The sequence below is a fragment of the Gigantopelta aegis genome, chromosome 4, assembly GCF_016097555.1.
Source record: "Gigantopelta aegis isolate Gae_Host chromosome 4, Gae_host_genome, whole genome shotgun sequence".
NCBI classification, from domain to species: Eukaryota; Metazoa; Mollusca; class Gastropoda; order Neomphalida; family Peltospiridae; genus Gigantopelta; species Gigantopelta aegis.
This window is the reverse complement of record NC_054702.1, coordinates 30,087,670-30,376,027: the sequence shown is the minus strand read 5'-3', so window position 1 is coordinate 30,376,027 and position 288,358 is coordinate 30,087,670. Positions and strand designations below refer to the sequence as shown.

Below are 288,358 nucleotides of genomic sequence, written 5' to 3'. Positions count from 1 at the left end.
AAAATCCAGTTCAGTCTTCTACAAACATAAACAAAATACTGAATATAAATAGACTGATATTCTAAACAAGAAAATGTATTTAATATGTAATTTTACTCATTTAAAAGGCGGTATTAGTCAGAAACATATTATGATGGCATCAAACTATGGACAGTCTCTTTAATATTACGAGGCAGTGAAGTACAGTGAAACCCATCTGAATTGGACACCCACTGGACCAAGTAAAAAGTCAGATTTCAAAGTGCATCCCGTACTGATTTAAAAAAGGACAGAAAAATGTCCAGTTTTAAAGGGTTTCACTGAATAATGAAACGAAAGAAACTGTTTGGCTGCACTAGTGAGCTATTAATGTTGAAGAATGACAATCTTACTGTAAAAAGTGGATATATTGCCTTGAGATTATCACAGTTATCTTCTTTGAGCAGGACAGCCAAATAACAAATCACTCTTTGCTGAAGATATAAAATGAACATATAATAATTTAAAAATAGAAGTTAACACCATCTAGATATTAATTATTATAAAAGCTAAAAAATAAATATGGCATTTTTTCTAGCTTATATAAAAATTAAATACATATACATACTCATTCTTTTGGGTTTATAACCATATGGATGGAAAGAAATAAGGGAACACATAAATTGTAACAACAGATATTGACTGTAACCAAAACATTAAGTCCCACATTACATCTCAGTATTTTATACAGGCATAACTACTAGACTACTACTACTAATAACTACCCTAGTATTAAATTAAATTCTGTCTCAAATACCATCAATTCCCTTGCCTTTTTTCCATTAATATAGTTACACACATGTAGGCAGGGTTTCTGCCAGAGGGTATAAAATAGCATCATACCAGAATTTTTTGGCAGATTTTATTTTTTAAAGTTAACTTTTTGACAAAATTAATTACTCTTATCATTACTGTATGATTTTCTTAACCCTTTTTCTTTCTGTGGGAGGCCTCCCATACCTCCTGTTGACTGTGGTTGCATTCAATTCCACAGTGCCATACCCAAAAATTTCTTTCTGGTAAAAAGACTGGTAAGTCATTGTGTTTATTATGGGAGTGGGGAGGGGATGTGTGCACATAGGACAAATGTGAATAATATGATGGACATAATATGATGCATTTTATATTGCAACAATATTTATGAATATCAAAGCTTATGAAACGTGGTTGCAAATTATTTTATTTTCGAAAAAAGAGTAAATAAAATATCACAATGTTTATGCTTAAAGTTTCCATTAAGTGCATTGAAGCACACTGACATCTTTTAATGTAGAAAAGGACTGTAAGAAGTAACCATTGACAAACAATGACATACCGGCCACTGTCATGTGTAAAGGGAGGAATGCTTATTTCATGGCACTTCAGATCATTTTAAATTAAATATGTTTACTCCGATTCTTGGTCTTGAGAATGAAAGAGGAAACACACTGACACCACACAGGTTATTTCTACCAAAAAGCAGCAAGAGATCTTTTATCTGTACCTTTTCATACACTGAATAGCACCTATCAGTGCCTCAACTGCTATGAGACATTGGTTGGGATGGGAGTGGGGCGGGGGGGGGGGGGGGGGGGGGGGATAGAATAGATGTCCATATAGGACAAATATGATGGATTTTATACTGTAACAATATTTATTAACTTGTTTATTTCCATAGGAATAAAACTACTCACCATAGTAATGGCTTCATTAATAATAACATCCTTCACATGTAAAATATCTATAAACTCTGCATCACAGTGGCCGAACAGGTATTCGGTTTTCACCTGGATACCCAAAGAAGGCAGGACTAGAAAACTTTCTGAAAGTCAAACAGAATTTGCATATAATGGTAAACATAGACAAATCTTTTACCCCAATATATGACACTGAAATTGCTATGTCAAAACACTGTTTTCGAAATCAGAACCTTTCTGGTTAGTTGCTATGGTAAAAAAACTGGCAGCCCAAAAACATTTTTAAAAAGAAAACAAATAATTTAATCTGTCCTTTTTACTTAAGAGTAGAGGAGAAGTCTATCAAATACTTCATATTCAGAATAAACCATTTACCTTTAAAATGTGTATCATTTTTTGTGTCATGTTGATAACTTTAGAACAAAAATATGTGCATCCATCAAAGAATTAACATTTATTTATATGCATTATAGCACCCACCTCCCACACAAAAAACTGATTTGTATTAATACAGAATAAAAAGATGTCCAGACCACAGATCTAAGCGGAGGAGCAAGGAAAGGTTGACATATCATCACATTTTAATGTATGGCTATTTGTTGTCTAACATATGGCTATTTTAAAATTTCAACATATTTTTGTCAAAATTTGGTTGAAAGAAAGGGAGGAAACTCCTATTGCTATAAAGGCTACTCCTAAAAATGAAAGATAAGAGAGGAATTATGTGACCACATGACCCTGGACACAAAAAAGAAGATTCTAGCCAACAATTGGCTGTTGGGATGTTCAGAACAATTCACTGGAAAGGGGAAATACATGTAAAAAAAACCCCAGGTTAGAGTGGTTATGTTGTAGTAAGAAAATTTATGTTCATATTTTATATTACATATACATGTATATTAAAACCAGTAAGGCATAAAAATATCTGTTGTAGATAAGTGTATGTTCATAAAATATGTTGCACCTATACAAAACACATTAATTTTGATCTTACCTCGTTTCACTTTGTTATATAATCTGTAAATCAGCATAAAAGCAAGAAATCCAGAAATTGACCACAAAATTTTCATTTCCTGAAATAAATATTTTTGCAACATAAATAATAATAAAAAAACCTCTTTATTATTTGTTATTCCAGAATTTATCAAATTGGGGATACGGATGAGGTGCTGGCATCCAAACTTAATGAAAACTTCTTTTTGAAAATTTTAATTCATAATCATTATTGTCCACTGCAATGTTTTGTCTATAGATTCTTGGTTTAAAAAAGTGTATCTTATGTGAAGGGAGACTCTGAGAGTACTGCTAAAGCAATATGTGTCCCCTACTGGGTCCAAAAAAAAAAAATTCTTATCTCCAAGGGCCAAGATGCAAATTGCTAAGGAACTCAAACCTTATTTGTAACAGTACATGATAAAGCTATACACAAAATTTCAGTCCAATATCTTGAGGCACTGCAAAAACATGTATGTAAAGTTGGTTTTCGAGTCTCCTAAGTACAATTACAAGGGACATAACTCTGTGAAAAATGGGTATATCACCATGAAAGTCTAACTTGATTGGTAACTGCATACACAATTTTAGCTCAATATCTGGAGGTATTGCAAAAAAAATAAAAAAATAAAAATCTGAAAAACTACATATGTGACAGATGGACAGACAGACAGACAGTTAGACAGAAAGACAAACATTGCCAGTCTTCATATGGTATTCATCTAACTTGCTTTTAAATGCAGTTTGACAAGTGAGGCAAAAAACACAGACAGAAGGTTGGAGATGAACCCCATAATCACCTCTGGTTGGGCCGGTAGAGGACCAATAATAATATAAAATTCTGAAATGCCTTTTGAAATAAAAAAAATTGATAATTACAAGTAGGCTGATTTAGAAAAAACCACATTGGTTTGAAGTTACTTGATATTTTAAATACTAAGTGATAACTAATGTGCAAGTGGTATACTGCCATTGCCAGTCTTCATATGGTACATATATATATATATATATATACATATCAATTTCACAGGTTAAATTGTTACTTAACACATATATTCCAAACTACTCTGCACAATAACTCTGAAATGAACTCTGTTAAATCTTTCTGTTATACTCCGTCATCACTATGAATAAAAATCAAGATGAGCTGAAGATCAATCACATGGAGTAAATTTATTTTATAATTTTTGTATTACTGATTAATCAATTTGCCACTCTTCTAAACAAATTAGGAATAACAGAAATTAGGAATAACAGGAGTGATCACTGCCTTTTCTGGCAAAGACTGATACTTGATCAAAATCTCATCTAATACAAAATGTATATATTTCATATCATTATCAAAGAAGTTTGTTTTGTTTAACGACACCACTAGAGCACACTGATTTATTAATCATCGGCTATTGGATGTCAAACATCTGGTAATTCTGACAAATAGTCTTAGAGAAGAAACATGCTACATTTTTCCATTAGTAGCAAGGGATCTTTTATATGCAACATCCCACCAGACAGAATATCACGTTACATGGCCTTTGATATACCATTTGTGGTGCACTAGCTGGAACATGAAATAGCCCAATGGGCCCACAGACAGGGATCGATCCCACACCAACAGCACATCAGGAGAGTGCTTTACCACTGGGCTACGTCCCACCCTATCATTATCAAAATGCAACAACATATTGTACTCATCAAACTTACTTTTAAATGTAGTTTGACAAGTGAGGCGAAAAACACAGACAGTACAAACATGACAATGAGTCGTCCCACTTGGACTGTTCTGTGGTGTATGATAAATTCACTGCCCATGTTGCCGTAATTCTTGTGAACAAAATCATGTCGTGGCATTTCTGTTAAAAAAAAGGAATAAATATTAAATCCAAATCTAGCAATGTTAAAAATTAAAAAAAATATTACCCCAGTGGGAACTTACAAAGGGAGAAATAAAAATGCATAGGTGTTATTTAGAATATTACTGGACAATTTTGCGCTTTCAAGTCAATGATCTCATAATGATTTGGCAAACAAGGGAAGGGGCCTATCTTCGGACCCACATAATGCGTGGATAAATCCCTGTGGCTAACTGATTTTTCCAGGAGTTTTAAGCACTTTCCAGGGTGAACAATTTTTTAAAAAGTCAGTCCATGGTTTTTGAAAATTGTAGGCGAGTGGAAAATCGCACACCTCAATATGTTAAGGCGAGTGTAAAAACCACTCTCCAAAATAAATAAAACAGGCAGCATAGCTCCGATTGGATTTTGACTGGTACGTCTACAAAACAATCTAATTAAAATTAGCTCCACATAATTAACACCTGTGAACCTTACTTGCAGAATCATGCCAGTGATTTAAAAATAATCTGAAAACATTCCAAATTATCCTGAGGGTATACGATATGTTTCGTGTGAATTACGAATGCCGTAAAACATGTTTTATTTTATAAAATAAATAATTTGTAATGTAAAACTGAAGATAGATTTAGTTTTTTTTTCTTTTTATAAATAAATAAATAATTTTTAATGTAAAACTGAAGACTGATAACCCACCACGTACGTATTGGTATGTTTCGCTGTACTGCGGCAACTAAAGTAGACTCGCCCGATATTTTTAGAATTTGTATGCTCCCAAATAACGTTATAAAAGGCGAAGTGTGATTGGTCAATATTTAAATTATAAATTTACAGTCGAAATGTTACCTGGACATTGGGGACTATGCAGTGTTGTTAGCAATCCGATTAAAATTAGTTCTACTGGTCTAAATAAGGCATTCGTAATTCACATGAAACATATCGTATACCCTCAGGATAATTCGGAATGTTTTCAAATTATTTTCAAATCACTGGCATGATTCTGCAAGTAAGGTTTTGATTGGTGGACATGAGCTCCAACTGGCTGGTGTTAGATCCACATGTAATAGTGGAGCTAATTTTAATTAGATTGGTCTACAAAATTGTCTATTAAACCAGTATTTCCCGATTTGTTCAACAAAGAGAAATACCAGTTTAACAACTGCATGGAAGCCACTGCCATGTTTTAAATTTTTATTGTTTTAATAAAAGGATCTTCCTATCGGCTAAATGAGCTATGAAAACTCTTGATTTTTGTAAACAGTGGAAATATATATACCCATCTATTTTACGTGCACCGTTTGTTGAGTGTAATGTGCGCTGTTTTTCACACTCGTCAGATTGAAATTACGTGCACTGTACGAGCACGATCGCACCTTAAAAAGCAAGGTCTGAAAAGTAATTTCCAGGATTTTCCACAATGCACGCAAACCCTGTTCATGAAATATGTTATATATTTATTATGTATGATGCCAAAATGAAACAAAAAGTAACTGTCATTAACATTATCTAGCACTTCCCTGCAATGAACATTGTTTATTTACCATGATGTGTTACAATCTATTTATTTTTGAACAAATTATTATTATTTTCGATTTGCACAGAATAGTGCATTTGTGTTATTTCCAAAACACTTCTACTTTTCTTTTCTTTTTTTTATCAAATGAAACTGAAATTATTTTTTAAAAACCCATAAAAACCCCACACACACTTTTTCATGGAAGGTGGGAAGATGTGACATGTGGTTAAGTTTACTGTGGTACAATTTTTCTCTGGTACGAAATGACTTTTTTACAATTGAATGATACAAAATAACCAGGCAGTATTATTGAGTATACTGTATAGTTCGAAATGACTATGATTCATATGACAGGCGATATTTTCACCATATTATCTTTACCTATTAAAAGATACCGACAGATTTCCCAATTTTATCTAGAGTTAACGTCCTTGAAATTCAGACCATCTCGGCGAATTTCGGATTTATTCGTAATCAATGACGATTTGACATAGCCGATGTGTCCCGAGTAGTGACGCAACATATGCCCTTCACCAGAGGGCGCTCAAGTATCAAAATGTCTGCGCTCGTTGTTTGTAGCCGGCTTCGATTCTTACCCATCGCAAAACGTGTTTCTTCATTTTTACGAAGTGCAAACTTTAGACAATACAATAGTCAGCACACACAACTACATCAGAAGAATTTTGTGAAAAATGTATCACAAATAAGGTTTGTTTTGATAAAGTTACCTACACGTGGGAACGTGTTCTGTTAGGAAGTACTGGCATTTTCAATTTGTTACGCTACTTAACACTGTTTTTCCGCGGAAATGCTTGGTGTCACTCTAATAAAAATCGTCTGCACGCACGTTACAAGGTCTTTTCTTTGACAGTGACGTTATGAAAAACAAATTGCCTTTTCAAGACAGTCTTGCAACAATTTTTGTCTTGGTGCCCTTTTGTCTTGCCTTAGTCAAGTTAGTGTCCTAATTTTTGTTAAACCAAAGGCAACACATGATCATGGGGTCACATGCCATCATCATGCTATGGAATGCCAGACAACTCGGACCCGTGGACAACTCGGCCCAGACAACTCGGCCCACGTCGAGACAGCTCGGCCCATAGTTCTGAGACAACTCGGCCCACCTCAAGACAACTCGGCCCGGAGTCCAGAGACGACTCGGGACATGCACAATATTGTATATTGTTGAAAAATATTGTTGAACAAGTGTTGTTTTTTAAATTAAAGTATTCTCACAGAAATAAAAGAGTGTGTTTTTTGTTAGTTTTGAATTAGTCTCACCTTAACATAAACGTCCCGAAACGAAGTGTCATGTCGGATTGATAAATTGCTGATCCATTTATCTTTGAAGATAGTTTCCGCTGTTCGAATAATTTGTTTTTGTTCTACAATCAGTGACCTAAACATTGGAGATGATCCCAGAAAAAACATGCAAACGTTATTTATCGTTGTAACAACACTCGCGGATATAGCCTCCTGACTTCCTGCTTTTAAGAAGTAATTCCAATTGGTGAGCATGATGCCATTTTCAAATAATGTATATAACCGTCCGAATTATTGGACTTATCACTTTCTAATATCACTTTCCAACAAAATGCCGACATATCCGTGTTCCTTTTGTTCCAATGAAGTTCGACCCAGACAACATGCATTACGCTGCGACGTTTGTTCACGATGGCAACACCGCACCTGTAATTCTGTCGTAATTTTACTGCTTTGGCATATGAATACTGTATTGATTGAGAAATACTAGGATAAACTGTTCAATTCTGCTACTTGAAAATCTGATTTCGACATATAGCCGCTTTCCACAAGTATCAATGAACCCGTATCAATAACTCGGGGCCGAGTCGTCTTGGACAGCTCGGCCCTGAGGCCGAGTTGTCTGGGCCGAGTTGTCCATGGGTCCGAGTTGTCTGGTCCCCATGCTATGATTCAATCATTGATTGATTGCAGCAGCTATACCCCATCCCCACAAATTTAAAGCCAAATTCCTCCACCCTGAATGCTATATAATATAGTATATAAATGAGAATTAAAATATAATATAGGCATGTTACTTAAATATGTACCTAGTTAGTAGATTTTTTACAGATCGATTTCTTTACATTTGAGAGAGAGGAAAGAACATCAGCAGGGCACAATATTTCATGAGAACCATTGTTCTGTTTGCGTGTCAGTTAACCTTTAGACTACTGGATTAATTTTTAACAAAAACCATGTTGAGTGGGTACAAGTTTATAATTTTTACTCACATATATTCACTTAAATGTTTCATAAATACATGAAATAAAGTTCATATATGAATCGGTAAGTATTATTTTCGTGTCTTTTTTTTGTAATTTTTATTATTTTAGATCGGCTAATGGTGATTAAAATTAGGCAAACAATCGAAAAAGTTGCGTTTATTTACGGGCATTTGTGGCCAGCTGTCCAGTATTTATGTCCATTATTCCCGATAACAGTGGTTTTCTGACCAGAATTGTTTTTAAAACCCGAACTACGATTCATATTGCAATATTTGGTAATTTTCGTTGTTGGTAAAACGATCATATATATTATCAAATTAGCTGTTACAATCAGCTATCGATCCCTGAAAATTACCGCGACGTGCCGCCATTGTTGTCAAGCGAAAATACTTGCCGAAAACCACTTTTTGAACTCAAAATTTCAAGGTATTTTCAATTGAAAAAATAAAAACAAAAAACACTATTTTGAAAAAAAATTCTTTTTTCTTTAATTATATTTCCGTTTCCGGTGAGTGTCGTGTGCAAAACGGCGGGAAATATGAATTGTGGAATGCACTGTATACAGTGTACAGTATATCGACTGACGTGACGTCGGGCGAGATATCTCGCCTGCAGTAGTCAGAAGGTTAAGAAACTTTCAAATCACAAGAACTGCCAATCGGTTACGTTGTGAACAACTACATTCTAAAATTAAAAAGTACCACATATCAGTAATAAAACTCGAAAATCAGTTTGTTTTTAAATACATTTAAGCCACCAATATAGCACAGAACCGTAGTTCAAGTGTTTTAGGATTAGGTAGGCCTAACTCATTGGTTACGAAAACTATATTCACGTAACCGAACAATCGGTTACCTAAGTAAAACTTATGTGATCTGATTTCCGGTTACTTAAGATTTAGAAATATTGCCCCTGAATAAGCACTTGTCCGTTTGTCCTGACAAGTGAAAATTTGCTCGGATAAGCAAAATGTACCTTGGTGGACAAATAAAAATGTTCAATGCAGTTTCATTTTGAGCAATTGAGAACATTGTCCTTGCACTTGAATAAAATAAATAATTTACTTGGACAAATGAAATAATAGGTGGACAAGTAGATTTCTAGATGTATTTATTTATTTCAATCACTGCAAGTCCATTAGTTTTATTAAAGGAGGGCGCATGTGTCTGAATATTAGGCTAATCCATCCGAGTCCCATAAAACTGGTTTCTGTACCCACAAAATTAGATTCAGGAACATACAAAAACAACATCCAAGACTAATAAGTAACATTGTCACATTTATTAATATTGATTATGATAGGTTAAAAAAATATTTACATATATTATAAGATCTTCTTTTTAAAATGTTGAACAAGTTAAAAATCCAAAGAGAATATTATTTTTTTTTTTTTACAACACTGGCACATTGTTCCGATTTAAAAAAGCCCTAATAACCTCAGTATCTCCTGCCACCTTGGAATAAATGTGCTTTATGGTAATTAAAGCATACCAATATAAAAATAACAAATCATAGTCACTTCGTACTCTAATCATTTCATACCATGCTGCCTAGTAATTTCGTACCCTAGTCATTTCGTACCTTGGTCAATGGAAAAGGAGCAAAAGTGCATGATGCAGGTGGATCAGTCCAGTCAAAATAGCATCCCGACGGGTTGAATTTTACGCTATTCCGCAAATAGTAAATTTTGAAATGGAATAGTAAAACAATTCTCCAATATTCCATCATGAAAGTGAAAATAAAGCACGGAATACTGAAAATTGCCTGCGACTATTCCGCTTTCGCTTTTTTCTTCAGCTACATTTTTCTGCAGAACAAATCCTCGCGCTACTAAGACCTTTCTCATGCACTTACTGGTACAAAATAAATGTATTTTTGATCGAGACTAATGTTTGGAGTGAATTCGTTTGTAATTCCAGCTAGTACGCAGTAATGCATAGACTGGTATATAAACAATTGTTCATTACACAATGTTGTACAGGGCGACATAGCAGTCGGGGAAAACTAGTGGTACATTAATAATTGAAGGGATAGTACATTTTTAGACTGAATAGTGTTTTTTGAAATTCACTGTTCCTTTGGGATAGTGGTAAATTTCAACCCCTGCCTGATGACACCCCTCTGCGTAACCAATAAATCATATTCCCAGCTTGTAGTGGTCATCCTTTCCACCCAGTTATGATCTATGTCTAACATGTAGCTCTAGGCATATCCAGGGTGAATCTCCATGGCTGCTGCCAAAACAGAAAAAAGCTTCCACCAACCTGGGGGAAATTTGAGGGTCATCATAGGCCAGCAGTGAACACATACCTTTGCATATTATCACAAGTGACCTATCAAGATCTATATCTGGCCCAAACCCCATCTGTTGATGGCATTTGCCAGGGAAAAAGTGAGCATCACAGCCCACCCTGGCTTTTATCCCTTCCTGTGCCTTTACCAGCCCCGAGAACATAGTAATTTATTATTTCTGGAGAATCACCAGTGTTCATTTAGTAGGACTGAATTTAATGAAGACCATGCAACAAAATTGCTGCAGTGCCCAAGTCATAAATTACACACACGTCTCACAACCAAACTTGATGGTGAACAATAAACAGCTCTCCTGAAATTATGCATTATTTTATATGCTTCTAATTCATCATATTCGAACACACGACTCCTGAATGTTTTTTTATTATGAAAACATGAAATTGTTCACAAATCTTCTTTTTTTGAATAGGTGCTTTGTTGAAGTTTGCCTTGTTGCCCTTCCTTCTGGTGATAATGCCCTCAAAAATGTAGTACATCAGTCTTTAAGCCAACAGAGTTGTCCTTTGACTTGTGTGATTTGAGTCCTGATTTAGATTTCTTTCTTTATTTTGACAAAGACTGCCATGTTTACTTGCTGATGTATTTAGGGCAGGTCTAGGTAGAATTAAGCGAAGTGAAATTTTATTTCCATAAAAAATTATTTAAAAAAAGTCTTGTCATAAAAGGACTTGGTCTATATTAATTATTTGTCATTACCATAAGATCTCGCTTGCGTTTGCTATTAATAACAAATATCTGTTGATAATGACATTGTAAGAGAATTAATTTTTTTATGAAGGCAGTTAGATGCTGCCGAAACATTGAGTTGAAAGTGCCATCAAAATAATGGAAAGTATTAACTTAGTTTCAGATGTGTTACAAGCAGTTCATCCATACCTGTTCCAGAGACTTCCAAGGTTGACCAGTTGTCCTTTGGATTGGAAGCCAACCTGCGAAGATTTGGACGTGTGTCAAGAAATCAGCTCAAGAATCTACTTCAAGAAATTGACAGACAAGGTCAAAAATTTAATTTATTCTTTTGCTCATACATTTTGTACAATACAGCACTTTGTGACAAAGATAATTGTATTAAATAGATATCTGGTTAGAGCCATTCACACTTATCAATATTTTAATGAGTGTATAAAGTGAAAAAACACCCCACGCTGGTTGAGGAATTTGTTTGGTTTATATGCTCATGAAAATGTGAACAGCTCTTAATTCTTTATCTCTTTTTTAAAAATTATTTATTACACAAACAGAATTTGACCATTTTCAATTAGATTGAATTTCCAGTGATGTGTATCAATGTACTAATATTCAGAAAGTATCCATCAATGTTTGAATTTTTTTTTTTTTTTTTTTTTAGGAGTACCATCAGAGCACAATATCCTCCTGGTTCTGAGGTGTTTTGGAGGTTATTTGTATGATGAACATCCCGATGTAAAAGTCCAGCTAGCTGAGGAGTTCTGGAACAAACTGCAGAATCAAGGTTTGTTAATTAATATTATATTAGGACATAGTTCACTTTCCATACTTCTTACTCGTGAATGTTTGAAGTTAAAAGTTTATGTTTAATGACACTACTAGAGCACATTGATTAATTAATCACTGGCTGTTTGATGTAAAAATTATGGTAATTCGGACATCAGAGGAATCCCACTACATTTTCCTAATGCACAGAAAGGGATCGTTTATATGTACTTTACCACAGACAGGAAAACACATACCACAGCCTTTGATATACCAGTCGTGGTGCACTGGTTGGAATGATTGTTTGGAGTTGATCCAGAATTATTCCTCATTGCCAGATTAAGTGTTTTTGTTCTGTTTGTGTGTGTGTGTTTCTGTTATTCTGGTGAAGAAGAAATTACCGCGACGTGCCGCCATTGTTGTCAAGCGAAAATACTTGCCGAAAACCACTTTTTGAACTCAAAATTTCAAGGTATTTTCAATTGAAAAAATAAAAACAAAAAACACTATTTTGAAAAAAAATTCTTTTTTCTTTAATTATATTTCCGTTTCCGGTGAGTGTCGTGTGCAAAACGGCGGGAAATATGAATTGTGGAATGCACTGTATACAGTGTACAGTATATCGACTGACGTGACGTCGGGCGAGATATCTCGCCTGCAGTAGTCAGAAGGTTAAGAAACTTTCAAATCACAAGAACTGCCAATCGGTTACGTTGTGAACAACTACATTCTAAAATTAAAAAGTACCACATATCAGTAATAAAACTCGAAAATCAGTTTGTTTTTAAATACATTTAAGCCACCAATATAGCACAGAACCGTAGTTCAAGTGTTTTAGGATTAGGTAGGCCTAACTCATTGGTTACGAAAACTATATTCACGTAACCGAACAATCGGTTACCTAAGTAAAACTTATGTGATCTGATTTCCGGTTACTTAAGATTTAGAAATATTGCCCCTGAATAAGCACTTGTCCGTTTGTCCTGACAAGTGAAAATTTGCTCGGATAAGCAAAATGTACCTTGGTGGACAAATAAAAATGTTCAATGCAGTTTCATTTTGAGCAATTGAGAACATTGTCCTTGCACTTGAATAAAATAAATAATTTACTTGGACAAATGAAATAATAGGTGGACAAGTAGATTTCTAGATGTATTTATTTATTTCAATCACTGCAAGTCCATTAGTTTTATTAAAGGAGGGCGCATGTGTCTGAATATTAGGCTAATCCATCCGAGTCCCATAAAACTGGTTTCTGTACCCACAAAATTAGATTCAGGAACATACAAAAACAACATCCAAGACTAATAAGTAACATTGTCACATTTATTAATATTGATTATGATAGGTTAAAAAAATATTTACATATATTATAAGATCTTCTTTTTAAAATGTTGAACAAGTTAAAAATCCAAAGAGAATATTATTTTTTTTTTTTTTTACAACACTGGCACATTGTTCCGATTTAAAAAAGCCCTAATAACCTCAGTATCTCCTGCCACCTTGGAATAAATGTGCTTTATGGTAATTAAAGCATACCAATATAAAAATAACAAATCATAGTCACTTCGTACTCTAATCATTTCATACCATGCTGCCTAGTAATTTCGTACCCTAGTCATTTCGTACCTTGGTCAATGGAAAAGGAGCAAAAGTGCATGATGCAGGTGGATCAGTCCAGTCAAAATAGCATCCCGACGGGTTGAATTTTACGCTATTCCGCAAATAGTAAATTTTGAAATGGAATAGTAAAACAATTCTCCAATATTCCATCATGAAAGTGAAAATAAAGCACGGAATACTGAAAATTGCCTGCGACTATTCCGCTTTCGCTTTTTCTTCAGCTACATTTTTCTGCAGAACAAATCCTCGCGCTACTAAGACCTTTCTCATGCACTTACTGGTACAAAATAAATGTATTTTTGATCGAGACTAATGTTTGGAGTGAATTCGTTTGTAATTCCAGCTAGTACGCAGTAATGCATAGACTGGTATATAAACAATTGTTCATTACACAATGTTGTACAGGGCGACATAGCAGTCGGGGAAAACTAGTGGTACATTAATAATTGAAGGGATAGTACATTTTTAGACTGAATAGTGTTTTTTGAAATTCACTGTTCCTTTGGGATAGTGGTAAATTTCAACCCCTGCCTGATGACACCCCTCTGCGTAACCAATAAATCATATTCCCAGCTTGTAGTGGTCATCCTTTCCACCCAGTTATGATCTATGTCTAACATGTAGCTCTAGGCATATCCAGGGTGAATCTCCATGGCTGCTGCCAAAACAGAAAAAAGCTTCCACCAACCTGGGGGAAATTTGAGGGTTTTTTCACTTTATACACTCATTAAAATATTGATAAGAAGAAATTGGTGCACCTGTTTTTTCTTTCACAATTCACAAGGTGGTTTTGGAAAAGTTTTGTAACTTGTATGCAGCTGATGTGGTGCTATTAAAAATGAAAATAGCAGATAAAAATAAACTGTAGCTGGCTGTACTGTTGCTATGAATTGATGTGGCATAATCAGATTGCATTGTAAAATAGCCGATATGTATTTTTTTTTTAAACGTTCATTCTTTGATTGTAAAAATAGTAACATTCATTCAAGAAGCATTTTTGCTTTGTATAGGCAGGATTTAGCTCAGTTGGTTGAGCGCTCACCTTAAGTGCTTGCGTCGCAGGATCGAATCACCTCAGTGGATCGATTCAATTGGATTGATTGAGGTTTTTCTTGTTCCAACCAGTGCAGCATATCTGGTCAAAGGTCATGGTACAGGGGTAGCATTACAGGTTTTTTCCCAGATTCCATTTTTTTGCCAGTGGACTCATTTGCTCCTGAATTGGCTCATTTCCATGAGTCCATTCTGAAAATCCAGGAGTCAATATTTTTTTCTTGGAAATAACAGCTTAAGAACACATTTTCATAGCTTCAGTCAAGATGGACAACATCCACGTCTTGTACGAGTTCGTTATTTATTTTTTTAATGATGTTAAAAATTGCGTTTTGGATCGTTCGAAGCGAATAACTTTGGCAGCCATGATTGTTTCTAAGTCTGATGTCGGACAAGTCCAATTTCCAAGTAGGGGTGCGATACTTGTTACTCTCTTGGTTATCGTATTGATATTATGTTATTATAGTTCAGTTATTTGTTTTGTTTGTATGGGGAAATCTGTTCGCTTATAGAAAGATTCAAACACGTCGGTAAACTGTATAGCTACACTCGGTTCTGTTTCGACAGAAGTTACGAGGATTTCCGATTGCCCAATATCAGTGTGGCAAATCTGCGTTATAATGACGTCATTTTGTAGACTAATTTTGATAGTGGCCGCAATTATTAAGTTGTGACATTTCATCTTTCCACTACACGTTGACTTAACATGGCCCCAGTATTAGTAACGTAGCCCATTGATTGTGATGTGCATTGGCAACATGAGGATTTCCAATGGTTTTTTGGCCTGAGAGAATATACCGTAATCAACCGAGGCATCCTGTATACAAAATATAGACTCGTCTTGCCATTCCCACAATTCTACCAGACGATTAGGAGACAAAAGTGATTTCCACTCATTTTTTTTTTATGAGTGACAGATTGACTTAGCTAACTGATTCCATATGTCCAGATCACTTAGGACGTGGTGATGATGAAATAATGGAATAAACATGCGTTTGGAATGCGTCTTTGAAAATAAACTGGGATGGTTTTATTATCACTTTTTATCTGTGGGAAAGTGCATATAAAAGATCCCTTGCTGCTAAAATGTACCAAGTTTCTTTTGATGACTACGAGTCATAATTGTCAAATGTTTGACATCCAATAGACATTGATTATATAATCAATGTTTTTTAGTGGTGTCGTTAAATGAAACAAAGTAAAAAAAATTGCTTTGTAATTCTACACCCAACGGATATTTATTAAACATGCAATGACATCCTCCTTTCAAATATTTGTAACAGCTGTGGTTGGATAGCTTCTATTTTGATATGTAATTTGTTACTAACCCCTTTACTGTTTATTGTTAATATGTTTGTTTACATATATTTACAGTGACCTTCAGTACACAAGACTACAATGCATTGCTGGCAGTATACCTTCAAAATGGCCACAAGTTTTCTCCAGAAGAATTCCTGGCTAAAATGGAGGCCAGTGGTGTCAAACCCAATCGAGTAACTATCAGTCTTATTGATATTTTTGGGAGGAGGGACGTAGCCAGTGGTAAAGCGTGCAGTCGATCTGGGATCGATCCCCATCGGTGGGCCCATTGAGCTATTTCTCATTCCAACCAGTGTACCACGGCTGGTATATCAAAGGCAGTGGTATGTACTACCCTGTCTGTGGGATGGTGCATATAAAAGATCCCTTGCTGCTAATCGAAAAAGAGTTAGCCCATGAAGTGGCAACAGTGGATTTCCTCTCTCAATATCTGTGTGGTCCTTAACCATTTGTCTGACGCCATATAACCGTAAATAAAATGTGTTGAGTGCATCGTTAAATAAAACATTTCTTTCTTTCTTTTATTGATATTTTTCTGCTGAACGTGTGTAAAGCAGTAAATAGATAACAAAAGTAAATAGTAAGAAAATTATTATAGAATGTGTCATGTTAACCCATTTGGCCCTGAACCACTGGACTAAACTCTTAATATAATGAATAGTACTTTGAAAAATGTACAGCTGAAAGGGTTAACAATTTAACACTCAATTGCTGATCCAACTGCTAGAAATACTTTCATATTAATTTGTCATACAAACATTTGCGAAAGTGTACTCAGCCTTTTCGACATTACAATACACTTAAGTGATATTTCAAACAGTATTCATGTATTATCATACCTGTTTTCTTTTAAGGTCACATTCCAGAGGCTAATAGCCAGATACTGTGAGCAAGGCGATATTGAAGGAGCAAAGTGAGTGGGGATAATATATATCTTGTGTAAATGCTAATTTCACATACTGAGAAACAAACACCTCTGTCAGTTAATTATTTCTTTAATTATTGTTGTGTAGTTGTTGACAGTAAAACTTCAACCATTAACGGATTGTAATACGTGGATACATTGGATTGTATAATATATGATATACCGTATGCTTATCATCACTTATCAGTATCCAGTGATTTACTATGTAATAAATGGAATACCATGTTTATTTATACTTATTTTTGTGCTTGTATCCAAATAAGGTTCAAACACAATGTTCTGGGCTGACTGTACAGGACAGTGGGTTAGTGAGAAAGAAGTTGGTGTAGTGGCTTTAAGTTGTTAAACTTGCTCTGGGCGGGAGCTGGAACCAGAATGTGAAGCCAATACCTATGAGACTTAATCACTGCATCGATGAGGCTGGTTAAAATATCATCTTATTTCTATTCCTAGACATTGGCTTTATAGGTTTTGAGGTGTATTCTTGTTTCGTTAAGGGAGTGATGTAGCTCTCATATCAGGTGTGATGTGTTGTAGAATTGATCCCAGTCAGTGAACTTTTCTCCATTCCAGTTAGTGTCCAGGGCCCATATTTTCAAAGCAATCTTAGCCTATGAAATCGTAAAACGATCGTAAACTTTGACGTCACTATGGCATGTGCTGTAGTGGCATCACAACCTACGATGGTTTTACGATTTCATAGCACTAAGATGGCTTCGAAAATATGGGCCCTGTGATTGGTATGTTAAAGGCCATTTTGTGTACTATCTTATCTGTCAGAAAGTACACATAAAAAGATCCTTTGCTAGGGTTTCCGCCCAAGGTATGAAGGGTAAAATTACATACCCTAAAATCTAGGAAATTAATGAATACATTTTAAATTTTTATTAGATAGTTTATAGTAAGAGAACTGCTATTTAAAAATTGTCAGACTGTGTTCATTTTCAAAAGATTTCATACACATAACCACCTGGTCTGTTTTTTACCCTCAAATTATTTTCTGCTAGAACAAATATTCCTTTCCTTTTTTTGTTGAATACTTAATCTGACCTCTCACTAAGTGAATCTATCTCATTTCCCTCCAGCCAGTGCACTACGACTGGTACATCAAAGGCTGTGGCATGTGCTATCCTGTCTATGGGATGGTGCATGTAAAAGATCGCTTTTAGCTAATTGAAAAGAGTAGCCCATGGAGTGGCAACAGCGGGTTTCCTCCCTCGATATCTGTGTGGTCCGTAACCATATGTCTGACGCCATATAACCGCAAATAAAATGTGTTGAGTGCGTCGTTAAATAAAACATTTCCTTCATTTCCTTCCTATCTCATTCCCATTCTTTTCTGTATGAATACACAATAGTGTGTTATATTTTTTAAAGTAAATACATCAGTGATTTTTCTTTGCATTCCAGTAAGATTCTGAGCCACATGAAATCCCTCGACCTGCCAATCAATGACCAGGTTTTCAACTCATTCATCACTGGACATTTCAGAGCAGGGTCAGTATTTTGGGAATCGGAACAGACATGTTCATTGAATAATAAATATTTTAAACAACAAATCTTTTAAAAAGGTAACCAGTAACTTATGCTCAAAATATAAAATTATTTAACTTCATAACTTTTAAACATATTGTTGCTATGATAACAAACATTTAATTTGAAAAATGCAACAACACTTGGTTGTGTTTTTGATGGGGTTTTTTACAAAATAGAGGTGAGACATAGCCCAGTGGTAAAGCGCTCACTTGATGCACGGTTGGTTTGGGATCGATCCCCATCGGTGGGCCTATTGGGCTATTTCTCGCTCCAGCCAATGCACCACAACTGGTACATCAAAGGCCATGGTATGTGTTATCCTGTCTATGAGATGGTGCATATAAAAGATCCCTTGCTGCTAATCGAAAGAGTAGCCCATGAAGTGACGACAACAGGTTTCCTCCCTCAATATCTGTGTGGTCCTTAACCATATGTCAAGCAATATAGCCGTAAATAAAATGTGCTGAATGCGTTCATAAATAAAACATTTCCTTCCTTCCTTTTATAAATTATGTCACATTCAACTGATGTTCTAAATTTGTATTAAGATTAATGTTTATAAGATATTTTACTGAGTCTTTTAGCTGTGAATATTTAAAAGCAAAACCCTTTACCTAAATGTAAGTTCAAATTTTTTGTTACCTTCACATTTGGTTACATATAATACAAATATTTATTTATATTTTCAGAGATCCTGCAAGTGCAAATGAAATTTTAAACATAATGGCGTAAGTATTATTAGTGATTTCCCTAGAAATTTGGCAAGGCATGGTAGACCAAACACTTTTGGGGCATTTTCACCAGTTTCGGGGCACTTGTTTTTCATTCAAAATACACAAAAATTAATTGAAATAAACATTAATGTAATTTATGTGCTTGCGTTAATAAATGAATGGCAAAAGATATAAAATACATATTTTATTAATTAATAATACCTTTTTTGGTGTTTTATAAAGGCAATTTTAGAATTAATTACTGAAAAAGGCTTGTTCAATCTCAGGGCAGCATGGTGCTGATTAAGGCAATATGGTGCTAGACTATTGAGGCATGGTGCTGCACCATGCTAAAACAAGCTAGGGAAAACACTAATTATTATTCCACAACCACTGATTACCTTAAAATTTAGATAATGGTTACAATAATAGTAATTTCACTCCAGTCAATGCTAGATAATTGCAGTGTGTGTTAACATGCTACAGGGCCCCTGTGATACTAATAACATTTTAATGAGTCTTGAAATTTTGTTGATGGTGTATAAACCTTGATTATGGTATTGTAGACATATAACAAAATGTATTAACTGTTATTTGTCATTTTCAGACAAGCTGGTCTTGAGCCGACAGGGGACACGTATGGAGCACTAATGTGTGGATATGCTGAAATGGGCGACGTTGAAGGCATTCAGAAGGTAAGGAAGCTGAACTCAAGACTAACAACTCAAGTCTTTGAAAATTGCAAGAGCGATCGTTTCATTTGCATGTCACTCACACAAATCTAATTTTGCATAACCTATTTTTTGTTTGTGTATTAAATTAAGAACATCATGTTTATGAACATATAACAGGTTACCCAAGAAGGAAATGGACTACCGGAATTTCTTTTTATGTAACTGATTAATGGGTTGTGCAAATGTTCAATTATCAGAGGCCTAGAACTCCTTGATACAGGTGAAATGTACTTAATTACATTGAATCCAGATTCTTTTTTTATTTTTGTCCCATACTAGTAGCAGTGTTGGGCGTGTTTTCTGTTTATAGCATATAATTTTTATTCAGAATCAGTACTTTAAAAAAAAAAAAAATTCTTGTAACCCAATTAAAAAGGAGGGGAAACAATCTTAATGATGATTTTTTCTTCTTAATATTTAAAGTGTTGAGATGATGATTATTATTATTATATTTGTTCTTGAAAGAAGCAAGGATAAATGAGAGCAACTGTTGGAACTGTTCTTCTTGTTCTGTTTGTATAGTATTTGAATCCACTGTCCACATTTTGATAACATATATTGTCTTTTGATCAGGTTGTAGTGCAAGCAGAAACAGAAAGTGTGCAGTTACGACCAAGCCATTTCCTCGATGCACTCATGGCTCTGGTTGAGTCAGGCCATGAAAAGCATGCTGATATGGTAAGAAGACTATAATTGCCATCTTTGTTTCTTAGTCAGAGTTCGACAAATCTGCTAGCCAGACATCTGGGGCTGGTGCTTTTTAACACAGGGCTAGTGACAAATGCACTAAGACTTAGTACAATTTGCTTTGTACAATTTTACCTTTAACTATAGCATTATTTTGATTAGTGTGAGATCAGTTAACAGGCATTAAAATTTGCTGCATTTATGTGGTTTACCACGTTTTATGGGCTGCCAGGACCATTCCTGCAATTTGAGTAAATCCAAGATCTCAAAATGCTACTATAGGGGTGTATGGTCTGGGCTACTACAAACCGCCCTAGTTAGTTTTTCTTTCAATTTGATTGCACCAGACAAAGCAAAGCGGTAGTCTCGTGTTTTATTGTGACCTTCCTTGCCTATACACAGCTAACCTCTCTTGTGGCTCTGGGCTGTTCCCATGTCTATTATTTTTTGATCAGTTTGTGGAGTGCTTGCCTGAGGTGCTTGGGTCGTAGGATCTAACCCCCTTAATGGACCAATTTTTTGATTATTTTTTCCCCCATGTCACAACAGGTGCTATATGAATTAGGATTAAAGTATAGTATTTAAATCAATTGATTGCAGGTTAAACCCTGTATATTGAGTTTTAATGCAGTTGTGTGTGTTTGTTCTTTCTTGAAATTGACAAGTATATTTTTGTTGAATTAAAATTATCCCATCTTCCTGTACTGAAAGTTTATATTTGTTTGACATTTTATTGTTTTTCTTAGATACTGATGATACTAAGCAAAAAGATGGGTTTTAACCAGGATGCTATTGTCTACACAAATCAGCTCCTGGCTAAAGGCTATGACGATGTTGCTTACAAGTTGTTTCTCACTATGCCAAAACCTGTACAGCTGAATTCACAGGAAGTCTCAGCAGGTCGATTTCTTCTTCGAGCTCTCGCAAAGCATCAACGGGTATGTCTTAAAATATATAGAGAATATGAGATGATCTTCTAATAAATCTAGAAATTTATGTTGTCTTAATATATAAATATTAGGAATGAATAAATGGATATTTACCAACACCCCAGCACGAAAATAATATATAGATTTGGAAGACAACCAACTAAAAAAATTTATTTGTCCTTAATATAGAGAATTAGAAGAAAACTACCAAATCTTTTATATGTTCTTCATACATTTTTTGGTTAAAGTAACTCAATTTCTGAGATACCTAACTTTTCTGTTTCACATACATTTGGGTAGCCATTGTGTTATATATTTAACAAGTATTTTATGGTATATTCAACAAGTATTTTATGATATATTTAACAATTATTTTAATGTTTGTAGCCTGTGGACAAGGTGGCCGACATAGTGCGAGATATGAAAGAGATGCAACTTAACTGTGATGATCTCAGTGCAGTCGCCCAACTGGCATTTAGCATACAAAATACAGGTAATGTATTCACACACTCAGATGTTTATGGATGAAAATTACATCTTTGCATTTAATGTGTGATCTATCATTTATCCTTGCCTCTAGATCTGTTTCTCTCTGTCTCCCTCTCATGTTCCCCCCCCCCGTGTGTGTCTCTCTCTCTCTCTCTCTCTCTCTCTCTCTCTCTCTCTCTCTCTCTCCTTTCCCCTACTGTCATGCAGACATCATTTTTTAAAGTAGTATCGGTGTATATGTCTTATTTGTGAAAAAAAAGAGTTATATATATTTTGTTTTCCCTTCAGATTATGCCATGCAGATTTTAGACAAAATGAAGTCTGAGGTAAGAACTTTAAAAATCTATTCAGATAGGCAGAAATCAGTACCTTGTGTGTTATCTCTTACTCGTATTTTTATTATTGGATGTTGCATTATGGTTTTGGAGCAGGGCGTAACCCAGTAGTAAAGCTTGATGCGAGGTTGGTTTGGGATCGATCCCCAATGGTGGGCCCATTGGGCTATTTCTTGTTCCAGCCAACTGGTATATCATAGGCAAAGGTATGTGCTATCCTGTCAGTGGGATGGTGCATATAAAAGATCCTGTGCTACTAATGGGAAAATATAGCAGGTTTCCTCTTTAAGACTGCATGAATATTACCAAATGTTTGACATCCAATAGCCGATGATTACTAAACCATTGTGCTCTAGTGGTGTCGTTCAACAAAAATAAAAATGATCTGCATTGGAAAAGGGGTCCTGATTAAAGGAAAGAACTGTTTGTTTAGTTCCATGCCATCACATTTAATCAGTGTCATTTGAGTCTCAGATGTAGTTCTATATGTTTAGAGAAGAAACCATTTATTTCTGGTGTATTTTTATTAACTGTTTTGATTGCTGCTATAATTGTTACTCTTCACAGGGTGTTCCAGTTAAAACTCACTATTTCTGGCCGGCCATCTGCCAGTATCGGGATCAGAAGAACACTGACAGTAAGATTTTCTTTTCAACATTACCTGTCCTCAACAAGTGCACCCCCCAACGCAAGTGGTCTGGTCCAAACAGCCAATAGGATGGCCTAAAATTCTTCACTGTATGCTCCCTGTAGTTCCGGTCATGTGACTTCAACTTTCTTCTTTTTCTCTTCGCTGTCGGGTCCAGATGCCTTTTCTTTGGCTGTTTTTTCCAGTTTTAACTGATCCATTTTCCTGTGTACAAACTGATTTTTAACAAATGTGTTTGACACTGAAATTTTCGGTTTTCGGTTTTCCATATGTTTAAGTAATATACTGCTAAAAACAAAAAAATAGTAGCCAAGTTATTTTTGTTTTGAAATGTGTTTGAAGGAACTTTAGGAAGGAACTGTAGTTTCTCTAAACTGTTTTTATTCTGATGTTATGTTTATTTGATTATCAGGAATGTGGGAGCTACGCGTTTTTAGTGCACTTTTCCATTTTGTCTATAAAAAAAACCCACCCCAAAACATGATGTTCAATACTGTTGACTACACAAGGTTCATTTGCATGTTTTCACGGTTTTAACTTTATGATGTGTGCCTTACATTATAAGTTATAACCAGTTTAGATTTGTTAGCATTGAATGCAATTTTTAGCCCCTGGACACCGGCCGCAGTAAGCTGTTTTGTTCTCCTTTCACATCCCTGGATTATACTTGCTTTACACAAAATTTGTTTGTTAGCCTTTTTTCATAAGCTTGCTCAGAAAATATACTTGTACATCTAAATGCCCCTCCTCCCCTCCCCTCCCCTCCCCCCCCCAAAAAAAAACCCAGTGTAAAGGTGCCATATTTTTACCTGCCCTTTTTGTCTATTACTGTGCCTTGATTCGTTTTGTACTGCCACACCATTTATTTTTGTTCATTCTCAAATAAATAAAACCAAATTTATAAATATATAAACAGATTTTAAAAAAATTAAAATTAAAAAAACAAATATTAGCTGACAATAAAAAAACACATGTTGTGCGACCTACCTAAATATGTTACGTCTCGGACAATGAAACCTTAAATAACACCAGTATTTGTGAATATATAGAGGATAATAAACGAGTTAACAGTTATTATCAAATTTGTCGCTAAAGCTTGTGAGCACTGAAAATTATTTCACTGGGGAAATAAATTTGATAATAACTGGTACTGGGTTTGTTATTCTATTTATTACCTGACCTATTTTTTCTCTAAAAGCCTTTATTTTCAACACGTACATGTATAGAAACCATATAAACCACTTTACGCACTGTTCTGAGTATTGTTATAACTTTTTAATTTAATCACCTTCATAGATAATTTTCATAAACAAAAGTTCTCTCTATTCTGGTACAAAATCTGTAATGAATTGCATTAAAATAACATTTTGTTATAAATTTAACACCAAAAACAGACAGCCATAAACACAAACTCTTTAAATTACATGACACCATTGTGTGTGTGTGCCAAATTGCGATGATGTCATATTTAGTACTGACAAGGTCATTGGTTTGTAAGCGTCAAATCATCCAGTAGTATTGTTCGTTTATTTTTCCCATTATGAGTGCCTGCTGGGGTAATAAATAGCTATATTCACACATTCGTGTATACACACTTGAAAACAATTAGCATTAGTATGTATCATCCATGTTCAAAATTGGTATATTGAGCCTGAGTGGGTTAATTATCATAATATAGGTTTGTCAACACTTCATTCCTCAGTCAATTTGTTTTCTTTCTCCTATTTCATGTTTCTCTCTCTGAAACACTGACTCGTTCCAACCTGTGCACCACAATTGGTATATCAGATGCTGTGGTGTGTGCTATCCTTAATATAGATTTGATGAAAATAGCAAGCATAGTAAAATAATTGTATTTTGCAGAATTAATAGAGACTGTGACGAAGTTGAAACAGCTGGTTGATATTCCGGAAGATATGGTGTTCACTCTTCATCAGTTCGTCATACCAGCTCTTGTTTCCTTGAAGCATGATCCACAAGAGTTCTTTTCAAAGTTGGAGGTAATGTATAACATGCACAAAGTGTAGCATAATGTTAAAATTTGTTTATGCCAATATGATTTTTTGTCAAACAGTGAATTTAGAGTTTAATGAAAGTTTATTTTGCAATTGAAATGGGTGTTTTTTTGTACTGTAGATAAGTTGTTGCAGTTATATTTTTTCCTCCTCAGTTTAGTTATGAAGCATAGTGACAGACATTTAATGTTTGGATAAGTCAGTAAGTCCTAAGACAATATTTTTAAGTTAAAATATATTTATCTTTTAAAATGTCTGTATAAAAATTATTTCTCTATATCTTATTTGAATTTTCAGTTGACCTGTGTTTAGTAGCTGAATGACCGTGAACTTAACATGTCTCAATTGGCAGGTGGATGCATCATTACAGCTGTGCTTTAATCAAATTAAAGCGGGTGGGATAAGCCCAGTGGTAAACCGTGCACTTGATGTTTTCATTGGGCTATTTCTCATTCTAGCCAGTGCACCACGACTGGTGTATCAAAGGCCTTGGTATGTGCACTAGCGGTGTCAATAAACATTGGGCTATTTCTCATTCTAGCCAGTGCACCATGACTGGTGTATCAAAGGCCTTGGTATGTGCACTAGCGGTGTCAATAAACATTGGGCTATTTCTCATTCTAGCCAGTGCACCACGACTGGTGTATCAAAGGCCTTGATATGTGCACTAGCGGTGTCAATAAACATTGGGCTATTTCTCATTCTAGCCAGTGCACCACGACTGGTGTATCAAAGGCCTTGGTATGTGCACTAGCGGTGTCAATAAACATTGGGCTATTTCTCATTCTAGCCAGTGCACCACGACTGGTGTATCAAAGGCCTTGATATGTGCACTAGCGGTGTCAATAAACATTGGGCTATTTCTCATTCTAGCCAGTGCACCACGACTGGTGTATCAAAGGCCTTGATATGTGCACTAGCGGTGTCAATAAACATTGGGCTATTTCTCATTCTAGCCAGTGCACCACGACTGGTGGCCTTGGTATGCACTAGGCAATAAACATTGGTATTTCTCATTCTAGCCAGTGCACCACGCGGTGTATCAATAACTAGCATAAACATGGGCTATTTCTCATTCTAGCCAGTGCACCACGACTGGTGTATCAAAGGCCTTGGTATGTGCACTAGCGGTGTCAATAAACATTGGGCTATTTCTCATTCTAGCCAGTGCACCACGACTGGTGTATCAAAGGCCTTGGTATGTGCACTAGCGGTGTCAATAAACATTGGGCTATTTCTCATTCTAGCCAGTGCACCACGACTGGTGTATCAAAGGCCTTGATATGTGCACTAGCGGTGTTAATAAACATTGGGCTATTTCTCATTCTAGCCAGTGCACCACGACTGGTGTATCAAAGGCCTTGATATGTGCACTAGCGGTGTCAATAAACATTGGGCTATTTCTCATTCTAGCCAGTGCACCACGACTGGTGTATCAAAGGCCTTGGTATGTGCACTAGCGGTGTCAATAAACATTGGGCTATTTCTCATTCTAGCCAGTGCACCACGACTGGTGTATCAAAGGCCTTGATATGTGCACTAGCGGTGTTAATAAACATTGGGCTATTTCTCATTCTAGCCAGTGCACCACGACTGGTGTATCAAAGGCCTTGATATGTGCACTAGCGGTGTCAATAAACATTGGGCTATTTCTCATTCTAGCCAGTGCACCATGACTGGTGTATCAAAGGCCTTGGTATGTGCACTAGCGGTGTCAATAAACATTGGGCTATTTCTCATTCTAGCCAGTGCACCACGACTGGTGTATCAAAGGCCTTGGTATGTGCACTAGCGGTGTCAATAAACATTGGGCTATTTCTCATTCTAGCCAGTGCACCACGACTGGTGTATCAAAGGCCTTGGTATGTGCACTAGCGGTGTCAATAAACAAAACAAACTTTTACAGCTGTGTTTTAATCAAATCAACTCAAAAAACAAGGTCAAGATACAGTTCTCTCCACTAGTATTTGGTTTTGTTTATTGTTTTGTAGGCTGCTGGATACAGTGCGGAAGAGGTGAACTTTTCACACTTCATTTATCTTCTTTCAAAGCAAAAACCTGAAGAGGCACTGCAGTTTGGTTTGTTCCATTTTCCATTGTAATTTTATTAGTCCCCTATCAATCCAACCGGAGGGGATTATGTTTCATCTCCATCTGTCTGGACGTCCCACATAAAATGGATTAAGTTTAGGGTTAAAGTTAAGAAAATCATACAGTAATGATAAGAGTAATTAATTTTGTCAAAAAGTTAACTTTAAAAAAACAATCTGCAAAAATATTTGTGTATGGCGCCATATCAGTTTTACCCTCGAACAGAAACTCTGTCTGTATTTACTGGTGTGCATGACGGCATATAAGTCTAGTGTTTTCATTAACCATATAGTCAAATGTTAATTAAGAAACGAGACTATAGCTGAAAATAGGCCATGCTTTGTATCCTGGGCAGCCATATTGGTTGTGTTGTGTCACTTGGATGAAAATTCAAAGTATTGTTGCATGTTTACGTTAACCGATAAATTAAAACATTTATTTCATTTATGGATTCATAAATTACAATAATGTACGTATTGCAGCTTTTATGTAAATTTATTTAAGTTGATATACAAGGTTGACAGGCAAATATGTTAACAGGTGATACAAAAACATGTTGATCGAGGCTGGCAAAAGTGTGCCTTAAGTGCATTAATTTAGTTTTATTCAGTCAAATTGTTATTTATCAGTTTTGTACATATATTCACAATTAAGATACATTGTTTTGACAATTGTTTTATTAATTAAATTAACATTGTTTACACTTGTTTCAAGATGTAATGTAATTAATATGTGCAGACTTATATACCGCACAGACTTATGTAACATGGGTGTGTATTAACTTTAATTTGGCTTCTTTCCATTTTGTGTGGTTGATCTACCTAATTAATAAAAGAAGACTGTCAGGAAGTAACAGTCTCAAATATCATATTATAGTATGCATATCATCAAGTTGGCTTCAGTTCTTAGCTGAATGGTAAAAACAACATGTTCATGCATTTTTAAACAGTTTTGAGAAATTTATAAATGATCAGGGGAGGTAGCTGCCACTTAAAATCTAGACTAAGTAGTACTGTGGACAAAAATTGACGTATATTATTAAGATGTTGACAGTATGGGTTTTGAAAATTATTCCATATAATGTTAAACTGTTATAATGTTTCAGGAGAGGACAAACCCATGTTTGTTGTATTTGCTGCACTGAAAAGTGAGATTTCAAACTTGATGAGAAATGGAAAGCTGGACTGGCGTCTGGGTTTCAAGGTGAGGATACATCTTTAAAAACTTTGTAAAACATTTTCACAAGAATACCAAGAGTACTAATTTTTGCTAATCTCCACCCTCTTCAAAATTGTCAGTTTTGTAATGGATATTTTTGTTAACTTCATGTGCGAACGGTCTAGGATTGATCCTCGTCAGTGGGTCCATTAGGCTATATCTTGTTCCAGCCAGTGCACCACGACTAGTATATCAAAGGTTGTGGTATGTGACTATCTGCTATACTGTCTGTGGAAAAGTGCATTACAAAAGATATATTACCGGCCTCGGTGGCGTCGTGGTAGGCCATCGGTCTACAGGCTGGTAGGTACTGGGTTCGGATCCCAGTCGAGGCATGGGATTTTTAATCCAGATACCGACTCCAAACCCAGAGTGAGTGCTCCGCAAGGCTCAATGGGTAGGTGTAAACCACTTGCACCGACCAGTGATCCATAACTGGTTCAACAAAGGCCATGGTTTGTGCTATCCTGCCTGTGGCCAAAAGCTGATGATTAATTAATCAATGTGTTCTAGTGGTGTCGTTAAACAAAGCAAACTTTTAATGACCAGTTTTAACAAATTGCTATATATTCTTGGTGTATGTATATTTCTTTTGTGTTCAGCTTGTAACTCTTTGTGAGGGTAAACTCGACAAGTCGATTGCGTTCTCTGACGTGTCAGGAGACATACTGTGGCAGTTTCTCAGACAGAACGAGACTAACCCTGACTGGACTGAGGTGGAAGAAGTCCTCGATACAATGCTCACAAATGTAAGTACCATATTCACTCTGTCAAATCATGTAACCAAAAATTAAGCTCAGTATGTTTTCATCTTCCATCTCTTCTTCGTGTGTGTATTCTTCCCATTGTCTCATTAATGACTGGTTCCAGGTCATCTAAATTGTCGTCTTTTGTTTACCCTCACTGTGAGGTGATAGGAGTGACTGAACTCTTTGTGTACTCAGTGTTTTGTTGTTTGCGATTGGTATTTGACTTGGTTCCAATAACAGAGTAACGATAAAAGGGTTAAGCAGATTTTCATTTCTCAGAGGCCTGACCTCTTGTTCACATGGGTGTTTATCAGACAGTTCAGTTATGAACAATATGTTGTATCAATCATACAACTGGCTCATTTATTTCATTTCAACTTATTTTCGTGCTTATATCCAATTAAGATTCAAGCACGATGTCCTGAGCACACACCTCAGTTATCTGGGCTCTCTGTCCAGGACAATGGGTTAGTTGTTAGTGGTTGGTTAGAGAAAAGAGGGTGTAGTGGTCTTGCACCTATGCATTGAGTTGTTAAAACTTGCTCTGGGTGGGAGCCGGTACCAGGCTGCAAACCCTGTATCTACCAGTCTTATGTCAGATGACTTAACCACGACACCACAGAGGCTGGTTACAACTAGTTAAAACAATCTTGAGGGTAGAGGATTTGTGGGAATTTTTTCTAGTCCGTAAATGTTGCTTTTGTGCTACAGTAATTTTTTATGATTTTTTTTTACAGGGTCTTTTCATCCGACGAAATGATATTCTGGCAAGATTTTTGAAAAATGCTCCTGCCCATGTCGTTGAGGTGTGTTATTTATAATATAGATTACAAATTACTGAATATTCAGTCAGTTAATTGCTTTTTTTTTTTTTAAAGAGTTATTTCTCAACTGAATGCAAAGTATTTGCTAAATAAATATAAGTGTTACTGGTAAATATCATGAATTCAACATAACCGAGTTAATAATGATCAAACGAAGCACACGTGTAATAACAAGTGTAATGATGTAATTTTGGGAAGCAACGTCATAACATGACGTTGCTTCTCCAGTCCTAGCTCAGACTGCATTTGAAATATGACGTCATTTCGTTGTCTCCTAACATTTTGAGTTGGGTCTTGTTATTCATAAAGAAAACAAAAATAATAATATGGATAGTAAACAAATTATTACACTTGAGTGTGAGTCATACTGATTTTACAAAACTCGTGTCAGGATTCATGTATTATCCTTGCTCTCACTCGGACAATATAAAAATCCTTACACTCGTTTTTGTAAAATCAGTATGACACACAAGCTTGTATAATAATTTCTATATTACTTGCCATAATGCTATGTAATATAAAGCATATTTGTGTCTTTCATAATCTCATATTTAAACCTACTAACCCTAGTTTTACAGCAATATAAAATATTTTTCGGCTGTTACAGCATTTTTACTGTTAACATAAACATTACTTACATTGTTTTTATTAAATAATGAACTTTGGGAAATTTGATGTGTTTTTAGTCTTCCTGGTGTTTATAGTTGCTAAATGTACATTTTATATCAAACAGAAAAAGGACATACATCTGAAACTGAAATCAGTGGCTTTAATGACAAATAGTCTGTGTTAAAGTAGAATAGAAAATATTAAAATGCCAAAATCCCGATAATTTGTTTTACTGCTTTGTTATGTAACAGCAGAATTCTAATGCTATCATTATTAGTGGTATAAAACTTTTGATGATGATTTAAATCTGTTAACTACATTAATTTTAGAAATTTGAATCCATCACAAAAGACTTCAAGGGTACAAGAACACAAACCCTGTCAGACAAGTCTATCGATGAACTTCGATCAGTCCTGGATGGAGACACTGAAAATGTAGCTGCAAAGAAATGGCTGTTAATAAAAGCTTGTTCTGTTGGGGTGAGACTTTAGGATTATCTTTTTACTTATTTTTTTACTCCTTTTTGGGGGGCAAAACTAGTTGTACTTTTGTAAGAATATATGCTAAAACATTAATCTTGTCTCTTATCTTTTACTAGTGCAAAACACACAATTTTTCCAAATATTTGTAATTAAAATTGTAATATACAGTAGAATCTCGTTGGGTCAAACTTGGAAAGGTCAAATACACCGCAACACTCGAACCAAAAATAAAGTCCCTAGTTACACTTACACGTTACTGACCGAATGGTTAAGGTGAACTACCCAATGAGTCGGAACACTTTCTCAAGCACCGACAGGATTCAACTGTATGTATATAATCTCTAAATAATAAGATTTTATTTGTAGAATGTTTCTGAAGCTGAGAAACTTCAAGCTGAACTTGACCAGCAAGGATTTGTTTACCCAGCCCTTGTCACACGACAACTAGCATTTCTCTACTCAACCTTCAGCAAAGATTTTGAGAAGGCAATGATATATTTTAACCAGTTGTAAGTGAACGTTTTTTTAAACCATGGATAGAATGTGATGTTATACTAGGCTGTATCTTGGTGGTAAATCAGTTAGTTATGCTGTGATAGATCGTAGGTTTGAACACCCTCACTTCACCTGTCGGGATTCGTCCGCCATCTCTACCAGTGTCCAAGATTCATATATCTTGAGAGTACATGTAAACGATCCTTTGCTGCTGTTTGATGGTAGTAGCCTTTGTTGTAATAACAGAGCATCACTCAATATGCAGACATTGTTAAACTTACCATTTGATTCCTTCCTGTCTAGACAAAATGTTCAGCAAAGCCATGTGGAGTATATACACATAACAGTCCATAAAAAGCAAAAAATAATTATTGCATTATAATCGACTTGATTTCTCGTTCCAGCCAGTGCACCACGACTGGTATATCAAAGGCTGTGGTATGTACTATCCTGTCTGTGGGATTGTGCATATAAAAGATCCCTTGCTGCTAATCGAAAAGAGTAGCCCATGAAGTGGCGACAGCGGGTTTCCTCTCAATATCTGTGGTCTTTAACCATATGTCTGACGCCATATAACCGTAAATAAAAATGTGTTGAGTGCGTCGTTAAATAAAATATTTCTTTCTGAAATGGCCCATATGTTAGGAACCATCTAGATGTAGTGTAAAACTATTGTAAGTTCTCTAACAAATATTCCTTTCCTCTCTACGTATGTTACAGATGTTACTGTTTCCTTTATAAGATGATTGACAAGTATTAAAGCATTTAAAGGTACATGATCCCCTCTTCATCACTGTACATTATTTTTGCTGAAAGCCTAATTCTTTGTGATTTTACATTGCAATGAAAAGGACTTGCAAGAACGATGCAGTGTTACTAAATAGAAAACTTGAGGTAGCTTCATGAATTAGGCTGCAGGTTATTGTATTGCTTCTGCGGTGTGCATATTTTTTTCATCCAGTGTGTTACTAAAAGTGTATGACATTGAGCAGATCAATCCATGCATGTTTTTGACACTTCAGTGTAATTTTAAGTAACTTTAAAATTTCTGAAATTTCTTTTTTTAGATTATCTGAGCATCCAACATTCAACAACTATTCCAGAGTTGTTCTCAGCATTTCTGGTCTTCTGCTGGAACAAGGAAAAGCAGAAGGTAAATTAAATAATATTATATAATTGAATTTTCATTACATTCGTTACAGTTTAATGTCATTCCATTTATCCAGCCACTGCAATGTGAATTGATTCATTTCTCAACGAATATAAAAATAATAACCTGATGATGTCACTTTATATTGGTAATTTGTCTTATTGAGTGTTATTGTTTAAGAACCAAAAACAAATAATTCTAAATAAAATATGTTCTTTTACTGTTATTGTTGGTAAATATGTTTCAAATTGAATTATAAATATTGTCTGTTATTTCTTTTACGTTCATCTGGGTAATGAAAAAAACAAATCATCTGAAAACTTATCGATGAACAGCTTTGCCAATTCATACTTTTTGGGGGTTTTCATACCCCGATGAATGTAAAAGAAATGACAGACAATCCTTAAATCAAAATAAAAATAAATATTTAAAAATATAAAAATTAATATCTTTAAACAACTTGAAATAAAAATTTCTGTTGTAATCACTATGCATGTCTATGTATTCGTCCAGTTAATATTGTGTTAAAATCAGATTATTTTATTTGGAATAAAATTTACAAGTGAGTGCCCTCTGTAATAATTTACTTTTAAATAAAAAAATTAATAATATCCTAAGAGTTACATTCTGTTCAGCTTTTGTTATTACTTTTGAAATAAATTTTACAAAAGTTATTGTTAAAAATGGCTATAGAAAATAATAACTCATTAACTATGCTTAATTTTCTAATTATTTTTTTGACAAAATACATAGGGCAAATTCATTTTCGGATCGTGTGTTATAAATGGCTTATTAATTTTCAGAGGCAATTTCCATGTTGAAAGAGCATGGTGACAAGATCTTGATGGTCGAAAGCTCTGATGACGTTACTTCCACCTTTATATTCAAGCAGCACTGCGGCCTGCTTGTGAAGGCAGCCATTAAGCATGACGTGGATTCAGCGTACCAAGTGATGGAGGCACTGTTCGAACATGGCTACTCGAAGAAAGACTCGTGGGAAGTGAATGATGCATTTGTGGAAGGACTTATTGAACTGTCAGTACCGACACTTCTAAAAATGTTCATTAGTTTATTATTAGTCCCCTACCAATCCAAACGGAGGGGACTATAGGTAAAATTTCCGTCCTTCTGTCTGTCTGTCCGTCAGTCAGTCCCACTTACAGTTTTTGGGTGGGGTTTTTTTTGCAATGCCTGAAGTTCATGTCAATTAATTAATTTTTCACAGAGTTATGGCCCTTGAACATAGGCGATACATAAAAAAAATAAAATTGATTTCATTATCTGGTTAGTTTTTGTCTAGCTTTCACGAAGTAAAAAGGCGAGATATATAGGCAGATTGTTCATCATCGTCTGAATTCCCGACTTGTGGTGGTGTCAGAAAACATACTTGTAGATATACCCCAACTCAATCACCAGAATCCCATCATAAAAGGTTACTGGATGCACCTCATTGCAAATGAGGTGCGCCAAAAGTGGAGTTGGTGCCCCAAAAGGGGGGTAGTGCTATATTGGCTGTTCTCATAAAGAATGTTACACCCCTGCACCACATTGAGGAAAAGCACATGCAGAGGTGGGTGGTGGTGTTGGAGCATGTACTGGGAGGTAAACCTAGAACGCATCGGTCTTAAACTCAATGGCTTAACTAAGGGACCACTGTGGCTGTTTGTTTTTCTCATTCTTGTTTACATAAAGTGTTTATAATGCATCTACTATGGTTTCCATAATCCTATTAAAGTAGGCCTTCATCTATGTTTAAATTTGTCGCAAGGTGATAAAAGAAACTTTTTGTTTTTACATATGCCTTAAATTTACATTGTTGTATATGAATATTCAATTTTTTTTTTTTTTTATCAGGTGGTAGAGTGTCAGGGCTTCTAGAATTTTTGTAAAATCCACTAGCCATGGGATCGGTGATTTTTTAAAATTTACTAGCCATGATTAAAAATTCACTGGCCCTACTTTACTTCATGTTAATACAATTTTACCAAATAATTAGTAATAATCAGATATGTCACCTAAAGAGGGCGATAGAGCTTAAAAACACTAACATTGGAGGATTGGGTTGGGGGCAGGATATTCATATTTACAAAATAGACTTAACTGCAAGATTTGATCAAAAAAAATCACTAGCCATCGGGCATGGCGGTGGTAGTTATTTACTAGCCCAACATTGAATATCACTAGCCATGAGAGGTGTGGCTACCATAATCTAGAAGTCCTGCGTGTTTACCAGAGGCGATGCGATGGGTTATATCAGTACCCTGGTACTCAAGTTTTTGTCTGCCCCAATCAATGTCCCATGATCAAAAATGTGTTTTAAAAAATCTCTTTCCCTTCTTTTTATTAGGGGTGATCCTGATGTTGTGTTAGCAAATATGACAAAAACATTTCTGAAGGACCGAAAAGTGCCCAATATACATGCTGTGTTTTGTATGCTGATCCAAAAAGAAGATCCAGAAAAGCTTCAGAAAGGTAACACTTATACCTAATAGTTAAAAATAACTCCAATATAAGACACATACTGGGGGGTTTTGTAACCTAAAAGCCAATAACGTTTGTTTTCTATATTTGGAAATATGGATTTTTCTTTTCTTTTTTTCTCTCTGTCTAGCTGTTTAAATTTTCTTTTATTATATATTTATTCTGTTATTAATTTTGTGCTTCAAATCTGACTGTTTCATTTAAGTTGTAATTTTATTGAATGCACTTTATATTTATGTATGTGTTGTGAGATAATGATTTCAGGGCCCCAACCCTGACATTATCAATATATAAATATCTGGGGCAATAAATATAAACTCCTACCCCCCCCCCCCAAAAAAAAAAAAAAAAAAAAAAAAAAAAAAACACTTATACTTATTAATGCTTGTATAATATGTTTAAGTACACTTTTTTAAACCTACTTGTTGATACAGAAAGATTTAACTCTGATGTAGAGCTTTTACCATCACAGCCATTCACCCTGCCAAGGCAAAAGGCAGTTAGTGAAAAATTAGTGCAAAATTAGTTAGTGTACGAATTGTAGTATTTTAAAATAAACATCAAGATAATATAGCCAGACACCAGAAAATCTTAACACTGAGAAATAAAATAAATTAGCTGCTTAATAAAGTGTTTACCGGATTGATAAGAGGTACAAAAAGTGATTTTTGTTAAGATTCATTAATTCACCATTTCCTACCTTTTGCCTTAGCATGGCAGTATTGTCTTGTGAAGATTGAGAATTAACCATACAGATGAAGCTGGAAGAATCATGGGTGGGAATTCCCCTCGGATCAGCTGTTTTCCTCTCGTGGAACATTGCGTTTCCTCGCATTTTAATCGTCCTTTCCTCCAAAATGTGTCGGATGGCACCTAGGATTTCAAGAATTTCCGGGACCCCTCTAGATTTTCTCTTTTTTACAGTTCACTAATTCCCACCCCTGAAGAATATATTGTCCTATAAGTACCTGGCAGTAATTCATGAGCATGAATAAATGAATTAATAATGCATTTATAACAACATCCCATTATGGACATGAATGAATGATCAGTGATGCCTTCATGGACAGGAATGAACGAATGATTAACGACATCTGCATGAACGAATGAATGAATAATGATTGATTAATAACATCCCATCATGGGCATGAATGAATGAATAGATGAATAATAAATGTTTAGTGGCATCCTCATGAATGAATAATGAATATTTAACAACATATCATGGGCATTAATGAATGAATGTTTAATGACATTCTCATGAATGAATAATGAATATTTAACATCATCTCATCATGGGCATTAATGGATGAATAATGAATGTCTAATGACTTCCCATCATGGGCATGAATGAATGAATAAATGAATAATGAATGTTTAATAACATCCCAGCACTAAAAAAAAAATGAATCGGCTATTGGGTGGCCTGACAAATATCCTGGATAGCTGAGATACATGTGCATATTCAAGATGACCTACTTAATTCTTAATTATATATAAGCACAAATATAACTTACACTGAATTAATATTTTGAACAGTGGTTGACATGGTGACAGAAATACATGGAGAGATGAATGTCCTTCATGATTTGATGGCAGCTTTTGTCGACTGCGGAGATCTCAAGAAAGCTAGGAAAATTCTGGAGGTATAAACTTACTTTTGCTTCACAATAACTTTGTAAACCATCCCAAATAATTATACCAGTTAATTAATAGATTTAGATAGTGCTTAAAATTATGAAAAGTGAAAAATAGAAATTCATTTAAGTTTAGAATTGCAGTGCTCACCAAAAATAAAATGAAAACTACTGTGCAGCAGTTGTAATTTGTAATGATGAAGTTAGAATGATCATCATTAAGTATTGTTAAATTGGCTATTACTGTTTTAGGGTTAATTATTTTCTTGAAGGGAATGTATAATTGTAGTACCTGCATTCCAGTATTTTATCGTATCATGTATTCATTGTATCTTCTCCTTTTTTCAGACTCCAGGTTTGAGAGCTAGAATGCCAAGATTAGTGTTTGCTTGTAACCGCTTCATTAGAGAAAAAAAGGTAACTTGGGTTTATCCTGTTAATAAGATGTATTATGATTTTAACCCTAGTAAACCTTAATGAAAAATATTGAATTAATATAAGAAATTATTGTAAAAAACCCAAAATGCTACAATCATACAATGTAGGATGTACTTGTGGTCATTTTGGACCCACTTATATTGTATAATGTACAAAATACCAAAATAGAGACAAGTTACATTGGGCATTAATTGTAAGCAGAATTAGCCATCTTGTTGATTAAAATATAGTTTTGTCAATTAAAATCCAATAATAATTTTTCCTGCACCAGCAGAATTTCTTTTAAATTTGGCATGAGCTGAGTGAGATGATATTTATTGGTGTCATTTGTAATGCATTAGTATAGTAACGTAATAAGTAATGCAATGCACGTACGTATGTATGTATATACATAAACATGCGCGTGTGCATGCGCGCGCACACACACAAATACCACATAAACACACACACACAGACACAACATGAATCCATATGGGACTAACTGGAATCATGTGACACTGACAGTTTCTGTGTTTTTGTTTTCTAGCTCACAGCACTGGAAAATTTGGTTAACATTACAAGAGATTTGTTTGACGTTGACAGGGATGAAATGCTCTTCCATCTTATGAGAGGCTATGGTATGGAATCTGTTTTTATTTTCTGTGTTTACTATCTATATATGTTTAAAATATTATGTACTATCCAGTGGCTTTGTGAGGGTTGTTTATAAATTAAGAAGTGACAAAATAGTGGACGAACTTGCCGTAATTACTGTTTCATGCCTGGATGGTTTGCTCCATGTTTTCCCTTGTTCATATATTGTCTAAATAAAATGTTATTTTGTGGCACCTCCAATTTGATAATTCTATAAAAACGGTCCTTGACAGACAAATGTATCAATTGCATACTTATTTTAACTTGCTTCCACTAGACATTATTTTAGATTGTGTTTTTTCACACCCTTCATTTTAAATCTCAAAAGTTTGTGCTGCTTTGCTGAATGGAATATTAATAAAAAGTGATCATTTTTCAGTTTTCAATGGTGACGTGGACAAAATGCTGGCTGTTCTGGATCAGTTTGAAGAAGAGAATGTCCAACCCAGTAACCGCACCCTGCTGTATTTGGCCAGAGAATGCAAGAAAGCTGGGAAAGTGTTGCCAGATCATTTACAGAAACAAGCTGAATCACTGCTACAGGTATTTGTATGGCTTTTTGTCTCACTTTTACAAAGTGAAAATGCGAGAAAACTGGTATATCAAAGGCCGTGGTATGTGCTATCCTGTCTGTGGGATGGCACATATAAAAGATCCCTTGCTACTAATAGAAAATTGTAGCGAGTTTCCTCTCTAAGACTATATGTCAGAATTACCAAATGTTTGACATCCAATAGCCGATGATTAATAAATCTATGTGCTCTATTAAAACAAACTTTTTGTTGTCCTGGATACACCTTACTAGCTAAATGGGCTGTCTTTATAGGTAATACTAAACCAAATACTGGGTCAAAGTTCGAGGTGCACCTAACTTTTGATAGAGCAGTTAATACTACAAGTCCTGCCATTGGTGATAAACGTATGTGTTGTGGTAAAATCTTAGTTCATCTGGCCACTAAATTCCTGTAATTTAATTTAACTAGTGTCAATGTACTAACTACCATTCTACTTAAAACGTGCAGGGTCCTATTAAAATAGCATGACAATTTTTGTGCGAACTAGGATAGTCGTTGACACTACCCGTTATTTCTGAAATGAGCTGTTTAACCCCCAATTTTTTCTGATTCACTTTAAGGGGGAGGGGTGATAGTGTTTATATCTGTGGTGCATATGTTGATCGATTCGCTGCAGATAGGAATTTTAGCCACATATGTTACTATTGTCTATGTGATTTGATTTGGTGGTGTACACCCTATAGGATGTTCATAATAATTTTTATTCACCTGGTAATTGTATGCTTATATATACTACTTTAGAATAAAACACATTTATATTAAAATTTACATTATTTCCTTATCATGCAGCATGTTGATTCTCCTTTTATCTTTTTTTATTTCAGCAACAAGTGCAGTTCAAACCACAACCCAGGCAACAGCAAACTGAGAATGTCGGTCGTCCTGTAAGCATTTTATTTTAATACTTTAAAAAAGCTTATTATAAGGATTGTTTAGTTTTTTTGTCAACAAGGCGAACAACTAAATTCTAGTATATTGGGTGTATTGGATTGAATTGCTTTGACTTTTGAATCGCTGTATTACCTTCAAGTTTTTGAATTTCAAATTATGGAAAATATTTAATATTTGAAAATAATGTATAAGAAGCATAATCATATGAAAAGAGTTTAAAGGTATCTAAAAATTCTGTAGCATGTTCCTCTAAATATATTATTCATATATTAACTAATGTTACTAGTTAACTCAATATTCTTGCAAAATAGTAATTATTGATAGATATTATGAAGTTTACAATTCAGTTTATTCTGGGGCGGAACGTAGCGTGGTCGGTCTAGTATCGATCCCCAGTGTTGGGCCCATTGAGTTATTTCTCGTTCCAGCCAGTGCACCACAACTGGTATATCAAAGGCTGTGGTATGTGCTATCCTGTCTGTGAGATGGTGCATATAAAATATCCCTTGCTATAAATGAAAATTTTTAGCCGGTTTCCTCTGACTGTTAAAATTACCATATGTTTGACATCCAGTATCCTATCATTAATAAATCATTGTGCTCTAGTGGTGGTGTTAAACAATACAAACAAACAAACTTCTTGTTATTCTGAGCTTTGGGTCATTTATGTAACTTGTTCTATTATATGATGAAATATTAATTAGGATATTTAATGGTATTGCTATAAAAAAAAATGTTTTTAAATTATTCTGATTTTCTTTTTTTTTAGAGAGTAGAAATTCACCTAAACTCTGTTGACAATGAAGCTCTGCAGTTTATAATTAATAATGACTTTGAGCATTTTGAATCATTACGGAAAAGGTAGGTTGCCATTTAATTTTACTGAAAAAATTCAGGGTGTAGCTGTATTAGATTATTTCATGTTTTTGATTTTTAAACTATTCCATTAATCAACAGTTATTTGGAGGGTATCCCTATCTGTTTTATGGAAATAATATCATCAATTTGGTAGGTGATAGTCACCTGTCAAAAAAAAAAGATAGGACTTTGAGAAGAAATACTTAGCAATTGGTGATCGTAATTTGGTGATCGTAATTGTAAAATACCGTATCATGTTATATTTTCATAACTTGACCTAACCTCACCATTACTGCATTTCAACATATTGCAATGGTTAGGTCACAACATCTCAATAAGTCGATCAAATCGCTTTAATTTTCTATTGTAATATTTCCACTAGATATTTGGCAAGGCATGATAGACTAAACACTTTTGGGGCATAACACCATTTTCAGGGGACCTTTTTTACATTAAAGACAAAAAATTAATTGAAATAAAAATAAATGTAATTAATGTGCTAGCTTTAATAAATGAATGGCAAAATATATTACAGGGATATTTTATTACTTAATAATACATTAAGAATTAACTATTGAAAAAGGCTTGTTTAATCTGAGGGCAGCTTGGCACTGATTAAGGCGAGATGGTGCTAAACTACTGAGGCATTGTGCCGTACCATGCTAAAACAAGCTAGAGAAAACACTATTGTAGCAGTTGTTCCTAGTTGGTGGGCCCATTGGGCTCATTCTTGTTCCAGCCAGTGCACCACGACTGGTATATCAAAGGCTGTAGTATGTGCTGTCCTGTCTGTGGGATGGTGCATATAAAAGATCCCTTGCTACTTATGAAAAAATGTAGCGGATTTCCTCTCTAAGACTATATGTCAAAATTACCAAATGTTTGACATTCAATAGCTGATGATTAATACATCAATGTGCTCTAGTGGTGCCGTTAAACAAAACAAACTTTTAACTATTGAGAATAGTGTTGTTATAATAAGAACTTCTTTGTTGTTTTTCCAGAGTTGAACAAAGTGAAAATCCAGTAAAATTAGTCAACATTGTGAAGGCCTTATTGATGCAGAAAAAATTTACTGGTTTGTATATCATTTGAATGTTTGTGTGAGAGTCATGCTAAATATGTATTTTGAATTTTAACCACTCGAAATATGTCTATATGTTAAGTTAACAAAATTATTTTTGCCAATGCTTCATTACTCAATTTCATTGTAAATTCACAATACAATTGGGTCACTTTTGTGATTCAAAAATATTTTTTCTTTTCCCTAAGGGTTAATTCAAGCTAAAGTTATCCACCAAAATATGTTTATTTGTATTCTCTAAACATATGTTATTCAGAAAATATTTTTCCTATAATTCAACTTGAAAATACCCCCCCCCCCCAAAAAAAAAAAAAAGGTTTTAAAAGTAAACAAATAGGAGTAAAGGTTATACTGTAAAAGGGTGACAAAATAAAACTTAAAAAATGATATAATAATTTTTTTTGACATTCACAAAAATTGATGGATTGTTTTTTGATAATTTCAGATCTGCGAGGCTTGTTTCGATATTTAGGTCAAAAGGGTGATCTTGAAAGTCTGTTGCTGATGAAGAACGAGGGTTTGATCACAGGAAGGCTGAAGCTAGCTCTTCACCCACACATTGTTCAGGCCTACATTGAAAGGTTGTTATTAACACTTACATACGATAAAGGAAAACCATTAAAGGAACTGTACTGAGTTTGTTACCATTATTAACATGTTGACAACTAACTGAAACATTGTAACAACTGAAATTGCATGTTAAATACATTTTTCTGCATATTGCTGCCTGTATAGTAAATGTGCTTCTAATCATTTTATAGTTGGTACTAGAAAACTTATTTATATTTTGTAATATATATTTTTTTGGTACATATGAAATTATTGGAAGACCAAATCCAGTTTGTGCTACTTAAAAGATTAGGATGACCAGAGACATTGGATATACAGACTCTTGATATTGTAAACAAGAAATTATATTTAGTTTGTTTTTGTTGGCAATTTCTTACATCGGCCAACTCTTTAAAAGCACAAACTCATTGATATCCAGAGTTGGCAGACTAGTGGTAGAGCATTTACTCGAGAGGGCTGGGATGTAGCTCGGTGGTAGAGCACTCACTTGAGGTGGAAAAGGTCACAAGATCGAGTATCCTTTGCGTTCTCGTTCCAGCCAGTGCTCCACAACTGGTGTAACAAAGGCTGTGGTATGTACTATTCTGTCTGTGGGAAGGTGGATATAAAATATCCCTTGCTGCTAATCGAAAAGAGTAGCTCATGAAGTGGTGACAGCGGGTTTCCTCTCTATATATCTGTGTGGTTCTTAAACATATATCTGACGCAATATAAACATAAATAAAATGTGTTTTGTGCGTCATTAAATAAAACATTTCCTTCCTTTATTGCAGCCAGTGATTATTTTTTATTTTAGTGTTTATGTTTTCTTTGTCATGTTGCAGAGATCAAATTCCAGAATGCATGCAGTATCTGAGGGACAATGTAGATGACATGGACACCCATATTACCAGTTTTAATGTCAGAGATCTTGCTGCCAAGTCACCGGAACATCTCAGTGAAGGTATTATCAGGCAGTTTCATTGGCGTCTCACAAGTTGTTAGATAACAAACTAAAGGTGGAATGTAGCCCATGTATCTGTAACATACTGACGTGTGTGTGTTCTTAACACAAGAATACAATAACAACAGAGTCAGGACTTGTAACAGTCCAACTGCCCATGACTCACAGCTTCAGGACCTAGCTTAACTTGAGAGGGGTTATATGGTAGTGTTGGTATAATGCTCTTACTGGAAGTAGCTAGTAGGCATTTTTCTATTAGCACATTTTAAAGAGCTCTGAACTCTCATACTAAGGGTTTGTGGTTTGAATATCTGAGTGGAGATTGATTTATCTTAAATAGATAATTAACCTTCTGACTGCTGCAGGTGAGATATCAGTCGACGTATTGTATACTACATACAGTGCATTCCCCAATTAATATTTCCCGCCATTTTGCACACAGCTCTCACCGGAAATGGGAATATAATAAAAGAAAAAAGATTTATTTTCAAAATGGTGGCTTTTATTTTGATTTTTTTTCAATTTAAAATACCTTGAAATTTTGAGTTCAAAAAGTGGTTTTCGGCAAGTATTTTCATTTGAAAACAGTCATTTTCAGGGATCGATAGTTGATTAACAGCTAATTTGATAATAAATTTGATCGTTTTACCAACAATGAAAATCACTAAATATTGCAATATGAATTGTAGTACTGGTTTAAAAAAATAATTCTGGTAAAAAACCCACTGTTATCGGGAATAATGGACATAAATACTAGACAGCTGGCCACAAATGCCCGTAAGTAAATGCTACTTTTTCTATTTTTTGCCTAATTTTAATCACCATTAACAGATCTAAAAATCATAAAAATTACAAAAGTCCACGAAAATAATACCGATTCATATATGAACTTTATTTCATGTATTTATAAAACATTTAAGTGAATATATGTGAGTAAAAATTATAAACTTGTACCCACTCAATTGGTTTTTGTTAAAAATTAATCCAGTAGTCTAAAGGTTAATGTCTTTAGTAATTTGTCATCTACATAAATTCTATCCATCATGTTTTACAGTTGAAGAAATGGCAGTTAAACTGGCTGACAATAAGAACGAGTTACGACCATTAGGAGCAGTTTGGTCATCTTACTACTTGACAGATTCCAAAAAGGCAGATGAACTTTTAGAGGTTTGTGTGTGTTGTTCGATATTTGACCGGCCTCGGTGGAGTCGTGGTTAGGCCATCGGTCTACAGGCTGGTAGGTACTAGGTTCGGATCCCAGTCGAGGCAGGGGATTTTTAATCCAGATACCAACTCCAAACCCTGATTGAGTGCTCCGCAAGGCTCAATGGGTAGGTGTAAACCACTTGAACCAACCAGTGATCCATAACTGGTTCAACAAAGGCCCTGGTTTGTGCTATCCTGTCTGTGGGAAACGCAAATAAAAGATCCCTTGCTGCCTGTCGTAAAAGAGTAGCCTATGTGGCGACAGCGGGTTTCCTCTAAAAAACAGTGTCAGAATGACCATATGTTTGACGTCCAATAGCCAATGATAAGATAAAAAAATCAATGCTCTAGTGGTGTCGTTAAATAAAACAAACTTTACTTTTTACTTTTGTTCGGTATTTGATGCTATTGCTGTTGAGGCAGTAATTTCCTATGCTAGAGGAGGGGTCATCAAATGCTTATTCCAGTCCATCACAAAAACCAGTAAAATAATGCAGTTCTTTTAACGGTTAGAAAAATAATAAAGAAAAATTAAGTATATTTCTTTTGGTCTCACCCTTATGAAAGCCTATAAATAGAGAATAATACATGAGTGGCCATTAGATACTATTTGTCTCACGAGTTGTTTTAAAATTTATCTGAGCGAAAGCGAGTTTGATACGTTTTAAACAACGAGTTGTGAGATAAATGATATCTTAACGGACATGAATGTATTATTCTGTTTCTTGCATATCCTAAAAAAACTGCTTTTAAGCACATTTTAACATCTTTATCAACTAAAAGATATTTACAACCCTTTGCATTCATGGCTGACTTGTGTGTCACAGACACATGATTGTCAGGATAACTATATGTTAGTGTAATCACTTTCCACTGTGCTGTTTTTTGTTGGACATATGGCATTGGTGACCTGGTCATCACCTAGGAGCAGCCAGTCAAATGTCTTGAAATTGTTTACACATGTACGTGTGTAAACAACTGTTATCAAAAATAATGCATGGTGTTCTCACCAACAGGTGTGTAAGAAAATATATTATATATATATGTCGATATAGTGTATAGTCATTTAAGGAGCCAAGTCATAGCATTAAATTTTTTATTATTATTTTTTTTTTTTAAAGATACATTTTATGATAACCACACCTACCATGCCAGAGAAATACTTTGCTATATCTATGGAAGTCAGTTATTGTTACTATTTTAAAGTTAAAAACACTACATAACCCAAATTATTTCATTTTGCTCCGATTATATTTTGTCAGTATTTTAATATTTTAATATTAATAAAATGTATATTAAATGAAGGTTATATGTTTTGGTGATTATGTTGTTCGTTTTTTTTTTTACATGTTTACAAGTTACAAATGATTACTTTTTCAGAAATATCCTGGATTACTGAAACACTTGAATTCAGTGTTTGTTGCTGCTGTGGCCAGCAGTCTAGGCAGAGTGAGTGTTTCCTTTTCTGTTTCAAAACAAGATTAGATTCTATTCAATAACATTTCTGTATTCTGTTTATACGGTTGTAGTATTTCACCCTGACAGTAGTCAGTTTAGCCAGTTGCTGATTATTATTAAAACTCACTCACATTTGGTATTAAGTCTATTTTCCTCATCATTTCACTCCGGACAAACATTAACTTAATACAATAGGATGCTGGTTTAATATCCTATAAACGACAGGGGCTTATTTCACTAAACATCGTAAGTGTACATCTGCTACTAGCAGTTATACTGGTCATGTGTTTACAAGTGTTTGGCATCTATTTCACGCAGAAAATTACATCATTACGGAAGCTGGAGTATTTTAAGGACAACAGAAAATGAAATATGTGTTCTTCAAACTATATTTATTGAACTATAATAGTAATAAAATTTCGGTTTAGTTGTAGATTTATGTTTACGTGTAAAACTAGGCTTACGATGTTTTGTGAAATTGGGTCCAGGAAGTTTTCACAAAGATGTTATTAATGTCCTTATCAAACGTGCTCTCAGTTTGTGTTTTGTGTCTGGTGTTTAATTACCTCTTACTACAAAAAGCATCAGACATGATAAATGTCAACAAGTTAACTTATAGTGAAAAATTATCAATTTGACAGTATAATATTCACACACAGACAGTTAGAAACAGACTATATTACACCTGGTCATAATTGTCAGTAATATTATAATAATTGATTTCAAAATTTCAAGTGTTTTTTTGTCTATGAAAGCCATGTTTTTGCTATGTTTATTATGTATTTAGTAACAGGTCATCATGATACTAATTCAGTTTTTAGGCTTTTATTCCAGGAATTTTATGAATCGTATAGGAAGCAAAAACATGGTCAGGTGTAATGTTGATTGGGATTTTAGGATTTCATCTGTCCAACCGAAGAGGACTATAAGTTTCATCTCTGTTTGTCTGTCTGTCCCGCATAGAGTTTTCCAGATGGGTTTTTTTTCACATATATTAAGATGAAATTTTGTGAATAGCTTTATCATGTACTGTTAAAGATTAAATGTGACTTCCATGGCAATTTACCCATTTTTCACACAGTTATGGCCATTCAACTTGGGAGATAAGAAAATTAGTTTCCCCGGACTTGTTTTTTGCAATACTACAAGATATTGAGCTGAAAATATGTATGTAGCTTTGTCAAGTTCTGTTACAGATCAAGTACGACTTTCATTGCGATTTACCCATTTGTGACGAGTTGTGTCCCTTGAACTTAGGCGATACAAAAAAATTGTTGTGCCCGGTTGGGGTCATGTATTCTTTAGCATTACTCTTAGATTGCTTCTTCTTGATTCCAGGCAGATTTGTTGACGTCTTTACTAAACATGCACAGACAACACGGCTTGAAGAAACTCCCATTTGTGTACAGTCATCTCATTGGTGTACAATGTAAGTATTCAAACATTTACTTAAAGAATGAAAGGAATGTATTGTTTAAATGATACTTCAGTTACTAATAGTTCTTAATCTGTGCTTCAGAGACCAGTGTACAGGACTACCTAAGGTAGGTGGGGGTAGGTTAAATACCAAAAAGTACTGGTTTTAGTTGTAAAAAAGCCCTTTTTGTCTTGCTAGAAAAGTCCCTACATAGTGAGACCTGATTCAGTTTTAGTGCCTACCTCCCCTTCCCATTATAACCCCTTCTAGTTATCTTAGGTTAAGTACAGCCATAGTGTGTGTCTACTACATCAAAGTCTTAGCATATCATTGTAGATCAACATAAATCTAGTAGAATATAATGGACAAACAAAGGCCATAATTTAAAAAGTGATGCACTTTGGAAGAGAAACGTACCAAGCCACTTGTTGGCTGTTGGCATTAAAAAGATAGAGAAGCTCTGGGTTATAATCGAGACCACAAGCTGTTGTGTTACTCAAAACATGTTCACGTATGGTAAAGCTCTAGTAATATGTTGTTATGTTTTGTAGGTGCAAATGAGGACACTGAAGCGGTACAGGAAAGTCTGAAACAGCTTCGGGCCGATGGGCTGGATGTTTCCAATCTGAAGCGAAAGGCCATCGTTATGATGGAAGAACTTTTCACCAAGAACAACATACCAGTGACGTGGGACGTAAGTACAGCTGGTAAAATGTGATAAACCAGGCTTTTTATCATTCAAAACTAAAGAGAATATGGCATGAATCTGAAGTCGGTCTGTCAGTCAGTGCTGAATGTGTGTGTGTGTGTGTGTGTGTATATACACATTTAATTAGAAAATGTATCGGATTATGTAGAATTAAGTAAGTTTGTTTTGTTTAATGACAACACTAGAGCACATTCATTTATTAATCATCGGCTGTTGGATGTCAAACATTTGGTAATTTAGACATATAGTCTTAGAGGGGAACCCTCTACATTTTTTCATTAGTAGCAACAGATCTTTTATATGCACTATCACATAGACAGGATAGGACATACCACAGCCTTTGATATACCAGTCATGGTGCACTGGCTGGAATAAGAAATAGCCCAATGGATCCACCAACGCTTTACCACTGGGCTACATCCTGCCCCATGTAAAATGAAGCATAGTGTTTGACATATAACTGTATTGATTAGTTGTACCCAAATATATAATAGTCATTGAACAATTTTTGTAAATGTTTATATGTGCCAAATTTAATATATCATTTACCCTTTTACTAATAACTTAATGGGGAGTTTTTATTTTTATACACTCATCTCTGATGGGTTGTATGACATTGTCTGTCTTTCTGTCCATCTGTAAACTTTTTGTTTGCATTTTTTTTATCAATTCATTTAGGATCATCAAACCTTGCATGCAGGTACAACTTAGGATAGGGGTGTGTCTCAATCCATAACTAGGTCACCATGACCTACTTTTCATCAAACTCCTTATAGGCAAATCATGTACCTCATCGATAATATTGCTTTAATTGTGGTCTTTTTAAATGGTTGTTAAAATTATTATCTTAAAAAACAGGAGGTAAATAAAAACATTAATAGTAATATTTTACAAGGAATGCTTGCTTTTGTGTATTTAAAAAATTTTTTTTAATGAATAAATAGTTTTGATAATGTTGGTTGTTGTTTGTTAATCAGGTCACCCCTCCAAAGAGAGAGTCCTCATCCAGTTCCGATTCCAGTTCGTCAGATGATGAAAAGAAGCAATGAAAGTCGCTGAACGACTCCACAATTAACACTGTCAATTGTGTTCTATACTGTATCATGTCTGGACTTTACAAAAGGAAATGATATGGAAAACAGTGATGAAAAAATGGAGACAAGGAATTAATATGTTTTTTCCATTGTGCCTGAATGTTATGTTAAGTGTTAGTATGACAAGCAAAATTACTCAAGAACAATGGACATACAGGTTTTGCCTTTTGATGTCTACATTGTTTATATTTACAGATGAGGGAATACTGTAAAACACGAAATTAATATGAACAGAAAATAATGCGAGAGCAAAACCTAACCAGAAATGTGTGTATTAATTAATGCAAGATCTGTCATTTATTCATTCATTTCAAGTTATTTTTCATGCTTTTATCCAATTAAGGGTCAGCTATGCTGTTCTGGGCACACACACCTCAGCTATCTGGGCTGTCCGTCCAGGACAGTGTATTAGTGGTTTGTTGTTAGTGTGAAAGAAGTCTTGTGTAGTGGTTTTACACCTATCCATTGAGTTGTTAAAACTTGCTCTGGGTGGGAGAGAGTACTGGGCTGCGAACCTGGTACCTAGGAGCCTTATGTCCGAAGACTTAACCACGACACCACCGAGGACTGTTAACATGGTTTTTAGTTTTTAGCAAAATACTTACTGTCATATGGTTTCCAGTATGTTTGTGATATAACAGCTAAAAAAACACCTTTCATTTTAAAAGTCAAAACTGAAACAAGGTTGATTAGTAGATGCTAGAGTTACACAAGCAGAGTTTGAGATGAATGCAGTTCGTTCCATCTGGATGCAACAGATATCTTCAACAAATGGATCGGTGCCTGATGGTGATGTTAAAACCATGCTTAACCAACTGGTATCGGATCTTCGAGTGGTGAACCATTTGAAGAACAACAGTAGTAAAGATATTCCTCTTGACATGAGTATTAGTTTCCTAAAATCCATTCATGCCCAGTGAATAGTGGTCTGTTTGGAAACCTTCATTGAAGACAAAGACTGTGAAACGAGTTTGGTTGAAAGGCAGTGTTTTGAACTAACATTACAACTTGTTCTTTACAGAGTTGTACTTTGCAAAGCTGACATAGGCCGTTATTGACCAACTGACTGTTTAATAAGGTGAAATAGAACTTAACTGTTCATTGGGCTATATACAGGTTTTTATTTTACTTCTGGCCTGGTGCTTATAAAACTTTTAGAGTCTTGACTCGAGATACTAATGTCATGACAAGGTCATACAAATTGTATGCGTATTACGTCATTAGAGATCGAGTCTGGACCCTAAACATTTTATAAGCACGGGGCCCAGCTTATTGTTAAAAACATAAATGCATCGGTTTACCTTCTCGCATTTTTCATATTAATTTTTCTCGAGCATTAATTTCATATTTTACAGTAGTTGAATGCGAGTAGATTATGGATGGGAGAATTTGAAACCACCATTTATTGTATAGTTTTATTTCAGTGTAGTATAAATTATATTCAATTTAATTGTGATGTAACTACACGTCGAAAAGTGCACAGACTTTATATATGTTTATAGATGTGTGGAAAACAGTATCTTGTGATATTTATTACTGACTGAAGTGAGTGAAGAGTGAGTTTATGTAGTGCTAAAATCATGATAAAGTTTGAAGTCTTTTTATTAGTCCCCTACCGGTCCAACCGGAGGGGACTATAGGTTTCATCTCCGTTCTGTCCATCTGTCCCACATGAAAGTTATCTGGATGTTTTTTTTCGCAATGCCTCAAAATACCAAGCTGAAATTTTATGTATAATTTTTTCCCAATGTATTGTTACAGTCAGTGTTGACTTTCAGAGCAATTTACCCATTTTTCATAGTTACGTCCCTTGAATTTGGGAGATAGGAAAATTTGTGAGGCCCAGTAGGGGACATGTATTGCTTTAGCATTGTTCTCAGAATTGTTTATTTACATTTCTTTTCTTTTTTTGTGTTTTGTTTTTTTACTTTGTAAATTAATATAGCAGTATAGCAACATAGAATAATAGTAATTCAGTTTTTATGTGATTAGAGCAAAGCTGTCACATACATAATTAATTTACACTACTGTACACCTATGTAATCAGTTATATTTCAAGACACGTTTCCTGTACCTGTAACTTACCTGGTTGTAGCATTTCAGATGAGTGGTTTCACTTGTAGTTAGTATGCATCTGCATGTTCAAAATATTTATGCCTTATCTTGCTAAACAATAAAATTAAACAATTTTATGTTCTCTGCATTGTTTCATGTAAATACATGACATTCAATATATTCTCAATAATAAATCATTATTGTGTGCCATTCTGACCAGTCACTGTTAATAGTTAACTGGCATATTTTTATTGTGCAAGCTTAGAGACAAACCAACTGCTAACCACTATCCTTGAACAGTCACTGTTAATAGTTAACTGGCATATTTTTATTGTGCAAGCTTAGAGACAAACCAACTGCTAACCACTATCCTTGAACAGTCACTGTTAATAGTTAACTGGCATATTTTTATTGTGCAAGCTTAGAGACAAACCAACTGCTAACCACTATCCTTGAACAGTCACTGTTAATAGTTAACTGGCATATTTTTATTGTGTAAGCTTAGAGACAAACCAACTGCTAACCACTATCCTTGAACAGGGCCCGAGCTTATAAAACTTTTATAGAGTCCAGACGCAATCTCTAATGATGTCTCACACACATAAAATGTATATGGTGTTGTCATGACATTATTACTGTTTTATACTCTTTTATACTCTAATATATTAGTCTCGAGTCTAGACTCTAAAAGATGTATAAGCATCAGGCCAGTTATTGAATATTGAATTTCAGCTTGTCGCACCACAATAATCTGATTCCACAGTTATCAAATTGGGTGATTTAACATGGAATTACACATAAAGCATGTGAAAGTTAAAATGCCACTAAACGTTCATCGCAAGATGTTTTAGTAAGGGGTAAAAATCTTTTTTGACACTACCAGGTAAATTAAAATGAATCTTCAAACATTTTATATATCTCTGTGTTGATGTCTGGATTGATGTCGGTTACACGTTTTAAACTAATGGAGGAAATTGTGTTAATTCAGTTACGATTTCTTTTGTATGTGCTCATCATCATATAATAAAAATTAACAGTTTGTATTATTGTTTTGTTTTGTTTTGTATTGTTTTGTATTGAGCCGTTATTTCAGGAGTGGTTCGATTGAAAACATATTTTAGTGCACAACGAACAAAAGGACCAAGTGCCAGTTTACTAACTTACGAGGACCTCTCCTAGTATGGAAGGAAGGAAATGTTTTATTTAACGACGCACTCAACACATTTTAATTATGATTATATGGCGTCGGACATATGGTTGTACTGAGAGAGGAAACCCGCTGTTGCCACTTCATGGGCTACTCTTTTTGATTAGCAACAAGGTATCTTTTATATGCACTATCCCACAGACAGGATTAAACATACCACGACCTTTGATATACCAGTTGTGGTGCACTGGCTGGAGCGAGAAATGGCCCAACCACTGGCTGGAGCGAGAAATGGCCCAATGGGCCCACCGATGGGGATCGATCCCCATCAAGTGACTGCTTTACCACTGGGCTATGTCTTGCCCCCTAGTATGGAGTGCAATGTTATTTGAGCAAAATGAAAACTATGCAGGTTTCCAGATGCAGAGATTAAGCTGTGACTCAGTAGTAGTATTCCAGTCATTGTAATGTAGTAGGAGGAAATCTATTGTTTTGCCATTAGCGGCAAGTGATGTTTAAAAGCACTACTGGCCTCGGTGGTTAAGTCATCGTACATGAGGCTGATAGGTACAGGCTCCCACCTAGAGCAAGTTTTAACAACTCGAAGGGTAGGTGTAAGACCACTATGCCCTCCTCTCTCATTGACTACTAACAATTAACAACTAACCCACTGTCATGGACAGATAGCTGAGGTGTGTGCTCGGATCAGCGTGCTTGAACTTTAATTGGATATAAGCATGAAAATAAGATATAAGCATGAAAATAAGTTAAAAGAAAGATTCACAACATTATCACTCCCTAAATGAATAAACTAAAGTAGAATTAGCAATAGGTTGTCCTATGCAGAGATTAAGCTGCCAGTTATATATTTTGTTACAATGCCAAAATTTATTCTATATCGTAAACTGATGGCAGTGTGTTCTGTATTGTGATTGATTAATTACATTCTTTTTCTGGGATCAAATGAAAATGACACTCGGAAAGTTAATGACATCATTAGAAAGCGATGTCATTATCAACTGGAACAGGCGAAGTTGACAATTCAACAGTCTACAGTTAGATTGTAGCCAGGTATATTTTTTAAGAAATACCAAATATAGTTAGTTCCGTAGAGTTTTTAGATTTTGCAGGTGTTGTGTCTATTTGTTCTGTAATCAAGACTGTACAACCAAAACGCCTCTTGGCCTACAACAGATGGATCCCAGGGCTTCTAGATTATGGTAGCCCCACTCCCATGGCTAGTGATATTCAGTGTTGGGCTAGTAAACAACTACTATTGCCATGCCCAATGGCTAGTGAAAAATAGGTCAAATCTTGCAGTTAAGTCTATTTTGTAAATATGAATATCCAGCTCCCACCCCAACTCATCAATGTTAGTGTTTTAAAGTAAAGTACGGCTAGTGAATTTTTAATTGTGGCTAGTCAATATTTGTAATCACTGATCCCATGGCTAGTGGATTTTATACAAATTCTAGAAGCCCTGGATCCCATTTCTACTTTGGTTTAGTAATGCATATAAATACAAAGGAACAAATATGCATAAAGGGCAAAAGCAATTATAAAAATATTTCCCTAATGCTGTTGATTGATCCCCAAATTCAGACAAAAACTCAGGAACATTATAATGTTTATTGGTCTTTCTATATTACATGGTATTAGATGTATTATCAGATGTACGTAATTATTAAGTCTGTTACATTAATGTTTTGCGATGTACAGAACAGCAGCTGCATTATAAAAAAATAATGAACCAATATTATTACACTTTATAATATTACACTTGATTACATGTTAATTTAACACAAGTATGAGCATTTTCTCCGTGGGGAATTTGCATGTTATGATTAGCTGCCAAATTCAACCAAATAATTAGATCACCATTATCACAGAAAATACAAATTATGAAACAAGAATATACATTCAATCATTACTATCAAAAACTCCAGTTATCGTGAGCCCAGAATATTCATGTATTCCAAAAATGTTCAAAACACTTGGACATCAAAAGTGTATTGAGCTTTTTGATAACTCATAGATTATACAAATGTTCACGTAATGGACAATGTTCACGTAATGGACAATGTTCACGTAATGGACAATCGGTTACCTGGAAAAATCATGTGAATGTACTTCTGATTACCTTACAAATATGTATGTAAATCTCATACACACAGACACACAAAAGGATACCGTACATATTCCTGTAATTTTTAAGTGCTAAACTGAAACAGTCAAGTACTCGGAGCAAGCCACTTTCCAAGCAGTTAATAAGCAGTCTGGTAATAATGCATAATAAAATAATTTCAGAAGCTAAGCTACTGACTAAGGTCTAGTGAAACATGTATTAGTAATATGCATGTTTGCAAATCATTGTTAATACTTTCATAAATAATATACAATGGCATCTCATGCACAATGTTTATATGTTGAATAAATATTTCGTTTGTATAGAATTTTCAATACCTCCATTGGATATATTTGTAGTCATTCCTTTATACATATGTACAGAACCAGCAAGGTAAAGGGAATATCCTTAGTTTTCAGCCATAGCAAGACTTCCATTTGTTCCCCTCATCACATTAAACACGCATCCTACTTTGTTTTCTTCTTTTTTAAAACACTATTTTTCCATATCACATTTTATATATTGATAAGCATTATAAGGATAAATACATTTGGAATGACCATTGGCAAAATTATTTCAAATTTGGTTTGACTGTTTGAAGAAATTATAAATTTGTACTTTATTATAAATTATAGATTTGTAGGCCTACATACATTATTTTAAACAAAAATCGATATTGAAATAATGAAAAACATTAGTGTCCAGAATGCATTGGTTATAAATAAAGATATTTATATTCTAAGCAAGAAAATTTAAGTAATTGTAATTTTAATAATGTAAAAGTATTTTATTTGCCGAAAACCTTTAAAAATTGTTCTAAACTCAGGATAGTCCCTTTAATATTACAAATATTCCATAATTTAGTCTACAGTAAACAAGTACAAGAGACAAACTTAACAGAAAGACAAAGCTGTACAAATTAAGTACATAAAATTATATATTACTCTATTGTAAAAAGGTTAATTTTTACATAATATAAATAACACGTAGATCACAGAAGTAAAACAACAATATGAACAGATACATGTTGCTGTCTCTATGAGAGGCACCAAGGAAAGGAATTATAAACAACAGATTAATCAGCAGTTATTATGCAGCATTCATTTGGTGATCGTGAACTCACAGGTTCCAAACTGTGAACAAGTGGAGAGCATTCAGGCAAATTATAGACAATCTGCACTGTCACTCCAATCTCACACACCCCAACTCATAACTGCATGAATAATTTCTATTTGTTCCGCCATTTTTTCACGAGTTGTGAAGATTGAGACAAAAAATCCTACCCAAATTCACACGTTTTGTTACTTTGCCAAACGAACGTTCTTCAGAATTTGTGAATTGGAAAATACGACATTCACGACTTCTAATGAATGCAGCATTACAATTATTAAAAGCAAAGGAATATTTCAAGGGCAGACAAACAGAACTGGTTATGTCCCTTTTTGCAAAAATTAGGGTAGGCCTAGTCCTTTTTAAAATGTCAGAACTTAATAATGTGAAAAATATGACTGAACATAACTAGTTCTGGTTGTTAACCCATGGCTTGATTTGTAACACCAAACACATTTAAAAATAAAGCTATTAGGTGTCGAACATAATATGGTCTAAAGAATAAGAGGTGTTTTTATTTACACTTTCCAATATACTGGACCATATGTCATGTCATGTCATAGGGTTTTACGTGCACATTCAGAGCAAGCTGTAAACTGGACCATATATATTGTGCCCTATTAAATACCAAGGCCCTGTTACATGAAACAATCTTAGCCCTCATCTTAAGTGCATAACTACAGTATTAACTTAAGGTGATCTTAGCACTAAGATTGCTTAGTGAATAAGGCCCTGGACCCATCTTAGCACTATGAAATTGTAAAACTGTCGTAAGTCATAGTGACGTCATAGCTAACAATTTTACCATTCCATAGCGCTAAAATGGCTTCAAATATATGGGCCCATGTTGAGATAGGGATCGGAGTATTGAGAGAGACCAATTCTTAACTGATCTCAGGCCAGTGTTACTTGTCTAAGATGACTTTGACAGTTGGTCAAGTATTAGAGATGAAATCTGCCGATAAGTTACTTTTTTTTTTATTAATAGCAAGAGTTCTTTCAAATGCACTTTCACACAGACATGATATTACATACCATGACCCTATTTTATACCATAGTTGAGCTAACTAGCACAACACCATGTGAATGGATTCAAAAAGGAGCTCATCAGATTAAATTATTTGCATAAGACAATAAATAATTTTCACAACTATTCATATACTAAGTATTTACATATAATTTCAAAGTCAATCTTAATGGGTTTTTAAAAGATTTTGATCTGAATGCCAAGGGTTAACAATGTAAAATGATCCTAATACACAAGAAAAAGCTAAATATTCAAGTTATTAAAGAATTCAGCTATATACAAGAGAATTTGTATACAGTGAAACCCCCCTAAACCGGACACCCTCGGACCAAGTAAAATGTCTGGTATTATCAGGTATCTGGTTTAGAGAGGTTAAGTTCTGTACTGGATTTAAAAAAACTGTAGTTTATTAACAGGTTATTAAACAATGCATTTGAACGCTCCCGATGAGACCAATATCCACATACATTATTTTAGGAAATGTACTTCTAATTTATATCAAAGCATACTCACTGGTGGTTTGAAAATATCTTTGTAAAAAGATAATTCTAAAAATTGTGACCACTGTTGGGTTTTGTAAAAAAAAAACATATCCACATATTCAAAAAGGTACATTTCCACTCAATCCACAATGTTTCTTCAACATGAAACCAAGATGTATTACTTCCTTGTAAGTGTGGTTTTAAGATATCACAATAATTTATGCACATATTGGAACAAGTATCTTCAAGGAATTCAATCATCTTTCAGATTTTTATTTTGTACCATACTGTTAATGTCACTTTAAATTTAGTTATATAACAACTTGATGAATATTCATTCTGTACCATCCACTTATAACTACTTACCCTTTAACAGTATACAACTTTTTTTTTCACTTTAATTTATGTTAGCATACTATTACAAGTTCAAACATATATTAAGGTTAATTACATTCTAAAAAATTATGAATATTAAAGGCACAAATTGTACTGTTAATCAGGGCCGGTTTATCCTAATTGCACATGTAGCATGTGATAAGGACCTCATGCTTTAAGGGCAACCATGGTGATGCGTACATTTATTTTCCACAGGTATTTTTTCCCCTCTCCCCGAGATGTTTGCAAAATATATATATCCTGGGAAAGAGTACCCACTGTTATTTGTGCTACAGGCCCCGCGGATCCTTGGTTTAAACAATATTTATTAGTAAATCAAATTTGGGATTGGCCAACAGGCAAGTGCCTATATTAAGACCTCTCCCTACATTTAACAAATATACATGTGATACATCAAGATGGCTAGAACACTATTACAATAAAGATAACACGGATAGTTGGGGGAATAGAAGAGAGGAATGTGTAGAAAAAACAAAGAATAAATAGCAAACAGTTAGAATGGTTAAATGGTTAATTGATCTCGAAACGCTTACTATTAATAAGAAAATTCTCAACAGATTTAAATATAGAGATATTATCTTGGACACTTAAATTTGAATCTCCAAATAGCAAAGTATGACACTTGAGATTATAATAGTTCAGTAAATGGGTATTGCGAGCTGCAGCATATATTGGGCAAAGACAAAAATCTGGATCCTTAAACCAGCTCTGCTGTCAATGAAATGAACTCTTATTTCACTGGACCAAAAATCTGGGGATCTTTATAAGGTCTTGAAAAGTAGATGATTACTATGAAAATTAGGGGTTGCCATGAACCTTTTTTTGTTTCATAGAACATGGACACAAACAGTTTTTGGATTGTGCTAAAATAAAGAATACAGTGAAGATATGGAGGACTTTCATCTTTGAACAGTTGCTTGATACACAACACAATTACTGTTTCCTCTGTTGTAACCACTTGGTACAAATGTTGCGAACTGCCGACTGCCCCGTCCTCTGTGCTGCACCAGCAATTCGCTGGACATCTTCCACTCTCTCGCCTTTCACTGCCAGCAGATACGCTGATCGCAGTTTGCCACAAAGAATGAAGGCATTGATCTTAAAAAGAAAGGTGAAAAAAAGAACAGATTTTGATTAAATCCTTTAAGGATGTGATATGCATTTAAAAATCAAAGTTGAAATGATCTTTAAAAAGAAGAAAACTTTATACTGTACTTTACAAGGATTGAAGGCATTTATTTTAAAAACAAAGGGGGAAAAAAAGAACAGACCTTGATTAAAGTCCTTTAGGGATGTATACACATTTAACAATTATAACTGATATGATCTTTAAAAAGAAGAAAACTTTATCCTATACTTAAATGTAATTTTTCAGCATTTAAGATCAAATCAAGTAAACTTTGTGAAATGAATTTTATTTAAAAAATAAAGCAGAAATGAGATAAAAAGTTAAAAAATCACATCTATAAAGTTTGGATAACTAAAGGTAATGTTTTATGCATGAATAATGCTGTACCTTGTTTGAATCCTTCTTCAATAGCTTTATAAGATGTTCTGCTTCTTTAACCTAGAATTTAAAATATAACATTAATAGATTTGCCTGCATTTTAAGAAACTGATTTGAATTTCCATAAGGTCTCAAATAACATTTTTTATTTCTCTGTATGTATATTTAGTTTTCTTACATCCTCTAATATAACAATTTACTAATAATAACACAATTATAATTATGTAACTACTTTCATTAAGTGTTTCATAGCAATTTATTTTTACAAGTAAAATACACAATGGGAATTTTTTGCAATCAAGATCTTAGCTAAGTACTGCATGACTAGTACTGCATGACTATCAAAAGTCATGTTTTGTATGGTCCTGTAAATATATTTTCAAAAACCTGTCACAGGATTTAACTCATTTGAGTTTCTTGGATTGTAGGATCAAACCTCCTCAGCAGACTTACTTATTTTTTTCCTATCCTAACCAATGCCGTATGACTGATGTATCAAAAGCTATGGTCTATGGGAAAGTGCATATAAAAGATAACTTATTGCATTTTTCGCATTTTTCGTATTTGACAGCTTTTGGATTCCTTTGTATCTTGAACAAATGTCAAAACACAACCATGTTTCCATCATAAAGCCATAATTTGAAATAAAGTGGGGGTTTTTTTAACGACACCACTAGAGCAGATCGATTTATTAATCATTGGCTACTGGATGTCAAACATTTGGTAATTTTGACATTTAGAGGAAACCCACTACATTTTTCCATTAGTAGCAAGGATCTTTAATATGCACCATCCCACAAACTGGATAGCACATACCACAGCCTTTTATATACAAGTCGTGGTGCATTGGTTGGATAATTAAAAATATATACTGAGATGTCATTAAAAATATATTCCTTTCATTTAAAACAAGACTAAATCTCACCTCGCTGTCTTTGTCGACAATGGCTAACAAGGAGGATCCAATGATCTCATCGTTCATGTCCTCGGTTCCAACACTCGTCTTGGAAACACAGTTCAACAGTTGTTTGATGAGTTCATAGCGCTGATGTTTTGCCATCTCACGTGCAGTGTGGTTGAAGATCGACGCCACACTCAGGCGACACTCCTGAAATAATCGCATGAATAACAAATCTTACAGAAATGATCTGTACAATAAAGTGCTGTGAATTTTTTTTTTATCAAATTATCTTTTTTTGGGCCATAATATATGCATGCATACTCTGTAATTTCCATTTTTCATGATCCTTCGGAATCCAAATATTAAAAAATGAGTGGTTTATTTAACAATATTTCTGTCATATTTGTTGTAACAGCTTAGAACATTGTCACAGCATAAAATTATCTGCTAAAGATAGGTGACTGCTTAATTAGGGTTGCTAATTTAAAACATTTGGTTGTACTGCAAACAGCTTACAATATAAATATAAAGTAAGAATATCTATCAAATGTTTTCACAAATACTTTTATAATCCTACCACAATTAACTTACAGTATATTATGTAAGTACATCTATTGAATATTTTCACAAATACTTTTATAATCCTACCACAAATAGCTTACACTATATTATGTAAGTTTATCTATTGAATATTTTCACAAATACCTTTATAATCCTACCATAAATAGCTAACAGTATTTTACGTAAGGATATCTGTTGACTATTTTCACAAATACCTTTATAATCCTGTAGGACAAATCAAAGCTGACAGTGATGTCATTCCCACTGAGAAGAATCTACAAATAACATAACATAAACTGTTACAAATAACACACCTAACCTAAAATAACTAGTATACAAAAATGTAAAGTTTATTTTGTCTAACGACATCACTAGAGCACATTGATTTATTGGATGTCGAACATTTAGTAATTCTGAAAATAGTCTTCACAAGAAACTTGCAGCAAGTGATCTTTTTATCTGCACTTTTCCACACACAGAACAGCACATACCACAGCCTTTAATACACCAGTTGTGTGGGGCATTGGTTGGGAATACAAACTGAGAATTGGTCCATTGAGCATATATCTATGTATATATATTTTTTTTAAACAATATTTATTCAAATAAATGAAGTGGATTGGCAAACAGGCGATAAGCCTATTTATTACAAATATGGGCAGGGAGATGCAGGTGAATATATTTTCTGTCTTTCCCTAGGGAAAGATAGAAGCTATCTTTCCCCGCTGACGTCATGACGTTAGTTTGGTGACGTCATCGGTTTCCTCGACTGTCATCTCTCGTTGATGAGATTTTACAAAACATTTAGCTCCACCAGTGTTCAGTTTTTGTTGAAATTGTTAAAGCAATTTGTCCTTGTTAACAATTAAACAAGCTCTAAACTAATTTCTTTGTAGTTCATTCACTTCCCACTAGAAACATCAGTTCATTACGAATGTGACCTCTCTTGCTTACATTTGGTTTGTGTACCTAAAGATAGCTTTTGACGTCAGTACTTTTCATTCGTGACGTCATCAGTTTCCTCAGACTTTCACGTCTTGTATACTATATAGTTTGTGTCATGTAAGAAGTTTAAAGTTTAAGTTTCTAAACTATTTACACTATGGGTAATAAATACAATAACCCACTTGATACTCGGAATTATGGATTATCTGTCCCTCGTGAAATTAATGTTGTCAGTCACTCACTAAAGCTCATGACTGACATTAATTTCACTCGAGACAGATAATCCATAATTCCTAGTAACTTGTAAGTTATTGTTTATATAACTGCCTCTCTACTGATTACATTAGGCGATTCAACAAGATCCTTCCCTCCAACGAAATCAGGATTTATATTAGTGAGAAAAACACATCTAAAATTGTTATTATTATTATTAATCAAGCCTATGAACCAAACTAAAAACATAAAATACAAACAGCTTACCATACAGACTAAATCTGATTTGATTTTCGTGTTGCCGAACAAAGACGGCAAATCTGACATCTGCGATTCGGCTGTACAGCTAGCTGCAAGTGCAGTTGCCTCCCCTTCCATGTTTGCAAGGCACTGATCCAAAAAATTGGTGACTTCAATTTGTAAAGCTATGGAATGCATGTACCTGAAATTGAATACATGAAATGTTATTCATTATGCATATTATAGATCAATTCCAATTGTTCAGTGTTACATCACATGTTTCTGTTTCACATCATATTTGGTCTAAAATGTGAAATCGCCTTTACAAGAATGAAACTAACCAATGCACATGTTCGGTTTGATCGACAGCATTCGGTAATTGTAGATTATGGTGCTTACTAAATGACATAGAACTAGACTGCATTATTACTGCTTGTATTGCCAGATAAAATTTATGTACGTATTTTTTAATAAACTGATTTAATGAAACAATTATAGCACTGCGAAGAATGAAATTATATTTTTCTCAATTCTTTCACTGTACTAAACTCTACACCTGGAAAAAGGTTAATCGCTGCCGAGTAAATGCAAATGTTTTTGGTAAAATCATTTTGCACATAGAAATAGAACATTTTTGTTACTTCCAAAACACATGTTCTCTTGTCTTTTTTTATGTCAACCCAAAAAGAAATTACTGACAAAAAAATTAATAAATGACAAAACAAAAATCACACTTTTTGTTGATGCAGGTACTTAGTGAGCAGGACGTAGTCCAGTGGTAAAGGTCTAGGATCGATCTCCATCGATGGACCCATTAGTTTATGATACCATTGCTCATTCCAGCCAGTGCACCACGACTGGCATATCAATGGCTGTGGTATGTGCTACTGTGTCTGTGGGATGGTGCATATGAAAGATCCCTTGCTACTACTGAAAAAATGTTGTGGGTTTCCTCTCTAAGACTATATATCGAAATTGCCAATTGTTTAACATCAAATAGTCGATGATTACTAAATCAATATGCTCTAGTGGTGTCGTTAAACAAAACAAACTTTAACTTTAATTGAACTCACTTAGCGACTTCGTCTGGAGACAGCACCATCCTGACAGCAGACTCCACCGTGGACGTGTTACTCCAGTCAGGTCCCTTCTTCACCACGGGGCTGCTGGTGGGGTGTCGCACACTCCCCCACTTGGACGGGTCTAGGTACGACTGCATGTGTTGCTGAGCCGTGAACAGGAAGTGAATCCGTCCAGCAAGGTCTCGGTAGCTCTGGGCGCGGTGCTGGTAGAAGTGGGAGATGCACGTCATCGCAGCACGGATAAAATCCTAAATTTAAATTAAAATACATCAAATAAGTTAACACCGATGGGTCGAACTTGGAAGTGTCAAATACACTGCAACACTTGAACCAAGTCCCGAGTTACACTCACACGTTGTTACCGAATGGTTATGTTGAACTACTTTTTCGAGCACCTATGGGGTTCGAGCCAATGAGATTGAACTGTATTTCAATATTTAAACACCTTTGTTTAAGAAAACTAGGCTTATAATCCATCCAAAAAGTAATAATATATGATGCTTTGAGTAGAAAACTATAGATTTTAAAATTTTATTTTGAAGAAGAATGTGACAAGGAATAAACTGAGTGATGTAAAAATATAAGTAAATTAATAATCAAATTTAGATGAAATATATTTTTTTAAGAAGAGAAAAATATTAACTTTAAAAAAATCAAAAATAAAAGTAATTTGAAAACCTGATTTAAAATGTTTCAGAATGCAACTAACAGCATTTACAATTTCAAAACAGGTTTAATAAATCCAACATTCCATTAAAATTAATAATTATTTCTATTTCTATCTCATTATAATTGAAAATTCTCTGCAATGGGCCTGCTGATAGAGATTATCCTGACTACAAAATGAACACAGACTTACCTTCATAAAGAGTTGGACCTGGTAGAGGGAGTTAAAGAGGCGTTGTTTGACGAGATGTCGACACGCTGCCGTCAGGTAACTGTTCCACTTTTCTAGCGACGTGTCTAGCATCAGCATCTGATCCAACAGTTTACTCAGCTCACCCGACAATAACGCAGGCTCAAGAAGGCTTTCGATAAATACTTCCGTCAAGCATTTCTGTTTAATTACAAAAACACAAATTAAAATAATAAATACTAAGATAATGTCTTGTACAATTAAATACTGTATAACTAGAAATTTTCATGGTAAAAAATTTGCATAGTCTGAGGATCAAAAATTAAAGGTTTCTTATTTTCAACGTTTGGCAACTCTGAAATGAGAGTCTTTATGTTCATGGTTTAGTATATTGAATATTCTACTCTACATATAATCAACATTAAAGGTTTCACATCAGATTCCATTTGTATTACATCCCCGGTGCTAGTCAAACAACAGAGCACTCAGTTGCAACTGAGTAATATGGTATGCTATTAGTGAGACAAGTGATCGGTCTTTGATTTTATATAAACACAAGATTTGTGTGAGACATTTTCTAAGTCAGACAGTGTAGTGTTTAATCTGTGCTTGACACGCTTTATTTCATTCATACTCGTTTAGTAAGCTGGCTCAGTATACCAGTATGCATTTATATGATTTTACTGTATGGAATATAATCATTTGGTGTCATAAATATACTATTCCCTTAGTTTCTTGTCAGCAACTAAAATATTGCAATAAATTGTCAGTTTATTATGGTGATCACAATGAATACATTTCTTAGAATTTGTTGATATTTTCAAGGTTTTATATTTTCAAGGTTGCCCATTTACACTAGACCTACAAAAATAAAAATTCATAGAAATTTGTGGATATGCAGTAGACTACCATGATAATGGGTTTTTTTGTAGACAGAGCAGCACAAAAGACTTACACCGTTTGTGGAACACCAAATAAATTGAGTCTCCCAAACAGGATAACACATTTTTTACATTTTGCATCAAATATATTACTTAACAACTAAACAAAATGATAACATCTATTTTTATTTTACATTTCATATCACACAGATTATTTAATCATTAAATGAACCAATGCCCAGTTTTAAGTAGCTACCCTCTTTACTAATTCTGTTGTCCCAAACAGGATAAAAATCTTTTTAACATTTCATATCAAATAGATTATTTAACCACTAAATGAAACAATGCCTAGTTTTGAGTAGTTACCCTCTTTACTGATTCAGTTGTCAAACAAAGATGACTGATATAGACTGACTCACGTGATCTAAGATGTACTTGGCAGCTTTCATCCAGTATCCATTGCGCCGGAGAAAGCTGAGATGTTCTCTGAAGGTGCCGTATGACCGCAGATAAAAGAGACATTCCTGGAATGGTGTCGTGTCAATACTGATCTCTTCAAAGGTCTTCTGAATCAGTAAAAAACACAGGTTAACCCATGTGGCTAAAAATATTTGGTTCGTATCAAAGTGTTACATCCCACTAGAACACCAAGTGAGACGTAGACCCATATGGTTAAAAATATTTTGGTACATATCAAAGAGTTACGTCCCACTAAAACATCAAGAGAGACATAAAACCTATGTGGTTAAACATATTTTGGTACATATCAGTGTTATGTCCCACGAGAACATCAAGTAAGACATATAACCTGGACATCATACGATGACATCATCCACTGGCACACTACAGCCTTACTGGAATGTCAATCAAATGATATCTGTGATATGAATTAAAATCAATTATGGGTGATAAATAGGATATTAAACTCACTACCAGTTTGTAATTAAAAATATGATGAGATGTTGTTAAACAAATATTGCTTTCCTTTCTTTTTAAGATTTAATAACTCTCTATAATTTATGAATGAAATGTATAATAGCAAAGCCATGAAAAACATTAAAACTTACAGCTGTTGGGAAGTTCATGATATTTTTCAAAGATCCTTGATTTGACTGAAACATCTGTATCTGAAAGAATCAAAACATTAACTAATAACATTGTTCATTATTGACAAACGTCATCTATGTTAAAATGTATTTCATTACAATATAAGCATAAAAAAGCAGTATTAAAATATTATTGAAATCTTTAATAGTACACTGTTGTAAATGAACTTGCAATATCAATTCCATAACCTATAACATTGTTTCACAATTCAACATAGGGGCCTACTAACACAACTTTAACCATGTTTTTATTGTTCCTTACCAAACAAATGAAATTAAAAATAAATTAAGAGTTTGGGTGTGGCTTTTTTTTTAAATGTCAATAAATGTACTGAAACAAGCATTCTGAGAGTACTGCTAAAGCAATACATGTTTCATACCTAACCCAATGAATTTCTTATGTCCTAAGTTCAAGGGACATAACTCTATAAAAAATGGGTAAATCGTCATGAAATTTAAACCTGGGGCCTAATTCATAAAGGTCTCTAAGGCTCTGCTAGACAAAAAGCATCCTCTTTGCAAGTCTTTTAGCATTGCACTGCGAGATCGCAAAGTTGCGAGAGTTTAGTGAATTAGGCCCCTGATCCGTAATAGTACATGATAAAGCTATATACCAAAATTTCATCTGAATATCATAAAGAATTGCCAAAAAAAGTCTGGAAAACAAATGTTTGTATGTCCTAAGTTCAAGGGCCATAACTCTGTGAAAAGTTGATAAATTGCCATGAAAGTCAATCTTGGATAAATCTATATACAAAATTTCAGCTCAGTATCTTGAGGCATTGTGAAAAACCCATCAGGAAAACTATAATATGTGGGACAGACTAAAGGATGGAGATGAAACCTATAGTCATTGCCTTTTGGACTGGGTGGGGATTGATGCATGTAATATTTAGCACAATTATATGTCTTTACTATTCAAGTAAATAAACTTCTACTGGAAACGTGACTAAAAATACCTCTGTCATTCCTGAACTCGGCATGTGTTCAAGATAATCCACAATTTCTGACAACAGGTGGGAAGATGTGGACGACTGGTTGCGATCTTTAGGAACCTGATCAAATAAATTAATTAATACATTAATACTGTTTATGTACTATCATATAATTATCAGTAATTTAAAATGAATAACATTTTTGGAAACCATATACAGTAAAGAAATAATACATTAATTGTTTATGTATCAACTATCATTAAAAAATTTATATAGATGTCAAAGAGTTTGGGGAACCTGAATAAACAAATCAATTATTATTGTTGACACCTATAGGTAATAAAAAATTTTTTTTAACCTGAATAAGATTTCTGAAAACTTCAATGAAAACAATAAATGAATATATTAATGGCTGGATTAACTAAAATGTGTTTAAGTCTTAAATATGTACAAAATAAAATATACGTTTATCAAACCAGACAGTTACAAATAATATTTAAAACAACAGCATTCTGATGGTGTAGATCTTCTTATGCAATATTAAACAGTCTTAATGGAGTTGAAATTGATCAAATATATTGAGCTGTCAATTTAACATCATGTTAAAAAGAAAAGAAAAATTCAAAAACCTAAAAGTAACATATGTATAGGTATTGGAAAATATCTGTAATGAGTGGGCCAGTTATATCTTAATTTACCATTCAACTTGGGGGGGGGGGGGGAGAGAGGGGGAGGGGAGAGAGAAAATGTATAATCTCCAGAGTTGGGGGTGGGAGTAGAGTGTCTCCCATCTCCCCCACTACTTCTGAAGACCTGTAATTCGAGAGAATCTTATATATTTTCCAAAACCTATCTCTGGGACAGAATGAACTGTGGAATACATGAAAGTAGCTCATAATGAAACTAACCCTGAGACAGTGATTGAACTTCTCCCTGGCCCCGCTGTAGTCCCCGCAGTGGAAGCAGGCCATTCCCCAGGAGGCCCATACACCAGCTGGGTCTAATCCACACTTCGTCGATACGTCCATAGCCAGCGATAGCCGCTCATTCTCAATCAACTTGTCTCTTAAACGTCTAAATAGAAATTTTTTAGAAAATAAATAAACATAATTAAGACATGGCACAGATATGAATTACAGTTTCAGAAGTTGAATAGAAATAATTCCATAAATCGAAGTTTGTCTTTAAACTGAACATAACAATTACAAAATGTTAAAGGTTGAAAACAGATATATATATATATATATAAAAAAGAGTTATTTCGTTATTTATTTATCTATAAAAGATCAGCTGATACCTTTCTGGTTATATATATAAAAAGTTATTTAGTTATTTATTTATCTATAAAAGATCAGTTGATGCCTTTCTGGTTTGCTGTAGTAACACTGAAGACTGAAAACTATTATTGCCAAACATGAATCTGAATTAAATTTGAGAAATATATTTAATAATAAATTCACTTAAAATTAACAAGTTAGTTTTGTTGCATTTTATTTGGCTAAACAAAAACTGACTTTGGTTATACATTTGAAATTCTTTTTGCTAAATTCTTAACAATGTTTCTATCCAGGTAAGACATTTGTTAGGCCCATTCTTCTGTCTGAATTTCAGAGCCATAAATCAATTTAGGGTCGTTTTAGAGATTAGAATAAAAAAAATTCTGTTCCTTTCTCAAACCCCTCCAACACAAGCCAAACCATACATTAATTCTTTCATATAAAAGCATACTATAGATCCTGAAATTAATGCATCCCTAAATTAATGCGAGTGGCAGTGGGCAGACTAAAATGCGACATGAAATTAATGCTAATGGCCTCCCTGTGAAATGTTACTTTCCTAATTTATATACTTGACACTTGTTTTACATTATATCCATTAAAGGTTCAGGCATCTCTCCCTCGGGTCAGACCCCTGGCATGACACGCCTGTATACTTTTCGGTTAAATCCAAGTTACAGGTGTCTTCAATGAGATCAACTCACTAACATGTCTGTGTACACATTAAGTAACCTGTTTAGTCCCTAGTGTTTTTGGTGAGATTAACTTAAAGCATATTCTTGCAGCAATCATTTACCTAACGTGTATAGTTACCTAAATCTGGCTAAACATTAGCATACATGTACCATTACAACTGTATCTTCCTAAGATACGCAGACAAATTTGCAGTGTATTGAACAGTAAAAACAAAGAAATGGTCAACCTCAGGATTAGCGTGATAAAACCCATTGACGTGCAATGAATCATGTCGGCTTTTGCTGGACTATTGGACAATTATAAATCTTGCCTACAATGAATTGTGTTCCAGTTATTTTAAGTATGTATTAGAATTTTAATCTTTGTTTGCTTTAATAGTGTGTGGCACATAGCTTGCTCTACAAAACATAGAAATAAATGCATCATATTATTAATGCAAATAACACGAACTCACATTTTTGCTGGACTATTGGACAATTAGTAAGTCTTGCCTACGATGAATTGTGTTCCAGTTATTTTAAGTATGTATTAGAATTTTAATCTTTGTTTGCTTTAATAGCGTGTGGCACATAGCTTGCTCGACAAAACAGAAATAAATGCATCATATTATTAATGCAAATAACAAGAACTCACATTTTTGCGCATTAATATGATCGCATTAATTTTAGGATCTACAGTATATTAATTACTTCATATGAGACAACAAAGGCAGCAAACAAGTCCAAACAAGTTTGATAAATGAAGCATTTATTTGCAAACAATTTTGCCCGATTTTTATTATCTATCTTTTTGGTTTGCTGCTCACTTCATAATCCCTCATCCTATATCTTACACAAAGTTTCCAAACTTAGTACAACATTTTAACATTAAAAAAAAACCAGAACACTACCTGACTGTGTCAACTTTAGTCAGCTGTTGTATGGATGGCAGATCTCTGTAATTGGCAGAGACGAGAATCTTGAGCAGGTCGACGCGGATCTGGTACATGTCGCACATCCCGAGACCCTGGTTATCTCCACACTTGAGAAACTTCAACTTTGCTTGAAACAGCAGCTGCAGCATCATGCTGAAAGAAAATCAGTAAGCTGTAAATGTTTGTAGAAAAAAACAAATTAATTCTGAATACTACTAACTTCATGGATGGCTGAAAAATATTTATTTTAAAAAGACTAACCTGATAATGAGTACGTAGTGCTCTTCAGGGTCATGCTATCTTAAAGGTACTATGTCAAAGTTGCAATAATGGTGGTTCCCATCATAAAATATTTATTAATTTTTGCTTTGAAACATAAAGTTTATACCTTCAGCTATATGCCTATAAAAAATTACAACCAAATAATTTCATTTACTAGAAGAAAAAATTTGTTTTTAGAGGGAAATTTTGGGAGTGTGTCACACATATTAACTAGTGACGTCACTGTTTTATGTGACCGGCCTCGGTGGCGTCGTGGCAGGCCATCGGTCTACAGGCTGGTAGGTACTGGGTTCGGATCCCAGTCGAGGCATGGGATTTTTAATCCAGATACCGACTCCAAACCCTGAGTGAGTGCTCCGCAAGGCTCAATGGGTAGGTGTAAACCACTTGCAACGACCAGTGATCCATAACTGGTTCAACAAAAGCCATGGTTTGTGCTATCCTGCCTGTGGGAAGTGCAAATAAAAGATCCCTTGCTGCTAATCGGAAGAGTAGCCCATGTAGTGGCGACAGCGGGTTTCCTTTCAAAATCTGTGTGGTCCTTAACCATATGTCTGACGCCATATAACCGTAACTAAAATGTGTTGAGTGCGTCATTAAATAAAACACTTCTTTCTTTCACTGTTTTATGTGTACACATTCAACACACCTATGTTTACCCATAATTCTTTGCAGACAAAGAAACAAAGATGACGGCCATGCTATATATAGCCACAAATTATTCAGGAAACCCCTCATATTGCACAGTACCAGACATTTTATTAATTATTATTCTAGAGTTAATTATGGAAAGATTATATGTGGGATTGTTTAATTTGTAATTATATATTGCAAATCAATGAGAAAATAACGAAATGTTATTGTTTCAACTTTAACAAAAAACATTTAAAGATTAACCTGATAATAAGTGCGTAGTCCACTTCAGGGTTTGGCACTCCCGGAGACACGGGTTGTAGAAATTCGGACAGATAGTCACACATCTTCAGCATCTGCTGTCCACACTGCTGCTGGTCGCTATGGAGATGTAAGATTGACATGCACAGCGACACACTGGGAGCCTGGATAACAGAAGAGATTGTGTGATAATACAGTTTCCAAAAAACGTTCAAAATAAAATTTCAACATGATGTTGTATGTTTTTATACAGTAATAAGTTAAAAATGCTATAGAAAGATAAATATAGTATTTATTATTCATATTGTTAAAAATATCATGGTTCATATTAAACAGTTACGTCCCACTAGAAAGTCAAGTGGAATGTAACACTTCGACATTATACGATGAAGGGGTGAGACATAACCGAGTGGTAAAACACGCCTGCTCGATGCGGGGTCGGTCTGGGATCAATCCCTATCGGTGGGCCTATTGGATTATTTTTCGTTCCAGCCAGTGCACCACAATTGGTACATCGAAGGCTGTGGTATGTACTACCCTGTCTGTGGGATGGTGCATGTAAAAGATCCCTTGCTGCTAATCGAAAAAAGTAGCACATGAAGTGGTGACAGTGGGTTTCCTCTCTCAATATCTGTGTGGTCCTTAACCATATGTCCGATGCCATATAGCCATAAATAAAATGTGTTGAGTGCATCATTAAATAAAACATTTCCTTCCTTCATATGATGACATCTTTGACTGGCACACTACAACCGTACCGGAATGTCTACCAAACAAGATCAGTGATATAGCTCATGACAACTGAAAATTATTTCACTCGAGTCATAAACATGATACAAAATGGAAGCTTGTTTAATATCCTATAATTATATACGTTTGAGATAATGGGTTGAATATTTTAAGTAAACTCTTTTATTGATACTGGTAACACAACTATACTACAAACATGATAGTACATACTATGGTGTTTGTCACACCAGTTGTGGCTCATTGGCTGGATCGACAAATAGCCTAATAGGATCGACCATAGACCAATCACATATCAGACAAGCTCTGTACCACTGGGCTACATTCCACCCCTAGTACTAAATTGTGCGACTGAAAAACTCATCTGGTGGACAAACATAACATGCCATTCATTAAAATGTTTTAGAGTTAAAAGAAATTTTAGAAACTTTAACTAAATCCTAAATGACTTTGACCTCCTGGTGTGGGGTGGGGTGTGGAGGCACAAATGAAAGACTTAACTAGTGAAAACTCATACCAAATATGAAAGCCACACACACAACATCAAACTTTATGGATATAGTATAGGCCTACTTCAAATTTAGTAAAACATTATTAATTTATATGTCTGTCACTTTGCAGATATGAAACAAGGCAGATACATAGAGAATAACTAGTTACTGACAGGATATTGGCTTTATCCTGTGAAGGTAACAATGGGAAATTTCTCATTCAGCCTGAACAGAATAAAGCTGATATCCTAAGTCATTAACTAGTTATTATCTTTATCCTGCAGACCATAAAAATTAAGGGGAAAAGCTATTATTTCTGTTATTTCAACTACATTGTACGATGACCTGGAGGTCAAATGAGCGATTTTGTAATGTATCTATGCATGTGAGGTCACATGAGTGATGTCAAAAGTCATATTCTTCAACTATACGTTTATGACTTTGCTTTATCCGTCAATAGAAACATTGGTTGCAGGATAAAATAAAATAGTCTCGACATTACGTCAAACTTTTTACCTACAGTATATTTTAAATTTGGTAAAATTTCCTAATTAAATAGCTGTCTGCACTGCATTACCTGCTCATAATAGAACTCTTCTCTCAGTACCGTGTTGTGATTGATATCAGGTTTTAGTTGCCACATGCTGTCATCATGCGGCAAGTCCATACCCTGGTGGTCAAACGGTTCACCAGGGGAGCCCACTCTGGCCGGAGAGTGACCAAGATTACCCGGACTGGCACCAGTTAGACTTTCTTTTCTTCGCTGACTGTAAAACTCCCGTTCTCTGGATTTCAGGTCACTGAATGGAATAAAGGTTTAATATGAAATAATGCCAAAACATCTTTGTCTTCTTGTAAACACCTTTTGTCTTTAAAACGTCTTTAAATACTTACCATTAATGATATATTTATTTTAGGGTTTTAACAAGACTTGTTAAATTATGTAAACTTCTGAAGCCTGAAAGGGCCAATGTTTTTTTGTACATGCCATTATATAGTATTTTCTTATACAATTTTGTTGACTGCATGTATTGGCTAACATCCTCCTCCATTCCAACAAGGGGTGGGATTTAGCTCAGTTGGTCGAGTGCTCACCTGAGGTGCTTGTGTCGCATGACCGAACCACCTCAGTGAATCCATTCAACTGATTGGGTTTTTTCTCATTCCAAGGAGTGCGCCACAATTGGACAAAGGCCATGGTATGTGCTTTCTTGTCTGTGGGAAAGTGCATATAAAAGATGTAGCGGGTTTCCTCTGTTGACTACGTGTCAGAATTACCAAATGTTTGACATCAAATAGCTGATGATTATTTGATCAATGTGCTCTAGTGGTGTCGTTAAACAAAATAAACTTCTGTTCCAACAACAGTATTTAGAAACTTTAAAAACTGGAAAATACACATAACAGTGATATACAGTATATGATCATGCTTAACAAATGTAGTTTTTACATAAATAACAATTTTATATATTAGTTTTTAATTAACTGGGTTTCAAAAGAAATCAGACAGTAAAAAATAATTCAAAATGTAATTAGGTTTCTGGGTCAATGAAACATTTAAAAACAATTATGTTAAATGTTTATTTTAAACTAAACAATGTTAAATGTATTTCAAGCTCTTACAATGTAAAATGTATTTTCAAACTAAATTTTTTAAAATGTATTTCAAACTAAACTATGTTAAAATGTATTTCAAACTAAACAATGTTAAAATGTATTTCTAACTAAACTATATTAAAATGTATTTCAAACTAGACAATATTTAAATGTATTTTAAACTCACGTAGGTATATAGATCTGGGCGTAGCAGTCATCACACGTTCTGGACGACTCTCCTCCAATCGTAGTTCTCTTAGTGGAACACGCTGCACACACAACACGACCACATCGTCGACAGTGATGGCGCCGATTAAACTGAATGAATAAATTAATTAATTAATGTTTAACGACACCCCAACACAAAAATACACATCGGCTTTTGGGTATCATAAAAAGGAAATATGGAAATATTATTTATACAATTATAAGTGTACCAATTAAACTGAAACATTTTTTAAATAATATTAACTAAACACAGGACACAAAAGGCAATGATGCATATTGTAATAATTTTGTAAATACTTGTAAATCATTTGAAGATGCTTGCCAATGACTTAAATGGGGTAGGGAAGGGACGGTCATATTTTGTCATTTACACATTTTGAAATTACATGAACAGCTTATCCAATTTCAGCTTTGTATTTAGCATAAATATAGAGTTTTGTCATATTGTGTCAATTTCATAATGATTTAGATCACCAGACTAAAATATCCATCCATTGACCTGGTATATCTTACGGTTCAAGAGGTCTCTTTTTAGAATTCTACATCTGCCCTCGATCGTCATTAACCATGAAAACAATACAAGATCTCCTTACCATGCTAAACCTCTCTACACTGCACACCATGCAGACAGCTGTGGCCGAGTCAGGTACCCACTTCTCCTTGGGGGGAGGCTGGGCTGGCATCACAAATTTGCTGTAACCTGATGCTCCAAGTCTTGTGGGTGGAGATATCACCTTCTTGTTCAACCCTGGACTGCTGCCCAGTGGAGATCCCGGGATCATTTTCGGAGATACTGCAATAACATTTACACAATAATCAGCCATAGTGACGAATACAGTATTTAGGATTTTGTTTTTTCAGACAATGGTTTATAGGCTTATTGTAGATAACACCTGGATGAATTACAAATGTATGTCAGAGATAAAAATGTTTGTGTCAAAACAAAATACAAAAACCTCTACAGGATCTTGTAAGTGAAGTGTTAACATGAATTCGTTTTTATCAAAAAAAATACTTTTTGTTTAAATACACCACTAGATCACATTGATTAATTAATCATTGGCTATTGGATGTAAAAAATTTGATAATTTTGACATACACATGGTTTTAAAGGAAAAAGGCCCCATTTTTCAATTTGCTGCAAGGGATCTTTTATATCCACTTCCCACACCGTATAGGTTAGGATGGAAAAAGATACCAATCAGAGAATGGGCCCACCGAGGGATATCAAAGAAAAAGGTCAGGAACAATTTTTGGGTAGTGCTAAAATTCAGAATTATGGAAAAATCTTCTTACATTTTTTCGACATCATTACTCTTAAAACTGAATGTTTAGAAAACCTTCTTCAGACTATCAAAGACAAAACATTCTAAAAATTATAAGAGGAAAGAAAAGATTGTTTGTTTGTTTTGTTTAGAGTGCATTGATTTATTAATCATTGGCTATTGGATGTAAAACATTTGGTAATTTTGACATATTGTCTTACAGAGAAAGCCTGCTACATTTTTCCATTATTCATTCATTTCAACTTATTTTCGTGCTAATATCCAATTACGGTTCAAGCATGTTGTCCTGGGCACACACCTCAGCTATCTGGGATGTCTGTCCGGGCAGTGGGTTAGTTGTTAATTGTTAGTGGTTAGTGAGAGAGAAGAGAGTGTAGTGGCCTTACACCTACCCACTGAGTTGTTAAAACTTTCTCTGGGTGGGAGCCTGTACCAGGCTGTGAACCCAGTACCTACCATCCTTATGTCTGATGGCTTAACCACGACACCACCGAGGCCGGTCATTTCCATCAGTAGCAAGGGATCTTTTATATGCACCATCCCACAGACAGGACAGCACATACCAGAGCCTTTGATATACCAGTCATGGTGCACTGGCTGGGACGAGAAATAGCCCAATGGAGGAAAGAAAAGAGTAAAAAGCATACCTGTTCCATCCATGGCCTTTCTTCTGACTCGCACGGATTCCCCAATGAAACGAGTCGTTGAAGCGGTGAACTCTCCGTCATCCATCTTTAAGGAACTCACTGAACAGGAACTCTGACTTCTTTCTTTCTCTGAAGCAAGATAGGAAACATATGTACTGATGTCCAAAAGAAACTTTACAGGTTTGAAATTGTATTATCGAAAACTAACAAACGTATAGTTGGATATGAAAGTATCATGTACATGCAAAGTGTTTGTAAGCTGGTTTCTAATTTGGTTGTTTTCCATTCGCAACAAAATTTATCAAATTATACAAATTTTATGTATGTAAAGTTTCTTTTGGATGTCAGTATATAATACTCAATATTTTATTTTAAGGAAGGAAGGAAATGTTTTATTTAACAACAAACTCAACACATTTTATGTATGGTTATATGGCGTCGGACATATGGTTAAGGACCACACAGATATTGAAAGAAGAAACCCACTGTCGCCACTTCATGGGCTACTCTTTTCGATTAGCAGCAAGGGATCTTTTATATGCACCATTCCACAGACAGGATAGCACATACCACGGCCTTTGATATACCAGTCGTGGTGCACTGGCTTGAATGAGAAATAGCCCAATGGGCCCACCGACGGGGATTGATCCTAGACCGACTGCGCATCAGGCGAGCGTTTTACCACTGGGCTACATCCCACCCACTTTATTTTAAATACTTAATGTAATTTAAATGTAATGATAAAAAAACTATTACTAAATATTTCACACAATTGCTTAGAGGTCATTTCAAATTATCAACATTTTCATAAGAGGGGGTTATTACCAATATACCTGGATAAATAAAAAAATTCTTTACACAACCAATATTTTTATTATATTTTTGGGAGATACGGAGGGAGTAGAAAATGAAAAATGGGTTTGGAGGCTTGTGAAAATGTTGATTAATGTCAATGACCTCGAAGTGGCCCATTATTCTTTATGTGTATTTCTGTCTTTATTACAGACTGCTGCTTTAAAATTTACAATTGCTTTACATTTATGTCTCATTCAATCTACTTTTTATGATAATATTTTTATTATTCTTAGTGTTATGAATGGCAGAACTAATCTATTGTAGTCTACATCAATAAATGTACTGTAGTTTAATGACACAGACTGTGAAAATATAAACAAACACTGACCAGTTTCAATAACCTGCACTACGGTGACTTCCACAGCCTTGGTGGCGTATTCAATGAGAAGTTCATTAAACTGTTCAGTTGTGTACGTTAGTGATGGGGTCTGGTTCTGAGAAAAGTCGTGATTAATCTTGTGGAATACCTGGCCTGCTAAATCAACCTGAAATGAGATTAAATGGTTAGTAGGTAGGGATGAATTTTACAGCAACTTGATTGGTTGAACATAGCTTTTTCTTTTTTTCACTTTATATTTAAACTCTAAACAGTAACCTTTTTTGTATCTAGATATAATGCAAAAATTAAAATATATACCTATGTATAAATAAAAAAAATAAGTCATGGCAAATGAAAGTCAATAATACATAATTTGGCTTTTTTTAATAAATAAAAAAATACACTAGTCAAATACATCATTTTTATATACATGCATGAACAGATAGAAAAATGCATGCTTTTGACTAATGGCAGTGAAATTATAGAAAGTTCACCAGTCCGAAAGTTCCAAGGTTTGTGTTTTTTCAGCACTGGTTGGAATGGGGGAAAACAATCAGAGAATGGGTCCACTGTGGTGAATAGATCTTACATTTTTGTTAGGAAGTCACACAAAAAAGTATAGATGATGATAATAATGAGATAAATGGAAAAGCCATAATATTCTTCTTTTACAGTATTGTACCACTTGGTAGGGTCATGCTTCACACCTGTTGTCTGTGGAGCTATCTTCAGTATAACATGAGCCCAGGGTACATAGAACCTGCAGCGCCTTCCCAAAAATGGTTGAAACTCTGTGTATGTGGCAGTACACCTCCCCATTGAGCCTACGAGTGTACTCACTCAAGGTTGGAGCTGGTACTGGAATGATACATCCCACACTGCCTCAAGTGGGACATGAACCCAGTACCTACTGATGTCCTATGACAAGTCCACTAGATCACTGAGATCAGAGACCAATTCTTTCAAAACTAAACACATCTGTTACAGGGAATACACATACTGGGGGAGATGATGCTACACAAATAATTAATTTATTTATTTATTTAATTAAGGTTCAAGCATGCTGTCCTGGGTACACACCTCAGCTATCTGGGCTGTCTTTCCAGGACAGTGGGTTATATACTCTTCAAAAAAAGAAACGCAAAAGGGTACAAATGGGTTATAACTCCGATTTTATGTTTCCTACCGGTTCATGCTTTGTGAATATAAGGTCATTGCATGTCCCAAACACATTCCCACGGTTACATTCGATAAAACGCAGCTACTGTACAATAAAGTTCCAAAATGTGAATATTCGCAAAAACGCAGCCACGTGCAAACCATGTCACCACTGCACGTGCGTTGTCTGCACGTGCAACATGAACACCGACAGTATAAAAGTGCAGGGTGTTCGCTTGCCTGGCCTCTGTATCTGGCCGACAGTTGACAATCCAGGACATGCCACGTCTCAGTGAACCGCAGAGAAACAATGCCATCGGCCGACTAGACGCAGGCGAATCCAGAACGGCCGTTGCCAGGGCATTCCATGTGTCCCCAAACACCATCTCCAGACTGTGGGACCGTTACCAGCAACATGGATCAACACGTGACCTCCCTAGATCCGGTCGACCACGGGTCACTACCCCCGGGCAGGACCGCTACATCCGGGTACGCCACCTTCGGGAACGATTGACTACTGCCACTTCCACAGCCGCAGCAATACCAGGTTTGCGCAGGATATCCGACCAGACCGTACGGAACTGCCTACGTGAGGTAGGAATTCGTGCCAGACGTCCAGTTCGAGGTGTCATCTTAACACCACAACACCGTCGACTCCGACTTCAGTGGTGCCAGATTCATCGACAATGGCCTCAACTGCGATGGAGACAGGTGTGGTTCAGTGATGAGTCCCGATTTCTGCTCCGACATCATGATGGAAGATGTCGCATGTATAGGCGTCGTGGTGAACGTTATGCGGCAAACTGCGTGCAGGAAGTGGACAGATTCGGCGGGGGTAGTGTCATGGTGTGGGCAGCCATCTCACACACTGGCAGAACTGACCTGGTCCACGTTCAGGGCAACCTGAATGCACAGGGCTACATTGACCAGATCCTCCGGCCACACATCGTTCCAGTTATGGCCAACGCCAACACAGTGTTCCAACATGACAACGCCAGGCCTCACACAGCACGTCTCACAGCGGCTTTCCTACAGAACAACAACATTAATGTCCTTCCTATGCCATCGATATCACCGGATTTGAACCCAATTGAGCATCTATGGGACGAGTTGGACCGACGCCTCCGACAGCGACAACCACAGCCCCAGACCCTGCCCGAGCTGGCAGCAGCCTTGCAGGCCGAGTGGGCCACCATCCCCCGGGACGTCATCCGTACTCTGGTTGCTTCAATGGGCAGGCGGTGCCAGGCAGTTGTCAACACACGCGGAGGCCACACCCGGTATTGACTCCAGATGACCTTGACGGTGTGTCCTATCACTTATTCACAATGGACTAGAGTGAATTGTGAACAATCCTGCAACATTTGGTAATTATCGGACTCACCATTCAATAATTAAATCAATTCTCCAAATGTTACGACAATGTGGTTTTGCGTTTCTTCTTTTGAAGAGTATATGTTAGTTGTTAGTGGTTAATGAGAGAGAAGAGGGTGTAGTGGTCTTACACCTACCCATTGAGGCGTTAAAACTCGCTCTGGGTGGGAGCCGGTACCAAGCTGCGAACCCTGTACTTACCATCCTTATGTCTGATGGCTTAATCACGACACCCCCGAGGCCGGAACAAATAATTAATTAACCTTTAAATTTCATTGCCACACACTTCTGAATCTTACAGCGCACATAATGGAAATAAATTGCACAGTCAATTGTTAAATGATTATCAAAATAAAAAAGCCACAAAAATTAAATGTTGATGTCCTACTTTCATGTTCATCAAGAGCTGTTCAAGGATCAGATGTGGACAGGTGATGAGATAAGAGTATTCTCCCCTGATTGCACGTGGAAGACACAGTAGAGCCTGAAAATTAAAAATATATTAAATCAAAGATGCAGTAAACTGAACAAAGTGAGACCTGTCTAAACTGGATCACGGTGGAGACCTATTATTTATCTGATTGAGACAGGATCTGGTGTTTAGACCATTATATTTTAAAATTTAGAAAATTCAGGACCATGAAACTTGGCCAGTTTTGACAAGATTACAATATGTTCAGGGTCCAATTTAAACAGGTATCACTGTATGATGTAAACTTCAGAGCACATGTCATGTATGTATGTAGCTATAAACTACTAGTAATTACTGTAAACTAAAATGCAATAAAAATGTAATACAAAAGATAACTATTATACAAATATGAAAGTAAAATTTACAGCACATGACATACACATAATTATTTATCAATAAATTACTACTAAACAGAGCAGAACTAAAATGAAATTAAAATGTAATGAATAAACCCCGCACACACAATTATACAAAGATATTTAGAATTTCTGAGGATGGAAAATGCAACATGAATTTTGTTTCATTCAAATGTGAAGCTTTTAGACTATTTTGGGTGTAGTAAACTTTAGAGCATGACCAGCGGTCGAAATATTTTTTTTTACCTCTACATCATTTCATACATATAACACAAATTTATATTACAAAATAAGATGAAATTTGAGCTACAACAAACAATAGAATGACCCTATCTCGTGGTCCATTCCTTGACGGGGTGAGGTAGCTTGCATCAACTCCTGGTAGGGTCACCCAAGCTGGACAGATCAAATGGTAGAGACTAGACTAATAAGGACAGGACAAATAGAGGACGTGAGTCAAGAAAGACAACTGTCTAGGAGAAGCAAACTCCAAAATCAAAACTGGGCTGGAGAGGCTCAGAATCCTAGTAAGGAAACTTTCCAAGGAGAAGGAATAGAATGACCAGAAACACATTTGATATACTGAAACTGATATTCTAAACAACAAAACTGTATTCAAGATTTAGCTTTAGTTGTTAAAATTATTTATTATTTGAAAATATGTTACAATGGTTGCAAACTCAGGATAGTCCCTTTCATAATTTATTTTGAATATATGTTTCTTACTTTTGCTCCAATCAGTCGAAGTCTGTGTGCCTCTGTCACTTCGTCACTCAAGTCAGTTTTAAACGTGTTGAGTATGTAGCTGGCTATAAACTGAATGTCCTTAAAGTCTGTCAGTTTCCCAAGCAGACTTTCACACATAGACAGACACAAGGTAGAGCTGTGCCTCTTTAAGTTTTCCAAGACCTTAATTACATAAAATTATACAAGTTAACAAACTTTCATATCATAGATAAAAACAAGTATATTTGTCACTTAAAGTTTTCCACAACCAATTTTAACATTTTTTTTTTTACCTGAACTGTGTTTATCTTGCTTTTAAACACTGCAGTACTAGGTTATGTTCAGTCTTCTTCTGATGTTGTTAATAATACATTAATGAAACATTGACAAAATTCAGTGGCTGTTTTTATTCATATACAGATAGGAAGAACTGAGCCTGTTTTCCAAGATTTAAATAAATCAAATTTAAAAAAAATATATAAATATATATATATATATATATATATATATATATATATACATAGATACATAGATTTTAAACAAACATTTATCATAAATGTACAGTCTTGAATACTGTCAAATTTATCTCTAAGCACATTTGTATGTAATCTCAATAACCATTTATTGATGAATTATAATTGCAAAAATGGCAAACATAGTTAACACTAATAAAGAACCAATGACATGGAGAAAATATTTTAAACCAAGAAATACACTCCTTTATGTGATCAATTTGGAACAGACCCTAGAACCCACATTCCAGGGGCCTAATTCACTAAACATTCGCAACTTTGCGATCTCACAGTGCAATGCTAAATGGCTTGCAAAAAGGATGCTTTGTTGTCTAGCAGAGCCTAATAGAGCTTTGTGAATTAGGCCCCAGATCTGTATGCAGATAACCGAATTGGTGAAAAATCCATACCTCAAATGCCCTCGTAGTGTCAGGTGTCTTGGACTCTAGTAATGTCAAGATGTATTGTTCATCTATCTCCTGAAATAAACATTTAATAACCGTTACATTTTTTGATGTTCTAAAAACCTGTAAGATTAGTAGTAAAAAATATTTTATATGCACTTTTCCAGCACAGCACAGAAAAGACATACAATCATATAGCAGTCGTGCGGCACTGACTAGAATGGGAGGGAGAGGTAAATGAATCAGAAAATTAGTCCTGTCATGGTTGTATTATACCAAATAAATCCCATAGGTGACCATGTTAACATTTGTGCTTAAAAACACTATATGCAATATATCAACCAAACTATGACACATAAATATTAGTACTACAACCCCTACCTATTAACTGAAGAAAATGGTACCTTTCATGGCTAATTTTTGGTATAACCAGATGTTTTTACAACACCCCTAGTTTCGCACAAAATTTGAGTACTTTTTTTTTTATTATAGGTACCCCATACATGTTCCAAGCAAAAGGCTACTTGACACAGTGGTACTAGATGAAATAAAATTGCATACATTTTTAGCCCAGATGAAACTAATTTTTTTTTAACAACCAACACACTCATATATATAACTAATCACAGGACTTGTGGTGTTCACTTCTCTATCAAAATTTCGGTGCATCTCGAACTTTGACCCAGTCGGAAATTATTTGGTTTAGTGCTACCTGATAGGTTTTGATCTTACGACCAAACAAGATATCCAATTAAGGTTTAAGCATGCTGTTCTGAACTCAGCTATTTGGGCTGTCTGTCCAGGACAGTTGACCATACATTTTTCATTAAAATGTGATCCATGCCCATTGAACTGGATGTTAAACTGCATGTCTTGTGGCAGCAAAACTATGTTTTTCTTCAAATAAAGGGTCCAAGGAATAACCTATCATGTCCAAAATGATAATCCATATTATAAAGGTCACACATGTCAAGGTCAGATATGTAAAGGTAACCATGGCATAATAGAATAACCCATAATTATGGAAGGCCATTAAAAGTTGTTGGTAAATCTTGCTTGCTTAGGTATAAATATTCCACAACTGCAGAGTTGTAACCTTTAAAAATACAAAATATCAAATAGCCAAAAGTGTGACATCATAGATTATTCCCTTGGACCCTTCAAATATATATCATATAATTATATATAGGATTTGTGAAATAAACTGTTCATATCTTACCAACTCTATTTCTTCAGGCAACGAGTGCAGATTGGCCCATGTTTTGGCAATTTCAAAGTCCCCTGTTTTGATCAAGACTTCGAGAACTTCCTTTGGCGATGACCTTGTGACCCTAACAATGATCCTCCAGTCGGTGAATCGCTCCAGAATGGAGGTAAGCATCTTCATAGAGTTCATGTCTTCGGTGTTCATAAACTCAGACATGTTGGTGGAGAGCTTGAACTGCAAGGTTTTCACACTGTCTGTGATCTAATTGATAAAAATAACAATACCATTTGATGTAACATACTTTAATTGTAGGGTTTAAGCTGGTCATCAATAAAACATTGCTTAACAAGTTGGAGAATTTATTTTATATATTAATAGCAAAATGCATGTTATTTTAGCTATATAAAATGCAAACACCACCACCCACCCACCCACCCAACAAATAGTATGCAGTCATCAATTTAGCTTTTTGGTAAATTCCCAATATAAATACAAGGTTGATGAAAACTTTACACTATAGATTTAACAAGTTACATGGAAGTTCTGATAATAGTAGTATGAATAAAAATACATTATGAAGAACCATTTACAAAAGTTAGGAAATGCATGTACTGCATACAAATTATCTATTACTTACAAGAATCCAATAATATTCAACTTGGCCCTTAGCATGCCGTATACCCTAACTTCCAGTAGCAAATTAAACAACTTTGTATCATATTGTTTTTGTAACCACCACATATTATATAGTACAGTGAAACCTCTCAAAACTGGACCCTCTGTAAACTGGAATTCTCTCAAAACCAGACGTTTTTCATAGTCCCTTTTTAAATATCTGTGCAGAAGAGAACCTCTGTAAACAGGATACCTCTTAAATCCGGACATTTTACTTGGACCCGAACATGTCCGGTTTAGAGGAGTTTCTTTGTACATAGAAAACAGCTTGTATCTACCTGAGAATATATCCTTAGATAGTTTAGTTTTAACTCCAAGGTTTCTGTGAGGTTTCCACTGAGAGAATGTATCAGGCAAGCCTCTATCATGTCTATACCATGATCCTCTGGAATAAGATCACAGATGGCTAACACAGTTCTCGCTTGCGTATCATGACAGTAGAATTTCTTCAACATATCCGGCAGTTCGGCGCTGTCTGGGTTCAGCTTGGCTTCTCTGGTTGCCCAGCAACCCAAGACAAAATCATGAATGATCTGCCAGTCGTTTTTGTCATTCATTGTCATCTCGGGAATGCAGTGGAATAATTTGAGAACGGCCGCCCAGTTGTTCTGGGTGCAGGCGCGTTTGATTGTGTTAGCCATCACGTCCTGGAACTGAATGCTGTCGTGCAGGCTGAGCATGCACACTTTGACCGTGTCGTCAATCTCGTTGGTAACAAACTTAAGGATTGGTTCATCCCCAACCAACAGCTCGGGTTTGTCAACTGCGGCAAGAGGAACTATGTAGTTCAACAGATGGCGTTGCAGAATTGGAAAGTCTTCGGTTAGTCTCTGATACCTACAAAGTAATTGATCACAAACAACTATTAAAAACATCATAATTAAAAAAAAAAAATTATAAAAAAATTAAATGTTTGCTTTGATAACAGGAAGTTGAAAAGAGAATAAACTGCATTCTAAGAAGGATGGAAGTTAATACCTGTGTACACTTTTAAAACAAACAAAAATGTTGAGCAAAATATTCCTTATAATATGGACATTTTTAATGTATGTTTTAGACGTGGATAACACCCTCAAAAGTATGGTCTGTATACTCTTAAGGATGTTGATACTTGTGAATGGCCTCTTAACACATTGTTTAATAAATAAATGGTTATTATAGGTTATAGGACATTTACACTTACACGGATAAATGACAAGAATTGCATGGAATTAACTAGAAAACTCACATAAAATTTAACACCATGCCTAAAATAACTAGTTGCAATGAAAGAAAAAGCAGAAGAAAAGATTCAGAGCACAGTATAATTTAGACAAAAAAACAGGGCTAGCTCCGATACTCGCCAAATTCACCAATTGAGAATTTTGAAAGCAGTTGGCAAATTTTATTTTGATTTGGCTAAATTATTTTATGTAATAACTGACATTTTTTAGAAAATAACTGTTGATTGCTGCAATTTTTGAAGTTTAATGGCCAATTTGGTGAAATATTTTGCTCACCCAGAGCTAGCAGTGAAAATGGGACGATTTCATAGCTTGTGCTTCGACTAGGTACATACCAGTCATGAGAAACTGGTTGGGATGTAAAAGCAATCATGTCCACTGAAGACAATTAATTCTGTGACCCACTGAACCTCAGTCATGTGCTATACCACTGAGCTACACTCCGCCCCTTCAAAAATAACTGATGCCTGTATATGTCCACTTGTTCTCTCAAATCTAACATCTACCCAGGGCTCACGATGGAAATAATTTAGTTTTAACCAATTTTTACATACATACAGTATTTTCTTTAAAATTATTCAAAAGTGGCTAATTTAAAGACAAATTTATTAGCCAAATACTGAATGTTGTAGCCCACCTTTTTTTTTTTAACACAGAGAGAGACAAAGACATTTTTGTTTGTATTTTGGACATTACAAACATGGATGATGATGAGATGAATGGTGAAGTCGCAGTATTTCCATTTCTGTATGGGACTACTTGACAGGTCCGTGCTCCACAGAATGTTTTAGCCACTTTGTATTAAAATTAGCAATGGCTAATTTGACAATGGACAGGGTTAGCCCCGATACCTGTAACTGCGAATGTCCACCAGGCTGATGTCGGAGATGCTGGTACTGCGACTCTTAGCGCTCTCCGCCAGGAAGTGGTCGTCTTCGAGATGCTGGTCGATATCATCAAGTTCGTCGGCACACACCAGACTGACGAGCGTCGCCACCAGGGAAGAGTCGTTCTTCACGTAGTCCAAGGTCACAGGGGTCAGCTGGTATGCCGATTTCTCCACCACAAATCCCGATTCGCTGCTCTGGAGAAAACTGTCAGTGGAACATTCAAAGTTTTTCGGGAGTGAAGATATCCGTCTGTGAGTCTGTACTCCAGTGGATATCATACTCGTTTCAAACACGAAGCCAAACTCGGAGGAGTGAGGGTCGATTTTTACTGTAAATGGCAGCTCTCTCGCACCTGACATATCTGGGGAAAAAAGAAACATACTTTATTTAATTTTACCAAACAAGAACAACTGTTTTAACTCTTCAGAGAAAATACACTACATTTTTCTATTAACAGCAAGGGATTGTGAGCATAAAGCTTGTGACAATTGAAAGTTATTTTATTCAGGACATAAACATGATACAAAATGGAAACTCATTTAATATCCTCTAAATACCTAGGTTTTCTGGTGCCTCGTCAAAGTCCAGCAGCTGATAGAGGTCAGTGGCCTTGTCTGCCTGGAGCTGTTCGGCCACAAAGGTGAGCAGACCCTCGAGTTTGATCTGAATCTTGTTCTCTGTCTCACGACCGAAGTCTTCCCGGTACCAGTGAAGAACTGCTGGAATCATCACCTGATTGGAAAAAACAAACAACACTGTGTTTGTATTTGTGAATTTTCTTTTTATGTGATATTTCTGATAGAACTCTTTTAATGATTAAAATCAAACATCAGTTAATTTTTCTTGCTTTGAATATCACTGAGTGTATATCCTGTGATTTTGGTTGTGCATTTTATTGGGGTTGTTTTTTTTTGCATATAAAATTTCAATTTTTAATACTTACAGTTGTGATGATAAAATATTGTGTATACAAAATAAGTAGAAGTCATATTAGTAGGCAAATTTGTTGTGAAATTCCAAGAAATCTGTTGTGAAATTTGCAGTTGGTTTTATTTAAAAAAATATTGTTCTATCATTTTATACAGTGGCAAAGTAACCACTAAATATATGTTTCTCACTCTTTTAGCTTCCAGGCTGACTCCAACTGTATGCTGTAGGAAATCTTTTGTTGCTTTCCCCAGCTGAACATTCAGTAATTCTGGTGTTAGAACCTTAAACACAGAAAACAAACCTAAATCCAAACTTAAAGACATCGTGTTGGTATCTTGTACTTTTAATTAGATTGTTAAACATGAACATGTGAAACTGATACATAACTGGTTTCAAATTGGTGACTGAATGAATAACTGACTGTCTGGGTAGCTACTGGCCATTAGATGTATGAAAAATGAAATGAAATGGTTTATTTAACAACATACTCAACACATTTTATTTACGGTTATATGGCATTGGACATATGGTAAAGGACCACACAGATATTGAGGGAGGAAACCCGCTGTCACCACTTCATGGGCTACTCTTTTTGATTAGCAGCAAGGGATTTTTTATATGCACTGACAGGATAGCACATACCACAGCCGTTGATGTACCAGTCGTGGTGCACTGGCTGGATAAATGTATGAAAACCATTCTCCAAGAATGAAAATAAAAGTAGATCTTCTTCTGTGATTGTAACATTTTAAGTCTGTATTATCATTGGTCTTAAAATATTATTACATTCTTAAGTCCAGTATTATGGGACACCTTTCCATCACTCCTACTTTTAATGTGAAAAAACAAATGCTACATTTATTAATTAAAAGCAAATTTCAAATGCCAGTTACAGTTTAAGTTAATCAATGTTTTAATTATATGATCAGATACTATATTGTAGTACATGTATAATCATATGGTGTACAGTATTGGAGCATAATAACTATAACATCACATTCAAGACTTTCCTCTATTCATAATACTGTATATGTGATGTTAGCATATCCATAATGTTAGTTAATAGATTTTGGATTAACAATTTTAAATATTATGCATACAAATGTATAGTATTGGTAATTATTATACAGTGAAACTCCTCTAAACTGCACACCCTTGGAACTAAGTAAAATATCTGGTTTTAAGAGGTATCCGGTTTAGAGAGGTTCTCTTCTGTACAGATATTTAAAAGGGGGCCACAAAAAACGTCCGGTTCTGAAGGAATTCCGGGTTACAGAAGGTCTGGTTTTGAGGGGTTTCACTGAAAAATAGTAAATGCATAAAATGTTATTGTGGGCTCTGCCTGTGTTAATCTGTATCCAGTGACCGAATTCTAGACAAACCTGTAGGGCAGGAGATGACAGAGATCCATCAGCAAGGACAAACAACAGCTTTGGTTCAAAATACGAGGAAAACTTGCTCCAAGAGTCATTCAAATCCACAACTGAATAGAAAATAATTCATTTTTTTATTTTATGTTTTTTTATTAAACAATAATTCCATTCATTCCTAGTCATTTTAAAAATTATTTAAATTACTGGCAATTGTCTTTATTAAACACAATTATTTTTCTGCAAAATACAAAATTAGTTGGTGACGAAGAATAAGATACATGTATATATCTCAATAAAACCAGAAAAAAAGAAGATATATATTACTTTGTTTACAAAAACTGATAAAATAAATAAGTCAGTTAACTAAAACAGATGAATAATAGCTTCATTTAAAGAAAAGAAAGAAGTGTTTTGCAAATAAAATAAAATAAAATAAAAACAAGAAACCCATGATGCACCCATCTGGAGTTTGAGGGAGAAGCACATACATTATTGATAAATGATAAGGAAGACATAGCCTGGGCAAGGATTTGCTTGATGTGCAGTAATGTATAAAAAGTAGGTCATAGTGATCTAGTTATGGTATGCAACATACTAACATCTCAAGTTGTACTTGATGATCCTATATGAATTGATACGAAAGATAAGAGAAATGGAAAATATCCAAAAAGCAAATGAAAGCTTATTTTATTTCTAAGCAACTCACATGAGACAGACTGGTGAAGAATGTTTTTCCAACGAGTTGGTGGCAGCAAATCATGGTGATTTATAATAAATTTCAAATCAAACAAACTGTAAGTAAATATAAATATCATTGGAACTTACATGCATTAATCACTATATATCTATATACATTTTTTTAAATTAAACAATTTGTGTCAAAATGCAATAAACTTACTTTTCTCCTAAATATTTATAACCGAGACATAAAATTACTTTAATTAATAATATTTCTTATATTATATCCCTGCCATGTTTGTTTTTTCATTCTAATACATCTAGGATAAATAGTATTACAAATGTAGGAGTCATTTATAGTAAAATATTATTTAAAAAATGAAAACCATACATTGACATAATTTAAAAGTTGGATCCATTAAATACGGTAATAAAAATACAGAAAAGCAAACCACAAAAAACCCCACCCATGCCACTGATCTGTCCAACTAGGATAGTCTTGTCTTAAAAAGGTATGTATAAAAACAATTCAACTGACAATGAAACCACAAAACAATGTTTCTGAAATTATACTTCCTAATTAAACCCTTGATTTAGTTTATGTTACACAAACCTGACAACACCCAACTGTCCAACTCTGTAAGCAAATTGTTGGAGCTGTACGATGTTGTCAATTGCCGAGACAGGACACAATTCCTGAACATCTCTGGCTATCATCCTTCTGCTCCCATCAGACTCTGTTAAAACCTGAGAAGAAGAAGAAGAAGAAGAAGAAGAAAATGTTTAATTTAACGGCGCACTCAACACATTTTATTTAAGGTTGTATGGCATCAGACATATGGTTAAGGACCACACAGATATGGAGAGAGGAAACCCACTGTCGCCACTTAATAGGCTACTCTTTTCAATTAGCAGCAAGGTTTTTTTTATATGAACCATCCCACAGACAGGGTAGTACATACCACAGCCTTTGATATACCAGTCGTGGTGCGCTGGTTGGAACGAGAAATAGCCCAATGGGCCCACCGACGGGGATCGATCCAAGAAACCTGAGAAAGAAACAAATGTAAACCACAAATAATGATGAATATTTTTTTAACAGAACTTCATGGGTTAATTAAAGTCAGCAAGGGTGAGCTCCCATGAATAATATTTTAACCACAGATCAGGGATAAGAATGATACAAGATCTGGAAAACAAATGTTGCAGGGTCTTGAAAAGTGAAAGGTTACTGTGAGCTTTTAATCAAACAACAAAGTTAGAGTTTGTTTTGCCATTGGTAGGCCTATTGGGCTATTTCTCATTCCAGCCAGTGCACTACGACTGGTATACCAAAGGTCATGGTTTGTGCTATGCTGTCAGTGGAATGGTGTATATAAAAGATCCCTTGGAACAAATTTAGCTGTTTTCCTCTCTAAGATTATAGGTCAAAATTACCAAATGTTTGACTTCCAACAATCTATGATAAATAAATCAACGTGCTCTAATAGTGTTATTAAACGAAAAACAAACTTTCAACTTTAGTTTGTTTTGTTTAATGACACCACTAGAGCATAGCTCCTGGATGTCAAACATTTGGTAATTGTAACATGTAGTTGTCAGGGGAAACCTGCCTCATTTTTTCATTAGTAATCTTGGATCTTTTATATGCTCTTTCCCACAGACAGGACAGCACATTCCACAGCCTTTGATATATAAGTCATTGGACACTAGTTGGGATAGGGGAAAAACCCTATCAGAAAATGGGTCTGTCGAGGAGGTTCAATCCTATGACCCAAACTTCTCAGGTGAGTGCTCCGGTGTGGCACAGCCAGGTGAGTGCTCAGGTGTGGCACAGCCAGGTGAGTGCTCAGGTGTGGCACAGCCAGGTGAGTGCTCAGGTGTGGCACAGCCTGGTGAGTGCTCAGGTGTGGCACAGGCCTGACTTAAACAACAAAATTACAAAGAATAACGCTGAAGAACAGTTTTGTACAGCTTGTGTACAGTTTAGTAAACCCAAGCCCCTTATTACTAAATCTCTACAAACCTGGGATTGTTGTTTCAACCAGACAAGGTGAAGGTGTTGATGTATGGTCATAAGGTTCTGAAGGTTGGCCAGAAAGCACAAAGTGGCCTCCCTTGAATGCAGTAACGTCAAATCTGCAGTTTGGAGCTCTTTTGTCAAGGAGATGATTTCAGCATATTCAGGTAATTCAGTGGCCATTGTGGCGCATGTGATATCAAAAATTCCTTTGGCATTGGATTTTGCTGCAATGTCTGAAAATTCAGGAAACAAGAACATATTAAACCCACTTCAAAATTATGTGTTAAAATATTTTTACAAGGGGCTATACTAAATGTGTCCTTTTTTATCAGATGAACACCCTATATTACAGTGCCTCAATTTGGTTTCCCACTGCCGTCTAATCTAATTACAGCCCTAAATACTAATGTGGTAAGAAATTGATATTACATATTTAAATTAATATATAAATAAACAAAACTATAACACCAGTTTACAAATAAATACCTTTGTTTAAAGGTCCAGCAAAAAATGTTTTGTTTAATGACACCACTAGAGAACATTGACTTAATAATCATCAGCTACTGGATGTCAAACATTTGGTCATTTTGACATAGGTTTTTTTTTCAAGAGATTAAACCCGCAACATTTTTCCATTAGTAGCCAGGAATCTTTTATATGCACCATCCCAAAGGCAGGACAGCACATACTATGGCCTTTGATATATCAGTCATAGTGCACTGGCTGGAATGAAAAAAGGTCTAATACAAGCACATCAATTATACTAAAAGTATATTATAACATTTATGAAAATACTAAGAAGATATAGTCAATGCCAGGTATTTTCATTACTCTTAAACATTACTAAAAACATAAAATATAAAACAGACTAATCCTGGGACTTGTTCTGGGTTAGTTTCAACGTTGTTGTTTAATCTGGTCAAGTATTTGTAACAGATGATCTATAGTGAAAATAAAAACCATCTGTCAATGTGGTTTAAAAAAGCTAGTTTTGTATAAAACTGGTTATTCATAAAAATAAAGAAATATGAACTGGCAGCTAAATGTATAGAGTTACTTGAAACAGTACCTTTCATAAAGCTCAACAATCGAGTGAGAATCGTTTGAACAAGAACTTCCAGATTACTTCCTGTTACTGTAGTACATGGTCCCGAGTTATACACAACTTTGGTTCCAAAATGTTCATTCTCTGCAGACAAAAATAAAAACAAGAAAAGAAAAACTATATGGGTTGAAAAATTAAAACATTATAATAAAATGTTAATTTGAGTTCTGTTCATATATTTGAAAAAATACCCCCGTTATTGGGCAGTGTAAAATATTACATTTTTTTAAAGCCTTTAAATTTACAATTTACTTGTAACCTCTTACTTAAATTATTAATTTAGCAAATCGAATATATTTTGGTCATTCTGGTGTCTGTAGCAGTTCAAAATACAAAACACAAAAGGTATGTACCTAAGAAATTAGGGTCTGTACTTTTTAATGTTTTCCAGTTACTAGGTTAAAGAAGTATTTAGAGACACATTCCATGTGATCTTTTCTCAAACAGAATGAGGAATTTTGTCTATGGTTTCACTGGAATTGATTATGATCATATGAACAAATTTCATACCATTCTGTGGTCTAATAGATGGAAGATGTTTGCTTGGGATGCGAGGACAGCAGCTGTGGACGATGATGTGTGTCAAGTTTAAACTCAGATTCTGAGCTACAGCCTCCAACCTAAAAAAACAAAAACAAAAACACATTTAAAAGCAAAATACTACAAAAGAGAAAGTCTCAACATCAAAACTTAATGATGCGCTCAACACATTTTATTTACGGTTATATGGCGTCAAACATATGGTTAAGGACCACACAGATATTGAGATAGGAAACCTGCTGTCGCCACTTCATGGGCTACTCTTTTCAATTAGCAGCAAGGGATCTTTCATATGCACCATCCCACAGACAAGGTAGTACATACCACAGCCTTTTATATACCAGTAGTGGTGCACTGGCTGAAATGAGAAATAGCCTAATAGGCCCACCGATGGGGATCGATCCTAGACTGACCACGCATCGAGTGAGCGCTTTACCACTGGGCTACGTCCTGCCCCACTCAAGATACAAATTACACAGCACACAGAGCTAGCTTAGCTCTTGGTGAGTAAAACATTTCACAAAATTAGAGAAAACATTTAGAGAAAGTTATTTTCCAACATAATATCATTATTAATCAATACATAAAATCATTCTGTCAAATCAAGTTGTTTTCATTCAAAATTAGCAACTTGTGAATTTGCAAGTGGTAGAGCTAACCCTGTCACAAACTGCATAACATTCAACACAATATTTTTTGCATGAAAAGCCCCAACTATTTACAAGACCATATGAAAGGTGCAAACTAATTGTTACATAATAAATAACATACTGAATTGATCGAGACATTTAATAAACAGGTCTGCAACCTACTAACACATAACAATTCCTATACAATATACTTACCGGGCCGGGATAATTTTCTTGACAAACATTAAGCGACCTAGAATGGCAACTGGTCCCTCTTGTAACATCTTGAAGTAGTTTTGAGGAACAACAAATGTGTCTATTAGTAAAAGAAAAAGAGAAAGAAATAATAAAATGCTCCAATTAATTAGCTAAAAGTAAAACCTGTGAAAGATCATCAACTGACTCCCATCAATAGAAATGTTGGGAATTTACTGGTATACTGCAGTGTCTGGCTATGTGTTATGAGAAAATAAAAGACTCATTAAAAAAGATGAGTTTATCTCATGAAAAGGAATATTTTTTAACAACATTTGAGCACATTTTAAACTACAGCTATTTGATGGTCATTTTGATACTTGCCTAAGAGAGTGAAAAACTGTCACTGGCATACAGATAATTCTTACTGAAAAGCAGCAATGGATCTTTTATATGTACGTCCTCATAGACAATGCATATATCATGAGGCACTGACTGGGTCAGGAAAAAAAGTTCATCAAGGATGACAGATCTTGTGACCCATCACAGCTCAGACAACAGATCATGTGACCCATCACAGCTTGGACAACAGATCAAGTGACCCATCCCACCTCAGACAACAGGTCATGTGATCTATCTCAGCTCAGACAACATATCAAGTGACCTATTACAGCTCAGAAAACTGACTATGTGATCTATCACAGCTCAGAGAACAGATCATGTGACTTATCACAGCTCAAACAACAGATCAAGTGACCTATCACAGCTCATGTGACCTATCACAGTTCGGACAACAGATCAAGTAACCCATCACAGCTCGGACAACAGATGAAGTGACCCATCACAGCTCAGACAACAGATCAAGTGACCTATTATGGGCTCAGACAACTGACTATGTGATCTATCACAGCTCAGACAACAGATCCTGTGATCTATCACACTTTAGGCAAATGCTCTACCACTCAGCTACATTCCATCTCATGGTTGCCATTTCAGGCCATAGAAGGAATCATAATTAACACAATATCAGACCTCGACATAAAAACAATTGAAGGTAGTAATTAATTGTTCCTCTAACTTAGATTATGGGGAACCATAGTGATACTTTATACATTCACATGCTAAGGGGAGCTAAAAATTACTCTCATTGAACTAGTCTTAGGGCAGTGAAAGTGATAGCTCCCTTTAAACTGCAAGTTAGGACACATCATTCATGTGTGACATCTAAAATAAATTATAATTTGGGGATAACCCTACTGTGTTAACCACCGATATACGTCTGCAAATCGGAAAACACAGTAGGGTTATCCCTATTCTAATTAAACTGTTTGCTGGTTGATTTTAAATAGGAAATTGTCACATTTTTAGTAAGAATAAGCATATAAACGTCACCATTTGATGATGTCATTGGGCAGCCCATTAACAGACGATGGGTGGTCGGACAGTGAGTAGCTTGAACATAGATGTGTAATTTGACATATTTAATCAGCTCTCGTGATTAGATAACGACTAATAAAGAATAATATGTTCATTTCTGACATAAAAACTTCTCAGTATTTAACGACATCTGTGCGTAATATGAACGCTACAGAAATTGTCTTTATGACGTCATTACAAAACAACCTTGTTCTTTGATTAACCTATGACGTATTTCTGCCAGAAAATTTGCGACCGGTATATCAGTGATTTTACCTTCTGAAATTTTTAGCAGAGATCCAATCAGATTCATTCTTACAAATGTGTTGAATTAGAATTAACAATATTTACCGTAAACAAATGTTTACCTTTACTTCTGCATTCACATTCTGCCACCAGGAACGCCAGCAATTTAACATGATCATACAGACTCTGCAGGTAATTCTTGTCATTATGTTTATCTGAGGTCTGCCTGTAAAACACATAATAAAAACATGTATGACATCCACATTGAGGAAATATAGAAAACATAATAACAGACACTGTCTCAGCTGCCCAAAAACTAATATGGTAGTATTTTACTATAATAATTATATATACCGGTAACACAATAGCAGTCTTCAAATCACTGACCCCAGTTTTTAAAGTACAGTCAAACCTATGTTAAACAGTCACTAAAACAATCTTTTTGAAAGTACTGCTACTGGGCGTAACACATTTTTGTTATTTCCTAAGTTCAAAGGCCATAACCCCGTTGAAAATGGGTAAATAACCATGAAAGTTAAACTAGATCAATAAATGTACATTATAAAGCTATATTAAAAAATTCCATATCAGTATCTTGAGGCACTGACAATTGTTTTTTGTTTTTTTGTGTTTCTTAAGTTCAAGGGTCATTACTCTGTCAAATATGGGTAAAGTGCCATGACAGTCAAAGTTGATCTGTAACAGTAAATGATAAAGCTACACACAAAATTTCAGCTCAATATTGTAAGGCATTGGGAAAAAACATCCGGAAAACTTTATGTAGGACAGACAGATGGACAGACAGGACAGAGATAAAACCTATAGTCCCCTCCAGTTGGACCGGTAAGGGACTAATAATAAGATATTACACAAGCTTCCATTTATATCATGTTTATGTCCCGAGTGAAATAATGTTCAACTGTCATAAGCTTTACAATGAACATTATGTCAAGACGGACATAAACATGATACAAAATGATAGCGAGTTTAATATCATATTTATTACCCATAATTGATATTAATTTATATAATTCAACTCATTTGGTTGACTTTCCTGTAAAGTTGTAGTGCGCCAATCGATGACATCACTGTATGACGTCGAACTGTTACGTCCCACTTGGCATTCTAGTGGTTTAAACAATATTTATTCTCAATTATAATGTTGGCTGGGGATTGACCAACAATTTGAAAATGTAATTCAGGTTTATACAAGATGACAGACCAATGGTAAATTTCATGATTCCCATGATTCCCATGGGTAAGTTTACAAATCTGTTCTCAACTCCAGGTCTACCAAGGATATTTTTAACCATATGGGTAATAATAAGAAATATATCACCGATTCAAATCACTGACTAGCACAGCAAATCAACAAACACCCAAGGGACTCACTTTTTCAGCAGGTATACAATTCCACCAAGAGGAACCTGTGTCTCCATTGTACTGATGAGGTGTTTGACTGCGGTTGTCAGTACAAGCGGACCTTTCTTCTGGGTCATCATAGACAGTCTCTGGTTCTGAGTCGGGGACTTTGGGGACGGCAGTGGAGAGGTTCTCGGTGGTGAAGCTGGTGACACCGACAGAAGACTCCGACTGTCAACCTTTTCTAGTTGATCAACACTCATTAACGCCAGCTGGACTTTCTCCAGACACTCCTTCATGTCCTTCCATGCATGGTAGAATGATAGATTTTCATGGGAGGACAGTGGGCATGTGGCTTTGGTGAGGTGATACTCCAGACTGTGTTTTGGAACTGAACACAGTGTTCTGGTCTCGGAATTTGATGCCTTGAATCCACCATCCTCTTCCTGATCAGAATAAATCAAATTCTTTATCTGCTGCTTAAATTCCTTAAAACCTTTCAGTTTCACCTCAGACTTCGACCTCTTGTCTTGGTGACTGGATGCAACGCTCTCACGGCCATGACCACTGCCTGTTCCACCACTGGAAGACAAGTCTGATTTGGTCTTCATGACGTCAAACAGTTTGCTGCACAGGTCCCATGTCTGACACGACGTACAGACTAGATCCAGCAGAATGGCTTCGGTGCTGTCAGCATCCTTGAAGAGACGTCTGACATGGTCTGGAGCAGACGCCAGACCTTTAGGCACAGCTGGTTGAGGAATGTCCGGCAGTGAGAGCAGATCATCAGTGATATTTACAAGAGAGGCTGACGCCACCCCGACAGCAGCCACACTGCCCAGAGATTTGATGCTCAGCTGTCCTGGCAAGGCTTGTTTGTGAGGCAGCTCAAACCCACGACTCTCCAGGTTATGGAGTTTTAAAGCTGCCTTCTTGAAAGCTTCTGAAAATCCAACTTCCAGTGCTTCAACCTGACTTTGAAGTTTAAAGAGCTGGAAAGAAAGAGAAGGAATGTTTTGTTTAAGGACATCCAAGCACACCGATAGAGCTGAATCGGTCTAAAAAAAAAAAGGAGCATTTTCTAGATAATTGCTTAAAAAAAATAGCTAATGAATGTTAAACATTTAATTTCTAGACATCAGAGGAAACCCACAACATTAGCAGCAAGGGATTATTTGTTTGCAATTGCTAACAAAAAAGGACAGCACATACCACAACCTTTGATAAACCAACCATAGGAGACACTGGTTAGAATATGAAAAAACATATCAGAGAATGGGTACATCTAGGAGGTTTGATTCTGCGATAAAAGCAACTTAGGTGATCTCGGCCCTTTGATGCATCAAATGAGTCTTGTTTAGTGACAGTACCTTGGGTGAAACCTCATACAGGCTTCTAAGAATTGAAAATATGTCAGGCAGTATTTGACAAATGTTTGAGAAAGTCACTAGCCCTTGCAGAAGCTTTGTCTAGTGTCCTATGTATTATAGTAATACAGGTGAATATTTCCGCTAGTGAAGACCGAAAATTCACTAGCCGGGATTGAGAGCTAGTGGGTTTGTTGAACCCTACATAACCAATGTATAGAATACACACAAATAACAAATAAATTTACGTAACCCATTTTCTTTTTGAGTAACTCCATGTAAATGATAACTTCAACTTAACATGCAAACAAAAAACAGGTTACGCAAAATTCAGAAACATGCTATACAGCACTCCATGAATAGTCACCCTTCAACACAGTTTAGACAAAGTTCAACTGCATATATATATATTAATGAAAACCAAATCTAAATAGATTTAATCTACATCCTTATTGATCATTGAATTTACAGTTTTTGTCATTTACTTTAATGACTTGACTGGCTTGAGCATAGCCTCCCTTGGTAAGACTCATCACAAGCAGTGTGTCTGGGGAAGACAGCATTAATGGGATGATGCCCATGTCGTGAACAAACGGTGAAAGACATCGTGACTCGGAGCGACTCCTTATCTGTGAAGATCGCCGTGGCCTGGTATTGTCATCCGGTGATGGGCTGTGTTTCTCAGCATCTGATGATCTTTTGCCACTCTGTGACACTGAAAAGTAAAGTTTAAAAATATAAGTATGTATCATTACAATATTATGATTATTATTTGAAAATTTGCAATGCAGGGTGTGCGACTGAATATTAATACATGAACATTGATGTGTGAGCTATGCATCATTTTCTTTCTAAAATTCTTTTATATATAATTTGCTTCTTTCCTTAAGCTCGTTTGAGATGCTTGGGTCATAGAAGTTGGGTTTCCCCCCCCATCCCAACCAGTCCCCTAAATTGGTATATAAAAAACCATGGTATGTGCTATCCTGCCTGTTGGAAAGTGCATATAAAAGATTGCTTGCTATTAATGGAAAAATTTTGCAGGATTTCTCTAAGACTATATGTTAAAATTATCAAATACTTGACATCCAATAGCTGATGATTAATTAATCAATGTGCTCTAGTGGTGTCTTTAAACAATTTAACACATTATAAACTTACATACCATATTAAAATATACCATTATGTAATAATGTAGCCACTTGTATTGTATATTTAGAAAGGGCCTCATAATTAAGCAAACATGTATCTGATGTTTTTGTTCTTGTGCAATAAAAAATATTTGCAATCAAAAATCTGCAAGCTTTACAGTGTAAACATCAAAACCTATATAATGATGAAAAGGATGGTTGGAGAAACTTAAAATTGATAGCTTAAGAAGCTCAAAGTAATATCCTTTTAGTGTATAATACAATAATGCTCACTGCAAAGAAATGTATTTGTGTTGATTTATTAAGTGTTGAAGCAAAACTGACAAAGATGTGTATATTTACATATTTCATTTGGTGTCAATGGGATAATAATATTGAAATATACAGATTCACAAATCTATGAAAGATTATCTTTGAATCTTAGGCAACTGTCTACTGAAATCCAAGGTAACTAAAATCAATAAAGGATTGTATCAAACCTGAGCATTTATCACTGACACTCCCCTTCATTTTGTTGCTGTGGTAACTGTCTAACAAGCTAGAATTTGAGATGTCATCGTTGGACACAAAAATAGGTTTCTGAAGAACAATGCCTGATTGTCTTGGCAACTGTTCGTGTGACACCAACTGAAACCTCCACTGTGCTTCATGAATGTACTGAGTAAGTCTTGTCAGTCGTGTTTGCAAAGCATCTTGGGATATGCTCGATTTAACCAGCTGCATCAGTGACTGCTCCACCGCTGCATCTGCGTCTGCCTCGCTTGGTTTCTGCACCACCTCACTTTTCTGTCCTCCCATTAACTGGTATCGCACAGCACCCAAATCCACCAGGGAATCTTTCAACATGGCCAGAATATCTCTAACAACATACTCATTGGCAAGAAAACCAAATTTGGAAATCAAGCCTTTCTCTCCAGTGACACCGCTTGAAATTTTTCTAGACCTCGGTAGTCTTAATAAATTGTTATTTTGATTATTCTGTCCATGTATATCATCATGGAAAAACACTTGATCTTGCGACATGCTGACAGGTTTTATCACAGGCTGAGATACGACAGGTTTTTCGACAAATGGTTCATCATAATTAGCACCCACTGAAACATTCTGGTCGTCACCCTGAGAACTGGACGTAAAGAAATTATCATCACAGATGAGTGGCGAAACTTCCTCTTCTGAAATTACATCCTGGCTACTTCTCTTGCTCTCCGTTTGAGCTCCTTCTTCCCCGCTGTCGAGTTCGGTGATGACGGAACTATCCTGCATGTCTTCGTACATCACGAACAACAGAGAGAATAGGTTTTCCATCACCTCGACCCTGTACGTCAGAGGATGTAGCTTCTTGAGGTGCTCCTTGGTGTCTTTCAACCTTGCAGTCACATGCTCCTCATAGAGTTTCTGAAAACAGCTCTCATCGCCGATACTGCCAATATTGTCCTGCAAGAGCAAGTTGGTCACACCCTGACTTCCACTTTCTTCTCCTTCACTGCTGCTCATTGACATCTCTGAGTTGAAGAGTTTTGAAAGACGGTGAGTGCGTGGCAGATGTCTGCCACAGAATGGATTCATGAGTCTCAGGTTGGAGTATTCGAAACAGAACTTCAAGATGTCCATGATGTTCTTGATGCAGCAGTAGCCTCGATATATTGCAGTGTCTCTCTCCTGTTCGATGCTGATTTGCTGATGTTGATCACAAGGTTTTGTGGCTCCACCTACTTCCTGTTCTCTACCATCAATAATAAATCTGACATTTTTGGGTTTTTTCTCACCACCTGTAAATATATGTTAAAAATTTAAGAACAGTATATGATATCACATTTATGAGATGATTAAAGATACCTTGTTGGTGGTATTAAAGGAGTAGCCCATGTGGTGGTAGTGAGTATTCTCTCTACTTACCCAATTGCATGTCCTTGGTTTTGTGTTCAGCTTACATCACCAATTTAAAACTGTCACTCCAAAAATATTCCAGGTCACAAATTTTATTTTGTGTAACCTGTTATCATCTTGTAAATGAAGTTTGTTTTGTTTAACGACACCACTAGAGCACATTGATTTATTAATCATTGGCTGTTGAATGTCAAACATACGGTCATTTTTGACACAGTCATAGAGAGGAAACCCACTACATTTTTTTCATTAGTAGAAATGGATCTTTTATATGCACCATCTCAAAGACAGGATAGTACATACCATGGCCTTTAATATACCAGTCGTGGTGCACTGGCTGGCACTTTACAACTGGGGTATGCATAGCCCATCTTGTAAATGATGTCCTAACATTAATATGCAAATGAAAAATGAATGACATGCAAAATGTTTGGAAACCTGGGATATAAAATAATTAAATTCAAGAATGTTTTATTACTAATATTACTTTAAACATTTAGATGATAATATGTGGCCGAACAATAAACTGAGCTCACCATCTGTCTGTTTGGTGATTGAATTCTGCAGCAAATCGAGAACCTCACGTGGTTCCAGTGAAGCCAGAGAGGTAGACTGGTGCAGGACAAACAACACAGAATGGGTTTCCAGTCCATGAAGTAAATGTGTGGCTTGTTCATTCACAGGAGATGAAGCTTTTGACTCTAACAGAGGTCTGCAACAATAATATTTAAACCATGAAGTGTTATACTTGACTATATAACAAAGGTCTGCAGCAATAATTTAAACTTGACTATAACAAAGATCTGTAGCAATAATTTAAATTGACTATAACAAAGGTCTGCAGCAATAATTTAAACCATGAAGTGTTATACTTGACTATAACAAAGGTCTGCAGCAATAATTTAAACCATGAAGTGTTATACTTGACTATAACAAAGGTCTGCAGCAATAATTTAAACCATGAAGTGTGATAGGTCTGCAGCAATAATTTAAACCATGAAGTGTGATAGGTCTGCAGCAATAATTTAAACCATGAAGTGTTAGACTTGACTATAACAAAGTTCTGCAGCAATAATTTAAACCATGAAGTGTTATACTTGACTATAACAAAGGTCTGCAGCAATAATTTAAACCATGAAGTGTGATAGGTTTGCAGCAATAATTTAAACCATGAAGTGTGATAGGTCTGCAGCAATAATTTAAACCATGAAGTGTTATACTTGACTATAACAAAGGTCTGCAGCAACAATTTAAACCATGAAGTGTTATACTTCACTATAACAAAGGTCTGTAGCAACAATTTAAACCATGAACTGTTATACTTCACTATAACAAAGGTCTGCAGCAATAATTTAAACTATGAAGTGTTATACTTGACTATAACAAAGGCCTGCAATAATAATTTAAACCATAAAGTGTTATACTTAATAATTTAAACTATGAAGTGTTATGCTTGACTATAACAAAGGTCTGCAGCAACAATTTAAACCAAGACGTGTTATACTTAATAATTTAAACCATGAAGTGTGATAGGTCTGCAGCAATAATTTAAACCATGAAGTGTTATACTTGACTATAACAAAGGTCTGTAGCAACAATTTAAACTTGACTATAACAAAGGTCTGCAGCAACAATTTAAACCAAGAAGTGTTATACTTAATAATTTAAACCATGAAGTGTGATAGGTCTGCAGCAATAATTTAAACCATGAAGTGTTATACTTGACTATAACAAAGGTCTGCAGCAATAATTTAATTTATGAAGTGTTATACTTGACTATAACAAAGGTCTGCAGCAATAATTTAAACCATAAAGTGTTATACTTGACTATAACAAAGGTCTGCAGCAATAATTTAAACCATGAAGTGTTATACTTGACTATAACAAAGGTCTGCAGAAATAATTTAAACCATGCAGTGTTATACTTAATAATTTAAACTATGAAGTGTTATACTTGACTATAACAAAGGCCTACAATAATAATTTAAACCAAGAAGTGTTATACTTAATAATTTAAACCACGAAGTGTTATACTTAATAATTTAAACCACAAAGTGTTATACTTAATAATTTAAACCATGAAGTGTTATACTTGACTATAACAAAGGTCTGCAGCAATAATTTAAACCATGAAGTGTTATACTTGACTATAACAAAGGTAAGCAGCAACAATTTAAACCAAGAAGTGTTATACTTAATAATTTAAATCATGAAGTGTTATACTTAATAATTTAAACTATGAAGTGCTATACTTGACTATAACAAAGGTCTGCGACAATAATTTAAAAAAACTAAATTCTTGCTTTGTGTAAGCCTAAATACATAGAAATAATGTACATGAATTTAAGTGCTACAAAAAAATGTACTTGAGAAAATACCCTGTGTGTTACCATTAAAATGTTTAGTTTTAAAAACAAATGATTAATATTATCATTACTTTTTTCTCTTTTTTTTACACTTAGAAATGAAGCACAAACACATACGCCTGTAAGCAGTTTGATAAACTATAAAGATGTCAGACTAAGCAAATATTTTATTTCACAGGTCTATACCTTGCTTTGTCGAGGCACCACTGAATCAAATCAATCTGGTATGCTAACTTTCGACAACCAGCCGTCAGTGCTGGATGGTGAGAGACTGCCTGCAAATAACATACATATAATATTTGAAATTTCACCTTACAAAAAGGATGAATACATTCCATACATATTTACATACTAAAAAACAAGCTTACTAAATAATAAATATTTTACTTTTAAAAACTGGAAAAAAAGTACATGTTTTCAAGTACATTTCATTAGTCAATGAAAAAATTATTTGTGGCTCAGTGGTTGAAATAGGTACATTCAAAATATTTGACGAACAACATAACATTATAAAACTTTTAAAGTCTTTTTTCCTTCTGAAATGCTTCAAACACTTGTAATACCTATCAAATTATACCCCTCTTTGCCCCTCTATGCCCACTGATATATACATAATTTGGTACATCTATGACCTTTTTATCCCATAAAACATCAAGCAGTTTCCTGGCAACAGTGGACGTCTTGCAGTGTGACCAACCAAGAAGCAGAATGACAGCTTTCAAGGGATGTAACTCTACAGGAAGCAGTAGTTCATGGAGCTCTTCAAACCTCTCATGACGAATGAGACAAAGACTTGTGTCCTATAGGATAAAAAACATAATATGTAATCAATACTAAATCATTACAAATCTATCTGCAAGATAATTGTTTCAAAGGAAAGGAATATTTGTGTGATGACACCTCAGCACATTTTAAACTATTTGGTGTCGAAAATATGTGGGGGTTTTATTATTTGCTTGAGGCAGATGAAACTTTTTGCCATTATAGGGGATACTAAAAAACCCAGCAATGGATCTTTTTTAGTGATTTTTTATAGACAGGACAGACATACCATTGCCTTTGATGTACCATTCATGGAGCATTGGTTTGATAAAATTGAGGATTGATAAAATATTTTATTGCATTTAAAAAAAAAAGATGTTTTTTTTTTTTTGTTTCATCTTACTAAGACCTCTCCACAATACATTCAATGTTGGTGACAATACACACAATGGAAGACCAATCCTGTGACACATCGCACCTAAAACAGTCTTTGTCATGGGCAAAATTACGGAAAGCTGAAAAGCACTCTCCTGAAATAGTGCCAGATAACATTTATGTAATCACATAAAACAAATTCAATTTTTTTTTGCTGCAAGACAATCAATTAGCAGCTCTCCTAAAACCTTCCCAAGCAAGTGTGGAGGGTAGTGAGGGTGATCATTCGCCTTTTCTGGCGAAGACTGTCTTAGACTGTTAACACTTCAAATTCAGTTTACAAGCCAAAGAAACATTTGGTAAAATCCTTCTGTCATATATTCCTATATTGCAAAATTGTTTCAAACATATTAATTAATTTTTAAAAATAAAGCCCTTCCTTACCAATACCATCTCGAGAATGTGCTTCTTCAGCCTTACAGACATCTGAAGCATCTTCCTCCAGAAGACATCACGATCCAGATTCTGACACAGCACTAGCAGAAACTGTTGGTCATTTGTCAACCCACCAGCATCACCCTGACCAGTCCTGTCTTTGTTTGCTTCCACTTTACTTCCTGTCAGCTCAAGCTCCAGTTTGGTGAACTCATCAATCAAATAACTGTTCCTCCGGCCGACAAGAACAGACAGAATCTTGTCCTTGCCGAGATCAGTTCTGCCTGACCGTAACAGATCCAGCAGACGTGAGAACAACTGTCTGAGCTGAATGTAGTTCCAGTATGGCACAGGATCATACATTCCTAACAGCAGGTACACTTTATTACAGAACTGGTTTGACTTTGTCGCATCTGTAGCTGCCTTTGGGAAGTTGTCCAAGATGGCAGCAAGGCACTGAAGGTACAGGGACTGTAGGTTTTCATTGTCTTTTGACTCAGAGTCAAGTTGCATAAGAGAGGTGATCAGAGAATGGCCGAGGGTAGCATTGGTATCAAGGGTCTGCTTTAGGACTGCCAGAGCTACCTTTGATAGTGACTGTTCCGATGACTTGTGGTGCACCCCAGAAGAATGTTTCTGAACGAAGTTTTGAAACAGTTCCTAGAAAGAAAATGAGTGGTTGATCAAAAAGAAAATGTTTAATGTGCCTGTCTACATTGGTGCCTAAAACAATTACTAGTCCTCCAGAATATTGATTATTTCTGCTATGTAGCATGATATTTTACAACTGAATAGAGATATATAACATCAAATGTATGGAAAATAAAAGTGCACTATTACAGAGTTGTAGATCAGTTAGGCATCACTATGTTTTAGGTTAGCAGACTGGCCTTTTGTTCACTCCGAAAATGTATTACTGGTATTTAAAAAATAAAATACACTAGTTAACATAAACCGACAAATGCATTGTTATCCTTTTATCCACACTAACTTCTATTGTAGCCATGATCTAAGACAATATCAAGCAAAAAAAACTATTAATATTACAATTTATATATACTTTACAGGTGTGTGAGCAAGAAATTGTGTATGGGAGAGGTTTAGACTGAGGTGCATCAGTTTTTACGATGGGCCAGGTCACCCTTGAATTAAAAAAAGAACAAAAATTTAAAGCAGGTGGGAGAATTGACACCCAAACACTTCATCAGCACACACACCTGCTTTATTTTATTGTTTATCAAAAAAAAAAGAAAAAAAAAAAAAGAAAAAAAAGGGGGAGAGTGGAGTCATTTTGCTTTTTCCTCAATTTCTACCTTTATAACAGCAGCATCAGTTTTGCCACAAGCTTCATAAAGTAAGAGTCGAAAATCTACTTCAGCAAAGGCAGCATGTCTGTCCTGCAAGTAAAATGAAAATGAATAACGTTTAAAATTATCATGTTAACACAAGAGACAAAATTAAAAATTTTAATTAAATCTGTTAGGTGTAGTCATTCTAAATAATATGAATTATGATATAATATGCCAAAAATTATTTTTTAGTATCATTCACTATCATTAAGAAATTCACTAATTAAATTATTTAATTAATGCTGACTTTTATTTAAAGAATTATAGACAATTCTTTCTGACAACTTTAACATTATTTATTATCTTTAAAATAAATACCAAAACTTCAAAGATTAATTCATATTAATGCGATGTGTTATTTTACTAATTAAAAATAGAAAACATATAAACCTCAGAAATATTTTCATTTTGCAATCGATCACATTCCAACAGACATAACCATGACAGATGAGCAGGGGAGGCAACTGTTGATGATCCCACACTGTAAAACAATGACATGTATCAGTTGTGTTAATGTCAATCTAAATAACAGGTGATAGCAGTTAAAACTAAATAATCAAACACCACCCTATTCAATCATTATTTCTGTGACATTTCATTGTGTCACAAATAAAAAAAGAAAGAAAGAAATGTTTTACAACGCACTCAACACATTATATTTACGCTTATATGGTGTTGGACATATGGTTAAGGACCACACAGATATTGAGGGAGGAAACCCGCTGTCGCCACTTCATAGGCTACTCTTTCCGATTAGCAGCAAGGGATCTTTTATGTATGCACCATCTCATAGACAGGATAGGACATACCACAGCCTTTGATATACCAGTCGTGGTGCACTGGCTAGAGTGAGAAATAGCCCAATGGGCCCATTGACGGGGATTGATCCCAAACTGATTGCACATCAAGTGAGCCCTTTACCACTGGGACCAAATAACAGGTGATATCAGTTAAAACTAAATAATCAAACACCACCCTATTGAATTGTTATTTCTGTGACATTTCATTATGTCACAAATGGAATCTTGACTTACCAATTGTCAAACATTTTTAAAGTTTACATCAGAGGCAGAACTCAGCCTGTCCATTCCTGTCCTGGACAAACAAGCCGGCAAAAGTTGACACCTGCGCCCATGACAGGTGTGTGCTACAACAGCTTCTTTTGAATGTGCACATTAAAACCACATGTTAACAATTTCCAAGGAATACTACATGAATATGAAAACTGGCTAAACCAAAATTCATTTCAGTGTGAGTCCCGCCGAGGGTGTTTTAATTTTGTTATTTTACCAATTACTGCACTTGATTCCTCTACAGGTGACACGTTTGCATCCATGGGCAATCCCAGAACCAATAAGCGATTAAGACATGGTAAAATGGTGAAAATGATATTTTTGTATTCTAGTTAAGACATAATTTTGTCAGGACTTTAGTTTTTCTTTTATGATCTACACTTATTTACAGCATTAAAAAAAATACTTTGTAGCTCTTAGAACAGTTTATTACATGCATGTGTGATAGCTGGCATACTGCATGGTAGAAAGTATCAGGAATAAATCGAACCACGCATAGGCCAAATACCAGAATCAAAAACTCAATTGAAAATAAAATAAATGAATAGTCCCGTCCCTACTATAATCTGCAATTAGGCTGAAATACTTCCGAAGATAAAAAGTGTTTCATTCTGTAAATTTCTATCAATTTAGTAACAGACTATTATGCTTTCATTCCAATGACTTTCATGATAAATACGTCTTTCCAGCTATATTGGACCCTTGTTTATCTACACCATTTCATAACTGGGGCATGGCTACTGTCTTTTTCATGCAGACAGTAGGGTTCTGACTTTCTGTACGGTTTTCCACAACAAATATTGTAGCAATAGGCCTTAAATACAGTAAATTTAACAATATTACACTTGTACAAAGACATCAAATTAGTAAAATAGGAAATTCACCCTAAATATTAAATGAAATTTGTTTTGAGTTTAGTGATAACAAATATTTCACATTTCAATCACTAATACATACACTACAGGAAGAAACCCAACAGCACCTATCGTATGCATTTTACCAAATCACTTGGTGGTAGTTAAAAGCTTTTGAGATGTTTCGGCCCTGGTACATGTTTGGCCCCAGTCAATTTCGGCCCTGGTCACATCTCGATTTGTGTTTGATTAAATGAAACTATGTAATCAATGATTGTTTCGTTGTTTATTTTAGATATTGTTACTTTGTGTGCAATGATTTGTGCTATTAATTATCAATTGATTTTTGACAAAGTAGTGTGTGTGCTTGCGTGTGTTTAAGTGTAAAAAGACTGTACATGTGTAAGCATACAATTCATATTAGGGGGCCATTTTACTACATTAGAAATTAAAAAGAAATGTTTCTTTGGTAGGTATTAATTAACATGCTTATATCCCAATTATTATTTTACTTCCCATGACATTATATTTATCTTAACATTACTGACATTAAACATAACTTACTTAACCCACAATTAATAATTAATAATTAATTAAGATTAAGATTAAGATTAAATATTGTATATATGGGGCTGAAATGTCTGGGGCCGAACATGCAAATGGTCCGAAACGACCTGATACCATCAAAAGAGAGTAATTATAACCATCCAAATGCCTATCTAATTCTTGAATGACAGAGTACTCGGACTGTCAAAATCAAACGGTTCATTCCAGTCCATTCCTTCAGGCTTCAACTCAAATATGCAGGGCTCGAAATTAATAATTTGTCAACCACAGCATTTAAAAAACCCACAATGACTTGGGTGAAATGGCCCACTGGCATCAATTGTGATATCTTAGACATTGATCTACTACTATCCGGGTCAATAAACCTACCAATTGAAGAAAACAAGATAATTTTTAAAGCAGTACATAAATATATAGCTGAAAGAAAGAGATTCGAGTTGAACCAAATTATTATTCTGATTTTACTGCCCCATATAACTTTTTATACGGTTAGCTCCAACAATAGGATCATTAATATCATATTTTTTCTTGACTATCCTATTTCTATTCTATTTACTCTCTACCTTTTATTACTATATATTAAAAAATATTAATTATGTTCAATATTTTATGCCATTGGACATTGTTATTATGTTATATATATATGATTATGAATATTGTCTGATGTTGGGATGCGGTGAACTCATATGGAAACTAACTCGTATGAACGGAAAACTTGTATGGAAAACGACCTCGTATGTAAAAAATAACGGTGAACTCATATGGGGATGTATGGATATGCACATATACTTTTATATTTCTCTTAAATATGTATTTTCACACTTGTTTTGTATACATGCTTCTTATTTATGTCACCATCAGTCAACTATTTGCGTGTCAACCGTAGTTTGTGTGTCAACGACAGTCACCTATTTTCGTGTCACCCGTATGTTCAAAGTATGTTCAATCATGTTTAATTTATTCTGTAACAAGCATCCAATGAATAATAAATAGCAGGCTAGGGGATTTGTCGAACTCTGCATAAAAACTACACACAAGTTCTTGAAGTTGCTATATAGTATACAGTATTGGATATATCAGTTTGTAATTTCCATACGAGTTCACTGCATTTTCCCCCCATACAAGTAAGTCTTCCATCGAGTTCACTTGTGGTTTTCCATACGAGTTCACTGCATGTTCCCCCATACGAGTAAGTTTTCCATACGAGTTCACCGCAAGCCCTGATGTCCATCTTGTCATGTCATGTCATAGGGTTTTACGTGCACATTCAGAACAAGCTGTTGTAGCGCACACCTGTCGTGGGCACAAGAGCCGGCTCATCCGTCCATGACAGGAAAGGTGGGGGGAGGGGAGAGGAGAGACTGCCTGCACTGACAGGTGCAAGGGAGCACCAGCAGCCCGATCAAATCGGTAGCAGGTGGGTGGGGGTGGTGGTGGTGCTATGGAATTTGAATGGAGCAGTTAAATGCCAAAGAGAAAAGGGTGCGCAATTTTGATTGAGGGAATTTGGCGCAATTTTTAACGGTCGGTCGAAAGGTAAATGGCCGAGCTAATATAGGTTTTGATATTAGTGAATCGAGAGTAGCTCGTTAATGTCCATCTTGTCTAGGAGAGCACTTATATAGGCTATGCCTGTTGTGCAATCCTTTTGATTCTTTTTTTTATCAATAAAATATCTCAAAACAAAACAAATAATTGTGAGCCTGCCTATGGCAAACAATTCTTAAAAATTAAAATTGATTTTTGCAGCAAATAAAATTTATATGTTTGAAAGGTTATTTTGTTGCATGTAGCCTGGACATATTTTAGATGAACAAATGTTAAATACTGGAAGATAATGTACACCAGATATATTAATTTTGCTGTCGTTGAAGAGTTTTACCAATGGTAGTAATTTTTATCCAGCAGCACAAAACTGCCAGTGCCATCGGTGATGCTCTGCTTTCCAGACGGTTCGTCCACCGGACAATTTGTCCACCTCGAGTTCGTCCACTCGATTACTGCATTTTTTTCAAACATATTAATAGTTATTTCTTTGACATTGTAATCATTTCTTAACATTATTTTATGGTATACTATAACCAAAAAAGTAAAATAGAGTTAGAATTCAACATTAATATCCAGTTTTTATTAACTGACTGTATTCATTATCATGTGGACGATTCGTCCACTCGCTCAGTACATGATCTCACATGTCACGATGTGGAAGACTTTATTACCCCCCCCCCCCCCCCCGCTGTCATGTTCTCCTTCAATGGCGTAAATCACATGTTATCCCCATATGCCTAATAACCTCGAAATAAAATAAAAACTTGTTGTTTTTAATTCCAATTTAATGATGACGGTTTACCCCTATCCTCCAAAAAAAACAAAAATTTATTTAGCCCCCACGTACATGTAGTACACATTATTTAGTCCGTGGACGAAATGTACTGGGGAAATAAAAACTCAGTGGACGAATCGTCCGGAACTGATTTTTTGTAGTGGACGAATCGTCTCGAGTTCCTCAGTGGACGAATTTTCAGTGGACGAATTGTCCAGTGGACGAATCGACTGCATCCCGATGCTCCCGACCCACAGCACATTCTATCTCAGTGACAGTAAATGCTGTCGGTGTCATTGTTAAGTTTGTGCCCTGCAAATGCCAGACTGCCAGTTCCTCAGAAAGAATTCTGTATTTTACATGAGTTGACATGCATTGTTCAACACAATAATAATAATAATAATAATAAACAAACATGACTGCCATCACACAACAATAGTTTTATCTGTGCCTTTTACACATGTGACATAAAGGTTGTAAGTTTAACTTACCTTTGACAAAATGGATATGTAGCCACATTTTCCAAAATATTATAGATATCAAGACCAATGATGGAACCTTCTTTTTGTAGTTGCTCAACACAAGCGCGGGCTGATTCCCACTGACACAAAAGAAGGTTGTTGCTGAAGAACTTGAACAACAATTTAACCGATTCAGCATGCTCTTTTTCCTTATTATATGAAGAACTGCGTAAAACCATACTATTAGAATCCATGTTTCTATTTACATACAGTAAAACTAAAACTCATTCGAAGGAGTTGTTATAAATCAAATATTTGTGCATACATTTGTGTTGTAATATCTGTGTAAATTGATGGGCGCAGCCATTTTGAACGATCACATGACTAACTTTGGTCGGTGTTTTAAAAATACGGACGGAAATAGGGTGCGTCTAAACACCGAACTCAAGGGGAAAAGGTGGGCAGTAGATTATTTGTAAAGTATTCATGATCACTTTATTAGCAATAATTTTAACTCAACAATTAAAGCGTTATGGATGATCCGTCCATCAAAAATTCAAAAAGTGATGAACTGAGACAATTCGTCCAGTCAAAAATCAAAAATAACTTTTGCCAAAATTTTTAGACAATTCGACCACTAGATTTACCCCACACTAATGTAGGTCTACCGTACATTTTGTTTACGGTCGCGGTACGGGACAGTTACATATTATGTCATGTTACCTATGTACACCATATTTCTAAATGGATAACTTTGTTATATTGTTGACATTGTTTGCGTTGTATGTACACAATTCTTGAAGTTGTAACCTGAACTGAACTGCACGTGCATTTCGTGAAATGTGTTCGAAATGGTGCATTATTGAATATATTAGTTGTCTGAACAACCGGAAAAGCAACGGTTCCCGTACTGGCCTTACTGGATGGGTGACGTCCAAATATATGTATAGAATAGGCCTTCATGGTTCATTTCCCGCAGATACGTGTGTGTGATTCTTTTTGTTTTGTTTTTGTTTTTTGGAGAGGGGAGGAGGGTAAAAATTATTCTGCTCAAAGCGAATTGAAATATATACTCTGTCAAAAAAGAAACGCATAGGTGATAGGGAAAGAAAGAAAGAAATGTTTTATTTAACGATGCACTCAACACATTTCATTTACGGTTATATGGCGTCAGACATATGGTTAAGGACCACACAGATATTGAAGGAGGAAATCCCCTGTCGCCACTTCATGGGCTACTCTTTTCAATTGGCAGCAAGGGATCTTTTATATGCACCATCCCATAGACAGGATAGCACATACCAAGACTAAACCTGCCAAATCGAAACATTGCAATAGGCCGCCTTCAGTTAGGTGAATTGCAGTCAGCAGTCGCACGCCACACGAACGTCCATCAGAGCACCATTTCACGTCTCTGGGACAAGTACCAGCAGTTTCAATCAGCTGAAGACCGGCTCAAAAGTAGAAGACCTCGCATAACAACTGCAGCACAAGATCACTACATCCGGGTTCTGCACTTGCGTCAACGAACACTGCTGGACGCATACCTGGTTTGAGAAGGGTGTCTACACAAACCATTCGGAACCGACTTCGAGAAGCTGGTTTACGGGCTAGGAGACCGTATGTTGGCACCGTCCTGCGACGCTAACATCGACATTTACGTGTTCACTGGTGCACGAAAGTACAACCCTGTGGAACTTGGAAAACTGGCGGCGAGTTTGGTTCAGCGACGAGTCACGTTTCCTTCTACAGCGACGTGATGGACGACAACGTGTTTACAGACGCCGCAATGAACGTTTTGCCAACAACTGCGTCGCCCAAGTTGACAGATTCGGTGGAGGGAGTGTCATGATGTGGGGAGCCATCTCATACACCGGCAGAAGTGAACTTGTGTTCGTACGAGGCAACCTGACAGCTGTACGCTACCGGGATGAAATTCTTCGCCGTCACATGCTTCCCATTTTGGATCGACAGAGAGAACTCTTTCAGCAGGACAATGCCAGGCCGCATACGGCACGTGTAACAATGGATTTCCAACAAAATGAGAACATTAATGTGCTGCCATGGCCATCAAGATCGCCAGATCTCAACCCCATTGAACATCTATGGGACGAACTGGACCCGGAGCCTCAGACGCTTCCGCAACTATGACATGTACTGCAGGAAGAATGGGCTAGGATTCCACGTGCCCGGATTCAGAGACTTATTCAGTCTATGCCAAGGAGATGTCGCTGAGTGATTATTGCTGCTGCTGCTAGCCACACAAGGTACTGATTTCAGCGTCTCGTGTGACGCTGTCGTCAGTCCATAAAAAGAACATTGTCACATGTTCATGTCAAATTTGACTGATACGATCACAAATAACGAAATTATGCCACTTTGTATTAAAGAGATAATTTCATGAATATTTCGCCTATGCGTTTCTTTTTTGACAGAGTATATATTATTCTCCAGGGAAGCATGACACAAATCCGCCTAGAAACTTGTCTTGTCAGTCTAGTCCCATCCTTTCATACTTTCTAGCACACACCTGCATGGGTAACTCATATAAAATTGCTTGAAGTGCTTGCGTCTCAGGATCGAACTACTTGGAATGATCCATTCAACGGATTGGGATTTTTCTCGTTCCAACCAGTGCATCACAACAATGTAGCAGGTTTCCTCTGATGACTAAGAGTAGTAATTACCAAATGTTTGATTCCAATAGCCGATGATTAATTAATCAATGTGTCTTAGTGGTGTCGTTAAATAAAACACACACTTTTTTTTTCATTCATCACGTAGCCTTTTAAAAATGTATTTCTAATAGTCAGTTCTGTTAGTACACTTATATTTTCAATCTTATTGGGTTGATATAAATAAGAATTAATGTCTCAATATACACGACCTTGATATTATTCACAACATTTCGATTATTGAATTTTTATGTGGTGCGAGTGGAAATAAACTGCATTGTTTGACCATTCAAAGCATTTCTGTTTTATTATTTTTACCAGACGTATTTACATGGCCTTTTCAGGCACCCATACTGCATAGTCGACATCAACATTACTAACATTGGTACCAGGTTTTGTTTTATTATTACAAGATTTGTTTAATATTTGCTTCAGAAAACATTATTTGATTAAAATGGTCCCTCTTAAGAGCTGGGACCTGTGGCAGTTGTCCAGGCACTGTGACTGATGCTACTACTGAATTTATGAAATCTAATTAAATGCTCCCGATATGAAACGTGTCTGCCATTCTTCATGATGTCTTAGATATGTGAATCCTATTAGTACTTGCTTTTAGTACTTTAACACCAAAATCCATAGGTAAGATACCATAATGCAGGCACGGCGGCGCTAATAATTATGAATCCAAAATATTCTTAGTAAATCTTAAGGCAGAGATGATTTTTACTTGTAGAATGCAGGAAATTGCATTTCAGATCTAGTGTTCAAAATTTTACGGGGGAGCACAACCCGAACACCCTAGAAACTTTGCTTTTCGCCTTCAATTTGTCAGCCCCCGCCAAGGTCTACTCAGCCGCCCCCCACTGTCCAATTGCTTCCGCCGTGCCTGTTGTCGTACTGTGTTTTGATACTAGTATATCTTGATGAGCAGTCATGCCAATAAAAGTAAATAAGAATTCCACATTCAACCATCCTGTCCGCATTAACACACTCACACACCACAGGTTGGGACTCGAAACAAGTGTTTACATCAGGCATGCTTCACAGCTCCCTGTTCCAGTTAGAATGTTAAATTTGGACTATCTTCTTAAATTAAATTACAAGTTGCAAATAATTACCCCCTAAGTTTTATTATACCTTGAGTAAAGCTTTAAATATTCCTTTCAAGCCAAAACAAACTAGTACAGTAGGAATGGATTTAGGAAAGGGGTGATCAGACTCCATTTTATGTTGTGTTTAACTGCACCTTACCTTCATTGATGCATACGTCTCTTACTCATGTTTAGTACTGGTCAATATTCCAATTCCAATACTCAGGCACTTCGCAAAATGCTGGACCTACTGTATTTAGTCCAACTTTATGTATGCAGTGTTGAAAGGAAGGTTTGTCTGGCTACATTTAGTATTTGGCTAATAAAATGTGTTTAAATTAGCCATTTTCTAATACTTCTCCAAGAAATACTCTACACATGTCAAAATTGATCAAACAAAATTACTTCCAGTGTGAGCCCTGCTTGGGTTGGAAGTTCCCTTGTTATATCCTCTCAATAAAGTCAAAATCAATACAACGACCATCACCAACTTCATTATTATATTTTATTCAGTTTGTTAATAATGATTACCATACTGATTACTATTTTAAACAGAAAACCTGAGTCTTGCATGAAGGAGCACTTGATAAGTAAAGAAATCACACAACATGGTCTACATCACAATCCTTGTTTTCACTTTCAGGTTAGTAGTATCCATGTGCATTCTTCTGTAAAACAACTAAATCACAGTCTTTGGTCTGTAGTCCGGTATGTCCTCTTCTGGTATTGTTCTGCGTACTTGATACTTTGCACTTCTTTCTGTTTTATGCATTTCGTACAAGAGTTTCTGTTCAATTTTCTCAACTGCTGCTAACGTCAATACCAGTGTCTCATGTTTCAACATGCTGTAAACATTTAACCCTGTAATGAAAATGACACTTTATTTAACATTGTTTACTGAAAGAAGAAAAGAAAGAAATTTTTATTTAACAATACACTCAACACATTCTTTATTCAGGGTTATATGGCATCAGATATATGGATAAAGAAAACATAGATAATGAGTAGTGATATGCGGTTAACTTTGGAATCAATTCGGTTTCGGTTATAGAAGAAAAACCAGAAACCATAACCGTGGAGATAAAAAAAAAAAATTGTCAGTTTTTTTTTTTAATATACCCACAAGTCTGGAACATACAACTTTTGTTTTACCAGAGTACTGGATGGAACAAGAAATAGCCTAAAGGGCTCACCAATAGGGACCGATTCTAGACTGCTCTGACATCAATCTAGTGCTTTGCCATTAGGCTACACCTTAGGGACAGGACCCTGCACCCTGTTGGTGACTTTTTAAAATGGTGCATCAAAATTAAGAAAAAATAGACAAATCAATAGCTTGTAAGTAGAAACTTGACACTGCAATAAATTATACATTAGGAATTGATAAATGGAACATAATTTTACATAGATAGTATTCCTTTTTGATATAAAAGGTACAGAGTTAAAAAATGTATTAAAAAATTATATATATATATTTAATAAATGTTAGAAAAAATATTTTAAGTATTATATATATCCTATGGATAAACAACTATTTTTGTGGAGATATATTTGTCAATCATACTTGTCTTAGGTAAGGAATAATATGCATGGTAACATTAATTAACTTTCAGTAACTAATAATCATAGTTGAAATCCAACATGATTTTACAGCAGACCTGTCAACCTTTAGTCAAGAGAAAGCAGGAGGTGTGTGTTGAAAAAGCAGGAGATTTTTTAAATTCACACAATTTAACCCAAAATCGCAAGATTTAAAAAAAACATTATTACAATAAGTTATATGAATACTTTATAATGTCATATATACTTCTTAACCTTAGATTTACAGATCCTGACCACTGTTTGTACAAGTAGTAGGTGTTTTGTGTGTAATAAAAATACACCGTATCAAGTATTTCTCACCATATACTGGCATTAAGTTGAACTCGGGACACTTGCTCAGTGCTAAAGAAATGTTCCTTGGCATAAAATCGGTGCTGCAAACACAAAGCAAAACAAGAATGTATAGTGTTTAAGATAAATTATGTTACTCTATCATTATCTCAATACAAATACAGAATTGTGCTGGTTTAAACAATTTTTTATTAGCGTAAAGAATAACATTTATCTTACAAGTTCTTTTAAAAGGAGTTAGAGCAATCAGTTTCAGGTTAATTTATATGTCACAGAGCATTCAATTTCAATTCGGTGGCGTCGTGCTTAGGCCATCGGTCTACAGGCTGGTAGGTACTGGGTTCGGATCCCAGTCGAGGTATGGGATTTTTAATCCAGATACTGACTCCAAACACTGAGTGAGTGCTCCGCAAGGCTCAATGGGTAGATGTAAACAACTTGCACTGACCAGTGATCCATAACTGGTTCAACAAAGGCCATGGTTTGTGCTATCCTGCTTGTGGGAGCACAAATAAAAGATACATTGCTGCCTGTCGTAAAAGAGTAGCCTATGTGGCAACAGCTGGTTTCTAAAAAAAAACAGTGTCAGAATAACCATATGTTTGACGTCCAATAGCCGATGATAATAAAAAAAAATCAATGTGCTCTAGTGGCATCGTTAAATAAAACAAACTTTACTTTACTTTATTGCATTGGATGGTATGGCTGTGACAACCAGATCATCAATGGGGAGCAACCAATCACAAGTCTCAAAAGTGATCTCCAATGTATGTTGGAGATGAAAATTATTTACAATGGGTGATCTCTTGTAATACTGGTCAACAGCATTACATTTTTTCAAATGCATTTGTAGATGGTCCACAATAACAAGATGTACATATATATTTTTAAGACCAAAAAACAAAATCATTCACAATCTTGGTAGCATTAATGTATCTATATCAACTCATCAGCACAAACTAAAACGCTAGATATTGTTCATGGCCGTAGCTAGGGGTGGGGGCAAAGAGGGTAGTTGCTCCCCCAAAAACAAATGGGGAAAAAAAATAGAAACTTGAAGAAAATTATCTTCTTAACTGTTTAAGGAGTTTTAGACTATTAACTACTCAGCTGCTCCCCCCCCCCCCCCCCCCAAATAAAAAATCCTAGCTACGGCCCTGTTGTTAATACAGATATGTACGATTTAAGGTGAATGAAGTGATTCTAAATGAAAACAAACTACTGACTGCTGCTGCACAGAATTTCCTATATGTTTCCTACTAATATTAGTATGTACATGAAGCATCAGCTTAACTGGGCTAGCACCTACATACTGCTAAAAATGGCTAATAACTTACGGTTTAAGTTCACAGGATGAATAAAATGTAACATATGATAACAGAAATTTCTTAACAAAAGAAAGAAAAAGCTACCTATGATTTGTTAGAATATTAATATCATTACCATTAGATGAAAATGTAAGAATGGAGGAAACATCAACTTACTCATCAACAAACAGAACTGAATAGCCCCAAAATCGGGTGTCTATCAAATCTGTAATGTACTGAAAAACAAAAGTTAAAGAGTTAGCTGTAGCACCTAACCACATAAAGAAAATATTGTTAATTGCATTTAGAATATGCAGTTGGTCTCAACAGAAGCTGCAAAGTTTAACATACTGTATAGATTTATTCTTATGTCGGACCATTAACTACCAAAATTTTTGTCCAGACTAACATCTGATAATTAAAAGTAATTATAGCATGTTATTCCAAAATGAAGAGAGAATAATATTAATCTGTTTTACTGATATTGTTTTGTTACACATGTATAAAAATAAATGGTACAGTACAACTGAAAATTCTATTGCTATCCACACTGAATACATGTTTAGTTCAAGTACATTTCGTTGTACTAACATTTAATAATTAAATATTAGAGATAAAAATGACATTGAACAAAAAATCCTGAACCTTTCAAGGGTTATTGTCAGGTGGAGTTTTTTTTATCAAAGAACAAAGACCGAAAGAAGTTTACAGGCGGCACTAAAATCTGGAAATCCTGACAAGTCCAGGGGCCCATTTCACAAAACATCGTAAGTTTACGTCTGCGACTAGCAGTTACACCAGCCAGACGTTTACACGTGTTTGGCATCTATTTCACGCAGAAAATTACATCATTACAGAAGATGGAACATTTTAAAGACAAAAGAAATTAAAGTATGTGTATTTAAAACTATATTTTACTATTAGCAGTAATAAGAATTGTGGTTTAGTTGTAAATTTATGTTTATGTGTAAAACTAGGCTTACGATGTTTTGTGAAATTGAGCCCAGGTGTCTTTAAAATTCCTGAATGTGTGTGGAGTTATTTTTAATTCTGTGTTTCCGAATTACATGATAAATACTTACTTGTGAATCATCTGATGGAATATCAAAAGAATCAACAATGTGCAGATTATTCTGAAGAGAGAAGAAACAACATAATAATGAAGTATGAAGCAGTATGAATATTCAAGACATACACATTTACCAGCCCTTGTAAATTTTGACAGAAATCTGCAGTGCTGCAGTAAAAAGCTTTTATATAATTGATCTACGACAGCATTTTTATCACTATGGTGTACTTTGTTATTAAAAATACTAATTTGCCATCACAAGATGATTTGAAAATAGAAAAAAAAATATTTGTTTAACAATACCTCAGCAATTTGCTGTAAATTTCAAACTGTCTATATGGTGTCAAACATGAGACTTTGGGTTTTGAAAAAACCCATCAAAAGGCCAAGAAGGCAACTATTGTACTTCTCTAACTAACTGTTATACAGTAGGTCAAACTAGGGGTGTGGTGTTTCTCTCTCCTCAGATTTAATTAACAGGTGTGCAGGGTCATGGTCATGGCTCTCTAAAACAAAAGTCTGCAACATATGGATACACGGACACTTGGTCTAGACAATGAAAGAAAACCTGTTGCTGTCACATGTTACCCCTACCAATAAGCTACAAGAGATGTTGTATATGCATTCTCCCATAAACAGAATAGCACATACCACAGCCTTTGATGTACCAGGTATTACACATTAATTGGACGAATTTTTTTTACAAAACTTGAAATGTTTTGTTTTTAATTTTCAAATTAGCTTTTTAGAAATTGAAATAAATTAGCATTTTCATCTTTAATTCACATTTGGTGAAAACAGCTTAAATCCTAAGTATATACTTTTCTACATTATTAAAAAGTTATAAAATTATTCATTAAAAAGAGTGTACACTGGTTCTATGAATCATAATGATGCAAGAAATGGCATTTCTCTAAATAACATCATACCTGAGCATATTTAACAGACAGAGCCACTCTCAGTCCCATCACTCGCAATGGAGTTGGAAGCATATAGAAAAAACTCTGTGGACCTCTGGGTCCATGTGCAATACCACCTGCAAAACAAGAACATACAATTTATTTACATCTTTAATTGTACTGTATAGATAGAGTATAAGTTCTGCATTGATCTAAAGACGAATGGAGAAATAATTAATAAAAAAAAACCCATATTAAAACAAAATGTATTTTTTTCCTCAATATGTGAATTTTAAATTTTACTGTTGCAATAAATATCTGCATTTTAAAAATGCCTGTTCAGATACAATCCCAACAATTGCCCCTGGCAATCAGCAGTGCCCGGAAGTGTTTAATTCTCCATGACTCTTATTCAGTTGTGACTACATTTGATCTTTTTTCCACAGCATGTTTTTTGCCGTAGATATATTCTTAATTGCAGGGGTTGCAGATGAGTAAAGTTTGTTTTATTTAACGACGCCGCTAGAGCACATTGATTTTTTATCTTATCATCGGCTATTGGACGTCAAACATATGGTCATTCTGACACTGTTTTTAGAGGAAACCCGCTGTCGCCACATATGCTACTCTTTTTATGACAGGCAGCAAGGGATCTTTTATTTGCGCTTCCCACAGGCAGGATAGCACAAACCATTGCCTTTGTTGAACCAGTTATGGATCACTGGTCGGTGCAAGTGGTTTACACCTACCCATTGAGCCTTGCGGAGCACTCACTCAGGGTTTGGAGTCGGTATCTGGATTAAAAATCCCATGCCTCGACTGGGATCCGAACCCAGTACCTACCAGCCTGTAGACCGATGGCCTGCCACGCCGCCACCGAGGCCGGTAGGGTTGCAGATGAAGTAATTTTGTGATCTACATTGTTTTTACAAATTAAATTTAATGCTCCCAGCCCCTTATTTTTAAAATAATATTTATAGCATGTTGAACAAGCTTCCATTTCGTATTATCTTTAGGTCCCAATAGCCTGCGTACTCTGCCATTTGAGAGCTAGACAGACTTTTGTACGGTTATGATTGCTCTCTGTCGTCAGAGATCACTCTATAGCGAAAACATGGAATGGCTGACTGTCACATGGTAGACAATAAGCAAAATATCTGTTATCGATGAACTTGAAAATTATTCATGTAAAGGTATTTGGCGTCAATCTAAGAATTGTCATTGTATTAGAGCGGGAATCTTTGTCCACCTGCTATAGAGTGATCTCCGACGGCAGAGCGCGATCATACCGTCCAAATGTCTGTCCAGCTCTCGAACGGCAGAGTACTCGTGCTAATGTCCCGTTTGAAATAATTTTCAATTGTTATGAGCTTTAGCGACATAAACATGATACGAAATAGTAGCAAGTTTAATATCCTATTTATTACCCATAATCGATATTTCAGTTTATATCATTGAATTCATTTGATTCATGTTCCTGTAAGGTCGTATGACGTCGGAGTGTAATGTCCCACTTGACGTTCTAGTGGGCAATATCATTTTGCTATGAACAAATATATTTTTAACCATATGGGTAATAATCTGGTATTTTAGTGCTATATGTTATTACCTCCTCGCCATATTGGAGATCGTATACTGCCATGTCGAGCTTTGTTCATGCCTTTCTGAGGCCATGGTTTCCTTCCACCGCCTCTCACTTCAGCTCTTGATTTGGTTTTAGCATAAGACTATAAATAAACAACAGGACTGCAGCTGACCTCAGGTAATATGACTTAACATTTCTCTCATTAATTATAATAGTCAACACAGGCAGAGATAACTATTAAGTTCTAGTTGAAACTGTGCCGAACTCAACAACACGATTTACAGAATGTCACAACTTGGACTGGTGACTGTTTCCGATTAGTTAATAAATGGTGTTATGTGTTTTTGAAAGAATAATAACAACTACTATTTAATTTATAATCAATGAGTGAAATAAAGATCTGATCTGTTTTTCATAATATGGTTCAGTTATCAAATGAACAATAAAGGAACAGTGATGACTTAAGAAATTTTTCTGGTAACAAATCAGTTTTCTACTGTACATAGCAAAATTCTCAAAGCCAAGGAAGAATACAGTAGAATGGGGGGTGGAGGGTGGGGGTGGAGTATAGGTAAAGTTTCATTAATCCAGAACCTATAGATCAAGAAATGGAGATAAATGCAAAAGTTTAATGTTGAACTAAACGCAAAAGTTGACACCATCTTGGCTGTCAGAAAAGGAAAATATATATCTTGCATTTTTACTTTGTAAAGGCGAGACAAAAATTGTGACAAACATAAACAACTTACAATTCTTTTAAAATTTCTCTGCCACAAAATATTGCTGTGCAACATGTCTATCCTGAAAAGAAGAGAATAATAAAAATTAAAAACCCCTATGGAAATCATTGCAACACTAGATATAACCAGTGCTTAGCACGGGAAAGTTTAGATAGGGTGTGGTGGTCTTATAATGGGCTTTCCCCCTAAAATAAGACTGCCATTCCTCATGTGCAACCCTCCCACAATAGAGTCTGTGCCCCTCTAACCCCTCCCCCTAGATATTTTGCCTACCCATTCCTAATATCGTTCTTACAAGCCAGGACCCATATTCACAAAAAAGTGTAAATTTACGTCTACGACTAGCACTTATGTCTGCCGTAGATTTACGTTTATGTGCAAGAAGCACCTTATTCTCAAAGATGGTCGTAAATGTAAACGTAACTTAGTTGGATGTAAATCTACGATTTAACACTCTCACTGGAGTAATTAATAAAAACACATTAGAAACGATGGCTACCGGGTAAATAACAAATGCGCAAAACGCAATTTTGTTTGTCGTCTGCTAACAATAACATTGCGAACAGTGAACCATGGCATTTTGGTATTGGTGGGGATCCGCGTTTTGGTACGAACTTGAGGACATTTCTTAAAAAGGAAAAGATAACTCAGGAGAAATTGGCCACGTCGAAAACATCCGTTCGATCACGAACAAAAATATGTTCAATCCGTGGGCGTTCGCCATAGCAAACTGCTTCATTTATTGGAAATGCTGCTAGTTTCCGTAAATAATAGTAAATAACGGCGATCGTGCTTGATTTATTATATGTACACAACTTACGTGCAGCGTTAGTTGCAACCTGAGGCACTCTTATATTTACGTCCAACTTTACACGTAACTTACGTTTTCGTTGTTTCGTGAATAGCTCTTCAGTCGTAGATTTACGTTTACGTGTAAAACTAGGCTTACGATATTTTGTGAATATGGGTCCTGCTCTGCCCTGAACAAACAATTCAGACACCTAAAAATTGAGACAGATACATGTGTAGTTATAACTGAACCTCAGTCTGAAGTTTTGTTTTTTTTCCAAATTAATAAAAGAAATGGACATGTGCAAATGATCCAACAATTCCTTCTAAAAGATATTTATATAAAACGAATTCATGACAATAATTTGCTTAATTAGCACATCCTTTATGTATAAATTATATACAGCATGAACACTAACCTGGGGTAAGTTCCAAATATTTCTGGATGTAGGTCAACAATTCCCAGTTTTCCATCTTCAATTGTATCAAGAGATTCAAGCCATGCCTGTTTGGGGGGTGTATGCAAGGGAGGATATTCAAGTCTTCGTGATGTCATAATGGGAAGTGATTGTTGTGCTATAAAAATAAATGTAATTATGTATATTTCATGTCAGGAAAAATAATCTCAATAATTCCAGTTTGACTTGAGTCTTGGAAACAACAAAAATTTTCTATTTTAATGTGCAATTTGTAAAACCATTGGTAAAGATATAAATATAAAAGCCCCCATAGTAAAACTGATGTCTGCTAATGGAATTTGAAATTACATTTTCTTGATTAGCTTTGTCCTAATAAAGTCTATAGTTGATTATTCTTTTGTTGATCTATATCTTTGAGATGAATAGCCATTTAAATATATACTGATGGAAAGAAATAAGGGAACACATCAAATTGTAGACCATATTTAATTCACTAGCGTAGTAATGTCTGTATTTCATACCAAGTTGTAATGTAGGACTGAATGTCTGTAGTGTTGAATGAGCTGACTGTATGTTCCCAGTCAACTTCTGATAATATCAATTGATTTTTGATGCAATCATTATTTCTTGTTGCTATCTGTGTGATCCTTTATTTCTTTCCATCAGTGTATATGTAGATGGAAAACCCCCACCCCAAAACAACAGTACCAGTTAGGAACACGATACACCTATCAAGAGTTTGTTGGAGAAACACACAATCTGTCGAATGTGTTAAGATGAATTGATAAGATATGGTCTAGACAAGGATTTCTTTTAATGTGCAATAATGTATGAAAAGTAAGTTGTGGTGACCGATTTATATTTGTATGCAAGGTTTGATGATCCTATATGAATTGATAAGGAAGATATGGCCCGGACAAGGATTTCCTTTCATGTACAGTAAAGTATGAAAAGTAGGTCGCAGAACACTGCCAATCCAAGTTGTACTTGCATACAATTATTAAATTTCAGACTCTGGTTCATATTATGTTAGGGCTGGCTCATCTTTTCATTTCTCTTTGTTACCTGTCAACATCTTTTACTAGAATGATATCATAATGTTCTAACACATTCCAATTTGTTTTACAATTTAAAAATATTTTGACAGTTCTGCCAATTACCTCCAATGCTGTCTGTCCATCAGAAGAATTGTGATTATCTTACTGTTTCTTTTTTTGTCTGTTCCCACTCTCGAACCCCAGTGAAGCTGCCTACTTTTAATAAGCATGATAAACACCCTGGATGCAAAACAAGCTATAAATTTACAAGCCTTAAGTAATGTTTAAGCTGGATGTCAAATATTAATTGCTCTTTTGGGAAATTTTATCACAAAATCTGTAGCCAAATTAAAGTTTAGTACAACATTTAGCTAAACAGAATTATTATTTTTTATTTGCTATACACATGTATACAAACAAGTTTTTGAATTAGCTTTTTTGGCATATTGGTAATGACACATATTTGTCAAATTCAAAATTAAAATTGGCGAGTTGGTGAACAACAACTTAAACACTACTTAAAGCTGATGGTCCAATCAATGGAAAAAAGCTAGATATTTGTGTTCATATTCCCAAGTGGAAGTGTATTTTAATTGTAATGATAATGTGCCAATATAAACCTCACCTGCATGAAAACTGGGAATCTCGGAAACATTTTGACCTGAGTACGATGTTCTTGATATATGACACTGAAAAAATACCATGTTAAAAAAATTAATACTTTTCACATTCTACAGTGGTATACTACCTCACTGGGTAAAAACTTTGAAAATGTTTCTTCAATTGATTATTGACTGCAGTTCCTGTATATTGTTTTTATTGCATTCACTGTAGGAATTTATGGAGGAAACATTTTTTAATTTAAATAAGAATTAAATACCCAAATCATTGAATAACATTCAAATTTGTTGGAGTGTCCTTAAGCCATTAGTTCAGTTTCATGTGATGCACGAAAATAAAACATATATTACTATTATTTTACTTGAAATCTATATTTCGTAAATAGTAAAAAAAATAATCACAAGATTTTTTTCAAACACAGGGAAGTGCTTTAATATTCAAACAAAACAATTTCAACAGCAATTATGCATTGGAATTTTCCCAGCGTTTTTAAAACGGAAACATCATACACCCAGTTTATTAATATGTTAAAGAAATGCAAAGTCAGGCCCTAATCTTTCCGGCGAAATGAATGTTTTCTTTGCTGAAATTCGGCTTAAGTCACCAAGTTATTATTAGTAGACTAGTGAGAAGTCGAAGTCCCTGTAATCCAATTCAAAAACGAAATCACACATCAAACGTCAAGATGCCAATTTGTTTATAGTGTCATAGCTCACTTGTCGCTGTATGTCGGTGTGTGTTTTTACTTGGTGCCACTGTACATCGACACATGTTGCACTGTTTGCTGTCACCAGTCAAGCATTGTTAATCCTCAGTGTGCCAGTATATACTAATTATTACTTTCATTTTAACATAACACATTATCAACTACTTAATATCATGTTTTTAATGAAACATACATTTGTTTTGTTTAAATTTTGTTACCGGAAGTACTATTTTATATAAAAATATTACAATTAGAATCAATTGTATAATTCAGAATTTTTCATAACACAAAATATGGCGACATATTATGAAATGTATTGATATTCACTTCGCATATTTTATTAAACTTCTCCTCTTACTTCTGGGAAGAGAGAAGTCACTTTGAATTCTAGATTAGGCCTGAAAGTGATGTCATTGGAATACTGACATCATTCAAATTCAAAATTAATTAGGTTATTACACTGCTTTGCCACATTAAAATATGAACTGGTCTATTACCTTGACATCTGTCAAATTGTTACAAATTACATGTCAGTATGCTGTCGACCGTAATTCACAATAACCTTTAATTTTGTGAATGGATTGTGAAAATAAAGGATAAATAATCAACTTTTAAGGTCAGTAAAACTTTCTTTATTACTGTTGTCGGGACGAGAAGTAATAATGACGTATACGCTTAGCCGGACGGACAGTGAAGATAGTAGGATATAAGTCTCCTAAAACATGGGTTTGACGTTTCTCACTCAACAACACTGATGTCAAACCGTTTAACCGGTTGCATGTGGCCGTGTTTATAAGTAGACAAAAAACTTTTTGATGACATTATGTGTTAACCGTGATACTATACCTTTGGTGAAAAAAAATGATATAATTACCTTTTGATGAAAACAAGTACATAATCTTTTCATTGCTTCTCTGGAACCGAATATCGTACGTGAGGCCATCATTCTGGCAAAGTGTTAAGGGACGTAACTCTAAAATAAATTCTGTCACGCGCACACTGACAGTGTCCGTTTTTTCTACATCTTCAGCGCGCGCAGACACACACACACTACCCCACCAAACGTTAATACAGGGTTCGAACAAATAAAGAAGTGTTTTATTTAACGACGCACTCAACACATTTTATTTACGGTTATATGGCGTCAGACATATGGTTAAGGACCACACAGATTTTTTTAGAGGAAACCTGCTGTCGCCACATAGGCTACTCTTTTACGACAGGCAGCAAGGGATCTTTTATTTGCGCTTCCCACAGGCAGGATAGCACAAACCATGGCCTTTGTTGAACCAGTTATGGATCACTGGTCGGTGCAAGTGGTTTACACCTACCCATTGAGCCTTGCGGAGTACTCACTCGGGGTTTGGAGTCGGTATCTGGATTAAAAATTCCATGCCTCGACTGGGATCCGAACCCAGTACCTACGAGCCTGTAGACTGATGGCCTGCCACGACGCCACCGAGGCCGGTGTGGGGTTCGAAGAAATTGGCTGAAATGTCTGCCGGACATTCGGTTCAGCAAGCTACAAATTCTGCCGGCCTGAATCAAAACCTGCCTGAACAAACGTGATTATATAATAATAATAATAATAATAATAATAATAATAATAATAATAATAATATATATAATAATAATAATAATATATATATATATATATATATATATATATATATATATATATATATATATATATATACACACACATACATACTGAAACAATGAAAACGCAAAAACAACTTTTCATTGCAAATAACTACAAATTATAATGAATTGATGGATAATGTAATATGACATTAATGACTGGTATTCATGAGATACATTCACATGGAAACATGGCCAGTTATCATCAGTAATCGAGTTGCATTCGTAATCGAAAAGTTCAACACCCCCCCCCCCCCCCCCCCCCATATCAAGGTCAGTATCTGGTGTGTCCACCATTGGCCCGTGAGCATGCGTGAGTCGACGGATGACTATCATCGGATGGATAGGCCTTCCATGACGTCTTATCGTGTTGCTTGCTGTCATCGTCGCAGTTCTGAACCGGTCACGGAGGTGGTGTCGTTGAATCTGCCGATCTTGGCGTGGGGTCGTAACGGGACGTTGACCAGGTCGAGGTCGATCACGGACACTCCCGGTCTGTTGATGACGTTCAACAAGTCGTCCAATAGTTGGTTTTGCGAAGTCCCCCTTGAACCATGCCCAACGATCGCTCCCTTTGTTCTTCTCCGAGTCGTGGCATTCTTAATGTGACGAGGAATATGACACCGTTACGTGACTTTTATGTGTCCACATACTGGCATTTCACGTGCATTGCATGCAGCATGATTGAGCATGTAGTGAACGCATTTTACACCATTTTATGTGTTTCTGCTATTGTATATGTAACGAGAACAAAACCAGGATTAAAACCCAGACAAAAGTACCAATCAATGGCTGACTCTCTCATAAATTGTTATTTTAAGTCCATTAAATATATTTTTCATTAATCACAACAAAATATTGAAAAATATCTGTTTTGCGTTTTCATTGTGTCAGTATATATATATATATATATATATATATATATATATATATATATATATATATATATAAAGAAAAGAAAAAGAAGAAAAAATAAAATAAAATAAAAGTTCAACTTTTATCCAACAATAAAAGTAGCCTACAATTATATAACTAGCTGTTTTGTATAAAAAGGTGACATGAATAAAGTCACATTTAATAGTTATGTAGGAAATGTTTTATTTAACGACGCACTCAACCCATTTTATTTACGGTTATATGGCGTCGGACATATGGTTAAGGACCACACAGATATTGAGAGAGGAAACCCGCTATCGCCACTTCATGGGCTACTCCCTTTCGATTAGCAGCAAGGAATGTTTTGTATGCACCATCCCACAGGCAGGATAACACATATCACGGCTTTTGATATACCAGTCGTGGTGCACTGGCTGGAGCGAGAAATGGGCCAACCGACGGGGATCGACCCCAGACCGACCGCGCATCGAGCGAGCGCTTTACCACTGGGCTACGTCCCGCCTTAATAGTTATGTAGCCACCCTTCTAAGTGAAGGGAAACACATTGTCGTCACAATGTCATGAAGGTTAATCCTAGTTCTATCAAATATTAATTAAAAGGCTAAACCTGCAAGAGATCGTTTACATGCATTTTTTCCATAGAAAGTCGACATAGGCGTCGGAAGCATCTGGGTAGGGTGGTGGTGTTGGATGATCATACGCAAGCCCCTAAAATTACAAAAATAATGCATTGGCCCCCAGAAAATAAAATAAAAGAAACATACGAGGGGTGTCCCAAAAATTTCCGGCCTAACTATAAGAGGTGTCACAATGATTCCAAAATTTTAAGTGAAGTAGAACCACATCTGAAGTGATGAATGGTCGATGTTTACGTAATTCTCGATTTTGTTTAACCCCAAAAAAGCTATTGAAGAAAAACCTCGTTGTTTTGACGGTCAAAACAAACATGATAAAAAAAAAATTGTGTTATTTTACCGAAACAGGTTGCATTTATATACTTTGAAAGTGTCATGATAAAGGTTGTACACCCTAGGAGCTAAATTAAGCAAATACGTTTTGGAAAGCCATTTTATAATTGTTCATCCAAGACATTTCTTATAGTTTAGGCACATCTTCGTCTGCTCCCCCGGGTTTAAGCCAAGATTTCGTTTACTTCAAAAAATTATATTTTAATTTGTACCCCTAAACTATTGTAATTATATCTATATTTTCAGTAATGGGGAAATACAAAAAGAGGCCAGTAAGTTAGACCTTTACCAATCACGAAAGAGGAAAGTTGTTTCCAGTCTTGACACATAGGAGATCCAGTTCTGACAAAAGGCTGTGTAATCGTCGTACCTCAGACTTTACAAATTGCACAAATAAATGTGTTTCATCAGTGCATTTAAGAAAGCATCTTCCATATCAACACCCATTGATGTAAATCCTATATCCAACAAGGGATTTCCAATACCACCACAGCAGAGATCATCACAAAAGAAAGGAGAAAAGCGATTTAAGAAGAGGTCATTCACATCTCAGAGTGTAAATAATGATAATCATACATTTTAAGTGTTAGATGAACCGTCCCTTGATGTATACTGATGATATAACAGAAACAATATCACTCTTCAGAAACAGTGTTCAAAATGGCCTTTTCTCCACCACCCCCAAACATTTCCTATGTATTATTTAAAGATATGCTAAAATGGCACTTTCACGGTAATTCGTCCCGTATGAGGTATTCTGACGCCAACAAGTACTTATTACGGACAGGCAAATTGTTTTTGGAGGTCAGTTTATCAGATTCATGAGAGGGTTTTCTCACCGGGATATATCCTGGACAACCTCAAGGAGTTCAACCTGCACGTGCCAACTACAAGTTGGATGAAGGAACGATACTTCCTTCATAATGACTTGGAATCAAGGACAATATGCTCATGTGTTCAGATGTTACATGCAATTAAATTATACACATAAACTAAGTTTCAACTATTCAAATGCGTTCTTATTTCTAAAAAAAACCCCAACTCACCCAAGTATTGTTCGAAACCTGTGAATGCTGGTATATAATTGGTTATGATTTGATTACATGTACAATTATACTGAAAGGCAGCCAGAATAGTCTATTTATCCTATAACTGCTCGTGTTACATCATTGACACTATGTGATACCACTGGCAGCAGTAATGAGTTAGGTTATCACACTCCATGTGAGAAACATCTCAGAGGCTTTGGATTGGATAAACACGCATTGTGATGCAGTATATTTTAATGTGACGTCACAATTGTAATTCCTATTTTTTCTCTGTTCAGCTTGGAAAATTAATTATTGTTTTTAGTAGAATGGAAACAGAAATGTAATGTAAATCCCCTCATTTATGAAATAAGTTTCTCAATTCATGAATGTTGACCATCTTACTTATATCACTCACGTTAGTTAATTTTCAAACGTCACCTAAGACTAAAGCCCATGTCTTAATTAACGAGGGTGAAATAAATACAATAATCAACCGTCACTCGTTGTGGAACCTTTATGTACACAATACATCATATTGTAATTAAATTGTGTCTAAACACATCTGAAAACACCCAGATGTAGGTTAAGGGTCAGTCAAGGTCACTTTGACCTATTCGAGATACACGGCATATATCCATATACTAGGATTGTTGTTTTAGGTGTCCGGGGGGGGGGGGGGGGGGTAATAACAAAACTACTAATACACTGCATTATAATGTCGATTTATTAAACAATATATAAAAACTAGATCATTCATTCCAATGAATCTGGAAACGCTGTGTCCTTGAAGACGACTTCTAGTTGAAAACACTCGTCCACAGTCAGTGCACTGGTGCCCGCCTAGTCTTCCGCAATGGACAACCACATGTCTGCGGACAGCAGACCTTCCAGAATATTGTTGGCCGCAGTCTTCACAAACTGTTCTAAAAAACTAAATTTGAAACATACGATTAGGTGTCCTAAACCCGGCGGGGCAGACGAAGATATGCCTAACTATAAGAAAATTCTTGGATGGAAAATTATAAAATGACTTTCCAAAACGTATTTGCATAATTTAGCTTTCAGGGTATACAAACTTTCATCATGACACTTTTTAAGTATATAAATATAACTCGTTTCCATAAAATAACACAAAAAACTTTGATCATGTTTGTTTTGACCGTCAAAACAACGAGATTTTTCTTCAACAGCTTTTTTGTGATTGAACAAAATCGAGAATTACGTAAACATATGGATAGAGTAATCATTCTAGAGCCGTATCGCAATACTATTTTAATCAGAAAGGCATCCACCATGTAGCTGTAAGACAAAATGTACTCACCGTCGTGTAGCGAAGCGAGCTTTGTCCGCCATTTTGGTAGTTGTATACGAAGTTCAAGCATGTCATACGGTTTAGGTTGGACCCCTTGCATAGAGCTGATTCCATACGGGGTAGGAAAAGTACTAAATATGATCCACGCTCTGGTCGCCCTTGTGAATTGTCCACTGACGAAAACGTTAATGCTGTCCTTGACACAGTCATGCAGGACAGGCGAATCACCATCACTGCATCAGACAGTTAGCCTGTATTCATAACATTAGTAAAACATGGGTGGAACGAATTCTGCATGAGCATCTACACATGAATAAAGTGTCTGCAAGGTGGGTGCCAGGATTGTTAACAGAAGACCAGAAACGGGCCACGATGCACATATCTCGTCAACCTCTAGAAGAATACAGCACTGACCCAGAAGCTTTTCTTGTGCATATTGTGACTCAGGATGAAACCTAGGTTCATCTTTTGACCCTGAAACAAAAAGTCAAAGCATGCAATGGAAACACCTTGAATTACCCGTTCCCAAAACGTTTAAGACAACCGCTTGCAGTGACAAAGTCATGGCATCCGTGTTTTGGGATTGCGAAGGTGTTATCATGATTGACTACACGGTCTACAGAAAGGTTCCACAATCATTGGTAGATATTATGCAAACGAGTTTCGCCAACTCCTAAAATTAAGAAAAAACGTCGTGGAAAACTGCAAACTAGGTGTCTGGTTGCTTCAGGACAATGCTCCAGCTCAGTCCTCGCTTGTTGCGGTTGGTACTACCAGTGACTGTGGCTTCCGAATTCTTCCACACCCTGCTTATTCTCCTGATCTCGCTCATCAGACATTTACTTGTTTTCTAGGCTCAAATCTGAGCTCAGAGGCAATAAATGTGAGACGGATGAAGAAAAGATAAGTGCTATAGAGGAGTTTTAGGGGTGCGAGACAAAGCCTGGTTTTTAAGGGGGGGGGGGGGGGCGGTCAACAATGCATGGACAATCATGGTATAATTCTTTTGACGTTGTGTAGCCACTTTGACAATGGTGGTTTATTTTGGATTGAGAAATAATATATACTTATTATCATCTCGCAAAAAACAGGTAGATTTGTTTCTCTAGTTCTAAGACTCATTTCTGACGTTATGCGTTAAGTATTACGTAACCACCAGCTCACTGGAATGGAACAAAATGGCTGCGCCCGTTATATCTAATAGCCGTCACATTTAACCGTTTTATTAAAGCCGCACACCCTAGTTCCATCCAGCGAAAATAAATTATAATTTGGTCAATCTACAAACCTGTAACACACTTAGATCACGTTTTTTATCAAATGGAGTGAAAAAGCAGGTTTTATATCGATGCCTACGTCACAACAAATTTCACAGACTTGGGGTGCGTTCTTTTGTATCCCCTCTCCAGATATCGTAGGACTTAGCAAAATTATTGGTTTTAAGGGTTTGTAACGTTTTGTATTGAGATACTTACTTGTCTGAACTTTATTGTTACTGAAAATGTTCACGAACTGTGAAGAAAAATCTCACAAGTGAACAACAACAAATGATGTTGATCGCGCGAACCGTGCACGAGAAAACAAACCGAACCAAAATGATAACGGTCACGTGGTATACCAACGTCTGTGACATTGAAATGGAAATATCCCGTCTAAAAATAGATTAGACCTTGTCTGCTCAACGGTTTTTTCTCAAACGTGCGCCAGTTTTTCAGAAATACGAAAAATGCATTTTGTGGTATTACAAACACCAGGATTACCAGGATTACCAAAAAACACTTCAGGTGAATGGAAATGTATATTCTAAATAATAAACGGTAAGTAAAGTGCAATTTTATTTGTGAAAAAATGGGTTTAATAGCGAAAAACAACGCCGTAATGGTTAACAACTAGCCGTAACTAGGGTGTGTCCCTTTAATTAAATATAGTAATATACTTTTTTTTTCCTTTTTTTTTTTAATGATTTTATTGCCCCCAGATCAGTTGGCAGTGTCAAGGTTGGGGAGCCTTGAATCACTGCCTTACAAAAATACATGTATATATTCATACCTTCTAGTTACATACATTTGAATTTGTTAAAAACAATACATAAATATGAATACAATAATGGTTTTGATCTGAGGGGGACAGGGGATAGAGAATGGACAGATGAAATGAATGGGGTAAAAAAGAGGAAAGATAAACAGAAACTAAAAAAGAGAGAAAGAAGCATGTATTATTTACTCGTATTGTAGATTAAGATTGGTTTTCTGGTTCTACTGAAGTTTTAGTATATCCAAGCAAGCCCAGATTTTCCTTTAGGTTAACAAAATGTGCAGTTATGAGATTGAAGAAAGTAGTATCAATTAATTCTCCGATTTTCAAGCAAAAAGATTAAACCATTTCTCCCAATGTTCATTAAATTTGTCATACTGGCAATTTTTAAAATAAATACATCTTTCTATTTGGAATTTAGTTTTCAGGATATTTTCAATGGCCTTTTTGTGCAAACTTTGTTTAAGTATTTTCATGTTGTAAATGTAATATTTTATATTGACAGTTATCCAGTTTACTACGTATCTTAGATCATCATCTGTCATTCCAAACATAACTACATTTTTGCTTAGTGGGATGCAAAGACCAGTTTTTTCAAAAATGCATTTTTTAACTGCTTCCTAAAGGTTTCTTACTTCAATGCAGTCGTAAAAAAGGTGTTGCAATGTCTCCGGTTCATTATTACAAAAAGAGCATTTGTTTGAATCAACATAATGTATCATATGATGAAAAGTATTAGTATCCAGAATTCTGTGTAACAGTCTGTATTGAAACCACCTTAAAGTTGTATCTTTTAAACAATAGAAAGGTAGAGCATAGTATTTTTCCCACGTACAACAGTCGTATGTCAATCCTTTGTTTGCATATTTTATCTGTGACTTTGGAGTTATGGTTTTTTTATTCAACATATTGTACAGATCTTTACATCCTGCATTTGTATTCAGTAGAATTTTCATTTTGAAAGGTAAAATTGGAATTTTAACAGATGTGAATGTTTTGTCATTAATATTGTTTAATGAACGTAGGAAAGATTTTACAGCATTTACTAATGATGCATAATTTAAAAAAATTGTTTTTATGTCATATTTTCTTCTAAACGTTTCAAATACAAAAATATTCCCTTCATTGTCGAGTATGTCGTTTATGAAAATTATTCCTTTTTTTATATATTCATTGTATAGAAACGGTTTGTAACTTTTTAAGATGTTGGTATTATACCAAATATTGAGTCCTTGTATATCTTCTGTCGTTTTTAGACTTTCTTTTTCTTGTAATAGTACCCAACTGAATAATACATCTTTCCAGAAACTGTTTTTGATCTTTTCTTTTTTAAATATAATGAAATAGTCCCCATATATAATTAGGTCCCTTGTACTTAAACCAGTAGTAGATTGAAATAGGTTGACCCATTTATTATTATTTAGAAAAAGTCTTCTTATCCATGATATTTTTAAGAATGTCATTACATGTTGTATATCTGGCATTTTTATACCCCCATATTTATAATCTTGAGTTAATAATTCTCGTTTTATTTTTTCTGGTTTATTTTGCCAAATAAATTGGAAAAATATTTTATTTAAATTATTTATACTAGTAATTGTTTTTGATGGATTTGGTAATGACATTAGTTGATACGTAATTTTTGGTATTAATAAAGTTTTAACAATTGTAACTCTTCCTAGGACAGTCAGTTTTCTAAATGACCACAGTTTTATCAAGTTCAGAATTTGTTTGATCTTAGAGCTATAATATCTTTTAAATTTATGGGAAAGTTAATACCAAGCAAAGTAAACTGGTTTTCACCCCATTCCAGTTTCCAACGTGTATGGTGATAGACATCTTTACAATATTTATTGCTACCTATCCAGATGGCTTTTGACTTAGAGTAATTTATTTTTAAACCGGAGATCTCAGAATAGTAATCAAGTAATGTCATTGTATTGTACAGAGACTCAGGAGATCCATCAAGAGTGAAAGTAGTATCATCGGCATATTGAGAAAGTATATATTCTTCACCATTAATAGTAATGCCTTTGATATTTTTTTTATTCCTAACCAGAATTGCGAGAATTTCAGCACAAATTAGAAACATATATGGCGACAGGGGGTCACCTTGTCTGCAACCTCTTTCTAATTTGAAAGTTTCTGATACATAACCATTTTGTAATACACTGGACATTGAATTTTTGTTAAATGTTTTAATCCAGCTCTTTATTGAACTTTTAAAATTAAATATATCTTATGCTTTTTCGATAAAGGACCAAGATACAGAATCAAAAGCTTTTTCGAAGTCCACAAGACCAGGTATATTGTATGTATCAGTGATTATACCTAGTTTTTGTACTTAGGACATTTCCTCAATAGTATAACTATAATTTATTGACCGAACTATAAAATACCCTGAGTCTGCCCAAATGTTTTTGAAAAACTCTGCTGTAAATCCGTCCGAGCCGGGACTTTTTTCATTCTTCATATTTTTAAGAACATTTAAAACTTCAGTGTATGTTATTTTTCCTTCTAGAGCTTGTGCCTCGTCATTTGTTAACCTGTTAAAATTATAAACTGATAGCTCTTCCACTATATTAGTGTGTAGTTGTTCCGATGACGCAGAATATAGTTTTTGATAAAAACACTTAGTTTCAGTTAGAATATCTTTTTGGTCTATTATTACTGTTCCATTACTTAATTCTAATCTTGATATTAGCTTGCTATGGTAATTTCTAGACTCCATGTTACAAAAATATTTAGTTGGTTTTTCCCCGTCTTCGATCCATTTTGCCCGTGCTCGGATATAATGTCCTTTGAGTTTTTCTTTTCTTAGCTCTGTTAATTCATGTTTTCTTTCTTCTAATACTTTAAAGTTAGTGTTATCGTTGTCTTCTAATTCTTTTATATCTTCAAATTTTTTAGTTTCTAACTCATTATTTTTCTTCTTTTGTGCATTATATATCGTTGAATATGCATACCAGTCCAAAAGCCTTTAAAGTATAAACCCACTCATCCGTCCGGGCGTAATGCAATTGTTTATGCAACATTGGGCGAGTAAAATCTTTGTATGTTCACATCTCATAATGTATCGCCACTCTGAACATAAAAATTACTGCATCAGCATCACTATAAAGATACTACGGTAGTATAAAGCAATGTTGAGGGTTGGCGCTTAATACAAGAACAAAAAGAAGACCTTTCCACATTTCAAATATTAACTACTTTACAACAAAACTGTATATTTTTGAAGTAGTAGTGGTGGTGAGGGTATAATTTTTCGTCCATTTTGTAAAAGTGGCAACACTATAATATATTATGCATAATATTAAAAAACCCACTTTATTATATTATTTAATTAAACATCAAAGGAATTAAGGTATTGTAGACTTTGAAAATACACTAATAATGTTGCTGCATTTACTGGAAATGCTCTTAGACATGTTATTACGGTCCCTTTAAACAAAACCTGCAGACCTTCAGCTTCCACACTCTTTTTAACACAGTCTACTATTCCTTTGTATTTTCCAGTTAAGTCAGCTTGCAGACGACTTTTCACAACATCCGAAGGCATGACGGCAAACCACGTCACAGTGCCGGCGACACCGCCTGCTACTACACTACTCATGATTCCTCTGGGGTCTGTCCAACGTTTCCTGAGCATCTCAGCGTTCAGGTATTCAAAGATCAAGCAGTAGGCCCCGTACGATAGTACATCTCGATATAGCATCGATACCGCACCTTTGTACCAGCCGCGAATTCCGTGTCTCTTGAAAATGTCCACTGCGCACCGCCAGGATCCACTATAGTACTTTACATTTCCGCTTGGATAGTGCCCATGTCTATGTTTAGTAAGTTTACCTGTGGAAGAAAGAAAGAAATGTTTTAGTTAACGACTCACTCAACACATTTTATTGACGGTAATATAGCGTCAGACATATGGTTAAGGACGACACAGATATTGAGAGAGGAAACCGGCTGTCGCCATTTCATGGGCTACTCTTTTATATGCACCATCCCACAGACAGGGTAGTACATACTACGACCTTTGATATACCAGTCGTGGTGCACTGGCTGGAACGAGAAATAGCCCAATGGGCCCACCAACGGGGATCGATCCCACACCGATCGCGCATCGAGCGAGCGCTGTACCACTGGGCTACGCCCCGCCTCCACCTGTGGAAGAAAGTCGTACACCACTTGAAGAAACAGTTTATTTGAATCAAATTATTAACTGAATTCTAAATTCTTTAATTTTCATTTCCATGCTTATATCCAATTAAGGTTCAAGCACACTCCTAAGCTTTCTGGACTGTCTGTGGTTTGTAGTTAGCAGGCCCGTACGCAGAAATTTATAGGGCATGCCCCCCCCCCCCCCCCCCCCCCCCCGAATTTTTTTAAAATCTAGAATGCAGGAGATGCATTTTCCTGCATTCTGGGAAATAAATTTGAAATCGTCGGACTATTTTTTTTTTTTTTTTACACATCCACTGACGGACCTCGGCAGACTATGGTTAGACTGGCGAGCTAAGTTTATGGGGGGGGGGGTGTCGACAAATAAATTGAAAAAAAAGAAACCCTCCCCCTTCACACGCGCCTGTCTAGTAAACAAAATGCTTCATTTTCTAACCCCTATTATCTGTTGCGGAGATTTCGTGTGGGATCTGAGATTGCAGAACGACCTTCACAAGGTCAACAGGACAGGCGACGGCGACTTGGGCGGCGCCCGCAACGCACCCAGAAAGAAAGACATCCATATACGAGACACGATCCTGCTTCTTCACCCACTGCAGCAGCTTCAGGCAGTTGCCATACACACCGAAGAAGACGGCGTTCACCACGCCGTAAGTCAACAACGGCGACGCCAGTCCACGGAAGTAACCTCGAACCTTGTAGAAGGAAATTAATGGGTTTTGTTAAATAATGAGCAGTGGTTGCAGCTAATCTTAATTTTGTAGGAGTACAACTCAGAGATGGTGGTGAGGTAATAGAATTGGTGTAGCAAGCTTTAATATTACTCCAACACTGTTAACACCTCAGAACATCGTTTAACCAGCGGTGGTAATGTTTCAAACATTTTGTTCCAACTGCCCCCCCCCCCCCCACCCCACCCGTCTCATATGCATATGATAAGACTATGTGACTATCTCATTATAACATCCGAGATTCAGTCTCTAAGAACGAAATAGCGAGGAAATGACCACAAGAGACACTTCAAAGACGCATGGTAATTATAAATGCAATATTAACTTTTAATTGCTCGAAATGCGCTCCCATCTTATTTCTGGGCTATAACTGGGTTCAGCTTGCTGCTTATGCAATATGTTACACGTGATACCCAACATCATCCTTGCAACAATGAGCTATAACTTACAAATCCGAAGGCATGGACATTTTTCATTGCATCCATTGTTCCTGAATAAGACATCTTCCCGGACTGTGTCTGTAGTTGGACCTGAAAGCAGTGATTGTCATACCACTACATAGTTCACAATGTTAAAGGGACATTTCTGAGTTTGCTGCATTGTAAAATGTTTCCGACTAATAAAATACTTCTACGATTAAACTTACATATTAAATATATGTTCTTGTTTAGAATATCAGTGTCTGTATATTCAATGTGTTTCTGGTCGTCTTAATATTTGTTAGAAGCCCAAACTGGATTTTGTCTTCAAATAATTTCTTACGTACGGAAATGGTTTATTTTAGGAAATAAAATGAAATTTACGCTATTACAAATATCAGAACGATCAGAAACACGTTTAATATACAGCCACTAATATGTTATGCAGATAAATATATTTGACATGTAATTACAATCGTTAAAAGGTCCTCTGTTAGTCGATAACATCTTTAAAATTGCAGCAAACTCAGGAATGTCCCTTTAAGCTCAGAATGTTATGTTGTCGTTCAGCCCGTGAGGTAGAGGGACCGTCTTGGGTCTGCTGCCATTGTAACATGCTATTAAATATATTTTTGTGTTTAGAATATCAGGATCAGTATAAACAAGGTGTTTGTTGTTGTCCTAATGTCTGTAGTAGCCCAAACAACATTTTACGTTCTAATAATTTCGTGAAACCACATGTTGTTATCGATTCTGTTTGTGTTGTTGTTTGTTTGGTTGTTGTTTTTGTTTTTGTTTTTTAAACTTTAAAACAAATATTTTTAAAGCAGAACTTAAATATGAAATTCATTGCTTACATGGCAATGATTACTATCTAAGGTTGGACGTAATTAATGCACCAGTTAAAATTCTGCCACAAGACCAAAATTCAAATAAAGCACATTGATTTATTAATCATCGGCTATTGGATGTCAATCATTTGATCATTTTGACCTATAGTCTTAGAGAGAAAACCCGCTACATTTTTCCATTAGTAGCAAGGAATCTTTTATATGCACCATTCCAAAGACAGATTAGCACATACCACGGCCTTTGATAAAACTCAAATAAATGTTACATAAAACTGATAGTGATTAACAATAGTGCAAGGACCGTCAGGAACATGGACATTTCCAAATTATGACAAGATCGGTGGAGAGTATAACACTTTAGTAACCAGTTAAAAAACCTGTTCCAAACATTCTGAATATTGTTGGTGCCCGTTTTAAACATTGCGCGCCGCCCTGAACACCGTAGGTGCCATTTGTCAGCGTTGAAACACCTCTGGACAAATCCTGCATCCACCTCAACCTCACAATTTCAAGTCAAATTATGAAACTACATCTATAATGCGTCATCAAGCTTTTTATTAAACAGCGCAAAAAACATCAAAGGAAACGTTTTATCATGTATATCGTAAAAATAAGGATTTCTAACGTTTACTGTACATATCATACTAGACCGACAGTGAGACAAGGTTTATGTTCACTAAACAATTATGTACAGAGGATCCGTCCCCCTTTACAATATCCAAGTGCCCCCTTTCTTTTTCTCTTGATTTTTTTTCCCAACTGAGATGTCCTTCTGGCGAGTTGGTCAATGTGCCCTCTTTCCGTTACAGAAAAATATTTCCTGGATCCGCCCGATATACTGGATAAAGAAAAATAAAAACCCACATTTGTATCATGCAAATCATACTGGACATGTGAGGATTATAAACTAATCAGGCAAGTAAACATTTTACAGACAGAAAGTACTCACTTTTATCGTGTCGAAGGGATATCCAAGAAAAATTCCTGCACTTCCTTAAAATAAAAAATTACATAATTGTATTTGTATATTTATATTTATTTTGAATAATATTGTAAAATAATTTAATTTGATCATTGTTGGCTAAATGTATTTCCTAAGCTAAATATACAAACTTAGATCACCGTAATTAGACAAACAATAACGGGGAGGGATGGGTGTGTCATTAAAACAATACCACAGAGCTTCTTTGGTTAGACAAAAAGGTGCGCGTGGCGGGATTCGGGGGTCAACTGCCCCACCCAAGCAAATCTTCGTTTTGTAAAATATATTGTCTCGACCCTCCTAGAAACATCGCTCACCCGCCGCCTGCACGTTATATGTACTTTCCTAAAAACAGGGCTATATAGGTATTATGTCCGTTGATGTACCAGTTATAAGACATTGACTGGGACGGGGAAAACCTGAGTCCATTGCGGGCGATCGATCCTGCGACCCATCCCACTTTAGACGAGCAGTCTATACCACATCCCGCACATATATTTTCAGATGCATCGTTCTCCCAGCTAGGTAGACACTATGCAAGACTCAGGCAGTGATGAAGTACTAGTATTTTACAGTAATCCCCGTAAGTGAAAAAGTAATATTATTATCAAGTAAAAAAAAAAAAAAAAAAGGAAAAAAAAAAAAAAAGTTTATTTAGTTTAATGACACCACAAGAGCACATTTATTTATTAATCATCGGCTATTGGATGTCACACATAATGTTATTTTGACAGTGTCATAGAGATGAAACCCGCTACATTTTTCCATTAGTAGCAAGGGATCTTTTATATGCACCATCCCATAGACAGGATAGCACATACCACAGCCTTTGATATACAAGTCGTGGTGCACTGGCTAGAGCGAGAAATAGCCCAATAGACCCACCGACGGGGATTGATCATAGACCGACCGCGCATCAAGTAAGTTAACAGACGAACGTACGGACGGACGGACGGACGCCATACCATAATCAATCTAATTAAAATTATCTCCACTATTACATGTGGATCTAACACCAGCCAGTTGGAGCTCATGTCCACCAATCAAAACCTTACTTGCAGAATCCTGCCAGTGATTTAAAAATAATTTGAAAACATTCCGAATTATCCTGAGGGTATACGACATGTTTCGTGTGAATTACGAATGCCTTAAAACATGTTTTATTTTATAAAATAAATAATTTGTAATGTAAAACTGAAGACTGATTTAGTTAGGGTTTTTTTTTAATAAATAAATAAATAATTTTTAATGTAAAATTGAAGACTGATAACCCACCCCGTACGTATTGGTATGGTTCGCTGTACTGCGGCCACTGAAATAGACTCGCCCGATATTTTTAGAATTTGTATGCTCCCAAATAACGTTATAAAAGGCGAAGTGTGATTGGTCAATATTTAAATTATTATTTACGGACGAAATGTTACCTGGACATTGGGGACTACGCAGTGTTGTTAGCAATCCGATTAAAATTGGTTCTACTGGTCTAAATAAGGCATTCGTAATTCACATGAAACATATCGTATACCCTCAGGATAATTCGGAATGTTTTCAAATTATTTTTAAATCACTGGCAGGATTCTGCAAGTAAGGTTTTGATTGGTGGACATGAGCTCCAACTGGCTGGTGTTAGATCCACATGTAATAGTGGAGATAATTTTAATTAGATTGTACCATAATACGACCCATCATAGATGGGTTAATAAAACCTCACCCCATTTCTCTCGCTTAAAGTTTAAACTAATACATAATTTTATATTTGCATGTCGAAATATTGAAGATTCACATGTGTATAATAATATACGATCTAGAATCAAACTGTTTGATTCAAACAAGATATCTTCTACTTCTTTGCCAAAGATGATTAAAGAAACTTGAAATTACCTCCCAAAGCTCCGGCTATGAAGTCGTGTAGTAGACTGCCTCCTAGTCTTTTCTTGCCAGTTTCATCATCCATTTCATTGCATTTTTTCGGACCTTACCAGTAAATAGAACGAAATGTTTTTATTTAACGACGCACTCAACACAGGCTATACAGCCTCAGACATATGGTTAAGGACCAAACAGATATATAGAGAGAAAACCCGCTGTCGTCACTTCATGGGATACTCTTTTCAATTAGCAGCAAGGGATCTTTTATATGCAACATCCCACAGACAGGGTAGTACATACCACGGTCTTTGATATACCAGTTGTGGTGCACTGGCTGGAACGAGAAATAGCCCAATGAGCCCACAGACGGGGATCGATCTTAGACCGACCGCGCATCGAGCGAACGCTTTACCACGGGGCTACGTCCTGTCCCTTTACCAGTAAATAGATGCATATAGACAATACAATCAGGGCCGTACCTTGATCAAAATCGGGGGGGGGGGGGGGCACTACTTTTTATAAACAAATGAAACACTATACAAATTAAACCCTGAGAGGTGTTATTTTATGGAGTAGAGAAGTGAGATTCTCAAGGGGGGGGGGGGGAGCAACTACCTACCCCCTGCCCACCTCCCCCGCAGAGGGTACGGCCCTGACAATACAATAACACAGTTCCATACGCCATACTGCCCTGAATTTACTGCTATTGTAGGCCTAACAATACAATACGAATATCAAGGTAAGTATACGTCTTGTTCGGGATCCCTGCCCAATTCTTTCCGGTGCAGGACGGATGTGTTAATCTGCCTGGTGGTCACTGTTTCATGAATATAAAATATGAAACTTTCAATTACAAAATATGTTTCGTCCAAAAGACTGGTGTCACATCTGTTTGTACACACGTGGCAGAAATGAGATGTTTTGTCATTGCTAACATTACCAACATCAACAACAACAAAATAATAGGCTTCCCCACCCACCAAAAAAAAAAAAAAAAAAAAAAAAAAAAAAAAAAAAAAAAAAAAAAAAAAAAAATAATAATAATAATTTAAAAAAAAAAACCCAAACAAGCGAAAAACAAACCCCACAAAAATCCCATCAATACCAACCCACGCATAAACAAGCCCAAATATACTCTTCAAAAAAAGTAGGGGGATTCTAATAAGAATTTACAATTGCCAAAATTGTAAGGTATGTTACTTGTGGGGAATGGTTATATGATAACAGTGAATTAATTGGGCAAACACTACAACCGGTAGTTCAGTATTACAGTAGGTTTTATGACCACCAAAGATCTTGAAGGACGATTGGGGTCAGAAGTGAAGTTTGAAAGGTGACGGTTTTTTTATCAGTAAATCGCAAATTCAAACAATAAAAATGACTAATAACAAAACAATAACAACTGTATGATCAACAGAATGAAAACAAGATTGACAGAAATAATGTTCCACAGTGATTAATCGACCTTCCTGGAAATTGTCAAAATCGACAATGACACCCCACGCACGTGTACGGGGCAACTGCGTGATGCACGTGCAAACTATGGAATGTGTTTCGGTGTGTTGATAAACAGACCTGAACGTTCTTTACTAGGATGCCTGTGTCAAAACGTATGTTCAGTCTAATAGTTGATATTAACATTAATTTATATTTCAGGTTCGCCTACTTTTTTTGAAGAGTATATAACCAACTTGTAGCAGAATGTAACTTTAATAAGGGCTATTCCACGAGTGATCACACGGGGAGACGATTTCACCCACCAAATAAAATTGTATTTAAACCATGTATTTGACAATCGCACTGGTAATAATAATTATGTTGCATCTTGCCTCGCACTCTCCGCCCTTCACACAGTGTGATAAATTCTGAATCTGCCCTAAATAAATCTTGACATACTAGTATTCATTCAATTGAATTTATTGCCCAGCACCAAATAATCTAGTGTCATAGTTATATAACATCAATAACAACAACAATAGGAGTCACCTGAACAACTGACTTAGTCAACAGCGATACGACACCGTTATGACGTATCACTTTATTTGTTTTAAAGGGACATTCCCGAGTTTGCTGCACTGTAAGATGTTTTCGACTAGTAAAATAGTTCTACGATTAAACTTACATATTAAATATATTTTCTTGTGTAGAATATCATGGAGTTAAACTCCCTTTAAACCGTTGGCCTACCGGTAATAAATTTAATATAGCTTATAATCCTTCCCACAGGAAACGCTTTTTTCATCCTATGGATTTCACTACAAGTTATTTATTTCGGACCCGATTGTTTTCTAAATTGCACACAAACATAGTATTGTTTTGTTATTTACAAAACACTTTTACTTTTCTTCTTACATCAAACCAAACTGAAATTATTTACACAAATAAAATAAAAACAAAAAACCCCAAACATTTGTGTTGGAGGATGTGACAAACTATAGGCGCCGGAAGCAAGGTGGTACATTACCCCCCCCCCCCCCCCCCACCACCACCACCACCCCCGGCCCGCCCGCTCGCGCACTGGTCCCAGCTGAAAATAATTAACTAGGCCCTAGTTCATCAAGATAAAAGTCTCGGGCACGATATTTATAGCATATTGCTGTTCCGTAAATATCAAAATGTTAAACAAACAAAACAAAAACAAACCTGTAGATGTTTACCTTGGTGAACTAACTACCCACCCTGACTACTTACTGTCATCTTACTGTTGCCTATCAAATTTTATACATGATCACATTTCCGCGCTTGTTCACCTCGGTTTAAAACAGCCTTAACAACAGCCTTCTGCTACCTGCCTCTCCTATCTTGAAAACATTATGGCTATCCGTTGACTTGTAACGTCCGTTGACCTGTTTCGGTGATACTATACTATAGGCCTACGTGACTTCTCACCTGTATGATATTAAAACTAAATGTACATCGAAGAACACAGCCACGTCACATACAGTAAACCGGTATAAACATCTTTCAGTTTACTCCTTATATAGCATATTCCACTGATACGTTTTGCTGTGTCCAAGTAAATTCATACACACGCTGGACAAAACATAATCCATGTTCAGCCAATGCATAGTATACCTCAGTGGTTGTAATGACGTCATCTAGGTGATGACGTCACCCATTCGGATATCCCTAATCTGAATAACAAAACCGTATTTCAATATCAAAATCATATCTCTGCATAAGGTAGAGTCGAAAGGATGTTAGGAAAAGTGATTGCTTCCACGATTCAATATTAGTGCTCGTCCTTAAGAGGATAGCCACTCTATAAGATATGTAACAGGATGTTTCATCTCACTCAGTATATCGCCCGTAGGATGACTGCCACCCACAAGACTGAAAACCCGAACTTACACAGGATAGAATATATACAGCTGTGATGGCATGCACCCATGGATCACTGTAAAAACAGTGATGATATCAGGTTTTCGCGAAATGTGAGCATATCCTGCCCAACCTGTGGCATCCGTCATGAGCACAGCCTACAGTCACTATACCAAGTCCATAGAACTTTAAAATGTAAGTCTGCAGGATTTTCACCAAAAGGATGAAAAGGCGTGTACAAGGTCAAAATAGGGTATTGCATCAGACATATATATTTTTTTTAGTCAGTAAACTAAACTCATTCCATGACCCAAATCTGAATGACAAAACAGTAACTATATTACAAATCGTATCTTAAACAAAAGCAGTCTAAGGGACGTTTTAACAAGGTTGTGACTGTTGCCACGAACGATAAAGGACTACCACTCCTCAGGACGATACATCATATTTCTGTCTCATACTAAAATTAGCTCCATTGGTCAATAACTAGTAGAGCTGATTTCAATCAAATTGGTCAGTAGCCTATATCATCAATAATACTACGTCATTAGCAATCGGAACAGGCCAAGTTGACGGTTCAAGGGTCTACAGTTAGATTGTAGCCAGGTATTTTTTTTCTTCAAGAAATACAGTTAGTTCCGTATAGAAACGAGTCAATTTACAATGGACATAACCATATGGATTTTTTTAGATTTACAGGTGTTAATTGTCTACTCGATGCCCGCAAATGTTTAAGTTTTAACCTCAGGCTAACAATTCATTTTCAATTCAATTTATTGCATAATACCAAACAAACGGGTGTCAACAAACAGATAATAAATAAATAAATAAATAAATAATAATAAACCCCACCATACAACATCAATAACAACAATTAAAAAATGACATTTGCGGGATCAAATAGACAATAACACCCGCAAATCTAAAAACTCCATATTAGTGGGGTCATATTTGGTTGCCCCGTGACGATTTTTCGGGGACCAAAGTTTGAGGGTGGCTTTAAAATATTTTGGACCTTTAGAACAAATTTATCCCCCATGTACCTCGCGAAAGTTCCGGCTAACTACACCTGGGGACCGGTGGCCTTATTGGAAATCGAAAATCGCCATATCTTATGAGTAAGAATCACGAATAAGGTGTCTATTGCTATTAAACAGAAAGAAAGAAAGAAAGAAAGAAATGTTTTAACGACGCACTCAACACATTTTATCTATTAAACAGAGGATAGCTATTCTTCTGGTGGGGTTATGTTTGCAATTTGAGGTCATCTTGACATTCAAATCCAAGATTGTCATTATTCACCATATTGATAATTAAAAAAACAGCGGAACTCTTAAAATATTTGGGCTAAATTATAGATGAAGTATCTACTTCCATAAAAAGCAGAATGTACAATATTTGATAGTCAAATTCAAGATGGCCGTTGTTCGCCTTATTTAAAATAAGAACATGTTGGAATTATTTTCGCGACTGTGTCCCCCGATAATAAAATCAAAATTACCCATATTTCATTTGCCAAACTCTTTTCAATGACAATTTCATGCACACACTTGGACATGTTCACCATGCTGTCAGCGAAACGTCAATGTTGTATGTATGTCTGATAAGACTATTGTCATGTTATCGATGGAACACGCACATGCGATACAGAAAATTTTAATTATTGGTGGTACCCACAAACTTCCATTCAAAGTTACAAAGAAAACAAACAAAACTGATATTACGTAACAACAGATTTACACCCCAACTGTGTGTCACTTCGATCAAATCCACATGACCCATGGGCGGATCCAAGGGGGGGGGGGGGGCCAGGAGGACGCGTCCCCCCAAAAATTGTTCAAGTGCCCTCAAAATGTCCAAGTGCCCTTTTTGTTTGTAGAATTTTTTTTTTTTTAAGTAAACAATAATTATATTGTAGATAAATGAAATCAAGATTTTCGTGTACATGCGCAAGCTTGCAGATATGTGTCTGTGTTATTGAGTCTCAATGGGGCCCCATTGAGGTTCTAACGCGAGTGACGCCAATTTACTTCATTATTGCTAGTATATTATGACGTAGAACTGTAGGAATTCATATTAATTGTAAATATCAAAACTTGTAGTAAGGTGCCCTTTTGACGAGTCAATGTGCCCTTCTTTTTTGGTCCCCCCCCCCTAAAAATATTTCCTGGATCCGCCCATGTGACCATGCAGGTTTACAGAATTACGTGACCTTACGGACCTCTGCTTGATTCTGATATGGGTTGGGCATGTAGAGATAAGACTATATATTATAAGGGAAATATTATTTTACCAAATCGGAAATAAGTACGCGCGTAATTAAATTCGCGGTGCTATCAACGTGTTCGCGAGTTTCGCGGTATATTTTATTCGCGAAGATATTTGCGTATACGGTAGTCTGTTTCACATAATTTTAGCTTTTTCTCTTTTTTTTTTCTTTTTTTTTATAACCTTTACATCTCGACTGAATGTAAACGTTGTAGCGAGACTGACGGATCGAGATTAACAGCGATAGTTATAGTAACGGGCGCTCGTTCAATTGCCCCCCCCCCCACCCCGTCCCCCCATGTTCACCATGCTACGGGCCTGAATACACAGATGTTTTAAGAGCATTAATTAATTTACTGGAGATAGGAAGTGACGATCCAAAGTGGCACAACTGAGCTCGACCTTCCATATACTCACGCTGCACTTCTCGAATGTAGACCTCTTATCATGACCTGATAGGACCAGAGTTACTGTCACATTCAGTCATGTTGTGCTTTAATGAATAGGATGGTCGCCTGTCTCATGGCCTGCATGTTCTGTATCAAGAAGAAAGGTCCAATATATGGAGGTCACTTTGTAACGAAATCATGACCCGTTATTATCATCACGCTATAGTACTGGTCATGACTGGATCTGATATTAACTGTCGTACCTCTAATGAAACCATGAATGCCCTTAACACCTTTGGCATAGGAACTAGCTCTGCCATTCCCTTCTCACATAACCATCTCCAAAGGAACACTTTTAAACAATCTAATTAAAATTAGCTCCACTATTACATGTGGATCTAACACCAGCCAGTTGGAGCTCATGTCCACCAATCAAAACCTTACTTGCAAAATCCTGCCAGTGATTTAAAACTAACAACACTGCGTAGTCCCCAATGTCCAGGTAACATTTCGTCTGTAAATAATAATTTAAATATTGACCAATCACACTTCGCCTTTTATAACGTTATTTGGGAGCATACAAATTCTAAAAATATCGGGCGAGTCTATTTTAGTGGCCGCAATACAGCGAACCATACCAATACGTACGAGATGGGTTATCAGTCTTCAATTTTACATTAAAATTCATTTATTTATTTATAAAAAATAAAAATAAATAAATCAGTCTTCAGTTTTACATTACAAATTATTTATTTTATGAAATAAAACATGTTTTAAGGCATTCGTAATTCACACGGAACATTTCGTATACCCTCAGGATAATTCAGAATGTTTTCAAATTATTTTTAAATCACTGGCAGGATTCTGCAAGTAAGGTTTTGATTGGTGGACATGAGCTCCAACTGGCTGGTGTTAGATCCACATGTAATAGTGGAGCTAATTTTAATTAGATTGACTTTTAAATGCCTCATCTGGCTGGATCAGTGGAAAATGTTTAAATGTTGTGCATTCACTTTACCTGCCTAGCACTGTGATGAACATCCAGTATCCAGACGGTAACAGATGTTGACAGTTCAGAATCAGTATCAGTTTCGTCAGATAGACTAGATTTCAGTTATAACCTATCGTACATTGCCTTTGTTCATTGAATTAACAATTCCAATGGACATAAACTTATTTCGAAATATATTGCGCATTCCATTGTTTAAAGGTCCACAACCATGGCACATTAATACACAGTATATAAAATAAATACATAAACATTACAGTATTAAAAATCAAAAATCAAAATACCATCCAGGCCCGTACGCATAAATTTATATGGGGTGGGGGTGGGGTGTGCGTAATCGACGGCCCAAAGGGCCGGAGTTGCTAGGGGGGTCCGGGGGCGTGACCCCCCGAACTTTTTTAAAAATCTAGAATGCAGGATAAGCATTTTCCTGCATTCTGGAAAGTAAATTTGTCACATCGTCGGACTATTTTTTTTTTACACATCCACGGATGGACCTTGGCAGACTATGGCAGACCCCCCCCCCCCACACACACACACACACTGCGTACGGGCCTGCCATCCCAGTTATTAATAAAGTGACTTTTTTTAAAACGCTTGGGGAAAACCCCCACTGCTCAGTCGATTTGACCCGCATCAGACCTGTGACGTAGCATCCGGCCTTCTGTTAATTAGGTCAACATGCCAACAGCAGAGAATGATTTTTCGAAAAACAGCTGATTCTTAACGGACGCTAGTTTGGTCTCATAACATTTGTACATCTACTCTAATGGTATCTCGATTGGTGAGGAAGTGGTATATAAGCACGTTAACCTAGTTACCTACATACCTGTGAGAAGGAGGACTTTTGAAAGTGGGATATTAACATTTGACTGTAATAAAAATATGTGTTCAGATCAGAACGCATTTAAAACAACAAGCAGAATAAATGACATTATTTTATTGATTAATATCACATAAAATAAGGATCTGAATTTATTGTTTATATACCACTAGAACACTCGTCTAAAACGAATAATAACCATATCCAGTTGGCCAGGCACTCTTTAAAATATACCTAGAGAAACAACAAAAAACGGAATACTTCATATTGTTTACTAAATTGTATTCACCGTAAGTCATCAGGCGCGTAGGAACCGGGGGATGCGTCCCCTTGATGACGAAAATGTATGTTTTGTTGTTGTTGTTTTTGTCCTATAAATAAAGATAAGTCTGGCTTGTGCCCCCTCAGCACCCCCATTATAGACTGGATCCATATCCAATAGAGATTGCAGAAATGATCTGCCTCATCATATATGCACCGTGTGTAGGCCTACACAGCATTCGGCAAACATTTGAGCGCTGGTACAGGCACTTGACAGAGATTGGTAGGGCCTATATAAAGATCAATTTGATATATTTTGCTATCTCCTCTTCATACTTATTACTTTTATTGCCATTTAACATGTATTTATTTGTGACACCTTCCTCCTACTACAAATAATAGGCTACTATTTGTAGTTGGGAGAGGAATTTGTGTTACAAATGTTAAATGGCAATAAAAGTATGAAGAGATGTCGAAATATTGTGGTAATATATCAAATTTATCAACATATATCAAACTTCGCTATATATACCAATCTATGTCAAGTGACTGAGCGCTGGTGGGACATTCAATAATAAAGTTTTACGCTCTAGCGGAGGGAGTGTAATGGGGATGAGTTACAAAACATCGTTTTGGGAGTGTGTGCGTGTGCGTGCGTGCGTCAAGAGTTGCGTAATCGTTTTGAAAACCAAGTTTTATTTTAGTCATACTTCATACGGATTAAGTAAAATGCAACCAGTCAATGGGGTCAAAATATGAAAGAAATGCACTAACCCCCCCAAAAAAAAAAAAACAACAAAAAAAAAAAACAACAACAACAACAAACAAACCCAACCCCAACCCCAAACAACCCCCCCCCCAAAAAAAAAAAAAAAAAGAGAAGAAAATTGCTGTCTAGCAAGACTAGAGTCCGTTCACAGGACTCGAGTACCCGTGCAAGGAATAGGATAGGATAAAATATTAACGTGCCTATATCCAATTAAGGTTCAAGAACCGTGCAAAGAAGAGCATTCTCATTTTTTTTTTTTTTTTTTTTTTACATCATTTTGCCTAATGCTTACAGCCGGTTACATTACAGGGCTATAACAATGTGTGCAATGCAATACAATGGCATGCTTTGGCATGCATCTTCAGCTCTGAAATACAGATGCATAATGCTATTTTACTTTATTCCTTAGTCTCGTTATCATCTAGTGTCGGGTACTCGAGAGTCCGGGTCAAGTTTCACATTTGAGTATTGTGTCCAATACTTTGGACTCGTGGAGGCCCTATCAGAAAGGGCCTAAATATGAGGTAAAAAAAGATGGCCGCCAATGTTAAAAAAATAGCTAAAATCTACTCATATCTGTTGAATTCAACAATTTCTCACCACTTTATCATCGTCATCTGAAAATGGTTCTTGGGCCATATTGTCACAGTTGTAATCTTAGCAATTTTCACAAGCTGTTGTGTATTCAAGTCCATGTTTTTTGCAGCTACCATGGGCGTCGATCGGTGGGGGACAGGGGGACGCGTCCCCTTCACTTTTCAACGCCGGGGGACAATCTATATAAGTGTCCCCCCCCCCCCCCCCCCCCCCACTTTTTCGTTTAGCAAACGCAACAACACCACCACCACCTACAAAAATAACAACAGCAACAACAAAAAACAAACAAAAATTAAGTTTAACCACTATGTAGCTTTATGATTTTCATTGACATTCCTTTATCACACACACACACACACACACACACACACACACACACACACGTCCCCCCCCCCCCCACACTTTTAAAGCCGGATTGACGCCCATGGCAGCTACATTTTACTTATCTGCATCCTGCGGGGCAGTTGCATCGGATCATTTTAAGCAGTGCATCTGGTGCAGGGCTATTGTCTTATCATGAGTGGAATACTTTTGTCCCCATGTACAGTCCATCCCCATTCAGTAAGATTCATGGTGTCGTTCTTGCCCATCCACTGCATGACTTGTAAATAGGTCCGCAGAGAGTAAATGTTTCTGGAGAGTGAAGGTTTGTGGCCGAGGTTGTTGGAGGCAGTCTTTTGGGTGTCACAAAGGTATTTGCTGTTGCCATTTTATTGCAAAGGAAACTGTAGCGTAATGACGTTAGAGACTCGGATTGGGTCCCATTAAACAAGGACAACATTGCTTTGCAGCCATGGATTCTACAGCAACTTGATCTGCCTTTGGTGATCTTTGAACAAGCACGCAAGACAGAATCGCCCTTGACGACCTTTTGGAAGACAGATTTCTTGCCGACCCCAAAGATTATTGAAGTACAAGCAAACAACAAAACAGAGCAAACATCATCACCAAGGAACTGTCCCAGAACCTTGGTTTCCCTTTGTCGGACCAAAAGTAAAAGGTCCTTGCAGTCGTTTGCTGCATTTGTTTAACAATGTCTCTACCTACAAGGAAAAGCTTTTAAGCATTTATCCTTTTGTTAATGCTTTTCAAGGTTGTCTCTTCCGAGAAGGGAGAATATTGTGTAAGCTTGGTGGCATGTTTTGCCAAGTCTGCCCTGTCCCTCTCCATTCATGAGGCAATTGCCTCCCTATGTCGTTTACTTGTTGTATACTCTGTATTATTGAAGTCCTGCGTGGCATAGTTGTAGGCCGAGGATATGAGAGCAGATATTCTCCGAATGGCTCTTTGGTGTTTAGTCATGCCACTTCCTCTGGTTAATCCACCTGTACTGTTCAGGGACCGCATCCGAGTCTGCTCAATGACCAAGTCCAGTACTGATTGGTGAGCCTTATGACATGGAATCCATTCCTACATTTGTGGAACACTACGTGATTTTCAGTTTCTAACGCCTCCATTTTCTGAAGGTAGAGATACGCAGAGATAATTGGCATGCATACCCAGTTAGCAGCAAATATGGGTAAGCACTCAGATATGGCGTGGATGTGCATTTGCAACGACCCTGTGCGACCAGCTTCGATGAGCTCTCGAAATCCCCAACATGTGCTGGTAGTTCAGCCACAGTTTGCTCATTGTTTGCATTATTGCATAATTCACACTTTTTAGAAGCCAGTGTTTTGTTAATCATTTTAAAGCATTTTGATTTCAATAGTTCTGCACCAGATGCACTGCTTAAAATGATCCACTGCAACTGCTCCGCATGATGCAACACACTGAAGATTTAATGTAGTTGCAAACACCATGGGCTTGAATGCACAACAGCTTCTGGACATTGCCAAGATTGTAACTGTGATAGTGTCACAGTATGGCCCAAGAGCCCTTTTCAGATGATGGTGAAATCGAAGACTAAGTGACTAACATTTAAATTAAGACAAAGCTACGTCATGGCGTTTTTTTGGTTTTTTTATGTCATGGCGTCAAATTGAACACTTCTGTCACCTTCAGAAATTGTACCTGTAGGTATATAATGAATATTATAGATAATCTGCACACTTAAAGTGGTGCGAAATTTTTGAATTCAACAGATATGAGTAGATTTTAGCTATTTTTTAACATTGGCGGCCATCTTTTTAGACCCTTTGTGTTGGTCCAATTTCGGCCAACTTTCAATGTTCTTCTCCAGACCTTATGCTACAGAAAACCACCATAAGACGTTTTCTTGCAATTTTGTTGGGGTTATGCAGCATTTTGATCCTACTGTAAACGACTGACATTTAAATTAAGACAAAGCTACGTCATGACGTCATTTTGACGTCATATGGAGCACTTCTGTCACCCTCAGGAATTATACCTTTAGTAAATTAATGAATATATGGATATGTAATCCTCACATTTAAAGTGGTGAGAAAGTATTGAATTCAACAGATATAGGTAGATTTTAGCCATTTTTTAACATTGGTGGCCATCTTTTTTGACGTCATATTTAGCCCCTTTCTGGTCGTCCGATTTCGGTCAAATTTTTTTATATGTTCTTCTTCAGACCTTATGCTACAGAAAACCACCATAAAACGTTTTCTTGAAATTTGTTTGGGGTTATGCAGCATATTGATCCTACTAAATTAAGTCTTGGCCATTTTGATACTTAACGAATTATTTATTTTAAAAAAAACAGGAAATCCAATAATGTTGAAAAATTATTCAAAAATGACAGTAACAGTTATTGAGCGTGTGTGCGTGTTTCATAAAATGTATAGGTTTTGCTTAGGCCTAACGTAATGACTGTTGAACGGCCACTTAGAAGTAAAACTGCGTTATATTTCATCATTTCATACATCCGACGTTACCGGAGAATCAGTAATCAGCTGAGATTTATTATTATTATATTTTAAATTATTATTATTTGGGCCCTAGTCTAAAATAAGTGGGTTGGCAGTAGAAAACGAATCGAGCCACACTGGTTTTCTTCAGGCAGACAAAAAAGAAAGAAAAAAAAAAAACAGGAAAAAAAAGAGAGAGAGTTTTAAACAAGACAAATTGTATTCTCCCATATTTTTCTGGTGTGCAGTTGCCACCTTGCACCCCCGCTATGCACGGCCCTACCTTGAATATGTTACTAGTTATGAACGGCATTTTACTATTAGTTGTCTTTAGTTATCTCGGTCACAGCTTGACTTACTTCGAGGACGATCAGGTTCTGGCTGAACTTTCAGGTGTTTAGTTTGTTCGCTATAGTTCAATAATAATCATGGATGTCAAACATTTGGTAATTCTGACATACATATAGCTATATTTTTCCATTAGTAGCAAGGGATCTTTATATGCACCATCCCACAGAGTAACCCAGGCTTCGATTATTAAGTATATTTACTAGCTAAAAAGCTCTTTTGGACAATAAATGATAATATGTTTCATGGGGACTTTCTGACAAAATACATGTTATTTAATACGTACTGGTTACACTTAATGGCTACCTTGTAAATTAGAAAGCAGGCAATGGGGACATCCGCTTTTTGACTACATTCTCAGGGAAATATTACAAGAAAATGCCAGAGATATAATTTACAATCTCAAACTGGCGTAGTTATTAGAATGAATTGTTTGCTAAGATGACACAAACAAAGATATTACTTGAACAGTTTTGTTTTACCGAGTTATTCAGTACTAAAGTTTGGGAACACCAATTTGCCCTGTTCCTGCAGAATGACTCGCATATTATAAAATATCCTTTATAATGGGAAAATTTAGCAGATTTTCTCAAAGAGTATATGTCAGAATTATCAAATATTCGACTGCCTTTAATCGATGATTGTCGTGCTGGGGTGTCGTTAAACATTAATTCATTCATTCATTCATTTAATCGATGATTAATAAATCTAGTGTCGTTATACAGTAGAAACTTTGTTTCAATTATTAATAAATAAAATGGTTGTTGGTTCGGTTAATTGGCTCTATATTAGCATTGAGCCAACTTTAATTTTGTTGATTAGCCTACCCTGGGTCACAATTCAAGTGGCAGGCGCGTAAGTAATGACTCAAATACTATTATACGATGAAATGTTATTTACAGTTCAATTTAATATATATCCCTGTCCCGAGTCAGACCCCCGATCCTATCGGAGGCCGGACTCGGGATAGGCGTGTTCGAAACCCTAGTGGTATATGGTCACGTTAAACCAGTTACTAAGTAAGTAATTTTATATAGTTTAGCCAATTAAAGAGTTTACCCAAATTGGTTAAATGTATGTCAAAAAATGTTATATTCAATATACATTTATAAAATAATTTATTATTAAATATGCATTTCCTATTTTTACATGGAAAAAGATCATTTGGCATGTAATGAAGTTAAAATACCCCCCCCCCCCCCCCCAAAAAAAAAAAAAAAAAAAAAAAAAAGAGTAATAATTAAAAAAAACCATTGTAATCTTATATACATGTACATGTATACAAAGAGTACGCATACGCAAAAACCTATTGCACCCAGCCATCCCTAAACATAAACCTTTGACCCAGTTCAGCCATACTGTTGACTGATTATGAGACGAATGTTTATTGTACCTACCGCGTTGACAGCACTGTTTAACCATGTTGGTCAAACTACATGATTTTTCATCGACGAATATCGCTAAATCCTCCGAATAAAATACTTTAGCCAAAATTATCAACGAATAAACTCCATGGGTTAAAGTGCATATACCAAAAGCATTTATAATGCGTCCCTGTAAAAATGCTCACCTTTGCCAATACCGGCTTCCATAAAATATACTCTTCAAAAAAAGAAACGCAAAAGGGTACAAATGGGTTATAACTCCGATTTTATGTTTCCTACCGGTTCATGCTTTGTGAATATAAGGTCATTGCATGTCCCAAACACATTCCCACGGTTACATTCGATAAAACGCAGCTACTGTACAATAAAGTTCCAAAATGTGAATATTCGCAAAAACGCAGCCACGTGCAAACCATGTCACCACTGCACGTGCGTTGTCTGCACGTGCAACATGAACACCGACAGTATAAAAGTGCAGGGTGTTCGCTTGCCTGGCCTCTGTATCTGGCCGACAGTTGACAATCCAGGACATGCCACGTCTCAGTGAACCGCAGAGAAACAATGCCATCGGCCGACTAGACGCAGGCGAATCCAGAACGGCCGTTGCCAGGGCATTCCATGTGTCCCCAAGCACCATCTCCAGACTGTGGGACCGTTACCAGCAACATGGATCAACACGTGACCTCCCTAGATCCGGTCGACCACGGGTCACTACCCCCGGGCAGGACCGCTACATCCGGGTACGCCACCTTCGGGAAAGATTGACTACTGCCACCTCCACAGCCGCAGCAATACCAGGTTGCGCAGGATATCCGACCAGACCGTACGGAACCGCCTACGTGAGGTAGGAATTCGTGCCAGACGTCCAGTTCGAGGTGTCATCTTAACACCACAACACCGTCGACTCCGACTGCAGTGGTGCCAGATTCATCGACAATGGCCTCAACTGCGATGGAGACAGGTGTGGTTCAGTGACGAGTCCCGATTTCTGCTCCGACGTCATGATGGAAGATGTCGCGTGTATAGGCGTCGTGGTGAACGTTATGCGGCAAACTGCGTGCAGGAAGTGGACAGATTCGGCGGGGGTAGTGTCATGGTGTGGGCAGCCATCTCACACACTGGCAGAACTGACCTGGTCCACGTGCAGGGCAACCTGAATGCACAGGGCTACATTGACCAGATCCTCCGGCCACACATCGTTCCAGTTATGGCCAACGCCAACGCAGTGTTCCAACATGACAACGCCAGGCCTCACACAGCACGTCTCACAACGGCTTTCCTACAGAACAACAACATTAATGTCCTTCCTTGGCCATCGATATCACCGGATTTGAACCCAATTGAGCATCTATGGGACGAGTTGGACCGACGCCTCCGACAGCGACAACCACAGCCCCAGACCCTGCCCGAGCTGGCAGCAGCCTTGCAGGCCGAGTGGGCCACCATCCCCCGGGACGTCATCCGTACTCTGGTTGCTTCAATGGGCAGGCGGTGCCAGGCAGTTGTCAACACACGCGGAGGCCACACCCGGTATTGACTCCAGATGACCTTGACCTTGGTGGTGTGTCCTATCACTTACTCACAATGGACTAGAGTGAATTGTGAACAATCCTGCAACATTTGGTAATTATCGGACTCACCATTCAATAATTAAATCAATTCTCCAAATGTTACGACAATGTGGTTTTGCGTTTCTTCTTTTGAAGAGTATATGTAACAATTTGCCGACCAATGAATATTGACGCAGACAAATCTGTTGGTTGGAAATTATCTCAAAGTAAATCCAGTTTGCATTGTGCGCGTGAACAAATGAAGATATTTTCAAGTAATTGATAATTTTCTGTGGAATTCCACCTCCCCCGTCCCTAAAAAACAAAGAAAGAACAAAAAGGTGTTTAAAGTGTCAAAGCTTGTTGACACGTGTACCGTAGTAAAGTACTCATATATGTACATATGGGGCGATTGATAAGTTCGTGGTCTAAGGCAGAAGTACATAACTGCACGTTTCACTGAATTTGAGTGCAGGTCAACTTGTTGAATAATTACACAGAATGTTTGAAGTTTCTAACTTGAGTTGTTTTTCTGTTACAGATAATAATTAAACATTGAGCATCGGTGGTTTTTGATAATATGGACATCAGCCATCGTGCGGTCATCCGCTACTTCGGTCTCACGGGCTTAACACCCAAGGAGATCCACGAAGACATGGTGATCACACTAGGGGAGGATACCCCTTTATACAGCATGGTGAAGAAGTGGGCTGCTGAATTCAAACATGGCAGGGAGAGTCTGGAAGACGACCCCCGTCCGGGAAGGCCAGTCACCGTCACCACACAGAAGACCATTGCCAAGATTCATGACATCATCATTGCAGACAGACGAGTAACGAAGCGTTACATTGCCACTGAGTTGGGTATCTCCCAGGAACGCATCCATGCAGTCATCCACAACGAACCTCAAATGTCCAAGGTGTCAGCACGTTGGGTCCCAAAGCTTCTTGGACCTGATCTGAAACGGACTCGGCTCAACATGTCAAGGGAAAATCAAGTTTTCTTCGGCGATTTGCGACTATGGATGAGACCTGGGTCCATCACTTCCAACCAGAGACGAAGCAGCAATCGAAGCAGTGGAAACACCCAGGCTCTCCGCCTCCCAAGAAAGCCAAGACTGTGATGTCCGCAGGCAAGGTGATGGCCTCCATTTTCTGGGATGCAGGAGTGTTGTTGGTGGACTACCTAGACAAGGGTCACACTATCACCGGGACCTACTATGCTGATCTTCTGAGACAGCTACGGGAGAAAATCAAGCGGATTCGGCGTGGAAAGCTGACGAGTGCTCTTCCACCAGGACAATGCTCCGGCACACACGTCCAGTAGCCATGGCTGCTATCCAGAAATGTGGATACAAACTTGACAAATACCCACCATATTCTCTTAATTTGGCTCCCTCTTCCCGAAAATAAAAAAGGAGCTCGGTGGTCATCATTTTGCCACAGATGATGATGTTATGAATGCTGTGGACCACTTTCTGAGGGCCCAAAATGGCGCCTTCTACACAGAAGGGATCCGTCTTCTACAAGACTGCTGGACTAAGTGTGTTAATGTAGGAGGGGACTATGTTAAAAAATGACTGTATTTGATTTTCTAAAACAGAATCCTACCTTTGGCCACGAACTTATCAATCACCCCTCGTATAGATCTGTGCCCACATAATTTTAATATCACTTCATTTTCAAAGGCAGCAGTTCCTCTAAAACAATTTTTGGATGTAGCAAGTAGGCCTACTATGCAGCAGTCTTTTAAGTTTAATGAGATATAATAAACATAAATACTGACATAATTAAATGTAAACATGATTTATTCAACATGCAAATAAGAGTAGCGTAGGTTATAGAGTGAAAGGACCAATTGTAAAATGCCACTAATGAAGACACACTCACCTACACATCAACCTTCAACCCCCCAGAAACCAACTTAGTAGCTGGAGTCATGGAATGCCGTTTGATCAGCCTCCCAATTCACTGAACACACTCGCAACATTGGTATTAAAGTGACAGACCCTATTTTCTAAACAGTGTAACTGCATATTTTCCACTATTACAGCCGTTTTTGACAATTGAAACCAGACAATACTTGGATTTTATTGCTTATATTATAAATGTCCGTACATTCGAAGTGTTTCTGATCATCCTGATGTTTCTAATACCATGAAATGCATTTTTTATATTTAAAAAAACCCCACGCACGTACCTCTAAGAAGTAACGTACATTTTAAAAGGTATTTCCGCGTTCATGGTCAGACTCTTGTGTTACTCCATTGTATCTTTATCCAAGGCGTAACAGGTTTGTAGATTATATATAAGATTAACCAAACCTATTGTCCATTTCCAAATGTTGAAACTAGGGTCTGCGACTTTAACAACATTCACAGAACATCAACTCGGACGATTTCCTTTTGATCATACCACATCATAAACTATACTAAATCTAATTGATATAGCAAATCTACTTTAAGCAGAGTTATCATGAACACTATTTACAGGTGGAGTAGTGTAATCAATTTCCATTTTCCCAATACAAATGAAGCATTCCTGATCTAACAGTTTTTTGGAAAAATATTTTCGAATACAGTCTTCAGCCTTTCGACCAACAAGAAGTTCGTCTGTGTAAAAATGGACGTGCTCTGATGTTAATGAGCAGTTATCCCCTCCCGATTTCATAACGCCATGTATGACGCATTCTTCATCTTGGTTACTGTGGTCAACAACTACCAAATCCATCAGTTTGGAATCCTCGTCAAAACAGCACTCGTGAGTATCAACGTGGCAGTCTTTGTGCGCTGGTCGACCCAGTAGTGTGTACTGATCACGAGAGGCAGAAATCAAAATGCCGCGAAAACAAGACCCGTCTGCCAAAAAGCACAACTGGGCAACGCCTTCCACAGAACCGAATGACATTGTAGAAGACCAATCATGTGTTGCCGAATCTTACGGACGCATAGTAGCTTTTATCTGGAATGATTAAAGAGAAAATAAACCTTTCACAAGAGTGGGAATAACCAGTAGGCCTAGTGCTGATGCAAAGACATTAATTTTGGCATCCTATGCAAATCTCGAGATAACCTCTAAGAACCTTTATTAATAATATGCTAGTATTGCTAGTGATAACCATGACTTGTTAGCTATATGGATCCCGCCAAATTTGTCTAAATACTAGTATACTATCAACGGTCATGACTTTTATTGCAGAAATGGGTTTGTTTTTGCATTTGTTTTGGGGTGTTTTTTGTTTTTGTGTTGTTTTGTTTTGTTTTGTGTGTGTGTGTGTGTGGGGGGGGGGGGGGTTGTGGGGTTTTTTTTTTTTTTTAGGAGGTGTGTTGTATTTAAAAATTCTGTTTCTGAATATGATATCCAACTATTCTTAAATAGCCTAACTTATGAACAGCCGTGCCTCCTAGTCTGGCTTATAAATTGATTAATTTCACGAATTTTCCCAAATTAAAACACTGGTTCTGCTGTTGCATAGGTCCTTGGACTTACTTAACAAGTATACATGTAACAGTGATATTTCAGGAAAGAGTTAATAGAACATGTACGCCTGGGATCGTATAGTATATAAATCAACAAACGAAAAAAAATTGTGCGATTTGTATGGGATGCCCCACTCGCCCATTTCTGTAGTTGCCTATGGACCTCTGAAAAGCTTTAATGTCTCCATTATCCATGTCTCGATCATCTTTTTTTTGGTGTAATTATATATTTTTTGTGTTGCAAACCGTAACCGTAACACCGCATTGATACCTACACATGAAGTCGATGTGTGACTGGGGGTTGGGTGGTGGGAGGGTAACGTTCCTGCACCCTATTATTTATCATTTGTCGCTGGTATATATATATATATATATATATATATATATATATTATAAAGAAAAAGTCAGAAGCCTCCTTTAAAAGTTATATATGATTTTATCCCTCTTTAATTCAAATTTTCGCCTGTTTAGTCTTCATCGGGGAAATCTGTCGACAAAACTAAAAATACGCACATAAAACCACTAGCAAAACAGAGTTAAAGCTGTAACTAAGATAATAAATAATATACTTAAGTCTATATAAGAAAAGGACCTACAAATAAGATAACGTAAGATAAAAGCTCAGCTAAAAATCTGCAGAACAAACTACTGGTCAAAAATTAAAAGTATGGTAACACTAAACCTACCATATGACTGAGGTAAAAAGAAGTGTGGGTAGGAAGAATAAAATAATAATTAAGGATAAATAAATGAATGAATGAATGAAACGAAGAACAAAATAACAAAATAATGAAAGAATAAATGCATGATTAGATAAATCAATAGCAAAAACAATCTGAATACATAAAAGGAATTTACCCGGATAATTTACAAGTAATAAAGATGATAAGTTACTTGAATATATGTGTAAAAAGTATTTAAAACCCCCAATATATATATATATATATATATATAAAAATAAAAACCTTACTAATATTAGGCTTGAATATAACGTAACTTTAGATAAAAATAATCACTAAGCTAGCTCAACTAATAATAATATATATTTATTACAATTTAATAAAATAATCTTAAAACATTAAAAGAAACTCACTTTAAAACTAAGCTAAAAGAAGTCAAACCATACTGCATGAAAACATGAATGGAATAAATGAAATAAACCTTATGCGAGGTAAACAACCACTCTTAAAAACAAGCCGTGAAGCTGAGAATGTAGGAGTGAGTAAAACTCAAGTAATAACTGCAGAGGAAACTGCTGGTCGGAGATTAAAGGTCTTGTAAAACTAACAAAGGTCATATAATAGTGATACAATGAAGGATGGTGGTGGATATGGTGGGTGGGTGAATACATAGTATGAGTGAATTAATTAACAAATATAAATGAATGAATGCGTGAATAAATCAGAACAAAATAAATGAAATAAATAAAATAAAGCTAATTAAATGAATGCAAGAGGTGATGGTGCGTGGTTGTAAAACTGCAATGATAATAAAAATCACTTTAAAACAGTTTATGCATGTATTCTGTTTCAGTCCAAATTACTTTTCGTAAGTGCGAGAGGAATTGAATTCTTTTCTGGAATTAAGTCCCTTGAAAATTGTTCCCATATTACACATCTCTTTTTTAAGTAGAAGTTTTTCATTGTCAACTAAGTCAATAGCGCAGATATGTAGAAACGTTAGATTAGGATCTTTCGGATGGGTAACAGTATTCACGTGTTGGGATACGGTACATTTTGTTGTTTTCTTGAGATTACAATCTGATTTATGGTTTGCGCCACCTTGCTTTTAGATTCTTTGTGGAGCCAATGTACCAGCTAGCATCAGGGTGGATAGTGCACCGTATGAGATGGATAACATTTGGTGTTTTGCAGGAAAGATGTTTCCTAACCTTCCATATTCTTTTATCCCAAGGAGCCTGCAGTGAAATAGTTCCCACAGAATGTGCACATGTGTCACATCTCTGCACAACATTTAAAAGACCCATTTTTTTGTAACGGGCCATGCTGAATAACACGTTTGGGAACAGTTGGTTTGTACATTTCGGCCAGGTTCCGTCGGCGTCTGTCTGCAGAAATGATAGTTTTTCTTGGGAATATTACTTTGTTCTTAGGATTTAGATAAAGTATGGACATGTTTTTTTCTGATGATTTCTGATTTGGGTGGAACTTTCGGATCGTATGTAGTAATCCATGCTATTTTTTTCTTTTTCTTTGTTCTTGATTTTGTAAGCATCTCTTTTCTGTTTGTGTTAGCACCTCTTTTTAACTCTGTAACAGCCTTGGAATAATCCCAACCGGCCATTACAAAATACTTGGCATATTCTTCAATCCTTTTCTCTAAAGTTTGCGTCTCACTGCATTACATGCGCAGACGTGTACCTACTCCCGCTATAAGTACTTTGAATACCGCAGGTGAACGAGTTTGTGGGAAGTAGATACGAATGGCAGCTTTTTGAATATACATCAATGATGATTTTGTCTTTCATTATTGTGAGTTTGGTATCCAGATAGTGTACCTCCCTACCATGAGTGACAGTCCATTTAATGCTGGGTGGATGTAGCCCTTGTAAGTGGTTTTCAAACATTCCAATGTGGTCTGAATCCAAAAGTATGGTAATACCGTCATCACGACATCTGCTTCAGTCGAAATATTACCAATGTTTGTGTTGTTCAAGTGGTAATAGTGAGGACAAAAGAGGCACGGGGGTACTGGAAACAAGTTTTTTGTCAATTTCACCCATGTAAATGTCAACATAATCACACGAGTGTGCTGGTCCCATAGCTGTTCCATGATTAGGTGAAGCATATAAGATGACTCCTTCACCATCCTGATACTGACACACATTAGATTTCAGTGACAATTCAAGAGCTTCCATTATGCATGGCGTCGGGGGTTTTCTCAATTATATGGTAGGTTTAGTGTTACCATACTTTTAATCTTTGACCAGTAGTTTGTTCTGCAGCTTTTTGGCTGAGCTTTTATCTTACGTTACCTTATTTGTAGGTCATTTCTTATATAGACTTAAGTTATTATTTATTATTTTAATTACAGCTTTAACTCTCGTTTTGCTAGTGGTTTTATGTGCGTATTTTTATTTTTGTAGACAGATTTCCCTGATGAAGCCTGAACAGGTGAAAATTTGAATTAAAGAAGGATATACGACTTTTAAAGGAGGCTTCTGACATTTTCTTTATAAAATATATTATCTCAAGCCCACTTGCTGCTTTAGAGGAGAGGTGCGAAGTGCCAGCAACACAGAAGGATTTTCTATTCGTATATATATATATATATATATATATATATATATATATATATATATATATATATATATATATACAGATACACATACGCACACGCACACACACACACACACACACACAACACGAAACAGAAAATAATATAAGCTTACCTAAATGAGTTCACACTAGTGCACGGGGCACGTTATGTCAATACTTTTCTTAATCACACATTCTACGTCCCTTCACGTGACAGGTTTATTTTTGTTGTTTTTTAGCCCTAAATATCGAGTACATAATTGGCCTCTGTTGTTTTTACCTTTTTGTCTTTTTTTATGGGGAGAGAGAAGAAAGGAAATTGATACATTAAATCTTCATGTAACTATGTATTATATTTATGTCTCTACTGTATTATGTATGTTGATATCATGTTAATAAAAACTGATTTTTAAAAAAAAAAAAAATATTTTTAATGGGGCGATTAAAAACTGATAAACATAGACCTAATCTGAAACGTTTTCTTTAATCTTATAATTTATACTTAGGAAGATTTTAAGGTATAAATTAATATTGTGCATAGAAGCTTGTATTAATTTTATAACAGTAATAATTAAATCCATTGCTTTAAAACAAATTCTAGCTATGTTTTAAAAATTATTATTTACAGATACTCATTTTTACTGCAAGTAAAATAAAAACAAAAGCAACAAGCATTCTGAGATTACTACTAAAGCAAAACTTGTCCCATGTAGCTCCTAAATTCAAGGCCATAACTGTGAAAAATGGATAAATCGCCATGAAAGTTATACTTGATCAGTAACAGAACATGATAAAGAAGAAGGAAATATTTTATTTAACGACACGTTCAACACATTTTATTTATGGTTATATATGCGTCAGACATATGGTTAAAGACCACACAGATATTGAGAGAGGAAACCCACTGTTACCACTTCATGGGCTACTCTCTTCGATTAGCAGCAAGGGATCTTTTATATGCACCATCCCATAGACAGGATAGTACATACCACGACCTTTGTTACACCAGTTGTGGAGCGCTGGCTGGAATGAGAAATAGCCCAATGTGTCCACCGACGGGGATCGATCCTAGACCGACCGCGCATCAAGCGAACGCACTACCACTGGGATACGTCCCGCCCCCAGAACATGATATTAAAAGCTATGCACAGAATTTCATTTCACTAAGTTGAGGCATGGTCCAACAATATCAGGAAAACAAATTTTCGTATCTCCTAAGTTCAAGGGCCAAAACTCTGATAAAAATGGGCAAATAGCCATGGAAGTCAAACTTCATCTGTAACTATATTATAAAACTATATACAAAATATCAGCTCAATATCTCAAGGCAATGTGTGTGTGTGTGTGTGTGTGGGGGGGGGGGGGGTACATCCGGAAAAACTAGTGGGACAGACAGAAGGACGGAGATGACTAATAAAATAGTCTACAAGGTATTAACTTTGGTGTGGAGTAATAACAGAATCTTATTTAAATAGAGTTATTTCCCATAACCATGTCGCAATATAATAAAAAGAACAATATTTAACAGACAAATGCATCTAAAAATTACCTTTATTTATGTTTAATAATACATATGATCAACAGAGAGAGTTTAATGTAAAATAAAAAATTGGTAATAATTGAATAAGAAGAAACTCACCTATAAAGACAACCAGCAGGTGCCGCGACTAACTTCTAGACTGGTTCCGAAATTAACAGAAAAATACGATCAGTTTACTTTGACGGCTTACGACCTTGATGTTTCTTTTTTATTTAATGTTTTGGATATTATAATACATTTAGGTATTGTTTTAAAACTATGAATTTGGTAAAATGATAGAAAAGTCTTTTGTCAACAAAGTTATATGTTACAATTTTATTTAGTTCAATATCATTGTACTTTGTAGCATGGTATTTTTTTTTTCGTACAAAACCTGAAATAGTAAAACTAAAAGTTAAAACTGTTTTTGATCGGTAGAACTTGGCCTTAGTTTCCGGCTTCCGAACGTTGCAGCATGCATGCTAATACTACCACTAACCCTAACCCTAAACCTGAAATATCTGAATGCTGAACTGTTGGGAAGTTTTTTTCCCTTAGTAAGTTAGTTTAACTTTAGGCCTACATTGTTTTAATGTTCCCCATTATTAATGTTTTTGAGGGCTGCTAGCAGTGTTTGGTGTATGATTTTTTGTAGGGGTGGTGGTGGGTGGGGGGGGGGGGGGTATACATTCAACTCTTTTTTTTTATTAAATTGAAGTCACTATGTTAGTTCCAGTGTCCTCTAATAGACTAAGTAGGTTCTAGTTCATAAAGATAAAATCATAAACGTTTTGGCCCATTATGATTATTTATTGTTATCATGATATTTATATATCACTGAAATGGTAGCAAAATTATTGAAGTGAAAGATAGAGACTGAGTTTGTGTACATAGTACTAGTGGGTGTAATTACAATGTATGAGTGAAGTAGTTGTGGATGATAGAGTGCCACCCTGAGTAGTGTATTTACACCTGTTTAGAACTTTTAAATAAATAATTGAATTTTACACTATAGTTATTTGAGAATTTGTTTATTATTGGCCATTCACAACCATTTGGAGCCTTTGGTTATCACAATATGTCCCCAACAAATTGGCATTTTTATCTGTGTCATCAGGTCATGGTCAAAGGGTTCAGTGTGCACATTCAGAGCAAGCTGTTGTAGTGCATGCTTGTCATGGGCGCAGGTGTCGACTTCTGCCAGCTCCTCCATCCAGGACAGGAAAGGTTGGGAGAAGAGGTCGCCTGCATTGGCATGTGCAATGGAGCACAAGCAGCCGGACCAGGGTCGGTAGCGGGTGATCGAAGTTTGGTTTTGGTGCTGTTGAATTTGCAAATGTCCCATAAGATTAGGTCCAAAAAGAAAAAGCCATTGTATAATTTCGTGAGGTAAATTTGATGCATAATTTGAAGTGGCTCATCAAAATTAAAATTGAGCTATTGGATTTATTTGACTGAGTTGGTCGAAAGTTGGAACCTTGCCTAATGGGGCCATCATGGTTGTTCTGCCATATGTCTGTGTGATTTCATATATATATATATTTATATTTATCTTTGTAACTAATGTTCGGAGGTTTTTTTTAGTATTGAGGAAATCCATTTATTTAACGTCGTATGGTTATTTTTATTATAATGTGTTTCACTTTTGCATTTGGGATGTTTTTACTAGTTTTCCTTGTAACAATAATTGGCAGATATATAATGCAGACATGCTTGTAAAACATTTTAAGGAGTAAATCTATTTAGTTTTGATATGTTTTCCTATACATCCCAAGAAATGCGAAGTAGGATTATGGGTTGTTTCTAATTAGAATATGTTCACTTGATTACAAATGCTCAGTTTTGTGAAATGAGAAATGGTATATTCTGAATAGATCTTAATGTGTGTGAATCCCTTCTTTAAAATACAAAATTTAATGTTACAGCTGAAAATTATATTGGTAATTCTTTTGATATTCAGTATACATGTATTTGATGTTTCAGGGCTAGCTCTGGGTGTGCAAAATATTTCGCCAAATTATGTCAAAAAATCCAAAACTCAGTTATTTTCCAGGAAATATCAATTAAAATAAAATTTGCCAATTGTTCCTAAAATTTGCAGTTGGTTAATTTGGCGAGTGGCAAAGCTAGCCCTGTGTTTGTTTTTCAAACTGTGAATACTATCAAGGCTGAACTGATTTTTTCTTTCTTTCAGATTTGATGGTTAATCCACTACTTTTAAGAATTATCTACCAGGTGCGTCGTAACTTTGTGTCAGCATTGTTCCCTACTACTGTTGGCGCATTGATCTACTTGGACTACACACACACTAAAAAGTACAAGGAACAGCTAAAACTTGAAAGAACCTAAGTTACATGTATGCACATTATTTATTTTAATTTTTTATAATTAATGCAAGAGTTTATCCAGGATATTTTAGGATGGTCTGATGGGATTGGGAAAATTAGCATGATTTAATCATAATTGGGATGTTTGTCTGTCTCTATGGGTTTTTTTTCGTATGCAGGTGAATAATATAATGCAAAACAGACATATTTACAAAAATATTTTCACATCAAATCGGTAATATAATTATCAGGATACAATGATGGCTCATGTATAAGAAAAGAACAGATTTGTGATAAATAGTGATTTCCCTAGAAATTTGGCAAGGCATGGTAGACCAAACACTTTTGGTGTATTTTCACCATTTTCGGGGCACTTTTATTTTATTAAAAATACACCAAAATTTATTGAAATAAACATTAATGTAATTTTGTGCTTGCTTTAATAAATGAATGGCAAAAGATATAAAAGGCATATTTTATTAATTAATAATACCTTTTGGGGTATTTTATAAGGGCAATTTTAGAATTAATTATTGAAAAAGGCTTGTTTAATCTCAGGGCAGCATGCCACTGATTAAGGCAAGATGGTGCTAGACTATTGAGGCATGGTGCCGCACCATGCTAAAACAAGCTAGGGAAAACGCTAATAAAATTCCCAGTGCTTAACTCGAAGACCAATGGAACAGTGCAGTATTATTTTTTTCTTAGGTGTTTTATCAATGACCCATGATAGGGCTTACAAGCCTCTGAGAAGTTTGTGCAACCCAAATATGGTATAAGCAGATTTTTTTCAGATAACCCATTTCATTTTGCATTTAGCCCGTTACAAATATATTGTTATGTGAACCGTGACAAATGATGGTGTAAAATATTTTTAATGTCTATTTTTTTGGGGGGTGGGGGGCGAGGCCTGGCTTACTATAGCTGTTAATAGAGTACTTTAATGTTTTACTCCCAGAATAGTGCATGTATTATGCGTGAAATTACTGTACAACACTTGCTTACCAGCTATTTTGTTGTAATTCTTCCACACTTTCATTGATCTACTTGGGTGTTTTTTTGGGGGTGGGGGGTGGTGGGACATAGCCCAGTGGTAAAATGCTCGCTTTATGCACGGTCGGTTTAGGATCGATCCCCGTCAGTGAGCCCATTGGGCTATTTCTTGCTCCAGCCAGTGAACCACGACTGGTACATCAAAGGCTGCGGTATGTGCTATCCTGTATGGGGTGGTGCATATAAAAGATCCCTTGCTGCTAATCGAAAAGAGTAGCTCATCAAGTGGCGACAGCGGGTTTTCTCCCTCAATATCTATGTGGTCCTTCACCATATATCCAAAGCCATATAACTGTAAATAAAATGTGTTGAGTGCGTGTTAAATAAACCATTTCCTTTCCTTTGATCTACTTTTAGTGGAAGGTCATATCAATATCATTAAGGTCGACGACAGTCACTTTTCGCGCCCTTGTTTTGGCTTTGTACACAATAAATATAGCATATCTTACTGTAATTTCACTTAAAATCCATATTTCGTAAATGGTAAAAATAAATTAATCACAAGATTTTTTTTCAGACACATTCGGGTGCATTAGTGATGTTCAAACAAAACATTTTCAATAGCAGTTTTGCATTCGACATTTTCCAGAATTCTTAAAACGGAAACGTCATGTACCCAGTTTATGGTTATTGTAAGGAGATGCATAGTGATGTCATTGGAATACTGACATCATTCAAATTCAAAATGAGATATATTATTACAGTGCTTCGCCACATTAAAATAAAACTGGTCTGCTAACCATGACCCCTGTCAAAATTCTATGACAAGGAGACGACACTGTTCACAGGTCGGGGTTAAATTGTAATTCAGGGCAAAATATTAAGTTTATGTTTTAAAAGATGACAGAAATAAAATGTACCTTTTGTCAAATATATCATATTGAAAAATTACTGTTGGATAGGTTTTATTTACTGTATACGAAGCCAAAACCAGGGTGCGAAAAGTGACTGTCACTGACCATAGTAATGGTCCTGGGCTCATATTTTCAAAGCAATCTTAGCGCTATGAAATTGTAAAACCATTGTAGAGTATGACGTCACTACAGCACACGTCATATGAGCCTATGATGGTCTTACTATTTTGTAGCGCTACGATAGTTTTTTAAATATAGGTCCTGTTTTGCTTTCAGTTGGAATATATAAGTTATAATTATTGTGTGTATATATTTTTTCTGCATTTATCAATTATTATTTTTTTTTTTATATAATATTATAATCCTATTCCTAGTATGATCTGACATTGAGTTCCTTGATATGAATCAGTATTTTGATGAATTTTTTTTTTTCAGAATCAGAATGGGCTTCAGCATGTTTCAGAAACGTTTCTTGCAGTACTATGCCTATCTCACCGTTCCCCTTGTTATAGTGTGGGTTGGCAGAAAAATCCAAGCACACAATGACGAACAGTATACATCATTTAGAAACAAAAGTAAAATGTTTGGTGGTCGTGAACTAGCACCAGGAGAAAAAGCCTGGTAAATAGCAACATTAAAATGTGTGGGTTAATAAGACTGTTAGACAAGTGTTTGTCATTTGTAGTTTAAATTGAAACAAAACAATGTTGGATTAAAATATCTGATATTTTACCATTTCTGTATAAAATGTTGCACCGTAAAAGTGTGTGCAATTAAACCAATATTTAATACCTTTTGTGGTCTTGTGTTTTTATCTTATTACTTAATAAGACTTAGTGAAGGTTATAATGAGTTATTAGGATCATATATAAAAATAGTTCAGACTTGTATTTATTACATAAAGTGCCTTTCATGTATTATACACAATCAGATTAATTAATATCTATTGCCTAAGAAATTGAATATCGTAATTTTGTAGGTCTTATTTATGAAGCAAGCAATCTATAGATTACAAGGTGTATGTTCACTGTAATATAATAAACAGAGATTATACAAACTTGTGTGTCAAACTAGTTTTACGAAAACAAAAGTGTTAGGATTCTTGTATTGCCAGAGCCAGAGCAAGGGTAATACATGAATCCTAAAACAAGTTTTGTAAAATCAGTACGACTCTTACACAAGTGTAATAACTTCTTTATTATCCATATTATTATTGTTACTTTTTTATTAAAAACAAGGAGACTATGAAATGACATCCTATTTTACGTGCAGTCTGAGCTAGGACTGGGTAAGCAATGGTTCCACAAATTGCGTCATTTCTCATGTGCTTCTTGTGGCTTTTATTAACTCAGTTGTTGAACCATGTAGATAATAAATTCAGTTATGGGTTACTCCTAGACCTTGTTCCAGTTCTTGCCTTCCATATTAACAAGCATTCTGACAGTACTGCTAAAGCAATACATGTCCCCTTAAATCTCCAAGTCCAAAGGGCCATAATTCGGTCCAAAATGGACAAATCTCCATGAAAGCCAAGCATAAGTAGAATGTTCACTGTGTATGTGGACATAGACACAGCTGAAATCTCACACAATGAAATAACAGGAATGTGTCCATTTGTCTGGTGCGGTCCAGTATGGCTGCAGATACATTTTTGCCGACAGGATCATGTTTGTCTGTGCCATGCTTGTACAAATATGTTTTGCATCCAGTTCCAAATGTGGAATGTTTATATGCAATGAAGTATATCTTATCTGTAGCGGTTAGGTACAGAAACTTGTCCAAAAACACAAGATACAAAACCTTACTGGTAACTGCATAGACACACAAAATGTGTCCCCATTAGCAAGAGTGGACAGGCAACTGGAGTCCGACTTATGACTACATATGGCTATTAACATTTTAGCCAAGTATCTTGAGACTTTGCAAAAAAACAGTTTAGAAAACTCTGTTCAACGACACCACTAGAGTACATTGATTAATCATCGGCTATTTGATGTCAGATTTGGTAATTCCGACTCATAGTAATCGGAGGAAACTGCTGCTTTTTTCCTAATGCTACAAGGGATCTTTTACATGCACTTTGCACAGACAGGAAAGCACATACCACAGCCTTTGACCAGTTGTGGTGCACTGGCTGGAACAAGAAAAACCCAATCAGTTGAGTGGTATGTAGTAATGTTGGTATAAAAAGAAAGAAAGAAATGTTTTATTTAACGACACACTCAACACATTTTATTTACGGTTATATGGCGTCAGAAATATGATTAAGGACCACACAGATTTTGAGAGGAAACCCGCGTCGCCACTATATGGGATACTCTTCCGATTAGCAGCAAGGGATCTTTTATTTGCGCTTGCCACAGGCAGGATAGCACAAACTATGGCCTTTGTTGAACCAGTTATGGATTACTGGTTGGTGCAAGTGGTTTACACCTACCCATTGAGCCTTGCGGAGCACTCACTCAGGGTTTGGAGTCTGTATCTGAATTAAAAATCCCATGCCTCGACTATGATCCGAACCCAGTACCTACCAGCCTGTAGACCAATGGCCTACCACGACGCCGGTAAATGTTGGTATAAAGTGCTACTGGCAGTAGCTAGTGGAAATGTCCCTATTAGCTCAGTTGGTAGAGGACTGGAGTCTCACACCGAGTCTGTGGTTCAAATCCCCTCGGTGAAGGTAGACGTTTGTTTAAAACTAAACAGAACACATTAATTCAATAAATAATTTTTTATTTCATAAACATCTTTTAACAACTGATTTACAGCATTTGTTGAAATCTAATAATAAAAATTTGACTTTGGGAATAAGCTGGGCTATTTCATAGATGCAGTTTCTAAGAATTATGCTTATTTGTACACTGTCTCTAATGTGATCCACAAAAATTACTACCTATGGGCCATCCATAATGTATATTCACAAAATCTGATTTGGTTTTCCCCCCCCCCCCCCCCATGTACACCTTTGGCACGTTCGATTATTACCCACGCGCCCCTATGTAAAGGTGTACATTGACACTGAAAAGTACATCGAAAACACTTTGGCGAATCCACTCTGTCAATGAACCCTTCACCACTGTACTCTATTTTTACATATACTAATGCTCGAATCCCTCCTCAGGGGCAGTGATATAGTCAAGAGGGCCATGCCCCCCATCAAACCTGTTTTTTGTAAAAAAAACTACCCATTACATGCATTAAATTTGATAAAATCATACATACATAGTGTGGGATTCCCCCCCCCCCAATCCTGGCTACGGGTAGGGCTTGGGGGTGTATATAATTTATGGATGGCCCCACGAATATTGGGCATCTCTCTTGTCATTGGTGTTCAGTACAGGCTACCTAAGTGTCAGTTCCTAGGGATTTTTGGAGCCCATGGGAAATGTTATTTTTTCAGTAATGATGGATTATGATTCACGATAATGGGTAATGGAATTTCAGGTCCATGATTCTGCTAATACACTATGGGAAATGATCATTTCCATGATATCTGAAGGTTTGTTGGCCTGGACAGACAGCCTTAGGGAATGCATTTTTTAATGCTATTGATTTACAAGTTATTTATTTATGAGCCAATTGTTTTCTAAACTGCACAAAAATAAGTTGGGGTTTTATTTTTGTTATTTCCAAAACACTTTTACTTTTCTACTTATGTTAAACCAAACTGAAATGATTTACAAAACCCCCCAACATATTTGTAGGAGGATGGGACGGACTATAGATAGCTGATCTGTGTGCCCTTTTAATGAATATTAGCATGAAAATCCAAGTTGGAAAAGAACATTCTACCCCCCCCCCCCCCCCCCCAAAAAGGACCACGGTAAATTCAATGAAGCTCAATGGCTGAATGTGAACCATTTTGATATGCATAAACCTTGTCCTAAACAATCATTAACCCCCTTCCTCATAACAATCTTCATGTACCATCCTTTATAGTGATGTTGTTAAGTCATCACTTGATTCATGTTAGAAAGCTATAAATGGGATAATAAGTTCACTGTATCAATAAGACATAAATGGTTATACATCACCATCATAGTTTAATTTGATTCAATAAATATATCACAACATATTAAATAAATAATAAACCAACACATAACTATATAGTGTAACAAATATATAATACAAAAACAATACTGAAACATCTCAACAACGTAACCATTATTAAATACTCGTACAAGTAAAAACCAAATTAGATATGAATGTTAGGAAATCAATGTCGTTGCCTTGTTCCATGTAATGTAAATTAAAGATGACTGATTAAACTGATTTTTAAAAATATTTTATAACGTTGAAACAGAATTAATTTTACAGTTGATCAGTTATTGGTATAAAACATTATACCTTAAGGACAATTTAAGAACAAAAAGCAACAAATTGAGCGACATGATTTTAATGTCTAACAATAACTTATAAAATTTGAAGCCTACAAAAAAGGTAGGTAGCATGATCTTGAATAAAAATAATTTTATTAGTTTTAATGTTATGTAAGACTACTCCACAATTGGATTGCAAGAGATTCAGAATTTAAAGTGAAAATGTATTTAATAAAATGTATATTACTAATACTTGAGTACTGGAATGTACTGACAAAAATTAAAGTAAAAAACACTTTTAAAAATCTACACTATACTGTCTAAACAGCACCACCTTGTGGTCTGAGGACAGAATAAAGTACAGTAGTTTGTAATCTTTACTGCACTTCAGCAAGTCTTTTTGTACAATATACATGTTAAACAGAATACATTTGTATATATTTAAAAACTAGACTTGATGAAGTGCAGTAAATTCCATGCCTTTGTGCCACCAAATACATGTATTTTTCTTTTTTTGAGCAACCGTTCTTTCACATGCACTTTCACACATACAAAGCAAAATACAATGATTTTGAGCACTAGTTGGAGCAACTAAAATCTTCATTCTTACCGTATCATTGAATAAATTTTGATAAAATCAAGTTAAAAATACTGTTGCTAGCCCAATTAAATTTGTTGATATCAGAAACTAATATATATATATACTTTTTAGTAAGAAATGTCCACCGTTTTACATTAGACTAATAAATCCAAATTTCTGAGTTCTGTATAGTAGTTAATTTTATAACTGAAAATAAGAGTAAACAATACACCAAGCTCATTTTACCAAAACCCTAAATTTAAAATTGCTCAGTTAGTGGTAACATACATATACCAAATTAAGAAGTCTTTATAAAACTAAATTAAACAGGTTTACAAAATAGATATTTCATTGATATTTATCTATTTTGATATGTTCTATTTCTGTATCTGATGTATAATTAAGTGTGACTACAATAGTGTTGCACAACACAAATTGGGTTAACAATAGTCTATAAATAAGCTAACAAAATGATTTCATTTTAAACATATGACAATGATGCCTGCTACTGTTATCTTAGCAAGTCACACATTCTATTCCATTCTGATTCATATTCTGGTGTCTAGAGTACAGTGGTGAAGGGTTTACTGGCACAGTTATCAACACATATTTTCATAATACGAAACAATTCCAATAATTCACGATTCATAAATTAATATTTCTTTGATTTTCCATTACATAGTAATAGTCATTTCAGATTTAAGCTGGTTGCCGATACCGTGTATATCTACACGAAATAACTAAAATTCAGAATTCCATTTTTTTTTAAAAAAAGACATGACTATTAATTTTTTTTTCAAGAAGCAATCCAATTGCAAGCTTTTTTGAAGATCCAAAAATTTGGCCCGCCCCACCCCCGCCCTTAAGATTAACCAACAGGGGTTTGTAGTGATCATTGTATATTGTATACAGAAATTGTTATAAACTCCTGTGCACTTTCATTCTATGTTTAAAATTCCACCAAAATTCAGAACCACACAATTCCTACATTGGAAGCTCTCCATCAACATTCATTTCTAGGAAGACTATAATGATTATCTAAAATTGAGGATTCCACCATTTTTACATCTGTATTTGGTTTTCAGATCTAGTCCATGGTACTCTAAAGCTTTTGTTTTGACCTCAAAAAGTCTGTCTTTGAGTTCTTGTCTCCTGGCAAGCTCCTTTGAATATAAATCATCTCCAAAGTGCTTGTAGTCCAATGGTAGGCAGTCGGAATACCTCGACTTGGTTCTCAAGTTTTCTTTTCCATTAATGTCAAATGAAACTCGTTTTTTAGGAGAATCCACGTCTCTCTCACCCCGAGACAAACAAGGCGGTGGTGAATCTGGAATGAAAAAATATAATATATAGTGATTAACTTTACCAAAAGTAGAAAAGTAGGCCCTATTGTGTGATTTTCTGGTACAGTATAAAAACAGTGTTCAGAATATTCTATTTAATCAAATTGATGAACATTATTGTTGAAAATGCTGAACAATAATTTTCATAAAAATGAATATTGGTATAAAAACAAAAACATCATGGCCAACTGCAGTCAGATGCTATTAAACAACAAGGTTCTAACAGATGATACTGATACAGTAAAGTTTTAACAAATAAAATGATTTATAGTTAAAATGATGTTCAACTCACCAGTCCCACCAAATAAAAGAACGGAATATTTGTTTAGCAGCTATTTTGAATGTACATTTGGTCAACAGAGAAAGAAACAACCAGTTGCCACACAAGGCTATTCCTAATAAAGCAGCATGGGATCTTATCAGCCTCTGATATATCCACCAAGGGTGATTGATCCTGTGACCCATCAAACCAAAGGCAAGCATTCTACCACTGAGCTACATCTCACCCCTCCACCAAACCAAGTGCCATCAAAGGTTCCATGCCAAAGATTACATGTCATAATTAAAAAAAATATATATTTTACAGACAAATAATGGATACATATACATGATCTAATCTGACTGAAGAAAACCAATGCTACTACTATTTCCAAGCTCTGTATTCCATCAATTTAAAAAGCTATATTCAAGCATAAACTAGATAGAGGGTAGATATACTGCAAAGTACCAGTTATGAGCGTGTCAATTGTCAGACAAAATATAATTATAAATGAATAAATATTTCTGTATTTGTATTGCTACATAAAATGTGTATTGAATAAATATGATTGTAAAGTTTGAAATGCTCTGAAATATATCAAAACAAATTCTTGCATAGATTATAATTGTAATTTCACCTCTACATACCAGAAAGTGAAAAATGCTTTGTAGGCCTAATAGCATTAAATTAGTCTTAACATCATCTGACTTAAAATTAACACCCCAAAGTAAAACAAACATGTCCTGAGACTGGTAACTTCATTTATTACAAAAACATGCTTCCACCAAACATGCAAAGGTACATGTATATACATGTATTTACATCTACATGTAAATTGCCACTTAATCACCATGGCAACCATGTTACACAGGAGTGGGTCCAACAATTTCCTGAATATAAAACTACACCTATTCAAAGATTATATATTAAAGTAAAAATCACATTTAATCACAGTACAAATTTAAAGTGAAGTTTCACTGGCCCAAAACTATTAAATATGTTTTATTCGATTCATGCTATCAATCTTCTTGTTTGTTAATCTAAAAATAAATACTACTTTGTATTTTTTAATGAATTGCCAGTTTTCGACAGTTCTGTTGCAAATAATAAATGTAGTGTAGTTCAATACAATTCAGATGCAATATTTATTATGGTGTGTTATGGTATTTCAATTATGGTGTAATAATTGGTATTTACAGTGGTTGTAACAAACTGGTATATGCATAGTGGTTGTATCTAGCTGGTTTTTGTATAGTGGCTGTAATAAATTGTTATTTACATGGTTATTATAATGAACTTGTATTTGCATAGTAGTTGTTTGTTAGTGTAATAAACTTGTATTTGTACAGTGGTTATAATGAACTTGCATTTGTTTAGTAACTGCAATAAAGTGATATTTGCATAGTGATTGTAATAAACTGGTATTTGTGTTTGTATTGTGTTCAAAACAAAGTGGCATTTGTGGTCTTAGAAACTGGTATTTGTATAGTGTTTATAATAGCTGTTTGGATATGTGTGTTACAAACTGGTATTTGTGTAGTGTTTATAATAGCTGTTAGGATATGTGTGTTACAAACTGGTATTTGTGTAATATCTGTAACAAACTATTTACATACTAAATTGAATATGTCTAATGTAAATAATATAATTTTTTTTTTTACAAAAGCACAATGACTCTAAAACCAGAAGAGTTTCTCTAAAGACAACATGTACCTGTATAAAAAAAACGTCTGTCAGAAATGGACAGTATGGAAAAGAAACACCAAAAACAAAAAGCTCACACCCGTGCCTTGAGTGCCAGAGATAATCTCCCCTAACTTCCTGCAGGGTAACAAATAAAGTAAAAACAAAACAAATACATAAACACAATCTAAAATAAAGTTGTCACAGAAAATTATACAGTATGCCTTACTGCAGACAAAAGGTTATAATTAATGAAACATTATTGTGGGTATAGGATTAATAATAGCATGGCAAATCCCAACTACAATTAATATAATTATAGGTGAGCTCACAGTGTGATCATAAACAACTATGTCTGGAAAAAGAAAAAAAGAAGACAAAACTTCAAAAATGTAACAAATAACAAACTATTGGAATCTGAAACCTAAATATAGACATACAAAAGAAGAAAGCCAAAACTTCCAGGTATTTTAAAACTTCATAAGATTATTACTGCAGACTAACATATAGACAAGTGTAATGATCCATTATTGAAATTCATGGTGAATGCATATAGAAATAAATGGCATATCAAACAATAAAAATTTCAAACTAAAAATATGGTTACATTTGTTATGAAAGAATGTTTAACAACATTCTGACATGATCAAAAACATTACCACAGCTATGTCAAACAAAAAAGGTATATGAAAAAAGATCACTTTTTATATTCATATTCTGAATTAAACAAATTGTTTGCACAAAATCTATTTTACAAATAAAGCGGTTACATTGAGAAAACTACAAACCACCAGTTCAAAGAAGCATCATCAAACTATATCTAGTATCATATGAGTTTGTGTGAAGTTATGAATGAAAGTCAGTTGTTCAATGGTTATTACAATGAAAATGTGAATATTTACAAATACTGTGACCAGATACACTATATATCATTCCATGACAAAACATGAAAAGCTTGTAAAGCAGATTATCAAAAAATAAGTTTCCTTAAAAAGATATGGGCATTACAAATGTTCCAAACACTTCAGCATACCAGATGGTTACATCATCAAAGGCACAGAAAACCTTCTAAAAACATCAATAAATTGTACACACTGACATGTACAAGTGTATATTGTACACACTACAAAAGTTAATATACATGTTTATATTGCACAAATATTAGAAAGAGAAGACAATCTACAGCACTAAGAAATGAAAGAAATGATTAAGCATGTTTGAGGAAAGCGAACAGCAATGTGAAAATCAGTCAAACCTCTACCAAGCAATCACTATTTTGTTTTTGGCCAAAAGTATACACCGACTAAGCACATTACATGAGTAGAGGGAATGAGCTGGAATTTTATTGCTGATCATAGGTTATAATTGTTTTGCACCTACTGATCAACTTTCAAATATACAGTAATAGTTTGTAAAGTTTGTTTTGTTTAACACCACCACCACCAGCACACATTGATTTAATTACACATTAATACTAATAGGCAGATATTATTCCTGTGTGGGTGGATGTAAAGGCATGAAAGAGTACGAGAGGAAAAATAATTTTGCCATATTTTTCCAACAAAAATGGTTTTGTTTGCCAAATTGTAAATGGTTTTGTTCCCGGTATCTATGACCAATGCATTACATTGAATTATGCAACCAAGTGATGGTAATTGATACATGTGCATGCTTTTTTAAAAAAGAAATCAAATTGAATTCAGAAGACACCAGCACCTTTCAGGCAAATACCTGCTCGTACCCAAAGTGAGTTATTAACAGCTCCTACGTACTAACCACTATAACCTCAATCTCAAACAGGCAGTGTGCCTGAACCTTACTTGGATGTAAGAATGAAGAGAAATTGAAATTACAACATGACTTAACTTGTCATATACTTCCGTTAGATGGTAACTGATCAACAGTTGTATAAAAACCATATAAAAAAGATAAAAAAAGTGGCATTTATTTATGTTACAAAATAGAAGTGTGAATTCAAACTGGCTATTTGTCCAAAATAAAAGTTTGAAGTTTTTCTTATTACTACCATAATAGCAGAAATATTTTGCTTCTTTGCATCTGTTCAACATGTGGCAAGCGGAAAAACCAGAAAACCGACAGACAGATGGATGGACACAAAACCTAGAGTCCCCTCTGGTTGGACCGGTAGGGGACTACTGAAAACTAATTTAGCATCCAGCTCTCCACATTTCAGCTGTTTCTTAGTAACTTAATTGTTTGTCTTTTAATGTGCAAATATTTATAACATCAATTTAAATTTAACACTAACTTTGTCAGCACATATCATGTACTTTCATAAAGGTCAACAAAACAATACTAGAATTCATAGTGTCTATTTTGGACTTTTGTTTATACCATATTTATTACAGAAACTGGTACCCATTAGTACCTTCTATTCACACTACTCATTTGAAAACAGTCATTTGAAATTATTCTGTTGTTAGAAAGTTGTAACTGGGAACCATCCTATCCAAATGCTTAATCATCATCCCACATTTCTCTGCAACCAGATAATGTCAATATATAAACATTATAGTTAATAGTTGCTTGTTAGAGGTTTGATTGTATTTTCGACTGCACTAAGGAAGATTCCAACAATATACACATATTTGGCTTAAAACATTTTGATTTTGGCCATATGAATTTTAGAACAATTAAAGCTATTTTGAAATGCAAAACCAGTCCTTACAGTTTGACGCAAGCTCCCACTCATGCAAAACAATTTCCACATGGGTGAAAAACTGCTCAGCTCATCACTTATTTTGCTAATTTATTTACACAAAATTACTGTGAATTTGACACAGAGCAATTGCTCTCCTACTTAACTTGAGGAGAGCAGTTTCTTGGTAACATTGATTATCATACAATAAACACTACATCACTTATAGTCATAAAATAGGCATTTGAAGAATACAGTGTGTAAACTGTGGTGCAATGTATTTGTCATTACATAGTTGGCACCGAACAACTTTTTTTTAGTCTTATGAGTATGTTGGTAGAATCTTCCCATCAAAGTGAAAGAGTTTAAGCGCAATCTAAGTGTTAAAACACAATCTAAGACTACAAGTAAGTATCAGACTAATAGTTACATGCAGATTAATGTGAATTATATCATCAAAGACAAATGTTTTAAAGACTACACAGTCACTAAATCCATATGAAACTACATATCAGAAAGGACATGAATTAAATGAACAAAAACATATCAGGAAACGGAGATAATTAATCTACATTACCTCAAAATTAAAACATCACTAAACAGGTCCAAAGTAAAAATGTCTACAAATGTTTAATTTCTTACCATATTGAAACAAAAAAACTGTCAGCTGTCAAAAGGTAATTTTATAAGGGTGTCACCAGTCACAAAAGTCAAATGTTAAGCAGATGCTATGAACATGAGGATGTCTCCAAATTTTTGCCCATAATGGGAAAGATTACAAGGGAAACATTCAATCCAGCTCAGGTGTTATTCACATAGCTTACTTACCCTAAAAGTTGGGCATACCCAGATACAAATGAAAATTGCTATCAAATCATATATTTATAGTTGTGGCCTGCAGAAAAAACATTTCAAAGATTATCCAGACCTTATTATTGGTTTACAGTTTTATCTTGTAGTACAAAAATGTGATAAAGGGAGCCAGATATACTAACTTGTTAAAACATCTTCAAATTAGTAAAGTCAAGTGGTCACTACATTGTACGTTTGTACTTAAAAAAAATAGTTATACACATTCAAAAGCACAACATAATGCAGAAATGTTATACAGTGGTTACACACAGCAAGCTATTAGCATGCAACTATTTGTCCCAAGATAAAGTATTCGAACTACAAGAAACAAATTGACAGACTAAGTGTCGATAGTTAATCACAGAATCTGCATGAAGTTTGAAACCAAAATCACATAACATTAAAACAAATTTACTTTAAAAACAAATATCAAATGACAAATATTTATGTAATTGATATAAAAATATTAGCCACTTTTCAGATTCTTAAAAAGTTCAGTATTAATATCATGAATATATTTAACATTCTTAAAAAGTTCAGTATTAATATCATGAATATATTTAACATTCTTAAAAAGTTAAATATTAGAAATATCCATATTTCATGTGCTTAGAAAGTTAAGTATTATTGTGATCCACATTTAATATATTACTAGGAAGTTTATTATTACCTTGAGACAGATAGTTCTATGGTTATATCAGCACTGGTTAAACATCAATTCTATTAGCAGGTTAATCAAACCACAGCTGTCTATCTATGTATTTGGTTTAGCCTTTGAAGCGGAGAGCGCTCATGCTGCAGAAGATTTAATGTTGGTGACTTAGGGCTAAAACCGGGAAAGACCTTGGTAGCTGAGCGCAGGATAGGGGAGACAAACTGTATACGCCCACTATCCACCTTCCTACCTAGCTGACTGGGCGATCTGGGGCTCTGTCGGTTCTCGTCATTCACAATCACATTGCGCTTCTTCACCTGCTGTAGCAGATCCGTTACCCTACAACATTTGCAATATGTATTAATATCAAGAGAAGAGAACTGTCATATACAACAAGTACATGAATCTGTCCACAATTTATGTGTACATTAATTTTCGGACATACAAAAATGATCCTCTTTTATATATCATATATACAGTGGACTATGTCCAAACCAGATTATTTCTGTGTAAACCGGCACAGTTTTAAAGTCCCATCCAGCTACCATTAATTTATTAGGAACAAATCTTTGCCTACACTAGATGCTATCTATTCTAGACTTCAGATGCAAATTCAAGGACAAAAGAACAGTTTATAATGTAATTAGCTTGGTCTACACTGGCACGTGATCTTACCTGTACTGTCTGGCTGTTGTCACCTTATAAACAATGACATCATTTCACAAGTAATTAAAACACCAAAGTGTTATGAAATAATCACGCTTAATAAACAATGAACCACACCTGTTGTAACGGGTTTAGGTGGCAAGATAAATCAGATTATTATTTGTATTTGTTTATACCTGCATTGTATTATACCAATTTGTTGTTTAGTACCTGCATAAATATGAATAATGCTTCTGTTTTACATTGTCTAAATGAATTTGCAATGGAAGAGCGTTAAAAAACCCTGTGAATTTTCATTAAAACTTCTATGTAAACAGAACAATTTTTAGCTTTCAAATTCAGGATTAGAAGACAGACAGTATCATAGATACTAAAACATAGTGACCATTTCTGGCAATTGTATTCGGACAATATTTTGGTAGAGAGAAAATGAATAGCCAACAGCAAGTTCAAACATTTGAATGGTTTCTTAAAAATGCAAATATCTTTCAGGTTTATACCAATAACTAAAACAAGCATTCTTAGACTTGCTTTGACAGTCAAATGTCTTAAAAGGTAAGCTAACTATTCTCCACAAATAGTAATGTTAACTAACAACCTGATCCGACTAAGCAGCCACCTGACCTTTTATACTCATATGGGTGGCTGCTCAACAGACGTGGCTGTTTATGTACAAACATGTTTTTAACAGCTAATAAAACAAAACAAATATTGTTCAGATTTACATGAAAAAATTAAGTATTTCCACACTACTACTGATTACCTTTTGTACTTCTCTTCCGCTGCTTTTTCAAGTAGAGCTACACTTCTCTCTCGACCTATAAAGAGGCAAGAAATATTTAATAAATAATTTCAACTTTTGGAAATATTTAGTGCTATGATAAAGAAAAGGTTGTCTGTTTAACATCTCATCATATTTTAAATTATGGCTATTTGGTTTAATATATGGTTATTTCAATATCAGAGGAAACTTGCTGTTACCCAAATACAACCTTTGGTATACAAGTCTAGAGATGATGGTCAGGTAAAATTATAATGGGAAGGAAGGAAATGTTTTATTTAACAACTTACTCAACATATTTTATTTACAGTTATATGGCGTCAGACATATGGTTAAGGACCACACAGATATAGAAAGGAAACCCGCTGTCGCCACTTCATAGTGTACTCTTTTCGATTAGCAGCAACAGATCTTTTACATGCACCATCCCACAGACAGGATAGTACATACCACTGCCTTTGTTACACCAGTTTTGGAGTACTGTCTGGCACGAGAAATAGCTCAATGGGGTCACCGACAGGGATCGATCCTAAACAGACCACACATCAAGTGAGTGCTTTACCACTGGGCTATGCCCCGCCGCAAAATTATAATGGAAGTTAAAAGGTTGTTTACCAAAGCAATACTTAGAAAGCTTGCATAACAGTTTAGAACATAAAAAACATGATGTACAGTTATTATAAATAAATCCAAAAGACAAGTATTGTTTGGAATTGAATGTCCCATCCCAAAGTTGCATCGATAAATTGTCATATCAATGCATGTTAAAATATTTTGTTAAAATTAATTTTATGAAAGAAATAATTTAGGAAAAACAATTAATGATTACTATAGATCTTTAAAAACAAACAATTTGAAAATGTTTTTTTTTTTTTTTTTTACATGATATGAGATGGAAATTAAAAGATGCAACTATAAACCAAGCTTCACTGATCCAGGCCTTATAGTGTTAATGAAATAGGAAACTAGACATTAATATAATGTTATCAAATAATACTGGAGTCACTATATTAATGTAAAGAACGGTTATGGACTAAGTTAAGGAAAAGATCTTGCTTCTTCAGTGAAGGAAGAAAAATAAATGAAAGAATTGTGAAGAAAGAACAAACTTTCTAATTCCTTTTCTCGGAGATCGAGCACTTTCTGGCGGACTCTGAATTCTTCTTCTAATTCATGTCGATACTTTAGGATGTTTTCTGATGTTGGATCACATGAGCTTCGCCGCTCCAATTTTAATCTCCTGTTCACGAGCAACGGGTCATTCAGAACTTGATCAATGCTTGGCCTTTTAACAACCTATAGAAAATAATGTTTTCACAATGTAGTGAAGCAACCCCTGCAATTGCCCACGGTAATCGGCAATGCCATAGAGTTTTTAATTCTTTACAGCACTGTTTTTTTGATGTGGACTATATTAAAACAAAAATTCCACTGCGTCACTTTGTAGTAGACATTTTCTTAATTACCAGAGTTTGTAGTCATCTTTTTTTTTTTTGCATATTGTAAAACTAAACAGGAGAGATCCATCCTGCCTTGTTTTGATATATAACTTTTATTTTTACTATCAAATACATTATTAACAACATTTATTCACAAATGAACTCTAGAAGATATTTCAATGCACAACTACGTAACTTACTTGCACCACAATGAGCTTGCGAATCATTTGGTCCAGTTCGTTGGAGTATTGCGAGGGAAGACGAGGAAACATACCAGATCGTATCTTTCGGTTTAATTCCATCTGGTTCGGGGCAACAAACGGAGGGTGGAGTGCACACAACTCATACAGCATGCATCCCATTGACCAGATATCACACTTCTCATTGTAGGACATGTTGTTTACCAATTCCTGAAAAACACAAATAACATGTCACAAAATATATATACCATATATTGATCTAAAAAAAGAAGAAGAAAATACATGTCACAATTTATATACACAACTGACAACAACAACCCGATTAACACAAACATATTCAGGCCTCGAATTTGGCAAACTGGAGGGCAAGACCATTCGATTTCGACTGATCATGTTCCAGTAGCAAGATACAAGATAATTTTCTGGGAACTGCAGCAATATGCAAGCAGTGATTATGGGTTTTCAATTATTAAATAAATGTCTCTACCTTTTGGTGAGTTTTAAACATTGAAGAGTTATTAATCTATGCAGAAAAGGCTTAGAAACATGTTCTAACAGCGTCTCTTTTTCTTTATACATTTACATTTCATCACAGTACTACAAGATTATGTTTAGTAACAAAATACCACTACTGAATATTATAAATGATTGAATCAATGAAATATTTGAACTACCAATGAAAGAAAAGTACTATAAGCCACCAGTGAAAATAAGAAACAAATGTTATCTTGGAAATACTATTTCACTATAAAATAATGTCACATTAAAACAACATCTTTGATGAGTTACGGTCGACAACAGTCACTTTTCGCACCTTTGTTGTGGCTTCGTACACAATAAATATAACAGATCTTACCATAATTTCATTTGAAATCCATATTTTGTAAAAGATACAATTTTTTAATAACAATATTTTGTTCAAACACATTCAGGTGCATTAGTAATGTTCTAACAGTATATCCAGTATATGGTTATTGTAAGGAGATGCAAAGTGACATCATTGGAATACTGACGTCATTCAATTTCTATAACAAGGAGACAACGCTGTTTACAGGTCGGTATTTTTTATTTTTCATAATTCTGGACAAAATATTAATTTTAAGTTCTAAAAGAAATAAAAAGTACCTTTTGTCAAATATATCATATCAAAAAATTACTGTTCGATATGATTTATTGTGTACGAAGCCAAAACAAGGGTCCATAAAGTGGCTGTCATCGATCATAATTTCTCAATGGTTTGGTACCGGCCTCGGTAGCGTCGTGGTAGGCCATCGGTCTACAGGCTGGTAGGTACTGGGTTCGGATCCCAGTTGAAGCTTGGGATTTTTAATCCAGATACCGACTCCAAACCCTGAGTGAGTGCTCCGCAAGGCTCAATGGGTAGGTGTAAACCACTTGCACCGACCAGTGATCCATAACTGGTTCAACAAAGGCCATGGTTTGTGCTATCCTGCCTGTGGGAAGCGCAAATAAAAGATCCCTTGCTGCTAATCGGAAAGAGTAGCCAATGTAGTGGCGACAGCCGGTTTCCTCTCAAAATCTGTGTGGTCCTTAACCATATGTCTGACGCCATATAACCGTAAATAAAATGTGTTGAGTGCGTCGTTAAATAAAATATTTCTTTCTTTCAATGGTTTGGCATATTTTTGCAGTAGTGATGCCACTTATCAACAAGAAGTCCATAGTATAAAAATGTTCAGTACACTGTGATGAATATTCATTGGTGCAACTATAGACAAAGTTTCACTGACTTTGGACTTATAATTTGTGAGAAATGTAATCTAAATGCAAAATTTTGACGCCATCGGTGCCACTGTCTCACCTTTTTAACCTCATAAAGGAGATATAAATGACCCCGTTGAACATTGACATAGTTGGATTGTAGTATGTCGTTTTGAGAATAATGGTAAAACATGAATGTTATACAATAAATATTTCATAGTCTTGTTTTTTTTGTTTTTTTGTCAAAGACATCTTCTATATATAAATTGATAAAGCAGAGAAAGTAAACTCACTGGGGACATGTAATACGGAGTTCCAACATAAGTGTTTGCAAAACTTGTATCATGGTGTAGAACTCGGGCTAGCCCGAAGTCACCAAGTTTAACATTTTGGTTAACATCCAAGAATATATTAGCAGGTTTCAGATCCCGATGCAACACAGCTCGTCCATTTTTTCTTCTGTGACAGTCTTGCAAAGCCAGAGTCATTTGAATTAGAATTTTCCATGCAAAATCTTCACCAACATGGGTTCTAAAATAACAAAATAAACACAATCAAGAACCAATTTTAATGTAAACTCTTATTTACAAATTTCAAATGCATTCAACAAAGTATAAATTTAAGCATAAATTGTTTCTAATTAATATCAAACAATATAATTACTAACAATACAGCCACATAAAAAAGGTTTTATTGTTAATGATACCCTAATGTACTCATTAAACATTTCTTAAAGGAATGCTAAAGCAAGGCTTTTGGACTGGTATGCATATTCAACGATACATAATGCACATTATTGCTTAATATCAACAAGTATAATCGTATAGTTAATTAATAAAACGGTTAAATGTGACGGCTATTATTTATAACGGGCACAGCCATTTTGTACCATCCCAGTGAATATGCCCTCTGGCGAGCTGGTGGTTACGTAATACCTAACATGTCATGTCAGGAATTAGTGTTCGAACTCAAGAAACAAAACATACCTGATTTTTGCGGATGCATCGCAATGTTCTGTAATAATATTCATCCCAGTAACACAGCAACGTGTATATGTGGTTTATTTTTCAATACAAAATAAACCACCATTGACAAAGTGTTGAAATAACTATTATATTTTGTATATAAATTAACCCACGTACTGAAATAATAGTCGGAGTGTTTTCTTGGTTAATTGGTCTTTTCTTTCCCCGGCCTGTACCTGTGGTTCTTGATTGGCAGGTGTATATTTAGACGATGCCTAGACACACTAAAAAGACGTGACTCTTTCATTAAGATCACAGGGTATTGCGTGATAACCTCAAATAGTAATGGACTTTACCAGCCGTTCTGCTTTATTACTGTAAGTAATTCTGTAAAACCCTTGATAAAGTAGACTTTCCCATCTAAAATCACAAAATTGACCAATTACGTAGTCCCAGAGAAAAGAAAATTATCACTTGGGTATTGTGAGTGTTCGTTTTTGCTCGAACGTATCCTACCAATAGGCCTAACAATATGCATTTTTTTCTTTGGATTTTTTAAAAGAAAAAAATACTATAACTCCATTTCGTTATATGCATCAGCAAATTGAAATATATTTAGTTAAATAGTTTATTATACTATCAAGTCATTTATGTTGTTTTACAAGTCAGGTTGATGAAAGCGAAGCGCCTTGTCGTAAATTAGAGCATTTGTTTACACTGTGCATGATAGAGTTGGACCTGAGCTGACGTCACTTCGCCCCAAGCTATACCACCGGACGTCACAAAAACGAAACAAAATGGCTGCCCCCAGTTAGCAGGAATAATCATGGGTTTTTTTTAATTAAAAAATTACGCGTTTTTCATTTGTTAAAGTGTCAGTATGTATTGGTGGTCCGGGTATGCATCTTTCCAATACATAAGGCTCTTGTTGGAGTTGAGTCTACCTTTAAATTCACACTGAATTACAAAAATCAAAAATGTACTTTTGCTGTCACCAAAATAAAATTTTATTAGAAGTTTAGCACAAGAAATACATACGAAGGGTCCACGGGAAGAACCTACATGTACGACGTCCACTTATGACATATTTGTTGATTATCAGCTCTAACTGATATTTAGAGTATGTACTTTTTAAATGCTAACTACTCCAGTAATATAACATGCTCATTTATACGGAAAAAGCATATTTAAAATGCATATAGTAGGAAACGCCACTCTAGCTAAGTATATTTCAGTAAGGTTACGTTAAAGTAGGTCACACAGGTGAACTTTCAACATGAAATAGTTATATAGCTCACTATCGCTAGAGTTAATTGTTGCAAATTTGGTCAATAAATAGAAAATAGTAAATAATGAAATGAACATAATGTGGAGTCATTGTGAGCCAGACGTCATATTATCAAAAACATAAAAATACAATGGAATAATATCTGATGTCCAACAGTCAATGTTATCAAGGTTGCGTATGTTACAGTCGCTGTAACACAATGTAATAAAAAATCTATAAATATGGTACACCATTAAGAATAGTTTGTGAAACACACTTGCTTAGGGGCCGTCCATAATTTTCAATATTTTCATGAGCGTACAAACCGTACACTTTTGACCCCCCCCCCCCCCCCCCCCCCCCAAAGTGTACATCCCCAAATGATCGACATTTTTCATTTTCAAAAAAAAGTGTACGCTGGCCCCGTAACCCCCCCACCCGTACGGTTTGTACGAACGTGAAAATGTAGAAAATTATGGACGGCCCCTTATGTATAAATGTTTCACGATTTCTTAACTAGAGAGTTGTAAACTTTAACATTCAATTATCTCAAAATACCAAGGGTGACATTGTAGGTTATTCCCGTGGACCCTTCATAACTAGAGAGTTGTAAACTTTTACTTTTGTAAGATGGTATCTAATACTGACAAATCAATGGTTTGTAAGCACTACAAACACACATAACCTTTTCCCCATCACAATAATTAAACAATGTCTTACCCTTGCTTTTTATTATTAGCAATCAGAGTGGCCAAGTCACCTCCCTCACAATACTCCATGATGATGTAGATCTTCGTTTTGCCACGGTCGATGATACGGTCATAGTAACGTACAATGTGCTGATGTCGCAACTCCCGCAACAGGTTTACCTCAGATACCAACATCTGTTTTTCGGCTTCTGTCATGAAACCATAGTCCATTTCTTTCCATACCAACACCTATGACACATTTAAGATGCAAGACATCAAACAATGTTCTTTTATTTGCCACAGTCAACTCTATTATCTGCAACATGGAACTGAGACACCACCATTTTGGTTTTGTGCATAATAAATATGAGATATATATACATGTTAACATTATTTCACTTCAGATCCATATTTGGCGAATGGTTACACAAATTAAATACAGCATTTTGTTCAAAGTAATATGGACTCATAACACAATATTCAACAAAGATTAATATATATATAGTGATCTAGTGTTATTTCAACATAAAAACTAAATAAATGCCATCAAATATACCTGTGCACCCAGTGTTTACCTTTCCATCTTTTTTTCTTCTGATCTTTTTACAGATTCCATAAGAACCAGTGCCAATAGTGTCTAGACTTTCAAAGTCATCAAGTGCTGTTGGCATTTTTGGCCTACATGCAAATCAAAAGAAAATAATTAATTTATATTATGTTATAATGACCAATTTTTTTTTAAAAGGCAACATAACATTTAATAAAAGTAGTAACATGTATATATATATGTGTATAGAGAGAGGCCTCTGAGAATTGAAAATCTGCGTGACCAATTTATCGGTTACGCAGAAATAAATCCAGGTAACCCATTTTCTTTTTTGTGTAACCCGTTATATTCAAGTAAACGTTGCTCCAAATTTTGAGCGCACAAAAAATAGGTTATGCCAAATTAGATTCGCGAGAACGCGGGTACGAAACAATCGTTCTCGCAATTTTCAGAGGCCTGAGAGAGCAATTTAATACATGTTGTAATGTAAACAAGTTTTACTGGTTAAACCTCTATCAAATGTAGAACCCACTTTCATAATAAATGACAAATACAAGAAATAAATTAACGAAATAAAGGATAGCAATATATTTGTTTAACAACACTGTAGCACTTTTTAAAAGAAAGACTAAATTTGACAATTAACAATAACACATACATGCATGTATAGAATGCTACACTAGTTTTCCTAGGTATAACTTTAAGAAACAAGTTAGCTTACCATGTTAGTATTTGACCAAATTTTGGAAGTTCACGAGTTTCGCAAAAATTATATCTAGTGAAAACAAGTGTGGTATTTTATTTATTACCCACCTTCAAAATAATGTAAAATCTGACGATTACTTCCAACATAACGACACATGTGAATGCACCGAGCTAGGACAAGGGAAGATGATATTGCTTACCAAAATGACATCACATATTTAGGAACCCTTATGATAAGCCATGCCTAACAAACAGCAGTAAGGGAACTTTTATGTGCAATTTCTCATAGACATACAGTGATGGGTATTATTAAAATATTTAATCCTCAATTTAATTATGTATTTCTGAGTATCGTCCTTTGAGGGAAACATATATCAGACTAATTACTGGTTATCTTGGGCATCTTCAAGCCCTATTAAACTGTTTATATCTAAGAACAGGATCAAAACATACAAAGTCTTGAAAATGGTCAATTTTGATAACCCAAAAGTTAGCATAAAACTAATCCACAGATCTTCAATTTAATAATTTTTTAGTTCAGTCATGACATTAAAGGAATGCTAAAGCAAGGCTTTTGGACTGGTGTGCATATTCAACGATAAATAATGCACATTATTACTTAATATCAACACGTATAATTGTATAGTTAATTAATAAAACGGTTAAATGTGACGGCTATTATATATAACGGGCACAGCCATTTTGTACCATCCCAGTGAATACGCCCTCTGGCGAGCTGGTGGTTACATAATACCTAACGTGCCATGTCAGGAATTAGTCTTCGAACTGAAGAAACAAAACATACCTGATTTTTGTGGATGCATCGCAATGTTCTGTAATAATATCTATCCCAGTAACACAGCAACGTGTATATGTGGTTTATTTTTCAATACAAAATAAACCACCATTGTCGAAGTTGAAATAATTGTATATTTTGTATATAAATTAACCCACATACTGAAATAATAGTCGGAGTGTTTTCTTGCTTAATTGGTCTTTTCTTTCCGTGGCCTGTACCTGTGGTTCTTGATTGGCAGGTGTATATTTAGACGGTCCCTAGACACTGTGTCTAGACATACTAAAAAGACGTGCCTCTTTTATTAAGATCACAGGGTATTGTGTGATAACCTCAAATCGTAATGGACTTTATCAGCTTTATTACTGTAAGTAATTCTGTAAAACCCTTGATTAAGTAGACTTTCCCATCTAAAATCACAAAACTGACCAATTACGTAGTCCCAGAGAAAAGAAAACTATCACTTAGGTATCGCGAGTGGTCGTTTTTGCTCGAATGTATCCTACCAATAGGCCTAATATGCATTTTTTCTTTGGATTTTTTAAAAGAAAAAAATACTATTAACTCCATTTCGTTATATGCATCAGCAAATTGAAATATATTTAGTTAAATAGTTTATTATATTATCAAGTCATTTATGTTGTTTTACAAGTCAGGTTGATGAAAGCGAAGCGTCTTGTCGTAAATTAGAGCGTTTGTTTACACTGTGCATAATAGAGAAGTTGGACCTGAGCTGACGTCACTTCGCCCCAAGCTAAACGAAACAAAAATGGCTGCCCCCAGTTAGCAGGAATAATCATGGGTTTTTTTTATTAATTCTAAAATTACGCTTTTTTCATTTGTTAAAGTGTCAGTATGTGTTGGTGGTGCGGGTATGCATCTTTCTAACACATAAGGCTCTTGTTGGAGTTGAGTCTACCTTTAAGGCCTGGTGCAAGTAAGAGGAATAATACTTGAAGCCAGTACTGGGGCACTGATAAAAATATGAGTGATGGAAATATATTATTTTTCTTGATATTATCTACGTCCCAAACATACAGACTAAACATGTCTCAAACTAGCAGATTTATCAGCATGAACATCTTCATAAACTGCACCAAATATCACTATTTTTGCGTGACACACTTATAATTCATAAAAGATTATTACTAATATTAGTGTTTTCCTTTATAAAGCAAAAGAATACAAATATTCATGATATAAATCACAGACCTAACTTGAACAAATTAATGTTTCATTACCATGACAACAGCTATAAAGGGATATTTTGACAGTATTTTCAGTTAAAATGGTCAAATGAAGCCAAAATTCACTAAATTGCTTATTTCTAAGATTTATGGATTGGTACTTGAGAATTGAGAAGATATAATAAAGAAAAAGGCTTTATTGGATAATACTGGTCATAGACTACAATTCCCCAACATTACTAACCATCATAGTACATAACACTTGCATCCTAAATTGCACTTGCTAAATGTGTCCCAACCATAACAGTACAGTTTCCAATCTGCATTATGCCTCCTGCATGCAATATTATGTGGCTATGTGTGTTCATTTTAATTTCTCAGCTTTCCTTAATGCATGTTACCATCTTTTTATTTCAGAGACTCAGCTTTCTCGAGATATTACTCGTAGAGCATGCCGAAATCTACATGTCCCAACCATAACGAAATATGTCCCAACCATAACGGATATATATTACTAATAAACATCAAGCTTGATGGCATGCGAATAACTTTTTTTTTTGCTAAAATAAAACATGTACCCCATCCAAAAATAGGTGATTTGTGCATGTTTAAAGAAATATTTTTTTGTGTCAAATGTCACACCTTATTTGCACCAGGCCGTAAGCATATGTTGGTGACTAGTATAAATGCTACAAAAAGAAACTTGACACCCAAACCGGCCTCAGTGGTGTTGTGGTTAAGCCATTGAATATAAAGCTGGTAGGTACTGGGTTCGCAGCCCAGTACCAGCTCCTACTAGAGCAAGTTTTAATGCCTCGATCAGTAGACCCACTAATCCAGTGTCCTGGACAGAGAGCCCAGATAGCTGAGGTGTGTGCCCAGGACAGCGTTCTAGGATATAAGCACAAAAATAAATTGAAATACAATGAACTCGACACCCCTATGGTTCAGAATTGAATATAGAAAAAGGTGTACGTTTTAGACACATTACTTGTTAAAGGGATTTCTCAAGTTTACAGTCATTTTAAGATGTTTTCAACTAACAGACTTTCTTAAGTTTAAAATAATATAAAATACATTTTCCTGTTTAGGATACCAGTTTCTGTAAGTTCAATGTGTTTGCAGCTACATATTATTATTTCATTTTACTTTGCAACACATATGTTTTCATACATATGAATTTATTAGGTAAAATATAGTTTGGTTTACTCAGAACATTATGATGACAACAAATACATTGTTTATACAGACACTGATATTCTAAACAGGAAAATATATAATTATTAACATGCAATTTTACTCACCAAAAAGAGTCTGTTAGTCGGAAAAAAACTAATTTTGTTATAAAAATTTCCATTTTCACTCCCGCACTTGGCAGGGCAGTGTCTCCCCCCACCCTGCCCCGAACAACTGTCTTGTATGTTTATAACAGTGGTTAATGGTTACATGTACTTGTTAGTATGAGTGAAAGAGAAGTCAGTGTAGTGGCACATCACTTCCCTACTGAGCTGTTAAAAACTATCTGGGGACTGTAGCCTGTACACAGTACTGGAGTGTAAACTCAGTAGGTACCTACTACCTACACAGGCCTCTTCATTAACTTTTCCATCTAGGAGCCAGATGGCACCAACTTGTATTTTTTATATAGATAATAATATTAATATGAAATGTTTTAAATAGTCGCCAAATGAAAAAAACTGTCGCATATGCAACCAAATTGGTTGCAATGTAGAGGGCTGCGCTACATGTACCAACCTTAAGACTGGTTGCTTGGCTTAACTAGCCACTACACCATCGAGACCAGTCTACCCATGTCCTCACATATACACAGGGTACGGCTTAGATACTTGAGGTAATAAAAACATCACTTTCACTGGGAATCTGATTTGTTTCGCCCCAATACAAATTTGCATTTGAGTCATTTTGCCATGGGTCTTTACACCCCATTATCCAGAATGTTTCGCCCCTGGTGTATTTCCCACTAGTGTTATACCCCCTCCCTCTCAAATATTGTTCCTACACAGATGGTGAATGACTTGATAGCATTGAAAACATGATTTTAAGTGATACAAAAAAAAAAAAACCCATCATTGCACATTATCATTCTGTTTAATATATATACATACATTTTTGCTAAATATTCACATAAGCAAGCATGGCCTAAGATTTTAAAAAAAATTTAGGTTCAGGTAATTTATGGTCTTTTTAAAATCCAGCTAACTTTTGAGATGAAACGGCAATTAAGTGTTAGCTTAGCCAAAATTTTAGCCACTTGCAAATTTTATTAGCCATTTTTTGTCAAAAGTAGCCAATGGCTACCTCCTGTTCATGACAGGCATACACTACAACAGCCACAGGTATCTCCAAACAATGACATCGGATATGTTATATACTCTTTATATATGTAACTATAGTATTAGTACTTGGGGTTTCTGTTTGGAGGTACCTATAACAACAGCTTGCTCTGAATGAGCACGTAAAACCCTCTGACTGACTTAATTGCTACCGACACTGTGAGCCTTGATGAGGGTGGGAGGGGCAAAACGACCCATTTGGAGGACGAAACAACTCACCTGGGGTGAATCTGGACATGGGCGAAGCGACCTGATACCCTTTCACTGGTGTGTGTATTAATAATTGTATACTAGGGAAGGACTTTCCTTTGGCACTGTTACTAACCCTAACTATTTATGACAAGTATTTATGTTCGTTATACGTGACAGTGCCAAAGGAAAGTCCTACTGTATACTAGCATTATAGTTAGTCTGAAGGGCTGTAGTAACAGTTCTTGGTTTTTGAAAATTATAGGAGAGTGGAAAACGCACACCTCAGTATGCTAAGGCGAGTGAAAAATCACTCTCCAAAATAAATAAAATATCCGATTGGATTTTGACTGGTATGCCTACAAAATTGTCTATTAAACCAGTATTTTCCGATTTGTTCAACAAAGACTTGAAAGAGAAATACCAGTTTAACGACTGCATGGAAGCTACTGCCATGTTTTTAATTTTTGTTTTAATAAAAGGACCTTCCTATCAGCTAAGTGAGCTATGAAAACTGTTAATTTTTGTAAACAGTGGAAATAAATATACCCATCTATTTTACGTGTGCCGTTTGTTGAGTGTAACGTGCGCCGTTTTTCAGACTCGTCAGATTGAAATTATGTGCGCTGTACGAGTGCGATTGTACCCGCGCACCTTAAAAAGCAAGGTCTGTAGTAAGTGTGGTTCTTTCTAAGAAAAGTATTGAGTTGGTTTAAACAATATTTATTTGCAAGTCAAATTTGGGATTGTCCAACAGGCAAGTGCCTATATTGAGGCCTCTCCCTACATATTAACAAATATAAATGTTATACATCAAGATGGCTAGAACAATATTACAATAAAGATAACACGGATAGTTGGGAGAATAGAAGAGAGGAGTGTGTAGAAGAAACAAAATAAATAGCAAACAGTTAGAATAGTTAAATGGTTAACTGGTCTCTAAACGCTCACTATTAATAAGAAAATTCTGAACAGATTTAAATATAGAGATTATCTTGGACACTTAATTTGAATTTCCCGCCCCGGAGTCGGTCACTGGCGAAGTCAGAGGCTGAATCCGGGGTGGGCGTGCCTGAACCCTAGTGGATAGGGGCACGTAAAATGAGTTGCCCGTTGCCCGTTTGAATTTCCAAATAGTGAAGTATGACACTTGACATTATAATAGTTCAGTAAATGGGTATTGCAAGCTGCAGCGTATGTTGGGCAAAAACATAAAAAAAATTCTGTGTCTTAACTGGATGGCCACAAATACAAGAAGGGGTATCTGCCACATGTCATACAAATTTGAGACCATTCAAATCACTGGTACCCAAACGGAGTAGGCTATGTAGAATCTGTTGCCATCTATCACCTTCATAGAAATAAGATGGAACAGCAAGGTCGTGTTTGTTCACTTGTATTTTAAACAATTTTAATGAAGAAGAATTTCTAATATCAGACAACAGATTGTTCCATAATTTTACTGCAGAAGGAAAGGAGTAGTTCGAAAACAATTTTGTTTGACAAAAATATATGTATAGGTTCTCCACATTACGCAAATGGTATTCATTATGTTCTGCAGCAGAGCGAGGTAGTTGTAAGGTTAACAAAGTTTGGTAACATGTTATTTGAAAGTTTATACATCATACAGAGTTTGTGACGTTGCCTCCTTTCTAGTAAAGGTATGAAACCGGTTTCTCTATATAACAATTGGGGAGATATTCCTCTAACAGCACCACAAATTGTACGGAGAGCATCTAATTGGAGTTTTTCAAGGGTGTTTGCCTAACAACTGTACACTGTACAGTTGTCCCAGATTATGTCTGCATAGTCAAATATGGGAAGAATAAATGATCTGTATATTTTTTCTAACACCTTTCTAGCTAATCTAAATTTGAATGAATGAAGACAATTTATCATTTTACTAGCCTTATCCACAATCTTTTTTATATGACAGTCCCATTCTCCAGATTTTTTAAACGTTAAACCCAAATGTTTATGAACCTCAACCTCAGATATCTGAACATTATCTAAGAATAAGCTAGGATTATCAGTGTTTACATTTTTACGACTGAAAGTCATTGTTTCAGTTTTATTAGGACTAAATTTTACTAAAAAAAATTTGGCCCATCTATTAATACACTCTAAATCTGTGTTTAAGATTTTACAACATGCATTAGGATTTTCAAGTTATATACAACGAAGTATCATCAGCAAACAGTTGTATATTTGAGGTGATATCACTTACAATATCATTTATATATATATATATCAAAAACAGAATAGGACCGAGGACGGAAACTTGAGGGACAGTCTTGATATGAGAAAACAGTTAACATGCCCCGCGCACTACATTATAGTACATTACATTTTCTTGGTATCTGATGAACCGCCTGATGTTTTATAGGACAGACCATATTCCTGAGTATGTTCAAATGGCTCATTATCTTCATTATTGTTCAAAACTGAGTCTGTTTTTATATTCTGACGAAACCCAAAGGCATATTCCATAGTTTTAAACGAATTTTATCCCCGTCTTTTGTTCTCTTTTTTTTCCAGTCTATTGAATAAACATTTGAGAAAAATAAACACATTTAACACACTAGTAATCTATGTAAATTTAAGCATATAGGTAGTAAAATAAAAATTGGCGACTTCTTCCGACCGAGTCGTGCCAAGTTTTAAAACATGTCACAACTTGTTTGAAGAACACGTTCCAACTCGTTTCCACGCCAGCTTATAACGTTTATATGTTCTGTATTTTACTCATTATATTCATAAAACTTGTTTCACTATTTCAAACAAACTTACGTCAAGGTTAATTATAACTTGTTAGGAACTTTTATTCATTGTCACCGTGCAAACTATGTAAAAAAAAAAATTAACTCAAAATTACCGCGTTCTGTGTTACAAATAATGATTGGCTGTTTTGTAAACCAGTTTTTGATTGGAATAAAAAAGTCAACATTCGCCACTCGGAACTATTCGGGTGAGTTCGGAGAATCCGTAGTCTCGATTCTCGGTTATGACTTGTAACAGAAATCTAGTTGCGATTGAAACTACTAATTGTCTGATCGAAACTTTGTTTTTCCTGTTTTAAGAAAGTGTTACGCTCCTTGTTTACTAACAAACGTTGAAATCTTGACGCAAATTGTTAGAGAAATGGATAAGGTTGCGCTTATAATTATAATTTTTTGCATGTGCTTGATGACGGTTTTTCAAGTGACGTGTGATGAACTTAAAGAAGGTAAAAATTCACAAACGGAGCATCCTCCGCCCCACCCCCCATTCCCCCATTCCCCCATCCCCTCCAACTCCGGTACACACAATAACATCGACACTGAGTGATTAACACACTATGTTTTGCTTTACAAATATTGCAGAATCAATATTAAAAAAAAGCTATTGGAAAGAGTTCGACCTGTACCCCTAAATATGATAATATCAAAGACTCTAAAAGTTGTAAAGACTAACCTTAACCCTATAATATTAACTACCCGGTACCAGGTCGTTTCGCCCTTATTACTAGTTCACCCGAGTAGTTTTGAGCAGGGTCGATTCGTACCTCCAACCGAGTCGTTTCGCCCCATGTTTCGATTCGCCCTAATTTTTATTTTGTTAATAAAGTACATTTATTCATTGATTTTTAGATGTCACACATTGTGATCTGTATTATGCAGACAATGTATTCACATGAATAATTAATTTATGAACAGTCACACTGCATACTACTGATGTGCTGTGGTTTCTTTTTTAAATATACTACTCAAAAGAATTTAAGGGTCAAAAATTTATAACCAAGTAAGTTTCAGAGTGTATTAGATTGATGATGTAAACTACACCAATTTTTTTTTTATTGTTCCATATTTACAAAAAACCCACAAATAAACGTCACTGTATACAAGAAAGTCACATGACATGCTGTCAAAGTTGAAGGTTGTCAAACATGGATTTTACACATTAGAACATTCGTTTAATAGTGTGTGAATCCACCCCTGGCGCGAATACACTCGACACATCGTTGCCTCATGCTGTTGATCAGACGTCTGAAGAACTCTTGGGGAATGGCCTGCCACTCTGCCATAAGAAGTTGACCCAGATCATGAAGGTTGGCCGGAGGGGCATGGTTATCCCGAACTCTCCTGCCTAATTCGTCCCAGGCGTGCTCTATTGGGGCCATGTCAGGCGAATATGCTGGCCAATCCATCCTGGCGATACCTTGTTGTCTGAGAAAGTCCGTTACCACCCTGGCGCGGTGGGGTCTGGCATTGTCATCCTGCAGAACTGCCCCGCCGCCAATCTGCTGAAGGCCTGGGAGAACCAACGGCCGGATAATCTCATTCAGATAGCAGATTCCATTCAGATTGCCATCCACCACATAGAAGGGGGTCCTGTGGTGGATAGAGATGCCGCCCCACACCATGACGCTGCCACCACCGAACCGGTGACGTTGTCTAACGTTAACGTCAGCGAAGCGCTCCCCAGGACGTCTGTAGACACAAACCCGACCGTCGTTGAACTGGAGACTAAACCTGGACTCATCAGTGAACATCACTCGACCCCACTGAACACGTTGCCACCGCAGATGAAGCGTGCACCAATGATGTCTGGCCGTTCTGTGACGTGGTAGAAGTGGTGGTCGAACAGCCTGGTGACGGCAGCGTAGATTATTGGCTCTCAGACGATTGCATATGGTTTGATCAGACACTCGAGTTCCAGTCGCAGTCCGCAGATTGTCACGTAATCGGCGTGCAGTGGTTGTGCGTTGACGTAGAGCCATATTGGTGATGTAGCGGTCCTCTCTATTTGTAGTGCTTCGGGGTCTTCCCGAACGTGGACGATTTCGAACAGAATTCGTTGCTTGGTACCGTTGCCACAGTCGGCCAACGACACTCTGACTGACACCAAGTCTCAGAGCAACATTTCTTTGCTTATTGCCATCCTGAAGCCAAGCAATAGCCCTTCCTCGATTTTTGATAGTCAGTTGAAGTCGTACCATTGTCGAATTTGGAGTGTGCACCGTACACGAACGCAAGCTCCAATTATACGGAAATTCAGCATTGGGAACATGGAATATACGTGCAAAGCGTGCAGATGAAGCGCTTTGTGAAAAAGCAAGTTATGGGCACTTAGCAGACCTTTCGCTTGCGTCCTAATTTACGTGCAAATGTAAGCATGTTTTCGCCATTAGAACTAGTTGACAGTGTCAATGACAGTGGATTTTAATTCATTTATGGGTTGCTTAGACCCACTTTCATCAAAATGGAACAATACCATGCGTGACATTATGGTCTAGCTAATATAATTGACATTCAGAAAATAATGTCGAAAATATCGTCTGACCCTTAAATTCTTTTGAGTAGTATATATTACAAACCCAGCTGAGGTTCAAATGCTGAGTACAGTATGTTGAGTTCGCCTAGCTTCAGCTGACAGAAAGTAAACAGCTGATAAGGCATTAATATCCAAAGACAGAAAATTACCTAATATTTGGTAATGAATAAACAGAAGAAAAAAAATACTTAAAAACTATAATAAATATATTTATTTTGGGGGGCGAAACGACTCTGTATGAATGAGATTTAGATCGAACCAACCCTGGGTGAATAAGACTAAGGGTGAAACAACGCAGAGGTCGAAATGGTTTTAGGGTGAAACAACCCAGATTCAAACTACCATAACCATTGAAAGGGGGGGTTTACGGGTCGAACAAAATAGTAATAGTAATCAATAGTCATGCTGTGCACATGAAGAAACCGTAAAGTAAACACATAACTTAAAAACAATAAAATAAATACTATGTAACTAGTCGGTCCAGTACAGTAGACATTAAAGGGATAGTAAATATAGAATACTAAATGAGCGTCCATGTCATGCCATTTTCATGAAACGAGTGAACAATTTTGGTTTTGTGACGAGCAAAAGTAAGCCAGATACCAACACTCTTCACAAGTTTCATAAAAATTGTATGACAGGCAAGTTAGTTTTAGTATATTATTTATTACAAACCAGCTGCAAACAAGCCACAATGCAGACGTAAGCAGCTGATGTTATTTTTCTATGAATTGGGTCAGTAAGTGATTTACATCACATCATCGACATGTAAATTAAATGACATCACAATGAGACATCATCAGTGTACAGTTCAGATTTTGATGCAAAACTTGCATTAATTGTCTCTTAATGGAGTGTTTAAATTCACAATAATGACTGAATTGTTGATCGGACCAGCAAAGATTGAGCTGAGTGAATGGGATTCACTAGATGTGACGCTGACAATTTGTACATAGGGTCGTAAAAAAATTAGCAGTTTGATGACAAACACTTGCTGCAACATCGTTTTGGCTTCATACACAATAGGCCCAAATATCACAGCCTATCTTATCGCAATTTCAATTTATGGCCGTATTTCGTAATGGTACACTTTTAAATTACATTATTTGGTACAAACACGGTTAGATACATTAATAATGTTTGAACAAAACCTTTTCAACAGAAATTTTGCACTTAATATTTAAGTTTAAAAAGACGAAAGAAAAGTATAATTTGTAAAATATAACAGATACGGCAAAATGATGTTGAGGAAAGTCTCTGTCGTAAATGTTAGATGAGAAGTAATATGAATATAGCACTTATTATAACTCAAGTGCCCTCTAGCTCTATTGTGACATGTTGTTAAAAAAAGAAAGGGTGATTTTAAAACACTCACCAAGAAGTGTCTAAAATATACAGTTTTAGGTAGAGGTATTGGGTTTCTTCTTGTAGTAACTGTGTACTAAACACTAATATGTAAGTTGAATTTCACGAGTGAACATGCAAATTATTAAACCTTATTTTATTACAAGTATCACAGGGTTCACAAACGTCATAGAAATTCTAGAAAATGATGGAATTTACATTATGTAATTTTTCAGGCCTAGAGTAATGGAAAGTCAGAGTTATTGAAAATGATGGTTAATAATTACTTTTTTGTCCCATTTTAATAATACAACAAGAGATCGACAAGCCATCAAATGTCAAAATGTTTTTGCAATACAAATGCAAATACATGTATTAGGTTAAGTTGATGTTTACAGAAAAATCATAAAAGAAAACAATATCATGAAAATGCCTTTAAAAAGCAATGGAAAGTCATTTGTTGAAACAAAATGTGTGAACCCTGAAAAAGTCATGTCCTTTCTATGTTTGTTTTTATTGAATAATTATTTATTTATTTTGTTGTAGTTGTGGAAACTAAATTACATCTATGTCCTGGTTTGTATTGTGGAAGAATAGTTCCAGAAGCTCAATGTGGGGTAAGCAACAATAGCAATAATAATATATGTACAACATTACATTTATAACATTTTTTTTTTTTTTTTTTTTAGAGTAATTATTAAGTTGTTTGAAGATGCACATAACCTTTAAAGTTTTTCATGAAGGCAACCTTAAATGAAATATTTGTGACAGTAATCTTTACATAAAATATTAATTATCAAGATATTTCTTAAGAGCAGAATGTTAAATTTATCTTTCATCTTTAAAGGAAATTACTTATTTCTGTTATTTCATTTTGTTTACTTCTGATGTTACAGTTAAAAGACATTTTGTGGCAGCCTACCTTAAATGAAATATTTGTGACAGTAATCTTTACATAAAATATTAATTATCAAGATATTTCTTAAGAGCAGAATGTTAAATTTATCTTTCATCTTTAAAGGAAATTACTTATTTCTGTTATTTCATTTTGTTTACTTCTGATGTTACAGTTAAAAGACATTTTGTGGCAGCCTATGTTAAAGGGTTCATATATTAACAGTAAATCTATTAAATGCAAGTTAAATTTACACAAACTACATATTTAAGTATTTATTAATGTAAACTATATTCTAGTTACTAATGTTTGTAATTAACTTAATGTAGGCGTGTCCCCGTGGTTACCAGCCAGACGATCAGTCGTTATGTGTACGATGTACTGGACATCTTATGCTATACGACCAGCTGTATCTTGGATTCATGGCTCTTCTTTCACTTGTCCTACACTGGTTTTTTATCGAATTCACAACCAGAAGAAAAAAGTAAGTAATTTTAGGCATTGATGCTGAATACCAGTAATTATGGTATTCAATTTTCATTAATATAATTAAGTTCATGTTTAAAAGTAAATGAAATAACCAGGGTCAATAATTTCAATTAATGTCAACAGATGTATACACACTGTACAATAAAGGTCACAGATTTTATTTTTAACAAGTATAGCTCAGATGTCATAAACCAAAAAGTGTAAGTACTTTCCATTAACATACTAATTTTCTGTTGATTTAATTTTAGTTGTGGATTTATTTGATAACTGTGCTGGATTGTTTGGTTTGTCCCATCTTCATATTTATAGAATTTGAAGTTCTAAGAAACAAAAGTGGTGACATTCTGATGTTAGTTTTACTTTCCATACTTAAATTAATTTTATTTTTATGTTTTGAATAAAGATCATCATGATGTTGTTTTCATTTTGTGTGTATTAGTAGAGCAGTTTATGTTTTAATCATCAGCAAGCACTGTTTATTATTTTAGATTTCTTTGGACAGTTCTTTTATATAATATATACTGAACAGTTAGTAATGGTAATTCATGATGAAACATGTTTTTCATTAATAAATGACACCATTTAAAAAGTACATGTATTGTTTTGTGTTCTCTCTTTTTTTTCAAAATTTTCTTTATCATGATTTGTAGACGGGTGATTATTCTTCACCTCTGTGCTTTGATTGAAAGTGTGTTGGCGGCAGTGTTAACCCTTGTGATGTCGGACCCCATGGGCAGCCTCAATATCCGATCGTGCAGCGTTCGGCACCTCTCTGACTGGTACACACTACTGTACAACCCCAGCATCAACTACACAACAACCCTACACTGTACACAAGAAATGGTGTACCCTCTGTAAGTGCTGTGTGGCTATTCATAAAGGGTTTATATTAAAATCCTGGAAAGTCATACATTTTGCAAATGTCATTTTCCGGGCCAGGAAAGACATGAAAATTTTAAGTTGAGTCATGGAAAGTTATAAAAAATTAAAATGTATTGATGATTCATATTTTGTCAATTAAAATAATATACCAACAGTTTGCATGAAAATATTGTAATAGTATCAGGTTATGTTGACTATTGCAGACAAAATCCTTGAACGTTTTTAAAGGGTCATGAAAAATGCCTTTAAAAATCATTGAATTTTATTGATAAATAGTGATATTCCAATGATCATTTGTACGGTTTAGCTCTACCGATGTGATGATCGATTATAAACGCACACATGCACACACACACACACACACCAGGGTTGGAGTAAATGATCAAATTCAGACAAAACACTGGCACTCTCCAAATTCTGAAAACAATTGGCAAATTTTATATTAATTTGGCGAAAAAATTTGAAGTACTAATTGATATTATGTTACAAAATAACTGGGTATTGGAAGTTTAATAGATAATTTGGCAAAATTTTCTGCTGATCCAGAGCTAGCCCTGAAAAAGATAAGAGATATTTGGGTAAAATGAAACCATTTCACAATGTATTTTCATCAGTATTATTCGTAATCCATGTAAAAATGTGTAGTGATTTGTTTGCAACTACATATATATACTGTTACTGTTTCGCACTAACGCTAATATGAATAAATGTTTTATTCAAATTCTGGCATTTACGTTCAATTTGGGCTTTCCTCCGCTAGAAAATGTGAACCTGTATGCCTGTGTGTAAATATGTTAGGGTTGGTCTTTGTTTTCATTTGTACATAAAGAAAAAGATAATTAATAATTAATAAAGGTAAAATTAGCCATTTGTAGGGTGTAGATCTCAGTTGACGTGACAACAGGTGTATGGTACTTATAATTCAAATCCTTCTTATGTTCCTGTTCTAACCGATTGTGTAATCGAAAGTTGATTGGTTGATGCCAGGGGATTATAACTGATGATCGATGATGAAATTCCAACCGATTCCCAAATAATATTATTAATTGATAATATTAACAAATGAAGTCTTCAGATATATCACAAGTTGTCATTGTACAGCAAGTTAAAAAATGAAAAGGTCACAACATGTTTGACTTGTGGTAACTAGAACAACTTCACTGGACTTATTTTTTAATGTCCATATAATTATACATTTTTAGTACGGTATATCAACTTATTTTGGTCACAAAATGGATTCATCATTGGTAATTAAGTGGTACAAAATAATGAAACTTTATTTGTTGATTAGCATTTGGCTATTATTATAAGTTTAGTAATTAGCATTGATATTATTTCACTAATATTTTTGCAACAAAAGTTATTATTAGTAGAAACCAAAAAGTCACTTGCACACTTTGACAACAATACAGGCCTGTAGGAACGACTTTGGGAGTGGGTGGGGGGCACTGATGAATCGGGTACAAACTCTATATAAGATTTTGGTTAAAATGGCAAATATTAATATGATAAAAAAAACAGGGTCACAAGTTGGGGGGGGGGGGGGGGGGGCATGTACCCCCCGGTTCCTACAGGCCTGCAATAGAAACAGACTGTTTGGTATGTTAGACTATCATTCTAGTATGCACCATCAAATTCCTTTTTCTTTCTTTTTTAAAATTGTTTTTATTTTCCACAGGTACTCCATGGTTATGATCTACTATTCCCTGTCACTCATCTTTCTCTTGATCACCAGAACATTTGTCTCATACAAGTTTGTCGAATCACGTGGCACGAAGTCCATTTATGCTGCTCTCTATTTTTTGCCGATACTCATTGTCGTACAAGCTGTGTTTGGAGGACTGTTGTGTAAGTTATTTTTAGGAAAATCAAACATCTGATCAAAATGTTGTACTAACCAAAGACAGGGCTACTAGCTTGAGCATCCTCTTCACGGGCAGATCCACGGGTCCCTTGACCACCCACCCACCCCTGCCCAACACTGAGTATCTTTATTTCAACATTTTCAGGAGAGCATGCCCCGAACCCCTCCACAGACTTCACTCTTTTGGCAGACTCAGACTTGCCCTTTTTAAAATTTTGTGACCCCCCCTCTTTACAAAATCATGGTTCCACCCTTGCTTTAGCCTTATTCTATTTATGTATGTGAGAATAGAGCACACTTACAAGTTGTGTTTAAACAGTCAATTTTGCAAATGTCTTGACTGAAGTACAGTCTGAAATACACAGTTTCTTACATCTGATGCTGTATACCTTCATTTTGATTATTTTTGAGTTCACTCATAGCATTAAATTTAACTTACATGTATACTGAACAAAATAAGAAACTTCCGCTAACTTTGCTTGAACATAACTTGATGAAAACAAACCGGGGGAATAATTGTTATATATGCGTTTAAAGAGTGTTCCATGATGCATCGTTTGGTGCAAAAATTATGGCCATAGGTTAACAGAAACTGGGAGAAATTTTGACCAAATGTGGTAGGGGGTTAAAAAAAACCCCCACCCACTTAATAACAGGTATGACCACCTCTTGAATTTACCACTGCAGTGCATCGCAGGTGCATAGAATTGACTAAAGTGTTGATTTCTGCCTGTGGTATATTGTTCCATTCCTGAATGAGCGCTTGACGAAGTTCGTTGACGTTAGCGGGTGGGTTGGGACGACGCCTCAATCGTCTGTCCAGACTATCCCAGACATGCTTGATGGGGTTGAGATCAGGACTTTTAGCGGACCTGTCATCAATGACATCAATGTTATTTGTCCTAAGAAAATTTACAGTGTCTCTAGCTGTATGAGAGGTGGCATTATCATGCTGAAAAATCGAGATGTTGGCGTTGTTATGGAACAGAGGAATGACGTGATGAGAGAATGTCATCGCGGTAACGTTGAGCATTTAAATTGCCATCAATGACGACTAGTGGTGAACGATAACCATGGGCAATGGCTGCCCAGACCATGACACAACCCCCACCCCCGAAACGATCTCGTTCAAGAACACAACAGTCAGCATAGCGTTCATTTCTCCTATGGTAGACGCGCACCTTGCCATCACCACGTTGTAAAGAAAATCTGGATTCATCCGAAAAAAGAACAGTATTCCAGCATCGCCGTATCCAACGAGTCTGTACACGTGCCCAATTAAGATGATTTAGACGATGACGTTGCGTTAAAACGCAACCGACGTAAGGACGTCGTGCATGTAAACCGTTCTCCCGCAGACGATTACGAAGTTTGCCCGCTGATTCGGTTATTATGAAGCCCAGGTGTGTTAGCAGCAGAAGCAGTGGCAGTTTGGAATCGATTGTGCAAATGCGTGTTCATGATATAGCGGTCTTGACAACGCGTTGTAACATGCGGACGTCCACGACGTGGCAAGTCGTTGGTGCTTCCTGTTGTACAAAATCTTACATCGCTCAACTAGAACTCCCAACATGCCTTGCAACGTCTTCTGTTGACATGCCAGCATCTAGCATGCCAATCGCCCGTTCGCGTAAATTATTGGGTATTCTTGGCATACTAAAAATGCTACAATGTAAAAAACGTTAATTTTTTTACAAATTTTGAAACGTTTTCGTTCACTTGACAACATTGTCAGTAAGACAAGTAAAACAAATTGACCGAATACTACATGGGACATGTCGAACCATGCATGCACGTGCAAATTGAATTTCACGTTGTCGACGATTAACTGTGCAAAAATAATCGATAAAATTCATGAATCCTGATAATACAGCTCAAGGCTAATACTACCTATATAATTTCATTACACAATGAATTCTTTAACACAACAAATACTGTATGTACAAATCAGAAGTTTCTTTTTTTGTTCAGTATATATGTTTCCAATTAGTACAAATGCTAGGCCAACAAGAAGAAATGCAACATTCCAATCTGAAAAACAGCATATTTCAGATAGGGGTGTCAGCTTTCTATTTGAGTTTAATGTTATGAGTGGCGTTTGATTTAAAAAAATACATATATTATAAATGCAACATTTACAGGAGTACCTGTAATCATAGTGTTGTAATATTACTTTTCATGTTATGGGTAAAACAGTTGGAGGGTACATGTACTAACCAATGCAGAACTATTAGGCAAAAAAGAAAGTTGGTCTCTGGTCAGACCAAAGTTCCATAATTGATGCGGCAATGTATTTTTTATTTTTTATTATTGTTTTTAAAGCATGGATTGCACAGAAAAGGTGGGTATATTTGATACCAAAATAAGGGGTGTATTTAAATTGAAATTAGAATGCACGTCCTAATTCATGCGCGATGGCATTTTGGCTCCAAATGCAGTTTTACGTCATAGCAAGAAAAGCCCGGCAAAAATTGGCATCATACCGCAAGAAATTTGATTTTTGAAGCACGAGGGTCAAAATCGATGCACATGCTGACCAGAGACCAAAAATTTATTTTGTTTGGCCTTAAAGCTGTGCAAATTAACTTTTGTAAATATCTGCTTAAAGACTGGGGGTGGGTTGGGTGTGGGGGAGGAGTGGGTGGAAGATCTGGTTTTGGGCAAGTGTGGTAGAACCCATCTCCAACTTATTTATATGACTAGGATTATTAAATATTGATGTAAATTTATCCAGCTACCATGTTTCAGCAGTCTAATTAAAATTAGCTCCACTATTACATGTGGATCTAATAGCAGCCAGTTGGAGCTCATGTCCACCAATCAAAACCTTACTTGCAGAATCATGCCAGTGATTTAAAATTAATTTGAAAACATTCCGAATTATCCTGAGGGTATACGACATGTTTCGTGTGAATTACAAATGCCTTAAAACATGTTTTATTTTATAAAATAAATAATTTGTAATGTAAAACTGAAGACTGATTTAGTTGGGATTTTTTTATAAATAAATAAATAATTTTTAATGTAAAATTGAAGACTGATAACACATCCTGTACATTTTGGTATGGTTTGCTGTACTGCGGCCACTAAAATAGATTCGCCCGATATTTTTAGAATTTGTATGCTCCCAAATAACGTTAAAAAAGGCGAAGTGTGATTGGTCAATATTTAAATTATTATTTACAGACGAAATGTTACCTGGACATTGGAGACTACACAGTGTTGTTAGCAATCTGATTAAAATTAGTTCTAATGGTCTAAATAAGGCATTCATAATTCACATGAAACATCGTATACCCTCAGGATAATTCGGAATATTTTCAAATTATTTTCAAATCACTGGCATGATTTTGCCAGTAAGGTTTTGATTGGTGGACTGGCTGCTGTTAGATCCACATGTAATAGTGGAGCTAATTTTAATTAGATTGATGTTTGAGATTACCTCGTTAAAGTTATAATTTCACAATTTCTATTGACTTATAAGGCTGCACATTTTATTTAGAAATGTTATTTACTTGTAATTGCACATGCTAATGAAAATTAGAGGGAATTTAGACTAATTTTACAACTTATGAATTAAAAAGATGTGTTTATACAAGAACATCTGTTTGCAGAAAATAACATTTGCATATTTTATAATATAGAAATAGGAATATCTTTTCTTATATAATTTGCTGCTTTTTTTTATATTAACAGCATTGCCTTCATTGCAAATCTTTTTCTTAATTTCTATTTTTCAGAAATATTATTATTTGTTTTTTTACAGGTGTGTGAGACAGTTGAGAATATTTTTGTTGTTGCACAAAATGCATTTACTTCATTCAAATAATACCTATAGATCCCTTGCTGCTAATGGAAAACATATGAGCAGGTTTCCTCTAAGACTCTATGTCAGAATGACTAAATGTTTGACATCCAATAGCCCACAATTAATAAATCAATGTACTGTAGTGGTGTTACTAAACAATTTTTTTTTAAATCTTTTTCTTTCAGATTATGCTTTCCCTTATATTATCTTGGTAGTGTCTGTAGTGACAAGTGCAATACATCTTGCTTCAATGAAAGACCAGGTAAAGTAACCATGCAGCTTGTTTTAAATTATAATTATTAAATTAAATGGGTTTTAGGTGTTTTTTTTAGCAATAAATGATCCATTTTATTGCCTATTGTAACATCTGTACTGGTTGTGTTACTGTTAAAATACATTGTCTTGGCACATGCCAAACATAGCCACCTACTTAGGATATGTAGACCTCTAGAGCTAACTAAATTTATATTCAGACTCCGAATTTAGCAGGATTCCATGCTTCCTTGAATCCCAGAACATAGGTCGGAAGCCCAAGATTATGAGATAGAAACCCAAAATATCTATATTACATCATTTGTACAATTTCCGCAGAATGCCAAATTTGCCAATAACATTAGCAAATTTTGAAAAAGTAACTGGCAAATTTTAATTTGGCAGGGAAAAAATCATATAATGAATGATATTTTGTTGAAATTTTTATTTTTTTATTTTTTTCAATTTATGAAGTTTAAAAGGTAATGTTAAATTTTCTACTCATCTAGAGTTAGTCTTGGTTTAGACTCACCGGCCTCGGTGGCGTCGTGGCAGGCCATCGGTCTACAGGCTGGTAGGTACTGGGTTCGGATCCGAGTCGAGGCATGGGATTTTTAATCGAGATACCGACTCCAAACCCTGAGTGAGTGCTCCACAAGGCTCAATGGGTAGGTGTAAACCACTTGCACCGACCAGTGATCCATAACTGGTTCAACAAAGGCCATGGTTTGTGCTATCCTGCCTGTGGGAAGCGCAAATAAAAGATCCCTTGCTGCCTGTCGTAAAAAGAGTAGCCTATGTGGCGACAGCGGGTTTCCTCTAAAAACAGTGTCAGAATGACCATATGTTTGACGTCCAATAGCCGATGATAAGATAAAAAATCAATGTGCTCTAGCGGCGTCGTTAAATAAAACAAACTTTACTTTGGTTTAGACTGGGGTAGGAAGTGGTGGGGGCAAGGGGGCCATTTGTGCCCCCCCCCCCCCCCCCCACTTTGTGGTAACAGCGATGTTTTTTATATATTTATACATGTATTTATATGTGTGTGGGTGTGTGTGCCCCCTCACTTTTTGGCACCTTCCTACGCCCGTGACTTATCATCAATAATCAGTATAACCCGTCAAAAATAAATGATTAGCTTCTTTTAAGTTTTTGACTACAGTTATTTGTACATCCTGTTTTTCTTCCTATTTTCAGAATATCAAAGACCTGATCATAGATAGTTTTACCAGTGTCAGGAATCTTACAATACTGGTTGGACACTGGATATTACATGCCTATGGAATAATTTCACTGACAGAACTGAAGAATCCAAGTTTTGAACTACCGCTTCTAGCTCTGGTGCCATTTCCAGCATTGTTTTACGTGTTAACCGTCAGGTGCTCAAATCCTGATGAACTGGACCATGTTTAGCCCAAAATGAAAGAGTATCTTGTTAATATATTTGAAGAATTTGGACTCTGGTGAACTGACAGCATTGAAGTGTCTTTTCAAAGATACAATTTGTGATATATGTTGACACAGACAGGCAGGGTGCTTTAGACTAACACAGTTGGGCCTGCAAGCATGAAGTTGGGCTAGAATGCACACTGTTATAAAGCGAGTAGCACTGTATGGTAGTCTTTGGCGCATTCAAGAGGTGACCAATTTGACTGGAACCATTGTATTCCAGCCTCGATGGTGTCGACATTAAGCCATCTGACATAAGGCTGGTAGGTACAGGGTTCACAGCCTGGTACCGGCTCCCACCCTAAGTTTTAACGACTCAATGGGTAGGTTTAATACCACTACACCCTCTTCTCTCTCACTGACCACTAACAACTAACCCACTGTCCTAGACAGACAAGTCTAGATAGCTGAGTTGTGCGTTTAGGACAGTGTGCTTGAACTTTACTTGGATATAAGCACGAAAATAAGTTGACTGAATGAATGTATTCTGTCGTGTCACATTCATCAAATGTTGGGTGTAAAAACCATCTGTTGTGTATGACACGCTTACCTCAGTGTTGCAATGGTTAAGATATAACGCTGGTAGTTACTGGGTTTGTATCCCTGTACTGTCTCCCATTTCAGAGAGGTTTAAAAACTTAATGGGAAGATGTATGACCACTACACAGAATTCGTTCACTAGCCACTGACAACTAACCATTAACCTGTGTCCCGGACAGGCCACCCACATAGCAGTAAACTGAAGAGTGTGTCTAGCATAGCATGTCTGAACTGCAAGTTGATGAAAATCAAGTTGAATATATATATAAAAAGATAACAATCTGTTTATACTGTTACTTCTTGTAGGTCTGTCTTGATTTTGTTAGATCATTGTCACTTCATTTTTATATTTTTCTTAGTTTGATACCCAATAGTCGTTGTATTTTCATCCTGGAGCATCGTTAAACATTCATTCATTGTTAGACCATTGTTACAGAGCAGGAGAGATACTCATAAGATGTATTAGACATTTTGTCTTAAAAACAGAACAAAAAGATTTCTCTGTGGGTATGTTATGCCAAAATAAAATAATTGGGAGACAAAAGGTTGTACCCATTTTTGTTGACCAATTACAGGTATGCAAGATCATGGTCGCAAAATAAACATTGTGCATGATTAAGACTATAGTGGGGAATTTAAAAACTCAAGCAGTAAACCCTCTGAAGTATTCGTACTGGATTTACATATCATTTTATTTCAAGGGAATCGCTGTATAAATATTCCTAATTGTTACACCATTTTCACCGAATGGTATACTTCACCCACCATTCACATCGTTCTTTAATATTGTCACTGAAACATCATTCTTTAATATTGTCATTGAATAATCTGCTCGTAGTTAATTAATTGTTTAACCCTTAAAACGCAATTGCCTTTTATCCCTGATTTGACACAAATTAAATTTCATTGTCAATAATTAGTTGGGTCAAATTTACAAAGCCTGTTCTTGTCTTACAAATGTGCAACTATATACACTTAAATGCTTAAACACCTGTTTAAAAAAAAACATGCTTCTCGTAATATAGTTGGGCATGTGATTGAAACATTTCTAAAAAAGCTGAAAATGATACATGCGTGCCAAAGGCACATAATCGAGTGCAGAATACACCAGATGACTAGGGGGTAATTGAAAAAAAGAAAAAAGGAAAAATTTATAAAAAGCGGAATTCCGCCAATTAGCAGAAAAATCACATGCCTGATAGTGTCAGTTTGAGATTGCTATCAAATCATTCTGGTTCAGACAAATTTTTAGAACAGGGAGTAAGAAGGAATGTTCTACTATACCTCATTAGCTGTTAGTAATGACACCACACAAGACAACATTGTTGCCGGCACATAAGCTGCTGGAATAAAAATGATATGGGATTTTTCTAAATCAAAGCACAAAGACAGCAAGAGTTGACAGGTAGGGCTTATACTGCGTTCATTAGCAGTTGTGAATATTTTATTTCCCTATTCACAATTTGTGAAGAGCATTTGTTTGGCGAAATAACCTGTGAACACAACTTGTGAACTGGAGTAGGATTTTCTGCATGTCTTGTCATGAGAACCAAATGACCGCGGCATTAACCTTAACTTCCAGAACATTTTAGATTTTTTTTATCTTTTCATCCGATGGGAATTTTTGGGAAAAGATTATGAGACATTATGGTACTTTCTCAAGGGAAAGTATGTTTTGGATATTTTATTAAATTTTGTCTGTAATATTGTTTGCTCATGTATGTGGACATTAAATTATTTATTGCAATAAAATGTTTTGTTTAATAAGAAGTATGTTTTATTGTTTAGCACTTGTACTCCAATATCAAAAGGAAAAAGCACCATAGCACATTGAAAACCCCCTACCTAAATGGCTACTTCTAATCAGCAGAAACTTGGTGTTTTTTTGTAGACATATAACATGTACCCAGTATGTGCTCTTAGTATTGTGAATCGGTTGGAATTTCATCATCGATCATCGGGGTGGGACATAGCCCAGTGGTAAAGCGCTCGCTCGATGCACGGTCAGTCTGGGATCGATCCCCATTGGTGGGCCCATTGGGCTATTTCTCGTTCCAGCCAGTGCACGACTGGTATATCAAAAGCTGTGGTATATATTACCCTGTCTGTGGGATGGTGCATGTAAAAACCCTTGATGCTAACTGAAAAAGAGTAGCCCATGAACTGGCGACAGTGGCTTTCTCTCTCAATATCTCTGGTCCTGAACCATATGTCTGACGCCATTTAACTGTAAATAAAACGTGTTGAGTGCATGTTTAAATAAAATAGTTATTTCATCGATCATGGGTTATAATTAGTTTGCACCAACTGATCAACTGTCCACAAACCAATCTGTTAGAATTATATGAACACCAGGATTTGTACTATAAGCACCATGCACCTATTGTCAGGGTCTCTGGGATAGACCCTACAAATCTAATTTTATCTTTAATAACTTTTTTCTTTACGTGCACATGAAACAAACCCCAACCCCAAATATTTACATCAATACCACTATTTAAAGGGGAGGTAAAAAAAAAAAAGAAAAAAAAAGTTTCATTTAATGATGCATTCAACACATTTTATTTAGTTATATGGCGTAAGACATGGTTAAGAACCACACAGATATTGAGAGGAAACTCGGTGTCCCCACTTCATGGGCTACTCTTTTCGATTAGCAGCAAGGGATCTTTTATATGCACCATCCCACAGACAGGATAACACATACCACAGCCTTTGATATACCAGTCCTGGTGCACTGGCTGGAGCGAAAAATAGCCTAATGGGCCCACCGACAGGGATCGATCCCAGACCGTAGCGCATCAGGCAAGCGCTTTACCACTTGGCTACGTCCCGCCCCTTCTAAATGGGAGGATGAATTGGTTAAAAAATATTCACACAATCGATTGTGGATTTTGATAATCATCACATTGGTAGAGCCAAATTTATGAATTTTTTATTTCTAATTTATCTTGCTCTTCTACATACAGAAAATACAACAGCCTTGGATACACCAGTCGAGAAACACTGGTTGAAATCCAATTCCATTTTTAAAAATTCCACAGGATAACTACAATCATTAAGGAAGCGTGTCACGTCACTCTTATAGTTCCTTTAGATATAAAACTAATGACAATATGATCGTAACACTGAAATATGTGTATTTCTTTATAAACTTACTAATTAGACAGGTCTGTATCTGAATGGGATATGATTAAAAGTTTGTTTTGTTTAACAATAGCACTAGAGCACATTGATTTATTAATCATCAGCTATTGGATGTCAAACATTTGAAATATAGTCTTAGAGGAAACCCAGTACATTTTTCCATTAGTAGCACGAAATCCTTTTTATGTACCATCCCACAGACATGACAGCACATACCACAGCCTTTGGTATACTATTGGATGTCAAACAATTGAAATATAGTCTTAGAGGAAACCCAGTACATTTTTCCATTAGTAGCACGAAATCTTTTATATGTACCATCCCACAGACATGACAGCACATACCACAGCCTTTGATATACTGATTGAAATGAGAAATAGCCCAATGGGACCACAGACTAGGATTGATCCTAGACCACCCGTGCATCAAGCATGCACTTTACCGCTGAGCTACGTCCCACCCTGAGATCGGATTAAAACTAGTTTTCACACAAAATGATTGTGTAATACAACTTTCTTTCAGTCATGAAAGTTTTCCACATTTTTAATTTTGTACATAGTTTTCAGTTTTTCCACAAATATCAAAGGCCAGTAATTTACCATATTCTCTGCTCAAAACTTATGATATAGTTTTAGCCAATGCTTTGAATCCATTCTGAATAGACCACTGTGCAACCCTAATTGTACAGCTAATCTCGGTACTTAACCACCAATATTAAATTTCCAGATTAAAAAAAAAAAAATAATCTTTCCATTCTTTTAAAGTACCATGTTTGACACCTATAAATAGTTGTTTGAAAAAAAGTCCAGCCAGCTATTTAGCATAGTATAAAGAGGTTATTAATAGTGCATTTTGGTACAGTCAATATCATATATTAGGAATAAAAATTGTAATATGTGATCGTTTTCATTCTCAGTGTATGGTATTAGCAGTTATAAAACAAACCAGGGTAATAATCTCTTTATCATATGATCTCACGCTTAATAAATGTTTTTGAAAATTTTATACACAGCTTTAATTCCAGTCAGCCATTATTTCATATTCAAATGATATGCGACATGGTGTATTTTTCCCATCGAAAAAAAAAAGATGTCAAATTTGACCAAAACTGATAACCTGCAGGTGACAAGTACTAATAATGATTTTATTACTGGTGGGTTTTCTGCCATTTTTTTCTTTAAGCATACTTCAATCAAAATTTAATTTTCTGGTGAATATATATTTTTAAAATGCACACACCCCTATGACTAATTCTTGAACAGCCCTCAGTATATTAGAGAATTGTTTTCAAAGTAAATTATTAAAAAACAACTCATAATGAAATATTTGCAAAATTTATTCAAGAAAAATTAGCAATATTGTGAAAAGATAAAATGAATATATTAGATGGCTTGTTGAAGACAAGCAAGACTGAACACGAGTAAAGGATATAGTGAAAAAGGTATCACATAACGTACAAATGGTTCAAATTTACAGAGCAAGTCACAAACGGACAATAATAAAAAGGGCTTATGCAATATTCAAATGACTGCAAAAATATACAAGTTTTCAATATACACAAGCCATTTTTAATAAGTTTAATGTACACACCAAAATACATGCAACAAATTCAGTCCACACAGCAATTGAGAATTAAGTTGGTCACTGACACAAAAAGAAAAAAAACCAAAAAGTTAAAAATGGAAAACTCAACATTACAAATAAAAACAGAACAAAAAAATATATATTTTAAAAATGTGTTGGGGGCGATTGCCCCTGCAAATAAAAGAAAAACTTTGGCATTTGTGACATTGGCAAAACAAGTGAAAAGAAGAAAAATGATATTTGACTTAAATCTATGGCTACAGTTAAATGTAAAGTACAATAGACATAGTTACATGTATATATATATAAATATGGAATTTTTTTTTTATAGATTTGTTTAAAAATGTCTTTACAAATAGTGAAATACAATCAGCTAGATGCACAAGTGGACAACATATTTTAACTAAATGTGTTAAAGAAACCAAAATAACAACAATGGCTCACTATACATATTAGTATTACCAGATCAGTTTCAAAATTTCTGTTAGTGGCCAGCGAACATTTTGCACAGGTAGCCTTCAGTATGGATTTTGTACAATGAAAAGTAGTATCTATACAGACAAAACCAATGTTTTTTTTTCTCTCTCTACTATATACCCTGATTTATAACAGTCAGCTCATATTTCAGTTTTGGGTGTCTGAAATTAACTTCTTTCTGCACATATCTAAATATTTTTCTTGACCATAAAAACAACTATGTGGCAGACGTTTGACTTCAGAACGATAACGAGGCAGATATTTTACCCTCGAACCATTATATAGCAGATGCTTGATCAAAGAATTAAAAAAAAATGCCCAACCCCAAAACAGCCCCACCTCATCAAAATGAGTCCTTTTTGATTAAACAGATTTGGTCGAGAATGGCACTCAATCCCCATGTTACTAACATATCGTAATATCTAGTTCTTAAGTTATTTTGATAGTTGATTTGAGTGATTAGTGTTCCATGGTGATACTTATACAGTGTTAAATAAGTTATATTCAGTACGGTAGTTTCTTTGTCTCATAGTACCTTGTAGGTGCATAGTAACACAGCATGATAGCTGCAACAGATTTAATCGGCTTAAAGACATTCTTTCTTACAACTAGCATGATGTGTATTTGTAAACACGTGTTATTATCAAAACAAGATTGGATGGAACAGTTTCTAAAAGACAATAACGAAGGATACTGTTAAAAAACTATATTTACCCGTTACCAATAACCAATTTAATTGTTTAACCAAATATTGAAGGGAAAAAACAAAAAACCTCTGCTTATTTTTAGATGACAATAACTATATTTAAATAAAGAGCATGGTTCAAGTGGTATTAGATGATGATAAAGAACATATGTACAAGTTTAATCTCTAAATAGTTTAAATATCAATTTTCATTCCTGACTTCAGGTGAAACAAACATTTTTTAATAAGTAAATAGAGCAGTGTATCTGGATCAGCATATTTTATAACACAATATCACAAAGAGAGCTAGAATGAATAGATGTTAAATGTTTTCCACCGAGTCAACTGAAAATCTCTCTAAAGGGACTAGTTTAAACAGGCTTAATTAACATCAATGGAATATAGTGCGAAAACTGTATTCCATATGACCACACTCTCAAACACTAACAATACATATAAAGAAATGGAACTAATAATTCCATTAAACTTGATAGTTTTTTAGTGGGTTTTTTTTCATGAAGCCAAACCTCACATTAAGTTTGATTAATTATCTTCATGTTAATTCTATAATTAACTACTTCTGAAAACTGTGCCCGTTATGTCAAGACAATTTTTCTTCTTCTATTCTTGATGTTAATTCTATAATTAACTACTTCTGAAAACTGTGCCCGTTATGTCAAGACAATTGTGTTTTTTTCTTTCTATCAGATTGTCTTGCTAACAATGGTTATTCTTTTTAAACATTAGATGTTTTAGTACAATAAACATACTGTATCAAGCTTAATTAAAAAAAATTTGGAACGATAATTATAAAAAAACACTATAATTCAATATAATATGCAACCACAGTAATTTAAATGTTACACTTGACACAATATGAAGCTGGTGATAAACATTCAAGTTTGTCAAGCCAAAATAAACTGGTAGAGAATTAACTTGTCAGCAGATATACTTCAAAATATATTTGCTAAACTTAAATTCAATTTGTAATTTGTCAACAGCAGCCTAAACCATGCATATATATGAACATTTCAAAAGCAAGCAATATCAAAATTATACAATTATATATATATATATATATATATATATTTGTTGTGTGTTGCACACAGACTATCTACTGGCTTTTTCTTTTTCTAACCTTTATGCATTTCACTTCATATTAAGATCAGTCTAAGTTCTACATTTTACTTTCTTTATAACTAAGCATTTATGTATAGTATTGGGATACTGTTAAAAAGCCTACAACTTTCATTAAATTTGTGAATTTCAGTATGCTGCCTTTAATGTACAATATTAATTTTCATAAATACTAATTTTACTATTCTTAGTCTCATTTGCTTTTACGAATGTATAAATATAAGCCAGAGAGATCAATTTATGCTTTCTTTAACAAGTTGTGGAAAAGCGGATTCCAATCACACAATGAATTAATCCAGGGTATTCTATTTAATAAGCTATAGAGAAATTTCCAAATTATGTTGTTAAATAGGTTATGGATGTACTAAAATCAGTGAGGGACGAACACACAACATATCAAAACAGACATTAAATCTTAATGAATCAATTAGCCAATAGAGAAAGAACTATCAGTTAACTCTCAATTTAACCCAGCCACACCCCAAATCACACATTATTTAATTCATTGATGCTCCTTGAAAAAAAAACAGAAGAAAAAAGACACCCCCCCCCCCCCCCCCCCCCAAAAAAAAAAGACTGCTCTTATGAAGCCAAACATTCTTCCTATATTTCTGGACAGTATTTCAACAGTATGTCAAATAACCAACCATTACTTGGCAACGCAAGACAAATAATTTGGCATTCGTCTGTGTAATCCAATACTTGAGTTACCGACATGAGAAAAAACAAAGCATCCCACCATGTTAACTTTGGTTGAAATCAGATAGTAATATAATTGTAATTGTAATGTGCATGCTTTTGGAATGATATGAATACATTTCACTTCAGGTAATGCATTGTTTTTGTTTTTCACAATATTTAATTATCCTCTCCACTGAATAAGGTTACACCCATCAGTGAAATATCAACACATGCATTTGTGTGTTTCTGCCCTATGAAACTCAAGTATAAAAAAGGTGTTATGCCAATCATTTAGGACTAAGAGCTTTGAAAATGCAAACTTCACGTCCAATTACTAATCTGTAAGCTTTTAGGATGTAAAGACACAAATACATGCTAATATAGTAATAAAATAAAATGATGCAGACTTATATACCTTCTATACATGAATATACTATAACACATTTCAATAACTAGTAATTAAGTAACTACCGGTAATTACAAAAAGATACAAGTACTATTAAGTATATTAAAATATCATTGTTATTTTATAATTATATAAGAAACATTTGTTCGATTGGTATTTTAAGCCAGTACACAAAAAAGTGACTGGGAAAAAAAGAAAGAAAGTATTTTGAAAAAAAAATAAAAAACAATTCCAACACATCTTTAAATAAATGAAGCTGATTATATTCCTACTATATGGAAATAATATATTCAAAATATATTTATTCAAAATGATTTAACTGATCACTATGATTCAGTTATATTATGGTAGTCTTAATTAACATGTCTCATAACATTATCAATGTGATTTTTTTTTTTTTACATTTTATTTAAGTTTTACATACATTATGTTACACGTCTAATATTTTATATTCCAAAATGGCCAGTTCATTATGCAGCTTGAGCTAATTATGCAACTTGCATTTACAAGTTAGAGGATAAAACCAAATAAAGATTCTTTCTCCTTACAGTATTTTCAATATATTAAATTATGAAATATTTTGGAACACAAAAACAATTAGCCAAGAACAAAAACAGCTAATATTTTACGAGGCCAAATTTATTAAATTTTATAATAAAGTGATATATAATTTTTTATCATAAATCAGATGTCATCGATATATTTTTATGTTGTTAATATATCACTATCTAGACGTCAACAAATTTTAAGGTCTCTATTAAAAAATTGGAACTCTTAACACTAATTTGAACAAATTAATTTGAAAACTATTTAAAAGAAAACTTTGGAAATTCAATATGACTTGAAGATAGTGGTTTTTGTAGGGTTTGGTTTGGGTTTTTTAAAGTAGACACAGTTAAAGACACAAAAAACAGAATAAACTAAATCAGCTGTGGTTCGGGCAACAGTTAAATGAGAAGTAAAAACAAATACAAATTCTGCAAAAATTCTGCAAACAACTACAAACAAATATCGCCAAACATATATATTATGCTGTACAATACATTAATTATCACGACTCAAGCAAATGTAATGTGATCACATACACAGTTTCATATATATGTAAACAAAACTTTTATCTTGCAGTGTTGAGTAACTGTGACAACACTTCTTACCAGAGCTTCAGCTTTAGCCAGTAGCAATGAGACCGACAGTAAATAAATAACTCAATTCATTTGAAATCCAGTCCTCAGAGATAGATAGCAAATAACTTGTTTGTAATCCAGTCCCTCTCTCAAATGCCAAGTACTGAGAATAGTTTTTTTAATATATTTTAACAAAAACTTAATTTATCTCATTTGATCATCAAGTTCATATCCAGTAAACTCTTAAGACATTTTATAATGGAGCCAACTAGAATCCAGTCCCAATCAAAGGCTTAGAAGATAAATGAACGGATATCAATAGTTAAAACACTGTACCCAGTTTGACACCCAGAATGTCTTTTTAAAACATATCCTTGATGTAAAATAACCAAAGCAGTACCAGTACATCATAATCCTACTTCTCTTAAAAAGTTAAACTTTCGAGACTTACATTTTAAATTTATCTTAAATATGTTAATATTTATTTGTTGATGTTGTTTCCTTTATATTTACATTAAAAAATATTGATATTTATGGTAAAGCTACATCCTAGATCCTTTTATTTACACAAATGTCTAATCAACTACAACCAAGAGTGTAAAATTAATGTTATTTGAACACCTTGGCACAGTTCCTAATCAGCAGCTTATTGCTATTTAGGTGTCAAACATATCGTAATTGTGACACTTGGCTTGTGTGTTGGAGAAGCTAACTTCCAGTATTTGTTAACAGTCAGAAGAAACTTTAAGCATACACTTTCTGACAAGACAGGACTGCACATACCAAGGTCTTCAAGATACTAATCGTTGAGCTCAGGTTGGAATGAGACAAGGGGACTGAATCGCAAATACTGTGGTTTCAGTTATACTAAATTTCTGATAAACAATAAAAAATAAAGATTTAAAAAGTGCACAAGACTGAGAAGCAAACACTATAATTTAGCTAATTTATTTTTAACTGTGCAATCTGTATTAAACATAATAGTGAAAACAAACAACAACTAATAACCATATGCAATAAATTCACACTACAATTAGAAAACTAGCTGTAAGTAATATTTTGTGAAGAGACAGAAATAACTGACAGTATTTTTGGATTGAAACTACCCAGTGTATGTATCTAATTTTGATGATAATTAACCAATCTATGGGTAATATGCAAATACAGAAATCATATACCAAGATGATTTTTGTTAGCAATATTACATCATATATTTTTAGCATGCTTTGAAGTGGAGACAACACAATGAAATGAAAAACAGCTGAAAGAACAAATTGCAATTACCAATATTAAAAATAAAAAAGTACAAAATAATGATCCTTTCTGAAAACAATCTTGGGATAATTTATCTAGCCTAAAAGGAGGATATGTTTTTGTTCATTATGTTTATGAACTGTTGCCTAAATAACGACTTTATAAAGCCAACTAGTCTAATGATCTTCACGATCTAAACTGAGAAGGGAATGCATGAAATCAATGCGAATAAACACACATATCACATTTGACAACCTGATCAGAAACTCCTTTCTTCTTGCTTGATTTAGTCACCAGTTTCATATTGGAGACGTTTGGCTCTCAGTACTCCGTACAAAATTTCAAATACCAACAGTTCCTTGCTTGATATATTACTCAATGCACATCCGTGTGTGAATTCAGAAGTGCCATTGTTTATGGAAGCTACATAAAAGTTTTTGAAGCCTTTACTGGTGCTTATACAATGAAACCTCTCAAGACAGGACCCTCTGTAAACCAGACTACCCTCAAAACCGGACATTTTTACAGTCCCTTTTTAAAAACCAGTACAGAACTTGACCTTTCTAAACAAGATGCCTCCAAATACTGGACTGTACTGGTAACAGTGGCAGTCCTCTTACAGATGAAGTGGTAATTACATCATGGTCAAGGTTAGCTTTCCTATAGACAAATCATCTGACAGAAGTGGATTATGGCTGTATACAACCAACTCTCTGTCATAACTTCCATTGGACTCTTGTCTTGTGCAGCTACAATATATGCAGCATTCTCTCACTGCTCATTAATATGTCAGTTTTGAGTTAATTTTTAATGAATAAAATGTGCATGTTGTCTGAATGTAATATGCAACAAATTTATGGGTTGGTTTGGTTTAAGTTTTGAAAGTGCATTCTGAGCATACCAAAGTGGTAATGATCGAAAAGTTATGGAGAATGGGGAAAATATAATTTTCAAAGAAAACATTCCAGTTTTTCTGTTGTCGAGATCATTTGCCCTTCTTAAAATACGTCCTTGTAGATTTCTTGTTCGAAATGTTTTCAATAAAATTCTCGTCTCCATCAGTTTACAATGACTTCAGTGGCATTAATTATGCTGCTTCGAGGACTGTCAAGAATGATACAGCAATAATTTCTGAACAGTTGAATTTGAATTTGAATTTTGTCCTATAGGGCATGATCCTCCACCCCATCTCTTTTATAAATATTTTCATCATGATCACAAAAAACAACTGAGGACCAAAAGGATACAAATTAAGTTAAGTTCTAAATTATGCCTAGAGTCCATGTTAATTACCAATTTCATGATCTACCACTGGTAATGAAAAATAGATTTCCACACTACAGCTGAAGAACAGAATAATGACATCTGGACAACCATTTAGACACATAAACACACTATCTACATATACATACCAGTATGCAAAAACCATACAGACACTAAACACACATAACAATGATTAAAGTATTTGTGTATTTTTACCCTTGTATTTCCACATTAGACTAATCCAATATCAGTTAAGCTGGGAAAGTCTAAAGCGGTTGGTAAAAGCAATGAAACCAAAACAAACAAACAAAAATTGTAACTTGTGTGGTCAAGCCCTTTTGGTGCCCTGAGAATATAATAAATAGTTCATATTATTTATTTATTTTTACAATAAACAATAATTACTTTAAATACAAAGATTAACCGAATATTTCCACTACTGACTGACAGCTGAAGCCCTAGCTAGCATAGCTAAACACACTTGTAATAAAACAGAGAATATTAATAAATTAAACTGACATATTCTAACAACAAACAACAGCTAAGACATCAAACACCAACAACAGACTAACCTTAGAACGAAAACAATGAGCATTGGTTCGAAATGCACAAAACTAAAAAAAAACCTATTAAGACTCACAAGTCGCTAGAGTAATTTATTGGAAAGCTAGTTAAAAAACCCAAGAAGACTATAAAGCTGTAGTGAAGATCCGAGAGGCTGGATTCGGCAGCCGAGAGGCTGAGAGAGAGAGATTTAGGGGAACACCGCACGTTGCCTGGCCATCTCTCCACCCACTGGCACATCGGGGAACAAAATGTTGGAAATACCGGCTGCTCTATCTAACATGAAAGACCATAACATATTAGAATCAGGGCTGAGAGACCACCAAGCTGTCATGGAAAACACATAGGAGTCGTCCCAGTGTATGGGGGTTCAAACGTCCACAACCATCTTCTTGTGAACATCCATACTACCAACAACCTGGCAATGAAAAGACAAATAGTTGTAATCATTTACTGCTCAAAGTAAAATACTCTAGTCGGTAATGGTAAAGTTTTAGAATTGCTACAATCCACCAAGAAAATAGAAATGGTGTCATCAATTAATGCTTGAAGTAAATCACTCTAATCTGTAATGGTAACGTTTCAAAATTGCTACAATCTACCAAATTATTAACATATTGATTCTTAGCATATTATTAATAAAAAATTAGGAATCACAATATACAGTAAATCTAATATCTACATGTATATAAACTGCTACAATAACTTCTGTTTGAGGAAGAATTATTAATTGGTTGTTATTTCTTTTACATTCATCGGGGTATGAACAAAACAAAATCATGTGCAGACTGTGCAAACCAAGAAATTATATTTTGGTTCTTAAATAATAATGCTTAATAAGACAAAATACCAATATCAACTGACGTCTTCAATATGACCTTCCCAAACTACATTATTTTTGCATTCATTAAAAAAGGAACAGACTCGCATTAAATTATAATGAACATAAGGGAAATTTAGTAATTATTATATTAAGGAACAATTAAGAGAAACTTATTGAAATTACATTGAATGAATCGTTTAGGTTCATAATGAAGTACATCATAATAAAGTTTAGGTTCATAATGGATAAATATGTCAATCCATCATAGATTTCATTCAGTGTGCAGTATAGTTTGCATTTCAAGCTTGTTCCACAAAATGATATAATTAACATGTAATGAAATTAAACAAATGTTGCTCAGTAAAAAGATGCTATCATTAGTGAAACATTCAAATGAACCACGGTCCATATTTTCAAAGTTATTTTAGTGTTACGGAATCATAAAACCCTCATAAGCTATGACGTCACTATGGCATGTGCTGTAGTGATGTCATTTCAATTTATTTTCGTGCCTATATCCAATTATGGTTCAAACACACTGTCCTGGGCATGCATTTCAAGCTTGTCCCACAAAATGATATAATTAACATGTAATGAAATTTTTAAAATGTTCCTCAGTAAAAAGATGCTATCATTAGTGTCACAAATTTCAAATAAACCATGGTCCATATTTTTGAAGCTATTTTAGTGTTATGGAATCATAAAACCCTCATAAGCTATGACGTCACTATGGCATATGCTGTAGTGCTGTCATTTCATTTCAACTTATTTTCGTGCCTATATCCAGTTATGATTCAAACACGCTGTCCTGGGCACACACCTTAGCTATCTGGGTTGTCTGTCCAGGACAATAGGTTAGTAGTTAGTGGTTAGTGAGAAAGAGCGTGTAGTGGTCTTACACCTACCCACTGAGTCGTTAAAAACTCTCTGGGTGGGAGCTGGTAATGGGTTGCAAACCCTGTACCTACCAGTCTTATGTCCGATGGGTGATCAAAAAATTTCGCCAAATTATCTCAAAAATGCAAAACCTATAGCTATTTTTCAATAAAATATCACTTATTGCACAATTTGTTTTCGCCAAATTAAAAAAAAAATTGCTAATTGATAGTTCTCAAAATTCACAACTGGCGATTTTGGCGAGTGGCAGAGCTAGCCCTGGCTTAAACACAACACCATCGAGGCCAGTGTAGTGATGTCATAGCCTACTATGGTTTTACGATTTCGAAGCACAAAGGTAGCTTCAAAAATCCCCGCCTGTTTCTTCCAACAAGCCTGTATATTATGACTGTATATAATAAAGCTCAAATTGCATAGGACTCACAGCACAAAACTCTTCAAAGGAGATCTTGCCATCACCGTCAGTGTCTGCATGAATGATTGTCTTGTCTACTATCTGCTGCAGCTGTGTGTCCTTCAGATTGTTGCCCACCATCATCTTGAGCACCTGGAACAACTCACCGTTGGAAATGTAGCCGTCCTTGTCGATGTCATAGATCTTGAAAGCAACTGCAAGTGTCAACAATAAATAATAAGCAAAGATGACAAAGCCACATCTGTTACTGTTATTTTTAATGCCCCCAATTAGAAAACAAAATGGGTCAATTGTTTGTTTTTTGTTTTGTTTTTTTAACTTATAACATCTTTGCCCAGTTTAAATTTCTAAAGCTCATGTACTTACGGTTCTGGAATAATTGATATGTCCATAATATTTCCTATGCATGAATCTCATGACAATCAACATGGCAGTTGTAATACCCTACTGGTATTAATACCAAAAATTGCAGGGTTTAAGCTGTTGTTTGCCAAATCACGAAAAGTTGAATTTAGCAAATATGTCATCACCAGTTTGCCAAAAAGCTAATTTGAAAATTGTGTGTTCTTTTATGAGTAATTGAATTTTTAAAAATTATTCTATTTAGCTAAATGTTACTTGAATTTGGCTACAGATTTTCTGATCAAATTTGCCAAATTGCTATTAATTTTTGGTGCCCACCTTAAACCTTACAATTGTTATTAACTTAATTGTGATAAAAGTCAAAATGTGTGCTACCACCTTTCTGAACCTGGCATTAGTGTCGTAAACTATATTTTAAGTCTTATATATTTGATGTCTCACTTAGTTCTTGTTTATGCGATTACTGGAATATTCCAGGATTAATATAGCACATACATATCAATTTCATATGTACTTACTGCAAAAACATTATCTAAAGTTCAAGTATATATAAAAACATGTAAACACATTATAGATATCAATCAATGTGTAATGTATACAAAGAGCACATAACTCTATAACATAAAATACATTTCCAGTTTCTAAACACATGTACACGCTCCCCTACACATTGGGAATTACAACCTCCCAAATATCTTTACCTCATAAAAGTACCGTACACAAGATGAATATAAAACATGAGGTAAAAAAATTGTGTTGATGATAAACTGGGAACTGCTGGAAATGACTAAATTATAAATGAATGTATGACCATCATTGAAACTCTTATGTAAAATGTGTCTAACAAAATAATTTAACCAATTATTTATAAACTACTGTAACCTAACCTAAACCCAATTCCTGCAATTGCCCACTGCAATCGACAAAGCTGTAGAGATTGCCGTGACATTTTTAATTCTTCACAGCACTTTTGTTTTCTTTCCATGCCACCTTTTTTGCCGTGGACATTTTCGTAACTGCTGGGGTTGTAAACCCGACAGACAGACAGACAGACTGACAGACAGCAGGTCATGACCGACCTTCTTGCAAGGACTCCATTACACAGCCCGAAAGATTACACTGACGACAGTCAAGAAACACAACAGACACAACACTGTGGTATTACCAGATACCAGAACAATACAGGATATACAGCAGCAGGAGACATGTAAGACACAGGAAAGTTCCAAACACCAAATTGCATAGAATGTCACTGTATGCTCTTTTTAACACAGACATCAATATTGAATTACATCAACATCAATATTGAATTAAATCAACATCAATAGTGAATTGCATCAACATCAATATTGAATTAAATCAACAGCACCAAAGGACTGGAACAGTCTACTTGAAACAGTTAAAATAATAATTATGTATCCATGACATCAATTTCATTAGTCTAATTTTATTTCATCTCTTCCTTAAAATATGCTTATCAAATAATTGTAAAAACACCTGTAGGTTGTTTGCTCAATGGTTAGATTGTTGAATAAAATGTCTTAATAGAATTTGTATTACAGCAAGTTTTTTTAAAAATATCTAGTCAGACATTTACATGTATTACATAGAATTAGCTTGGTGAAACATGTATAATCATGTAAATAATATTCTAAAGCATTTAACAAAAGAGGCTTAAATCAGTAGGTGCATTAACCACATTATAAAGGATGTGTGTACTAAATGCCTTAGTATAATTTACATTAATTTATCCGTAACAGCACTTTAAAGTTCTGTGAACAAAAAAATAAATAAAATATATATATAAATAAATTTTAAAATTCTCTACAATATACATTTGTCCTTCGGCTTAGACACATTCACACCACGCAGACATATAGCAGATAAGGACCATCTTGAATAGTACAGTGGTTAAGCCACCAGATTTAAAGCTTGCAGTCACTGGGTATGTATCCAGGTACTAGTTGCAATCCAATGTCCTGGACAGACCAATAGCTAACGTTTGTTAATATATTATTTTTTTTTATTTATTATTATTTGTTTTTTTTAGTTTATTTTGTTGTTTTTTCGGGATGGGGGTGTGCGATTTAAAATTAAAGCCTACTGCACACGTGAGCTATCAGTTGAGCAAAATGTTACTTGAGACATCTTGCTCAGCCATTTTTCGCATTTACATTGGTCAGTTAGTAAATTGAGCTCAGCTGATAAATCACGTAGCCTGCACAGAATGAGAGTATTGCCACAAGTGACAAAAAATATCAAACACGATAGATATTTTCCGTATGACCACGCAATATGAATTACTCAGTAAAATTGCTTGAACGTGAGAGCTATCAGTTGAGAGAAAAAAAGTCTCCAGTAAAGTTTTGCTAAGCTGATAGCTCCTGTGCGTGGCTTTGTCAGTTTGTATCTGTTGGTGTATATCCTAAAATAAAAACAATTCTTACATAATACATTATAAATTTAAATACATTGTACATGTATTTTGTGTCAGAATCTTTGGTATCTTATTTTATTATTTAATGACATAATACTAAAAGTAAACAATTTATTTTTTATAATTCATTATCCAACCAATGCCAGGACAATTAACAACATTGATCAACACCAATAATAAAACATTGTGACCATTTTATACTGCCAAGCAGCAACAGTAAAACAGAACAGGAAAAGAACAACAAACTAATCTTAAAACTTTTAAAGATCTGACTAAAGTGTTTAACACAGTTCACCTCCTTTTAAATACGCCTACGTGTAGCCGAAGATTTGCAATACATTCATCCACCCCATTCACTGTTTATTGATCACATTAAACACATCTAATTCAGTCATTTTAATGACATGATGGAACTAGTATGTAAACGAATAACATGTATTTCTAATCAACATACACTCTCTAACCAATATACCAAAGTATATCTAGACACCTAAATTTATCTTCAGTACTAAACAAGAACACATACATTTGGATCAAAAACAGATGGATCCAGAAACTGACATACATATAAGTACTGGTACACGAAATACAGATATAAATTTTATTAACTTTGATGAGCACAGTATAGATTCATTTGCACACAACCATATTTTGTTTATAATCACACTATTGATATTATATCAAAAAATCATGTAAAACAAAATGTAATTGAAAAGATATAATTAAGCTTTACACCTGTTTGAGTAAAGATTAACTGCAGTGAGAGAGAAGTACGTTTTTCCCATTCCAAAAGTTAAAGTTTGTTTTGTTTAATGGCACCACAAAAAAATTATGTACTCACATGTGACATGTGGAAAGCTCTATACCATATAGGCACACATGAATGATAAATTGACACCCCCCACCCCCCATTCACCACACACACACTCAATGATTTCATATTTGCAGATATTACACTGCATAACTAACTTAGACTACCACACTGAAGACATACTGCAAACAAGTACACAATGTAAAATAAGCCAGCGTTAAACTGTATCATGAGAAATGCTCCCCAGTTCTTGTTAGTTGGTATTAATCTGCTTGATCACAAAATTTGAAACTAAGTCCTGACCAAAGCCACTCTATACATGTATTAATAAGCCTCTGACGAAACACTCTCACACCAGCAATATTTAAATTAGTTTGTATTCACTCACTTCATCATAAATAAATCAGCCAATATCACAGATCTTGATCTTAGTAATAGAGAAAAAAAAGAAGCAACACCTGTCCTTAGATAAACCTCAATCTATTCTATTAGCATCACTGCAAATATAATGTACTTTGTCTAAACACATATCCTGTGAATATAAAAATAGTCTTAAAGTACAGAAAAATGTATACACTTGATTGTTGTGTTTAAGTGTTTACCAAAATTTTAATTATTTTCAAGTAAACTTTTTCTTAGATTTGTATCACCATCATTCACCAACACTAGTTTCATTAATAATATTCACCTCAAAATTATTTATAAAATGCTAACTGCTTAATACATTATGTATTAAAACCTACTGATTACCTGGACACTTAATCCCAAATGGATCCAGTTTAAGACAAGTGCATTGCTGTAATAAATCCCCAAGTAACCCTGCATTAATTACTTTTGTCATTCTTAACATATCATCGTAAGACCTTAACTATAAATAAAAAGTTTAGCCCGTGTTATCTGGTTTCCTCACAGCTATCAGCAGTTTTTAGTTTAGCAGATGGAATTAAATGCATTCATCTTAAACACTCACAGCTCTTAGTGTAGGCTAACCTGTATATGTCATCAGTTTCTAGAATAGAATGTATGTATATATATAAAAACACTTGTTTGGAGGGGGTGGGGGTGGGTGATTTAAAAATATATTTTTAAAAAAAAGCAAAAAACACCTACATGTATGCTAACAGAACACATTTATTTTTAACCATATTGTTTTACTACACCAAATTTAAGATCACCATCCATACCCCCTGGATACAAACAAAACATAATGATAGTAAACACTGAGAGTATAGGTTTATACAAAACTGAAGCCAATGTGCCCCTTACAGGCTCAAACTTGACAAAGATGAAAGTGTGTCAACATTTCAGTTTGCACCTCTTACAACAGCAGCATGCACAAACACCAAGTGACTGTGCCTTGCAGCAATAGTCTTAGCCTTGTGTTAAATTTATTCTGAAACCTGGAGAATTATATTATGTGCTATTCACATACATCTGATGCAACAAGAATGCACACGCTCAACAACCAAACCTATTTTTATGATATGTGATCATTGGTGTTTCAAAAGCACAACCATATTTCAAATGTTCTTGGGATCTGCACATCAAATTTTACACAACTAGATAATAACATATTCAGTTCTCAAAAGAACAAGTACAACTTCAGTCTTATTCGTTTGTCACAAACATATTTTAATTTGCATCTACACATCTCAGTTAAATCAAGCTGCAATAATTAACTAAAAACACACTTTCCCAGACTACACTTAAGCTTCATTCCAAATATTTACCCTCCAAATAGCTTTATGCTCAAAAAACTTGATTTCAAACATTCATAAGTTTTAGTCAAGACAAACTTTTATTTCACTGAATTTGATTGGATTCTAGACTAGACTCAATAAGCCTCATTTCAACCATTCAGCAGTTTTAGCTTACACTCAACAAGCTTTATTTCAAACATTTAGTTTCTAGACTAGACTCAACATGCTCTATGTCAAATAACAATCTGTTTCCAGACTACACTTAAGCTTCATTCCAAACATTTATCACTTTTTACACCAAACAAAATTTTATTTCAAACATTCATCAGTTTCTAGACTAACCTCAACAACCTTTATTTCAAATGTTTATCAGTTTCTATACTCAACAACCTTTATCTGAAACATTCAACAGTTTTTAGATTAGATTCAACAAGCTTCATTTCAAACATCAGTTTTTAACTATTTCAAATATTCGTCAGGTTTTACACTAAATTCAACAAGCTTTATTTCAAACATTCATCACTTTTTGGATTAGATTAAGCAAGCTTTATTTCAAACTTTTATTAGTTTCTAGATTCAATGAGTTTTATTTCAAACATTCACCACTTTCTATACTAGACTCAACAAACTTAATTTCAAACATTCATCAGTTTCTACACTAAAGTCAACAAAGTTAATTTCAAACATTCATCAGTTTCTACACTAAAGTCAACAAAGTTAATTTCAAACATTCATCAGTTTCTACACTAGACTCAACAAACATAATTTCAAATATTCATCACTAGACTCAAGAAACCCTATAATATGTCAAACATTCATCATTTTCTAGCCCAGGCTCAACAAGCTTTACTTCAAATAATAATCACATTCTGGAATACACTTAAAGGCACTCAGTCACAGATGGTTGACCTAATTAATGACCCCACAAAGTATTATCTGAAAAATATATACATTTGATTTGTACCTAAAAGTACTTTATTGAACCATCTACATAACCACCATATCCCACTTATTATCGACAGTCCATAATTCATGAAAAAACAATGGCAGTTTGGAGAGCAGAGGTGCGATGTAATATTTTTTTAGTCATGTGATGGGCATCCCCCGAATAACCGCAGTGTCAAAACGATTGACCAAGCTTGTGTAATGAGAACGTTTGACCGTCCTCTACAACGTAGGGTAAATCTAAACAAAAACAATGATAATAAATTATTAAAAATTAATAAAAACATGTACTGAATGATAATAAGTTTATAAGCATTTTAAATGTCGATAATCCCAACTAGTTAGGCCTTTCTATGTATATGTAAATTTATTGTTAGTCGTACATGGAAAAATCTAAACATCTGGATCACAAACAACTTCATTTTCCACCATGTCAAATTCATTATTATGCAAAATATGCCATAACCCCATGGGTAATTACAGCTTGGTTAGGATAAGAATTGTTATATTTTTAAAGAATATTGTGAACTGTCTAGAATCCCGCCCCCTGCAAAATTCCATGGACACATGTCTGCAGTGGTATTGTGTATGGTAGCTCCGAAAACCCCCCATAAACAATAAAATCTAAAAAGAAAAAAACAACAACAAAACAACAAACACATTAAAAAAACAACCAAACACATTAAACAAAAAATAATAACCACTGCCCCCACCACCACCCCTACCCCACCAAAAAAAAAATAAAAATTAACTAACAATAAGGCGTATCATAAAATATTGTTTGTTTCCGGTTACCCGACCGACCCTAAAACTTTTTTTTGTATATACAATTTTTTTTTTTTAATATAACAACGATTTCCACGAAAACATTCCAAAACTATCACAAACACTAATTTGGTGTCATTTAGGGGATAACCCTACTGTCTTTTCCGATTTGCGGACGTATATCGGTGGTTTTACTGTCGCAAATTTAGTTTTATTGGCGACCCGTTAGCCACGAAATGTTTTCTTCTAACAATTGATTGATGGAGTTACTTCCCTTCAAATTGAAGTTCGGTAACTTTCGTGAGATATCGGGCGAAGAGTCGGAAAATTGTTTTCATGAATATATGCGATCTTTTCCGATTTACTCTACATCTAGCGTAGCAGGTGTTCTGATTAATAATAATAATAATAATAATAATAATAATAACTATATTTAATGATTTACTCCAGCGACAAACTGGCCTTGTAGAAATTTAGTGACCTTCTGATAAACTAGGGGAGGGAATGTTTTTTTTAAAAATGTTATTGTTGGACAGATAAATATAGAACCCTTCTTTTCAGTTTTCATTAAAAAAAATTGTTATAACTTATTTACTGGTTTCTATCCAATTAAGGTTCAACCAAGTCTGTCCTGGACCAGTACAGAAGTTAAGTGTTAGTATGAGAGTAAACCTTCTGCCTATTATTAAACAGCAAGGGGTCTTTTGTATGTACTCTCCCACAGATAGGTTAGCACCATGTTGCCCATAAAATAAAAATGCCTTGCCTTTTATAAATTTATATGTTTCCCATGTAAAAAGAAGCCTTTAAACACCTATGTGGACTGTACTACATATTTCCTTTTTTTAATTAAGTTATGAAATAGAAATAAAATGGCCTTAAGGTTTTTGTCCTTTTGAAAATTGTATAATGGGAAAAAAAGCCCTTATATTTAAAACTGCACATGAAATATACCCCCAAAACGTCACTTTACCATGCCTTACTTCATTTCTAGAAAACACTGTGATGAATGGTATTGTTCCTTTGCATAATGCATTTCTATACATGCAGAGGTTATTTTGGATACCGGTAGTCAACACCTTTATTTAATATCCATAAATAAAAGTATTTTTCAAAATAAAAAGTTTTTCCTACCTACCTACCCTATATTTTTCCAGCATGTAATAGGAAACAAGTAAAAAAAAATTCCGGCCTAAATAAGAAAAGATTAATAATACATTTTAAATTTATAACCACCTGCTTAAAGGGACAAACCCTAGCTTTTAAATACTACGGCATATTTTTTACTATTATAGTTGTTTTTGATAACTGAAATCATAATTTACTTAGATTTTATGATTTAGATTATCAATTTCCGTACATTCGAAGTGTTTTGGGTCATCTTGGTGTTTTTAATATCACAAAATGCATTTGTCATATTTTTAAAAATGCATGTGCGTCTGAGAAGTAACCATCATGGAGTCGAGTTTTAGTCTATTTTTTAGGGTATTTCACCATTTCAAAGTCACAGACTCGCGTTTCACTCAAGTGTAACTTTATCCAAATGTGTTACAGGTTTGTAGATTAACTAAACTTAGTATTAATTTTCACGGGTTGAAACTAGGGTCTGTCCCTTTAAGCAAAATTATTTCCCCCAATAATTTCCCTCGCCTCAGTCTAGACCCCCTTGTTAAAATCCCTGCACATGCACCTGGTCCTGTGTATGGTAACTCTGTAAAAAAAAAAAACCCAACAAAAAACCCCAAAAATAATATATATAAAATAACAAAACAAACTGTGAGTTCATGTTCCGACTGTTTAAATATTATTTTATTTCAGCTTATTCACCGTTATTTTGTGATGAAATAATATATTTTTAATTATTTGCCATGTATATAGCTGGCCCTTTTTTTGCCAAGTCTCTATACAGTCATTTATATAAAATTCAAGGGTATATTACATGGCTGTCGTATATATAGCCTCATCACCACAAGTCGGTTTTGCCGTATGTTTTATGACTTTTCACAAAAAGAGTTCCAACATTTAAAAATGAAGCGTATCATGGAATTCCCTCAATCGTGGTTCAATTAAAATATCTTGGATGATACAATAGTGAGGTTTGATATTCAAAATAAATGTAATTTCCATTTATAATCCATATTTAGAGAAATAAGGCCCACTAAATCCATGACTGAGTGCCTTTAAATTTCAATCCAAATATTCATCAGTTTCTAGACTAATCAAGCTAAATTTCAAACACACTTCAACTTCTTGACTAAATGCAACATGTTTTATTCCAAATTCCCATTAGAATAAATTGGAATAAATATATTGGCTTTGAGGTAGAATTCCCATCAGTGTGTTGTGAATAGTTATCAGTTGTAATTAAGGAGTTCATTACAAGCAGTCAGTATATTTCTAGATTAACCTTCAAGTTTCATCAGTATTTGTTCCAAGTTTCTTAACTATACCAAGATAAGTAATTTTATGCAAACACACATAAAAACTTAATTATGCCTGCAATACCAACTAAATTTCAAGCCATCATGTTGTTTCTAGCCTAGATGCATCTACACTAAACTAAATTCCACACAGTGGCTCCTAGCCGGAAATAACTATTTCAACATCACATTCATCTGTAAGAATCTAAAGGTTTATGAAAAAATTAAAAATTAAATAAAAAACATTCTAACATTAATAAAAATCAATTTGTGATTTGTTGAAATGATTATTCCAGTCTATTAATGAAACTATCAACTTAAAATCCAAACAGTAGCAGTCATACCCAGAGCAGCAGGTAGAGCAGAAGCTGCATGAACTATGTTTTTCATTTTCCCCCTATAATTGGCCAATATATCCATTATTCACAAGGCATCAGATAGCACACATTTTCAGTGCTTTTAACATTGCAAACATTTTATTTTTCTACAACACTACATGCTAACTCCCAAGAACCCTGCATATGACAAGTCAATTAACCAACAGCAAATACATATACAATAACTAGAAAATATTCATGCAAACCAGAAATTCTCATAGTAATAATCAAATGGAAAATTCATCACATTAAAATTATATCAGTTAGCTGATACATTTAAGTTGTTAGTTTTCAAATACTTTAAAAATAATTTTAAAGTTGTTAAAAAAACAACAAAAAAACAATATAAATTTTAGTTGACAAATTAAATATATACACTATTAAATAAAATGAATGAGTGTCAATCATTTTAAATAACCCTTCCATTTCAAACAATAATAATAATAATAATAATAAAAACTTTAAGCACTTAAGCTACCGTACTAGCTTTATTTTTTAATTTGATAATAAAAGGACTGAAATTAGAAACAAATGAGAATTTCTGGGGTGCATTTTCTGAACAGTAGCACCTTTCATAAAACAACAGATTCATAAATTTTGTATGTGTTTTTGTGTTTGTTTTTCATCCAGCTGCCTATAAAATTGAGGTCATATTATTAAATGCAGAGTGTCACAACTAAAGCTATGTACATCAGTCTAAAGCCTGCATCAAAGATGCTTACCGTACCTATTAATTCATGTCACTGAATTTTTTTTAACTCACAAATAAATATGTACTAATTTTTTTTTTTTAAGGTGACTATATCAGCTGGATTATTATTCATTTTTACAAAAAAAAGTTTTCAATTAATGATTTTATGAAGTAATTTGTCGGGGTTTTTAAAAATCAAAACATACTGGAATAAATCCATATAGTCAAAAATATAATTGACTTAGTACAAATATGATATAAAATTGTTTATCTGTTCAACTTCACTATCATATACATTAATAAAATGTAATCTTGTGCATTCTGCATTATGTATGTACACTGAAAATTAAATAATGAAACAAAGCTTTTATGCAGTCTGGCTCCTGATCAGTTCAAAATTGAAATCAATTTTTTAAAGTATTATTATTAAAAAGTGCTACTACCATCAGAAACATGCAATGGGATAAAGTCCCAAGGGGCATATCTCAGCCAGGGACAAACAGACGCTTACACTTACACCTCAGCTTTGACTCTTTGTCGCCTCGAACACTAAACTGTGAGATTCCTTCTATGAATTCTGAAAACATTCACCATAACATCAGGAACAAATAAACACAGATTATAGAAAACAACATTGCAAGATTTTGTATTTTTACATCATGTGGCAAACATCAATCCTAAATATATGATAAAACATGTATGTTAGCTATTTTGTGTATTACATTCTTACTTTACTGAATTTTAGCTCTTGAAAAGAATATTTGTGTGACCAACAATATTGAAAATACATGATGAAATTAGATTTAAAAACACTTACCTGGATCTACAAATAAAACTCTATGAAGAAATAAAATGGAAGATTTTCAATTTAAAAAAATTTAACCTAAGAATAACATATTAATAAATTTGTGACAACTTCACATAATGTATTTTTCTGGTTTTCATGTTGAAGTTATATACAACATAATAGATATTATTATTTATTTTTATTTTTTGTAGCAAATAGATAATCCATAGTGCATACTATTCATGGTAAACAGATACCACTCTGTGAATAAAAAGATAACATGTCAAAAGCAACATACCTTTTAATACAGGCCATCACATTTCAAATGCACTATCAGTCAAGTCATATGTGATTTAAAACTTTCAAATGAAGCAAATGATAAATGCCAATGCATAATTAATTTTGACAGGCAAGGTTTCTGCCAGTAAATAATTTGAGGGTACATATTTGGATTTGAAATAGGGTTTGCACTTAATGACAGCACCAATGGTAACTGCCATTGTTGAAATATAAATTGCTGTAGGTTGGGAGCGTCACCGACGACACTTTTCTGCCACCGGTTAAAAGTTTCTCCCATCCGTAAATCTTCTCAACGATGGCAAACTGTATATACCTATAGTCCTTCCCATAGGGAACACCTTTTTTCATACTATGGAATTTACTACAAGTTATTTATTTCTGAGCCGACTGTTTTCTAAATTGCACACAAAAATAGTACTTATTTCCAATTTTTTAAAAATTTTCTTCTCTCATCAAACCAAACTGAAATTATTTACAAAAAAGCATCATTATAGGATGGACTATAGTGTATATTATCTGCTAGCATTTAACATTTGTGCTTTTGAAATGTTTACATACAGCAAAATAACCTTTCAGTCATGTTGATTTGCTGCAAAAGTGAACCCTGTGAAATGTTTTGAAATTGGACACTGCACTTCGCCAAATATTAAACAGCAGTTCTCTTACTAAAATCTATTTAAAACTTATCAAACTATTTTACCTTTAGGGTACAGAATTTTATTCTCTGTACCCTTTGCAAGAACAATTATCTATTTCATAATTTTCAGCTGTTTGTTAAAACACGAGGTCTGATAGAACATTTAGAGGTGCCACATAAAGTATTTTCAAATTAAAAGGAAAGTAAATACAAATCATTTTATAGTAGTAGTATTATCAAAAACAAGCATTCTTTGTTGGAAAGATGCTTATTCTACATCATATACACATTGAAAAGTTGAAAAATACCAGAAGTAATTAAAACAATATATGCATAATTTATCTGGATGTAAATTAATTTTGTATTTCTTTAATTCACAAGAAAATTAGACTGGTTAAAATAGTTGTAGTACATCTCTGTCAAAAACTAAATTACAGCCGTATGCACTGTTAAGTGGAGAAAAGAATTTTTATCTGAAAAAGGATTTTTTTTTTTTTATCCATGCTTCATTTTCCTATAGAAGTTAGAACAGTAAATAGTGCTTTATAACACGAAAACCAACCAATTATACCACCAGTCTTCGCCAGAAAAGGTGAGTGATCACTTGTGCTTCCCTCCATACTACCCTGGAAAGTTTCAGGAGAATGACAAACTGATTGCCTTGCAGTAAAATATTTCATAAATTATATTAAACTTTATATGTGCTTGATCATATAGCATCACTTCAGGAAAATAATCTTCAGTTCTTGATTTTACTCATGGCGAAGACTGTATTTGTATCCATTACATAATCAAATGTTGCTTCTGATAATTTCTCAAATTCATGCTGCCTTTCACTTTTAAGTGCATGTATATTAACATAAAATATCTATATAAATGTTCTGCAATTGCATGCAAATGTATGGCTCTCCGTTAATTTCAATGGAATTAGTTCACCAACCTTTAAAATCCACTTCCCCATTTCCATCTGTGTCAAAAATATCTATCACTCGTTGTACCAGTGGATTTTGCTGCAGTTCAGGCAGTGACATAAATTCTTCTACACTCAGTGAACCAGAGTTGTCAAGATCTAACTTTCTAAAACGCTTGCCCAACCGTTTTATTTCATCCAGGTCAACTGAAGTAAAACATTAAAGCAATACATTTGTATAAATGTAAAAACCATGCTTGTATACCAGACCTTGACCTATGCATTTTCAGTGAAATACTTACACCCCTCAAAAAAAATGGTAGCCCTAAAATTTCAGTTTGAAAAAAAAGAAAACAAAAGGAAAAGAGAAACACAAACTCAAAATCTAATTTGTACTAACATTCCAGGGAACATTTTGTTTTCAAAATACTGATAAGCGATATATTTAGTCAATTAAAAATTGATTAGCAAATACTGTTTAATGTTTTAAAATTGTGTAGTGATCTTTGAAACTTGCGTAGCAAATTGCAACGCGATACTCAACAAAATGTTCCCTGTACTCATTTAAGCAGCTGACATTAGCGAACCAATCAAAATAAATCTATCCATGTTAAACATGTTCTTTTCCATCAAACCTATTTGTTCATGTACTCTGTACAGTAAATCATTATCAGAAAAGTAAAATAGTTATTTCTGCTGCTGATATGAATCAGGTAATTACTAGCTTTTTTTTAAATCTGCATCAGACATAAATGAAACATATAATGTGTGCTTACAATTTGAGCAGAGCTCCATGGGAAGACTATTTTCATTTCCCTGAAAAACAAAAAGATAGATTTTAAATAACAACTTTTTGCAATAGAGTTTGTAAGTTTCTTAACAATATTACTAGACCTGTAATCACCAAATCATACTCACATGCCAGTGTTTGACCATTATTATTATGTTTTTTTAATAAACACTAGCCCAAATTCATAATGACATATACATGTACTCTGAAATGTGTGTATTACTAACATTTCTAGAACAACAGTTTAAGTAGAACAAACATCTAATGATGTTATAACTTTAACTGAAATGATATAAAATAAAAACAGAAAACCAATGTCAAATAGAATTTGTTTTATGTGACACCCCCACCCCCATTTCCAGAATTAGTCATTTATTTTATTTCATTAAACATTTATTTTTGGTTGAATACTTGTACAACATTGCTACTTTAAATAAACGGGTGACTATTAAAAAAGGGGTACAAATAAGAACACATCCAGCAGTAATGAAGTTCATTTATATTCACATTATTTCATATTCCGTGTTATTTTATTTATTCAGCATGTTCCTAGAATTAAAAATTTGTTTGCCTTACTAGTGACTTTCATACAGACTGAAAACATTTGCATCAGCTTAATTTTAGTTTTTTAAATCACACAGGCCAGCATATGCATCAACTGATCAGTTCAATGATACTTTTTTTCTTCTCAGTATATAGAAACCTGTATCGGTGCTTAGATCAAATTTTATATATACATGTATTATATTTCAACAGCTCATTAATTAATCATTGGCTGTGGATGTCAAACATTTGACATTTCTCATACATTGTTAGTAAAAACTTGCTATGTATTTTGATTAGTAAAACAGGAATTTTATAAGCACAATCAGACAGGACAGCACATACAGGGTTTAAGATCTCACTAATTTGGGAACAACAGGTTTATTGTGTGTTCTAAGTACAGCAAGGTCTATTTAGCACAACAATATTATGAACAACTGCTGTAGTTGTAGGGTTGTAGAAATTCATTTCAAATTATTTTAATCTAATTAAGACAAACGGTACCATTTCTGTGGCTTGTACTTATTTGGACATGTTTAATTTTGGGCATATTTATTTTTGGGGACAGCATTCACCACCTTAGCTTTGGTACAATCTAAAGCCCTGAGTGTGCGTGTGAATAATTTTTACATGCTCATATACCACTAGAGTTTCGAGCATGTCCGTCCCGGGGCCGTCTGGATAACCAGGGGATTGTCCCAGGACAGAAAAAAATTAAGCGGACAATTTTGAAATTTACACCCAAAAATTAAATAGTGGGCCTTTAAAATTTTGATGCGCATCTCTAATATAATTAATAAAGAAAATTCTAATCATTAAATTTGGTCGCTAGATTAGATCGGGTGGTCAATTTTTTTTTTAGATAAGATCGGTGGCCTGACTTGGGATGGAGAGGGAGGGGGAAGAGTTGAAAATGGGCAGAATTTTTAAAATAGCAATTAGTAAAAAAGTTAATAGAATTTATAAAAAAAAGAGTTACAAGCCAAAAATAAAGAGAATTGAATGCTCGGTCGAATATTTATATAATTTGGAGCATTTTAGAAGGACAGTCCAAAAATAAAGAAGAGAGGATCGGACTATTTAATAATATTAAAAAAAAAAAAAAAAAAAGTAATTTCGACATCAACTTTTGAACGACGGTCTAAAAGTTTAAAGTCCGATCTATATGTCCATGTGAGTGGCCTCGTTAAGGCCATTAGGGTGCACAGCTTGTAGAGACGAGATGGGTTGCATCCCATCAAGAAAACCCCATGATGGACAGTCAATAGACGTTGAAGGTGTAGTGCTGTGCTGAAATACAGATCTTGAGAAGCCGGATCCGTCTGAATGAGAGAGAGAATCAGACTAGGGTATAGTCCAGTCGTCATGGGTTGGTATATTGGTGCGGACAGGCCCGACTCTGGAGGATATGAGATGGTATCACAATAAAACAAAGTAAAGTCTAGAAAAGAGTAGTAGGGGCCGACCCCACTTCCTATTTCTTCTTAGAGTGGGGCGGTCAATCTTCCAGTGCTGCTAGGACAGGCTCGGACATGTAGAGACTAAACGCGAACATCCGTGGCGTTCTGCAGAATGGCCGTCATACGAGTCACGAAAAAAACAAGTCAACATAGTCAGACGGAGAAATGATGTGGAGGTAAGGAATCTCGCTAAAAAATAATCCAACCTGGTGGTGCAGACTGTCGAAACGAGAAGCGTTCCAGCGTTCAATCAGTTCCAATGGCCGCATACATCCCAGTAGAAAACTTCACTTTGTTGACAAAAACAACAAAAGTGAAGGATCCCCAAGTCGAGCCGTGAAAGCATGTGCAATGGGCACAAACACATCTTACCGCAACAAGCTCCAGATTGGAAAAGACCTGACATCCTGACATACCACAGCCATTGTCATACCAGTTGGGTTGAGATAGGGGGAAATATGAAACCATGTAGGGGATTGAATCTCATGTCCCAAACACACAGTAGCCTGTCGAAAGTTAAGATGAATAACTTTGTACAAAGTTGTAACTTAACAAATTATAACAATATGACAAAATTCAATGTAGCTCCCTGATGAAGTTATGCACACTAACTTTTTACTGATAAAAAGATTAATGTAAAACAGAATTTGGTATTCAATTAAATATAATTTTATCCTAGCCTGAAATGTTCATACTACGAGGACTTGTTATTTATTTAAAATCATTCAGTGGTTTAAAGTAATATTTGTGATCTTTCATAGTTACTGTAGGCCTACATAGTGAAAACTAACAATCTCAAAACAACACATTTTAATAGAGATTGTGTAGACAAAAATACAACCGAATACCGAATGTTTGACTGTCAAGCTTGGTCAACTGACAGCTTAGTTCACCAGGTTCTAGACCCAGTGATTTTCTGTCATCGCGGAAAACAGACGGAATTCACAAATTCCCATTGTTAAACGGAATTACGATTTTCCGGGAAGCTAAAAAAATTAATATCATTTTACTATTGCCACACACTGTAAAACTGACGATTGCCCCATGTGCAGTACTATTGGCAAACGTGTAGTGTCGTATTAACCGGGGCTACATTTAGCGAGACCGAGTGGAAAAACGTCCGCTAGACTGGATTATACGCTTACGGTAAACCAAAAGGCCACATTGGGAACCAAATACTTCACGAACGTTAGCGAAATGTTTGCTGGTTGAACTTGGGACTGGTTTACTGCTTAAGTCTGTTGCGCCTGCGCAGATGGGACAGGTTTTGTTTTTCAGGAGTATGTTCAGCCAGCGGTTTGTCACTAATACTCGTCTTGGAAGACTGATTTTTACGCTACACATTAAACCAAATGACCACTTCGGGAACCAGTCAAAATATGTTTGCAAACGTTTAGCTAAAAACAGCTGGCTGAACGTTGAAATATTACTTTATTTCTGCTGTGTCATGCACATACTTCACATTGCAGACGATGTTAGACTGTCAAAGCAGGATAAAAATAAAATTAATGTTTACGTTTTAACACTAAGCCCTGTTGAATAAAACCGTGCACTCAATTGCTGGACAATTATGCTTTATGTAGTTGTTATAATTGTAACCTTTGCTCCGATTTTTTTTTTACTAATATGAAGGCCTACTTTGATTTAACAACAAATAGCGATGCATGTCGATGCCAGTCAATTTTCGGACCCTTGTTTTCATACAAAGTAAATAAAACAGACCCAACAGTAAAAAAAAATTATGATACATTTGACAAAAGGTACTTTTTATTTTTTTCATCTTTTAAAACTTAAAAAATTTATATTGTCAAGAATTATGAAAAATTATAAAGTAAACACCGTTGTCTGCCTGTTATGTTAATTTGTCACAACTTGTGTTATTTAAACTGTTAATTAGGCCTACATATTGTATTCTGAAACGGAATTGACAAAAATATGAAACGGAAAATAGTTTTTTTTGAAACGGAAAACCACTGGGTCTACGGTTCTCATTGAATAGTGATATGAAATGCAGTGGATCATGGACCTTACTGATAGCAGTTTTTCTGCACTGGATAAAAAATTAGTGCCATCAGTTGCAGGGGTAATTTTTGTTTCTTTACCGTGTGTTGAAGTTAAGAGTTTGTTTGGTTTAATGAGCATATTACAGATTCTTTATAAATCATCAACTATTGGATGTCAAACTTTAGGCAATTCTGTCTGACATTTTTCTGCATTAGCAACAATGGATCTTTTATATGCACTTTCATACAGACACAACAGTATATATGGCCTTTGTCATGGTGCACTAGGTGGGACAGAAAAAAAACAATCAAAGATTAGGTCCAATGAGAACCTGCAATACATGCACCTCAGACAAGCAATTTACCAACTGAGCTAGATCCCACTCCCTTATGTAGCAACCAGTTTAAAATTGCTACAGGCAAGTTCAAAACTGGTGTAGATGAGCATTTTGCTTTGCCTCTGGCAAAAAACTTTAAAAATTGCCACAGGTACCATTAACAAATTCTTAATTTCAAAGCCCTGAAGTTTGTCACATCTTCCTGTTGTATACACGGAAGTGAATATGACATATCAGTTGAGTCTGACCGCAATATATTGAACTATGTCAAAATAATTTCCCAACCCTGCAATTACGAAAATGTCCAAGGTAAAAACAATTCCATGGGAAAACAAATCCACAATTTAAAAAAAGCTGATTGCTGTGGGCAAATGCAGGAGTTGATCTCACAAATCCACAGTAAAAAAAGGTGCAGAGGAAAGATTAAAAACTCCACAGCATTGCTGATTGCTGTGTTCAATTGCAGGGTCTGATCTCACAAATTAAGTACAAACATGCTGACCTCAAAATATTTCCACTTAAAGCCAGTCTCATGTTAAGATTTAATGGGATAAAAATAACATTTCTGAATATCCACAACTGTTCACCTGCTGTTAATAACATTATTCCACTAAAAAGACCTCACTGCACTGAACAGAAAAGAAAACCTGTTGTGACCAAATTAATTAGATCTAAAGCCTTGTGTGGTAGTATGGACTTTTATATTTTATTTCACACAGTGTCCTCAAATCTCTTTGGACTGATCCACCAGCACTGTTACTGTAGTACTGGTAGCAGCAGGGGCCAGGGCCATTTACCAACAAAACCAGACTTCAAAACCAATGCATAATCAACTACAGCATGAAGCAGAAAAAGAAGAAAATGGAATCAGTTTTTATTATTGTATTTTATTTATGACAACATGATTATATTTACATTAAAATTCTTCTATAATATAATAATATGAAACTGAAGAAAATGCTAAACGTTGCTAGTGACAGCTTCTGCTACACTCTTTATTTAATACATCAAGCAAGTCAAATATCACCTATATAAATGCACACTGCATTTTATCGTGTAGCCGTTTAACAATACATTACTACAAAAACATTTCTACGCATTCAGCTTACCATTTTGCTAATTGTTTCTGAAAAATATAAACCAAAATTCCTTCATGTAAGTTTCAGTCAATCATCCGGGTAACTAGAGAATTAAATTTAGCAAGTGCGCATATCCCACAAAAAACCGGTACGTCACTTCCTTTTTAAGCTGTGACATGGCGGCTGGTGTGAGTATTGTCGAAGTGTGTGTCAAATCTTGACATATCACATGCATCTTCATTGATTATAATTTGTTTGTATGCTATTTGTTTAGTATACTGATTTTTAAATAATTTTTTTGTGATATATTTTTCAGACACTCTACACGTACCCAGGAAATTTTAGGGCATACAAAGCTCTAGTAGCTGCCCAGTACAGTGGAGTAGATGTGAAAGTTGCGTCTGACTTCAAGTTTGGTGAAACGAACAAGAACACAAATTTTATTTCCAAATTTCCATTGGGAAAGGTATCAATTTGACACATTTTCCGTTATATATTTATTATTGGACCTGGGCAAGACTTATCTTATTCACCCCACCCTAATAGTAAGAGTAGTAAGGGGTCATTCACAATTGTCAACATTAACATAAGCATACAAACCGTACGCTGGGGGGGGAGGGGGTTAACAGCCGCTGTACGCTTTTTAGAAATACAAATAAATGTCGATTTATAACTTTCCGAGAAATCTATTTTCCCCCTAATTGTTGTTAGATAGACGCATCAAAATAATTCATGGCGGAGTTCGGGCATTGAACTAGTTCACCACGGTAAACATCTACGGTCCGTTTTTTAACATTTTGACATTTATTTGGACCCGATGTTTACAATGTTAATAGCAAAAACAAGCGTGCAGTTTCTGCCCAGATTTCAGGCGGAATCGATACAACCATGGAATTAATTATTTCGTGGCGAAATATGAGATGTAGCAATAAATATAAACACTTACTGTATAAAGAAAACTTCCCGAGTCACGTTTTACGCATAAATAGACAGTTTGTCCAAATAGTAATCCTGCATTAATCCAATTTTCAGTTACGAACAAAATCTCGAATATTCCCGCCGGCCATTGTGAGCATAGTTAAAATGTGATTGAAAACTGTTGGTGGAATCGGATTATTTTTATTATTATTCGTCTCGGGTTCACGAGTTTATTCCACGATATTTAATGGAATATCACGTTTTATAATAATAAATAAATAAACTTAATTAATGAATAATATTGTTTAAAAATCAATTAATTGATAATAAATTAATAATAACAATTAAATTTAACTGAATAAAACTCCTAAAATAACTAATGACCAGTAATTATAGCTAAAAAAAATAAATAAAATTAAAACAAAAAAGAAGAGAAAAAAAGAAGAAAAAAACCTTTGAAACACATGTAAGCAATGGCCTGTAATAATAATATTTAAAAACAATTACTAAAGGAAATAATAATTTGGAAAAAGTAAATAAATGAAGGCCTTAAAATAAGTAATGACCTGTACTAACAATCATTATTTTTTTAATAATAATAAAAAAGAATAATACACCCCAAAACTTTAATGTGATAATATTATTAACAATGCATATAATGCAACCCACACAAAGCACATATGTAGAAACAAAAATAACAAAATAAATACATTTAATAATCAATTCCATTCAGTTCCGCAATATTTCTTTTTACGTAAAATGCTTGATACGAATAATTCTCGTTCCGCAAAATTTTCATTCCGCATTTTCGATGTGCCAGGATAAAAATAGTTTTCAAATGTTTAAATGTGTCATCTTCAAACATCTAATCCTGGAAAGGTTACCAAAGGTATTGTACTTAATATTTTTGTCTAAAATTTATTAAAATATGTTGTTGTACGTGTTGAGGCTCTTAAATAAAGCACATATGCCTGATTTTATTAAATCGTGATTGCAAATGGAAAATTCGATCCAATGGATAAACGTTACGGCACAGCAATAAACATCACAATAATAAATATCGTGCCGGAGACGTTTATCTTGATGAACTAGCATTGAACATGATAGACAGGACAGAGAAGGCAACCGAAGCTCATGAAAAGATCCACAAGTGCCCGATTTGTAATGAGAAGTATCCCACAAGATACCAGCTCCTGAAACATCAAAACCAGGACAATCACAAGCAAAAGAAAGGAAGACCCAAGAAAATCACTTGAACATGGCTTCTAGATTATGATAGGCCCACTCCAGTGGCTAGTGACATTCTAATATAACTGCCAATAAAAGATGGACAAAAAAAATCAACATTTTATTTTGTACACTTATGGGGGGGGGGGGGGGGGGGGGTCATGAAAAAGTGTACTCTTTGTACACTTATGATAATGTTGATAATTGTGAATGGCCCCTAAGACCAAACACATTTTTAATTGTTTTATATTTGTTTATCTTTGGTTACTGTTTGACAGTTTAGGTTAGTAATATAGCTTAACACTTAGTAGTTTAATTAATTATGTCAATTCAGTATCCCAAATGGGCAAATTGTGTATTAATTCCTTGTGCATTGTGAAGAAAAACCTTACAAATGAACCAACAGTGAACGTGAAAACAAATGTAACAGAATTAGGGACATTTGTGATACATTAATAATATACAGAGAAATGTTTGGAAAGACTTCTGAGCATGCCATCAATAATTTTAACCCTAAACTTAAGCCTGAATGAACAATACTGGAACGTTCGGAAGTCTTGCCGTGTGGGCTATCATTAGCTATACAGGCCTCAAACTTGATGATAGCACCGATGGTAGTGCAAGGGGCACATTAAGGCAATACTTTTCTTAACGTGCACAGCAAGTTACTTCCCTCTGTTGCAAATTTAAAATGGCATGGATATTTAGTTAATAATTATGCAAGTACTTCAGTCGGGAGTTTGTGAGTACAGTAGGTTAACTTATATATTTTTGGTTTATGTGTCCATTTGTTGCACTATTTCTGTTGAGAAATGATTGAAATATGGTGCCACAAGTTTTGAATACCAGCTATATTAAGGGTATTTAAGGAGATCCACACGTAGTAAAAACCAATCTTATTACGTCCCTCCGGATGAGGCTACAGGTTATGAATATGCATACGTCTTTTAATTTTTTGCAACATGTACTGAATTTGCCAGGGTGGGTCAGATATGGATTTAAAAAAACTTTATAATTTGCTTTGACATACAAAAAAAAGAATAATAATCATGTTTTTCGTAAAAGGAGGGACAAGTAACGGAGTGACAAGTATATTTTAATTGATGAATACTAATTACTTATAATATTTAAAAGTAAAAACATTGAGCTAATTATGTGAAGTAAAGTAAAGTATGTTTTACAAGTTTAAAGTTGTTATATTAGTCTTCTAGATATTTTTTTACTGTTTAATACTGTCTTTACAAAAAGGTATACATTTTTGACAAAATGGTTGTAACTTGTGAATGGCTAGGTGTATCTAAGAATTGTAAACAAGTTTTGGAAACTAAAACATAAGTAGCTGTCTGATCATACCACACAAGTTTCTGAATTCACAAATAATTTATTTTCTCAAATGTGGCATTTTGCTTGATCTTGCCCATGCTGCAAAAGTCGTCTCTTTTTTTTAAATTTAAATAAAATATTGCTGTGGGCAATAAATTTTAAGTTCGAGCCTTGCTAATAGTAATAAAAATATTCTTAATTTTAAATAGGCTAAATTTTTTTTTTTTAGGTTCCAGCCTTTGAATCTGGGGATGGTTTTTGTCTTAGTGAGAGTAATGCCATAGCTCAGTATGGTAAGTATGCTTGTTTTCAAGGTACAAATTTGTCAAGCTCTGACAATCACAAACTTTGCACATTAGCTTTGTTCGACACAAAATGAAATATTTCTGTTGAAGTAGTCCTAATTGAACATTGAACGGTATTCACTTGATCATTGATGTGTTCCTTCACTAGTTCAGTGTTGAAGTAGTTTGATGCAGTACGTTTTAAAATGCATATTTAATTTTTCTTTCACCATAACATACTCATGCTTACAGGAAGTGCAGAAATGGAATATATTTCACTAGCCCACCAGGCTAGAACCAACTAAAATTTACTAGCCCGCCAGTCTACAGAACAATATATCATTATTTAACAATTTTATAATATACAGTCTTCATTTCAAATGATATTTATGTATTTAATTAAAAAATCATTATTAATGACACTTGGTAAGTGATCAATATCACATGGCAAACAAAATCAAGCCCTAAACCTTGATTGACTATTTTAAACATACTTTTTGAAATATTCTAGTCGGACAAAAATTTTTCACATTTCTTTCATATAGATAAATTTACAAAATTCAAGTGACACCCCACAAGTATTTAACAAAACCATCTGGTTCAAAATACACCAGCAACATACTTTCATTGTAAATGAGCCATTCCTAGGAAGTATTGACCATTGACTGGCTCTGTTTTCAGAATGTTCGAAAGTCCAAAGTTATCAATGCGGTACATGTATTGTGTATTTTGTCATCTTTTTAACAGTTTATTTGAATGGTTTGAAATTTCAACGTGGAGTCGCAGATTCAATGAAATTTAATTAGTCAGAAAGTCATGGATTGGTAGTTGCTTTTTTTTATTTTTTTTTACTTATCCATCACAATTTGGCGTGCAGGCGAGTAATTTCTGAACCCCTGGCTTATGGAACTGCCCAAAGAATAGTTGAAAAAATCACTGATAGTGTTTTTCACCGAAATTTGGCATGACATGGTAGATAAAACGCTTTTGGGAGACTTTCACCATTTTCAAAGCAAACATTCTGCATTTGCTAAAAACAAATTGCTGCTTGCAACCAGATCAAGTATTGTACGATGGGTATGAAATTCCACCCTTTAAAAAAAAAAAATCTATCATTCTGCTTTTGTTAAAAAAAAAATTGCTGCTAGCCAACCACAAAAATTCACACAGTTTCTCCATTATAAGGCATGCTTGTCTAAAAATGGCTATCATGTAAGAGGTGGAGATATATTAATCTGATATATTGCGGCCATTACAGATTTATATTTGCTAGTGGCCAATACACATATACCTGTATCATACATTGTACCTTAATTTACCCCAAAATAATACTTTTTTGAAAATCCAATATAAAACCTGATACAGCTCCTTTAAGAACGGGTCAAGCTATCAATGACTGACCTATTTTGGTTAGCAGGGCTTAGAACTAAAAACATTTTTAAATCCACTGGCCATGGGATCAGTGATTTTAAAAATTTACTAGCCACGATTAAAAATTCCACTAGCCCTCTTTTACTCTTTAAGTTAATACAGTTTGACTAAATTATACTTAATATTCAGATATGTTACATAAAGAGAGGGAGATAGAACTTAAACACGCTAACATTGGGGGTTGTGTTGCGGTCAAGTTGTTCATATTTACAAGATAGACTTAACCTTTAGACAACTGGATTAATTTTTAACAAAAACCACATTGAGTGGGTACAAGTTTATAATTTTTACTCACATATATTCACTTAAATGTTTCATAAATACATGAAATAAAATTCATATATGAATCGGTAAGTATTATTTTCGTGTCTCTTTTTGTAATTTTTATTATTTTAAATCGGCTAATGGTAATTAAAATTAGGCAAAAAATCGAAAAAGTTGCCTTTACTTACGGGCATTTGTGGCCAGCTGTCCAGTATTTATGTCCATTATTCCCAATAACAGTGGTTTTCTGACCAGATTTTTTTTAAAACCCGGAACTACGATTCATATTGCAATATTTGGTAATTTTATTTGTTGGTAAAACGATCAAATTTATTATCAAATTAGCTGTTACAATCAGCTATCGATCCCTGAAAATTACAGCGACGTGCCGCCATTGTTGTCAAGCGAAAATACTTGCCGAAAACCACGTTTTGAACTCAAAATTTCAAGGTATTTTCAATTGAAAAAATCAAAACAAAAACCACCATTTTGAAAAAAAAAAAATTTTTTTCTTTGTTTCCGGTGAGTGTCGTGTGCAAAATGGCAGGGAAATATGAATTGGGGAATGCACTGTATACAGTGTACAGTATATCGACTGACGTGACGTCGGGCAAGATATCTCGCCTGCAGTAGTCAGAAGGTTAACTACAACATTTGACTTTTTTTCTTTCTTTCTTTTTTCACTAGCCTTCAGGCATGGTAATAGTAGTTATTTACTAGCCCAAAATTGAATATCACTAGCCTTGGGAATGGGGCTACCATAATCTAGAAGCCCTGGGTTAGGCTGTTTCATTTTGTCTTGCCATATTAACAAATAACATTGCACTTGTACTTTTTATTTCTTTCACCTTTGTAGATTTAAAGACACTGCAAACATTTGCAGTTTTCATTTGCAAAATTTAAAAAATGTAAATCAGTAGTTTACAAAGCTCTAAAGAGTAGATTACAACAGTGAACACATTGGTATATCTTCAAAACAACTCAATTTACGCTGATTTTGCATTTTAAAAATGAAAAAAAAACTGCCTGAAAGGGGCCAGACTTAGCATTAAAAATCCCAATCTCCCCTGGAAGCAAGCAGCAGATTAATTTAATATATTTATATTTTTAACTAGAATTTCAAGATTTTGTCTTACGTTTTATAGAAACTGACATACAATCAGAAATTTGTGATAGGTCAATGCATAAAACCGTTTTTACAAGATGACAAAATGGGGTTGACACATTTTTTTTTCCAGTATTCTAGCATTTAAAAGCTAGATAGATTTATTTGGTTGTAATCACTATGCCATCGGAGATAACTGTAATGAAAACAGATATTTTTGCATGTCAACAAGTTGGAGTTTCTGCCATACTCAGATTTGTTTTAGCATTTAAAAAAAAAAGTTTAACCTTTTAACAAAATGAATTACTCTTATCATTAATGTATGCTTTTCTTTCTGCTGGAGGCCCCCACACCCCATTGACTGGTTGCATTCCATTCCATAGCACCATACCCAAAATTTTCTTTCTGGCAGAAACACTGCAGTAGACAAAGATTCCTGCTCTATTATATAACAATAATCCTATGTTGGGCATTTTAAGTACCATTACAATCTTCATTTTCCAGTTTGCTGATGGCAAATATTTCAGGGCTCGAAATGCAGTGTTAGTACATGCACCGGTGCATGCTGATTTTTGCGTGTGCATGTAACTTTTAAAACTGGGTGCACGCAGTGCATGCTAATATTTTTCAAGTACTGTGTATTGCGTATACTAGTATCCTGTTGTCTACCAGATTCAGACTCAAGTTGTTGAATTTTGCATATGCATTTCGTAATCTGTTCGCCACATGAAAACGATAACTTATCTTATGGGCGCATCTATTTTGTATCCCATAATCCTACTTACAACAATGGCGCCCTTTCGGTCATTTCTGTGAAATATATTTGCGAAAATTGCCTGCAATATCTCGGTTATATCCGTGAACGGTATTAGGGAAGGTGGTCGAGACCGACTTTGGGGTATCCACGCGCATAACAGTTGTTGTCGTCGCTGACAAATTGAACTTCGCAAGATCTGTGATCAATACAAAGTACCGTAACTGCCTTGAACATTTTCGACCTCAGATATGGGCACTTGATCAGATGATTGCGAACGTGCAGGTGCGTTACTCGCGTAGTTGACTCGAAGTCAGCCAGTGATTATTTCAATCACAACTTCTCGCCGAATTCCGTAGGCTAATTTATATTATACCAACAGATCTTATCGAGTTAAAAAAGTTGATAACTTGCTTAATACAAAACACAAATATTTGTACGAATTTTCAAATTTGATCAAGAATCAGTAATAAACGCAGTTGTATAATGTTCCGGTACTGTTAATAAATAAATATAGGGATTGCCGAATAATTCCGAATAGCTTCGTGTATAAAAAAAAAAAACGAAGTTGCCTTATTTTTTTTCATTTCTAGCCCTGTATTTTCACATGTTAAATCTCGCTACAGGAGAAATCCCAATATTGTTGAAATGGTGCTGTTGGGTTTCTTCCTGTAGTGTGTATTAGTGATCAATATGTGAAGTGTTAACGGTGAACTAGAAAATGTTCAATGTAATCATATTTAATATTATATTACAGCAGGAAATCTGCCTACTGGTTTCGTCAAAAGTTGTCTGATGGCAGAGAGTTATTATAACTGTACAAATATTTGTCTAGCTCTCAAATAGCAGAGTAAATGAGCTAATGCAGGACTTTCTTGAGAAATGATTATCTATGTAAATTGAAGACACCATTAACATAGTTGTGGCTATGTATCAACCTAATTTTATTAAAACTTGTTTTGATGTTTTTGTTTCTTTTCTTTTTTTATAGTTGGTAATTCACAACTGGCTGGAAAGAGTCCAAAGGATGCTGCCAAAATACAGCAGTGGATCAGTTTTGGAGACAACGAAATTGTTCCATCGGCTTGTACTTGGGTTTTCCCCTGTCTTGGGATCATTCAGTACAACAAACAGGTATAGCACATCATGTATTAAAATTTCAGAATTTCTGTCATGCCTTGCAATATGTTCATAAAATCCATTTGTGAAGGAAGTAGTAATGTTAGACTTGCCAAATGTTTAATATGCAATAGCTGATGGTTAATCAGTGTTTTAGTGGTGGTGTTAGACAAAACAAAATTTAACCTATCATTCAGCTACACAGTAATAAAACACAAACAAGGATACATACATTAATTTATTACAGTAACAAAAAAAGCCAAACAATTTTGTTCATCGAAGAGGTTCGATTTTATGACCAAAGCAGGGGCCCAACCAACTGAGCTAGATGCATCCAGATCAAGTGATGAAATTTCACCTTTTAAAAAAAAATCTATCATTCTGCATTTGTTAAAAATAAAACCACAAAAATTCCAAGTTTCTCCATTATAAGGCATGCTTGTCTAAAAATGGCTATCGTGTAAGAGGTGGAGATAAATTAATTTGATATATTGCGGCCATTACAGATTTATATTTGCTAATGGCCAATACACATATACCTGTATCATACATTGTACCTGCTTTATTGAAAGACATTGCCATTGGACTAATGACTACATAAAGTCGTATCATTTTTAATTTTTATCAGCTGTAAGAAGGAATATTGTACAGCGTCTTTGTATGAATGCTTGTTTTCATGGTAGAGTAGTTGAAAGAAATTACTGGTACTGGAAGTCATTTCCTCTCATCTTCAACCTTTTTTCTTTTATTTTAGAACATTTGGTTTAACTCTGGTAGGATTTAAGCTGTTGGAGCATGTCGCCCCAAACACACTTTATTGTAACATAATTAAATGTATTTTTTAAAACTTAAGACAGATATAATTGCATGTACAGTTAAACCTTGTCATACCGCCCTCCAGTACACTGCCATCCCTGCTTATCACCTACATTTTTTTTTAGCACAGATTGTCTGTATTTAAATGTACATAAATTTACCCTGTTTTACCCAACACATTGGGTGACACATGCCTATACTAAAGCATAGTAAAACAACCCAATAATACTGCCATCGGACGATCTCATGTACCATCTACAAGTTAGTAATAAAGAGTTGACTGTATGTGTGTATATTTGCACATACACACACATGTGAACTTGGGTGTAGTCTGCGAATCACTCATTTGCTGAATGTGTGAAGTGAGGTACATGCCAGTTTTGTCTTAGTGATGGTCGTTCAGTGATTCCATAATGGAAAATCAAGATTGCTACCTTTTTGTTTATTTAATCCTTTAAAATAGTATGTAACATTAAGTTTAAAGATAAGAGTAATTAATTTTGTCAAAAGGTTAACTTTAAAAAAAATCTGCTAAATGATATGGGTATGGTGACATACTAGTTTTACCCTCTGGCAGAAACCCTAATTAGCTCTTACAAATAAAAATGAGAAATCTTTTTCAAATTTTTACATAATTCCAAACAAATAACCTCTCCCATTTTGTTTTATAATGTACCCTATGTGAGCCTCTTTGGGCATTTGTTCATCAGTACTTGCAAGCATATCAATCCAAATAAAGAGGGCTGTAATAGAGCATATTTTTTTATTCTGTAACACTACTACTTTGAGGCCAGTACTGAGCTTTGGTGCACTTACTGAGTGGAAATATTAAAACTCGTAATAATGCCAAACTCGTTATTGGGTCCCAAATTGGGCGGTATAATGAGGTTTGACTGTAATTTACTCTTTGTTTAAATTCAGCTGAATCAAACACTATAAGATGTAAATATTTATTAAGAAATTTTTATAGTAGAATTGGTTTTACACTCTACTTAAACAACATTGCATATAAATACGGACATAAACTGCGAAATCGGAATTGGAATACATATTATAGTACATTCATGAAGGAACATGTTTTGTATGTGTCATAGTAACATTGAAAGCCACTTATAAATACAGACACCTCAACTCGTGTCTTGGACTTGTTTGCAGTAATGTCATCTTTTTGCCCCGTTTATGAATAGTATATTACGGTATATCTGTCATAAACTGATGCATCATATTATGGACTTCATATCAAATAACATCTATATCATCCTGAATGAACCAACCCCTGCTGTTGAGAAAATGTCCACAGCAAAAAAAACATGGCAAAGCAAGTGCCGCAGAAAATTATTAACTCCACTGCATTGCATTGGAACAACCATAGCCATGGGTACAACACTAAAAATTAGTTATTAAATTGATTTATTGGGGGGGATTTAAAACCTACTTGTGACTGAAAATAATTAAAAACTACCATTTTAGGCTTCAAAGCTCCACTGGTTGACAGAAATCACTTGCCCGAAATATATATTGTCCCATGATCAGAAATGATGTGCGTTTTAGTCGTGTTTGAGAGTTGGGTGAAAGGTGAATCTAAAAGTAAAGTTGTAACAAATTGAGGTTAATTTCAATTTGCAGACTTAGTCTTGACACATTCCTGCCCCGATTAGTCACATCTGCTGGTGTGTGCGGGTACACATTTTTTAGACGGTCACGTTGGCATTAATCAGCATGTATGTGCCAAACAGTACACATCTGAATTCTCCATTAAAAGGCATGCTTGTCTGAAAATGGCAATCGTGTAACGGATGGAGAAAGATGATTAATGTACATGTGGAGATCGTTAGATAATTCATATCTAAAGGTCAATGCTATGTAGTACAGTGATTCTACTGAATTTAATACTGTGTTCAAGTATGCTTATAATTACCATTTCGAAAACTTCTACAACCACTTGAAAGTGGCTTCAGAAAAACTCAGAAGCTTGTATTTTCGACTTGTAAACTCTGAAGTAAACTCTGAAGAAAAACGTTCTCGGGCAAGCATTAACTTTGAATTTAGAAGAAAAATGGCAATGAGTAGTTTCTCTGAACTTCGTTTTGATGATAAAAATTAATCATACCCTTTAAATGTGCCATAAAAAAAATCAATCGGTGTAAAAATTTAGGGGGGGGCATTATTATTATTAGAAGTGCACCTGAACTCGAGCGAGTTGACAACTAATAATTCAATTTCTAAGCACACCCAAATGCTACTACAGGTTTTTGGCAACTCCATTATAGCAAGGGGCACCATCCACTTCCACTGATTTATACTCGACTATTTTACTTTGATGCCTGCTCTCATGATTAATGAAGCTGGATTTATTAGCTAGTAGTGTCAGTAGGCTATTTTATTTGAAAGAAAAGGTTGGTGCTTCCCTTCTAAAAAAAATTTAGACAACAAAAACACTTGATCTATTTCCCAGTGTTAAAAATGAGTTGGATGTGTAAGCCAAATCAGTACTGTAAATTTGATTTCATGGTATCTTGGCTAAACAAAGTTTTACAGCACAGGACTTATAGAATTTTTAGCCATGGGATCAGTGATTTTTTTAATTTACTAGCCACAATTAAAAATTCACTTGCCCTACTTTTAGTTAATACAATTTTACTAAATAATAGTATTAATCAGATATGTCACCTAAGAAAGAGCTAGAGCTTAAAAACACTAACATTGGGGTAGGTACAGGATATTCATATTTACAAAATAGGCGTAACTGTAACATTTGACGAATGTTTTTCATCAGCCGTTGAGCATGGCAATAGTAGTTATTTACTAGCCCAACATTAAATATCACTAGCCATGGGAGTGGGGCTACCATAATCTAGAATCCCTGCAACATCAATATAAAGTTCAATGTATAGACTTTTTTTTAGACTTTGTGGAAATTTATTAATAAATTATCTCGATTTAACTTTATTTGGCATCCAACAGTTTGAATGTTAATGTACTTGAGTGAAAGTTACATTGATAGTTTTAGATAATTAAAAGGAAATAACATGTTTGCTTTTTATTGTTTTAAATATTTTGACGTTGTCCTTTGTTGAATTGCAGGAAGCTGAAAAGGCAAAGGAGCAGATCAAGAAAGTCCTGACTCTGCTGAATGACTATTTGCTGACAAGAACGTATCTGGTTGGAGAGCGTATTACCCAGGCTGACATCAGTGTGTCGTGCTGTCTGATGCTGCTGTATCAGCATGCAAGTATATGATTATATCACTAATTAGAAACAGATGTACTAGCACACATACACTTATTTATCAGTATATATGTCACATAATTACACTGGTATTATTTGTAGAGTATTTAACCAGGGTTAGCAGCTCAAATTTAAGAATTTATTAACTACAGCAATTTTTAAATGTTTTTGCCATCCTTGCATACAGCCATTTTAAATCTAACTTTGCAACTTAAAAATCACAACTGGTGAAAGGCTGTGGTACATGCTTTCCTTGCTGCATTAGGAAAAATGTGGCATGTTGATTACAAGTCAGAATTACCGAATGTTTGATAACCAATAGCTGATAATTAACTACTGAGTGTGCCGTAGTGATGTCGTTAAACAAAACAAACTACTACTTCTTCTTAGTTTGGTTTTGGAACCTAAGAAAATGTAAATTGGACGATTCATTTACTGGAAGTATTGAGGTTTATTTTGGATTAATGTTATGAAAACACCACCACCAACAATATCCCAAGCAGGCTAGTTTATTTATTCATTTTGCTAAAGCATTCCTTATCATCAGCATTTGAAGACTTAAAAATTTAATAACTTATTTTTAATAACTGTTCAATAAATTTAATAATTTTTTTAATTGCACCTGCAGGTACTGGATGCTGAATTTCGCAAGCCATTCCAGAATGTGAACCGGTGGTTTACCACACTGGTCAATCAGAAGCAGTTTAAAGCTGTTGTAGGAAACTTTCAGATGTGTACCAAGATGGCCCAGTTTGATTGTAAGTTTGATCCATCAGAAACCCCCACCCTTCCTTTTTAAAATAAATAAATAAAAATGGAAGAATATGAAATCTAAATATTTTCACTTTTGTACAAACTCTTTGCTTGGAGAAGGCTTAATGTCAGCACATACCAAAAAACAAAAACAAACATTCCATACAAAATCAAAAAGTTTAATGTACACTTTTAGGAAACACGAGGGGTGAGGGAAAAACATTTAGACAAATTATCTATTAAAGTTCAAAAAAAACTTATTTTTAAAAAATTACCAGTTATTATATAAAATTATTTAGCAGATTAAAAAAAATTTATGAATCGTAGCCTGTAACAAACTGAAAACAGGAATATTGTTTTTGTAACTTGTTTTTTTTTTATGTTCAGTTAATAACTAAAAAAAAATTTAATGTTAATTCCATTACCCTATAATTGTGCCTAATAATTTTTTTGATGTGGCAAGCTTTAATAGTCTAATTGACTTTCATTGATATTGTAATGGAATCTAAAATGTATTTTTAGCCAAAAAATATGCTGAGTTGCATGGACAGAAGAAAGAAACGGCCAAGAAAGACAGTAAAAAAGAGGCCAAACCTAAGCAGGCGAAAAAAGAAGCAAAACCGAAAGTGAGCATTTTATTTTGGTCACTATAGCCTTCAAATTAAATTATCAAATTTAATTGAAACTAAAACATGCACTTGTACTGTTAAAGATTATGATGGAGGAGATACTCAAATATATCTTATGACAGTAAAGACAAACAAGCAGAATGTTTGTGCATACATAAGAAAATACTTTCCAAGTGTTAATACACAAATACTTCACTGTACTTTATGTAACTGAAACCACTGTTATGCTTAATACATTCTAAAATTCTTGCTCTACTTTACTCAGTGCATTTAATATTTGAACATGGCTAGCATTTATTTTGTAGGATGAAGAAGAAGCAGAAGACGATATGCCTAAAGAAAAGGAATCTAAAGATCCGTTTGCTGCTTATCCAAAAGGGTAAATCCATTCTAGGGGCATTCATATATGTATGTACACCGTGAGGTTTGGGTGGGTTCAGGCATTATGTATGAAGAGTACCTTTTAGTGTGAAAGAATGATGTTTGTCAGTACATGGAGGGAGTTGGAAAATACAAAATTGTATGTGTATATATACTTTATGGATGGCTGGGCCTGCCCCTCTTTTTGTTGAAAAATGTTTTCTTTCATGTCATCTCCACTGTTAAAAAATTATATGGGTTTCGTTGTTAATTGTTTCTAAATAAGTATTTGTATCATTACCATGATTTAGATGATGATAAAGTTTACACTTTTTAAAAAAACCTTTAGTATCTTACAAATATATAGAATTGTTAACGTCTGTGTGAACATATATACTCATGGAAAAAAAGTTCCTGTTCCTGTCTCGAATCAATTGTAAATGGTTAAAATTTGACAAAGATGTCAGTATAATTGTGCAAATCAGCTTGTTGATGAATGATGACCCCCACCCCCCCCCAAAAAAAGTATTTTCTATATTACCCTTAAAGACGTCTTGAGCAATCCATATATGGGGGGGGGGGGGGGGGGGGGGGGGATTCTCCTTTTGGGGTATATATTTTAACCATGTATAACTGTTTTAGTTTTTTTTTTTATATATATATTCAATGTATGTTACTTTTCAGGACATTTAATTTGGATGAATTCAAAAGAACCTATTCTAATAAAGACACCGTCACCGTTGCTTTGCCTTACTTCTGGGAGAAATTTGACAAGGAAAATTGGTCCATTTGGTACTGTGAATACGCCGAAGATGTTTCCAAAAAGAGACAGTTTATGTGCTGTAATCTAGTATCGGGTAAATAATTCAATAATGTTTGCCGGGTGATATTTTAGGTCAGCAAGTAGAGTGCCACCAGAGGTGCTTTGATCATAGTATCAAACCACGCCATTGCTCCATGACTGATATTACATAGGCGGTGCTGTGTTCTGTCCTGTCTGGGATAATGTACAGAGAGCGTTACTGTCTTTGAATATCGGCTTTATCCTGTGAAGGTTAGAATGGCGAATGTTGTGAGACTGCCAAGCTGCATTCACTGTTCGACCCGAGCAGGATAAAGCCAATATCTTAAAGGGACATGCCCTAGTTATGGCTAGTTGTTAACCATTACGGCGTAGTTTTTCGCTATTAAATCCATTTTTTCACAAATAAAATTGCAATTTACTTGCATTTTATTATTTAGAATACACATTTCCATTCACCTGAAGTGCTTTTTGGTAATCCTGATGTTTGTAAAACCACGAAATGCATTTTTTGCAAGCGAGGTCCAATCTATTTTTAGAGGGAATCTTCCTCTGTAAACGTCAGACGTTGGTATACCACGTGACCGTTTTCATTTTGGTTCGGTTTGTTTTCTCGTGCACGGTTCGCGCAATAAACATACGATTTGTTGTCGTTTGCTTGTTCATTTGTGAGATTTTTCTTCACAGTTAGTGAACATTTTCAGTAACAATAAAGTTCAGACAAGTAAGTGTCTCAATACAAAACGTTACAAACCCTTAAAACCAATAATTCTTACGATATCTGGAGAGGGGATACAACCAGGACAGAACAGTTGGAGCATGTCCAGGAGAGGTGAAAGGAACGCACCCCAAGTCTGTGCGCACTCTTGTGAAATTTGTCGTGACGTAGGCATTGTTGTGCTTCGAGCGACATCTACCGGTTGACATCAGAATACTAACTTTCAAAATTATTTCAAGCAATTGGGACATGGGGATTCCCATGGTATTTATCAATATAAAACCTGCTTTTTCACTCCATTTGATAAAAACGTGATCTAAGTGTGTTACAGGTTTGTAGATTAACCAAATTATAATTTATTTTCGCTGGATGGAACTAGGGTGTGCGGCTTTAACAGTAACTAGTTATTTTATTTATCCTGCAATATTACATAATATGTAACACAAAAAAAATACAACAAAATGGACAGTTTTACTTCACAATTTTACTGTTGGTACTTTGTTGCCAACAATATACATCAAAACAAAATAGTTCTTAAATAACAATTCATTTCTTTCTTTTTTTTAACAAAAATTGTCTTAAAAACTTTTTTAAAATAAAAAATTTCAAATGGAAATAGAATAACTTTGAACAATGCAACATTCCTTTGCTGATCATAACTAGTATAAAAGTAGTTCAGTCCCAAAAAGCTATATTTTTGGTCTGAAAAGTGTATCCTCTTTGTCAGAATTATAAAATGTTTGACAGGACGTAGCCCAGTGGTAAAGCGTTCGCTTGATGCGCGGTCGGTCTGGGATCGATCCCAGTCGGTGTGCCCATTGGGCTATTTCTCACTCTAGCCAGTGCACCACGACTGGTATATCAAAGGCTGTGGGATGGTGCATATAAAAGATCCCTTGCTTTTAAACGAAAAGAGTAGCCCATGAAGTGGCGACAGCGGGTTTCCTCTCTCAATATCTGTGTGGTCTTTAACCATCAAATAAAAACTTTTCCTTTTTTTCTGGGGGGTTTTGTTGTTAGGTGGTTTTTGTTTTTTTTAACAGATTTTATCTTTTTAAATACAGTAATTTTCAAAAAGAAGACTGTATTTTATATGGACTGCTATTTTTTTTTTAGCTTTTATAAGATAATTTTTTAATTTATTATACACAACTAGCAATTTAATCATTATACACAATCTAACTAGCTTGACAGAATATTTGAGGTTTATATTTGACGGTGCAGAAGAAAACTAGACTAAATTTTATGCTTCACGTTAAACTGAGTAAAGTATCGGGAACCAGTCTGATGTTGTCTTACTGAATATGGTTTTATTAATTATATATGTTTCTCCCTTCAGGACTGATGCAGCGGTTGGACAAGCTTCGTAAAAATGCCTTTGGATGTATGTGTCTATTTGGAGAGGATTTCAAAGTTTCCATCAGCGGAGTGTGGTTTTGGAGAGGTCATGATCTAGCTTTCACGGTGAGAATTGTTATCTTCCTAGCATTTTCTTTGTTTTTATTAAGCAGATGATAAATCAATAACTTTTTAAAATGTGCGTTATTTTCATAAACTACATCCATTTACAAGATTCTACTCGATAGCAATGTCGGTCATTAAAATTTTGTAATTTCTATGGTTGTACAAGATCAGCCTACCCAATTTCATTGGTTATACAGTTTTGATATGCTCAAGAACACTAGTGTTATATCAAAAATGTAGACAAATTCATTGACCGAAGTAATTTTTATAAACTCTAATAATAATAATAAAAACATGTTTTGTAAAACCAAATTAAGTGTTGAGATATTCCTGTAATCAGTTTAATGAATGAATGTTTAATACACCAGCAAAAATACGTCAGCAGTTTGTGTTTATTTTGAAGTGATAATTGCTGTGTGTAAACATTTGTTTTTGTTGTTGGAAATTCACAATTTTGTTAATCCGAAGCTACGTAATAAATTGAAAAGTAGCTGTATATAAATATTTAAATGTTAATTTTCAATTGTATTAGTAACCCTTCCAGTCTTGTCTTGCCGACCACTACAATGTTGGTAAAACAAGTAAGAGGGGGAGATAAATCACGGTGTGTCGAGTTTCTCTCATCTATGTGGTGAACAGAATCCACAACACACCTACATAAAAGAAAGCTTAACGTATCATTTTGTAATAGCTTGGCTATAGCTACTTGGGTATAGCTACTTGGGTTTGGTGTCATGTATGATAATTTTGCAGTGTTTTTTATTATTCACTTTCATTGTTCATGCATTAAACAGACCTTTGTGTTGCCGTAAATCTTTACATTCCAATCAAAACAGATATTCTGGCTAAAATACCTTGTTATTAAAGTAAGAAGCCCAAACTGGATTTTGTCTTCAAATTTCATATGTACGAAAAAAACTCTTTTTAGGAAATAAAATGAAACGTAACCTAGTACAAATATTAGAACGATCAGAAACATGTTTACTATACAGCCAATAATATTTCATGCAGAAAAATATATTTAATATGTAATTACAATTGTTAAAAAGTCTGTTAGTTAATAACATCTTAAAAGTTGCAGTGAACTTAGTAATGTCCATTTAAGCAGATGATAAATCTGTAATATTTTGAAATGTGCAGTATCAACTAATTTACATAAACTTCATGGTTTTCCAGATTCTACTTGTTATTGATGTCTTGTCATTGGTCTTATTGTTATTTCTGTGGCCTACACCAAAAAAATTTGGTATACAGTTTTAACAGTCCAGGAGTGTTAGGATAAAAAATATATTGTCCGTTTGTGTTTATGTTCAAATGATAATTGCCATGTGTAAACAAGGTTAGGGTTTTTTGAAAAATTTACAGTTTTGTTCATTGGAATTGTGGCAAGATGGAAGTAAAAAGCTGTATATCAATATTTAAATGTTCATTTTCAATTGTATTGGTAACCCTTAAAGTCTTGTCTAGCCGACCACTACAATGTTGGTAAAACAAGTAAGAGGGGGAGATAAATCATGGTGTGCCGAGTTACTCTCATCTATGTGGTGAACAGAATCCACAACACGCCTACATATATGTACCCAGGATTTTTATTTTAATAGTTGTACAGCAATATTGGTTTCAAAATGAAGCATGATGCAGGCAAAATAACATATTAAAAAGATTAATTTCAGCAGATAAGGGTGGTTTCAATTTCAGTGAATAGCATGTTCAATTTTTGGATTTTTGTGTGTAAACCTTGCCATGATTTTAATTACAAAGCTTAACTTATCATTTTGTGTAATAGCTTAGCTGTAGCCATTTGGGTTTGAGAGTATGTGGGATAATATTTGTTTGTTCACTTCCAGTGTTACGGAATTAAACTGACTTGTTTATTGCAATAAAATCATCCAACACTGTCACAGGGGTTTGATTTTTCAGCTTTTTGTCCGATTTCAGCTTTTTCGAGTAAAATAATTTGATCTGAAATGCTTAAAAAAATTACCTTTATATAGGTATGGTACAGGTATGGTACAGAGGTTTCATCTTTTTAAAATTAGTTCAGCTTTCATTTTTAAATGCCTATCCACATCCCTGCTGTCATTCTGGTTAACATACCTTTTTAATGATTTTGTATTTCACAAATTGGTATGTTGTAAATCTTTTTTTTTTTATCTTTGCAGCTTGTAAATCTTTTTTTTATCTTTGCAGCTATCACCAGATTGGCAAGTGGATTACGAGTCTTACAAGTGGAAGAAACTGGATCCTGATGACCCAGAAACAAAGAAACTTGTACACAAGTACTTTGTAATGGAGGGCGACTTCGAAGGCAAACCATTCTTTGAAGGAAAAGTATATAAGTAAATTATTGTGGTGAACCTAAGACTTTTGAGACATAGCTGTACCATGTGTTGGGTACTACAAAAGTTGCCAATAAATGAGTGAAGGGAAATTTGTTGTTTGTATTTATTTTTTTAATGTCATCTTTGGCTCGGTGCAATTAAGAAAATGTCCATGGCAAAACACTTGATTGGGGAAAAGAAATTGAATTTAGTGCAGAGAATTAAAAAACCTTGCAGAAGAGGTTGTGTGATATATTTGGACTCTCACTCCCTCTTCCTGGCTTTGTGATGGAGAAACCTGGGATCTTTTATATACACCAAGATTATACGTCAAAATATTTGACATCCAAAAACCTGATTATTAATCCATGTGCTTTAGTGATGTTAAACAAAACGAAATGAAGATAATGCAGCAGTAAACATAAAAATATTTTTATTACTTGTAAATACATGTGGATCAGAGATTATCGTGCAGTAAACTAGATTTGGTGCAGGTGCGATGGTCATCTGTCCTGTCCATCAACATAATATCACATTACTTGGGGTGGATTTATACACATTGAGATAAGAATCCCAAACAATTTTTTAATAAAGAACAAAATCCAATAATTTAAAAACAAACATGCATAGTATGAAAGTTAGGAACGGCTATACTCTGGGCTCACCTTGCCCATAGCCAATACAATTTCTTTTTAATTGACCACTTTTTAATAATATCTAATGGCTAAAACAAATTCTTTCCAGTGTGAGCTCTGTTTTATGGTTTCAACCAATTGGCTTGTTCCATACATTTTGAAGACTTCCAACTTAATTGGTTTCCAGGTAGGAGCCTAGTTTTGTCTTGGCTTAAATGTAATAAGAAAACAAAATAAATTCACAAGTTGATGCCTCCTGGAACAGAACAGATTAAGGATTAATCTTTTCGACGATGTGGTCACAAACAAGCTTCATTATGTCGCCAATCCTGGGAGAATGGCAGTGCACGATTTGAGGAGAAGAAGTCCTTATGTCGTACCCGCATCGGTCATACATATTTGAAGCATTCATTTATTTGAAAGGACTTTCCTCAGTATTTACCTTGATATTTGTATTATATTATACTTTTCCCCACAGGTCTGTGGTTTTACATAATTATATAAATGATATTTCCATGTTATACCTTTTCTGACACCCAACAGCTGATGTGTATTTTTGTGCTGGGGTGTCGTTAAACATTCATTCATTCATTCATTATTTACCTTTCTCTACAATTTAATATGGTTTGACATTGGTTAATCCACAAATACTAAGAGGCTGTTTTGACAATTTGTGTAAGCTGCAATGAATAGTTCTTGTTTAATACATCATATGAGCAAAAATATGTAAAGATTAACTGATAAAATGTAAAATTAAACATTTGTACAAATAATACTGTTGACACACTAAATGCCCAATGTACTTTTCATTGATAATCGAGTTACTTCCAATTTGTTGCTACCACAATTTTTATTATGAAGCACTTCAAAACACTTTCAACCCATTCCACTTCCACCTCTGTATGTGGAAGTTGAAATTAATTTCTGTTCAGTTGTATTTTTTGGTGTGTATTGACACAATGACAGCATACTGTTCAGTTTGGTTCCAGTTATTATGTGTATCATATAAAAGCAACAATAGATTGTCCCTTCAAACACTGCAAAAAATCTGACATTTTCGAAAACATCAATTACTATATGAAAGTATTTTGCCAAATATAATTAAACTTGACTATTTTTGAAAGTTGCAATTGGTGACTGCCCTGGAACCCTCCTGTCATGTCACAGCTGGTGTAATGTCATTGCATCCATTTCTAGTCATCAATGTTATTGGTTGAAATCAGTATCCCTAGATTAATGTTAATTCAGTGAATGCTTTGGATTAGGTACCTATAGTCCGTCCAACAGGGAACACTTTATTTTCGTATGAAATTTACTACAAATTATTTCTTTCTGAGCTGACCGATTTGTAAAATGCACACAAAATTAGTATTTTTTGTTACTTCCAAAAGACTTACTTTTCTTCTTACGTCAAACCAAACTGAAATTATTTACAAAAAACATTTTTACAGAATGATGGGACGGACTATAGGTTATCACCATGGGGCAGCCAATCAAATATCTTAAAACTGACCTCCAACATAATTATTAATTTGAATATTGCTATAATCTCATGTTTTCTGAAATGATTGTGTAAGAATATATATATTCTACTGGTAACAAAAACAGAAAGAAAAGTAAAAATGTATGAATCTGATACCGTGCACAAAAAAAAAAAGATACCCAGTAATTATAATATAATAAACATCCAACATATAAATACCATACACATAACATACTGATGCTAATGAATACTTCAAAAATACAAAACATTGAATAACACATTCACATATAATTAACAGATTACCTGAACTAGATTTGTTTGATTACAAGTCGGTGTGGAACTATAGTGGTATTTGGACAGATTTCTGTATTCGATGGATGGAAAAGGTTTCGGTGTACTTACAGATCCATCTTTTAAAAAGGCAATCGGTATAAAATTGTAAGTTTAAACAGGTTCTGGATATTGTTTGGTTTGGACAATTCCCAAATCCGTAATTATAACAAACTAATTAACAATGACCTGTCAAATGTGACACTGTAAATGTACACCATCGGGAACAAATTTACATTTAGGGCCATGTAGGCAAGGAAATGCATAAGAGAAAATTGTTGAATCAAATTACTTTGGAACAAATGGTTTTTAAAAAACTTTCATGTATCCGATTTCATTTCAACTTATTTTCGTGCTTATATCCAATTAAGGTTCAAGCACTGTCCTGGGCACACACCTCAGCTATCTGGGCTGTCTGTCCAGGACAGTGGGTTAGTTGTTAGTTGGTTAGTGGATAGTGAAAGAGAAGAGGGTGTAGTGGCCTTACATCTACCCATTAAGCCCCAAAGAACTCGCTCTGGGTTGGAGCCAGTACCGGGCTGCGAACCCTGTACCCTACCAGCATGTAGTCCAATGGCTTAACCACTGTGCCACAGGGTCCGGTCATGAAGAACCATTGTCCTTTCAGTTCAGCAGTAATGAACATTTTGCAAATACTTTCCCTATGATTATGATGGGTCTTATGCTTATAAAAAAAATCAGGCTTCGGAAAATTGTGAGAACAGTCATTTAGTTCACACGCTGCTTACACAGCTAATTATGCATAACCTCTTTTCCGTTCGCACATTAAAATATGGACATCATTTATGTTGACATAGCAGGTTTTGCAAAAAGGAAATGGGTTACCTGAATTTGTTTTTCCATTGCCAATAAATGGATTACATAAATTGTAAATTTTCTGAGGCATGAAACTTTATCCCGGCTTTACCCAGTAATAACATTTCTTGTAAACAAATAACATGAAATTAAAGAATAGAAACTTTGCTAGTCTTTGGTCTGGGCCCTGTCTTACAAAGCAATCTTAGCGCTAAGATTATTTCGTAAAACAGGGCCCAGGATGTTTAGAAGCACAGGCCCTAGCATGCAACTTTGCTTATACTTTGTCTTTCATTTAAACAATGGGAAAGATATCATAGCACACATCACAAGCCTTCAGGGTATATTGTGTTGGCATCAGAATAAGTAATGTGTCTGAAAACCACAAAATACAGACCTGGGCCCATTCCACGAAGCGATCTTGGTGCTAAGATCACCTTAAATGCATACAGTAGTTATGCACTTAGCACTAACATCGTTTCATGTAAGGGGGCCCTCGTAGCCTATAGGTTATGACACACACTTCCTGGTAACCAGAATGATCATTCTCGACTTATTTCGATGCCTGCTGTGTACATAATAATTGTGAAGTTGTCTAAAAACACCAGCATAATGATAATAATACCAATAATAATAATACAGCCTAAAATATTTACTTGATAATAAACAACTGTTATAAGCTAAAAATACCAACCTGGTACAAGTAAATTAATAATGGACGGACAGATAACAAAATAAACAGCATATATAATACTAAATTAAAGCTACATAAGATCTAGGAATAAAAACTCTATATGTGATTCTGAAACAGCAAAAATCAACTGGGGTGTCATCAATTATTTTTGTCAAAAACGAATTTTTCATGTAAGTCCATTACTGTTTTGTTATACATGTACCTGTAAGTACATGACTATATCACTACAGTGCAAACTAGAAAAGGACATCTTATTTGAGACTTGATAAGGTGAAAAACACATTTATGCAAACATAAGACTTGATACTGTTAGATTGGATGATTTTAAAGGGATATTTAAAATGTCTTAACATGTTTGGTACAATTTGTTGGTATGTTTTTTAGTTGATGCATCTTGTTAACAGCAAATAAATAACTTGTGTTTTTCTGCATAATTAAATGCAAATAATCAAAAATCTAAAATTACTTTCTTAATTTAAAACAGTTAAAATAATATTCATAATCAGACATGTTCAAAATTAATTACATGAATGTACAAAGGAATGTTATTTGGAAAACAAAGTTGAGTGTAAGTTTGGTCCCACTGCTTTAATAATAATTTTTGTGTGCATTCTCAAGTTATTAATTTGTACTTAACAGGTTTCCCTTATTAAAGGTGGGTTGCAGAAAAAACATTTGTAATAATGTCACTACCCCCTCCCCCACATCAAATTGACATATTTACCAGGATATATCTTAAAGAAAGTATTTTCATATATTGTCATATGATTGCTTACATATCTGAATGTAAAATGATTATATTTTTTCATTTCTTCAAATATTATTTATGTACATGTTTTTAAATAAAAATCAATCAAAACATAAAGTAACCGATAACAGTGCTACTGGATCATAAATTAATAAATGCTTTAACATGGATAATCAATGGCAGTGTGTGGGTTTTTTTGTTATCCTGTTAATGACATCACAGCAATTAATTTTTAATTTATAATTAACTCTAAAAAGACACAGAGTGTCAACCTCTTTACCCCGACATACTGACGTAACTGGCGAGCATATGACAAAAATATTTAAAATGCATGTTAAAAGAGAATGTGAAACAAACAAATGCATATACAAAGTGTATTAGTATGTAAGTCAATGTTCAGTGATAGCATGTAAAGTGTGTTAGTATAAAAACCCAACAGTTACCCCATATGTCATAAAAATAGAACAAATTTGTATCGGTTACTAATCACAACTGCAATACAAGGCCTGCTGATGAAATATTATCTCCTCCACCTGACGTTACGAACACTTTCGTACACACCAGCACTGGAGCAATACAGATCTCGTAATCCGCTTCATCCCAGCAAGACACAGGCCTCTTATCTCGGAACTCGATTCTCTTAGACGATTCTGACTGGCTACTTGAGAAAGAATAATCCACTATCAGTTTTGCATTCTGCTCATCAATATTGTGAGTACCACAGACATGCCTGTGAGCCGTCAAAGCCGCTTTAGCTGTGGCCGACATGGTATTTTTCCATGAGGACAACTTGGACGTTAGGATGACCTGATAGGCGAGTGTGTGCACGTGCAATCGTGTGAGTCTCCGTCGCCCGTTCACCTGTTTAGTGGTTCCCAGCAGACTGTAGACCTGCCTCATCTGGTCGAGGACGGTGGCAATGCGCGGATAGCTGTCCGAGACCAGCGACACGTTGCCATGGTACAGTAGACTGACGAGGTTCGGCAGCTCCTGCTCATTCATGCCGAGCGAGTCGGAGTAGAGCAGGACGTGTTTGTGAATCTCGTCCAGCAGAGACACGTCGGTGAACGAGGCCAACTCAAAGTGGATCTTCGTTTTCAGTGGGACTCCAGCAAGAACAGACTCGAGCATTTGCAGTCTGGCCTGCCGCATACCTGGTAAAATATACAACACAATCATTAAAACAGATATTCTAAGTTGCGCCTGTCACATACCTGGTAAGATATATAACAAACACTAAAACAGAGCAAGTTTGAGTATTCTAAGTTGAGCCTGTCGCATACCTGTTAAAATACATAACACAAACATTAAAACAGAGCAGGTTCGAGTATTCTAAGTCGAGCCTGTCGCATACCTGGTAAAATATATAACACAAACTTTAGAGCAGAACAGGTTTGAGCGTTCTGTGTTGAACCTGCAGTACAATTGGTAAAATATACAACACAAACCATTAGAACAAAGCACATTCGAGAATACTAAATCAGGCCTGTCGCAGACCTGTTAAAATAAATAAGTACATTGGTAAAATCTTCGGAAGGGTGTTAAAACTGCAAAACTTTCTTCTTCACTCAATACATACAGTATACTTGACACAAGTGTTTAAAAAGTTTCAATTTATAATGCAGTTACAGGAATGTCCAGATACATGTATATAATAAAAATATTTAGGTAATTCACAAAGCTCTCAAGCATTGTAGTCATTGCAAATTGTTATGTATTGCACTGCAAGATGGCAAATTTGTTAAGAATTAGAGAATTAGGCCCCAGATTTCTTGTTTCTTCAGTGTATTATGTATATAACTTTTACTCTATGTGCAGATGAAAAGACTTGTTTATTTCAAAAAGCATTCATAACGTCTCTACAAAGATGGGCAGTTGTTGAAAACCTTGTTTGTACCTTCAGTGAATGGGAAGTTGTCCATCATCTGCAGCCCTCCAACAACCACCAAGGATGGATCAAACTGCTTGAGCTCCTCCCGGAATTCTTTCATCGACTCCAAGTAAGGGTTCAGATAATCACTATGCAGAATCAATCTATAAAAATATATATATGTACTATACAAAATCCATTTATAAAGTTTTTAGACAGAAAATTAGTCATAATTAAGTTAGAAATTGTAGTTTTAATAATGCATGTGAGTTTTAACATGGAATATAACAGAATTATTAACCCCAGACAAAGGTTATGTCAAGTCAAGATCTATATATTGGAATAGATCTGTAACAATTTGTTAAAATAAAAAAAGACACCAATTCCAGTTTCTACATAAATTTATGAGTTATCATTGTCAATGGTTATGATCATTTGCCTTCAAGCAACAGACAAGTCTATATTTGTAAAAAAAACAAAAAACAAAAACACGAGTGTCCCAATATCTCAGTGTTAAAATGGAAAACAACAGATTGCTGTGGTTGTTATAAACAACAGTGACCAAAGGATATCAAAGAATGTTGTGAGATGGTAAAACAATATGGATTATTTAAATTCTGAAGTTAAAAGTTTATTTTGTTTAATGACACCACTAGTGCATACTGATTTATTAATAATTATTATTGGAGGTCAAACATTTGATAATTCTGACAAACAGTTTTAATTAATCATTGATCGCTGCATGACATCATTCTGACATGTGGCTTTAGAGGAAATCTGCTACTTTTTTTCATTAGCAATAAGGGATCTTTTATATATGCACTTTCACACAGATAAGACAGCACATCATAGCCTTTGATATACAAGCCATGGGTAAAAACACAATTAAAGTATGATCTAAATTCTGAATAAATAACACAAATATATGTAAGACTGCAACTTTAAGTTACACATATTTATTCAAGTTCTAGAACTAGATCATGTAGTGCTGTTCCTCTAATCAACCAGTTCTGTTTGAAGATTTGTCCATTTTTGTTTTGTTATACCGTATGTAAATAATTCAGATTTTCACACAAAATTTCATTAATTTTACAAAGAAACAACATTAATTTTTATGACTGAAAATATTTAGGTCTTATAACCATACTTTACAACCAAAGGGACTTAGTAGTCTACCTTGAAGGGACAGACCCTAGTTTTTAAACACTAAGGCATATTTCTCACTATTAGATATGTTTATGATCACTGAAATCAAGCATTACTTATATTTTATTGTTTATTATCAACCATTTCCTTACAACTGAAGTGGGTACGGTCATCCTGGTGTTTCTAATACCACAAAATACATTTTTCATACTGAGAAGTAACATTTATGGAATTTTAAAGGACATTTCTGTTTCAACATCACAGATTTAGCATCACTCTGTTATACATTTATCCAAATGTGTTGCAGGTTTGTAGATTAACTAAACTTAGTGTCCATTTACACAAGCTGAAATTAGGGCCTGCCCCTTTAATGCCCAGACAACTGAGGTGTGTGTCCAAGACACCATATTTGCAAAAAAATCAAAACATTTGTTAGGGCTCTGTGAAGACCATGTATCAAACCTGTTTGCACGAGGAGACTCGTATTTTCCCCATGTTGCACCCGTTTCATACTCCATCAGTAGATGAACAATTTCTTTGTCAGATTCTTTTCCAGCCACTGAAATTGGACAAATGTTGTATAAGAATAAGAACAGATTATTAAGAATACTAGCATTATTGATAATCGAATATTAGATGAAGAAGTCATACTTGTGTTAATAAATAATGAAAAAACTCATAACATCAATCATCACACCTTTTAATAAACATTAATTGTGAAACACTGATTAGCACAAAGGAATAAACATTATTTGAACATGTTAATGTTTCAGTATTCTAAATGCCACTCATGTTAGGACATTAAAGGAGTCAAATAGGTCAAGTTCTGGATTTAATTTCTGTCAAATGATTTTTATTTAAATGTATAGCTTGCTGGGAGGACAAGGCTATTTAGTGATCCAATAAATAAAATACATGTAGTGAAAAAACCCACAAAATTATGTTTAACCTTTGATAGATGAATCGAGAGAAGAGGCCATGGACTTTGTGAGTCTAGCCCCAAGCATCACTTCCACGCCTTCCATTGCCATTCGCTGGGCCATCATCGCTGCATTTCCACCAATGATCCATCTTTTATTAGGTAAACTGTCAGCTGTTCTCACAAGCTCATCAAACAGTGTTCGATTTCCTACATATCTTCTGAAAACAAGTTTTTAAAAATATTCATATTGTATGTATCAAACAACCAAATGCAGCATTAACAGTTTTGTTATGATAATAGTAGAATAATAATTTCTCATTTATGAACACCTAAAGGTTAAATACAATAGTTAAAATTACTACACAAATGCCATTTTCAATAAAACTTGTTAATTAATTACTTTGTATTGTGCTGTTTGTGAACATTCTTCATATCAACATGCTTGTCTGAATAGAGGGTTGTATTTTTTCTGTTCCAAATCTCATACAAACATGGTCAGAAAATGTGCGTAAATGCCAAAAGTATTTCTTGTCAAGATACTGTGTATCCATTCCTTTATACCGTTCATTAAGACAGTGGGCATCACAAAAAAAACCCGACAAATTTAGGCATTCTATACATAACAAAATCTAAAACATATTTGCATAATTCCCCCCCCCCCCCCCCCCCCACCCCAGCCTCTTAATAGCATAGTCTATTTTTCTTGTGCCGGGATTTGAACCCAAATCATATTAATAGCAAACTAAAACACAAAATGTGATAAATTTTAACATACATTTATACTGAACAGTTACCGATTACCTTCAAATGCATTTTTTATTTGTAACATAAAACCCTGAGAGTGCCAGTTCCAACTGCATTTTGATGTATCATGTACGTTTCTAAATCTGCGATATATTCCATACACAATTTGACGATTACTGACCTTGTTTTTGTCGTATTTGCGGAATTAAACTCGGTATGACTAAAGCTGTTATCCTTTTGCTGAAGGACAGCAAAGCGTTTTGTCACAAGTTTGTGCTTGTTTACATTAGAATTAGCAGTTGACGTTGCATTACGTTACCTACTCATTTATTGGATAGAATTTTGTCTCATCTTTATTTTCATTGGTCAGGGCAATATCACTTTTGATGGACCGGTGAGACTGTCTCAGGGCAATATCACTATTTACGGACGGTCATGTGACTGGTTTTTGACCAATAAGAATACAGATATATTTTCATTATGTAATAACACCCGTTGTTTTACCATTGGCCAAGGGAGATAATTATAACGTAATGGCAACCAACCATGTGCAGACGACAAGATTTAAGAACCCCTAAAACAATGGTAAAGAAAATATACATGTTATCCCCACATTTAATATAAATCTTTTGATTTTCTATGTAACAAACTCCTTTATATTTCTTGGGTTATTGAATTTAACATTATATATAAGTAAACACACATTTTTATATTTCACATGGTTGGCTCGATTGTACCGTAAATTATCGTAAATACTGTAATTACAAAATGGTGAATATATAATTTTCTAGTATTATTAATGTATTGATATAGAAAAGACACAGTACTTAGTTCTTTTATTTTTTTATATATTTCAGTCAATCTGTATTTGGATCCCTAGAGTTAAGAACTTAAGAATAAGAAAACAATTCATGAACAAGAATAAAGAACTTCAAATTTGAACACATGTGCTTGGTTGTCTACAGCATTGACATTGTTTAACCATGGATAGTGAAGAAGATACAGAAACAAGTGAGTGTGGTGAAGAAACAAGATCAAGAAAAATGACTGAAAAGGGGTTACAGTGTAGTAAAGAAATAAAATCTAAAAAGATTGATCATGTATTTAAGCAACTTAAGAAAGAATATCAACATGTTGATAGTGCAATGACCTCGTGTGACATTTCCAAGGAATCTATCGAAAATATTCGTTGTGCATATGCAAAGTGGCTTAAATTACTTGATAATTTATATGAAGTTCGCGAAGAATATGCAGATCTTCTTGAAGAACTGGACCTTTCCAGATTCAAGGACGAGTGTAGTAGCCAAGATCGTATTCTATTAAAGTTAAAAGCATCTGTAGATCAATACTTCATGAGAACTGGAGCTACCCAGAGAGAAAGTGAAGAATGGGCACAGATTAGTAATGCTTCATCTAGGAAAGGTTCCATAATATCAAGAGGCAGCCATTCATCCTTGGCAAGCTCAATATCCTCTGCAAAGCTGCAGGAAAGTCAAAGAAAGGCAGAGCTTATGGCTAAGGCCAAGGCGTTGAAAGAGAAGCAAAGATTAGAAGTCGCTAAATTGGAAATCAAAATGAGAGAAGAGGAACTTGAGCTACAAACACAAATTGATATTTCAGAGACAAAATCTAAGGTTCTTGACAGTTTTGAAAGTGGACAGAACATAACTGGTAACGAAACATGATTTCCATCGACTCCTGTGGAAAAACCTTCCGAGTTTGAATATGCTAACATTACAGATAATTCATTTGGACAAGTAACTGATGGAACCAAACTTAATCCCAAGGCATCACCATTCGTGCCAGTGGATGGAAATGTACTACGTATTCAGACGGACACAGATTCTAATGTGATCAAGTCAGTTGTGCAACAGCTTCGAAAACCTAATCCAGACATACAAAAGTTTAGTGGTGATCCGCTTCAATACCAAAAGTTCAAAAGACAATTCTATACCAAAATAGTTATGAATTCAGACAACGATGACGAAAGGATGAGTTATCTTGAACAATTTAATACTGGAGAAGCATATCGAGTAGTGAAAGGATATAGCTATTTGAATGCAAGCAGGGATTACATTGCCGCATATAAAGAATTAGAAGAAAGGTATGGAAACAAAGAAGCTATTGCTACTGCCTTGGTAAAACGCGCACTAAACTGGCCGAATGTAAAATACAATGATGCGAAGGCTCTCGACGAATACGCCATCTTCCTTACAGAATGTGAAAATGCTGTACATGCTATATCTGCAGTAAGAGTTCTTGATACCCTGACAACTTATGCAAGTTAGTCATGAAACTACCCTCTAATTAGCATGAAAAATGGAGAAGATGCATTCAGAACATACGTAGTTCTGGCAAAGTTATACAATTTCACGACCTTGTGGAATTTGTAAAGAAAGAAGCCAAGAAAGTGATAGACCCCATGTACGGTAAGGAAGCCATGTAAACTGATGATAAATCGCTGCCCCCCAGCAAAAAATCCAACGTTGTTCCTCCTAGATACAAAGCAAGAGGATCATTTGCCACAAATGTTGCCAAGTCCAACCAAACAAAACAAAACATTAACGTAAATAATAACTCTATCAACACAAGCAAACCAGTTAACAAAGCTGTTCAAAAACCAGGTATCTACTGTAGCAAGAATTCTCATTCCGTAGACTCTTGTGATAAATTGGCTTCTAAGCCCCATGTTGATAGACTAGCATTCCTGCGATCGAAAGGCGTTTGCTTCCAGTGTCTAGTTCATGGACATATCAGTAGAAACTGTGATAAAAGGGCCATATGTAGAAGTTGTGAAGGAAATCATCAGACTGTTCACAATGTGAACAAGGAAGAGGACAAAAACATGATTAGTGCGTGCACAGATTTAGATGACAGTGTTGGCACATATAAGGAGGCCAGCGCAGGCGAATGTACTTTAGCTATCATTCCAGTTAAAGTAGCCATGAAAGATAGTCTGAAAATTGTTGAAACTTACGCTTTCTTAGACCCAGGTAGTACAGTGTCGTTTTGCTCAGAGTCCTTGATTAAGAAGTTAGGATGTAGTGGAAAAAAGATGGAGATCACAATTAATACCATGGGAAAGTCCCATACCATGTACTCCTATGCCATCAAAGGACTTCAAGTATTTGATTTAGATGAAGAAAATCCTATCCCGCTACCTGTCGTGTACTCAAAAGATAGCTTACCAGTAACGAAGAACCACATACCTTCCTCGTCTGACGTGTCGCATTTCTCTCACCTGCAGTACCGGCCTCGGTGGCGTCGTGGCAGGCCATCGGTCTACAGGCTGGTAGGTACTGGGTTCGGATCCCAGTCGTGGCATGGGATTTTTAATCCAGATACCGACTCCAAACCCTGAGTGAGTGCTCCGCAAGGCTCAATGGGTAGGTGTAAACCACTTGCACCAACCAGTGATCCATAACTGGTTCAACAAAGGCCATGGTTTGTGCTATCCTGCCTGTGGGAAGCGCAAATAAAAGATCCCTTGCTGCCTGTCGTAAAGAAGAGTAGCCTATGTGGCGACAGCGGGTTTCCTCTAAAAACAGTGTCAGAATGACCATATGTTTGACGTCCAATAGCCGATGATAAGATTAAAAATCAATGTGCTCTAGTGGCGTCGTTAAATAAAACAAACTTTTCTCTCACCTGCAAGGCATTAACATACCTGAGATAGATTCAGAGGTAGGCTTGCTCATTGGAGGAAATGTTCCAGATGCATATTCTCCATTTGAAATTAGAACAGGTCCACAAGGTAGTCCTCGCGCAACCAGAACTCGTCTAGGCTGGATACTCTGGAACGTAATACGCTAAACCCCACAAGAAACCAGAAATCGATTTCAAACTATGAGAACAGAGATCCTTGTAGCCAAGGAAGCCGAAGAACTAAAAGAACTCGATAAGATTGTAAGAAAAAGTATAAACTTTGACTTTCCAAAGAAAACCATTGACGATAAGAAAGAAATGTCTCAAGAGGATAAGAAATTCTTTGAGACGGTAACAGAATCTATAAATCTGCAAAATGGGCAATACTACATTAAGCTGCCATTTAGAAACAAAGATGTTAGGATGCCAGACAACAGTAAACAAGCTCTACAGCATTTGAATAGTCTCAAGAAAAGATTTGTTCATGATCCCAAGTTTCATGATGACTACAAGAAATTTATGAGTGACATTATTGACAAAGGATATGCCGAGAAAGTACCCGAGGAGAAAATTAAAGGTCAAGATGGAAAATTGTGGTATGTACCTCACCACGGTGTATACCACCCCAGAAAGCCTGGGAAAATATGTGTGGTTTTTCGACTGTGCAGCTAGCTACCAAGGTGTGTCATTAAACAACATGCTTCTGCAAGGTCCTGACCTTACAAGTAACTTGATAGGAATTCTATTGAGATTTCGCCAAGAACCGGTAGCCGACATGGGAGATATAGAAACAATGTTTTACTGTGTAAGAGTACCCGAAGAAGACAGCAACTTTCAGAGATTCTTCTGGTGGCCGGATGGAAACTATGATCAAGAACCAGAGGTGTATCGGATGTTAGTACATCTATTTGGATCAGTCTCGTCCTCCAGTTGTGCAACATTTGCCTTACAACAGATAGCCAGCGACAAGAAAGACATGTTCGATGCCGAGATCATAAACCTTGTCAAGACAAACTTTTATGTTGACGATTGCCTTGTATCTGCAGCCACAGAAGACAAGGCAACATACCTTGTAAAGGAAGTTAGCAACCTATGCATGGAGGCTGGATTTCGACTAACAAAGTGGATTAGTAACAGTCATACTGTAATGAAAAGTATACCCACTGAAGAAAGAGCCAAAGAAGTGAAAACATTGAAGCTTCCTAGTGAACGTGCTCTAGGAGTATTCTGGTTCGTAGAATCCGACTCTCTTGGGTTCAAGATATGCGAAAGAATCCAACGAAATACAAGAAGGGGAATCCTGTCAGTTGTTAGCAGTGTGTACGATCCTCTTGGGTTTGCCGCATCATTCATATTGACCGCCAAACAACTTCTCCAAAGTCTGTGCAAAAGAGACATTGGATGGGATGAGATAGACTGTGTGAGCCTAAAGCTGTGGCAAAAGTGGCAAGAGGATCTGCCTAAACTCGAAAAGATTCAGATACAGCGATGTTACAAGCCAAAACACTTTGGCTGGGTAGTGCTGTGTCAGCTGCATGTGTTTACTGATGCAAGTGACTGTGGTTATGGTGTGGTAGCCTATCTCCGTTTGATGAACGTGGACAATGATGTTCACTGTGCTCTAATTATGGCCAAGTCAAGAGTGGCTCCGTTGAAGAAAATAACAACACCACGTATGGAACTTACCGCTGCAACAGTTGGCGTTCGACTGTGTACGGTAATAACTGATGAACTTCAATACGACATTGATGAAACCTTCTTTTGGACCGACAGCATGTCTGTCCTAAGGTACATTGCCAACAACACTTCAAGGTTCCAAACATTCGTGGCTAATCGCGTTCTGCTTATCAGAGAAAGTACACAGGTGAGACAGTGGAGATACATAAATTCTAAATGTAATCCAGCTGATTGTGCATCAAGAGGCATGAGCTTTGACAAGTTCCTGCAGCATAAACAGTGGTTTGAGGGACCAACTTTCCTATGGAAGCCACAAAATGATTAGCCGCAAGAAATTGACATACCATGCACCATTCCTAATGATGATCCTGAAGTCAAGAAGTCCGTAAACTGTGTACTGACAAATGGAACCAACATAATTGATAAACAATTATTACTCAAGCTGGAGTAAGCTGAAAAGGGCAGTTGGTTGGATCATTCTGATAATGAACAGACTGTACCAAAAGGCTGTTGAGCGTAAACAGCTCTACAATGAATTAGAAATAACTGAGCCCAATCCTGTTCTCAGGTGTAATCTCGTGCAAAAGAAATTGGAAACCTCCAAGATCCCAGATGATGCGAGTTGTGGAAATGTGTTGACAACAGATACACTTAAGAAGGCTGAAATGGCTCTGATTCAACATATTCAAGCTCAGCACTTTCACAAAGAGCTAAGAGCTATGACAGATAAAGAATCTAAGAAAGATTTAAACAAGGGAGTTGGGAAAAATAGTCTTTTGTATAAGCTAGATCCCTTTCTAAGTGACGGCATTATTCGAGTGGGAGGACGTCTTGAAAGAGCTTATATTCAATATGATATGAAACATCCCGTTGTGTTACCCAAGAACTGTGTTGTGTCAAAGTTGATTTTAGAAGAGTTTCATAGATTAGTTGGACATATGGGAAAGAATGCCATGCTTTCTCTCTTGAGACAAAGGTACTGGATTCTTGGAGCAAGAACTAGTATCAAAGGAATTGTCTCAAAGTGTGTCATATGCCGAAAATATAAAGCCCCTCCAGGTGAACAAAAAATGGCAGACCTTCCCGAAGAGCACCTGAAACCAGACTTGCCATCTTTCTCGCATGTTGGCATGGACTATTTCAAGTGAAACGTGGATGTAGCTGTGTAAAAAGATATGGAGTTATATTCACGTTTAAATATTCGTGCTGTCCATCTTGAAGTTGCAAGTAGCTTGGATACCGATTCGTGCATTAACGCTATAAGAAGGTTCATCGCTAGCCGCGGATCGCCTAAACTCATCAGATCAGATAATGGTACCAACCTAGTTGGAAGTAAGAGAGAACTCCGAGAAGAACTTTCCAATTTAAATCAGACAAAGCTGCATTCATCACTTCTCAAAAAGGGAATTGATTGGTACTTCAATACCCCTGCGGTGTCTCACCATGGTGGTGTTTGGGAATGCATGATTCGTTCTGTGAGAAAAATTCTTTATTCGATCATGCAAGAGCAAACCGTGAGATTAGATGATGAATGTCTTCATACCCTCTTTTGTGAAGTCGAAAGCAATTTTAAATGGCAGGCCTATCACAGACGTGCTATGTGACCCGCATGACCTGTCACCACTCACTCCTAACCACCTGTTGTTGCTGCGGTCTGGTGACAAGATGCCTTCGGGAATGTTCAACAAAGCCGATACATACTGTCGACGGCGGTGGCGTCAAGTCCAATACTTGGCGGATGTATTTTGGAAACGATGGATTAGGGAGTATCTGCCCCTACTACAAGATAGATAAAAGTGGTTGACTAGAAAAAGAAATCTTGCTGTTAGAGACATTGTGCTGGTGATGGACAGTTCGCTGAGAAATGCCTGGTCACTCACGCAGATTACTGAACTTGTTACGGACAAGAAAGGACTTGTGCGAACAGTGAAACTAAAAACAGCTTCTTCTGAAACTGGTCCGTCCCATCGACAAACTGTGTGTCATTGTGTCAGGATAACTTGGAACTTGAAATTTTAGAAGTGCTTTGAGAACACTAAAATTATTTGATTATTTGACTTTAATAACTTTATTCTAAGGGTTTATTATTTGACGTTAGTGGTTTGTTATTTGACCAGATATTTGTGTTATAATTGTACCTTTAGTATGTTACAATTAGAAGGCCGGAATGTAGTGGTCAAATAATCGGGTTTGAATTAATTAACTGTGTTGTGAAGTTCGCTAGAGTACTTTTAGTTATTTGAGGGGAAATTCCGCTTTCGTTTAATTTTATGTGGCCGAGTGCATAAAGCACCCTCACACAAAAACTACACAAGTTCGATCTCGATTATATTCTTTAATCCATGATGATAACATATAAACAATGTATATGATATGGAGAGTTGGCAGATATTCTCTCTCTCCATGTCTCTCTCAGTCTCTCAGTGAACTGTCTTTCACCCCAGTCACTCTGGTAACATCACACACACCTGACCAATACTGGCAGACCATTACTGTCCTGGGTTCATTAAGATAACCCCAGTGACAGTGTTTACCATATATTAATGTCTCAAGTGTCTTGGAGGAATTTCCCCAAGTACCTTAAGTCTAAACAAAGAGAAATAAACCTCAGACCACTTAGTGGTGTTTATGCATGTTTAGTATAATAACACATTATGCTGGGTGCTTTAGTTGAATCCCTCACATTTATATCACCTGTTGTTTTACCATTGGTCAAGGGAGATAATTATAATGTAATGGCAACCAACCATGTGCAGACGACAAGATTTAAGAACGCCTAAAACAATGGTAAAGAAAATATACATGTTATCCCCACATTTAATATAAATCTTTTGATTTTCTATGTAACAAACTTCCTTTATATTTCTTGGGTTATTGAATTTAACATTATATATAAGTAAACACACATTTTTATATTTCACATGGTTGACTCGATTGTACAGTAAATTACCGTAAATATTGTAATTACAAAATGGTGAATATATAATTTTCTAGTATTATTAATGTATTGATATAGAAAAGACACATGACTTAGTTCTTTTATTTTTTATATCTTTCAGTCAATCTGTATTTGGATCCCTAGAGTTAACAACTTAAGAATAAGAAGACAATTCATGAACAAGAATAAAGTACTTCAAATTTGAACACATGTGCTTGGTTGTCTACACTGGAGTTTTAATTTTAAATTATGTCACTCTGCATCTCCCTACAAAAACAATAAATGGGTTCATGGTGTTACTGTTTTCAGTGATGATCCATTATAAAAATCCACAATTGATTTTGTGGAAAAATATTAACAAATGTTCCTTCAGTTTAGATGATTAGACCGAGTTAAATATGTTTGGGCTGGTGTTTGTATTCATATGTATGTGAAGAAAAACATTATTAAACAATTATTAAAGGTAAAATTAGCAATTTGTTGGGCTTAACCCAGTGAAAACAATAGGTGTTTGATAATGGGGCTTATAATTTAAAGCATGCTCATGTTCATATCATTTTATTATTTAAAAGTTTTAACAAATTGTTTAATTGAAAGTTGATCTGTTGGTGCACAACCTAGCCCAAGTACTCTGTCATTTGAGAGGTAGACAAACATTTGGACAGTTATGATCACTCTCTTAGCCAGATATAACTATATAGCCAGTTTGGCAAAGATTACTACTTTAATATGTTAAATACCATTACACTGATAATTTTTGGGTTCACTAATAACAAATATTTTACATATTAATGATTAACACACAGGAAGAAACCCGTCAGTACAGGTCTACATCATTAACCGTAACATTATTCAAAGAGGGTGCTGTCAGGTTTCTTCTTCCTGTATTATGTGCATTAGTAGTTAATATGTGAAATATCTGTTATCGGCAAACTCGAAAAAGCATTATTGTTGTACGAGAGCAATCATAACTGTCCAAATATCCATCTAGCTCTCGAATGGCAGAGTAGGCCTACTTGGGCTACTGCAAACCGATGTTCGATGATGAAATTCCAACAGATTCCCAAAACTAGTAAAATATGTTATATTTATTGTGTACAAAGCTAAAACCATACCATTACATTCTATCATTGACCTTAAAGGGACACTAAGGCATATTTTTTTACTATTATAGCCATGTTTTGAAAACTGAAATCATACTTTACTTAGATTTTATGGTTCAGATTATCAATTTTCAAACATTCGAAGTGTTTTTGGTCATCCTGGGTGTTTTTAATATCACAAAATGCATTTCTAATATTTTTAAAACGTATGTGTGTCTGAGAACTAACAGTTATGCAGTCAAAGTCACAGACTCATGTTTCACTCAATTGTAACTTTATCTAAATGTGTTACAGGTTTGTAGGTTAACTAAACTTTGTGTTAATTTTCACGGGTTGAAACTATTGTCCGAACCAAATTGTTAACAACTACAAAAAATTACTCTCCTACTACCTTTAATTGCCGTTAGATTTCCTCCAGAGTTTGTCCAAACACAAATCGCAAGAAACCCACTACAAATATACAGATTCCACACATGAGACTGCAACGATGTCGCCGATATTGTCTTTGCTGAGATTGCATAGGGAAAAATACATGCAGTTTTCTGCCGTCTGCCATGTTGCTTGTTTATGGAATACTCTTCAAGTGGGGTGAAAGCCTCCAAAGTATGTGACACAATTACTATGAAATCGATGATCTCTAGTGGTATCATTAAAATAATAATAATAATAATAAAAAAGAATAATATGACGTCATCACGTTTTCTTTTATATCATAACATGTTATGACGTTGTTAGATTAAGTCCTATCCTTTCACCCCTCTTGAAGAATATTCCATAAAAAGTCATAATGGCAGCTGATACAAAATTACATGCTTTTTTCCCTATGTGCTCTCAGCGGAGTCGATATATAGGTGACATGGTTATCATCTGGTATATGGAATCTGTCTCATTGTAATGGTTTTTTCACGATTTGTGTCTGGACAAACTTTGGAGGATATCTAACGGCAATTAAAGGTAGGAGAGTAATTTTTCGTAGTTGTTAACAATTTGGTTCGGACAATAGGGTCTGTCCCTTTAATACCCCAATGTGTAATCACTTACTCTGCTGCTGCTCCATACTGAAAAAAGTAAGCAAGTAGTTGGGCGAGTTCTTTGATGTTGCCAACAGTATTGAAATGCTTCGGTTCTTTTGGAGGAGTTATATTGAGCTTATTAAATATTTCAATAGCATTACCAAACACGTCATAGCATGCTCCAAAACCGATCGCTACCCTTGTTTTAGGGAGAGGGATCTTGTTTTCTGCACGAAGCAAACCAGATAGAACTTTGTGCACCCGTTCTTGTAAAAGTTCGTCACAGCGTTTGTTGTACAAATACGCTGCTACTATGATCAACACGGACACTATGCTACCCGCAGCTTTAAAGCCTTGAGAAACCATGGCAATTTCAGAAGATGACAAACGTTAAAAATACAAAACATGAAAATTTTCCTTTTGATTGATCACATTGATTGTCATATCCGTATATTACATCTTCTTTGGGGTCATTTCCTCCTTATTTGTAGGAGAACTACTACTGTTGGAACTCGGTATACGATCAATCATCTGTTTGCATTAACTGATTAATGTACCATTGATAATCGATTAAATGTGCTTTGGGGAACCTAAATGTTTATTTTGTTTCATTTCAACTTATTTTCGTGCTTATATTCAGTTATTGTTCAAGCACGCTGTCCTGGGCATACACCTCAGCTATCTGTGCTGCCTGTCCAGAACAGTGGGTTAGTTGTTAGTGGTTCGTGAGAGAAGAGGGTGTAGTGGACTTACACCTATCCATTGCATCGTTAAAACTCGCTCTGGGTGCGAGCCGACACTGGGTGGCGAACCCATTACCTACCAGCCTCATGTCCGATGCCTTAACCACGACACTACCGAGACTGGTACCTAAATGTATTTTCTGCTTTAATTCATACTCACAATTAAGTAGTAGGTTTTTTTTTTTTTTTTTTTTTTTTTTTTTGTGGTTTTTGTGTGGGTTTTTTTGGTTTTTTGTTGTTTTTTTTGTTTGTTTGTTTTTTTGCGGGTTTGGGGGCTGTTTTTTGTTGTTGTTTTTTTGTGTTTTGGGGGGTTTTGTTTAGGGGTGGTGGTAGTGGGTACATGTTAACTATCAACACATAAAGCCTGTGGTTTCTGAGCGTTTTCTTTTTTGGTAACAAAAATAAATTTGAAAGTTTATATTTTGTTACAGTGTTTCTTTTTTCTTTCTTTTTTTCATATGAAAGTGTGTGGATTCAATTGCTAACAGTTTATGAAACAAGTAAACTTAATGTAACTGTTGAGAAAGCATAACCACACACGTATGGGAAGTTATTGTACTGGGGAAGGGGAGGGGCGGGACGTACGCCAGTGGTAAAAGCGTCCGCCTGATGCGCGGTTGGTTTGAGATCGATCCCCGTCGGTGAGCCCATTGGGCTATTTCTCGTTCCAACCAGTGTACAACGACTGGTATATCAAAGGCCGTTGTATGTGCTATCCTGTCTGTGGGTTGGTACATATAAAAGATCCCTTGCTACTAATGGCAAAATGTAGCGGGTTTCTTCTCTAAGACTATGTCAAAATTACCGAATGTCGATGATTGATAAATCAATGTGCTCTAGTGGTGTCTTTAAACAAAACAAACTCTGGGTTGAACTTGATCATAGAATACGGTAGATCGCTAGCCTGAGGTGTGATGGTTGGCAAGATCGATCGGCCTCAATTGACCCGGGTTTCTTCCCGTCTGGTTAATACACAAAGACCCATAATTATAAAGGTGTTTTAGATAAAACAAAAAAACGTTATAAAAACTGTTTTAAGATAAAACAGTGTTTTAATACTTTTTATACACGACGTCGTTTTACCTTTT

The 288,358-nt window shown here is 35.1% G+C and overlaps 11 protein-coding genes and 1 long non-coding RNA gene across 22 annotated transcripts in view; 5 read left to right on the top strand and 7 right to left on the bottom strand.

Moving 5' to 3' along the window:
• Positions 1–6,539, bottom strand: part of LOC121372110 (phosphatidylinositol N-acetylglucosaminyltransferase subunit H-like) — a 10,445-nt gene extending 3,906 nt beyond the window's left edge. The window contains exons 1-5 of the mRNA XM_041498373.1: positions 6,435–6,539; positions 4,389–4,537; positions 2,689–2,767; positions 1,692–1,819; positions 372–452 (exon numbers count right to left, since the gene is read on the bottom strand). Coding sequence (XP_041354307.1) covers positions 372–452; positions 1,692–1,819; positions 2,689–2,767; positions 4,389–4,535 — 435 coding nt within the window. The 5' untranslated portion in view covers positions 4,536–4,537; positions 6,435–6,539. The remainder of the gene's footprint in view (positions 1–371; positions 453–1,691; positions 1,820–2,688; positions 2,768–4,388; positions 4,538–6,434) is intronic.
• Positions 6,540–6,604: 65 nt separating this feature from the next.
• Positions 6,605–51,783, top strand: LOC121370354 (leucine-rich PPR motif-containing protein, mitochondrial-like). The gene is made up of 37 exons (XM_041495516.1): positions 6,605–6,761; positions 11,460–11,611; positions 11,964–12,086; positions 16,118–16,236; positions 16,918–16,976; positions 18,399–18,485; positions 19,214–19,252; positions 19,845–19,932; positions 20,545–20,649; positions 21,405–21,596; positions 21,975–22,080; positions 22,365–22,402; positions 22,979–23,048; positions 24,924–25,060; positions 27,067–27,154; positions 28,272–28,369; positions 28,987–29,133; positions 29,871–29,939; positions 30,896–31,045; positions 31,415–31,557; positions 32,611–32,696; positions 33,497–33,728; positions 35,041–35,165; positions 36,714–36,820; positions 37,160–37,228; positions 37,776–37,866; positions 38,262–38,425; positions 39,282–39,341; positions 40,118–40,209; positions 41,211–41,284; positions 41,736–41,871; positions 42,685–42,803; positions 43,858–43,970; positions 45,390–45,458; positions 46,806–46,896; positions 47,436–47,578; positions 48,571–51,783. The coding sequence occupies exons 1-37, from the start codon at positions 6,610–6,612 to the stop codon at positions 48,640–48,642; spliced, it is 4,005 nt and encodes a 1,334-aa protein (XP_041351450.1). The 5' UTR covers positions 6,605–6,609; the 3' UTR covers positions 48,643–51,783.
• A 5,575-nt stretch (positions 51,784–57,358) lies between these two features.
• On the bottom strand, positions 57,359–111,239 carry LOC121370353 (zinc finger FYVE domain-containing protein 26-like). Its single transcript, XM_041495515.1, has 44 exons — positions 110,982–111,239; positions 106,064–106,154; positions 105,638–105,721; positions 104,334–104,984; positions 103,385–103,552; positions 102,939–103,027; positions 100,923–101,098; positions 98,979–100,268; positions 97,834–98,063; positions 96,012–96,973; positions 94,742–94,845; positions 92,979–93,078; positions 92,104–92,213; positions 91,558–91,677; positions 90,492–90,721; positions 89,079–89,212; positions 88,494–88,579; positions 87,797–87,897; positions 86,603–86,695; positions 86,042–86,216; positions 85,446–85,845; positions 83,650–84,208; positions 82,709–82,957; positions 81,496–81,564; positions 80,574–80,756; positions 79,408–79,503; positions 76,497–76,653; positions 75,314–75,442; positions 73,974–74,173; positions 73,340–73,470; positions 72,134–72,356; positions 70,322–70,482; positions 69,119–69,295; positions 67,165–67,330; positions 66,281–66,376; positions 65,283–65,342; positions 64,635–64,781; positions 63,338–63,535; positions 62,470–62,726; positions 61,424–61,598; positions 60,214–60,273; positions 59,462–59,644; positions 58,546–58,596; positions 57,359–58,127 (listed from the first exon to the last, which is right to left on the bottom strand). The coding sequence occupies exons 1-44, from the start codon at positions 111,203–111,205 to the stop codon at positions 57,963–57,965; spliced, it is 9,510 nt and encodes a 3,169-aa protein (XP_041351449.1). The 5' UTR covers positions 111,206–111,239; the 3' UTR covers positions 57,359–57,962.
• Positions 111,240–115,208: 3,969 nt separating this feature from the next.
• On the bottom strand, positions 115,209–126,753 carry LOC121372007 (39S ribosomal protein L4, mitochondrial-like). Its single transcript, XM_041498245.1, has 10 exons — positions 126,657–126,753; positions 125,081–125,144; positions 123,419–123,575; positions 122,220–122,271; positions 121,495–121,612; positions 119,916–120,022; positions 119,000–119,050; positions 118,095–118,153; positions 116,620–116,693; positions 115,209–115,578 (listed from the first exon to the last, which is right to left on the bottom strand). The coding sequence occupies exons 1-10, from the start codon at positions 126,726–126,728 to the stop codon at positions 115,397–115,399; spliced, it is 936 nt and encodes a 311-aa protein (XP_041354179.1). The 5' UTR covers positions 126,729–126,753; the 3' UTR covers positions 115,209–115,396.
• A 10,237-nt stretch (positions 126,754–136,990) lies between these two features.
• LOC121370350 (solute carrier family 25 member 45-like) lies at positions 136,991–158,525 on the bottom strand. 8 transcript variants are annotated; one of them, XM_041495507.1, is made up of 7 exons: positions 158,394–158,525; positions 156,868–156,894; positions 142,709–142,801; positions 140,795–140,838; positions 139,025–139,105; positions 138,281–138,539; positions 136,991–137,511 (listed from the first exon to the last, which is right to left on the bottom strand). In XM_041495507.1, exons 2-7 carry the CDS (start codon positions 156,887–156,889, stop codon positions 137,009–137,011), a joined length of 1,002 nt encoding a protein of 333 aa, XP_041351441.1. In that variant the 5' UTR covers positions 156,890–156,894; positions 158,394–158,525; the 3' UTR covers positions 136,991–137,008. The 8 variants fall into 8 exon arrangements, with proteins under 8 accessions (XP_041351441.1, XP_041351443.1, XP_041351442.1 ...); XM_041495509.1 differs by lacking the exons at positions 156,868–156,894; positions 158,394–158,525 and adding an exon at positions 148,703–148,968; XM_041495508.1 differs by lacking the exons at positions 156,868–156,894; positions 158,394–158,525 and adding an exon at positions 145,586–146,211.
• Positions 158,526–158,812: 287 nt separating this feature from the next.
• LOC121369786 (protein GVQW3-like) lies at positions 158,813–159,355 on the top strand. Its single transcript, XM_041494845.1, has one exon. The coding sequence runs from the start codon at positions 158,813–158,815 to the stop codon at positions 159,353–159,355; it is 543 nt and encodes a 180-aa protein (XP_041350779.1).
• Positions 159,356–166,649: 7,294 nt separating this feature from the next.
• Positions 166,650–171,534, top strand: LOC121370352. The gene is made up of 3 exons (XR_005957672.1): positions 166,650–166,770; positions 168,702–168,863; positions 171,177–171,534. It is a non-coding gene; the product is annotated as an uncharacterized LOC121370352 (long non-coding RNA).
• A 3,046-nt stretch (positions 171,535–174,580) lies between these two features.
• On the bottom strand, positions 174,581–199,470 carry LOC121370349 (serine/threonine-protein kinase Nek2-like). Of its 2 annotated transcripts, none has more exons than XM_041495506.1 (9): positions 199,389–199,470; positions 191,396–191,498; positions 190,852–191,069; positions 188,193–188,430; positions 186,178–186,387; positions 185,648–185,834; positions 184,521–184,575; positions 183,342–183,430; positions 174,581–176,967 (listed from the first exon to the last, which is right to left on the bottom strand). In XM_041495506.1, the coding sequence occupies exons 2-9, from the start codon at positions 191,489–191,491 to the stop codon at positions 176,675–176,677; spliced, it is 1,386 nt and encodes a 461-aa protein (XP_041351440.1). In that variant the 5' UTR covers positions 191,492–191,498; positions 199,389–199,470; the 3' UTR covers positions 174,581–176,674. The 2 variants fall into 2 exon arrangements, with proteins under 2 accessions (XP_041351440.1, XP_041351439.1); XM_041495505.1 differs by lacking the exon at positions 199,389–199,470 and adding an exon at positions 198,946–199,259.
• Positions 199,471–199,659: 189 nt separating this feature from the next.
• Positions 199,660–213,241, top strand: LOC121370347 (JNK1/MAPK8-associated membrane protein-like). Its single transcript, XM_041495502.1, has 7 exons — positions 199,660–199,824; positions 203,802–203,872; positions 204,480–204,634; positions 205,290–205,493; positions 207,200–207,369; positions 211,379–211,455; positions 212,643–213,241. The coding sequence occupies exons 1-7, from the start codon at positions 199,740–199,742 to the stop codon at positions 212,856–212,858; spliced, it is 978 nt and encodes a 325-aa protein (XP_041351436.1). The 5' UTR covers positions 199,660–199,739; the 3' UTR covers positions 212,859–213,241.
• A 4,660-nt stretch (positions 213,242–217,901) lies between these two features.
• On the bottom strand, positions 217,902–247,369 carry LOC121370346 (calcineurin subunit B type 1). Of its 2 annotated transcripts, none has more exons than XM_041495501.1 (6): positions 247,278–247,369; positions 241,811–241,850; positions 241,065–241,241; positions 238,918–238,977; positions 227,901–228,085; positions 217,902–226,174 (listed from the first exon to the last, which is right to left on the bottom strand). In XM_041495501.1, the coding sequence occupies exons 1-6, from the start codon at positions 247,278–247,280 to the stop codon at positions 226,127–226,129; spliced, it is 513 nt and encodes a 170-aa protein (XP_041351435.1). In that variant the 5' UTR covers positions 247,281–247,369; the 3' UTR covers positions 217,902–226,126. The 2 variants fall into 2 exon arrangements, with proteins under 2 accessions (XP_041351435.1, XP_041351434.1); XM_041495500.1 differs by having other exon boundaries at positions 238,912–238,977; positions 247,278–247,367.
• Positions 247,362–266,873, top strand: LOC121370345 (elongation factor 1-gamma-like). 2 transcript variants are annotated; one of them, XM_041495499.1, is made up of 11 exons: positions 247,362–247,435; positions 247,564–247,713; positions 250,945–251,008; positions 255,545–255,687; positions 259,573–259,716; positions 260,345–260,474; positions 260,992–261,095; positions 261,404–261,477; positions 262,143–262,315; positions 264,318–264,442; positions 266,633–266,873. In XM_041495499.1, the coding sequence occupies exons 1-11, from the start codon at positions 247,424–247,426 to the stop codon at positions 266,783–266,785; spliced, it is 1,272 nt and encodes a 423-aa protein (XP_041351433.1). In that variant the 5' UTR covers positions 247,362–247,423; the 3' UTR covers positions 266,786–266,873. The 2 variants fall into 2 exon arrangements, with proteins under 2 accessions (XP_041351433.1, XP_041351432.1); XM_041495498.1 differs by having other exon boundaries at positions 247,409–247,450.
• Positions 266,874–269,679: 2,806 nt separating this feature from the next.
• LOC121370344 (ADP-dependent glucokinase-like) lies at positions 269,680–287,059 on the bottom strand. The gene is made up of 5 exons (XM_041495497.1): positions 286,556–287,059; positions 275,435–275,625; positions 274,948–275,044; positions 273,367–273,503; positions 269,680–272,623 (listed from the first exon to the last, which is right to left on the bottom strand). The coding sequence occupies exons 1-5, from the start codon at positions 286,891–286,893 to the stop codon at positions 271,956–271,958; spliced, it is 1,431 nt and encodes a 476-aa protein (XP_041351431.1). The 5' UTR covers positions 286,894–287,059; the 3' UTR covers positions 269,680–271,955.
• Positions 287,060–288,358: the final 1,299 nt, after the last annotated feature.

Excerpts from the sequence above, each read along its gene's own strand:
- LOC121370354 (XM_041495516.1), top strand. The coding sequence starts at position 6,610 with ATGTCTGCGCTCGTTGTTTGTAGCCGGCTTCGATTCTTACCCATCGCA. Across the intron at positions 31,046-31,414 it reads TAAAAGCTTGTTCTGTTGGG|AATGTTTCTGAAGCTGAGAA; the intron begins GTGAGACTTTAG and ends TTTTATTTGTAG. Across the intron at positions 37,867-38,261 it reads CCATCTTATGAGAGGCTATG|TTTTCAATGGTGACGTGGAC; the intron begins GTATGGAATCTG and ends ATCATTTTTCAG.
- LOC121370353 (XM_041495515.1), bottom strand. The coding sequence starts at position 111,205 with ATGGATTCTAATAGTATGGTTTTACGCAGTTCTTCATATAATAAGGAA. Across the intron at positions 84,209-85,445 it reads GTGGACATTCGCAGTTACAG|GTATCAGAGACTAACCGAAG; the intron begins GTATCGGGGCTA and ends ATTACTTTGTAG. Across the intron at positions 80,757-81,495 it reads ACACTACGAGGGCATTTGAG|GTCTTGGAAAACTTAAAGAG; the intron begins GTATGGATTTTT and ends TATGTAATTAAG.
- LOC121372007 (XM_041498245.1), bottom strand. The coding sequence starts at position 126,728 with ATGATGGCCTCACGTACGATATTCGGTTCCAGAGAAGCAATGAAAAGA. Across the intron at positions 120,023-121,494 it reads ATCTCCAATATGGCGAGGAG|GTGGTATTGCACATGGACCC; the intron begins GTAATAACATAT and ends CTTGTTTTGCAG. Across the intron at positions 116,694-118,094 it reads TCAGTTCTGTTTGTTGATGA|CACCGATTTTATGCCAAGGA; the intron begins GTAAGTTGATGT and ends TTGTGTTTGCAG.
- LOC121370350 (XM_041495507.1), bottom strand. The coding sequence starts at position 156,889 with ATGGAAGCCGGTATTGGCAAAG. Across the intron at positions 139,106-140,794 it reads ATCCCTTCGACACGATAAAA|GTCCAACTACAGACACAGTC; the intron begins GTGAGTACTTTC and ends CACTGCTTTCAG. Across the intron at positions 137,512-138,280 it reads CTCCGCAACAGATAATAGGG|GTAAACTTACTAAACATAGA; the intron begins GTTAGAAAATGA and ends TTTCTTCCACAG.
- LOC121369786 (XM_041494845.1), top strand. The coding sequence starts at position 158,813 with ATGGACATCAGCCATCGTGCGGTCATCCGCTACTTCGGTCTCACGGGC.
- LOC121370349 (XM_041495505.1), bottom strand. The coding sequence starts at position 199,088 with ATGGAATATGCCTTTGGGTTTCGTCAGAATATAAAAACAGACTCAGTT. Across the intron at positions 191,070-191,395 it reads GAAGAAAAAAAGATGGAAAG|GTGTTGGTATGGAAAGAAAT; the intron begins GTAAACACTGGG and ends AATGTGTCATAG. Across the intron at positions 186,388-188,192 it reads CTCCGTATTACATGTCCCCA|GAATTGGTAAACAACATGTC; the intron begins GTGAGTTTACTT and ends TGTGTTTTTCAG.
- LOC121370347 (XM_041495502.1), top strand. The coding sequence starts at position 199,740 with ATGGATAAGGTTGCGCTTATAATTATAATTTTTTGCATGTGCTTGATG. Across the intron at positions 199,825-203,801 it reads GTGTGATGAACTTAAAGAAG|TTGTGGAAACTAAATTACAT; the intron begins GTAAAAATTCAC and ends ATTTTGTTGTAG. Across the intron at positions 207,370-211,378 it reads TGTGTTTGGAGGACTGTTGT|ATTATGCTTTCCCTTATATT; the intron begins GTAAGTTATTTT and ends TTTTTCTTTCAG.
- LOC121370346 (XM_041495500.1), bottom strand. Across the intron at positions 241,242-241,810 it reads CATGGAGCTCTGCTCAAATT|TTGACCTGGATGAAATAAAA; the intron begins GTAAGCACACAT and ends GTTTTACTTCAG. Across the intron at positions 226,175-227,900 it reads CCTTTGAAGAGTTTTGTGCT|GTTGTTGGTAGTATGGATGT; the intron begins GTGAGTCCTATG and ends TTTCATTGCCAG.
- LOC121370345 (XM_041495498.1), top strand. The coding sequence starts at position 247,424 with ATGGCGGCTGGTGTGAGTATTGTCGAA. Across the intron at positions 251,009-255,544 it reads TAATGCCATAGCTCAGTATG|TTGGTAATTCACAACTGGCT; the intron begins GTAAGTATGCTT and ends CTTTTTTTATAG. Across the intron at positions 259,717-260,344 it reads TGATGCTGCTGTATCAGCAT|GTACTGGATGCTGAATTTCG; the intron begins GCAAGTATATGA and ends TTGCACCTGCAG.
- LOC121370344 (XM_041495497.1), bottom strand. The coding sequence starts at position 286,893 with ATGGTTTCTCAAGGCTTTAAAGCTGCGGGTAGCATAGTGTCCGTGTTG. Across the intron at positions 275,626-286,555 it reads CAGTATGGAGCAGCAGCAGA|AAGATATGTAGGAAATCGAA; the intron begins GTAAGTGATTAC and ends ACTTGTTTTCAG. Across the intron at positions 272,624-273,366 it reads CAACTTCCCATTCACTGAAG|GTATGCGGCAGGCCAGACTG; the intron begins GTACAAACAAGG and ends ATATTTTACCAG.